Here is a 288,358-nt window from a genome sequence, read left to right as displayed (position 1 = left end):
TTACAAGGAAAAGTCATATAGCCATGACTAGATGGAATTTATCAATCCTAACTCATTCCCTGAGTCAAGGTATATTGCTGCTACACACCACTAACCTCCATCACCATCCAAATAAAATTAGTGTTCTGTTAGCAGTGACTGCTGATAGCTAAGGACAACCTTAGCAGGATTTAGTTGTAGTGACAGTGGTTGTAGAACTGACCAATGCTTTTCTAAGATAAAGGCACTTTGAAAATAGTGAAATGACATACGGTTTTCACAAATTTGCATGTCATCCTTGTGCAGCAACCAGGCTAATCATCTCTGGATCATTCTAATTTTTGTAGATGTGCTGCAGAAGCAAGCATGAAATGATGTATGGTTTTGATCACTGATAAAAAAATATGGAATCAGTGGAACTGATACTATCTAGTTCAACATACTTAAAAAATGATAGCATTATCATTTTTAATGCTATCATTGATAGCTTATTGAACTCACAAAGACCAGAGAGAAATCAAATCAAATAATATTTATACAACCTTCCTTTCCAAAAGCAAGTAATTTCTGAACCCAATATATAAGGAATTATAAATACCATTTATATTGATGGTCCAACTTTCTCCAAGCAAGTAAATTCTGAGGATCGCATCCTTCGAAGTCCCTTTTGAGTCTGTATTTCTGCTGAATTCAGAGTAAAAGTCCTTCTTGGGTTATTGCTTCTTCTACACAGCAAAGACTAGAGAGGCCCAGGGCCTCCTCCTTTGTCTTCCCCTTCCCATTATTGTCTCTCAAGCTTACCCCTTAGCAATGTTAATTTTGGTATTAGGGGTCTTCTATTAGCACTCACAAGGTGAAAGGTAGGAAGTTAAGGTGTCCAACTATCCCAGATTCCCAGGACTGAGGCTTTCCTAGTAAACAGGACTTTCAGTGCTAAAACCAAAACCATCCTAGGCAAACTAAAATGGTTGGTCACCATAGGGATTATCACCAATGTGAAGGGGAGTGAGGGAGAGAGGGTTTAAGAAGAAGGAAGGAGAGGGAGGGAGGACCTGTGAAATCAGGGCCATGAAACTCAACTTGAAATTTGATGGCTTTTCTTTTCATCTTAATAACTAGGGTTCCTGCACGGTAACTTACCAGCAGTACTTGAACTCATCATTTCTTCAGGTTCTCTACTCACTCTTCCAACCTGTACATAATTGCCCAGTTTTGACCTCCCACTTCTGTCCTACCAAATATGTGTTTCCCAATTCCAATTCCTGTTCACCAGATTCAATGGCACTGTAAGTGAATGCTATAAAGCTCTCTCTGATCCAACACATAGCGATGAGAGAGAACATATAAAAAAGAATTTTAAAAGTCAAAGCCACACTTGGGGTGCCTGGTTAAGTGTCCAATTTTTGGTTTTAGCTCAGGTCATGATTTCAGAGTTGTGAAATCAAGCCCCAAGTCAGATTCTGCACTCAGTGAGGAGTCTGCTTGAGACTCTCTCTCTCCTTCTCCCTTTGCCCCTCCTGCTCATATGCACATGCTCTCTCTCTAAAATAAATAAATAAAAATTTTTAAAAAGTCATAGCCACACTCAAAAATTATATATATATATATATATATGTGTGTGTGTGTATATGTGTGTGTGTATATCTCCACAACTGTGGAGATATATATATATATCACCACAATCCTAGAACAGAATCAAAATGGGTAGCAAAGAGTAGGGGCTGATCTGAGGGCCTGCCAGGTTCTGGATCTGGAAGTAGGTAGTAGGAGCCATGAGTTTGGCTTCTGCAGATAAAAGCACACCAGAAAGGAAAGGTGCTCTGTGGGAGGCACAGGAGCCGGAGTCGTGTTCAGAGCTCACAACCGGAAGCTGGGGCAGGGCTTCCCTGGCCTGTGAAAGGAAGCTGGAGGACGTGCTACATACCACTGCCTGAGGTGTAGCTTAGCTCAGGCTCAAACATAAACCCCACAAGAAGGAATATACAGAGAAAAATACAGGCAAGGGTAAAAGATTCCTATGTATAATGATCCTGTAAACCCAACTTTAAAATCCACCAAGAGGGATCCCTGGGTGGCGCAGCGGTTTGGCGCCTGCCTTTGGCCCAGGGCGATCCTGGAGACCCGGGATCGAATCCCACGTTGGACTCCCGGTGCATGGAGCCTGCTTCTCCCTCTGCCTGTGTCTCTGCCTCTCTCTCTCTCTGTGTGTGACTATCATAAGTCAATAAAAAAAAAAATTCACCAAGAGATCAAACACCAGAAAGAGCCAATAAAGTCAATAATTGGTTTGAGTTTTTTTCCAGAAAGAAATAATTTAAAAATTGTGAAAAAGACTTAAAAATACTTTCATCTGGAATCCTTGAAGAGATCATTGAAGGCATCACATCCCGACAAAATATCTATGCCAATGATATTTGTTTATGCCATTAAGACAGACAAATGAAATAAACACAGGTGGACATAAAATTAGAAATTATGAAGAAAAGTATAACCATTGAAATGTTTTCAAAAACTCAAGAGGATAGTTTCTAAGCTAAATGTAGTTGAAGAGAGAATTAATAAATTGGAATTGGGAGGAATTCACCCAGAAGGTAACAGCATCAGAGGAGCCATAGAAATGAGGCAGAGGATGGCAGGCGTTGTGGTTATGGGCTAAGGGCTCAGGAAGGAGGTTGTCAAAGGTGATGTTTGAACAGCTACCTGGCCAACTAAGGAAGCAACTGATATGAATGTAGATAAACATAAACCAAATTTATAGACACACAGTAGTATTAATACCTATTTTCCAAGTGGCTTAATAATTAAATAGCAAGCATAAAAGCACCCAGCCCAGTGCCTGGCACATAATTTATAATAAATGTTAAGAAGCTCTGCTTCCCTTCCTAAGAACCTGACTTAAAAGAATAGCATTTTGCTTTTTGCGTCCATGTGGAGGGGGCTTTGGCCACTTCTGCTCCAGCCTCGCATCATTCCCAGGGGACTCGAATTGGCTGATGATTTTTGGCTCTAATAATGGAGGATTCAGTTCTTTGTGACAAAGTGGCTGGAACATTGTCAGCTGTTCATATGCCTGTTTTCTCCGTCTGCTTCTCTCCCTTGAGAACAAACTCTATTTTGCTCTCTAGCACGAACTAAACAAGCTAATCATGTCCAAAATGTAGAGATGACATTTTAATATATCCAGGCAGCCTGGCTAGCGGTTTCTCCGCAACTCTCAAAATTTCATCAACAGGGCTCTGAGCACTTTTCTCTGTTATGTCCTGTCTGGAGCCCTGAAAGCACTCCTGGCAGAGGTCACGAAGCTAGGGGAGACAAAGCCATCCTCATTCTGAGCACTGAGCCTTTTCAACTCACAGGCCCCTGATGGAAACATTCCCTAATGAAAAGAACAAAATAAGACTGGTTCACAGTGCACAGCAACAGAATGTTCCATCGGACAGAGAGCAGCCTCTTGGAACGTGGGAATCTGAGAGACTGGATTGCATTCAAAGAAAATGCCCCTAGAGTGATAAAGAGCAAGTCCTGGGGGCTCAGCAACATTCAAGATTGCATGCTTGGAAGAGGGGGTGGGGCTCCCCACCCAGCCTGGGGGTGGGGTGGGTATCCTGGAAACTGAACGAAGCTGAGATGTGAGGCTGATGATCAAGGACATGGGGAACAGCAGCTTCTTCCTCCCCTGAGTGAGATCCAGAAGCACAAAGGAGAAGCTGGAAGTGTGGTGCATGTTTGTTTTTCTAACCAGAAGAGAGAAAATGTGTCCCACCCTCTCTGAGCCCGTGGTCAGGAAAAGGTTGTTTTCAGAAGGAAAGGAGGAAGAGGAGGAGGAAATATCCCTTTTTGCTGGGCATTTGCTCCCAGGGGCAAGGGGGGCTGAAGGACACTGGATGGTGGTCCTGGGAGCCCCTCAGCTTCTCAGGACTCCCCGACCTCACCAGCTAGTGTCTCCACTAGCAAGTCTATTTAAAAAAACAAAAAAACAAAAAACACTCTTCCCCTTGTTTACTTGGAGGGGATTTTTCTTTTCTTTTTAAAAAAACTGCACATCTCACCAAGCCTGAATTATTGAAAAGAAAACTGTAAAGAACTGAGCATTGCAACTTTGGCGCAGTTGGAGGTAAATGTTCATCCTAGGAATGAAGAAAAATAAGAGGATTTGCAGGGATGAGTGGGAGGATTCTAAGGTCTCCCACATCCCACAGTGCAGGTATCCAGTGACTCTTCTGGAGAAGAATCAAAGAAAAAAAATCACTTAAATATACGTCACATTAAAAAACAAAAGAAAAAAAATCAGATGCTTGGGGTGAGATTAGAGAGGAAATTATTGCACAACCAGTGGGATGAGTTTGATGTACCATGGCTTTGGCGGTCTTCATGTACATATATCTGCTTTGTTTTCATTGTGCTTGTCCATTACACACACATACACACACACACACACACACACACACACGGTTTGGAAAGCCTCTTGACTAAGATCTTGGTCCCTGTGGTAGGCAGGCAGGAGAGCCACCAGACCAAAAAAAGAAAAAGAAAAAACAAAAAACTAAAAAACTTCAAATTGAGAGTGAGACACTGTTCGGTAATCAGTATTTATTAGGCAGCCTGCATTGCAGTAGACTCCTTGCCTTTTGACTAAATTAACGCAGGGCATCATCCCAGCAAGTGCACATGGACTTGATGCTTTTGCTGGGGGACAGTCATTTTGCTGGCACCCATAGAACCAGCCGCAGGATATATGTTTGAGTGACGAAATAAATTGTAAGTTCAAGGTTAAATCCTTTTTAAAATTAGTTCCTCATTCTAATTAGAAACACTGCATTGATCTATTTTCTTTTCTTATGCTTCAATACATGTGGTTGTTTTTTTAAAAATTCATCTACTTTTTAAAGTTAACTACCTTTCCTCATGGGATCCTCGACAAACCACAACCCCTTGTGACATCCACAACAGATGTGAGCCTAACTGCTCAGTATTTTCAGAGACTTGCAAGCCACATACTCTCACCACCAATCTCCCTGGGCCTCAGACTTAATTTTTAAAAAGGCCTTTGTTCCAGACCTAGGGCTCAAGCACTTATGTCCATGAATCCCAGGGAGTGAAAGACTTGGGAACTGGGAGCCCAGAAAGGACATTACATGCTCCATATTAGAGAGCAAAATAGCAATGAAACCAAACTAGAAATTAGGATTCACAGGTTCCAAGTGACTTTTTCAAGAAGCACATTTTGAAAGATTTTATTTATTTATTAGAGAGAGAGAGAGAGAAAGAGAAAACATGCATGAGTGGGGCAGAGGGGTAGAGGGAGAGGAAGAGGCCGACTCTTTATAGAGCAAAGAGCCCTTCATGGGGCTCAATCCTAGAACCCTGGTATCATGACCTGAGCTGAAGGCAGATGCTTAACAGACGGAGCCACCCAAGCACCCCTCAAGAAGCATGTTGTAAAACTAAATTAGTCTACATTGAACATCTGTGTGTGGGGATTTATTTATCTGTGTGTGCAATGCTCGTCAAGTGCAATCATATAAGGTGCCCGTTAAAAACACAACATGGAGCAGAAGGAAATAATCCAATTTATCTACTGAGTTCAACTAGGAATATTCATTTGAATAGCTAATAACTTGACATTGGATGGAAAAATTACTCTGTCTCTTCTTGGACGAGACCCAAGGAGGATCATCACTTCTTTGTCTCCTGACGAAATCAATAGTGAGTTTAGCAGCTGCTCTGTTATTGTAATTCAGCTACTTTATTTCTGTTTTAATCAGAGCAGATTACTTTTGACCAAACTAGCATCTCTGCATATATAATCTACACTGTATGACCTCTTTCAGTTAATGAGAACTGAGTCCCTCTGTTCATGTAATGTTTGTGCAAAGCTAATTTATCTTGACCAATATTATGCTAATTATATAAGTGCAGTTGGCTCTTGCAGACAATTTCTATTATGAGAGCTCTTGAAGTGCAACACAGAAGAAAGAATACAATGGAGCAGACATGTAATTAGGGAGATTAGGAAAATCCTTTCCCAGGTATCAAAATGCATTTGAAGTGTAGGAATTTTGATCTTTTTATTATGATGTCTGTATCCTCTAGTGGGCCAACTTGATCCTTCAGTTTTGTGGAGTAAAATCTCCGATAGCCATAGGGGCTGGGAAAATAAGGTAGATGAGTAAAAGAGGCAGGGTTCAAGTGCGTGTGCTTGTGTCATGGGAGGGAGTACCTTGGAAGCCTAGACCTGGAGGGAGTGTCTGCTCCATCTGAAGGAGGCTGCCCAGGGACTCCTGGGTGCCTCAGTCTGTTGAGCATCTGCCTCTGGCTCAGGTCATGATCCCAGGGTCCTAGAATGGAGTCCCATGTTGGGCTCCCTGCTCAGCAGGGAATCCACTCCCTCTCCCTCTGTCCCTCCTCCCCCACCGCTCACCCTCACTTGTGCATGCTCTCTCTCAAATAAATAAAATCTTTAGGAAAAAAAAATAATAAAGGAGGCTGCCTGCCTCACTGCCATAATATCATAAGGGAATGAAGTATGCCAATGGATTGGAGTGAAGAATCCTGATTTTTAAGTGGATCCAATTTTCTTTTTAAATTTTTAAATGCTGGGTTGGATCAAATAAAGTTTATCTGAGGGCAGGATCTACTGGGCTGCCTTTTTGTGACCCCGGCTCCGTTCCATACCAAGGTCATTTCAGTAACCAGAGGCTTAGAAATAGTCTACAAATTAGCTGGAGCATCCACCAGGTGGCAGGAAGAGGTAGCTGATCACTTGCTTGCCAACCTTTCCAAAGTCAAAGATTGCTGTGGATCTGTCTGGAGTCTTTAAGAACAGCTGTCCTCTTGACCCCACCAACAACTGCTCCCCAAATCCTGAAGCAGCCAAACACTTGAGGAGACCTCCCTCTCTTCCTATCATTATCAGACACAGATATGCCAGGAAAGTTGGAAAACAGATAACCCACCATACCACAACCCACCACCACCCCTGCCCAACACCCATCCTCACCTCCAGGGCCACTGGGGAGCCAGTTCCTGGAGCATGAAAGGCTAACAGCCTTGACTCTGCTTCCTCCTTCCACTGGTGTGAGGGCACTTGATATGAAGTGAAAAGGCACTGAAAATGAAAAACATCCATGTCCCAGGGTTGCTTCCAGGTGTAACTAGAAGCAAACAGACTGCCTGGGCACATAGCTGTTTTAGAAGCAAGGCCTAGTATCAGGTGCCATTAAGGTCTACTTGATGCTGCTACCTGTGTCTGAGGCCTGCGTTCCTGATCCACTGCTTGGCTTTGTCTATTTTGTGCCAGGATCTGACCTGCCTCTCAGTCTGGTTTTGACCCTGACACCAGGGCTCCTATCTGCAGTGCACCACCCAGCACATGACACCAGCCTGCCTCCTACCCAACAAAGACTACCTGTTGGTCTCCTCCTCTGCTTGGCCCAGACTCGCCCAGCCCAGGCCTGCCTCTTCCCCTGGCTTCACCCAGCCTCACCCCAGCCCATCCTCTCTGTGCTCTGTCCAGGCACTGAAGGCCACTCTGCTGGGACTGTCCTGCCCTGCCCCACCCCCCAGAGCTGCCTTATTTCCTCTTCTCAGAAGGCCTAGGGCGAAAGGCAGCACAGAACATGAATCTGTGACTTGAGGAGAATGCCATGGAGAGAGACTGGTGCTCATTTCCACTGAGAATTAGCAGGACAAGACAGCTCTGAATATTGGCCAGAGAGAGAAAGGCTATAAAATATTAGAATTTATTATCTGGGGAGATTTGGCATTTTCAAGTTTTCTGGGTGGACAAGAAAGCCCAGTGTCTGAAATGGGGATTGGCTGCAAGTGGGGAGCCCTGCTGGGGGCCATGGAAGAAACAGATTGGCCTTAAGACCAGCTCTCCAGACTGCTCTGTCCTCTTCCTGGCCAGCTGGACATGGAGATATCCTTTTAGGGAAAAGTCTGGGCTCATTTAAAGGGGGTTTAAACAAGGCCATGTCAGGCAGGTTTCCAGAATGCCAAATTGCAGAAGGGCATCGTGAATGGGGGAGAGCTCAGTCTGGAAATTCCGGGGCCTGACTTGCAGTCTGGTCCAAGGCTATGGGAGCTCAGGCTACTAGATCTCTCTAGGTCTCCAACAACTCATTAAGAATACAGAGGTTGGACTGGATGGACTGTTCGTTACCTAAGTTGACGTAACAACCCTTCGAAGCTTAAAACGACAAATGTCTATTATCTCACAGATACTGTGAGTCAGTGATCCAGTCTCTCTGAGGCTTCAGCCCTCTCAGGGTTTGACATGGAGAGATCTGCTTTCTAGCTCGCTCAAGTAGTTGTCAGCAGGATCCAGCTCTCTGAATCCTAGAATTAGAGTCTTGGTTGGAGTAAGAGCCCCAGTTCCTCAATAGATGTTGGCTAGAGGCCTCCCTCAGTTTCTTGCTACATGATTCTCTCCACAGGGCAGCTCACAACATGGTGGCTGGCTTTCTTCAGCATAACTGTGAGAGAGGGAGCTAGCAAGATGGGAGTCAGAGTCTTCGTGACATCCCGTCACTCTGCTGTATTCTGTTCCTTAGAACTGACTCACTGAATTCAGCCCACACCCAAGGGAAGGGAGTACAAGGGAGAGAATACCAGAAGGCAGGGATCACTGGGAGGTCTTCTAGAGGCTGCCTACCACAGATTATCTTCAAGGCCTCTCAGATTCCGTGACTCCTCCTTCCTCTCTCCCAGAAGGAAGCTATGTACACATTCTGTTTACAACCCCAAACTCCAAGCCTCTAAGCCAAGTGTTTGAATGGCTCTGATTTATTCTTTACCCAGAGTTAAACAACATAAAAAATGTAGTCAAATGGGAAAATCATCTTATCCCAAAGAGTTAGACTGTGAAAAGAAGACATTGCATTCTCTATTTCTGTGCCATCGACCATCAGAGTCTGCTGGTAGACCAAATATCTTTTTAGAGTAGACAGGGAAAAGACATCCTTGTTTAGATCCCTTCAGATCAAAGGCACTGATGTTTACCTATCCAAATGTAGGTTGATTGGAGGTAAATTCCTGCATTGTGAGAGGAGTGTTACAATTCAAAGGTCAATCACCAGTCACACTTTCTTTACAAAACAAAGTCATGGATTATCCCCAGTGCCTCTGGGAGGTACTAGTATTTCCTATGGAAGGTTGTGACTTTCTAAAGCCATGTCAGACCGTGGCTGAGGTTCAAATGTGGAGAAGAACAGAGGCTTCCAAATCCTGAGACTGTTGGGTTGATTTGAATTGAAGGAGATAAAGCTCCCTTTGCAGAAAATAGACACTAATGTTTCTGGTTTTGCCCATCACACAAGACACTTGTAGAGCAGTCATGGGTTCTTTTTTGAACTCTGTTTTAATCAATCAGAAATCCATATTTCCTTTACTAATAGCCCTCTTTGAAATTGTGGTCATCATAACCCTTTATTTTTTAATGACTCCAAGGGCTCTTCTTTTTGGAAAGCCACTCAATCAATGTGCATATACATATTAACCAATTTGCTGCCTGCAGCAAAACAGCCTCCATAGTCTCATACTTCTCTAACAGGCTGAGATCCATGTTCCTACTTATAATTTCTAATTCTGAGGATTCCTGAGCAATACATTCGGAATTTGCCAGATTTTCTTAGCCGATCGCCTTCTGTTTTCTTTTCGTCATATTTAAGAATCTAAGACTTCCAAAGATACAAAGTTGTGTACTGTGGTACACAACTATCAAAGCTTCTTATGTATAGCTCCTCATGTGTTCTCTCAAACTTTATAAAAATAGAGATTTAGCTGGAGGTAGCACAACACAAAAGCACAACACAAAGGAAAATACAGTTGACCCTTGAACAACTCAGAGGTTAGGGGAGCCAACCCCCACCCCTGCCACAGTCAAAATACCATGTATAAGTGTGACTTTCCTAAAACTTCACTAATAGCCTACCATTGACCAAAAGCCTTATTAATAGCATAGACAGTCAATTAATACATATATTTTTATGTATTATATACTATATTCTTACAATTAAGTAAGCCAGAGACAAGAAAATGTTAAGAAAACTATAAGAGAAAACACACCTATAGTACAATATTGTAAGAAATCTTCATATAAGCAGACCTGCACAGTTCAAACCCTTGTTGTTCAAGGGTCAACCACACATGGACCTTGACATCAGGCAAGCTGAGTTAGAACCCCAGGTCCACCACTCCCTAGCACTCAAACTTCTGGCAGGGTTATTTCACCTTACAGTGACTCTCGGAGCTCTCATCAGTAAAATGAGATCACAGACACCTATCTCACAGAACTGTTTCAAGGATTAAACTACCTAGATATATTTGTGAAATGTGTTTAGCACATCGCATGGAACCAGTTACTCAAAAAATGCTGGCTTCCTTTTCCGCTATGGGAGAAATAGAGATCTGAGCGTGCCTCCCAATGTTTAATCAAATAGGAACAAGAGGGGGTGGACTTCCTGAGCCTAGCTCATCGGCTTGCATTGCAGTCACTTCAGACCCTCCTTTTAGAGAGTTATCTCCAAAATATCCCCAACCACCACTTTAAGAGGCTTTGTGAACTGAGCCTGAAATGCCACAGAAGAGACATGCAGCCTGTGCCATTCCTGTGCCCTCACGTGAGGGCAAAATTGCTCTCAGTTTGTCAAGGTATGGAGAGCATTATGGGTGATATATGCAGAGACACTGATACATCCCCTTTCTGAACTTACATTGGTTTTGTGTTTTAGCCTCTGCATCTAAGGGGATGAAAAGCAAGCACCTATAAAAGTGCTCAGTGGGTGCTCTGTAGGGATCCCCAGTAAAGAATTCCTGTAGGTGATTCACAGAGTCAGCTGCATATTTGAAAATTTCTCTCCTTTACCTAGCCAGGAGCCTGAGATTTGCTCCAGCTATCCAGAAGCAGCTTTGAAGTATGCGTAGCCACTGGGCATGCCCTATACCCTGAAGTCAGCTGTGAGAGAAGAGGACTGAACCAAGTCACAGGGAAGCAGCCAAGAATCCAAGGCAGGAAGGAGCTAGAGGAGGAGAAGCTCAGAAGAAAAGGGAGAGACCTGGCTCCAGGGCCTGGGGCTGGTGTTTGGGGATGCCCTGGCCACTTCAATAGATGTGAGGGAGACACCAGAGTGGACTGGCCCAGTGGTTTCTCTTGGCCATGAGAGGAAGCTTATAAAAGCTTTTCCCAGCTATAAAAAATGAAAGTACAGTGAACGGTCCGAATCTTGGCTATTGAACAAAATTAGGAAAAGCCAAGATCAAAGGTATAAAGGAAAAGGAAGGATTGGGTGGTCTCATCGATCCCAGCTGCCTCCAACATTCTTTTTTTTTTTTTTTTTTATTTCATGAGAGACACCAAGAGAGAGGCAGAGACATGGGCAGAGGGAGAAGCAGGCTCCCTGCGGGGAGCCTGATGCAGGACTCAATCCCAGGACCCCGGGATCACAACCTGAGCTGCAGGCAGATGCTCAGCCACTGAGCCTCCCAGGTGTCCCTGCCTCCAACATTCTTGCTCCCAGAAGTCACCTCCTCCTGCAGTTCTCATCCTGGCCAGGACTCTGTCAGCAACTCTCTCGTGGGGGAACCTCCTGCTCCCTTGCTCTCCTAGCTACGGAAGCACACCTTACTTTAGCCAGGGACTCACTAGGAAACACAACTGGGATTACAAAAGAGAATATCCTAAGCAAGGGAAGTGTTTCAGAGCACAGGTACGGCTTGCCCTAGAATAACCCATATCTGGGCATACCCTAGCTCAACTGACACAGCCTCCCGGGAAGCTTCTTTTCCCCAAGTCTACACTTATCCAAGAGACCCAGCCCAAAAGTTGTCCTTAGGTGTTGGCTCCAGTCACATCCCACCTGCCTTCTCCTCTCATACCCCCGCCTCCCTGTTACTGCCACCCCTACATCCCCAACCAACAGCCAGCAGTTACAGAGACAGCTGGGGGGAGGGGGGTGGCACCTTTCTGAACAGAAAATGGGGATTCCTTGTGCTAATGAAGGACATTAAGACAAGTCCTTGTCCAGAGGACAAGGCGAGATTACTCTTTTAAATCTTGCTACTACATATTTTTTGGGATTATCTGGGATTATGGGAGTATTTGTAGAAAAAGCATCCCGAGACAAATGCCACAGAAGCGATACTCCTGGATTTATAATACCCTGGCAGCTTGTCACTGATTAATTTTTTAGTTCCACGGTGAGTCCTATACCTATACCGTGCCACTTACAATTTTCTGCCCTTCCTCTGGGTATGTAAAATCAACAGACCAAAGCTCAAGTTGGGGAGGGTCCGGGATGGTAGAACCACAATGAAATATTTTGTCAGTAGCCTCCCTGGCCATTTATCTATTCTGAGGTTTGGCTTTTATATAGAAATATTATACAAATATGTATTTTTTCTTTTTTAAATAAAGAAATGCACTGAAAAGTTTCCTCTCCACTACTCCCACCCACCTCCTGGCCCCCTCCCCAGATGCCTCCTGCTGGCAGCAGAGCCCTAACCGGAGGCCAGGCTGCACCACTCGAGTCAAAACCACAACCAGAGAGCATTTCCATAGCACTCTTCTGTGCAAAACACAAAGCCCCACAGCACGTTTTCAGTTTCGGACCTAATTCTGACCCTTCCAGTGCAAACTGTTTCCTCACCTGTCTTTAAGGGTGTCACCTCTACAGTGCATGTTCTTGAAAAGTCACCCTTTCACGAGGCTCCTTCCTGGGACCCCCTCCTCGTGTTCCTTCCCTTTCTCCTGGCAAGGGGAGCCACTCGCTGCCCGCTTGCCGCACCCTGGCATGGCACCCTGGCGTGGCACCCTGGCTTGGCACCCTGGCGTGCCAAGCTCCTGGGGGAATTCTTCAAAGAAGTAGAGTCTTGTTCGATCCCTGACCTCCCCGCCCAAACAGAGCCCAAACAGAGCCCGGGGTAGGAAGGCCTAGTTGTCCCCGAGGGAGCCTCGGCCTCGCCACCCACCGAGCGCAGCTGCTCTGCTAATTTTAGAGCCCTGAGAAGCCACCTGACTTCAAGGCGCTTGGGAGACACACGTGGCACCTTATCTCCGAGGCGATCAGGGTGGGGCCCCGCTCCTCCTTTCAACACCCATAACACCTTTGCGAGCCGGGAAAGTGACCTTGTTTTTTTGGAGGCTCCTTTCAATAAATGCTAAAAATAAAAACCACCTCCCGACCTGGTGGCCCAGTGCAAATTTGGCCCCGGTCTGGCCCGCAGCGGTCGGCGCGTCTGTCCGGCTGCCCGGGCCGCCCTGCACCGCCCTGCACCGCCCTGCACCGCCTCGCAAGCCAGAGGCCCAGGGCACCGGCTCCCCCGGCTCACCTGCTCCCCCCTCGCCCCCCGGCCCCCCCACCTGCTTGGCCCAGCCTGTCCTCCGTCTGCCGGAGGCATCTCCTAGCACCCAGGGGGCACCCTCAGGTCACTGCCCCTTAAACTTCCAGGGGACCGTTTTGTCTCCTAAACAGGAGTCCCCGAGGTCCTCCTCCCCTCCATCCTGCGACTGTCGCAGGTGCAGGGGGGCCCTCGGCCCTCACCTGCCCACGGTGGCAGTGGGTGGTGGGCTCCCGCCTCCTCCCCACATGCTGCTCAGGCCAGCTCCCAAGACGGAGTTTTTTCTAAAACCAGGCGCATCGCCCACTTCAAGTCCTTGGAGCCTTTCCCGGCGGGTTCCCTGTGCTTTGTGCCCACCACCATCACCTGGGCAGCTTTCTAAAAATGTTCGGTGCCCAGCTTCCACACCCCCTCAGCCCCAAGTGTTTTGTTCCTCAATCTTTACAAATCTCAGCATATATGGTCAGAATAGACTAAATATCAAAATTTTTAAAAGATTTTATTTGTTCATGAGAGTCACAGAGAGAGAGGCAGAGACATAGGCAGAGGGAGAAGCAGGCTCCCTATGGGAAGCCTGCTGTGGGACTTGATCCCAGGACCTCGGGATCACGAACTGAGCCAAAGGCAGAGACGCAACCACTAGAAGGTAATGCGTACCTATGTACAGATACTTCATGGAGCCCAAAGCTGCTGAAAGCACATCTGGGCCCCTGGAGCCCTGAAACCCTGAAAACCCTGAATTAGACAGCTGCCCAGGACCAAGACATTTCTTCTCGGTCACTCTCTCTTTTTGGGAATTTATGGCCTCTGGTCTCTCTTCATTACTTTTGGATCTTCTTGGCAGACGATGTCCACCACCTCTGTTTGCCCAGATGAATCCAAATTGGCTGCTCCACAAAGGCAGGCTTGAATCCTGAAGGTGCGTGTTCTCACTTGCAGCCACACTGACTGGCATCCTAAATATTAATTCCAACATCCCAGAAAGGAGAATCTTCTTCCAGGGATTCACCCTATTCCAGTCACCTATAGCTAAACACGGCTGCTGCATTAAGAAAGCAGGTCTTGGAGAAACGGAGATAAATCCTAGGATGGGCAGATACCCCAAAAGGGGGTACTTGTGCTCCAAGAGTCAAAGGATTCTTGCACCATGTGATAAATGAATATAGATCAACAATACCAAGTGCCACGTGAGCCCAAGAGGAAGCCATTATTTCTACCTTGGCTGTCAGGGATGTCTTCAAGAAGTTGACAGTGGACCTAGACCTTAAGGGATGCATAGGATTTTGGCAGGCACAGGGGAAATAAAGAATATTCTAGGTGAACAAGATTAATGGGCTACCTAGAGAGGGTATTTCCTTGTGAAAGTGCATGGAAGGAACTGGAGCCATGTCAAAATGGCGGGATCAGCAGATGAGGCTAGAAACATGGGTTCGGTCCAGACTGTGAGTCTTCATATCCCAGAGACTGAGTCTGGTCTTCATTGCTGCTGAGTGGGCTTCTTCCAAAGGACCTCGGTCACTCAGGTAAGGATAGGATTATGTGAGCAGACTTAGGGAAGGGCACAGAGGGCCTATGCTAGGGCAATGGGGAGATTCTCACCAGAATTTGCAGTTCAAAAAGCACTTTGCCTGTGATACCTCATCTAATCCTCATAATATCACCACCATCTAGGTAGGGCTGGCTTTTATTTTACCCATATTACAAAAGGTGAAAATGTGGTTCAATTCAGTTAAGTGACTTGCCCAGGATCACACAACTAACCAGCAGAGGCATGTCTTGAACTTAGGGCTTCCGATTCTAAAGCCTATTCTCAGTCCACTGCACCAAGCTACACAGCCATGCAAAGGCCAAACAAGAACTGCCTTGAATTATGAGATAGAGGAAGAGGATGGATTCTTCAAGAAAAACATCTTCATGATTGATTAATGACATAGAAAATTACTCAGGATAGGATACTGAGCAGTAGAGAGACGATTGATGAAACCACTGTGAGCATCGTGGCGTTAATCTTTCTTAAAGTATGTATGCATTGAAAAAATGCCAAAAGGGAAAACATCAGATTGTTCTGGGTGATTCTTATTTTTGGCTGGGAAATTCTTATTTTTACCCTGATATCCTTCTAGGTCTTCCAAAACTTCTACAATGAAATTGCATTAAAGTGAGAACAATACTTTTTCATAATAATAGATAGATTTTCTCATAGTAAAATAGTCAAATAGTATTCTTGCAGAATTTTTCTATCTATACAGAAGCTAATGCCATTAAAAACATATATACACAAGTAAGGGCATACTGTACCTAGTGTTCTCCACCTTGTTTTTTCATTTAATATGTCTTGTGTGTTTTCTTACCTGGATCTGAAGATCTACCTCATTCTTTAGCAGTTGCATGAAATTCCATTAAATGAATGTATCATAAGTTTTGTAATCAATCCATTTTTGTAGACATACTTTAGATTTCCAAAATTTTTTATAAGTACATTATGTTTATATTCTTCTACGTTGCCCATCCATCTTATTGTAGATGACAATAAGTACCTCATAGTTGGAATTACTGGGTAATTGACCATGTGCATTTACATATTGTCATATTGCCCTCACCTTCACTGACTGTGGGTTAAAACCTTTTCCAGTTTGTGCCAGCTTGATATGTGTTTGCTTGTTTGTTTGTTTAAAAAAAGGAATTCTTTTACAAAATACTTAGAAAGAAAAAGTTTCCACCATTGAACAATATACTCTGTCCAGTCCAACATACATCAGGTAGGGGCACCTGGGTGGCTCAGTCAGTAAAGTGTCTGCCTTCAGCTCAGGTCATGATCTCAGGATCCTGGGGTTGAGCCCCGAATTGGTCTCCCTGTTCAGCGGGGACTTGGCTTCTCCCTCTCCTTCTGCCCCTCCCCTCCCCTCCTGTTTGTTCTCTCTTGCACTTTCTGTCTCTCTCTCAAATAAATAAAATCTTTTTTAAAAAATTCATCAGGTAATCACACAGTTCTTTTAACCAAAATTGTGTAACTCAGAGTTGTAGTATTTCTCCCAGTATCCACTTACCCAAAATCTACTGTTTATTATTCATTCTCAGTGTATATAAAGTAATGAAGGCCCAACGCTATTTAGAGTAGTCCTCGTATGACATCAATTGCTAGTTCATAGTATAAGGCAGTAACTAAAATTTTTGTTCCTGTGATTGAATGACAGAAAAGAATGCACCATGGTTGTTGCAAAGCTCCATTGAAAACAAGGAAGACTGTCAAAGAGGGGCATTCTCAAGGTCCAGTAGAGGCCTGACCACAATCTACAGGACAAGGACAATCAAGTGCGTGAGCATGTGGGGAGGGCCAAGCAGGTAGTCTGGATGATTCTCTGAGCACCTTTCAAAGGACTGCTGGTGGTGGGTCTCCTGAGAATAAACACTCCCCAATAGATCATTCTTCTGTCTAGCCTTTCTGAGCTACTGGGTTTGCTGGTTGGTTTATTGGCTTGCTTCTTTACTCTTTAAACTTTGAGTTGTGAGCTGAATCCAGATAGTACTGCATTGTCTCCATCTCCATTCAAGGGATAGGTTTTAATAGGAAAAATTTGTAAAATGATTTCATCATTTCAATAGATACCAAGAAATAATTCAAATGAAATCAACATTGGTTCCTTTTGAAAACTCTAAATATTTTCACTAGAAGGGCTTCTGTATTAAAGTTTCTTCCTTTAAGAAACCAAAACTACAAGCCAGTATTATACAAAATGAGAATCCCTTCAAAGCAGAAACAAAGCCAATGAATGTGCCCTCTGCCATCATAATACTCAGCATGGTATTACAGTGGTGACAACAACATTCTGAGAAGGGCAAGAAACAGAGGCATCTAGACAGGAAAGGACTAATCAAAGTATCTTTGGGAGATATTATTATACACTTATGAAATTCAAGAGGTAAATGGAGAGCTAGGGAGTCTAAGACAAATTCACAAAATTTGGTGCTATTCTTTATACTAGTGGTACACGTAGAAAAAGTGATTCCATCCTATTACAGTGACAAAAAACATAAATTCTTGAGGATTGACTCAACTTGGAATTAAAAAATTTTATCTTATTGAAAGAAATGGAAAACACCATAGTAGGACAAATAAAGGGAGGGGGGAAATGGCAAAATCTACCTTGCTTCTGGCTAAGAAGAAAATGTGGTAAATAGATTTTATTTTTTCAAGATAATATATTTTAAATTAGTATGTGAACTTAATGCAATTTTAAGTACTCCTAAAATAATTTATACAACTTGCCAAATAACATGAAATTAATTCAAAACAAGGAGCAGTCAAAAAAACAAAATCTTTGTTTTTAATTTATTGATGAAATCCTGTTAGAGTTTGAAGCATACAACAACAAAATCTTTATGAAAATTATATAATATTACCATCAAAACAGGAAGGGGGGGAAGTCACTAATTGTAAAAAATGGAAATTTCAGAAATAGATCCAACAGTTTGGGGAACAAAATATTTTAGGGGAGGAAAGAGAACACAAGCAGTATCATAATAATAAAAAAATAAATATTATTTAAGCAAAACTATAGGAAAATGGGGGAATAATTATATATGCATATATATTTATGCTTGGAGTGAATTATTGAGGAGGTATCTGGTGTCTTGCCTTCTTTTGTGATTTGTTTTTGTGGAGGCCTTTTTTTTTGCCACCTGCTATGGGCTCATCAGCAAAGGCTGAGCAGAATTTTCCCCCTAACCCCCTCAGAAAAGGCAGCCAGGCTTTGTGTTCCTGTGTTCCTGGTTCCCAAGGGACACAGTTAGTGTTTAGGGACAAGCCTTTGTTTGGCAGGACTGGCTTCCGGGCAGAAGGAGCCTGGAGGTGGAGCGAGGGTGGGATTGGGGGCCATAAGGTGTCTAGAATTGGAAAGAGGCTTGATGCCAGGCAGAGAGTGGTTGGTTCTCCAGTTTGAGGGTTCTCGGAGGAGAGGGTCCTCCCCAGCACCCAGGAGGCAGCGAGACCTTGAATGGGGGATGGCTGCATAGATGTTGTCAGGGCCCTACATCAAGCTGCAGGCCATCTGGCCTGGTGAGGAGGGGGTAGCCGCAGGGCCTACTAGCCTTCAGGAGGTCCATGTGAGTTTGGCCAAGGAGCATCTGCAGTGACCAAATGGGTTACTGACAGAGGCCTCTTTCCCCATCCTCGTAGACCGAGTGAACCCTGAGGGCCTGCAACAACCCCGGGAGAGCCCACGGACGGCAAGGACCTCCACCCAGGGAGGAGCCCCTACTACTGGGTTCAGGGAGTCAATATTGAGCTAGAAAAGTAAAGTGATATTTCTAGTACCTAGAGCACAGTGGAAGAGTTCATACCTATTCCATGCATCATACGTTTTGACAAACCCAGGTGGTTCAAAGGATTATTAAACAACTATTTTGAAAACTAGAAAATGGGCTAGTATATTTATCCCAGTGGTGGAGGCCAGATAGATTTCTGGGTACCAAGATAAATCAAAATTAAAATAAAAAAACACAGAAGATTAGACAAAATATTCCCTCCAAAATATACAGCCTGGCCCAGCACGTAGAGAAATACAGTCACGTATGGTACCCAGGTTGCCCCCAAAATGGCTCGGATGCATTCTAACTCAGGACCAGCCATAATGAATCCACTAGGAACTTTTTAGCAAAATGTCTTAATTACAGTGGTGTAAGCCCAGCAGCATAATATGCATTTTTCACTGAATGTGATGCAGAGCCCAAGTTCACCAAGGACTTACTCAGCTTCTGTAGGGTCTTTCTAGAGACTGCTTTCTGAAACAATGCTGAGAAGGGCTCGGGCCTTGCCCACCCCAGTGAACCAGCCATTTGTGCTCTCTCACAGCACAAGTGGCTGCCCCGTGAAGTAGAGCTGAGCCTAAAGGCATAAAACAAAGCCAAGCTAGCAGTTCCTTGTGAGGCCCAACCCACAACCCTGGTCTCCTTAGCAGGAGGTAGAAATCCAATAGCCGGCAAGGGGAGCAAGGCTAAATGTGACCCATTTGACCCTACAATGCAGCCAGGGAAATTTTGAGGTGAAAAGGGGGGAGGGCGCTAGGGTTACATGGTGTGTTAGGATTCTCCAGAGAAATAGAACCAGTAAGAGATACACATATAGGAGATATATATATATGTATATATATATATATAAATTATATATGATATATATTTTATATGGGATGCCTGGGTGGCTCAGCGGTTAAGTGTCTATCTTCAGCTCAGGGTATGATCCCAGGTCTGGGGATCAAGTCCTGCATCGGACTCCCGGCGAGGAGCCCACTTCTCCCTCTGCCTGTGTCTCTTCTTCTCTCTGTGTGTCTCTCATGAATAAATAAATAAAGTCTTTAAAAAAAAGACATGTATTTCATATATATAAAATATATTTCATATATAAATAAAATATTTTATAGGAGATATATAAAATAATATTTCATATATGATATACATTTCATCTATGTTATTATATTATATATAATATACATATGTGTATATATACATTCCCTCCTTCTATATATATGGCACAGTGGGGAAGAATTGGCTCACATGAATAAGGAAGGTGAGAAATCCCACTGTCATCTGTAAGCTGGAAATCAAGGAAAACCAGTGTCATTTCAGTCTAAACCCCAAGGTCCAAGAACCAGGAGAGCAGATGATGTAAGTCCCAGTCCCAGTACAGCAGAAGACCAGTGTTCCAGCAGACAATGTCAGAGAGCAAATATTCCCTTCTTCCACTTCTTTGGTTCTATTCAGTTCTTCAACAGACTGGCTAATGCCCACCCACATTAGGGAGGGCGATCTGCTTTCCTCAGTCTAATCCAAATGCCTATCTCTTCCAGAAACACGCACGGACATACCCAGAGATAATGTTTAAATAGACCTCTGGGCATCCTGTGACCCAGACAACTTGACACATAAAATTAACCATCACACAGGTGTGTAGGGGTTCAGCAGGATTACTCACCTAACACTGGTTGTAAAACTGATTGCCAACGAGTGTCTCATTAGCGGGCTTGAATTGGCTGATCATTTCGACTGAACCAAATGGCGGTTCATGATAGAATTTTTTTAGTTTCTCAGATTTCATTCCACTAAAATTTCAGAATGAAATCGGGAATCACGGGTTGTTGACAAAGGAAACTAGGTATGAATGAATTCCTGAGTCCTTGACTCAGGTTTGAGTCACATGGATTTTCATTCAACATCATTATCATTAAAAGTAAATGAGTATAGCTAGAATTCACCTAATGGAATGTCAGAGCACATGATTCACTATTGTGAAAATTCAATGATCCTGACCAACTGAGTCAACCAAGTCAAATTTAAATACGTAATAAAAGTAAATATTATACTTGTAGTGAACACATTTAACATTATGATTAGACCGTTAATGACTATAAGTATGGTAATTGACATTTTCCAAGTTCTTGTAGTTTTGTTTTCTCTTTCCACAAAGGATGCTTCTTCCTGTGGCTGCCAGACTGACTCTTTTCTTTCCTTTTAGACAGCAGCCCAAGACAGAGTTCCGAGTTCCACGCTTAATCAATCAGGATGTTGTTACCATTCAGGCTAATGGCAAAAGCACCCAACTCTGTGCTCCAAGACCGGAGTTAGAGTCCTCGCACCCCATTGATGAGTATGTAACCTCGTGTAACTTACCTGAAGGTACAGAGCTGAGGCCTCTCCTTCATAAGACGGAAATAATCACACCTGCTCTCACAATCTTCCCGGAGGCATGTGGTGAGGTGCAACTGAGATATTATACACAAGTCTTTGTAAAGCAGAGAGCCTCATAAATTGTAAGGTATTATTATTGGCACTCTCTAGGAATCAGTGTGCTTAAACCTTAGAGTATATTAAAATCACATGACTTGCTGGCTTAAAAGGATGGTTTTTAGGCCCTACACACAATCTGGTTAAGGAGATGCTGGGTGGAGCTCAGAGATAAAGATTTTCATCACTCAGTCACCACCACCATCACCACCACCACCACCTCCACCCTTTCCCCTGCCGTGTGATTTGCATGTGAATGGTCCAGGGATGACACTTGAAGAAGTGTTGATGTGAGGGTGAGACCAAGCATTTCAGAAGAACTTCAGAAACGGCCCTAAAGAAAAATAAATGAGATCCTGACAGTTTTGGATTAAGTACCCAATATCTAATGGCTTTAAGTGATAAGCTTAAATAAGCCACTGAACTGAGGACCTGTTGGAAGACATTACCCTAATGAACTTACTAATGAAAAAAGAGATTTATTGTAGAATTGCTTTTAGAGTTGGTTGGAAATAATGGAAAAGCCCTTTTCCTTTCCACTGTACCTAGCTCCCCCTAACCCTATTTCAGGTCAGTGTTTCTGGCTTCACTCCTTCTCTGATGTGATTTCTGTACTGAATGAATGCCTTCCTTCTGGTTGTTCCTTTCCATTTTGGGGTGACTAATGGAGTCCTGTCATTGTAATGAGGCTGAGTACCGAGCCATGTGGGCATGCCACAAGCCAGATGGATGGGGAGGAATCAAAGCTTCAGAGATTCTGGGAACCACTGGTGCATCCAAGAGGGGAAGTAATAGAGCTGTTGTCTCTCAGTAGCCACAAAATCAAATGATAACTATTTTGTCGCTTGGAAAAGATTGCACGGAGCTAGCCCTCAGCTAAACTCTTAAGTCACTGAAATTGACTCTGATATTCCTCCACTATCTCCACTTCCACGTCATCTCCCCCTCCTCTCTTGGCCAGGGACTCAGGAACCCCATTTTGATATCCTACCCTGCCCTCTCTGATTAGTCAGAACCCAGGAACTTTTTCTTTTTCTATGACAACACCCAACTGCCCACTGGCCCAGTGTCCCTGGTGTTAGAGGAGGTGGTGAGCATTCTAATTAACCTGATCAACCTATTTGTCCTGAGATTCGGTGTGTCTCCTCCAAGGTTAATGGGGACTTTCTGAAAAGATGTTTTAATCCCAAAGAATATGGATTCTAGGAATTACAGGCCTTGGAGGAGGGAGGCTCTTGGGCAGCTAGAGGAGAAATTCTCAGGCAGCCCTCCCTGGGTCACACCACCTGGAGAGGAGGTAATACTGACAGCTCTGCCCATTTCCAAGGTGTTTATCTGGGGACTTCATGGATCCATTCGGACTCACCAGTAAAATGACTCCCTCTAGCCTCTGGAGGAAAATTTCCTGAAATGGGAGAGCCACATTATTTCATTGAATCCTCTTAGCAAACACACAGGAAAGTGCTATCCTGCTGCTTATACAGTGAACCACTGGGGGCTCTTCAAAGATGGTACAAACTGAAGGTTAAATTCATTGATGCCAAGAATGGACTCTTCTGACCCTAAATTAGTATGTTATCCCAAATTAAAAAAGAAAAAGATACTCTACCTCCACCAGTGGACAATTAGTATAAGCCCAACTCCCATTGCCACAGGGATTGGTTCTGGCTGAAACTAAGCTAATCAGTTCATGACATCCCCTTGGCTGCATTTGACCTTATTCAGGTCAATGAAAAGCAAGAAGATGTCAGAGGGTTTCTGGGAAAGGAACTTCATTGTTTTGACAAGAGTGTCTTTGGATGTCATTCTTTCTCTCTCTGAAAATTGATAAGGAAGCATATATTCATCTTTTTGTTAGCAGTCATCTTGCCCCATGAAAGAGAGCCAGCCTTAGGATGAAACTGACACCAAAGGCAAAACAAAGATCTGGAACAAAACTGATTCCTTGATATTATCATTGAGCGGCTAAATCAAACTAACACTGAAGCCTTCCCTACCTCCGGACTGCCAGCTATGTAAATAAATGAGTTAGGATTAGGTTCAGTGGCATGTAACTGAAAACTCCAAATACCAGTGCTTAAACAAGCTAAAGGTTTATTTCTTTCTCAGGTTAAAAAAAAAAAAAAAAAAAAAAAAATGGTCCAGGAAGATATTTCCAGGGATAGCCTTATGTGCAGTAGCTCCGCCATCTTAACACATAATTTATTTCCCTGTGGCCCAAGGTGGCTGCGCCAGCAACTCCCATCACACCTGAATCCAGTCAGCAAGGAGAAAAGGGAAAGCCATTTCCCAGAGAGTGTACATAGCACTTCTGTGTATGTGCAGTAATTCATTATTGGCCACACCTAACTTCAGCTGTGGCTGAGAAATGTTGTCCTTTTTTTTTTTTAAGACTTATTTATTTATTTTAGAGTGCATGCACATGCAGGTGGGGGGGAGAGGGAGGGAGGGAGATGGAGAGAATCTCAAACAGATTCCCCACTGAGCAGGAGCCCAAGACTGGGCTCGATCCTATGACCCTGAGATCATGACCTAAGTCAAAACTAAGAGTTGGATGCTTAACCAACTGAGCCACCCAGGCACCCAGAGAAATATCGTCTTCGTTCTATGGGGCCATATGCCTGGCTAAAACTTAGAGTATTTTTACAAGTATAAGCTCTTGGTAAAAGAAAAAATGGATGTTAGGGGATAACCACTACTCTCAGCCACAGTGTGACCTCCTTATTATTTAAGGCAGTTTGAGTCGGGTTCCCTGTTACTTCCAACCACACAGAAACATGTCCTAACTGGTGCAGCCTCATAAAGCCCCCATTTACTTGCCATCTCCAATCACATGCTGAAGGATAAAAATAAGAAGTCCTTTACTGGGAACATCTCAAGGTCCTCCCTTGTTTTTCTCCTCAGGCCTGGGACAGCACCTGGCACAGAGAAGCCCTTGATAAATATTCGCTGAATTGAACAAAATTAACTAAGAAGATTCAAACAGAGAGAATTCAATAGAATCTTGGCATTGCAACCTGTCAGCTCTGGCCTTGGGGGGAGTCATAAAACCTTCTAAGCCTCAGGTTCCTTGCTTGTAAATGCAAGAGAAGTAATACCTAACTCTAAACATTGTCATAAATAGTAGTGACACTGTAGGTAAAGTTCCTAGCACAATTCCTGGCACATACCTACATGGGTGACACACACACACCGTGTATGTGTATTTCTTTTTTCAAAATTAGGATTACGTGTATTACAGGTTTTGAAGGAACATCGAAATTGAGAAAAAGTTGTGTTTGGGCAATGTTTCAAATATCTGCAAACTCTACTGGCCATTATTCATTCTTATGCTTAGGAAAATATGAGTGTTGGTTTCAAAGGAAAGAATACTTTGAAGAGATTTTTTTTGTTAAAACTCTGAAGCCTACTTAGATATCAAATAGTTATTTAGTGAGTAAAGTGTGAATGAATCAGAACATATGTATTGAGTTTATCTTGGAACCCTGTGTGCGTAAAACCCAACTACAAAATGTGCTTTGCATTTTCTTGCTGTTTAAGGGCTGGAAAAACAGCATGGCATTCTCTTGAACCCGAAATGACCTTGAACTCAACAAACAGACCAGACTGATGAAGAACCCCAGGTCGCTTTTCGGGGTCTAAACCACAGTAAGGGATACATGACCCAATATGACTTGGGATTCTCTGTATTTGCTTGTTTTGTTTGGTCTGACTCAGAAACCTGAGAGAATAAGTAGAATTAATCTCTTTATCCAGCTGTCAGGGTCTGAAAACAAAGAGACAAATATCACTCCTGTGAAGATATCCTCTTATAAGAAATGCACGGATTCATAAAGAATTCAGAGTTAGCTTTTAAGATGAAGCATAGATAAAGCTTAGCAAGAGGAGCTGAAGGGAGTGAAGGGGATTTTAGAAAGTTAATGAGGACCCACTCACTGGTCCACCTTCCGTTTTGGAGATGAGGAAGCCACGCCACAGAGAAATAAATGGCTGTTCTACACGGAGGTTGGCCGTGAGCTAACTTACCCCTTTTTCTCATCTCTCAACTGATTTAGAATCCAGCAGGGAAGAGGGTATTCATTTCAGGCCCTCACTGACCCATCAACAGGCAAAGGTGGGATGACCTAGAACTCAGACTCCCAAAAATATTGCTAAGAAATGTCTATGTCTGTGATGAGAGGCTGTCGACACTTGCCCACAATACCTTTCATGTTCAAGTGTAGAAGTTTGGCACCTCAAGGAGCCCTGGCTCATGTTGGCCCAGGTCCAAAACTGATTCCTTAAGAAAATCCTGGCTGTTCCTCAGACACATGCCCCACTCCCAGCACAGCTCCAGGCAGGGCTGGGGGTCCTTTGATCTAGACAGGGCTTCTGGCCAGGCTCTTTTAAGTTTCACAACTGAGCATTAAACCTCCCACCTGCCCACATACCCACCTGGGTTTCAAAGAAAAAGCTCTGCCCATCAGGAAAATAAAGGATTGCTGAGTTCCAGACCTCACTAGAGAAGATAACGTTAAAAAAAAAAAAAAAAAGAGAAGATAACCTTGAATTGTTTACCACCCCACTTTCCTGAAAAAAACAAAAACAAAACAAAACAAAACAAAAACAGTAAGATCATCTGGCTGGGACACCTGAGTGGCTCAGTGGCTGAGCGTTTGCCTTTGGCTTAGGTCATGATCCCTGGGTCCTGGGGTCGAGTCCCACATCAGGCTCCCCACAGGGAGCCTGCTTCTCCCTCTGCCTGTGTTTCTGTGTCTCTCATGAATAAATAAATAAAAATCTTAAAAGAAAAAAAGAAATCATCTTGTTTAGGAGAGGTACCTTAATATTTGCTATAAGAGTGTTTACAGAAGGTTGTCAGGAAGAAATAGACAAGGACTTCCTGCTGTGTTTGCCATGAAACTCTTGGAAGCTACCATTCAGAGCATCCTCCAAAATCCTCCTTCTGATGACCAGTGTGAGGAATATCTCAGACTGTTGTGCTCGGGAAACTTCATCTCCCCTAAGACAAATGAAATGCTTTTGCTCTCAGTAATTGAAATACCACTTTTCCTTCTTTGCCTTGGCTATATGGATGCCGGGGCCAAGCCTCAGCCTTGAAATCCATTCACAGACGCTCTATCAACCCTTATAGTTGGGATATCTGTCTTGCTCCTCTTAATCTTTCTTGCTTCTCTTTATTCTCCCACTTTTATTGATTTTGGTGTATTTATTCCCTTTTAAGGCCATTTAAAAATTCTTTTGCAAGGACATGAGATATAACTAAATAAAATTAAAAGATTCAATGATTGCTTGAGGCTGGGTAGGAGGGGTTGTGTGGGAGGAGAGACAACTGCAAAAGGATATGAGCCAACTTATTGGAATAATGGAATTTCTATATCTTGGTTGTGGTAGTGGTTACGTGGGTACATGCCTTTGTCAAAATTCATCTAACTGAACACTTGAAATAGTGCATTTTATTGTAAGTAAATTAAACCTCAATAAAGTTGATTTATTCATCCAATTGATATTAATGTTTCTCTTAACTGCAGGCACTTTGCATGGTGTTGGGCAGAGATAGTGCACAGTTGTATAGGTTGTTCACTGAACAAGGGTACGTGGACAAGGGACCAGGAAGGGCTGAAATACAGCCCATGCCTGCCTAGCTCATCAAACCAGGCATCCAGCAAGCGTCTGGGCCTTCTCAGAAGAAGAAGCAGCCTTTTCTATTTTGGAAAAGGCATTACATATATATGGATTCCTGGAAGCTTGGTTCTGAAGATAGCGCGGGAATGAATATAGACAATTCCCTGCCCTTGTAGTTTAGGGGGAGGTTATGATAAGCCAGTAAACATATATATTATGATAAACACCGCATGGAAATAAGCAGGATGACGTAATGGAAAGTGTCAGACTGGGGGAGATGCTTACTCTAGATAACTCAACAGGAAGGACTTCTTTTAAAAGACGGCATTTCAGCTGAGACCCAGGCGGTGAGAAGCACCCAGCCTGGGCCGGAAGAAAGCACCCCCGACAGAAGGAACTGCAAGAGCAAATTCCCAGGGGCAGGAGAATGTGGCCTGCTCAAGGATCAGAGAGAGGGCCCGGGGGCGTGCAATAGCAGACTGGGGAGTGCACGGGACCATAGTACAACTAATGCTCAAAAAGTGAGGCATAGGCCTTGAGAAGTGGCTCCGAATACTAACCGCACCACGAAACATTTTATTTCTCAGAGATTTTAGACTTGAAAGCGACCTCCTTCCTCTGTAGATAGTTCTCCTGTAACAGGTGCAAAGAACGAGGGCCAGCTCACTCTGAGAACTGACAGCACATATCGGCTCAGAACTCGGGCTCAGGGAGATCTCTGGGTGGCTCAGTGGTTCAGCGCCTGCCTTTCGCCCAGGGTGTGATCCTAGAGTCCCGGGATCGAGTCCCATATCAGGATCCCTGCATGGAGCCTGCTTCTCCCTCTGCCTGTGTCTCTGCCTCTCTCTCTCTCTCTCTCTCTCTCTCTCTCTCTCTGTGTCTCCCATGAATGAATAAATAAAATCTTAAAAAAATTAAAAAAAAAAGAACTCGGGCTCAGCGTCAGTCCAGTTCAGGTAGCATTTACTGATTGCCCGCCATGTGTCAGATGCTATTTCTCGCCTGTGAGTCTAGAGCTTTCCAGGCTTGGAAGGGTCCAACAGCACACAGGACTGAACTTTTGAAACTCCGCTGCTGGAGACATTTAACAGAAGAAATCACTTCCCTTAGTTAGCTGCAGGGGGTTCATCGGAAGAGTATTTCACAAGACTTGACTTTGCCTCCTTTTAAAAAGTCTTTCGGTTCCTGAAATTGAGATACAGTTTTTTAATGATTTGTGTGTTAACACAACCAATTCTGAAGCTAATTCAGTGTTGAGAGCCCTAAGCGTGAGAGGACTCTGTGAAGGGAACCACAGGAAGGGAGGTAGCAAGGGTATAATCACGGGTGAAAAGTGCTGGCGATCAATCCCAGCATCATTTCTGAAATCCAAGAAACGCAAGCCTGGGATGGAAGCCTTGCAAAGAGAATTTCGGATCTCACACCCAAGCCATGCCTCGGAACACTGTGACACCCACCACATTTCCTTCATTTGCCTGTATCCACCGCCTGTAAATGGCAGGTGCTCACGGCAACCAGCTCTGCTGAAGCTGTACCTTTGTTGCTGTTAAGTGATTTGCTGGCTAACAAAGCCAAACTTCTTGGAATGATATTCTCCCCCTATCATCTCTCTGTCAGTTAAAGAAGCTACTGCCATGCAGGTAAGCACCAGCCCACAGAAATCCACCACGAAACCACAACTTTCCTCCGTATCTCATCAAGTTCAATAGTAACAGAAATGAAACCTCCCATCCTCAACACTAACTTGACCGTCCTACTCGAGCAGATCAAAAGCTAGTTAAGAAAACACAGCTAGTATTTAAGAGATGATTTTCCCTTGAGCATGAGGGTTATTTTTGTTTTTGTGTTCCTTTTAAAGAAAGTGGCTTCTTTTCTTTTTTTCACCAGCACATGGGAATTTCTTTACTGACCCCTAATGCATAGATGCAGCCTCCTGGCAGTCAAGTCCACACTAAACAGCTTTGTTTAATTCAAACTCATGTGGATCCTTTCCACGGAATGGATTTCCGGGCTCAGTCTGGGCTGACTTCGAACTGCAGGTGCAGTAGACTCAAACCATTTGCTGCCCAGATTGCTGCTGCTTCTGGAACTTCCCACTCCTTCTTGAGAGTTCCCATCCCCTAGGATCTACCTCTCAGGCCACATTTGATGGGTCCAGGGGCAGCTGGGGCTCAGAAACTCACCAGGAACCGTGCAAAGCCTTCAGGCAGCATCCAGTGGTACATCTCTGCTTCTCTCTGCTTTCCTTTTTCCTCAACTTGCTCTGTTGCTCAGTCTGTGTGGTAGAAGACGGCAGTCAGTCTCTCTGAAGTTAAGAGTCTTGTTTGTAGGTAACAGGATCATAGATGGGCCCGAATCTCAATAAGAGCCAGCAGCTTGAATACGAGTGTGAGCAGGAGTCTCACTCCATCACTTTTCCCTGTTTCTTCCTACACACACCTGTGCCAATCCTCTCTCACTGCAGACTCACGCTCTATCCCTTGATCCACTAAGTACATGATGGCTACAGCCAACAGCACCTAGAGTTATAACTCTTCAAGAAAGCAGTTAAAATGACTTGGAATCTTGGTTTAATCTAAATCCCTGGGGAAACTCTTTGATTGTTTTTCTATGACATATCATTGGCATTTGGGGCAGGGCAATTCATGCTGTCTGGAACTGTCCTATGTATGGCAAGGTAATTAACGTGGTGGCCCCTGCCCATGAAATGCCAGTTGCTCCCCTACTCTACTAATTGCAGTGACCAAAAAATGCATTAACCCTCTACCAGATGTCCCTTGGGGGGTAGTATCAGCACAGGGTGAGAACCACTGCATCCCACATTCCAACTCAACCTGGTTCAGTTCTGAGGTCGTATTCTTGGAGAATTCTGATACTCGTCATAAATGGCCAAATCCTGAGAGGAATCTCCCTTGGAATATATCTTAGAGGACAGAGGTGTATGGCACTCAAAATGAAATTTTTCATTTCTATGTGATTCTGAGTCAGCCGTATCTGTTTCTAAAACAAAAAAATGTTTAGTTTTTTTTTAAGTCACATCTTGCTTCTGCTGAACTGCGGATTTATTTTTGTTGCACAATGACACGATGGTGAAATCAAGGATGTGGTAAACACTTGTTTCTTTTTAATCATATAATGTAATTAGTAGTCCAAAATGGGAAATATTTACTTCTGAGTTGGCATTTTCCTTTGGACTCATGCAACCAAATACCAATGCATGCCAAATGTCCCTCCTTCTGGTACTCCAGGGACAATGGAGTGGGAGGATGACCAGAGAGAGAGAGAGAGAGAGCTTGCCATGTAAGGTAGTTTTTTTCCTTCACAGTATTCTAGGTTTGGCTATGAGCAGCTCTGTCTGCCTCGTCCCCATATCTGACCTTGAGGACCATAATATAATCCTTAGGCTCATTACACAAGTGGTTTAAGAGGAATTAAAGGTAGGTCGGGGATGATGAAGGCAGTGGCTTTAAGGCAAAATTTTAAAAAATTGTTGTTACAACCCTGGAAAATATGACTTAGAGCAATAGCTCTGGCACCCTGTAAGACTACTGATGTTCCTTGGGTTCTAGCTTGGAGCCTTCACAGGCAAGAAAGAGGAGGTCTATCACTAAGTTTATGGTCTGAAAAAAATATTCAATTTGGTTTCTGAACCACCGTGATAAACTAGTAAAGTACCTCTGAAATAACGGTATTATAAGCAGCAGAGCCATATGATAGAAAGGGAACTAATACATGGCAAGAGATATGGATTGTAGAATAAAAAAGGATCCATGAGTGAGTCTATACTGATATGAATGACTATATGAATGAATGAATGAATGAATGAATGAGGAGGGAGGAGAAATTTTCCTTACAGTAGGATTCTAACTAATAAATGTAGGAGAAAGGATAGAATTAGAGAATTGCCACCTGGCAACCACCACATTAATAGTTGCTTCAGGTGAGAGTCACTCATGGGTAATAAAATTAGTGGGTGAAGTGTGATGAGAAATATACCTACAAAGTGTCAAGGTATCTCCTCACAAGATATTTATTAATAACAAAGGGAGGGGAGAAATGGAAGCTTTCTTATGGAGAAAACTGGCAGACACCATCTTAACCACGTGATCAATGTTCATATCACCAGAAATGGAACAAATGCCTCCATGTGTGATGCCTCCATGTGTGATGTCTTAAGTGAGAAGACATGAGAAGTTCTCTCCTATGTGATTTGGACCAAAAATGCAGAACTTGAATTTAATCAAGAAAAAACATCCAACAAACCCAAATCTAGGGAAGTCTTCAAAAGAACGGACCTTACTCTTCAAAAGTATCAAGTTCCCACAGGACACCTGGGTGGCTCAGTGGTTGAGCGTCTGCCTTCTGCTCCGGAGTCCCAGGATTGAGTCCCACATCAGGCTCCCCTCCAGGAGCCTGCTTCTCCCTCTGCATACATCTCTGCCTCTCTCTCTCTGTGTCTCTCATGAATAAATAAATGGATAAATCTTTTTAAAAAAGTATCAAGTTCCCCAAAAGAAAAACTGAGGGATCGTTCCGGATTGAAGAAAACTGAAGCAGGACATCACAACTAAATTTGTGTGACTCTGGATTGGATCCTGGACCCTCAGGACACTAGTGGGACAGCTGACAAAATTCAAATTAGGTCTGTTATTAGTAGTTTATATTAGATTAGCTTACAGTATTATTTGAATGTCAATTTCCTGATAGTATTACTGCCCCGTGTTTATGAAAAGAGAGTGTTCCTACTTTTAGGTTACAGAGGCTGATATATTTAAAGATGAGGGAAAGAGAGAGATTAAGACTCTAATTCCAGCTCTGCCATTAACTAGGGGATCTAGGACAAGTTATGTAAACCCCTGGGCCTCAGTTTCACCTTTGTAGATGAACAGGTAGCACTAGCTCAGTGGTCCTTGTGTGGTGAAATAAAATCACATCATCTGGGAAGTTAGAAATGTGAATTCTCAGGCCCCAGACCCAGAACAGAAACTCTGGGGACAGGACCCATGTCCTAACAAGCCCTCCATGAGACCCTGACAAGGGTCATGTTGAGAACCCTCCATGCTCAAGTTGAGAACCACTGCCTCGCCCATCCCCCGGGTGCCTGTTAGCTTTAATGTCCTGTGCTTCTCATTTGTCTCTCCTACTCAACACAACCCTTTCTCATAAAGGGCACCTCCATTCTCCCAGTCCATTCATCACGTATTTGGTACTGACAAGAGGCTGGCCAGGGAGCTGGAAGTGCTGGAAACTTGAAGGAATGGTTCTCCTGGGCATTCAGACCCAACCTCTGCTCTCAATAGGTACAGATTAAACATAAAACATTTAATAATCTTACTTAGCTCAGGAAACATTAAAGAAACCAAGTGATACATAATTAAGTTCCACACAGTGGCATAGCTGCCTTGGCCTCTTACTAAAATGCTTGAGCCAGTTGCTTCTAGGAGGTATGGGGTTGTGAATCATTCCTGCGTGTTACTCTCACTAGCTGTAGAAAAGTTTACCTTGGCCTTCTCTTCAGGATAAGTGTTTCCTGGATTGCTCAGGTGGTAAGGGTCTCCCAATGCCTCCTAAAAACTTCCACAAACCCAGAGTTAATTTTCATCTGTCAAGAGTCAGAGCTGTGACCCAAGAGAGTATTAAGTTTGCTTCTTCCTGGCTCATTAAAAATGACAAAAAGGGATCTCTCCCATCTAGGTTCACTGATTACTGCTGGGCTCCTATCTCTGGAGGTTGCCCACACGCATCCACACCCTTGTCTTCAATACCACCTGACTCTCAAAGCCACTTTTTCAGTGCTGACCTTTCCTCGACTTCAATTTCTGATTTAAAAAAATATCTTTATTTATTGAACAGATATCACATTCATATGGTTCAAAACTCAAAAAGGCACAAAACAATAGACAATGAAAATCTATGTGTCCCATTGTCCATCTCCCCCTGCCTGTCCCACTTTCATCCACCAGGTTCCATTTCTGATTTGTGACAGTCCTGGAGATCCCCTCTCAGAGCCCATGTCCCTGAAATGCCCTCTGTCCAAAATGAATCCATCAAGTTCCCTCCCACCCTGAACCCAACCTCTACAAGCCTCTGTCTTCATCTATAAAATAAGTTGATAACAGCACTTTCCTCATAGAATGTGTATATATTCCTCAGAGAGCCCAAATGTATAAACTTTAGTCCTTCTGGGCACACAGTAAGCACTCAATTGAAATTCACTACTGGTAACACAGTAATAATAATAACCTCTCCCTAAATTGAATATCTGTGGATGGTTTTGCCTTTCTTTCCAGTCTTTCCAAAGTGGTGACTCTAGAGTCCATTTTTTCCTCTTCTCTCCTTTTCCTTCATTCCAGATATTTTGGCCTCATCTAGCTTATAGTATTTCTTTCTTGGTACGATTTGGATAGGGCAAGAATTAGGAAGAAATTTCCTGGGAGGCTGCCCTTTACTTGCAAAGTCGCAGGCCTTTGCTCCCACGCACCTCCAGCCATGGACTCTCCCGTGCTCTCTTCTGGGCTGTGGCTGGTAAATTCATTCCTGACATTGCCATTTTCCCCCAGGGCTAAATGACTGAGATCATTCTATAAGAAATGTAAAGTTTCTGGCTCCCTTTAGTGCATTTAATCTTGCCATTGTAGCTTACTTTTCCCACCCTGGGACTTCCACAAACAAATGTACAATGCTCATGTTCAAAGTCCAACAGAAAAATTTTAAACATATTAGAACAGATCCTTTCCTCTGTCAAGTATTCCAGGGCTTAAAGATGAAGGGCAGCTATCTTGACCTTGGGGATGAGAGGGGGTGTTGGTGAATGATGGCCTCAGGGCCTTCGGTCAGCATCGTGTTAGAAGGGAAAGGGTGGTGCAATGTTCACATTTCTGCATTCCCATCTGTATTCACTCAATCATCTTTTCCCCCTCCCCTAAGAAATACTCTTAGCGAATGGGTATTTCACACAAAGTACTGGGGTTAAATCTAATTGTATGAGTCATTAAAATTCTTTTCATAGTTAACTCCTTATTAAGAACATTTTTCTTGGGCAGCCCTGGTGGCTCGGTGGTTTAGCACCTGCCTTCAGCCCAGAGTGTGATCCTGGGATCCCGGGATCGAGTCCTACATTGGGCTCCCTGCATGGAGCCTGCTTCTCCCTCTGCTTGTGTCTCTGCCTCTCTCTCTCCTCTCTCTGTCTCTCATGAATAAATAAATAAAGTCTTAAAAAAAAAAAAGAACATCCTTCTCATCCCTATGATAACAACTTAGAAAAGAGTGCAGGGACCCCTAACTACTGTCTGCTAAGCCATATGTGAACCAAGTAGAGTAAGACTTCCCAACTGAAATCACAGTTGATCAGAACACTTATAATTTTGCCAAATAAAGGGGTTAAAAGAGAAATGCCTTCTTAGGCAAAGCCAAAACATCTGTCACTTAGTTGTAGCATTGCATATTTGATTTCAAGGAACATTAGATTTATTACATCATGCACTTCAATTTTGGAGCAGATGCTTCCTCCACTGGAAAATATTGTGTTCGGGCATTTCCTCCTCCAGGAAGCCTTCCCTGACCCTGCCTCCCCTCCCCTGGCCTTGGTTATTTTCCCTGGGTTCCCATAGCCAGTGTTGTTCTTGGTGTGAGGGGACCTGCCTTGAGCCTTATGTTTTAGGATCTCCCCCTAGACCTTCCTTTTGATTGGCCACTCTTTATGGGACAGATAACCCATAGACCAAGGGGAGGTGCCCATTCAGACTGTGACCTCTTTCTGGACCATACTCTGGGTACCCAAGACCCCAGAATGCCATCCTTGAATAGCCTACCGCCTTTCTCCCTATGTCCATCCTGAAAGTAGACCATATAGTTGGTGAACACAACCCAAAGGATGCTGAGGGGTAGCTGGGCAATGCCTATTTGTTGCTGGGGAGAACCTTGGATGTGCAATCTAGGGGGTCCACATGCATGTGCACCCTCATGGTATAGGATGGAACTGGGGTTGGGAAGCCCACCAGGGTGAACCAGGGGTACTCTGATTATATAGGAGGATAAAACATATTGATAGTGTATTAGCTAACTTTATAAATACTTAAACATATCTATTGATCTTTCTTTATACTCTTGCCCTGGTCCCTGAAAATGTTAAAAGTTCATAACACCCTAAGAATATCTCTAGGTTTGCAATGCTAATATTGTATAATCATCTGTATTCATGGCTGTGATAGTTGCCACCGACTCCTCCCAACCTCAGGGCCCTTGCACACAGTTTCCTTTCCTGGAATGCTCTTAGCCACCTACTCCTATAGCCTGCTAAAACTTTTTTTTTTTTTTTTTTTTAAGATTTACTTATTTATTTTAGAGAGAGGGAGAGAAAAGGGGATGGGCAGAGGGAGAGGGAGAGAATCCCAAGCAGACTTCACAGTGAGCACAGAGCCCAACACAGGCTGTTTCACACAACCCTGAGATCATGGCCAGAGCTGAAATCAAGAGTTGCTCGCTTAACCAACTGAGCCACCCAGGTGCACCTAGCCTACTAAGCTTTTAATTAATCTACCGGACCTCAGCTGAAATACCATTTTCTCAGGAAAGTGTTTCCTGACTTCCTCCATAGGTCAGGGTCTCCTGCTATTTCACTCTCACATCTCCTTATACTCTGATAAATATGATAGGAATAATAACAATAGTAATGTCAGTGATCAAGAGAAAAGCAGACAGTTTTTGATGACTTACTAATTGTTAGTCATGATGATAGATGATTTATATCCATTATTTATTCTGGATAAGCAGCCTAATAAAAAACTAGTATCAACCCCATCTTTCAGATGAGGAAACAGGCTTAGGAAATATGGTAGATTCTTCTTCTGCTGGTTGTCATGTCAATCAGACCTCCCAGTGTTCACTTGTTTGTGTAGCCCCTCCTTTGTTGATTCCCTGCTCACCCAGGTGATTTGCCTTGGCCAATGGCCCATCAGCTAACATGACTTAAGCAGAGACTTGATAAATGCTTGCACTTTGGAACTTATCTTCTTGAAACCCAGTTGCCACTTAAGAATCCCAGAACTAACCAATGAATAAAAAGAACCACAGGGTAAAGGGGGGGTCCAATTGGCTCAAAATCTCTGCTGAGCATGGCCCTCAGCTGACCCCACCACCATCCAAGGCAAATTATAATTATAATGATAACATAATACAAGCGTATCTTGGACATATTACAGTTCAGTTCCAGACCCTTGCAATAAAGCAAGTCAAATGAATCTTTTGGCTTCCCAGAGCATGTGGAAGTTCTATTTTCACTATATGTAGTCTATTAAGTGTTCGATAGCATTATATCTTTAAAAATGTACATATCTTAACTAAAAAATACTTTATCACTCAAAAATGCCAACCACATCTGAACTTTCAGCGAGTCATAATCACTAAACACAGATCACCATAACAAATATAATAATAATGAGAAAGTTTGAAATATTGAAAACATTACCAAAATTTGACAGAGACACCAAGTGAGCAAATGCTGCTGGAAAATGGAATAGACCTGTTCAACACAAACTTCAATGTGTACCAAATGCACTTTCTGTGAAGTACAATAAAGTATAATAAAATGAAGCATACCTGTAGTATAGTAAAAAGAAAGCATAGTAATAGATCATTGATAGAGATTACCTAAGTTGCTGAAGAACCCAGAGCTAATAAATGATAGTTAATAAATGAATAAACTCTATAACTGTATTCAACCTATAGAACTTCCCAGCTAAATGGGAACACTGGATGAGCATGATGACTGTCTCTCCTCTTCCGTGGCTCCTCTCCTGTTCTCTACAACACAGTGCTTGCCACATACACTCCCCATACCCCCTAAATGCCTACTGCCATCCTCACCCTTCCTGTCCACCCAGCTTCCTCTGGCCCCGTGTCTTGAGCATGTCTTCAGTGAGATAGGACACTCAGAGCAGCAAAAGTCCCTGGGTAAGGTGGGTAGCTTTCTACCACAGCGTGAGGTTCCCCAGGGAAATGAGTTATCTCTGGGCCTGGGTGCCCCACCACATCCCCTGGGCTCCTCCCCAGGGGAATCAGGTAGGCTGAACTCACTCTGTCCTCCCCTATCTCCAGGGTACTCTCTCTTCGGGTTTTTACTCCACTCTTCTCCATTTCCTCAGGCCATATTTACCCTACACTGGACTGACAAATAAGTTTCTCTTGCTCCCTCTAAGATTTTCCATTAGGTGTCTGCAGATTTGGCCCCTAGTTCAGAGAAGCCAGGGGTACCAGAGGCAATAGAAGTGCTAGCCCTTCCACTCAAAACAACCAGATCTGTTTTTTAGACCCAAACTAGAAACTAGAGGGGAAGAACATCTTCTAAAGAGAAAAATACAGTGAGGATACCTGAGGCCTGGGGAGCAAGTGGTCAGTTGAGATTTTAAAAATCCCTTATCAAGGGCAGTATTTCCTAGAGCACTTGTACAGCTGATCCTCTGTATTGCAGAAAAATAGAAAAATATAGGTTACTTTCCTTTTTTAAAAACAGCATTTTTGGGACGCCTGGGTGGCTCAGTGGTTGAGCTTCTGCCTTTGACTCAGGGCATGATCCGGATTTCTGGGATGGAGTCCCACATCAGGCTCCCTGCATGGAGCCTGCTTCTCCTCCCTCTGTCTGTGTCTCTGCCTCTCTTCCTGTGTTTCTCATAAATAAATAAATAAATTCTTTAAAAAAAAAAAAAACAACAGCATTTTCAAGGTGTATTTTACATATCAGAAAATGTACCCATTTAGGGGATCCCTGGGTGTCTCAGCAGTTTAGAGCCTGCCTTTGGCTCAGGGCGCGATCCTGGAGTCCCAGGATCGAGTTCTGCGTCAGGCTCCCGGCATGGAGCTTGCTTCTCCCTCTGCCTTTGTCTCTGCCTCTCTCTCTCTCTCTCTGTGTCTATCACAAGTAAATAAATAAATAAATCAAAAAAAAAAAAAAAAAAGAAAATGTACCCATTTCAAGTGTATTATTCAATTTTTTATTTTTATTTATTTCATTTTTAATTATTCTTTTTTTAAGATGTTATATATTTATTTGAGATAGCAAGTGCATACATGAGCAGGGGACAGAGGCAGAGGGAGAGGGAGAAATAGACTCCCCACTGAGCAGGGAGCCTGATGTGGGACTTAATCCCAGGACCTTGAGATCATGACCTGAGCCAAAGTCAGACATTTAACTGACTGAGCCACCCAGGTACCCCTCCAATTATTTTTAATAAATTTGCTTAGTGGTACAACTATCACTATAAATCAGTTTAGAATGTTTCCATCCATTCATTAGGTCCTTGAGAATGTTTCAGTGATGCTGTCCTGGGTTGAATTATACTTTGTTCTCCTCGGTGACTTTAAAGAGACACTGATGCTGGTTACACTCCATATACACGTGTCATTATTTATTTATTTAAAACACTTAGCTCATTGGGCTGGCTCCAATAACCATTTAGTTTTGACTCTCTCAGGGGACAGCCATGCAAAAGGACTGGCAAACTCTAGAACGAACAAGAGCATACTCGCTTGGAAGATGCACCAGGAAACTGAACCCCCTGAAAGTAGATTTCACAAGACTGTAACCTCAGCTGGCATTTTCTATAAGAGCACATTGGCCCTAAATTCGTCCACCTGGAACTCAACTAAGGTAAAAAGCCAATATGAAGGGCAGGAAACCTCAAAGCCCAGAGGAAACAAGTTGAGAGAGAAGTGAAATGAGTTGAGGGGTGTGTGAAGGGACACGCCAACACATCTCACAGACTTTAAGTTAAAACATTTTTTATCATGTGACTATCCTCAAAGAAATTTTGGTTAGATATTTTGACTTTTTCAAAAAGTCTACTAGATTGTTTCTACATAGCAGCAAGAATATACATTTAAAAAATTGCTCAATGACTGAAAATATTCAAAGATTCAGAAATGAAACTCAAGAAAACTTGAGTCTATAAATTGACATTGAGGCCTTGGTAAAACTGAATGCATTTACCTCCCCCTCCCTACCAAGGAGGTCACAACTATTGTCCCTTGAAGTCATTTGCCTAAGAACCTCAGGTGCCTGAAATAGCAGAAGTCTGCTGGACCAAGACTTCTAACACTCAAAACAAAGTATTTATGAAATGAAATTGCAGGCTGTTAAGGAGTAACAGGAGGGAGTATCTTTGTGATATCTTGATTGCTCAATCTACACATATGCTAAAATATCATAGAAACACACACACACACACACACACACCAAGAGTGCATGTAAAAACTAGTGAAGTCTGAGTAAAGTCTAACCTGAGTTAATAACATCATACCAATATAATTCCCTGGTTTTGATTGTGGTTAGCTGGGGAAAGCTCCATGGAAACAGCAGACATATGACTTTTAAAACTTCTTGTAAGTTAGACTATTTCAAGACAAAAGATTATATCAAAGGAAGGAAGAAAGAAAGAAAGAAAGAAAGAAAGAAAGAAAGAAAGAAAGAAAGAAAGAAAGAAAGAAAGAAAGAAAGAAAGAAAGAAAGAAAGAAAGAAAGAAAGAAAGAAAGAAAGAAAGAAAGACAGAAAGAAAGAAAGAAAAAAAGAAAAAAAGAAAGAAAGAAAGACTGGGGCATCTGGATAGCACAGTCAGTTTAAGCATCTGACTTGATTTTGGCTCCAGTCATGATCTCAGGGTCCTGGGATTGAGCCCCACATCAGGCTCTGTGCTCAGCAGGAGTCTGCTTAAGGATTCTCTGTCCCCCTCTCCCTCTGCCCCTCTTTCTGCTCACTCTCTCTCTCTCCCTCTCAATCTCTAAAATAAATAAATATATCTTTAAAAAAAAAAGAAGAGAGAGAGAAGGAAGGAAGGAAGGGAGGAAGGGAGGGAGGGCGGGAGGGAGGAAGAGAGGGAAAGGAAAGAAATAATGGATCCTTTTCTCTGTAGTCAGCATAGACTCGAGGTAGGGAAGAGGTGAGGGACAGTATGGTAATTCCTAAATTTGAAGACAAAGATTCCTCCTGAAAAGGAAATTATGAAAAATCAATACAACAAACCCACCCCAAACCAGAATCATCTCTCTATCAATCTGGTCATAGATATATTTATATCTATCTATCTATCTATCTATCTATCTATCTACCTAACTTATATACGTATAGACCAAGCATAGTGTAAGGAAAAGTAACATGTCTAAATGGGGGGGGGGGGTCCAATTGCTCGTACTGTACCTTTATTTGGCAAGATTGATAACAGAAGGATTTCAGCCTTCCCTGTATATGCGAGCAGAGAGCACAAACATCAAAAACTGTCCACAGAAGAGGTCCTGGACTTGCTGTTCTAGCATCCTTGGCAGGGGTATACTCTCATACTCTCCAAAGGAAATGGATGCATCAGACTATCATAGCTTGGCGACAGGAGCCATTAAGAACATTCTTGAATTCCCTTTGCTATGATTCCATACTCACTTTTAATTGTGCTTTGGCTGTTCATGTAGCTTCTGTATAGTAAGATACAAGTTGATTGGCCAATGCAAGAATTTTAGTCCACTTGACATTATTTCTTTTTCATAAATTAATAATTTAACATTCTGGTTCACAAATTGATCTCTTTGGGTTTAGAAGTATGAGTGAGCAACTAGAGCAGGAGTTCTTAACCTGGAAGCCAAGGATGGGCTTCAGGGGATCATTAAGCCCTAAGATTGCATGCAAAACGTGTGTAGGGGCAGCATGCATTTATCAAGTAGAGAAGTCAATAGCCTTCACCAGATTCCCATACAGGGTTTCAGATCTGGATATATTGCAAAACAGAGCTGCCAGGCTCATACAACTTACTTTCACGGAACCCACTGGGAATATTTTCCCATGCTATAATTCTCTATAACACCACTTTTAGCGACTTCATAGGATTTAATTGCTCTAATTCATCTTCTAAGAAAAATTTTGAAAGCTTCTTCACTAATAACCTCTGAAAGACATAGTTTTTAAGTGAAACACTGACTTATTTTTATTAACAGATGCCCAAGTATGAAAACTAATAACCATCACTACTATTAACAGCTAACACTGACGAGACACCAACCCTGTCCCGCACGATGTGCTATGTGTTCAAGATCTTACCATGGGCCTGAGAGGTATTATTACTTTCATTTAACAGTGGAGGAAACTGAGGGGCAGAAGTTAAAGAATGTATCAAGAGGGGCAGGCACCTACGTGGCTCAGTTGGTTAAGTGTCTGACTCTTGATTTCACCTTAGGTCATAACCTCAGGGCCTGGGATCAAGTCCAAATTTAGGTTCCTTGGGGAGTCTGCTTGAGGATTTTCTCTCATAAATAAATAAATAAATAAATAAGTAAATAAATAAATAAATAAATAAATAAATAAGTAGGTGGATGGATGGATAGATAGATAAAGAAAGAACATCCCAAGACCACATTGCTGTCAGAAGTGAAGTTAAGCTGACCGCTGGCCTTTCCTTCTCAACCACGATACTCAATATCTTTATCCTTCAACCTCCCGATGGAGGCACATGGAGGCACTTCCCCCTTGAAGCTTTAGTCCCATCCAAAGCCATTTTTCCTCCAGTTGTTCAACTGGTTCCAAACCACTCCACCTAGCACCATTAGATTATTATCTACCTCAGGGTTAGCAAACTTTCCCTGAAAAGGACCAGATAGTAAATATTTTAGCTTTTTGTGGCCCATATGGCCTCTGTCACAACAACTTAGCTGGGCTGACCACTGTAGCGTGAAAACAGCCATACACAAGATAAGAGTGAATGAGTGTGGCCACGTTTTAATAAAATCTGATTTATAGATGTTAAAATTTTATTTCATGTAATTTTCCCATTTTACAAAATATTCTTTGTCTTCTGAGGTTTTTTTTTTTCCCCCAACCATTTCAAAATGTGAAACCTATTCCTACCTCATGCTTTGCACAAAACAGGCGGCTGACTGGATTTGACCTGTGGGCCAAAGTTTGCCAATGCTGCTTGAATAGGCTCTTATGTGTTCATACTCTCCACAACCAGACAGAAAACCATTGAGCTTAAAATTATATCTTAACCTTTTCTTTTTCTCGACAGAATCTACATACAAGACTAGACTCATAAGTAAATGCTCAATAAATATTTGATTTAAAGTACTGATGCTCCCTGAGAGCCATATCCAAGAAGAAATAAGAAGTCCTCAAAACATGCAGCATGTTTCTTTTCTTTACCCTTCTTAACCTCCCTAACAGCAATCTGTATTGCTAAAATATCACAGCGATTTTTCTGGTTCTGAGTACTGACAAATACCCACATGCTTGGCCAGCTTGAAGGTCAGATGGTATCCTGGCTGGGGGCCAGTGAATACAGCTGGTGAAAATTGAAGCTGTCACACACTTGTTGCTAGCTCTGGTTTTTTAGTTCCTTCCTCGTGAATTATTAGCTTATTTATAATAACGAGTTGCTACATGAGCACAATTATTTTTAAAACTATAATCCTCAACCAGGAGCAATGACATGACTCGATGGGCTACATTTAGGACCATGAGATCCACACTCTAGGACTGGCTGCCACGCATCTTTTCTGGGCCTTTATTTCTCCATCTATAAACAGAGGATAATAGCACCACCTTCCTCCTGTGGGCATTAGGAACCTGGGCTGATGGGAAACTACCCTGCAGATAGAGGAGTAATCCTTGTAAGCTTCTCCACTTCACTTTGGCTCAACCGTATCAAGCAGTGCGGGTACATGGTATTAGAAGACAGAGAAACGTGCTGTGCTCCCTTATGGGTAGGAATAAAAACTGCTTTATTTGCGTTAAGGCCATAATGACAAGCTATGAAATCAAGCTGATTTTTACTACCAAGTACACATTTAAAAATTGTGTAACGTATGCCAATGAGCTTTGTTGGTTTACCCTTTCCCTGGGAAATCGCTGAAACCAGAAACTGTAATTACAACAATCTTCTCGCCATTCTTCTCTTGGTCCGATGTCCCTGCTGCTCAGCCTCTGAAAATGGGAATCCTATTATTCTCCACCACGCGTGGCCCACGACATGGTTTTCAGGAGAGAACCCTGCAAATGCTTTATGGCACCGAGTAAGCGAAAACATCTAGGTGTCTGAAGAGCCAGCTGTTCTGCGGGGCTTGGATGTCATTCTGCTTCATTTCTTTTTTTTTTTTTTTTTTAAGATTAAAAAAAAAAATCTTTTTTTTAAATGTATTTATTCATGAGAGACACACAGAGAGAGACAGAGACGCAGGCAGAGGGAGAAGCAGGCTCCATGCAGGGAGCCCAACTCGGGACTCGATCCCGGGTCTCTAGGATCAGGCCCTGGGCTGAAAGCGGCATTAAGCTGCTGAGCCACCCGGGCTGCCCATTCTGCCTCATTTCTGAAAAGTTTTCCTGCTGTTGCTGTTGTTAAGAAATTTTTCACTGGAGTCCGTTTTCACCCACTCTGCAGATGCCTTAGAATAATCGGGGTGGTGAAAATTCTCCCAACAGCTGCTGGCTGGCCTGCCAGAGGCGGGGAGGCCCGGGCTCTCTCAGGGGCAAAACCACACTGGAGAGCAAGTGTTTCAAACCAGTGAAGGCCACAGACACAGCCGGGGGCAGCTTTATGCTTCCGCGGTAACTGTAGCCTGGAGAAGCAAGCTCCAGCCGGAAATCCCTCAGCATTCTGCAGCACATCGATGGCCTAACAACAACCCCCCACCCAGGGTGGGGACAGCAAGCAATCCCCTATGTGGTATACAGTAGGCGATGGTCCTAAATCAACTCACAAAAGATGTTCTCTCCAACCTCAAACTGCAGTCCCAGTGGAGAAGTGGGGGGGGCGGGGAGGGGGGAGGTGGTATTTGGCTTTGTAACTGGAGCTTCGCTCACAGAACTGGGGTCAGGGGCTCAAGCAGGACGGCCTCAAAGCCTGAGCCAGCAGCTGCCTGCTGCTCCTCCCGGGGCTGCCTCATTCCATAGATGGGGCAGGTGACGCCTGTGCACACAGACCTGGTGCCATTTGTTCGGGGGCCTGGATGAAGAGTGCTCACAGGAATGTTGGCGATTACTAATTACTATTATAATAATGCTGCGGGTAAGTCCGTTGGCCTTTAGCAGATAGCAGCTTGTATAAACACTCTGCTTTGATGTAGGAAGCTCCCAAGCATCATTAGCCAAGTGGTTAACATAATTTTGGTTGGGTTTTGAGATCAGCTGTGGTCATTACGGCGCCTCCCCTAACATAACCCCGGGGAGTAGCTCGCATATTTCTAAGTGGGTTAGCCACTGAGTCATTAATCAAGGATTTAAGTCACCGGTGTGGCAGATCTTGTTCCTGTGAGCAGCGTGTTGGTCTGTCTCTCCCTCCACCTTTGCTCATGATCTCAGGGAAGAAAAGAGGATATTTCCCCTCAAATATGGATTCATAGTACTTGAGATTGAAAAGTCCCTGAAGTGGTTTCACTGACTAGAGAAAGCCTTTAGTGAGCCTAGGAGCAAAAATGGAAAGGGGTGAGAAAAAAATAAAATGGAAAGGGGAGGAAGAAACGCCATTTGGGAAGAGGTCTGGGGTTGATTTGATTATTTGCATGATTATCGAGCCTCTCACTATGGGGGGACACTGGAGGTACAAAGATGCTAAGCTAGAAGGAGACTCAGACTGAGAGGGATGGACAGGGTGTCTGACAAGTGTCCCTCAGAGCCACATGTGCAGCAATACAAATACTAAGAACAGGAGACAGACATAAGAGAAAAGAACTCTTCTATCTGGAAGGAAGTAAGCCAGTCAGAAACAGTCAAAGAAGGGGAAATGAGCTTAGTCTTGAAAAATGGTTGCGGTAGATCCTCTAAACCCATAAACCACCCACATTCCAGGCAGGAGCCTCATTGCATTGGGAGTGAGAGTGCAGAGGTGAGGAACAGACCAGCCTGCGTGGTGAGCAGAAAGAAAACAGAGTCCGAATTCTCAGAAATGCCTAAATCCTGTGGTTACCTGCTAAGCAGGATCCCCAGGCCCCTGCCCTAATCCCACCTCAAGTCTCATGTGGCACTTCCTCTGTGAATCGTCCTGGCTCCTTTGAATTTCTTTAGCGCTTTGACCATTTGTGCCATTTCTCTCACACTTCCATCTTTTTCTCCCTCCCCACCCAGCATCCCCCTGCACCTTTTATACTCTTTGGTGAACAATCAGAGGGCAGAGACTGGGTCTCAGTAGGTGAGGGTCATGCCTTAAGTGTCACTGTCGGGATGCCTGGTGGTTCAGTGGTTGAGCATCTGCCTTCAGGTCATGATCCCAGAGTCCTGGGATCGAGTCCTGCATCAGGCTCCCCGCAGGGAGCCTGCTTCTCCCTCGGCCTAGGTCTCTGCCTCTCTCTCTATGCCTTTCATGAAAAAATAAATAAAATCTTTAAAAAAAAGTGTCACTGTTAATCCATTTGAATTGGCCTCAATTTTTCATGATGCTCTATGTACATAGAGACCCACAGTAGGCAATTTTTAATGTTTCTTATATTTTCTCATTTGGAAATTTGAAATGAATTTTAAAGTCATAAAAAGTAAAAGTGGTACTTGAAGCTCTCCTATACCTTTCACTCGGTTTACCAATTGTTATCATTTTACCACATCTGCCTTATTATTTATAGGTACACATATTAAAGTTTTATTTCTGAACTATTTAAGAAAAAGTTGCAGACTTAATACCTTACTCCTTAATCCTTCAATATGTATTTATGTATTTCCTATAAACAAGGACATTCTCTTATACAAAACAACCATCAAGATAACAAAACTAACATGGATCCAAAATTATCATCCAATTCCCCAGATCCCATTCAAATTTCCTCCATTGTCCTAATTTTACATTGTGCAGGTCCTCTACAGTTGTCATTTCTCTTTAATCTTCATTTTGGAACAATTCTTCTGTTTTTCCTTCTCTTTCATAACCTTGACATTTTTTTTGAAGCCTGTAGTTACTTTGTGGAATGTCCTAGCAGTTTGGGTTTATTTGATTTTTTTTTATGATTTATGCATTTGTAGCAAGAATACCTCAGAAGCAATGCCTTGGTCTTCTCATTGCATCATATCAGGAGGCAGATAATGTTAATTTGTCCCATTTAGTATTGTTAAATTTGGTAAACATGGGGCCTTATAGGATTTTCCACTGAGTCATTCCTAGGTATTTATTCCGTAAGGAGATAACTTAAGATTTCTGTTGTAAGATAGCCTTTTCCTTTCTCCTTCATTTATTCATTTAATTCTTAGCAGTGTAGACTCATGGATTCCTATTTTATTCTATTTTTTAAAAGATGTTATTTATTTATTCATGAGAGACACAGAGAAAGGCAGAGACATAGGCAGAGGGAGAAGCAGGTTCCCTGCAAGGAACCTGATGTGGGACTCGATCCCAGGAACCCGGCCAGGATCACACCTTGACTGAAGGTAGATGCTCAACTGCTGAGCCACCCGAGCATCCCTCATGGATTCCTATTTTAATCAAAGGGTTAAAGTCAGTAACTATATCATTTATCGTGATACTCAAATAATCCCAGACTTGGCCGATAGGAGCTTAAGTCAACTCTTAATGTCCTTTTACTATGTCCCCATCGTTCTTTGAACATTTCCTTACTTGGAGTACAAGATGTTCCTGTCTCATCTTTTATTTTCCCTACCCATCCATAGAGTCAACCATTTCTCTAAGGACCCTGGTTCCTTTAAATGGAGAATAATATTTAGAAGCCAGGTCTACAAGCTATGTGTGTTCATCGCCAACAGGCTATCTCTGCTCCTGGCCCTCTCAGCAGCTAGAACTAGGAAATATGTGTATATGTCTACATGTGTACATATGTGTATACGCGGATGCATACGTATGTCTCTGCATATATGCATGCACACACGCATAGACACCCACACACCTCTTATCTGTATCTCTAGCTATGCCTCTGCCTACCTGCAGCTATGAGTTCACATTGACTCCTCCATCTCCAAGCTAACACACGGGGTTTATTCTAGGATTCATTTCCCCTTTTGAAAATATTTGTGATTCCCTTCTGACTGCAAGAAATCTTCAACATATTTACTTATTTGCTCAATCGTCCCTGTATGTTCCCAGTTCCCCCAGCTGCCCTAGTCAAAAGCTTGTCCCCTCACCATGGGCCCCCAGAGCAGACAAATCCCTTCCCCTGCCGCAGGGGGGACTTGTAATCAACAAGTGACTTGCATGATCTGAATTAACACCCTTTGACTGAATTCTGCTTACTTCTGTGACTGCCTGGACTCTGAGAGTCAGTAAAGAAGAATCACAAGGTTGACTTTTCCCCATGTTGCTTAGCAGAGCGAATGTTATTTTCTTTGCCATGGCAGTGACCGCTTTAAATGTGGTATTTTTCCTCCTGTTTGCTGTTCTCTACGTCTCTGATTACTCATGGGACAGTAACAGGATTAACTGAATCCATTCAAAGATGTGTAGCGCTCCAAGCTTCTCCCAGGAAGAGCGCATTATAAATATTATATAGCTGGAAAAACCGGAGCCAGAGGCCAGAGGTCGGCTGATCCCTCCCCACAGCTGCCAGATGGTTGGCTCTTCTGGTGCATTCTCAAAGCCACAACCTCACATCCTAGATACACATCTTTAAGTCATCTCTGACTCCTCCCACCACCCCACCCCCGCTTGTCAAATGGTAACCTTGGAGGCAGAGAGTTTGCTCCCCCCAGGGCCACTGCATCAGTTTCTCCTTGGCCAGTTCTGCCCCCCACCATGTCCTCACTGTTCTGGAGGGGGACGGAAATCTTTTTTCCACGACCTAAAACATCGCCAGGCATTTAGAAGTTCCCTTACAGAATTTTCCAAACCAGATAGCTGTGTCGCCCCACGTTTACCAAATGAAGTTGAAAATCCCATTTCTAAAATTACTTTGGACACCGTCACAACTTAGGTGGTCGGGGAAAATGGATGATAATGGGGCCCACAGTCTTTCCAGTCCAGAACTGACTTTGTTTTAGAGGAGCAAGGAGAGCTGCCTGGCAACACGGCCCATCGCTGTGCATAAACTTTGTTTACAGCCAAGGCTGGAGTAGAGGAACAGATGGTAAGAAAATCGGATTTAAAGAAGGGACAGATGCGCCTGCGTCGGGGAGCTTGGTAAATCTCTTGTCTCCTGGTTTGCATGCGAGGGTGAAATCTAACTACCCACAGCAGTCATGCCCCTGTTCGCCGCTGCCTTTGACTGTTTGCATCTTGTCTCTGAGCATGGTTAATACAAGCATTTATCTCTTCCCTCCCGCAGGGAATGTGTTTTCCCAGGAATTTGTATGTTCCCTGTCCTTTTATGGAAAGTAGGTCTCTTGATCATGCCTGTGATTGTATATCTAAAATTTCAAGAATATTTGAGCCGTTCACCCTGCCTGTCTATGGAGGATGGAATTATATTTCTGATCTTAGAACTATTTACAAGGAGCATGTATAACAAGGAAAAATAAGCATAAACATTTATGTATGATGCATTCATAAGCCTACTCTCCCCCCAGCGCGTCATGCTTTGGCATCATCTCCCTTTGGTGCTTTTCTGTGTGAGGGCAAAACAATTATAGGATGCTAACCCCCACGATATGTAAAACAGCTCTTATAAATGTTATATTCAAGCTGCCCCGGCCTACTTGCCCCTCCTTCCTAAGGGAAAGTCTAAGTTATACTTCACTTAAGATTTACGTTTGCTCCCTCGGGGAGGCGGAGGGGAAGAACACACACATTCTATCTGGGTGATGTATGGTTGGATTCAACCGCCCCAATTGTTCCATGCTGGGATCAAGTTAAAAACATTTTTATCCCCAAATGACCCCTAGCAATTCTGGGACCTTGGTAACTGCCCCACAAGTGACTTCCCTGCAGAAACATGCGCATGACACCCATCCCTGCATGTTGGCAACTCGTCACTCCTAGGCAATACCCAGTTCTATGAATTCACTTCTTCAGATTCATCCAGACCAAAAGATTGACTACTTATGTAGATATGCTATCTATTAGAGGAAACTTCTTTACAAGGTAGTCACAAATTAAAAATCTTAGTATCTTAGGGGCACCTCTTGATTTTGGCTCAGGTCATGGTTCAGGGTCATGAGATCAAGTGCCATGACGGGCTCTGTGCTGAGCGTGGATTGGAGTCTGCTTAAGATTCTCTCTCCTCGGGATCCCTGGGTGGCGCAGCGGTTTGGCGCCTGCCTTTGGCCCAGGGCGCGATCCTGGAGACCCGGGATCGAATCCCACGTCGGGCTCCTGGTGCATGGAGCCTGCTTCTCCCTCTGCCTATGTCTCTGCCTCTCTCTCTCTCTCTGTGACTATCATAAATAATAAATAAAAAAAAAATTAAAAAAAAAAAAAAGATTCTCTCTCCTCTCCTTCTGCCCCTTCCCCCTCCCCCGTGCTCACAAGCATGCTTTCTCTCTCTCTCAAAAAAATAAATAAAAGTATCTTACAGAATAGACTGCAAAGCACCACCAGAAGTGGCTTAAGTGACACCATTAGGACTGGTTTGACTTGACTCTGCCTCCAGCTGTGCACAGGGTGAGCTGAGGCTCTTTGGGCACCAGTGTGATCCTTTTGGATGGCACACAGGTTGCCATCTTCAAATAAACTCTCCAGGTATTCCTCACGGGCCCCTGGTACACAGCTAGGGCTGCACTCTGGAACCTCCGGTTGGCTCAGATATCCAGTGTGACTCCCTTCCCCTGTGTCTGGAAAGGCAACAGTGGGATCAGAAGCCTGTGATTGTGGCACCCCCGGTCTCCCATCACTTTTGGGTTCCAGCCTGTATCAGTGTGGCTTCCTCAGCCTGGGCAGAGGACACTGAAGGAGCCCTGGGACTGGAAGTACAAGGGCCAGGCTGGGCACAGGACATGTTAGGCGACAATTTACCATGGCTTTTTTTAAGTGAGCCATGTTCTTTGTGTAGTGTCTGAATCTGTCACCACCTCTGATTCCCTAACCTCAACACACTGCAAGTAACCAAGTTAAGGGAAAAATCACAACCAAGAAATCCTCGGAAGAATCCACTATGGCATAGCTATTCACAATTGCCAGCCAGGACACAATTTGTTATGCCTCCTTTTTGGGGCATCTTTTCCTTTGCCTGTTGCAAATATCCCCTACTGTGGGTTCTATGAAGCTCAAATTTATGTTTGCATGGGATGGACCTTGAGGGCATTGGATAGAACTTGTAGGCTTGTGCTAAGTGAAATAAGTGAGACAGAGAAAGACAAATACAGTGTGATCTCATTTGTGGAATCTAAAACAACAAACTGAACTGGTAGATAGAACATATTGGAGGTTCCCAAGGCAGGGATGGGTGTGGGGCATAGGGGGTGGGCTAAAATGGGTGAAGATCGTCAAAAGGTACAAATTTCCAGTTAGAAAACAAATAAGTCATGGGGAGATGTAGTGTGATTATAGGTAATAATGCTGTAATGTCTATTTGAAAGTTGTTAAGAGAGTAGATCTTAAAAGTTCTCATCACGGGAAAAAAACTCGTAACCTATCTAGGTGTGGTGATAGATGTTAACAAAGATTTATTATGGTGATCATTTTGCAATAAATACAAATATCAACTTATTATGTTGTATACCTGAAAATAATATAATATTATCTGTCAATTATACCTCAATTTTAAAAGCCTTTTATTTGCATAAGGATCACCTGGGGCGCTTTCTTTAAAATGCAAATTCCTGGGGTCACTTTTGTCTTAAACATTTAGGTTCAGTGGGTCCAGGGTAGGACCCAGGAAAAACGGGCTACACGTGTAAATCTGATGACCATGGATTTTTATTTAAAGGCCCTAACTAGCAATTTTTGTCTCTTTCTCTTTTCACTTTAAATGGTCTCTTCCCACTTGCTTTCATTACCCTCAGACTTTCATTGTTACCTGTATAACTAATGTCTTCCAAGTCTATACATCTATCTATAGCCCTACTCTTCCTCTTGAATGTTAGGTTTAAAATTCCATCAGCCAACAGATATTTCCCCCTTAGTGCACTGTAGATACTTTCAAAACACTTTCAGAATATAATTGTGAAAATCTATTTCCTCCCAAGACATTTGGAATGAAAGGCCACTCTTTGAGGACCATTTAGGTAACAAAAGGCTAGTGTCAGCTAAAATGTGGAACACACTCAGAGTAAAGAAAAATTTGTTTAAATTTCTTATCAAGTTAAAAAAAGAATGTTGATAATGACAGAATAACCCATAACACCAAGACCATAAAGCAATTTATTTCCACAAATCTGTAAATTCGAGACAAGTGTCATTTCTTCTGCTGAAGGCATGAACAGATATTCCAATATTTCATCATCACTTGGTGAATTTTTGCCTTGTTTCCCCAAAACAAAGGTAGCTGTGTGAGGAGGACTGACAACTATGGGCCTTTGCTTCCTGTTGGTTTGGTTCTCTACTACTTCTCAAATAAGAGTGGTGAAAATTCCAGCTTGAAAATCTGAATTAGTGGCGCCTGGGTATCCCGTCGGTTAAGCAACACTTGGTTTGGTTCTGCTTGGGTTGTGATCTCAGGGTCACGAGATGAAGCCTAAGCATCTGCTTGGGATCCTCCCTCTCCCTCTCCCTGTGCCTCTCCTGCTCGTTCTGCATTCCAGCACTCTATCTCTCTAATAAAAAAATAAAATAAAATAAAATAAAATAAAATAAAATAAAATAAAATAAAATAAAATAAAATAAAATAAAATAAAATAAAATGATTTAAAATAAAATAAAATACAAATATATATATTAGACTAATTTATTTCATATATGTCTCTATATATGAAAATTTGAATTATTTGATCCTGATTATTTGTTCAAATTCTCAGAAACCCACTCATTTTGGGGCACCTGTGTGGCTCAAAAAGAAACCATCTCAGTTCATCTCAAGAGTTAAAGGCTACACATGGTGCAACATGAGGAAAATAGGGACCGCGTTGCCTGGGGGACCTACACAACTCAGAACACAGTGACAGCTCCAGTCACCATGGCCCGCACAGAAGAGCCCACCAGGCCCAGACAGCTCTGAGTGCTGCTTGTCCTCACTCACTGAGTCTTCCCTACAAGAAGCACTGTCATTGTCCCTGCTTTACATCTGGGAAACTGAGGCACAGAGGAGGAAAGGATCATCTCCCGGCTGCGCTGGCTCTGAGCCGGTGTTCCTTTCTGACACGTGTGGCCGAGTGTCCCCAGAGGCAGACCTCGTGGAGCTGCTCTGTGGCGGTGGCTCAGCGACTCCCTGGTTGGCATCCCCTGCTCTTGCTGCTGCCAGCTGACCCGTGTCCTCTCCCTCGGGATTTTCATTCATCCTCTCCGCCTGTGTGCTCTGAGTGCAACCTCACGGCAGGTGGTGGGCAAGGCATGTCTGGCAAGTGCCAGGGCAGCACTGCTTGCCCTTGGTGGGGCGCATGGAAGCTGTGGCGTCTTTGGAGCAGGAGAGAAATGTAGAGACATCACCACAGTACGACAAAGCAGGAGAGAAAATGACAAACCAGAGGACAGGAAAGTAGTGAAATCAAATGCCCTCCTAGAGCTCTGAGTTCAGAAGGCAAGAGGGCCATCCCCAGGGACTCCTGGAACCAGCTGGGGAGAAATTTGATGGGACAGGCAGGGAGGACTGCAGAACCAGAGAAATGTGGCTTTTGACTATTATTTTCTTTTCTTTTTTCTCTCCAGGCTGGTGTGGGCTGGGGAAACACAGATTATATGTATTTTATAGCTCTCACAAAATAGAGCCTTAGAGGTTGTTCCTTTCCAAATGTAGATGCTCACTGTGTGTGGATTTGATTTAAGCAAATTGCCCTTTTCTTTTCACATCAAGACCAAAGCCCAAAATAGTACCACCGCCTCCACAAAGCACTCTCCTATCAACCCGCAGATTTTGCAGAGACCCTACTGTGTGACAAGCAGTGTCCTAGGCACTGAGGACAGAGCAATTAATGAAAGGCCCCAGACTCTGCTGGGTTGAAATATACCACAAGTGGGAAGTGGGGCCGGGGGGCATCTAGTCCACTCCTCACCCAAGACACCAGGCAGCCAGCCTCTGCTTCACAGGTCCAGCAGCACCCCATCTACCGGCGAGCACCTCTAACGCTCAGAAAGCTTTTGCCTAAGTGTTGTAAAAATCCTTTTTTCCTGCTACGTCCACTTATTGCCTTTCGTTTCATTCTCTAGAGCTATACAAAATAAGTTTCCTTTTATCTGATAGCCCTTCGCACACAGATCCCCTGCCCTGCCCTCTCCTCATCCCCGCTTTACCCCCTCTCAGCCTTGGAGCCCGTCACATTTGGACTTTGACGTACAACATACTTGTTCTTTAAGCTACCTCTTCCTTCCTCCCTCCCACTGCACATCCTTGGCACCCAACTCTATGTCTGCGTTTGTTTCAACCTCTGCACTTGTTTACTGTACTAGTTTACTGCCATCCTGGGCAAATTGGAATTGGACATGTTGCGGTAAATGGTAGCATCAAGGAGGAAGCAAGTTGGCCCTTTCTTCTGGGCTTTGTTCTATCTTTGGCTGGGTCTGTGATCCTTTTACATTTAAGTTATTACCACACAGAATTATTTACAAAACTAGGTCAGGGAGTTCATATATGGTTATGATTTTGATCACAGCAGTAAAATGTAATAAAAGTGCAGCCTTTGGTAGCCTTGTCCATAATTCTTAGAATTTTTAGCTTTTTCCTACCCATGCTATACAGATAAGTAAAGTGGGTGGTCTTTCAAATCAAAATAACTAAGTTTTGGTCAATACAATTGCTAGTTTATTTATATTAAATAAATATATAATCCCATCACACTAAACAGCATAATTAGCAAGCATTTATGCTGTTGAATCCATGACCCAGTTTCCTGAAGACATCTGTTTTCTAAAAGGATCTTTTTCAAACTCAGATTAAAAGACACTACTCAAGTAGTGTTGCCAGATAAAATAGAGGGCACTCAGCTAAATTTGAATTTCAGATACACAGCAAATAATTTTTTAGTATAGGTATTTCTCAGATATCACATGGGGTAGTCTTATACTAAAATATTATTCATTGTTTATTTGAAATTCAAATTTATTTCAGCATCTTGTATTTTTCTCTTTTCTCTTTTTTCTTCTAAATCTGTTAACTCTATACCCAAGATATAAACCTTAGAAGTTCATTTCAATTCCCATCCTTCCACTACTATCTTTTCTTTCTTTCTTTCGTTCTTTCTTTCTTTCTTTCTTTTTCTTTTCTTTTCAGATAAAAGACTCAGGTTTCAGTTCTCTTCAATATAATGGCTTCATTTTTTATTCCAAATTGTTTTTTTTCCCCTTAGATAATATACAACAGGTATATAGCCTTGTTGATTTCTATTATGGGATAAATATATATATATATATATATATATATATATGATAAACTTCCGGAGAAATCAGCTTAAACAGCTTCTCAGCTGATGACTAATGGTTTAACAGTTGCAAACAGGTGAAACCAGTCTCACTGTTCAGATGATGCAAACTCCAGGGTCATTCTGGGTGGAGATCTGTGGCAGTAAAACATAATTCCTTGTCAACAGAAATGAGTTTATTGAATGTTATCGCCAGGCATCTAAAGGCCTTGTGTATTTAACATGTTCCTTCTTTTCACCTGAGAAATGGATTCATTTCCTTTCTTTTTCACACCCTAAGACTCTATTTCCCTTTCATCCCAGAAGCTCTTGAGACCTTCCACGAAGGTCATCAGAGAGCATTCTAAGGATTGACTTCTCTGAGAGCTCTGGGCCATCCCATACCTCAAAAGGCTTTGTCTTTATTACCCTGGGGAGTGCAAAGCTGGGACATGCCACATTACCACCACCTCTCAGCCACCACATGGTGTCATTCATGCTGTTGTACTGGCCATGTGATTGATTAGCCCGTTGTTAATGGATCTGAGCAGACAAATGTGTCAAATTATAAATACGGGGGAAAAGACACACTATTCTTTTTTAACTGAAGTATAATTAACAGAATTTTATATTAGTTGTATTATAATATTATTGATTGTATTCCAATATTATTGACTGTATTTTATTTTTCATCATCATGACTTAAATATTTATTTTATAACTGGAAATTTGTATCTTTTATTCCTCTTTGACTATTTTGCTCCTCCCCCTGCTTACCTGCCCTCCAGCATCTACTAGTTTGTTCTCTGTACTTATTTTTTTTTAAGATTTCTTTTACTTATTTGAGAGAGAGAGCAGGAGTGGGTTGAGGGGCAGAGAGAGAAAGAGAAGCAGACTCCCTGCTGAGCAGGGAACCTGACTCGGGACTCAATCCCAGGACTCTGGGATTATGACCCGAGTGGAAGGCAGATGCTTAACTTACTGAGCCACCCAGGTACCCCTGTTCTCTGTATTTGAGTCTGGCTTTCGTGTGGTTGTTCATTTGTTTTGTTCTTTAGATTCCACATGTAAGTATTTGCATACATATGGTATTTGTCTTTCTCTGACTAATTTCACTCAACATAACTAGGCCCATCCATGTTGTCCCAAATGGCAAGATCTCACTCTTTTTCACAGCCAAGTAATATTCCATTGGATATATGTCCCACCTCTCTAGCCATTCATCTATCCATGGACTTGGGCTGCTTCCGTAGCTTAGCTATTGTAAATAGTGCTGCAGTAAACAGAAGTGTATGTATATCTTTTCAAATTACTTTATTTGGGTAAATGCTCAGTAGAAAATTACCAGATCATATGGGATTTCTATTTTTAATTTTTTCCAGGAAACTCCATACCATGTTTCACAGTGGTTACACCCATTTACATTCCCACCAATAGTGTACCAGCATTCTCTTTTGTCCAAATCCTCACCCATGCTTGTTATTTCTTATCCTTTTGATACTAGGCATTCTATTCTGACTGGTATGATATGATATATCTTTATGATTTTGATCAGCATTTCCCTCATTATTAGAATAATGTTGAGCATCTTTTCATGTGTGTGTTGGCCATCATGGACATCTGTATGGTCATCTGTATGTCTTTTTTAGAAAGATGTATATTCAGGTCTTCTGCCCATTTTTTAATTGGATTATTTTTTGTTGTTGAGTTGTATACATTCTTTATATATTTTGGATATTAACCCCTTACTGAATGTATCATTTGCAAATATCTTCTCCCATTCAGTAGATTTCCTTGTCATTTTGTTGATGATTTCCTTAGCTTTTGCTTTTTATTCTGGAGTAGTCCTAATAGTTTATTTTTGCTTTTGTTTCCCTTGTCTGAGGAAACATATCCATAAATACATTGCCAAGGTCAATGTCCAAGAGATTATTGCCTATGTTTTCTTTTAGGAGTTTTATGATTTCAGGTCTCACATTTAGGTCTATAATCCATTTTGAGCTTATTTTTGTGTCTGGTATGAGAAAGTGGTCCAGTTTCATTGTTTCGCATGTAGTCAAAAGACACATTTTTTTTTTCTTGTTGAGAGTAGGCTGTGTTGATGTCTGTGGCATGAGACTTTAAATTGTTAAGTTATTATTGTCAACATGTTAGACAACGAAAGCTGATTCAATGTACAATTATGTGCTTTACCTCTCTGTAAATGATAAACTAAATGTGGTAAGTAGGCTGTTAGCTATATTTAACAAAATACTACTCAGAATAGTTTATGAGATTCTAATAAATTAACTTAAACATGGGTTCTTAGAGATGTTAAAAATAAATGATTTAGTAGAGCAAATATTAAGATTATCCATGAGCTTCAAAGAACAAACTTGAGATCCCACGAAACTTTGGTTCTCAAACTTTCATACATATAAAAATGCCTCAGAGACTTTCCTAAATACAGACTATACTTATGTCCCATTCCCAGAGATTCTGCTTCAGCAGAGTGTGTAGCTTTGTGGTTACAAGCATGGACTCAGGACCCAGACTGATCTGCAACTATACTTACCTATGAAACTCTCAGTTTCCCCAACTGTGCCTCAGTTCCCCCATCTGTAAATGGGGAACAGGACTGCCTATTGCATGGAGTTATTGTGAGGATTAAGAGTTGCTATCTGTGAAGCACTTAGTAGACAAGTCCTAGGTATTAGCAATATTTTAAAAAACCAACACTCCACGTGGCTGCAATGCCGGCACTCCTCAGCCCACACTTTCTGAATGCTGCAGTGTGGCCTGAGGCTAGCTGTTGACTCAGTTTGGGCTGTGCATGAATTAGTTAATCTCTGTGTGTGTCAGTTTACTGCCAGTAAAAGAAGTCTGAGAAATCTTAACTAATTCACAGATTCAGTCCTTGAGAAAGGAAGTAGCTACATTTTCCCCAATATCCTGGCAGTGTTCACTCTTCTCTGTGAGAGAGTTTGGAACAGAAAGAAATACGTGGTAAACAAGGGCTGTGCCAAGACTGAAGGCATGAACAAAACACTTTGGACCTTTACCCTTGCTCTTGTAGAGAGACATGAGTAGTCACAAGAAGTTTGCAATCTTGATTATCATGACAAGTCTGGTGTACATGAAGCTATTAATGTACCACACAATACCATGGATGTGTTTGGATATATGGAAAATCTCAATAGCCACAAGTTCAGAGTCTCCTTCATGATCTCTAAATGCTGGCGGACCCCAGGACTCTGACCTCTTCTAATCTACCCTCTGCTGTCTTCCCAGATGATCTTGCCTAGGCCCTTCCCTGGCTTTTTGTATCTCTAACCTGACCTCTTGTTAGGTTTCAGACTTATATATAACCAACAATCTACTCAATATCTACACTTACATGCCTAAAAGGATCTTAAACTTAACATGCCTAAAAATGAACTCTCATTTCCAAGTTAGCAGCTCCCCTGACCACACAAATCTACATTCAGCACTTTCTCCCCCAAGCTTCCCAGGTACTAGACACATCACTAAGAGGTCACCCTGGTTTCTTCTCTCTCTCAAAACCTTACAGTTTCTCACCTCTATGTTCTCTTCATCCTTATCTCCTTCTACACTCTGCCTCACATTAGTCTTCTTGCTATCCTAGAACATTCCTGCCTCCAAAACTTCGCTTCCCCTTCCCTTTACTAGGAGCACTCTGCTCTGGGGTTGACTCATGGCTGATTTCTTCTCACGATTCAAGTCTCTGATCAAATATCAACTGTCTCCTCCTCAAAAAAAGAGGTCTTCTCTGATCATTATAAGGGAAACAGCCTCCACTCACATGGCCATGCTCTAGCCCTTACCCTGCCTTTGTTTTTTTTGTTTTTTCTTCTCATAGCACCTGTCTCAATCTGAAGCTATGCTACTTATTAACTTGCTTAATGTCTGTCTTTCACATTAAAATAAAAGCTCCAAGAGGGCAAAGACTTATATAATTCACCATGGTATCCTGAGTTCCAGAATGGAGATAACTCATAGTGGGTTCTTAGGAAATATTTATTGCAAAACTAAGGGAATGAATGATAAATGAATATCAACAATTAATAGTAGCACAGTTTTGAGAACCAGAAGCAGAATGGAATATTAGAACACTGGAAAAACAGATTCTATTTGGGTTTTGAGGAGGTAGAGGAATTTGCATAGGTGAAAAAGAAGAGAGGGGTTGGGTTAGCAGGTGGGGAATTAGTACAAGCAAAGCCCAGACATGGCCACAGTACTCATGGGACAATACAGAGAAACTGACCTGACAGAGGCAGAGAGCAAATGATAGACGCAAATGGAATCTGAGATCAAATGGGTGGGAAAGGGTCAGACCAGAGCAAATGTTGAATGTGTCACACAGACAAGTTATTTGGTGGTGACATGACTTCTTCCAAGGGACTGGCAAGCTATCAGTGATGACTGTGGCATCAGGTCGTGCTTGAAACAGGCAATAAAGGAGAGTTTTGCCATCAGTACAACACAGGCAAAGCCTGGGGTAAAACTAAGGTTCTACAATCAGATTACCCCTGTTGCTTAAGTAAAAATCCCAGGAACAAGAATCCCCTATGCTCTTGCGATATGTCTTAGAAACTAAGAGGTCAGAATCTGAGAATGGGTTCAGCCAGGAGGACCTTACATCACTCGGTGGTCAGGGAGTTATTCATTATTGCTGTAGAATCCAGGAAGTATTGGATCTTGAGTGAAGGCATGGGAATGAGAGGCTTTATAACAACACATTGGAGATATTGTTGGGAACATGTCAGGTTTTTAATAACTGAAAAATGACCACAACAGAATTTCCAGTGAATCCCTTCCTAATTTTGCCTTAGCTGCCTTAAAACATTGTTTGTTATGATTTAAAGTAAAACTTTGCAGCCTTGCTCTAAAGATGCACAAACTGACCTTTTGAGAAATCATATTTATTCCAGATGTTGCTTCTTGTCACAGTGGTGGGGAATTGATTTACTGTGAGAAAGCTGGAAATGACCTAGATCAGTACAGCAAAACCCAAAGGACTTAGTCTTTCTATTTCTCTATTAAGATCAAGTGGCTAATTAGGTGGTAAGATCTGTTACAGTTCCCTAACTTCCACCTCCTCTTAAAGATGAGAAAGGCACTGGGCACCTACTGGCTCAGTCAGTTGGGCAACCAACTCTTGATTTTGACTCAGGTTATGATCTCAGGGTCATGGAGCCATGCCCTGCATCACGATCCACACTGGGCAGGGAGCTGGCTTGACATTCTCTTTCTTTTCCCTCTTCTGCCCTCCCCCTACTTGTGCATGTGTGCTCTCACTCAAAAAAAAAAAAAAAGATGACAAAGGCACACTTTGTAGCACCAAAGCAACACTTTGAAGAATGCTTCAGCATTTACTTTACCTGCAAGCCTGTAACTAGGCCATTTATTGCACTTGAAAACAAAATCCTTCCACTGAGCTCCTATTGTGTCATACACCACAGCATCACGGGGGGTGGTAGGGACACTGAGTTTCTGCCACCCTCATCCTGGTTCAGTCTCAGTGTCCCCTGTGTTTTCTGATGCATTATGAGGGTGAATTACATCCAGTGGGTGTTAGGTGACTGGATACCCACCTCTTTGGTGGGTACTTCCCATATTGTAGCTCAGTGAATCTTCACATGGGAAGATGGTAATATCACACCATGTTGCATATTTAAAAAGTAAATCTCAGAGAATATTTTGCCTCCACAGTGTGTTTATTTCAGATAAGGAATGGATTGACTCTTGGAGCTCCCATTCCTGGGCTCTAAACTTTTGCATTAAGAATAGCTCTACCCAGTACAAAGAGGTATAACCTTTTGAAACAAAATTGATGAATAACTTAGAAAGGACTAAATCTCACTTATTGTCAAGCTAAACCTGAATTTACACAGGAACAAAGAAAAATTCACCCTTTCTACTCTAGACAGGGACCACATCTTCTTTGCCACCATGTCCACAGTGCCTAGGATAGGGAGAAAATCAAGGTAGTTCCATGAGGGCAATTCATATGGTGACTTTGGGTCCTTGTATTATAGAGTCTGGATTGGAAGTTTCCTCAAAAGTCACTCTGGGGCAGGCCCCCTGCTTCCAAGCAAGTTCACATCCAAAGAAAGCAACAGCAGATCTGGGCTACCTCCCAAAGGCCTCAACAGCAACACAGATGGACAATAAGCACAACAAAAGGTCCAAAGTAAAATAAACATAATTCACATTGCCTTCCTGCCTTCCTTTCTGGTCTTTTCTTTTCCTTTTTGTCAAAAAACAGGATTCTGTTGGCGGGAGAATTCCTGGATGTTCCCATAAGCAGATGGCAATGTTCTCTTATTCTCATGTTGTAGGAACCAGAGAAGGGGGTAACAGGAAAAGAGAGTGAGCAAATCAGAATTAAACAAAGCTCATCTGGCCAATTGGTTACCTTCTATTTCTAATGACTTTTGAAAACTGCAGTATTTGCAAGAATTATTTAACATTATCACTGTATTTATTATAATCAAAGAGTAGACCAGTAAGAGATTTCATCTTTACCCTGTCTTTCAATGAACGTGTAGTGAGTGCTGACTATGTCAGGCTGTAGGCTAGTTAGTTGTCTATTTCACAGAGATGAATGAAACAGTCCTTGTTGTCAGCTAGCTCAAAATCAAGACAACCAAGCAGCAATAACCATGTGTTTTGGTCAGTGCCGGGACATTGGCATGCCCAGGATGATAGAGAAGCCTTGACGGGCAGTCAGAAAGGGTCACAAAACCAGGAAACGCCAGAGATGTGTCCAGAAAGAGGGTTTGAATTTAGACACAGGTGAAGAAACAAAGAAAGTAACTTGAGGCAAGAGTAAAAGTCAGGAGAAAAAGACTCTAGCTTTCATGGTTGGGTATCAATTTGAAAATAGCAGGAATCATTGACATGTTTTCAACAGGAACAAAAATACCATATGGGCATTTGGGAAAGATAATTTAGGCAGCAATATGATACACAGACTTGGGAAAGAGTTGGGAAACAAGACCGGAGACAGAGAGGCTAGTTAGGAAGGTATGGAAAGAAGCCAGGAGCAAAATTACACAGGGCCTACCCAAGGAGCACTAGTGAGGGTAGAGAGGAGGCCAGTTGGCCAATGGATCTGAAGGAGGAGTGGAGAAGGAGACACTGTACAGAACTCCTGGGGCTTCAAGCTTGACTTACCAGGTAGATGCCAATGTCATTAACCAACAGACAATGGGGAGAAAGGGCACATTTAGGGGAGGACAATGATACGGGCAATTGTGGATATGTTGAATTTGAGAGGTCCAGCTGGCTGTTGCATAGCCCTGTTCAGAGCTCAGGCACAAGTTCAAGGCTGGAGCTATGAATCAGCACACAGATTATCACCAAAGCTGTAGGTTTAAGTTCTACTGTATCAGTGGCCTGCAGATGGTTTTTCTATAACCCACAGTAGAAATACATTTTATATCATAGTCCTGTGTACATGAACATACACATAAAAATCCATTAAACAATATTTACTATTACTAAGTGTGATAGACTAATAATTTTCCTTTTCAGTTCTTTTTTTTTCTTTAAATGCAAGTCAGATCCATACTAGCAGGTTATACAGTTCAGTTTTGCATTGTTCTGGACTGTGAGTTTCTTGTGGCAGGGACCACATGTTAAACAATTTAGATTTCACATAGCACCCGTTATAGTGCCTTTCACATAATGAATTTTTGTGGAAAGGAGGGAGGGAAGGGGAGAAGGAGGGAGGGTGGTTTTCTGATAATCAATATGTCCCAAGACTACAATGACATCTTGTCTCCTCCAAGTTTCTGGAACATTTATACATAGTTTCTATTTTTTGGTACATCTCCAAGACAATCAAACATGAATTATAATGCCTGGGGTGAAATTGGATGGTTTGCTTTTTTTCCCTACTGCATCCCCAGTACCAACACCCTAAACCATACCAAGTTTCCTAGATATAGTTTCCCTTCCAACTTTCCCCCTGCCCCAGAGAGAGCTAGAGACTGTGAGCACATGCGCGAGCAGTGGGTAGGTGGTGCACAGGGAGAGGGAGAGAGAGAATCTTAAACAGGCTCCACACCCAGCATGGAGCCCACCACGGAGCTTGATCTCTGACTCTAAAATCATGATCTGAACCAAAACGGAGAGTCAGATGCTTCACCGACCAAGTCTCCGGGGCATAATCCTTAAATCAGGACTGGACTGCCCAAGCAAAGAGCTTTCATATCATGACCATAGCTCTTTCTATGCAAAGATTGCCATGCTCTGTACCACATGACCCCAACCGCAGCTGCCTGGACCAGAGGAAGATACAGCAGCAGCTAAATATGCCCAATGAAGGGGAAGTAGAAGCCATGAGGAAACAGAAGCTATGAGCAAGCTGAAGATAACAGGAAGAGAGGACAGGATGCAGAAATTAGTTGGTAGGTACAGAAGCAGTTGAAGAAACAGAGAGTAGTTGAGAAACCCTAAAAGCAGAGCACTAGCAAAGGGCATGGGGCCAGCTTGTGCCCATAGGGACAAGGTACTCAAGGAAGCCTTGATGAATCCTGCCTTAACTTCCACTCCCCTTGTTACAATTCAGTTTCTCTGAGGGCTGGCTCTTCATAGATTCCTCTTTCTACGCAAAGTCTGGTTGTCAGAAATGAACTTACTTACTTTCTCTTACTTTCCCATGTGTTTTTAAAACTCTGACCTTGTGGAAAAGTTGCAAAAATAAAATAGAGTACCCACATACTCTTTAGCCAGATCCACTCATTTGGAAAATGTTGCCACATCTCCTTTGTCTCTAGTTTTTTGGAAACAACTGAGAATAGGATGCATACATATATCATAACCCTTTGCTTCTTAATACTTCAGTGTAAATACTTGCCTTGGGACAAAGATATTTTCCTACATAACCACATTACAGTATCAAATTCAGGAAATTTTACGTTGATGTAATACTCTAATTCCATCTAAAGTCCATACATATGTCTATACCAATGTTCATAGCAGCATATTCACAACAGCCAAAAGGTATATAACCATGCAAATGTCCATCAGTAGACGAATGGACACACAAACTGTGGTGTATGCATACAATGGAACATTATTCAGCCTTAGGAATGAAATTCAGATTTATGCTATAACATAAATCTGAACCTTGAGGACATGCTAGGTAAAATAAGGACATGTTCGATAAAACAAGCCATTCATAAAATAACAAATACTCTGTGACTCCACGTATATGAGGTAGGTTAAGTAGTCAAAAAGCTCAGAGGCAAAAAGTAGAATGGGGTTACCAGAGGCTGAGGAGGAGGGGGAAATGGGGAGCTCTTGTTTAGTGGACACAGAAATTCTGTTTGAAAAGATGAAAATGTTCTGGAAATGGATGGTGATGATGGTTGTACATTATGAAAGTACCTCAGCCACTACACTGTACACCTAACAAATGGTTAAAATGGCAAATTTTATGTTATCTTTATTTTACTATGATTTTTTTAAAGCCCATGTTCAAATTCTGCGAATTGTCTCAATAATGTCTTTTATATCATTTCCCCCTATAGTCCAGGATCATGCATTTCACATTTTGCATTTAATTATCATATCTCCTTATGAGGGTGACTGGTTCATTTTTTCTCACCTGACTTTCTGGTTTTAGCGATCAAAGTCCCAGAAAACCACTCAGTCCCAGACAAGCAGGGATCTGTCATTCTAGTCTTTAGTCTCCTTTGATCTGCAACAGTTCCTCGGCCTTCCTTCATCTTTCATAACATTGCCAGTTTTAAAGAAACCAGTCCCAATTATTTCATAGAATGTCTCTCAATTTGATTTTACTTGAGGTTTTCCCAGGTTACATGTTTTTGGCTGAAACACTATGTTTGGGCTGTTGTGTGCTGTTGGGAGTATGGTGGCTGGAGACACGTTTGCCCTGCACTGGTTTATTAATTTTGGTCATGGTCAAAGGGTGGTCCAGTTTCACAATCATGTACCTACTACTTTCCTTCCCATTTACACTGAAGATAATACAGTATAGAAGTGCTCCTTGAGGGGTGCCTGGGGGGCTCAGTGGTTGAGTGGCTGCCGTTGGATCAGGTCATGATCCCAGGGTCCTGGGATGGAGTCCTGCATCGGGCTCCCCCTCGGGGAGCCTGCTTCTCCCTCTGCCTCCGTCTCTGCCTCTCTCTGTCTCTCTTATAAATAAATAAATAAAATCCTAAAAAATAAAAAAAAAGAAGTGCTCCTTGAAACCTGAAAGAGCCCAAGCAGAAGCTAAACATTTTATAGGAAAGACCAGATAGCATCTTTGCACTTGACAAAAGCAAACATTTCGGGATCTCCTTTCCACTGTCATCGCAGAGCACAATAGCCACTTTTTTCTCCTCCCTCCCTCTTTGGCCACTTTAGGTTTTTGAGGAGGAAGGATTTTCAAAATGCAAATATTTCTAGACGACTCCTTTTTAAAAAATCACCACATTACGGGTGAAGAAAGCCTGTATTTCCGTTTGAATCCTGCACTTTGGCACGGGTCCTCAAAGTGAAGACTGTTTTGTTGGGGGAAAGCGCAGTATTTCTGTGTAGCAGAGACCTTTACCCTTCTTTATCGACAGCCCTGACTGCCATCAGAGTTTGTTATAGATTTCGTAAATGATCAGTTCCAATGAACACAACCGCTGTATTAACTACCCAATCAGGCAACCAGTGAACTCTCCAAAATCACTAGCAATCATGGGAGGCAGAGCTATGGGGGAAGAGGTGGGAGAGCAAAGGTCTCCGAGTTATTTGAAGGACACAGTAGCCTTTGGATGCTGGGAGCACCGTGACCTCCAATCTAACCACAGCCTTTATCACGGTCTAAACATGCCACAGAGTCTCTTTATTTATTATGTTTTCTGCCTCTCTATGCTAGAATCAAGAAATCTCTGTAAAGCCAGGATCTTTTTGTTGTTGTTGTTCACTGATGGTACTGGCTGCCCTATAGTGTGCAATTAAGATTTGTTGAATGAATGAATGAATCTGCTTGTAAATATAATTAATGTAATTAATGCCACTGACGTGTACCCCTAAAAATGACTAACACAGTGTCATGTTATATGTATTTTGCTACTCAAAAAAAATTGTTTTAAGTCATCTGACATGGGTAATACTGGATTGCTGCTGTATTTGAAATAATTTCAGTAGATCTGCTCTGCTAAGGAATCAGCCCAGACCAGATCCTCATCCCCAAAACCAACAGAGTCAGTCCATTTCAAAGCCCCTTGACTCAAATTGTAAGTGTTTAGGTCTTCTGAGGGGCCGGGAAAGATAAAGGATAGCAGCTTCTTTTAGTTTATAAACTTTCCTGCCCTGCGTCCTCCTCCAGGCACCCTCACTCTCGTTCTCACCAGCGATTGCCTTCTATAATTCTCACACGATAAGGCAGGAGAAAAACATTAACTTGCATTTTTCTGCCCATATTCTTGGTCACCCATCCTCAGTGGAGCTGTGGCGAGAGGAAAGCTAAGATAATGCCCCCTCAGATAGCATTGCATTCTCTTCTGTTCTCAGATCCTCCTCCCACCATGAGGAAGAGTCCATTCTGGCCAACGATGAAATCTAAAAAGCATAGGATCAAGAATTATAGCTCAGGGACATTCTGTGAGATAGAATGAACAGGGGAAGATAGAGCTACATTAATCATCTGCGCTGGGGAATTGCTTGCGCTAGTGTTCACGGAATGCTTCATGCTCTGCAGATAAATGTAAAGGCTCTGCAAAGCAGAACATGCAAACGGCTCCTGGTAAAATCAATTATGGATCAAAGCTATTTTTCTTTGCCCTTCAAACTATCTAGTTTGCTTTTTAAATATTTGAACTTTTTCGTACAAGTTGTGACTATGACGCAAATTTCAATACATGATGCCCTTTACCAACAGATCCTGACTTGGAAAAGCCTCTACCCCAAACTTGACTCTACTCTGACATTTGAAAAAAAAAAAAAAAAAGAGAGAGAGAGACTTTATAGGGTTGTTATAGTTAATACAAGGCTTCAAAAATATAATGCTAGAAATATATTGGGTGCTCAATTTAAAAACTATTCCATCCAATTTAAAACCTAAGTCAGTGAGTGCATGAAAAGTGAGGAAATTATAAATGAATGGGGTTTGGAAAAGGCAGAAGTGATGTCTGCCATCATTCACAAATCTGTCCCTCAGGCAAATGTAGATACCACTAACAAATATTGGACACCTACTGTATACTATTTTAAATGGTTTTACACATTTTATCTCTTTTATCAAGATTTAATCACTTGAATTAGAATCATATCTATGTAGATCTACATAGATTAGAAAACCTCTGAACTCTTCGTGAGGCAAACGATTTGGTTTTCAGCTAAGCAATTTTCTCTCTCCACTCTCTTTTTTTCTTTTCTGTTCTTTTTTGAATTATAGGTACAAGAAGCCATTCTTACCTTATTGCAATACTACTGCTTCTAAGACTCAGGCACATTTTTTTTTTTTTTTTTTTTTGGTATTCTAACAAATAGAAAAGGCTTGCTTTTGTTGAAAGGCTATACAGTTAATTATATCAAACTCTAAGCCAATATTTTTAATAACTATACTTTATTGCAACTATAAATTCTAGTTAGAATGTCACTACTGTGTTTAGTTTAATTGTATGTTTTGTTTCTGAGTTACAATACAAATACTGGGTTTGAGCTAAAACTGTTTTGGAAGTGGGCAGAAAGTTTGCAAAAGGAAGTCAAGATGAGACCTACGGATGGAATCAGGCTCCTAGAAGAATGGAATATTCAACTCACTCCCTCATTCCTAACAAGCTCAAAGCAACTTTTCCAACTTTCATTCTTGGTATAAAGTGTCAAGGAGCACAATGGGGTTATGTAAATTATTCTACTCGATCAAGGTTAACAGTATGTCATTGACAGTTTCACTCCAGGCAAAACAATTTAGCGAAGAACATTTAGAATAATGTTCTATGAATGAATTGAATGAATTAATTTTATTTATTTATTTGTTTGTTTATTTTTTGTGGGAAAGGGTAACATTTTTAAAAGCATCATACTGGGTGGCTCAGTTGGTTAAACCTCTGACTCTTAGCTTCCACCCAGCTCCTGATCCCATGGTCATGACTGAGCCTTCCTTCACACTCAGCAGAGTCTGCTCAAGAGTCTCTCTCCTTCTCCCCGCCCCTCCCCCCACTCACACTCCCCCTCTCTCTAAAACAAACAAATAAATAAAATATTTAACAACAACAAAAATAATTAAGTAAAAGTTAAAAAGCTTTTGTTATCATACTAAATACCACACATAGGTCACTGCTTATGGCTTATTCAATAATACAACTCAAAAATGTGCATATACTCCCTTATATGTAGGGACTATTATATTACTGCATTTCCTAACCCTGTGACCACAATAAATAACTGTCATTAGAAGTTACTGACAAAAAAAAAAAAAGAAGAAAAAGAAGTTATTGACCAGTGCAAGGTATAGATGAATAGGTAAATTTTAGGAGAAGATGGATATAAGAAATATAAATTTATCACAGCATGTGGGATTGAAGCATGAAAATCTGAATTTCAAGAATTCATTGTAACACGTATTAGCTGTATGATCTTTGGAAGTTCATTTTCAATTTGTAAAACGGATAAAAATATTACTTGCCTTCTAGCAGTGCTATGGTATTTTGAAAATAAGGGATAAGGAAGCACACTTTCTAAATTTAAATACCATAGATACATTAGCTATAATAATAAATTTTTATAAAATAAATGTTTTTAGCAAGATTCCAATTTTAGTTTCCATTTAATTGTTTTAATTTAAAAATCAATTTCAGTTGATTTTTATCAACTGAGATCAAACTGAGTTGATACTCAGTTTAAAAATCAGAAAAACAGATTATGAGGGAAAAAAAGGAAAATCAACCATAGTCCTACTGTCCCTCTTCACCCTTATGTCTTTGCCCAAATATCACATTCTCAGTGAGGCTTTTCAAGACATCGTGTTTTAAATTGCTGCAAATTGTTGTACCTTCATCTTCACACACAAACATGGGGCACTTAGTATATAGCATTTCAGGACATGTGATCTACCATTTAATGAATTTATTTATGTATTGTCTATATTCCTCCAGAGGAATCTGAATTCCATGAACACAAGGTTCCATGTTGCTCAATGTTATATTTCTAGTCCCTGATCATTGTCAGCATTCAATAAATATTTGTTGAATAAATCAGTGAATCCAAGCACAAGTAACACTTAGATGTGTTTCTTCTCCTGTTTTAAAAATTTTAATGTGGGGGATCCCTGGGTGGCTCAGCGCTTTAGCGCCTGCCTTCGGCTCAGGGTTTGATCCTGGAGACCGGGAATCAAATCCTGCATCAGGCTCCCTGCATGGAGCCTGCTTCTCCCTCTGCCTGTGTCTCTGCCTCTCTCTCTCTGTCTCTCATGAATAAATAAATAAATAAATAAATAAATAAATAAACAAATAAATAAATAAATCTTTTAAAAAAAGTTTAATATGATGTTTCATTATTTCTAACACACACACAAAAAGAGTAACATTGATTAAATGCCAATCACTATGATAAGAATTTTACATATTTTTTTTTCAGTTGATCTATCAACAACTCTGAGAGATATTATCCCTGGTTTACCGATGAGAAAACCAAAGTCTCAAAGTGTGAAGCAATGTGCCCAACGGTTGGCTTCTAGTAAACTGAATCTGACTTCAAATCAAAGTGTGATTCTAAAGTTTGTGTGATTTCACAACATCATTTTGCTTTTTAGTTGTACTCTTACTATATATTTATTCATATCTATGAATATCTTCATCCTTCTCCGTTTAACTTTATATCTGAAGTATTTTATTTCCTCATGTTATCACATTTCATTTTCTATTTTAATGGCTAAAGCTAACTGTATAATTGAGGATCATACTAGAGAGATTAGTAGCAGGCATTGGCTGAAGACCATAAATACTTATCATAAAAGTGTTTAGTTATGAACTTCTCTAAAAAAATCATATTTTAGCTAACCTCTGCTCTTTTTGTCCAGAAGCCCTCCCCCGCCCCGAATATGTTGGGATTCCCGGACTCAACCTAGCTGCTCAAGCATGTTGTTATTTAGTGGGGGTTATTTCTGAAAGAACACAGGATCAGCTCACAGATCTGAAGCTGAACAGTTAAGCCTTGGAAAGGATGTGTCAGCTGGACCCTGGCCATCAGGGCTCTCCTGCCTCTGAATCTCTGCCTGTTGGCATCATTTCTTAGATCAGTTTCCACTGTAGGAAAAGACATAGCTGCCTGGGGTGCAAATCCTCGCACCTTTCTGACTAATAGAAAAAGGAATATCTTTCTCCACCTCAAGTTTAAAAAATATTGGTAAAAAGACATTGATTGGCCTGGCTGGAATTTTTTGCCTATCCAGGGACAATCAGTGTGCTCAGAGAAATGAGCAAGAGTGACGGACTCAGTGTGGGCCATGTGCCTTTCCTTTGAAACACTTCATGATTAGTAGCCCCACATAGTCAGAAGGAGCATCCCCCCCAAAATGTCTGTTCTGGACAGAGGAAACCTTGAATGCTCCCCTAGGAGATCAGATCAAACCCTGCTTTTCTTCCTTAATCTGCTTCAGATCACATATCATTCATTATGAAAAAAGATTCATGGAGCACCTATCACGTGGTAGGCGCTGCCAGGACTTGGAGATAGCCATCTATTAGTTCAGTCAATCACCAAATGTTTATTCAGAGGCTCCCCTTGCCAGGCAGCATGCTAAGTTTCTGTGGATGCAGGAGTGAGGAAGACAGACAGGTCTCCACTCTCTCCCAACTTATATCCCATGGGCACAACTGTCAACCAACAGGTAGAGAAATACGACAATCCTAAATTGTGAGAAGAAGTGAACATGATGCCCTAAGAGGATAATGAGAGTGGCTTTAGGATGATGAAGGCTGGCCCCTCTGAAGAAATGATCATTGAAAAAAGTGCCCAGTGAGGGGCATCTGGGTGGTTCACTGGCTGAGTGTCTGCCTCTGGCTCAGGTTGTGATCCCAGGGTCCTGGGATCTAGTACTGCATCTGGCTGGCTCCCCACAGGGAGCCTGCTCCCCCTCTGTTTATGTCTCTGCCTCTCTCAGTGTCTCTCATGAATAAATAAATAAAATCTTAAAAAAAAAAGTACCCAACACACTGTGTCCTCTTGCTGAATCCCTCACATGCCTTAGCAGAGGCTGAGCACATGAAGATTTGCTAAGTTGGAAGGGAAACTAAGAAAATGAATATCGAGCTTAGTGTAAAAAATAAAGGAAATTTTTGAAAATTAAGACCTGCAGGTTAAAAGAGGTCATCCTCCCATATGAGTTTTGGAAAAAACACATCATTTAGCAGCCATTGAAAAAAAAATGTGTTGACCATAAGAACTGCAAAGTTCACAAGGCTTCAATACACATTTCAAAACAAGCCTAAGAAATAACAATCAAATGTGTCATGGCTATACAACTCATTCAAAAACAAATCCACAACAAAAGGGGAAAAAAATAGGGCTGTTTTGCTGGCCACATACCTAAGCACCAAAAACCTTAAAGTTTCCTCTGAAAATCTGATAGGCATGTTTACTTCTTTGCAAAGATCTTTTCCTGTGAATAGATTTGTTTCTATGAGCCACAAATAAAGCAAATGAAAATGTTTATTTCAACATTTGGTCTGTACATATTTACCACATAGTGTCATGAACATGCTCTCTACACACACATGTAAACATGTCTATATACATAAACCTGGGGCTGTGTGGAAAGGGGATGGATTTAGTCAGGTAGAACCAGGTCCCAGGGTGCCTGAGTGGCTCAGTCGGTTGAGTGTCCCACCCTTGGTTTCAACTCAGATCGTGATCTCAAGGTCGTGCGATCGAGGCCCACATCAGGCTCCATGCTCAGCTCACAGACTGTTTGTCCCTTTCTGTCACCCCACTTGCACTCTCTCTCAAATAAACAAATAAATAAATAAATCTTAAAAAATAAAAGAAAAAGAACTAACTAAAGTCCCAGTTCTGGTTCTACTAATTAGCTATGTGATTTTGAGCAAGTTACTTAACCTTTCAAGACCCCATTTTTCATTTGTGAAATCGCAATAATACAGACAACTTCATAGGATTGTTCCAGAATTTTTATAATCAAGATGTGCATGAGTGCTAAGCAGTATGTGGAATAGAATGTGCACTCAAAAAATGGTATATATTATTATTTTTTTTTAATTTTTTAAATTTATTTATGATAGTCACATAGAGAGAGAGAGAGAGAGAGGCAGAGACATAGGCAGAGGGAGAAGCAGGCTCCATGCACCGGGAGCCCGACGTGGGATTCGATCCCGGGTCTCCAGGATCGCGCCCTGGGCCAAAGGCAGGCGCCAAACCGCTGCGCCACCCAGGGATCCCTATATTATTATTTTTAAGAGTCAATATATTACTAGGCCTTATATTGACTACTCTTTTTGACTACTCTTGTATTCTATGAAAGAGTAAATTTCGTATATTTTATTTGTTTGCTAATGATTCTGATCACACTAAAAATATTAGTTGAATATACTATTGCATTAATATTTGAGGAATAGTTACAACTATGAAATAATTTAAGAAGGTTAACAGTGTTTTTTCTGTTCTTTCTACTATAGAACAGAACAGATAAGGGATACATTTAATTATTCATGTGTAGGTGGAAGACCCAACTAATAGTCAAACAAGCCCCTTGAGAGAATAGAGGGACGTTGATCATCCCTGTGAATGCAGTTGCCTCCCCTGTATGTGCTGCTCACTTCCACATCTGTGGTCTGGGTCAAAGTGCTCTTGGACTGGACTGACCTTCACCTCCACTCATCCAAATTCTACTTTTCCTCCTTACCTCATTACTCATCCCATCTGCCATCATTGCTCTGTTTTTTTTTTAAATTGGAGTTCAATTTGCCAACATATAGCATAACACCCAGTGCTCATTCCATCAAGTGCCCCCCTCAGTGCCTGTCATCCAGTCACCCCAATCCCTCCTCCACCTCCCTTTCCACTACCTCTTGTTAGTGGAGTTAGTTTCCCAGAGTTAGGTATCTCTCATTGCTCTGGTTTTAAGGAAAGAGGCCTTCACAGTTCTTTTGTTCCGTCAAACAAACATTTCCTTTTGGATGCCTTAAATTCTTATCGCTCTTTTATAAGTACCTCCCCAAAACTCCTTTACATCACCCTACCTCAAACATGGAGCATTTATTACTTATAGTTAGTTAATCCATTCCCCACCTAAAACAGAAGTCCTGTTTGCAAAGATGAGCAATAATTTGCAGCTAAAATCTCCTGATTGATACATGTGAGATAGCTCTTTCCTCTGGTTTCCTTCCTTGGGACAAATGACAGTTTTCCAATGAATGCTCTTACCAGGTTCCTAGGAAAAAACCCACTGTTCTGGATGGACACTGACCAGTACAGGACACAGAGGGCCTCCTAGGAGCCTGGATTATTATGTCCAAACTCCAGGCTGATTAGGCTTTTGAGCATTCCAATTCCAATGACTATTTTCCCAAACCATTTACCAAAAATGGAACACAAAACCAAAACACCCAAGACCCTGTAGGTGAAAAGAGAGAAATATATTTCAGAATATGCTAAGAAGGAAATCCTGTTATGTGCAACAACATGGATGAAATTCAGGGCATTATGCTAAGTGAAATAAGCCAGAGAAAAACAAGTACTGCTTGATATTACTTATATGTGGAATATAAATAAAAAGTCAAAAACAACAACAGCAAAAAGAATATACTTCCTACTCATTCCTTCCCTACAGAAAGTCTCAATCCCTTCTGCTTCTGCTTTTGGTGTCAAAACAGAATCATTACCTCATTTCTTGGTGCAATTTTGCCACATATATTTACCAAACTGTAGATTTTCAAATACAAATACTATACATAAATATGATATAAAAAATAGCATTTTGCCAAGCAGCATGACCACAGTATTTTGCAAACATTTTGAATGATTGCTACCTACAATGATGCAGCAGCATCAGAGGGATCTCACCGGGGAAGAAGGCATCCAACTCAGGAGGCCTCTGAGGTGACATTTCCTTGGTAGTTTCACAAAGGCCAAGATTCTGGATCACAGCTGGGAGAGTCCACAAACTAGATCTTCAGAATGTACCCCAGAAATGCACCCTCAGGGAAATACTCCCATGAGATGGACTTGTAAACCAGAATGACAATGCATTCATTTTTAAATGGAAACTAACCTTTTTGGCAAGATACAAGTGACTTGCGTCTCATTCAGAATACCACACCCCCGTCCCTATGGACAGATAACTGGAAAGCTGGATTAGTAATCAAGACAACTGCTGTGTGAACATGGACTTAAGAGAAGTAGATTATCTTGATGACTATTTCACAAAGGCCATGATGAGACCCTGATCAAGGATATCTTTGCCTCCTTGGTCAACATCATCCTATGGGTGATTATACCTTTTCTAGGGGCCAGAAGGATTGTGGCATGGGTTCACATTGCCAAATTTTTCTGTGCAGAATGACAACAGCTAATACTAACATGTGATGGTGCTTACCCTGTGGCCAGTCACTATTCTAGACATTTTATCTATTAACTAATTTAATCTTTGTAACAAATCTTTGAGATTTTTATTATTATTAGCTCCGTTTTGTGAATGGTAACACTGAACCACAAAGGGGGTGAATAACTTGCTAAAAGTTGCATCATTAATTAGGTGGTAAAACTGGATTTGTAGGTTGCCTGGCTACAGAGTCCATGCTTTATTTTTTTTTTTAATTTTATTTATTTATGATAGTCACAGAGAGAGAGAGAGAGAGAGAGAGAGGCAGAGACACAGGCAGAGGGAGAAGCAGGCTCCATGCACCGGGAACCCGATGTGGGACTCGATCCTGGATCTCCAGGATCGTGCCCAGGACCAAAGGCAGGCGCCAAACCGCTGCCACCCAGGGATCCCCATGCTTTAAATTCTTATGATACACTGCCTCTTGAATACTGGGTCTATGCTGCACTCCCATTTCTTTCTTTTTTCTTTTTTCAATAATAAATTTATTTTTTATTGGTGTTTAATTTTCCAACACACAGAATAACACCCAGTACTCATCCCGTCAAGTGCCCACCTCAGTGCCCGCCACCCAGTCACCCGCACCACCACCCCCCCCCCCGCCCACCTCCCCTTCTACCACCCCTAGTTCATTTCCAAGAGTTAGGAGTCTTCCATGTTCTGTCTCCCTTTCTGATATTTCCCACTCATTTTTTCCTCCTTTCCTCTTTATTCCCTTTCACTATTATTTATATTCCCCAAATGAATGAGACCATATAATGCTTGTCCTTCTCCGATTGACTTACTTCGCTCAGCATAATACCCTCCAGTTCCATCCACATCGAAGCAAATGGTGGGTATTTGTCGTTTCTAATGGCTGAGTAATATTCCATTGTATACATAAACCACATCTTCTTTACCCATTCATCTTTCGATGGACACCGAGGCTCCTTCCAGTTTGGCTATTGTGGCCATTGCTGCTATAAACATCGGGGTGCAGGTGTCCCAGCATTTCATTGCATCTGTATCTTTGGGGTAAATCCCCAGCAGTGCAATTGCTGGGTCGTAGGGCAGGTCTATTTTTAACTCTTTGAGGAACCTCCACCCAGTTTTCCAGAGTGGCTGCACCAGTTCACATTCCCACCAACAGTGCAAGAGGGTTCCCTTTTCTCCGCATCCTCTCCAACATTTGTGGTTTCCTGCCTTGTTAATTTGCCCCATTCTCAGTGGTGTGAGGTGGTATCTCATTGTGGTTTTGATTTGTATTTCCCTGATGGCAAGTGATGCAGAGCATTTTCTCATGTGCGTGTTGGCCATGTCTATGTCTTCCTCTGTGAGATTTTATTCATGTCTTTCGCCCATTTCATGATTGGGATTGTTTGTTTCTTTGGTGTTGAGTTTAAGAAGTTCTTTATAGATCTTGGAAACTAGCCCTTTATCTGATACATCATTTGCAAATATCTTCTCCCATTCTGTAGGTTGTCTTTTAGTTTTGTTGACTCTTCACAACTTTTGTTGTGCAAAAGCTTCTTATCTTGATGAAGTCCCAATAGTTCATTTTTGCTTTTGTTTCTTTTGCCTTCGTGGATTTATCTTGCAAGAAGTTATTGTGGCCAAGTTCAAACCGAGTTCAAAAAGGGTGTTGCCTGTGTTCTCCTCTAGGATTTTGATGGAATCTTGTCTCACATTTAGGTCTTTCATCCATTTTGAGTTTATCTTTGTGTATGGTGCAAGAGAGTGGTCTAGTTTCATTGTTCTGCATGTGGATGTCCAATTTTCCCAGCACCATTTATTGAAGAGACTGTCTTTCTTCCAACGGATAGTCTTTCCTGCTTTGTCGAATATTAGTTGACCATAAAGTTGAGGGTTCACTTCTGGGTTCTCTATTCTGTTCCATTGATCTATGTGTCTGTTTTGGTGCCAGTACCACACTGTCTTGATGACCACAGCTTTGTAGTACAACCTGAAATCTGGCATTGTGATGTCCCCAGATATGGTTTTCTTTTTTAAAATTCCCTTGGCTATTCGGGGTCTTTTCTGATTCCACACAAATCTTAAAATAATTTGTTGTAACTCTCTGAAGAAAGTCCATGGTATTTTGATAGGGATTGCATTAAGCGTGTAAATTGCCATGGGTAACATTGACATTTTCACAATATTAATTCTGCCAATCCATGAACATGGAATATTTTTCCATCTCTTTGTGTCTTCCTCAATTTCTTTCAGAAGTGTTCTATAGGGATCCCTGGATGGCGCAGCAGTTTAGTGCCTGCCTTTGGCCCAGGGCGCGATCCTGGAGACCTGGGATCGAGTCCCACATCGGGCTCCCAGTGCATGGAGCCTGCTTCTCCCTCTGCCTATGTCTCTGCCTCTCTCTCTCTGTGACTATCATAAATAAATAAAAATTAAAAAAATTTAAAAAAAAAGGAATGAGGCCTGGGACCTCCTTTAAAAAAAAAAAGAGGTGTTCTATAGTTTTTTGGGTATAGATCCTTTACCTCTTTGGTTAGGTTTATTCTTAGGTATCTTATGCTTTTGGGTGCAATTGTAAATGGGATTGACTCCTGAATTTCTCTTTCTTCAGTCTCGTTGTTAGTGTATAGAAATGCCACTGACTTCTGGGCATTGATTTTGTATCCTGCCACACTGCCGAATTGCTGTCTGAGTCCTAGCAATCTTGGGGTGGAGTCTTTTGGGTTTTCTATGTAGAGTATCATGTCATCAGCGAAGAGGGAGAGTTTGACTTCTTCTTTGCCAATTTGAATGCCTTTTATGTCTTTTTGTTGTCTGATTGCTGAGTCTAGGACTTCCAGTACTATGTTGAGTAGCAGTGTGCACTCCCATTTCTAAGGCTACATCTTGCCTGCTGCATTGATTATTTTATATCCTGTTTGATACCATCCTCTACAGATCTGACTCCTTATAATGCCGTGTCTCTGAAAGCTTTTTTTTTTTTTAAAGTGGAGGCACCTGGGTGACTCAGTCAGTTAAGCATCTGCCTTCAGCTCAGGTCATGATCCCAGGGTCCTGGGATGAAGCTCTGTGTCTGGCTCCTGGCTCAGCAGAGAGCCTGCTTCTCCCTCTCCTCTCCTCCTTGTACTCTCTCCCACTATCTCTGTCTCTCTCTTTCAAATAAACAAATAAAATCTTTTTTCAAAAAAGTATATATATGTTCATATCTATGTACATGTATTTTAAAAGAAAAATAGCATGCATACATATGTACGTGTATAAAATCTTTACTGTTGCCTCTATATACCAACAAATATGAGCAAAACCAAGCTTGTGTGGACTTTAGACTAGAACAGAAACTTTGTTATATTGAACTAGACAGCCTGATAATAGCTGTTCAAATAGGATTTGGCCTATACTTCATCCTTCTCCAAAAAAGGAAATATTTAGTTTCTGGGAGATATTTAGGAGTTACAGCAAGAAATATTAGACTGAAGGAGGAATGTGTGTTGGGCTCATGTTAAAAAGTGTTGCTGCGGTCAGAGGCAGCTGCTCCTAACCAAGCTTGAGGCAGCACATCCCAGGCCACACCATCTGGAGTTCCACTACAGGTCCTGGGGAGCGCCAGACTGTATTCCGTTGACCAGATCCTCCTTTCCCAGAGATTGTTTTAAAACTGCTATCATCTTGAGGTAGGTTCCCTTATTACTTTATTTTCAAAAATCAAATTTTAAAAAATGATAAATTAAAAATTCACACGATTCCAAAGGCTAATCGTGCAAAAGATTGTACGGTGCAAATTCTCTCCTATGCCTAAAAAGCCCTGAATGTTGGTTCTCTTCCCAGGAGGCAATTATCAGTTTTTTATTTATCCTTCCAGAGCTATTCTATTATCTTTTTTTTTTCCTGTCATATCTTTTCCCTAGAGATATATATTTGAGACTTTTTATCTTGTTTTGCTATGCTGTCCTCTTTTTGTTTCCTATTTCTTCTCCAAGTCAACCTCCGCTATGGACTTTCTTTCAAATATCAACTTGCAGTTGGCTGAGACTGGTTTTATCCCCTTTCCAAATCTAGTTTCTAGCTCTAGCTAGGAAGAAGTTGGCATGTGACAGCTGGTGGTCCTAGTCACCTCCTGATGAATGATGGATAGGACCAGGAGGAGCAACCGTTCCCTAGTATCATTAATTGCAAGATTTTTGCAAGCTCAAAATTCTAAGAGTTGACAGTTGCCTCCAACTGTTAACAGCTGTTAATTTGGCTGCGGCTGTGGGGATCTGACTCTCCTTCTGCAAACAACTGGGACAGCGGCTGGCTCACGACATACCTTCCTTTACAGCCTCTGTGACACTCAATTCTGAATTTCTTAGGCCTAAAAATAATATCCTAAGCCCATTCCAGAGTCCTTACATCTATCACTAGCTGTGAGACTTTGCACAAATAACCTACCCTTGGTCCTTGGTTTCCCATCCGTACAATGGAGGAACTGGATGAAATGATCTCTGCTTCCAACCCCATAATTTCCATGAGAATGGAGTCAGTTATTAAATGGCGAATGCCATCCCAGTCCTTCTCCTCCCTCCACCCCCCCTTGCCGCAAGAATCTGGAACTTGGGATCCCTGGGTGGCGCAGCGGTTTGGCGCCTGCCTTTGGCCCAGGGCGTGATCCTGGAGACCCGGGATCGAATCCCACATCGGGCTCCCAGTGCATGGAGCCTGCTTCTCCCTCTGCCTGTGTCTCTGCCTCTCTCTCTCTCTCTCTCTCTGTGACTATCATAAAAAAAAAAAAAAAAAAAAAAAAAAAGAATCTGGAACTTGAGGGAATGATGAATCCAAGCATGGTCTTAAAGCAATGACGTGTCCCTGCATTTCTAGCACAACTGCTAAGTGGGTTCTGCTCTTTACTCCCTTGGAGCTGGGGGTATTTAAGAGCTGCTTGTCTCATAGATGCAAAGAAATTCTTTCCTCATCCCACATACTGGCATGCGTTTCTAAAAATCATTTTAAGTAATTATGAGAACAGCATTATTTTTTTAAGTATAGAAAGGTAGTGGAAAAATGGTAATCCCCTCTTTTTAAATGGCACCTGTATATACATCTAGTTAATATATATCCAGTTAATAATTCTTACCCAATCTGAATGTTATTTTGCATTATCACAGTCATCAGAGTGGCAGATTTGAGGTGTGCCTGATGAAGACTCATCTTTCCTGGAAAGACCAACTTGGCTGCTTATGACAAAGCTTTGCAAGTGGCCTTATATTGGGGTGCCACCCTTCTGGGTTATAAAGCTCAATTTTGTCGGGCACCTCTGAGGTGTTGGCTTTTCAGGACCCAACTACACAAATCAAACTCCCAAAAGACTGGTATTCTCACCAGATTGAGAATTTATCTGTCTGTAATGAGCAATTTACTCTCTCCAGAACCAGAACACTCAGGTCTGCTGTGTAGGCAATGCCTCTCCCTGAACCAAGGTGCCTAGGAAAACACTGTTTATCCGAAGATTGGATGAGCATGGAGTTAGTGAAAGATAGTATATGTAGGTCCTGAATAAGACGGACAATTTCTACTCCACAAGAGATTCCAGGAATGTCAGTGTCTCACATTTGGTTCATTGAGTCACTCAACAAACCTTTATCAAGCCCATCTCTTTCCAGTACTACATCTCAGGCATATTTCTTGCGGAGAGTGGCATTAAGAGTTATTACAGGCATTTTTAGGATCTGAAAAGAAGCCATTGACTTGGGAATCTATTTGGTGAGGGTTTAGCAGGCTCGCAATCTCTTCTGTAAATAGTTTAGTCCTCGCTGGCTTCCCCATGTTGGAATAGCATCTGGGAATGCTTCTGTAGCCCAGTGAGGTGGCTTGCTCAGCAATGAGGCATGAACATGCCAAGCCAGGAGTCACATTACAATCTGAACATGTCCTATTGCATCGAGAGTATATGGAAAGTGGAAGAGAAAAGAGGTTTCAAACATAGAATTAGAAGCAAACCCATGGAAAATTCTTTCAGTCTTCATGCATGTGAAATTTTAAGTAGAAAATTTAGTTATCACTAATACTTATTCAAAATGAAAGTTTTCCCCATTAGGAATAGACTGAATCATGCCATATATACAATTATAAACATGCCATACTTTTGTTTTCTTGACAGAAATGGGGCAAAATAGAACTTATTGGAATCCATGTATTTATAGGGTAGTGTTGTAACTCTAAATACATCTGTGTGGAAAGTTGAGTATTCTTTTAAGATTTTATTTATTTGAGAGAGAAAGAGAGAGAGCATGTGCGCACATGTGTACAGAGGGAGAGGGAGTGAATCTCAAGCAGGCTCCACACTGAGCCCAGTGTGGGGCTCAATCTCACAACCCTAAGATCATGACCTGAGCCGAAATCAAGAGTTATATGCTTAACGAACTGGTCCACCCAGGCACCCTGAAAGTTGAGTATTTTAGATATAACAAATTTTTTTTTTAATTAACCAGGCTAGAAGACTGAATTATCCTTCCATTCTCTCCATACAAAATGATAATACAAAATTATTGTCACTTAGAGATTATCCAGATTTTAAAGTGCAGTAAAAATAGCGTTATAGAAGTAATTTATTTATTTTTTAAGATTTTATTTATTTATTTCAGACAGAGAGAAAGAGAACGAATAGGGAGAGAGGCAGAGAGAGAGAGAGAGAGAGAGAGAAGCTGACTCCCCACTGAGCGGGAAAGCTGACGCACAGCTTCATCCCAGATTCATGATTCATGACCTGAGCCATAGGCAGATGCTTAACCGACTGAGCCACGCAGGTGTCCCCTATAGAAGTATTTTAGGCAACTAATAAAGTATGTTGTTTCTTTCTGGATTCTGAGAGTGAGTGGCATTTGTCATCTCTTAAAAATTTACCATGAGCGGGGTCCCTGGGTGGCTTGGTGAGTTGAGTGTCTGGCTTCAGCTTGGGTCATGATCCCAGGGTCCTGAGATTCAGCCTCCCCATCAGGCTCCCTGCTCAGTGGGGCGTCCGCTTGTCCTTTGCCCTCTGTCCTCCCTGGCTCATTCTTGTGTACATTCTGTCTCTCTCACTCTCTCTCTCAAATAACTGAGTAAATAAAATCTTTAAAAAACAACAACAAAAAAATTTTTTTGAAAAAATTTCCATGAGGGAACCCTAAAAAAAATGAAATAAACTTTTTTCATTAAAAAATGTATTTGTCGAGGCATCTGGGTGGTTCAGTGGTAGAGCATTAGACTTTGGTTCAGGTCATGATCCCAGGGTCCTGGGATCAAGTCCCACAGTGTCAGGCTTCCCATGGGGAGCCCACTTCTCCCTCTGCCTATGTCTCTGACTCTCTCTGTGTGTCTCTCATGAATGAATAAATATTTTTTTAATAAAATGTATCTGTGGTGGTTTTATTTTCTCATTCAAAATAAAAATTTTCCTTTGTACCTTTTTTTTTTTTTGTATTTATGCTGTTGTCTACTTTTTCTTAAAGAGAGTTTCAGGCCCCACAAAACTTGGATCTGCTGTTGATTGAGCAACTGCCATCTGCATAACTACATATCTAGGAATGCAGAGGTGAACTAACATAATCTTTGCCATCAACAAGCCTGTATTCTGGTTGAAGACCCGTAAAGCAATCAAGATGGTACATTGTTGCAGTTTTTATAGGGAGTAGACAAGATCTTTACAGGGGAAGTGTGAATCTCAGTCCACACACTCAGAAATGCAACAAGTATCAAGTTATTGTCTTTGCAACAACTTAATTGCAATCCTGAGTCTCCACACTCCAGGTTGGCTGGAAATTCCATCACAGGCCCTTTTCTCATTGGAACTATCCAGATGTAGACAGGCTTTCCCAGTACCTAGAAAACGACAAAGTGACTCTCAGCTCTTGCCCATCCAAGTCACTGCTGCCAGTCTTAGGGACCCAGCCTGTGGATCTTAAAGGCTGGCAGCGTTCTGCTATCACACCCAGTGCTCCAGGCCAGGAATCTTCCCTGGCCGGGACCCTGGTGCAGAGGTTCTGGCTCTGTAGATACAACATGGGGCTGCACCTGCTGACACTTGCCAGGGAGTGCTGCTAAGCAGTGTGAGGGCGCCTGGTTCCCCTCTCCTAGTCCACTTTGCCCTCTCTCTTTTTCTCCAGGACATCCCACATAGTCTTTTCAAGGGACTTGAGACTTTTACCCCATCCAGGAGGAGGCATTGACAGTACACTATCTGCCACGTTTTTTGGTCTGGTAAAAATCCCCAGGACAAGGAAGCATGAAAGGGCCTGTCAAGAGCACCTGGGTGGCTCACTGGTGTAGCATCTGCCTTGGGCTCAGGTTGTGATCCCCGGGGTCTGGGGATTGAGTCCGGCATGAGGCTCCCCATGGGGAACCTAGCCTGCTTCTCCCTCTGCCTATGTCTCTGCCTCTCTCTGTGTGTCTTTCATGAATAAGTAAATAAATTCTTTTAAAAAAATACAAAAAAAAAAAAAAAAAACTTCTGTCCCCCCCCCCCCAAAAAAGGGCCTGCCAATCTGCTCGAACTGGGGAAAAGTGAAAAATATTGAGAATACAAATTAATAGGACTTAAATATAGCACTCAGGGAGGAGTGAAAGTACTATAGGAATAAAGTGTGGAAGAGGGGAGCATAGAAGAAGGTGTACGTGTCTGAGTGCAAGTGGAAGGGGTTGAATCTGACAGACGCTAACAAATTCTTGCTCTCCAGGTTCCTAGAGAAGCTGAACAGATCTTTCCAAAGGCCTTCTTTTTGCAAACTCTACTCCAGTTGGTTAGTTTAGGCTTTGTTGGTGACAATGGCATTCCAGTCATGCCTCCCTGAGGTCATCTGGATTAAATGTGAGGATTTTTTGAACACTTTACAAAGTCTTTACTAAATATTAAATAGATTGAAAAAATATATAATATAATACAATATAGCTATATAGATATATATCAAGTACTCAACCTTCAAGAACACAAGTTAATCCCCTTCTCTTCCCCCTCAGAGGTAAGGACTATCTTGAATTTTGTAAATAGCATTCCTTTGCTTTGCTTTATAGTTTTATCTCATGTTTGCTATCCTTAGACACTATATTGTTTGGTTTTGCTTATGTTTTATTTTTAATATAAATGGGATCATGATGTAGGTATTCATCTGTGACTTGCTCTTTGGCTCTGTGACTTGGGCAAGTCTCCGGCACACATATGTAAGTTTCTCTACGGAATTTATCCAGTAGTGGAATTGCTAGCTTTTGGCCTATGTGTCTCTTCATCTTTGATTAGATAATACTAACAGTTTTCAAAAATTATTGTAACGATTTATATGCTTATCAGTGATCTGTGAGTTTCTTCCCATACTCGATACACTTTATTACACTTGCTACCATCAGAAATTTTAGTTTTAGCCAAACTGGTTATACAGTGGTGTCACTTTATGATCCTAATTTGCATTTTCCTGATTACTAAGAGCATCTTTTCCTGAGTTTCTTTTGTGAAGTGAAGGTTAGGACATGTTTTCCTCATTTTTCTATTGAGTGGTATGTTTCTCATTTGCTTTTTAGGAGTAATTTTTTATCTAGTTATACATTATCTCTCAGTTATATTTTTACAAATATCTTCCCCAACTTTATAGCTTGTCTTTAATGACTAGTTTGGGGGGATTATTTTTTTAAGTGCAGTTGGTTATATCAATTTTTTTCTTTCAGCTTTATGTTTTCTAAATCCTGTTCAAGAAATCCTTCCCTACCATGAGATCGTTAAGATATTATTCTGCATTTTTTAAAGTTTTATAGTTTTGTCTATACTTTAATGTATTCAATCCACCTGGAACTGATTTAGGGGATATGGAATAAGATAAAAGTCCAAACTAATTATTTCCCTGTGGGTAAACCATTGATCCAGTATCCCTCGTTGATCCTTTCCCCAGGACCTCTGCTGACAGTGTAGACCCAATTCAACTCTTCATTTCTGTGTGAGTCTGTTTATAGGTTCTTTATTCTGTTTTATTGGTCACTTTGGCTATTCCTAAACTAATATCACACACTTGATTACTACAGCTTTATAGTAAATCTCAGTATCTTGTAAGACAACTACCCCCAACTCACCCCCAACCTTGCTTTTCTTTAAGCTATTCTTGGCCTGTTAGGTTCCTATATGTATTTTTTTCTTTTTAGTTTTTATTATTTATTTATTTTAAGTAGGTTCCGTGCCCAACATGGGGCTCAAACCCACGACCCCAAGATCAAGAGTCGCCTGCTCCACCAACTGAGCAAGCCAGCACCCCCTCCCACCATATGTATGTTTAAATTAGCTTATCGAACTACAAAAAAAAAAAGAAAAGAAGAACTGTTATAATATAGATTGAAATTGCACTGAATTTGTAGAACAATTTGGGTAGAACTTACATGCTTATGAAATTGAGACCCCCAAACCTAAAGTGATACATTTTCCCATTTATATAGGTCATCTTTAATGACTTCAACAAACTTAAAAAGAATGTTTCATATTTGCCAAGCACTTCTTTTGTTACATATTTCTATAAGCTTTGTTAGGCTATTGTAAAAGGTAACTTTAAAATTTTCACATTTTAAAAAAGATTTATTTATCTATTTTAGAGAGAGAGTGCACACAAGTAGGGGAAGGGGCTAACAGAGACAAAGAAAGAAAGAATCTCAAGCAGACTCCCTGCTGAACATGGAGCCAGGCTTGATTCCATGACCCTGAGATCATCACCTAAACCAAAATCAAGAATCAGCTGCTTAACTGACTGAGCCACCCAGGGACCCCCAAATTTTACGTTTTCTTACTGTTGCTAGCATATAGGTAGTATCATTTTTACCCATTAGCCTTGTTAAACATTCTCATTAACTAGTTAATTATCAATTTTATCTGTAGATTCTTTCCAATATTCTTTCGAACTCACAACCCCAAGATAAAGAGCCACATGCTCTGCTGACTGATTCAGCCAGGTGGCCCTCTAATCCTTATAATTTGATTTTCTTTTTCTTTCTTCTTTTTTTTTTTTTAATCTTATTATTCCCATCAGGATCTCTTATATGATGAGTATAAACAGAAGGGATAGAGGTACTCCTGTCTTGTCCTGATCTTAAAAAGAATTTGTTCAGCATTTCACCATATGATACGATGATTGCTATAGGTTTTTGGTAAGAATTATAACATTCTCACCAAATGGTAATAATGGTAAAAATGGTAATAATAATGGTGTGTATTGCTGTGTAACACACCATTTAAGAACATAATGGCTTAAAACAGCAAGTATTTACTAATGGTTCTGTGGGTTGGCTGTGGGGTTCAGTTGGGACAGCTCACCTCTCCATTCTAGGTACAATCAACAGGGCTGGCTGAGATTGGACAAGATTCAAGCTGGTGTAGTACAGCTGAGATGGCTGGAATACAGGGACTTCTTTTTCTTCATGGTCTTACTTCTTTTAGGACCTCTTTCTTTGGTTAGTTTATTATAGCAAAAGTGCCTGACTTTCCTATATGGAAGCTCAGGGCTTTCAAGTGGATGAAAGTTAAGCCACATGCTTCTTAAAATTTAGACTTGGAAATCACATAAGGCAACTCACATTGCATTCTGTTGGCCAAAGCAAGTCATTAGGAAAGCCCATTTTCAAGGGGAAGGAAAATAAAGTTGACCTCCTGATAGGAGGAACAGCAAAATACTATATATGGCCATTGTTTTTCCAACCTGCCATGTGGCTTATCTCTTAATGATTTGCTAAAAATTGTGGTCATTAATGGACACTGAATTTTAGCCAAATCTTTTTGTTCATCTTTTAGAATAATCATATAGCTATACTTCTTTAATCTGTTAGTGTGGTGAATTATATTAGTTGATTTTCTAGTGTTAAAATACTTTGTATTTCAGAAATAAATCCAACTTGCTAGGTACAATTATAAATATTTTGCTTAGTATTTGCCCCTTCACATCCATAATTAAGACTTTTTTAAATTTTAATTCCAATATATGAGTCTAATTTTTGTTTCTTGCTCTGTCCTTATTGTTTTGATTCCAAGTTTATATTATCCAAATAGTATAAATTAGGGAATTTCTGTCTTTTGCTCTAATCTGGAATAAGTTTTTAAAGATTAGAAGGATGTGTTCCTTGGATGTTTGGTGGAAATGACAGCAAAACCATTAGGGGTAGTGGCTGTGGTGGAATGTTTTGGTTTGATTTTGTGGAATATTTTAAACACTTTTAATTTTTTAAGAGTATACTCAGTTTTGGGGTGCGGGGTGCTTGTTCTTTTTTTTCTCCTTGATTAGCTTTAGTCCTAAGTATTTTTTCTTTTTTTTTTTTTAAGATTTTATTTATTTATCCATGAGACACATACAGAGAGAGGCAGAGACATAGGCAGAGGGAGAAATAGGCTCCTCTCAGGGAGTCCTATGTGGGACTCGATCCCGGATCCTGGGATCATGCCCTGAGCCAAAGGCAGATGCTCAACTGCTGAGCCACTTGGGCATCCCTATTCCTAAGTATTTTATCATTTATGATAAAATAATGATATGATAATTGTAAATAGGGTTATTTCCTTAGTTTCTCTTCCTTCTACGTCATTATTAGTGTATAGAAATATAACAGATTTCTGTATAATAATGTTGTATCTTGTGACATTACTGATTTCATCTATCAGTTCTGGTAGTTTTTTTTTTTTTTGGTGGATACCAAAAAAACCTTAGGGTATCATGTCACCTGTAAATAGTGAAAGTTTGACTCCTTCCTTACCAATTGAGTTGTTTTTCTTGTCTGATTGCTATGGCTAGGACTTCCAATACTATGTTGAATAAAAGTAGTGAGAGTGGCTGTCCTTGTCTTGTTCCTGATCTTAGAGGAAAAGCTCTCAGTTTTTTACCACTTAGTGTGTTCTCATACGTGGCCTTTATTATGTCAAGGTACATTCCCTCTAAACTTGTGACGAACATCTTATTTTATATATATATACACACATATATACATATATATGTATAATATATGTAATTTTATATGCTTTATTTTATATATACATGATCTATACACATATAATAATATGTAATACATATATATTGCCACTTTTTTTGCTCTTCATCTCTTCTCACATCTCATACTTCCCATTGGGGATTATGTTACTTCTGCTTGAAATACATTCTGTAGAATTTCCTTCAGTAAATTGGAAAACTCTTAATTCTTGAAAGATACCTTTTGACAGCTATACAGTTTTTTGTTGATTGTTTTTTCTCAACCCATTACAGATATTAATTTACCATGTTTTGACTTCAACTTTTACTGGTGAATCTAATTTCTATTCCTTTGAAGATAATTTTTTTTCTCTCCATCTTTTTTTTTTTTAATTTTTATTTATTTATGATAGGGCACACAGTGAGAGAGAGAGAGAGAGAGAGAGAGAGAGAGAGAGAGGCAGAGACACAGGCAGAGGGAGAAGCAGGCTCCATGCACCGGGAACTCGTGGGACTCGATCCCGGGTCTCGAGGATCGCGCCCCAGGCCAAAGGCAGGCGCCAAACCGCTGCGCCACCCAGGGATCCCTCTCCATCTTCTTTTAACATCTTCTCTTCTACTTTGTTGTTCTGCAATCAAACTGTACATCAAAGTGTGAGGTTTTTAAACTTTTTGTTTATCTTGCTTGGGATTCTTAAAAACTGACACAAAATATAGACAACTATTGAAATTGGGAAGACAGTTAGGAGTCAGATTATGGAAGGTTTTGAAAGTCATACGAAGGAGTTGGGATTTTATTGTGTAGAGCAGTGATCCTCAAACTTTGTAGCTGTGCACACTCTATCAAAACTTTGAAAAGTATTTGTTCTCTTGCACATGATTAAGTTGAAATGTATGATTTTCATCATAAGGTTAAAAATGTCTTTCTTGCTAATAAGAACAAGGGTATGTTGAATATTTTCAAAACTAAAATAAGGTGAGGACTGACTAAAATTGGGACTACATTTTATGGTATGCCTTCAATCTATCATATTTGATAAATATTTGGGTGTGACTATATACTACTTGAAATTCATTTGTGTGCTTATTGAAAAAGCATGCCACTAAAAATAAATCACATAAACTTTATGCATCAGTTTTACTAAATGTGTCTTTACAATATTATACATTAAAACATGGTTTACTTAAAACAATAAAGAATTATTTACCTATATGCTGCTTCAAATGTTTTGACTTTAGACCATTTCCCTGTAATGAGATCAATACTGTTTCTAACTTAAAGCTTTACCCTTAACAGAACTATGTGTAAGATACAAAAAGACAGAAGGACCCATGGTGTTTGATTAATCATTAAGGAAGCTTCCCCGAAACCAATTGTCATTCCAGGTAGTGCAAACAAGTTCTACAATGTGATCATGGTTTCAGCTTCCACCTATGAGAATTTCTCCCTCCCCCACTCTCCTCTCTCTTTTGACAAATATGTAAGCAGAACTGGATGCCCTACATCAACTTTTTGGGAAGGGATTCACATAGACAAAGTTTTGCTCACACATGAGTATTTGCTTCAAAGAAAGAATGAGTGAGGACCTTTTTTCTGGGGCAAAAATGATTGGCTGTGGAGAGGTCCGGTCATAACTCTCTCATTTGGAGGTAGGTTCAAATGACCCACCTAATGGGCAAGTCCTTCTCTGTTCTTGTAGCATTAAAGAGGACGTTGGCACAAGGTGGGACAGAGACTTTTTTGAAGAACATGCGAGCATACATGTTCTATTATTGCAATATTGTGAAACTTACCTTTTTGAGAAATGTACATACTGATCTTGGTGTATTTTACTTGAAAATAATACACGAGAGTTACTAATAGTTATTTCCACTTTTTTTTCCCAAAAAGAGAGAAATATGGGAAAAGTGTCATGGAACTTTAGAGCTATAGAGAGGAATTTGACCCAGAGTATACAAGAATGAGGGTTTTTAAAAAAATTTTTAAAGATATTATTTATTTATTTATTCATGAGAGATACACAGATAGAGGCAAAGACATAGGCAGAAGAAGAAGCAGGCTCCCCATGGGGAGCCCTAATGCAGGACTCAATCCTAGGACCCTAGGATCATGCCCTGAGTTGAAGACGCTCAACCACTGAGCCATCCAGGTGTCCCCAAGAATGAGGTTTAATGCATATTTTATGGTTAAGCATTAACTATCATCAGTTATAGGTTATAGACTTGATAATAGACTAATCATTCAGTAACTGGAGGAGGTATAGCATAGTGACCAAGAGCATAAGCACAAGAGCTACACTGCCTGTATTCAATCCCAGTTTTACCCCTAATTAGCTCTGTAGTTTTCAAGACCTCTCTATGTGTCAGTTTCCTTGACAGAAGTAAGAGGATTGAAATGATATTTACCCCCAGATGATTATTTTGAAGATTAAACAAAGATGTTGGTTTCCTTACCCATAGATGGTCTCTTTTCAACAGAGTGGTTGTAGGAGATGAGTTATGGGTGTATAGTGTTTAGCACCAGGGCCCACCTTGTGGTAGGAAAATAGCAAGTAAGGAAATAAATCTGTCTTTACAATACAAAATTAAAGGCTCATTTTACTTTCACACCCCATATTACATTGGAAATTTGGGAACTTAACACACTGTGCTGATAGTAAATATGCTAAAGGAGAGAGGCAAGGCATTAACTTTGAAGAAAAAATTCCCCTAGTACCTTTGTATTGCTTTGCACAAATTACCAATTAGATATAATGGGAAAGAATAGTAAAGATATACAAAGACCTAAATGATTTTCTGACTTTTTTAAAAAAGATCTTATTTATTTTTTCATGAGAGACACACAGAGAGAGAGGCAGACATCGGCAGAGGGAGAAACAGGCTCCATGCAGGAAGCCCAATGTGGGACTCAATCCCGGGACTCTCGGGTCACGCCCTGAGCCAAAAAGGCAGGTGCTCAACTGTTGAGCCACCCAGGCATCCCGGTTTTCTGACTTTTAAATAGAGCATATCTAGATTTTAGTTCTTTTTTCAACCCAATTATAGAAATGCAATAACAATGCAATGTCTCTGTTTTTACCTCATATTCGTTCTCTGGTTTAGCACTAACTTGTTGAGAGTGAACATGGTATGGTAAGACACTAAATCACTCATTAAAATCTGATTTTTTTTTTTTTTGAATCTGATGGTTTTTAAATCATGTCCAAAAAACCCAGGTTACGTGTTCTAGATCCTAAATGTAATTCATCTGATTTATATAGCATCCAGATTTTTAAAATCGAGATAAAACATGTAAAAATCCAGCTAAAAAAATAAAGGAGTTAATTACCCATATTTTTCATAAAACACCAAAGTAATTAAATATTTAGAAACGTTATAGGACTGACTGAATTTTTCACTTTTTATTTAGACATTTATCATAATCGTGAAGACATTCACTAAGTGAACATAAGCTAAAGCTAGTCTGAATTTTTGAGCTATCCAGTGGAAGCCCCCTTTTTATTTTTTCCTTTTTAATTTCCCCAATTTTCAAGCTAGCCATAATGTTGAACATTATAGCAGGCAGCTATAGTCTTTGATTGTTCAGAACCACTTTTTATTTGGAGAACTATCCCTTTGCATTTTCTTAAGACATTGCTGGGGCTCTCAATCATAGTACTGGAGTCACTCATTCTCTTCTTATCATGGTGACAAGTAAATAAACTAGCCCTGGCTAATCAAGGCAACCCAATTCCCCAGGTAAAGTGCAATCACTTTAGGCTCAGGACACACAACCTAAGATCACCTAATCAAAGTCCTTCCCTTGGACTTTTTAATCAGAAATAGATGTGTGGGCTAGAAAAACGTTCATCTGGAGTGCTATCTTCTCATCTGTAGGAGTAGATGAGATCCACACACCAATTGAAGAAGTTCTGAGACAAGAAGAGGAGGACTGATTATATTGCTTGGGCCTCTAGATTTAGTTCAGGTTTGACATTGAGGCCTCATATCACCACACATGTGGGTATATTTTAAAGATAATTTGAGTGGGTTTATCGCACTTGCAACTGAAGGAGTCCCCGTAAGTACAGACGTCTTTCTAATTTACTCATAAATGCAATGATTCACCACGAAAATGAATATATTGCAATAAAGCACATTAAAAATATGATCCAGGTGTCACTTGAACCCAGGCAGGATAACAAAGCAATTGAGAGCTTAGCCTCTGGAGTCAGTGTCTGCCTCCCTGCAGATTACACATCACCTGGGGCTGAGAAGTGCTGCCTCTCCATAAGAAACATGCACTCTCCAGGTGCCACAGGGAGGGCCTCACACACCATAGACCAGGGCTGATGGCCATTTATCACCAGAAGGACACTGCATCTTTCTTAGGAGTATGTTATGAGGGGATCCCTGGGTGGCTCAGCGGTTTAGCGCCTGCCTTTGGCCCAGGGCGCGATCCTGGAGTCCCGGGATCGAGTCCCGTGTTGGGCTCCCAGCATGGAGCCTGCTTCTCCCTCCTCCTGTGTCTCTGCCTCTCTCTCTCTGTCTATCATAAATAAATAAATCTTTTTTTTTAAAAAAAAGGAGTATGTTATGAGACATGTCAACTATTTCTTGTGTCTTTCTTTGTACCAACACTAGGAAGAGAAAGGCAGAACAGGAGAACCAAGAAACACAGGAGTGAACCTTTTTCTCTCTGGATGAGAACATTCCTACAGGTTGTGCTTGTAAGGAAAGAATACAATCTAAGTCATCATTGTGAAGTCACCACTTCATTTACTTTCATCACCTACGTGGACATTTACCACCCTGGCTTGATGGCTGCCTGTCCCATAATATGTTCTCCAATACTGCTTGAATATTTTCACTTGCCTGTTATGCTGCTCAAAACGTAGAGATTCATGTGGGTTAAGAAGCATTTCATAGTTAGATACCACCACCACCACCCCCAGTAAGGTAAGGATGAGAGCACCATCTTCAGTAGTAGACTGCCTGGATTCAAAACCCAACTCCATCACTGACGATAGCGTACTGACCTTGGGCAAGCTATTTAACCACTCTGTGCCTTGGTTTTCTCATTTGTGGAATGCAAATGATAGCACCTCCCTCTCAGGACTGTTGAAGATATAAAGAGTGGATGTGTGCAAGGAACTCAGGAAAACACTTCCTATGAAAGCTATGCTTGTTCTTAGGTGTTCACACCTCATTTAAATCAGATCTCCTTCTCCCTAGTTTAGCCGTGGATGCTTCACTGAGGGAGGAGAAGAGAGGGGGTTGGTGACTAGATAGATGAGCAGGAGCTAGGGATGGAGCTGGGTAGAGGAAGAGTCGGAAAAAGGGACATGGAGAGGATAAAGACCGCTAAGGACAAACTTGCAAAGTGAAGTAAGCCTGCATAATGTAATGCTACAGTTGTAGAGTTTGGGCCCCTAGAATAAAAGATATTAGAAGATGGAAGAGAAGAAAAGGAAAGGAAAGGAAGTGAGAGTGTGCCAAAATAAATAACACACTCTTCAAAGCCTTGTCTAGTGTTGACTTGCATCCAGAAAAGGGGTAAGAAATTCCTTTTCCTCCCCCTTACTCTTGGACTAGGGTCATAATTTAACCATGGTATGAATGAAATAGAGTGCCGTGAACAAACCTGGGATTCCAACCATCATTTATAATGCTTCAACAGGAAATATTTTCTGAGTTCCAAATAACAGGCTTCGGTGATCTTTTGGAACAGGATCCATTTGTATGTTGGGGGCTGCTGGTTTCATGGGGTAGGGGTGGGGTGAGGGGTGGGGAACTGCAGCTGGGCAGGTCAGATAGAGAGCTAGTGTTTCATGATAGAAGACACTGGAGCTTGAAGTGGTTGAGTTGTCTGGATTAGTGACACAGCTCAGAACAAGAGCCCAAATCTCCAGGTCTCCATACTTCTGGCAGAGGCTGGATGACCACCTGCTGTTCTTTGTAGTGGAATCCAAATATCAGGTAGGAGGAGGCGGAAGAGGGGAGGAAAACATGGAGAGCTCCTCCAAATCCAGGATTCTACGATGCTACACAGCCAGATTTTAGCCTAGACCATAGTAAACATTACTTGTTTTCTTTTTTCTGTTTAGTTGCTGCTGGATCATATGAATTCTGCATTGATAAAAATCAGTTTTATAACCTGCCCTGAATTTCCAGGAATTTAGCACCAGTTATAGACAACATCACATTAGAGGAGCGATAGTGACATTTTTATTTATTCTTTTTAAAAGAAATATCCCAAGATCAATGATGTCATTGTCCTCTCTTCTACTTGACAGCTGTGAGGCTAACCATGGGAGGTGAAATGTACTTTCCACTTGACAGCTGTGGGATTAACCATGAGAGGTGAAATGTGAGCCACCTCCCAATAAATTCTCTGGTGGGAGAGGGAGCTAAAGCAGTGATATGTGGCTCCATACTAAGAGAATTGTCTCTTTTTACTGATTAATGAGGCATAAACATCAATGAGATTAATAGTCTGATAGGTTTTAACACAACACAAGAAAATAACAGCACTAATAGGCTTGGCGAAAGGGTAGATCCTTAAAAATACCTCTATGTTGATTTTTTCATGCAACAATAATTATGTGAATTGCTAAGAGAATAATAACAACTATATTAATTGGGCATCTACTATGTGCCAGATGCTGTGCCAGTTGTCTTTCCTACATTACCTCTGAAATTCACAGTAGCTCTCTTACTAAGATTTTATTTTCCCTGTTCTTCCAAGAAAGAGCTGAAGCTGAGAGAATTTCAGTGACTTGCTTGAAGTCCCATGGTTGGTAAAGAACCGAGTTGAGACTCACCTTCTGGTAGGTCTAATGTTGCCATCCTATGCAAGGCAGCTAGGGGCTTTGGGTTTGGTATTCTGAGAGGTTCTCCAATGTTGGAAATAACCATACTTAATAGTTTGCAGTGTCATGTGGTGTCATAGTTTGGTGGTAGTGTGAGACTCGCATGAAAAACAGAATCCTATGATAACAATAAAGGAGATGTGTTAATAATATAAAGGAGACAGCGGGTGGAGGAGAATCATCTCTGCTACCTGAGTACATTACAAACCTTTTTTTTTCTTTTTTTACCAAAAATCATACCTTTAATAAACATTTTAGATTAAACATGTTGTTCAGGAAGCCATTGTAATAATGCTTTCGGCCTAGGCGGCAATAGAGTAGAACAGTTAAGACCACGCGCCTGGAGCAAGAATGCCTTGCACCAAATCCTGGTGCTGCACTTCCTAACTGTGCGACTCTGAGCTGACTACATGTGTTTAGTACTTGCCCTGTAGGCTGCCATGAGGGTTAACTGATTAAATGTATATGAAATGCTTAGAAAGCACCTGGTCTGTGGAAAGCACTTGGTCAATATTGATCAATACTGTGTGCAGAAAGATGAATGAATGGTGTGATAGATTCAGGTTATGATCCCCACTTTTAAGAAACTTTGAAACTTGCTGGGAAGAGAAAGGAGCTGCTTATAATATGTCTTGGGAAAAGGTTCAAGATAAAAACAGCTCCTGTAGGCAAGATATACACCATTGTATCACTAATAAAAATAAAGTAAGAAAGGGAGTAAAAGAGAAAGTCAGCGATGACCTGAATTTTGAAAGGGTTGCTGGCTTACTACTACAAACATTTTAATTCAAAGGCTTTGGAAAAATGACTTGTCCATTATTATTGTTAATCTTGATTCATTATATACCTAATGATAAAACTTCTCTGGGTAAAACATTGGGATGATGGTAAGGAAGGACTACACATTTATAGATCTTATTCTCAAGGAGTTTAAAGTCTTTCTATAAGAAGTTAGATATTAAAAAAATACAATGTGGGGAGTGCCATAGAAAAGGCATTGCCATTTGGTAATGCAATGGTTTCCAGAAGTTCTATTAAGTACATTAAAAAAAATTGGGTGAATCTGGCACACAATGGATGTGTGTATCAGATGCCAAATGTAATGAACGTGAGGGAGATCTTGTGTTTTTTTTTTTTGTTTTTAAGATTTTATTTATTTGTTCATAAGAGGCCAGAGAGAGAGGCAGAGACATAGGCAGAGGGAGAAGCAGGCTCCCCACAGGGAGCCTGATGTGGGACTCGATTCCAGGACTCCAGGATCACGACCTGAGCCAAAGGCAGACACTCAACCACTGAGCCACCCAGGTGTCCCGGGAGATGTAGTTTTTTATGGAAGGGCCTCCTGGGGTATAGTAGGTATTGGGACTAGTTCTCCCTGGCCTTTGCAGGATGAGAGACTGAGTCAGGATCCAGAGGATAAACAGACCCTACTCAATGGGCAAGATATGAACCAGAGTGAGAATTTTCTAAATGCCCTGGCTAGACTGCAGAGCTGATCATCTATATGGCCTTTTAATTTCTCTATCCACCTCCACCCCTCACCACTCCTGGTAAGATTCATTTTGGGAATAAATTATAGATCAAGAGATTGCCTGGTGTGAGTCAGATAGATTGACATTTTCCATCTAAGAATATTTCGGTTTTAACTACATGACCACTTTCGTATGTGGACAATTACTTTTTACACTCCTCTTTTTTCCATTTTTTCCACTCCAGTAACACATTTCTTTCTTATGAAATTTTTTCACATGTTAAAATTTTCAAGTTTGGATTTCTTTTTTTACATTGGCTACACTTTGAGTTTGTTTTTGATAGCATTTGGGGAGAAAACTTAAGTTTCTTATAAATCCCACTACGGGATGGGTTATGTTGGAAGGCTTTCTATAGAAAACAAATACTATTACCTAATAGTTGAATTATTTCTTTACCTGAAGATTTCATCTTCTTTTTTGGCTTTTTGTCTCCACCTCTTGTCCTAGATCTTAAATAGTATTTTTAGATTTGACTTCTGTTTGCTGATTATATAATACATTTTATATGGTTAATTGAATAGGATTCCTATTTCATCTGAAACCTAAGTACCCAGTTGCCTGTACCTAGGCAGTTGTATAAAGCCTGAGAAAATCACACTGAGAGCCTGCCTAATGGGAAATAGATGTATACAGGTAACACCAAATTGAAATAAATATAAAAGGAAAAGAAGTTAGGAAAGCATTTATAAGAAGAATAGGATAGAGCTTCGTCCCTTCTAAAGAAGGATGGAGGTTGAAAGATGATTGATTTCTTTGGATACCGCCAGGTGGCTGCCTCCCTGACACAGCAGAGATGCAACAGGAAAGTGAGTTCTTAAAATGTGAGTCTAGAACTAACATGGGTTTATCACATAAATAACTGGAAAGAATAGGTATGTTGATTAAATGCTGCCTGAGTAAATATGTGAATTCCCTTTCCAGGTAAGATAGGCCCAGTCCAGTTTCCAGGAGCCTGAACTGGACATGGGGAGGGCAAGGCTACCAGGCATTAGTAAAGCAGGGCATTGGACGACATCTGAAAGACAGTGTCAAGGCACAAATCTGGAATAAAGTTCACACAGCCTAACCTAAGCATTGACCTGATGACCTTGAGTAATTTGGAAACAAGGGAAAGAAAATGGAGATACTCCAGCAGTGCAGGTCTTACAACCTCAAACTAGCACCAAAATTTAAATCAACATCAGTGATGGAGAGAAGCGCTCTGAAATGAACATTTTAACACATAACAAATAATATTACTTATAATAGCTGGCATTTAAAAACACTTCTCAAAACGGTTTTGTTTTTGTTTTTGCTTTTGAAATGTTATCTTCAGAATAATGATATGAATCTTCAGAATAATGATATGAAGAAGATACCATTATATCATCATGGAATATTATCATGGAATATCAGAAATATTATCATCTTATTTTTAAAGTGATAGAAACTGGATAGGGAAAGTAGTGTTGTGTTGTTGATTGTGATTTACTGGGATAGTGATGACTAACTCCCAGTTTACCAGTATAATAGTACTTGAACTAAGATCAACATTGAGAAGTATTAATAAATAAAAGATTAGTTGTTAGTAAGGAGGCTTGAAAATAGTCTATATGTCATAGTTCATATTTTAGCTAGGAAATGGTTGGGTGTATGAAGTAGAGAACCACTCCCAGTAGTTCAAGAAACACACAAGACAGGCAACCACGAGGATAGGCCTGAATTGTGAAGTCAGGAATCATCTCTCATATGACTTCTGTCCCTGTCCTCACCATGTTTGTACTCCTCTCTGGAGATGGGCTTTCTTTCCCTGCTTCCTTGTGTCTTTCCCGCCATACATCGAGTGCTATGTAACTTAGCAGTTTGACCCCCACGTCCAGCTGAATGTTTCTGTGAACTTATTCCAAATTCCTGGGAGAAGCATAGTGGTTTAGTTTGGCTTAGGTCATCACTCCTGGTGGTCAAGGGAGTAACATTTTCTGGTTCATTGTCACTTAGGGTCACCATTTTAGCAGGGGCTCTGGGTGATGGCTGAAGTAGAGAGGTACACACACTATAAATATGAAAAAAACATACGCTATCAGTATTGTTCTATAAGTAAAAACCAAAGACACTACAGAGTATATAGTCATTAAAATATTATATTCAAGAGCATTGTTTATTATAGTGCAGGGCCTAATTTGGGGCATTTCCACCAAAAAAAAAAATGCTAATGGATTCAGGAATGATTCAGAGGAGAATTACAAAATTTATTTTGATTGGAAATTAAGACTTTTTAAATAATGATAAATGGAGGCATGAGCTCAGTAGGTTAAAAATGAGTTTTAAAAAGGAGATATAAAATTTGAAAGACACAGGGTGCCTGGGTGGCACAGTGAGTTGAGCGTCCAACTCTTGGTTTTGGCTCAGGTCATGATCTCAGGGTTGTGAGATGGAGCCCCGCCACCGGCTCCATGTACGCTTTGGAGTCTGCTTAAAACTCTCTCCCCCTCCCACTCTCCCTCCCTCCTGCTCTCTCCTCTCTCTCAAAATAAAAAAATATATATCTTAAAAAAATCAGGGCAGCCCAGGTGGCTCAGCGGCTTAGCGCTGCCTTCAGCCCAGGGCATGATCCTGGAGACCCCGGATCAAGTTCCACGTTGGGCTCCTTGCATGGAGCCTGCTTCTCCCTCTGCCTGTGTCTCTGCACCTCTCTCTCTGTCTCTCATCAATCAATCAATCAATCAATCAGTCAATCGTTTAAAAAAAGTAAAAGACACAAAAAGGCAAACAGCAAAAAGTTAGTATCTCTTTCACCAGGACATCTAGCTACCAGTTCCCCTTACTGGGGGAATCACCATTATCGATTCTGGTGTATCCTACCAGAAATAAGCTCTCTGTGTATAAGCACACAGCTCCACATCTTGCTTTTTTCAGTATACTTTAGAAGTCATTCTATATCAGTACATCTAGAATGATCTCATTTTTTTGCAGTATTCCAGTGTATGAGTATAATATAATTTTTTGGACCAGTTTCCAGTTGATGACATTTCATGTATTTTCAGCCTCTATTACTATCCTTGCATATACATCTTTTTATATACAAATGAGTTTATCTGTAAGATAAAATTCCTAGAAATGGAATTTTTGGATTAAAAGGAATGTTTATTTTTAATTTGGAAAGAAATCGCCCAACTGCCCTCTGTAGAAATTTTACCAGTTTTCTCCCAATCAACAATTTATAATAGTGCTGGTTTGCCCACATGTTTAGCTCAGTGTAGGGTTATGATATGGTTAGGTCCGGAGTCTTTTACTTGCTGGGGAATTTCCTCAATTTTGTCTTCCAACCTCCTGCTGACATCTTTATACTGGTTGTTATATTTTTAATTTGTACGAGCCTTTCCTCTGTTCTTTGATGGTAACTTTTTCATGGTATCCTAGTCTTTTTTTTTTTTTTTAACAAATGCTATAATGTATCTTACTATAGATATTGATTCAATCTTTTAAAAAATTTCCCTTTGCTTTCACCTTTTTTTTTTTTTTTAAATTTATTCATGATAGTCACAGAGAGAGAGAGACGCAGAGGCAGAGGGAGAAGCAGGCTCCATGCACCGGGAGCCCGACATGGGATTCGATCCCAGGTCTCCAGGATCGCACCCTGGGCCAAAGGCAGGTGCCAAACCGCTGCGCCACCCAGGGATCCCTGCTTTCACCTTTCATGTTAAACACTTTCCTAAAATGTGTGGTGGTCCTTGATAGATTGCTCCTATTTAAAAGTCAGAGACCTCTCCTCAATATCTCTGGTTTAATTCTCTATGGAACAAAAATCCATTCTCCTTCCTGGAGGCAGGGAGGGATGGCAGCTTGAGGGCAAGGGGCTGTGTGTCCAACTGGTCCTTATGTGGACTTTTCTCCAATTCCATTTTTAAAGACTTTTATTTGTGTGAAAGAGAGAGAGAGAGGGAGAGACCTTGCTTGCAGGAGCAGGGGGAGGGGCAGAAGAAGAGGGAGACTCAGGCTCCCTGTTGAGCAGGAAGGCCAGAGGCAAGACTCCATCCCAGGAACCTGAGATCATGACCTGAGCCAAAGGCAGATGCTTAACCTATTGAGCCACCCAGGAACCCTCCAATTCCATTTTTTTTTTAAAGATTTTATTTTATTTATTCATGAGAGACACAGAGAGAGGCAGAGACATAGGCACGGGGAGAAGTAGGCTCCCTACCAGGAGCCCGATGCGGGACTCGACCCAAGACCCCAGGATCACAACCTGAGCCAAAGGCAGATGCTCAACCACTGAGCCACCCAGATACCTCTCCAATTCCTTTTTTTTTTTTCAATTCCATTTTTAAAGGCATTTTTCATCCTTGCTGTTCTCTGTCCTATTGTCTCCAATTCCTCAACTTTTCAGAGTTCTGACGTGCAAATCAACTGACTTCTTTTTACCTTCCCCTTCAACAGTTTCACTTTTCTCTGCTTAGTTAAATCTGTTTACCCTTTTTTCCCCCCCTATCTTCCAAATTTTTTTATTTGCTATCCTCTCCCTTCCCATTCTTGTCATTCTTCACTGGAATTTTAGGGCAGTTTTGGGAGGTAAAAAATGTAAACATGTATATTCCATTCACCATGTTTAAAAGTGGTCAGTAAATATATTTTTAACTATCAGAAGCCCTGCTCCTCTTGTGGTTAATATTTAAAAATTAATAATGTTGACAAGAAAGAAAAACAAATACTGAAACGTAAGTAAATCAACATAAGCAATATTTATGTTTAGATATAACTCAGCCCAAAGCCCATTAATTTTAAAGTGGTTTTATTTTAGTTTCAGTGTGTAGGCTGGTAATGTTTATACCAGTAAATTTAAAACAATTTTTTGAAAAGTAACTAACATATCAGGCTGTTTTTATTTTTGAAGTCATGTTTTCTAACTGGAGCCATAGTCTGAAAGTCAATCTGTAACTAATTTTGCCACACTACACTTTCTCAAGTGAAATACTCTTAAATAATAACTACTGTGCTACAGATACGGTGACTTTTAAAGGCAGATATAATTGCCAGTATCCAACAGTGAGTTTCAAATTTGTGTATGCAGGATTCAGTCATAATGAAGAAAGTCTGTCTTGCTAAATGAAGTCTCAATTAAATACAGTAAAAAGTACATAAAATATATTGCTTGATCTAACAGAAGTACTTTAAAATGCTTATGTTACTAATTTCCAAGAGGAGTAAGAATATTTCTTTCTGGAATGTGAAACCACAGATAGAATTGCATGTCTCCAGGGAAATGGACTCAGTGGTTATGCAGTAAGCTTTTCCCATCTGTAATGTGATAACCAACTTTATTACCGCACTACTATGGTAGAAAATTATCTCCTGAAACATATTCCTTAATACACTTGAGTGGACAAAATGAGGAATTGGACCTAATGCAATTTTTTTCCATTCGACTTTTCCTATTATTCTAAATGTATGTAGGTTTTTTGAAAGCAGTTTTATTCTGAGACTCTTGAACAAGCCTCTATAACCAAACTAAATTCTAGAGAAGACTGTTCTTTTTTTTTTTTTTTTTTTTTTTTAAATAGAGAGAGCATGCAAGCAGAGGGTAGATGAGGCAGAGGAAGAGAGAGAATCTCAAGCAGACTCCATGTCCAGCAAAGAGCTTCAGGTGGGGGTCCATCTCATGGCCTTGAGATCATGACCTGAGCTGAAACCAAGAGTCAGTTGCTTAACTGACTGAGCCACCCAGGTGCCTCTAGAAGACTATTCTTAAACATGTATGAGGCACCCAGGTGGCTCAGTCAGTTAAACAGCTGACTCTTGGTTTCAGCTCAGATCATGATCTCAGGGTGGTAAGATCAAGCTCCGAGTCCGGCTCCTGGCTCAGTGCAGTCTCCTTGAGATTTTCTCTTTCCTTCTCCTCCTGCTCCCCCCTCTAAAATAAACAAATAAAATCTTTTAAAAAATTAAATATGTATGAGGTATCACATGTCAAATTATTTGTTGTTAGCATAGAGTATATTATATTTAAGAAGTATTTTCCACACTGTATTAATGTACATGCTATTGTGCTGTTAATTGATAAGAATATATGTAAGATAAGAATTAGCCCAAACTATGTACATAAAAAAGTACTCCTGCTTGATCTTTTAGATTTAGCTATTCTCCACACCTTTTATTTTCTTTTGTACACACCTATTCCTATATGATTTTCATTTTCATTGTCTCACATATCTTCCCCACCCCACTCAAAAATTTCCAGTCCTTCATTGTGATTTACTAATGTGACATCCAGGGACTTCCATAACCTCAGTTTACCCCACTAACCCACCTCATCACCACTGCACACACTAGCCAGGCCATCCTTTGATTTATTCATTCAAAAATCAATCATATGGGGTGCCTGGGTGGCTCAATAGGCTCTGCCTTCAGTTCGGGTCATGATCCTGGGGTCCTGGGATTGAGTCCCGCGTCGGGCTCCCTGTTCTGGGAGGAGCCTATTTTTCCCTCTCCCTCTGCTGCTAAATTTAATTTAATTTTGATAAGAATATATAAGAAGCATAATTTTATAGGGAGACAGATAGCCTGGAGACTGAGTGAGCCTGCCTGGATTTAGTTCCCAACTTTGTCATTGCCTAGCTGCATGACCCTAGGCAAGCTGTTGAACTTCTCTAAGCCCCATTTTCAAAATGTAAAAATATCTTCAGGGTTGTTGTGAGAACAAAATAAAATGACATAGGCTAAGCATTTAATGTGTTGTCTGTCTACTGTAAATGCTCAATAAACATAAATCCAGAGAGAAAGAGAAAGCGAGGGAGTGAGAGTAAGAGGAAAGAGGGATTACATTGTGTTCTCCAGGAGCTTAAATCTATTGGAGAATATAAGAAATGCATATACTGGTAAAATTAGAAGTCATGATATAATGAATTTTCAAAGTGAAAGATTGATACCAACGATAATCTGCAGAAAGGTTTAGAGAAGAGAGATGTCAACATGAAATGGATGTACCAGGAGGTATATCCTCGTGGAAGTTGCAGAGGCCAGTCTTAAGTCAGGCCCTAAAGAGTTTTGGAGTAGACAGACAAGAGGGCATGGGAAAGGTGTGCTGGAGTGGAATGATAGGAGTAGGTCCATAATTGGTGCTTATGAGGAGAAGTACATTTTTTAAAAGATTTTATTTGACAGAGAGAAAGAAAGAGAAAGCACAAGCAGGGGGAGCAGCAGAGGGAGAGGGAAAAATAGGCTCCTCCCAGAACAGGGAGCCCGATGCGGGACTCAATCCCAGGACCCCAGGATCATGACCTGAACTGAAGGCAGAGCCTATTGAGCCACCCAGGCACCCCATATGATTGTTTATTGAATGAATAAATCAAAGGATGGCCTGGCTAGTGTGTGCAGTGGTGATGAGGTGGGTTAGTGGGGTAAACTGAGGTTATGGAAGTCCCTGGATGTCACATTAGTAAATCACAATGAAGGACTGGAATTTTTGAGTGGGGTGGGGAAGATATGTGAGACAATGAAAATTAAAATCATATAGGAATAGGTGTGTACAAAAGAAAATAAAAGGTGTGGAGAATAGCTAAATCTAAAAGATCAAGCAGGAGTACTTTTTTATGTACACAGTTTGGGCTAATATTTGAAAAAAAAAAAACCCTGCAAAAAAACCTACAAGGATCAGAATTAATTGGATAAATAATAAATAAAAGAGTTAGTGGTGATTCTGAAGCCTAGAAGATGAAAAGAATGATGGGAACAATGGTGTTGGCAGGAATACTGATTAAGGAATTAAAATATTTCAAGTTCAAGAGAAACCCACACCTTTCTTGTTGTTGTTGCTTTTATAAAGCTATACATACTTCTAAAAATGGGGCAGCTGGGTGGCTCAGTCAGTTCAGCATCTGCCTTCGGCTCAGGTCCTAATCACAGGGTTCTGGGATCCAGCCCCTGCATTGGGCTCCCTGCTCAGCGGGCAGTCTGCTTCTCCTTCTCTCTCCACCCTCCCACCTCCTGCCCCTGCTCATGCTCTTGCTCTCTCTCAAAGAAATAAATAAGATCTTAAAAAAACAAAAACAAAAACAGCAATAGAAAACAATGAAAAATGAGAGTTCCCTTTTCTATCCTTGATTCCATTCCCTGGGGGTAACCACTGTGATCTTTTACATAGCTTTCCAGCCTGATTTCTACGTATGTACAACCAAGACAAGGAAATGGAACACTAGTGTACATAGGCCTCATCAACTTGTTTGGGTTTTTTCCATACTGGTTTATAGAGCTATCTTTTCATTGTAAGGAAGTATTATAATTGCATATACCCACTCCCGTTATTGAGGGACATTTAGTATGCCAACTTTTGCTATTACAGACAGTATTTAATGAGCAGTCTTGTGTATTTCTTTGAACATTCTCAAAGCATTTTTGTAGGACAAGTATCTATGTGTGAAATTGCTGGGTCAATGGGTATGTACATGTAAATTTTTCTCTGCTTTCGGCGAATTGCCCAGCGAAGAGATATGCCCATTTATACTCCTACCATCAGTGCAAGAGAGAGCCTATTGCCCACATCTTGGCAAAACTGAATATTATATAGATCTTATTAATTGGGGAGCCTTTGAGGCAAAACATCTTGTTTTAATGTGTCTTTCTTTATCAGTAAGGATGGACTTATTTTCCTAGGCTTTATTAGCCATTTTAATTTGTTCTCCTGGGGTTCTTTCAGTTTTGACATGTAGAGGTTGAACTGGTGATGGAATGTCCTCATAGAGATGTCACGGAGGCAATTTAATGGAAGTTTGGGTAAGAACTCCCAGTGGAGCAGTGGTAGCTGAAACAGTAAGACTGTCTAAATCCCCTCTATGATCACAGACAGGAGAGAATATAGGCCCACAGGAACCTCAGAGTTAGAAAGGGGAATAAGGGAAAATGATAGAAACTGAACAATAGCAGGTTAGCAGCTGTAGACAGAAATAGAATCAAGACTGTGCCATCCTGCTAACTGGTTAAGGGATTTCAGGTAAATCTTGAATCTCTGAGGCTCAATTTCCTCATTCATTAAATAAAAAGTTAGATGATTCTTCAATTATAAAGTGCATTGTTTCTATAATTTTAACCCAAAAGGTGAAACAATTTCAAAGGAGCAAAAAAGTCAGTGGGATTTGGCAGTAAGGTGGTCATTTAAAATAATTATAATGCTAGAGTCTATGGGTTGCTTTTGCTGCTGCTGCTTTTTTATTTTTATTTTTTGAAATTCTAACATTAAAAAAAACCCTTTTTATTTGGAAATAATTTCAAATTTATAGACTTTTTTGGGGGGGGAACACCCAAACTCCCTTTACCTGATATCATCTATTGTTAACGTTTTGCCTGTTTATTATGTTTTCTCTCTATATGTAAATATTTCTCAATCATGCATACCAATTAGTCCTTTACTCCTAAGAACCACAGCATTTAGGAACATAACCACAGTACAGTTACCCACTCCAGTGATTTTAACATTGATACTTTAATCAGTCTACCATCTATTTTCCAATTAACCCAATAATGTACTTTATAGAATTATTCTTTTCTCCATTAAAGGTTCCAGTCTAGTATTTCATATTGCATTTAGTTGTCATGGATCTTCAGCTGGAATATGTTCATAGCCTTTGTCATTCATGGCATTGATATCTTTGAAGAATACAGCCACCACCACCCTCACCCTATAAAAAAAACAGAATATTCTTCATCTGGAATCTGATATTTATCAGATTCCTCATTTGACTTCTTCATTTCCTATGAAGGAAGGTGCTATGTCCTCTGGGGGAATCACATTTCAAGGCAAACCATGTCCCTCATTCATGATGTTAATTTTGATTACCTGGTCAAGATTTTGTCTAATTTCTCTAGCATTTAATTAGTGTTTTTCCTTCTTTGCAACTAATAGGAAGTCTATAGGAAGAACTGTGAGATGATGCAAATGTCTTGTTCCTCATCAAAATGCTTCCTTACATTTAGCATCCATTGATGGTTTTTGCCTTACCCAATCTTTGCCACAATGGTTGCAAAATGATGATTGTCCAACTCCAGCACTCCCTCCCCGCTTACCTGTTGGCATTCAATATTCCACCCTAAACAAGAGTACTCCTTTCTTCCCCACTTATTTTATCTACTTATTACTGGTGTGGATTTATGAATTCCTGGGGCTTTTAATTCTAACCTTATTTTGAATGCAGGACATATATGGAAAGTACTGTGATGAATATTATCAACAAAGATCCTCACCTTCAATTAAGGATGGAGAACAATACCTAAAGCAAGTACAATGCAATAATGATTCACTTATCTGGTAAACTCAACTATCTAAAATATTGAGGAAAGCATGAAAGTAGGCAAATGGCCTTTCTGTTAAATAAACGTCCTCCAAATACCAGAGTTGTTTTAGCATAATCTGAGGTTCTTTCCTCTCATTTTACACATACATTAAAAATATTGGTTGTTTGGCTTCCCAGACTAACGTGATAAGACAATCCAAGGGAGGTGTGTGAATATATGTATGCAAGCAGTGCTGTAGTAGAGCTGCAATGACAAGGAGGGACAGCAGGAAGGTCGATAATGAGCACCATCCAGATCAATTAGACTCAAAGGAATTCAGGAATATAGTAGGCCACAATTATTGTAGGGTGAAGGATACAAAGTACTTCTATGCTCCTAGAGACATCTCTGCATTATCACTTTTGATTATAAAACACTTCTGGGTCATTAGGAATATTAAAACTTACTATGTTTTAATAGTTTAAGGCAGAGAAACCAGTGATATTTCAGGGAAAAAAATCAATACACGTGATTTAAATTAAGTTGTTTCTAGTGCTTTAAGACGAAAACCTTTGTTATCTAGAATATCTGATTATGTTCACTGCCTCCTTTCTTTATCCTGTTGGATAAATGAGGCATTACTGAAATCGTCTTTAAAGTTAATATTGAAAATTATTAGTTCGTGTAAACATTTATATACTAGCTGGTCCCCAAGACTAGTTCCAGGGAAACATTAGTCATCATTAGGTAAATACTTCCCCACTGATCCATTCCCTGCATTGAGTTGCTCATATGAGAAACAGCTCAATCTCAAGTTAGGCCTTATGCCTTTTGATGGTTAGTACTACTTGTATTCGAATGGACTTATCTTTATTCTTGGTATCTGTGGCATGTCTCACTTGATTGGGAATCACAGGCAGGCTCTCCTTGTAGCTTGGTGTCAGATTTCTGGAGAATGTGTGTATCTGTCTCTTCAAAGTCCTCATATATCTTTTCCCTCAAAGTGAATTCTGGGTATGTTATTTTACCAATATTTTAAATCAGAATATTGCAAACATTACCGATAATTTTTTAAAAAAATGTCCAGCCAGATATAGGTATTTGAAAAAAGAGATTAATGGTTAGAGAAATAATAGAGATCTATGTGATTACTGAAATTCTGTTGGCTGTGATAGAATTGGGTGTTATTAAAATAATAATCTTTCTAACTATGCTAGTTTGATTTTGACAGCGATAATGAGAAGAGTTGTTTGTTGATCTGTTGCTGTGGTGGTCTCTTGTTTTTGAAACTCCTTGTTCTGTATCTAAATGAGTTCTTTGGCTTACCTCTTAGAAACAATTTTGATGGATAGTAATAAAACTGATACATAATGGTGATTCCTCTGAAATGATTTTAAGCATATTGAATTCTTATTGATTTCTATTTTATATAATGGCATTTCTCTTTTATACATTAGTACTTTTTGTTATACTAAGGCTCTGCCTATTTTTTGTCTTCTGGCAAAAGCACATGGAAATACATACATAAAGCAACTTACAGAATTTAACTGTGATAAAAGATGCTCTGGTAAAGAGAATTTGCTGCTGGTCCTCTCTAAGTGTAAAGAGCCATTGTTTCATTTACATATCAATAAATGGGAAAGGACACTGGCTTTCTAAAATAATTCCCAAACTATGACAAAAAAAAAAAAAAAGACGTTGAGAATAAACTTTCTGTATTTTTATTTGCAAATTCTTAATCTTCCCAACTTCAGAAGTTTGAACATAACTCTAAAGGTTAATAAAACTACTATTTTAGAGGTTATCCACATGAGAAAGAGATTTTTTTTTCTTTTTGAGAAAGAGATTTAAATCATTATTCCAAACTCAGAAATTCCGTACGTATAAGAATTTAGTATATCCATGGCCTAGCTTCATGAGTCACATGCTTTTTTCTCTTCAAAGTCCAAATGAAAACTTCACTGCTCTTACAGTAAACTGTGAAAATTATTGGCAGAGGTAGGAACATAGGCTCATTTGTTTTTACGAAACCCTGACTCAACTTTAGAGTAATTGCAAGACATTAATATGAAGTAGACTCTCTTGCTGGTCCTCAGTTTTCTTATTTCTTAAAAGCAGTGATAATGGGATATGTGTGTGTATGTGTGTGTAATTGTTGTATGTATTATTGTTGGCACACAGCCAACCACCTATTCCTTAATCTCTTACTAACACTTAAAAAGAATAAACATTTACCTAACCTGATAGCTATATGGGTTTTTCTTCCAAGTGCTAATTCTGTTTGCCTGTTGTTTCTTTGGGACTTGAAGCAATTAGCATCTATGGGAAAACTTCCTTTATACATAAATGCTTCCCCCCTTTTAACTAATAGTCTGTTTTCTTTTTTCCTAAGTCTATTCTTGTTTGAAAGTTGTTTTTTGGTTTCTCTACTTCTCCTAGTGATTTCATTTATGATTCCTCTCAAGACTTTCTTTGGAAGCAAAATGCAATAAAATTGAAAAACCACAAACTTTGTCCATCTCTGTTTTTGTTTGTCAACTTACCTTTGGGTGTGGGGAGGGGAAGGGAAGGCTTTAAAGAGGTAACCCTATTTGAGGGAAAGGGTTGAAGGACATTCTAGTTTCCCTAAGAGTAAAGGGCTGGGATACCAGGTGGTCAAAGAAGGAGATAGATAATTAGCATTCTTCAATATACAATATTAAGCATTTCTGCTTAGTGGTTATCAAAGGGAGAAGACCCCAAAATGGGAACAATTTTGGTCCTTTTATGTTTTACACCCAGTGCTAGTACGCAGTATTCCTTCCACATTCTACTGCACCTTGCCTAAAGAAAGAGCTGCAGATCATCAAATAATCATCCATTTCCAAATGGTCTAATGACAGCATATACAAAGGCGGCTCGCTTAAAACCTTCCATTTATAGTCACGCTGCATCAAACGGTGCTAATTTTAAGTAGGCCACCCCATACCGTGCACCCTCCCAAACAACACCTTTCCAACCGTTTATACCGAATCTATTCCTTTTTCATTCACGGAAAATATTTGAGATTTCAGAATCTCGTTCTTGCATTGACGTGAACACACTTTTCGCCTGGAACTCATCAGAGCCCCCCGCCCCCGGGGATGCCAAATTTCTGTCATTTGCTTACACTTAACAAAGGCCTATTCCTAACACCTCCCGAACCTTTACGCGGGAGCATAAATCGATCGCTAGCATGTGGGGTGGCTCTTCTTCACATTTGGAGCCCTCTCACTAATTCTAGAGCCACCGCGGGCAGCGTATTCCATCCGGGGGCCAAGCGTTTGCAGACTTTGTTCTCGGGCCTCGGAGGCGAGGTGCCGGCGCCGGGAGCGGGTGGGCCCCGCGCGGGGGGCGGGGGGCGGGGGGCGGGGGGGGCGGAGGCGGCCGGCCGCAGCGGCAGCCCCACCTGTCGGGCCTCCAGCCCCGGCCCGCCCCTCGGCTGGGCGGGTAGCGGCCCTTCCCTCCCGCGCGCGCGGGGCCGAGGGGCTGCGGCAAGCGGCGCGCGCTGCGCACAGCGGTCCCCGGCGGCCGTTGGGCTTGCGGGCGGCAGAGCGGCCGGGGCGCGGGGGGCACGCGCGTGCGCGCTCGTTGGGTGCGCGCTCGTTGGGTGCGCCCCGCCCTCCCCGCGCGCGCCCGCCGGGCCGGCTCTCCTCCCCCACCCCCGGCGCGGACGGGGTGGATCCAGCGCGCTCCCCTCCCCCGAGCGGCGGCGGCGGCGGCGGCGGCGGCGGCGGCGGCGGCTGGCGCTGAATGAGAGACGCCGAGTGCTCGGGTCCCCGGGCGCTCGCCGAGGCGGCGGCGGCGGCGGCGGCGGCGGCGGCGGCGGCAGAGCCGGAGGCCGGCGTGGTCTTCCCGTCCTCCGAGGCGACGGCCGCGGCTGCACAGGTCGGTGCTCTGGCGGCGGGCCCGGTGCGGGGGAGGGAAGGTGGGTGCGCTGCGCCCCCCGGGCGGCGCGGGGAATGGCGGCGGCCCCGGCGCCGCGGCGTGGATCTCCCGGCCGCGGGCCCGGGCCCCGGGGCTGCTCGCCCCCGGCTCGGAGAGGGGCTGCGGGGCCGCGCCTCGCTCTCGGCGGCCGGCTCTCGGCGGCCGTGCGGTCCCCGCTCCCGGGCTCCGTGCCGCCCCCGAGGCCGCCTCGCTCGCCCTCCCGGCGGGCGGGCGCCTCCAGCCCCGGCCCGCGCAGCCCTGGCGCCCGGCTGCGCCTCTGCCTGCCTTCAGGTGAGCGGGAGCCGGGAGCCGGGAGCCGGGAGCGCGGAGCCGGGCCACACCCCCTCCCCTGGCCCTGCCCTGGCCCTGGCCCTGGCCCTGGCCCTGGCGCTGCGCCCCGCGGTCGCGGTGACCTGTTGCGGAGCGGCCCGCAGCCCGGGTCTCCCGGCGGCCCCGGGACCCGGAGAGAGGCTGGCGCTGCGCTGCGCTGCGCTGGCCCCGGGCCGGGCGCGGGGCTGCGGGGCGCGGGGTGCGGGGCGCGGGGCCGGGGGCGCGGGGCCGGGGGCGCGGCCGGGGCTGGGGGCTGGGGCGGGGGAGCCGGGGGAGCCGGGGGAGCCGGGGGAGCCGGCTGTGCGGCCGGGAGCTGGCGCACTGGGATAGCGAGCGGTTCCCGACGGGATCCGAGGATTCCCTTGCAAAGCCGGGATATCAGTCTGCAAAGATCCGGAATTCCATTGCAGTATCGGGTTAGGGAGGCTCGTAAACACCGCGCTTTGGAGGTGATTTGGCAGAAACCCGAGCCAAGTGTGAGGACCTAATATCTGGAAAAGAGCCGTAAACCTGTGCGGCGCCAAACCATCCTCCCACCTGCCCCCCTCGGAGCTCTTTTCCTGTAGCCGTGTGTTGTGTAGACGCAGGGCCGGTTTCTGTGTACGTGGGCGTGTTTGGGAAGAAGCTGCGAGCTGATAGGAGGTACCTTAGTACAAATGTTAATTTGTTTGAACTGGGAGGGGTGAGGGAGGAGGAAGAAAGGGCACCGATGTGAGCTGTGGAGGAGGGGCGATCGAAACACTAAATTTCTGTTTAAGAAAGCGCTAAAAAAAGAGAATCCTAAACCCCGGGGCTTAACACCGTAAAGTAGGAAACAACAGGCACCGGTTAATTGTGTTGTACCTTTTACGTGCCCTGGGTTTCTTTTCCCCCCTTCTCCCAACGCTGTGTAGATATAGAGAGCCTTATTTTCGTGCCGGTGTTTATGAATTGATTTTGTTGGATTTTTGCTTTCACCGTCAAATCGACTCGTTTAAGCCTCTTTGAAGATGATCAGCAGAATCTTGGGACACTTTTCGATCCTTGCACGTATATTATTGCACTCACAGATCATAGCTTGCTAGCCATAAAGCCTGTTCCACCCAGGTAATTATGATTGTGCAAGTTGGGTAGAATCATAAATATACTGCATATTACTGTACTGTTACTGCCGCATATCTTACTGTAGACTTTAGAATTAGGAAGGAACTTACCCATACAGTATTATTTTAATAAAAATAACTTCTAATTCAGGCTTTGTGGGTGTGTATTTATAGATCATCTAGCTCAGAAATTTTGGAAAATAACTTGTTTTATCAGCTTAAAGATCAAATATAAGGATATTAGATGCCTTCTTGCAGAAGTAATTTAAACTGTTTTCTCTTTTTAAAATTCAGGATAATAATTTTGAAATGGTGAGATATACCTTTTTTTCCACCATTTTATTTCACCTTTAATTAAAGAGTTTGACTTTTCAAAATATTCTAGATGGGACTCTGGAAATGCTGTTCACTTTGCCTAAATTATTCTACATTGCAACAAAACTTAAAGATAGTATTTGGTTTATCAAGACTGTAGCAGTGCTTTTCTAATATATGTGTATATTTTGATATCAGAAGGAACACACTAAAATTTCCTGAGGAAAAAATATAACTAAAAAACTAGCTTTGTGAATCTTTTACTTTGTGTATTACACATGTGAGTAATATACTTGTGTGTTTAAATATCTAGTGTGTGTCTTTTTCAGTTTATTAGGTCAATACAGTTGAGACTGGTTGTACTGAGTGATGGATATTTAGTGAAAATGTTCTTTTGCAACTTAAAACACTTAAGCTTTAGTCTAGAAGCCCACTTCACTCCCTCATTCATTCATTCCACACATATTTATTGAGGTCGTACTGGTGCCAGTTAGGTGCCTCGGTGTTGGGGTACAACGGAGAAAAAGACAGGTCTGTGCTCTGATGGAGTTTAAAGGCTAACTGTGCAAAATAGTCTGCTACTCCATTGTCAGATAATGCTGTTTGTTTAATGTCATTTAAAAGTTTAAGACGTAAAAACTCCTGTGATGAGTTTCTGTTAAGGATATTTTGTGTTTCTCCTTCCACGAACAGTGGGAATTATTACTGAGTGAACAAAAGCATTAAGACAGTTTGAAAAGTAAAATAATGCTGATGTTTATATATATTGGTTATCTGGTTCCCAAGTATAACCAAAAATAAACATTCTACCTGAAGTCAGAGATGCGCAGTTTACATGTGGTTAAACAACTTTAGTCTTTTGGTTTGTATAGTTAAATATGTGCTAAAAATATTCTCTCTTGGCACTTGTTTTTAAGGGAGTCTAATTTTTCTTTAGGTCTAAAAAAATAAAATAAAATAAATCCTCTTTTCTTTTTCTGGCTGTGTGTGAGTGGACGGACCAGTGTCCTTCTGTTCTTCCATAGAATCTGAAAGCCATTATTGCTAAAATCAGAAAAATTTGAAAGTGATAGCTTTCCTTTTTGTTTAAAATATGACAATATTGGTATAGTTCTTTGGAGATTACAAAGCTTTTTAATATATACTATTGATACTTAAGTATATGGGTACTTCTCATTGACAGAACTGCTAACTTTGTTGTTTTTTTCTAAAAAGATTTATTTATATGAGAGAGATACACTCACAGAGTGCACATGTGCAGGAGACGTGTGCCAGCAGTGGGAGAGGGAGAGTGAGAATCCCCAAGCAGATTTCCTGCCCAGCGGAGCTCTCCTGGGACTCAATCCCAAGAGATCATGACCCCTGCCAAAATCAAGAGTCAGATGCTTAACTGACAGAGCCACGCAGGGGCCCCCAGGACTGCTAACTTTGTCAACGTTATTATCTCTATTTTAGATGTGGAAGCACAATGCCAGTAAGCAAGCAGGTAACCCTAACCCAAGTTGTAGCTGTTACTATAAAGCAGTGCTCGATCTTGGGAGTGTAGAGCTTGATGAAGAAAGCATTAACATCTGGTGCTACAGTTCAGTGTACAGTACAGTTACTGGTCTGCCTTTCCAGAAATTTCTTTTTTTTTTCTTTCCAGAAATTACTAAACAACTTTTAAACTTTAAACCCTACTCTTAATTGAACTATATAGTTAGTTGAATTTACTTTCTTTCTGTAAGTTAAGCTTTAAAACCTAAAAGTATCACCGTTACAGGATTCTTCTCCTTTGGTGCCCACGGTTCTTGGTCATGCCACTTGGAAGAATGAAGAGGTGGTAGACCAGACCAAGAATGATGAATAGCAAAGCAAAGCTGATGGAGCCATAGTAGAGTTTATTGACTGTACAAATTTCCTAAAGAGGGAGGGGACCGGAAAGGGTTGCTGATTTGGTGGCTTTGCATTTGAATCTAGGGGTTTTTATGGGGTTGTTGGTGGGCTGTTTTAATCTGATTAACCTTCCATGCACTTGTCCTAATCAGGTTTTTGTCATCTATCAGTGAAAGAGGTGAAGGGCTCCTAGTAAAATCCTTGTAAGGGTGGTTTCCTCTTAGGGCACGGAGAGGGGGTGGTGGCTTGTCCCTGCATGCCTTTCTTCTAACTATCCTTCATTATCAATTTTTTTTGCTATATGAAAAAGGCAGATAGTTTTGATGTACTTTTTTTTTTTCTTAAGATTATTTATGTATCTATTTGAGATAGAGCTAGCTGGAGCAGGGGGTAGGGGCAGAGGGAGAAACAGACTCCCCACTGAGCAGGGAGTCCCACACTCGCTGATTCCAGGATCTTGAGGTCATAACCTGAGCCAAAGGCAGACACTTAACAGAGTGAGCCACCCAGGCGCCCAGTTCTGATGTACTTTTTAGTGGCATAAGTGTTTTGAAAATAAGATGTATTAAAATCAATCCTATTTTTTTTAATATGCAGTTTTTATTGTATGACAACTGTATGTGGAATAAAATTATATCTGAATATTACATTTTTTTCAGTTACTCAATTTTCAGTGAAAAGATAATTCAAAGAGATTGAAACACTACCTCAGCCTGAATGAAGTTCGTTGGAGAGGAAAGTGAGTGTATTGCATTACCCTATAAATTGTATCTTTACATGTGTCTTATTCCCATTGGTTTGGAGTTCTCTTAAGTGAGAGAGTAAAGATTGGATGTGATAAATTTTGGTAACGTGGAATTGATCTGGAATCTTTCTTGGTTAATGTGTTGAGCTTTTGATTTAGGAAAACTTTTAATTACATAGTTAGAAACACCTATGTATTCTATGGAAAGAAAAAGTTTGAGTATAAATTTATGTAGTAACTTTAACAAAGTAATGGCTAGTTATGGATATAGGAAGAGTATGAATAACAGTGTTCCTGTGACATAGGTCGAGGGTGCCTAGTGATTTATGTGCCACTACTGAGAACTCCTGGTACAAGCTCTAGAATGATACGTTGCTTTGGAATATGAGAGACTTCAACCTCACTTTGAACTTAATTGATACTCTTCTGTAATTTTACTTTCATGACGTTTTCTCAAAACATATTTTCATTTTTAGGTTGATTTCCTTTTTGCTGATTCTTGGAAGGAGCCGTTTTCTAAAAATCATACTTAAATAACATCCTTATCACACTCTGCCCTTTATTTTTGCCTTTATCTGCCTGCCCTATTACCTTTTTTTTTCTTCACAACTTTAATTTATCTGACATTATACATTAATTTGTTTATTATCTTCTTCTCTCAGGATGTAAGCTTCATGAGGGCAGGGACTTAAGTTTTCTTCACCGTTGTATTCCTAGCACCTAGAAAGTACTGGGCATACAGTCAATACCTAGGTAACATTTGTGGGGTGAGCAAATTAATTAATCTTAAATGACACACAAACCATTATTTTTGTTTTGTTTTAAAAAACAAACACATTAATTGTTGACTTTTAGTAATACAACTGTGCTCTTAAAAAGAAAATTGTACTACAGGATTTATAATGAAAAATGTCATCCCCTGCCTCATCTTGGTATAACTTTTCCTCCTATGTTCTGCTCTCTGGGCAACCATTTCTGATACTGTTAGCTGATATTTACTCCCATATTTTAAAATACTATTTGTTTTTCAATTTTAGATATTATCTCCTGGCTTGCTACTGTGGAGGATGAGTCTGTGCTTTAGGATTCTTAGGCCACCTTGAACATCCCTCTCGTTTTATCTCCCAGCATATCATGCTTTCGGTTAAACCAGTGTTCATTGTTCTCTTTATTATGACCTTGTAAATATGTTCACCATTGAACCTTGTGGTGTACTATGATTATATTTCTCAGAGTTAAAATTTTTTCTTCTTTTTTGATTTTTGCTTAGTTTCCCATTTGTCTCTAATTTTTTTTAGAAGCTCTCCCAATATGTTTAAATCAAATAAATTGATAGTTCATTTTTTTTTTTTTAATTGGAAAACCCTAGGTCTTTCTGTGCTTTTGCTCAAATCTGGACTGTGGCTCTCCACTTCTGCTGCACAGGTTTAGCCCGTGATTTCCCTTCATGATTCTGAGAATTCTCTTTTGCCTTTTGTATCAGAGCCTGTGGTCTCTGGATCTAATGCCTTCTTTTTTCTCCATTTATACGTCTATTTTGGTGAAATGCATCCCTCACTAACTTCCCAGAAGGAGTGTCTGAAGAGGTGAAATTTTTGAGAGTTCGTATTGTTGAAAATACCTTTCTCCCATGCTAATATTGGGTTAATAATTTGGCTGGTCTGCGTGTAGAATTCCAAGGTAGAATAGTTTCCCCTCAAGATATAAGGGATTGCACTATAGTTTTCTTGTTTCAAGTGGTTGTTCGAAAATCTTAATGCTGTTCAGCCTTCATCCATTATATGTGACCTCTCCCTATTAAGATCCTTTCTTTTATATATCAGTATATCTGATATGTCCCTGATGTTATAGGTGTCTTGTGTGGATCTTACTTTATTTCTTGTTCATGGAACCTAGTGGGCCCTTTCAGCCAGCAGTGCCCATATTAGATGAGAGGAAAGAGAATCTAGTGCAGGGGTCAGCAAAGTTTTCTTCAAAGGGCCAGATAGTATTTTAGGCTTTGTGGGCAAAATAGTCTCTGTTACTACTACTCAGCTTTACTTTTGTAGGATGAGGATGAAAGCAACCATAGATAGCATAGGCATGGTTTGCTGACTCCTGATCTATGCACAGGTGGAAGGATTAGCCTTTGCTTTAATAGGAGTAGGGAGAGTTTATCTATAGAAACAGGAGAGAAGATGGAATACAGTTGACCCTTGAACACCACAGGGGTTTGGGACGCTGACTTCTGTGCAGTCAGAAATTCTCATATAACTTTTGACTTCCCCAAAACATAACTATTAATAGCCTACTGTTGACAGGAAGGCTAACTGATAATATAAGTGGCCAATTAACATACATTTTGTATATTAATATGAATTATATACTGCATTCTTACAAAAAGTAAGCTACATAAAAGAAAATGTTACTAAGAAAGTTGTGAGGAAAATGTATTTACAGTACTGTATTATTGAAAAAAAAATCCACATATAGGTGAACCTGCACAATGAACCTTGTGTTGTTAAAGGGTTAGCTGTATATAGACAGAGACATGATGGTGGTGGCTTAGGGAAGTTTTCACCTCAGATTTTCTGTTTGCCTTAGCGTATGGGAAGCAAGGTCATTAGTTAAGAATAAGGAAAAATAAGAGTGTACATTGGAGGTTTGAGAAGTGGGAAAATATATGATGTAGTCCTCTATCAAAGAATGGAAAAGTGAAGAGAATATGGAAATACAGTGTGATTGCCGGGCAGCAGCATGAAGGGCTCACTTGAATGTCCTATTCCTGACTTTAGTAGGAGTGCCTCTAAAATCTCATCATTAAGTATGATATCTTACCATATAGGTTTTTATTAGGGTTATTTTATTAATCTTATCGGAAATATTTTCATGCATAATATGTGCATATATGTATTGTATTTTTATGATTACAATCTTAGCCTATTGTAATGCTTATATCGAGGGAAATGGCAAAAGAAAGTACTATAATTTTATTTCCACAAGTAGAAATTTTGATTTAGGAATCATTCACTTATTTATTCATTTAAAAAAAGTCATGGAATGGGGCACCTAGGTGGCGCAGTCATTTGAGCCTTTAACTCTCGGTTTTGCCTCAGGTCATGATCTCAGATTTGTGGGATCAAGCCCTGTGTTGGGTTCCATGACCAGCAAGGAGTCTGCTTCAGATTCTCTCTTCCTCTCCTTCTGCCCCTTACATTTGTGCTTGCTCTCTCTCATTCTCAAATAAATAAAATCTAAAAAAGTCATGGAGCAGGGGCACCTGAGTGACTCAGTGGTTGAGTGTCTGCTTTTGGCTCAGGTCATGATCCCGGGGTCCCCAGGGTAGCCTGCTTCTCCTTCTCCCTATGTCTCTGCCTCTCTCTCTGTGTCTCTCAAGAATAAATACATAAAATCTTTAAAAAAAAAAAAGGCATTTTTTTTTGTGCAGGAATAGTTCTTGGTGCTGAGGATACAGCAATCAACAAAAAAGATAAGTTTAACCAATTAACATATAATATAACTAAAAAGACACACAAGAACAAGTAAGGAATATTTGTAATGTGTTGTGAAAGAATTTCCCCATTGAGTTAATTAACCCACCCATCACTTCACATGTTTACCTTTCTTTTGGCGAGAACATTTAAGTTCTACTTTCTTAGCAAATTCCAACAATATTATCAGTTGTTGTTACCATGTTATACATTAGATCCTCAAGTCTTATCTTATAATTGAAAGTTTGTATCCTTTACCAATCTCTTCCTATTTTCCTCTACCTAAGTTTTTGACAGTAAAAGCTCAAGAAATACCTTCTAGTCTTGGTTTTGCAAGAATTTTTTTTTTTTTTTTTTTTTTTTTTTTACTATCATGTAAGGGTTGAATTTTATGAAGTGCTTTTTCTATGTTGGTAGAGATAATCATGTGTATTTTTTCTATTACATTAATAGATTATCTCCTGTTTGCATTATTGGGTCCAATCCTACTTAACTATGTTGCATTTGTCATACACACTGTCATACACATTGCTAAACTTGGTTTGCCATTGTCTGAGAGGTTTTTTAAAATCCACATTTATGTAAATTTATCAGAATATCAAAATATGTATGTATTTTGGTGTCAATAAAATGAGCTGTGGAGCTTTTTTTTTCCCTATCCCTGAAATAGTTTTATAACACAGAGAATGCGCATATGCTCCCTGAAGGAGCTATAGATGTAATATGAAAGGTGAAAAAATAAGTTTCTAGAGAAAAAATGGAAAAAAATCTATATGACCCTTTGCTAGGCAAATATTTTTTTTTAAACAGGACACAATAAGTGCTAACCAGATAAGACTGATAAATTGTCCTTTATTACATAAGAATTTCTGTTCATCAGAGGATACTATTAACAGAACACGTAGGCAATTGACACACTGGTAGAAGTGTCTGCACTACTTAGACCTGACAGAGGACTTGTATCTAGAGTACATAAAAAAATAGTCAAAACAAAATAGTAAAAACACCAGGAACCTGTTTTTGAAACAAATGGGCAAAAGACTGGAACAGGCATTTACAAAGTGAGTTATTCAAATGGCTAAGGTGAAAAGGTACTCACATAATTTTTTGACAATTGCAGATTAAAACTATCACATGATAGCACTGTATACCCACCAGAATGATATTAATGAAAAAGTCTGAAACTACTAAGTGTTGACAAGAATGTAGAGCACTTGGAACTCTCACACATTTCGAATGGGTTTGAGAGTTGGTAAAAACCCTTTTTTAAAATTCTTTGATCTTGTTTGCTAAAGCTCTACACATGTATGCCCTATGATCCAGCAATTTCACTTGTTTTAGACTCAATAGAAATCAATACATATGCACATCAGAAGACATGTACTTTAGAAGAAAACATAAGGGTAAATTTTTATGACCTTGGAATAGGCAAAGCATTCTTAAGATACCAAAAGCAGGAGCAACAAAACAAAAATAAGATAAATTGCATTTCACCAAAATTTTAAACCTGTGCTTCAAAGGATTCAAAGGAAAGTAGAAAGACAATCCACAGAATGGGAGAATATATTTGCAAATCATATATCCAATAAAAGACTTACATTCAGAATATATGAAGAATATTACTCTTAACTTAGTAATAAAAAGACAACCCAATTTAAAAATAGACGATCTGGGGATCCCTGGATGGCTCAGTGGTTTAGCGCCTGCTTCAGCCCAGGGCGTGATCCTGGAGTCCCTGCATGGAGCCTGCTTCTCCCTCTTCCTATGTCTCTGCCCCGCCCCCCACCTGTGTGTGTGTGTGTGTGTGTGTGTGTGTGTGTGTGTGTATATCTCTCTCATGAATAAATAAATAAAATCTTAAAAAAATAAAAATAGAGGATCTGGGGGGTACCTGAGTGGCTTGGTTGGTTAAGTGTCCAACTCTCGGTTTTGGGTTAGGTCCTGATCTCGGTGTCGTAAGTCCTGCATTGGGCTCCATAGTCAGCAAAGTCTGCTTGAGATTCTCATTCCCTCTCTTACCCCTCCCACTCCTGCACATGCATGTGCACACACACACGCACGCGCGCGCACACTCAACTCTTAAAAAAATAGAGGATCTGAATTGACATTTGTAAAAGAAGATATGCAATAAGCACATGAAAAGATGCTTGGTATTATTAGCTATCAGGGAAATGAAACAAAAATCATGATGAGATAGCACTTTTACTAGAATGACTAGAATCAAAAAGTTAGATGAGACAAATGTAGAAGAGGATATTAAGAAATTGGAATCTTCATACACTGATAGGAATGTAAATTGATATAGCTACTTTGGATGACCGTATGGCAGTTCCTCATATTATTTAACATAGAATTACCATAGGACCAGTAATTTCTCTCTTAGGGATATACCCAAGAGAAAGGAAAACATGTCCTTGAAGAAAATTGTACATGAATGTTTAAAGCAGCAATGTCTTATTCATTATAGACAGAAAGTAGAAGTAACCCAATGTCTGTAAACCAACTAATGAATGAGCAGCATGTGGTATATCCACACAATGGAATAGTATTCAGTCACTAAAAGGATTAAGGTGCTGATACATGCTACAACATCAGTGAACCTCGAGAATATTATGCTAGGTAAAAGAAAAACAAAACAGAAAAAGCCTGTTATGTGACTCCACTCATATGAAATGTCCAGAACAGATCTGTAGACAGTAGGTTAGTGGTTGCTGAAGGGGTGGTGGGAGCTAAAGGACATAGAATCTCTGAGATGATGAAAATGTTCTAAAGTTGACTGTAGTGATGGTTGTGTGTACCACTGAATTGTATTCTTTATTTTTTAGACTTTTAATTCCAGTATCATGAACATAAAGTGTCATATTAGTTTCAGGTATACAGTATAGTGATCAAGCAATTCTGTACTCTGTTTATCAATACAAGTGTACTCTTAATCCTCTGAATTATACACTTTAAATAGGTAAATTGTATGGTATGTGAGTTATATCTCAGTAAAGGTGTTAATGAAATAAGACATGGCAAAAATATCAGTGATGTGAGGACATTGCCATCATGCCTAATTGAGAAAAGCAGGATGCAGAGGAATATATAAAGTATCACATTTTTGTAGAACAACAAAAACAATGTATGTGTATGTGTGCATCTGAGTGTAAGTGATCTAGGTGATATAGAAAGGGTGAGAAAACGTTGCACACTAGATCTAAAGGTTTCTTTCTAGTTCGGCTATGGTAAGGAGAGGGAGAAAAAAAGGAAAAAACTGAAAGGAAAAGGGATTGATGTAGAAAAAACAGCATGTGTAACATAATCTCAACTATGTAAAACATAAATCTTAAAATGAAAATTGTAGTTGTATATGTATGTGGTGAGATGTCAGATTGTTTTTCCTTATATTTCTCTGGGTTGTCTGATCTGTTTTATTTTATTATTAATAGAAATATCTAAAACTAAATTAGGAGACAGTGCAAATAAAATAAATTATGAAACCTGAAAAAACATAGCTTTTTTTTCATAAAAACTCCCAATGAGATAGAATCCAAATGTCCATTAACAGAAAAATGGACAAATAATATGTACTATACTTTACATTGGAACACTACACATTAGTGAAAGAAAGGAGCTACTGCTCTTCCCAGAAAATATGGGTAAACATCACAAGCAGAAAATGTTGAGCAAAAGAAGGCAGGCACAGAGTATATATAGTGTATGATTCTTTTATTTTATTTTATTTTTTTAAAGATTTTATTTATTTATTTATTCATGAGAGGCACAGAGAGAGAGAGAGGCAGAGGGAGAAGCAGGCTCCACACAGGGAGCCCGACATGGGACCCGATCCCGTCTCCAGGATCACACCCCGGGCTGAAGGCGGCGCCAAACCGCTGAGCCACTGGGGCTGCCTTGATTCTTTTATTTTAAAGTTCAGGAAAAGGTCAGACTCCCCTGTGTTAAGTGTCTAGCATTTAGGGGTTAGGACCAGAGGAGCAAGACTGCTGGAGCACTGGAGATGTTCTATATGTTCATTTGGTGGTTACATGGAATGGCTATATAGTAAACATTTGGTGAACAGTATACCTTATATAACTGCACATTTTACTATTTTAAAACTCAATTAAAAAAGATAAAATCAGGAGTGCCTGGGTGGCTCAACTGGTTAAGGTCATGATCCCAGGGTCCTGGAATCGAGCCTCATTGAGTTGGGCTCCCTGCTCATCAGGAGTCTGCCTCTCCCTTTCCCACTGCCTCTACCCCTGCTCATGCTCGCTCACTCTCTCTCAAATAAATAAATAAAATCCAAAAAGATAAAAAATAAGCCAGAAAAGATTTTTTAAAATCTAGTGCTCATTTAAAAGCTTTTGTATACTTGTCAATTATACTTCAATTAAAAATAAATAGAAAAAATTTAAAAATTAAAACAAAGGGAAAAAATAGGCTTTGTATATTTCCAGGAATACTTACATGGCTTTCAACGACAGTTTCCATTATTTTTAATACTGGCATACTATGATGTTGTGTGGTATAATTTTTTAAGCAAGCTCTTGATGGACACTAGGTTGTTTTTAACTTTTATAAACAGTTAACATCTTTTTTAGTAGGTCTTCCTGTATTTTTCTGATCATTTCCTTCTGATGAATTCCTAGAAGTGTTGCTTGTTTGGCGGTTAAGTAGATTTGCATTCTTGCCGGTGGTGTATAAGTGTTTCTGTATGCTATCACTGATTTGGTGATAAGCTTTAAAAGCATATATATTGATCTCTTGTGTAATAAATTCTTCCTAATTGTTTTAATTTGCAGTTTTAAACATTTTAAATGGAATTTTTATTTTCATGTATTTGGATATTTGTGTTATATTCTCCAGTCTCCTTTTCATAGCTTTTACCCATTTTCTTATGTTCTTTAAAAGCATGTTTTTTGATTTAAAGTCTTTTAATGAGGGATCCCTGGGTGGCGCAGCGGTTTGGCGCCTGCCTTCGGCCTGGGGCGTGATCCTGGAGACCCGGGATCGAATCTCACGTCGGGCTCCCTGCATGGAGCCTGCTTCTCCCTCTGCCTGTGTCTCTGCCTCTCTCTCTCACTCTGTGGCTCTCATGAATAAATAAATAAAATAAAATAAAATAAAATAAAATAAAATAAAATAAAAGTCTTTTAATGAAATAAATCAGCTACACAAAAAGTATAGACTCTAGTACATTTAACTCCTAATTTAAGAAATGATACATAACCAGTTCAGTGGAAACACCCAGTTAGTTAACATTAATAACATATAAGAGCTTTTTTTTTTTTTATGATTTTATTTATTTATGGGAGACACAGAGAGAGAAAGGCAGAGACATAGGCAGAGGGAGAAGCAGGTGTTATGCAGGGAGCCCGAAGTGGGACTTGATCCTGGGATCCCGGGATCATGCCCTGAGCCAAAGGTAGATGCTCAACTGCTGAGCCACCCAGGCATCCCATGTAAGAGCTTTTTATGTATTAAGAATATTAAGTCATTTGCTATGGATCTTTTTCCTATTTTATCTTTTGTCACTTCAGAGTATCTTATTGAATCTAAGATGGTTTTGATTGTAAGATACAATTTTATTTACAACTAAGAACATATATGCTGTCAGTTAAACCATGGCACTCTTGATTTGGAGAGACATCTTGATTTCAGAGATGTTAAAATGTTAGAATATACTCATCTTAGAATTGATGAAGTGTTTTACTGTGTGTCTTACATTTTCTTTAGTCAGATATATCAGTCTCTTGTGTTGTTTGTTTCTACTGTTAGTCCTAGAAAGACTTTCCTATGCCAAGATTTCTTTTTTTTAAATCACATATGTTTACTTCTAGTATTTTTATGGCTTAAATGTTTTTCATTTTTAATTCATCCAGATTATTTTACTGTAAGATCTAGTTCTTGTCTTTTTATCTATTTAATTAGCTGTCATAAAGTTGATGGCCCTAATAATTTTCTGCACAAGGAATGATACACTTAAATGTACTTGCTTGAGAAACATTAATATGGCTATGGATTTGGTTGAGTCTAGTCTAAAAATTATCATTTGCATTTTCTATTAAGTGTGTATCTTTTTTTTAAAGATTTTGTTTATTTATTCATGAGGGGGGAGGAGGCAGAGACATAGGTAGAGGGAGAAGCAGGCTCCTCGCAGGGAGCCTGATGCAAGACTCTATCCCTGGACCTGAGATCCTGCCCTGAGACAAAGGCAGATGCTCAACTGCTGAGCCACCCAGGCGTCCCTATTAAGTGTGTATCTTAAACTATAGTTTAATTTTCATTAAAATTCTAATAATACATCTGAGTGTTCTTAGAATCAATCAGATAATTTTCTAAGATCTAAAATAATTTTTTTGCAACATAGGCAGTGGCTTTAATCCTGTTTAAAGTATGTATGAATCTGGGCAAGTTACTTAATTTCTTTAGCATTCAGCTTTTCTATTTATAAATAGGTATAAGAGTGTCTTTTCATAGGATCATTGTAAGGATTAAATGAGAAAGTGTAAGCAAAGTACTTAGCTGAATTAGTTCTTCACTCTTCCTTTTTCAGGAACTTGAATATGGAGTGTAATCACAGCCTAGATTCTCTTGTATCTGGGGTTGCTCTAGGTCTCTAGGGTTACTGAAGTAAATTATTTGTTAGACCTCTTCCAATCCTGATTTAGATTCCCAGGATTTGACTAGAACTTTTCTGGCCTTTCAGAATTAACTTACACGACAAATCTGTAGTGTTTTCTGTTCCTGCTCTTAAGCTGCTCTTCTGTGAATGTACTGAAATCTTTATAGATTTTCATAGATTATAGGATTTTGTAGGTGGGGAATTAGTACATAAGTTTGATCAACATAGCTTTTTTTTTTTTTTAAGATTTTTTATTTATTCATTAGAGAGAGAGAGAGAGAGAGAGAGGCAGGCAGGCAGGCAGAGACACAGGCAGAGGGAGAAGCAGGCTCCATACAGGAAGCCTGATGCAGGGACTCGATCCTGGGACTTCAGGATCCTTCGCCTGGGCCGAAGGCAGGTGCCAAACCGCTGAGCCACCCAGGGATCCCCAATCAACATAGCTTTTATTCTGTTAGTTGTTGCTAGATAACAAGTCTGTTACTTTTTAGTTTTGATTTGTGGATGTAGTTTTTGTAACTTTATGTGATTTAGATCGTGTCTTTTAAAGCTGGGGAGACAAGGGTAAGTCCACTAAAAGAAATATTTTGAGGATATCTTACAGATAAGAAATTCCACTTTTGACTAGCTTTTCATCAACAATACTTTTGCATGTTTTATGTAAACATAGGACTGTGTTACAATAGAAGTTTAAATCTTCTTGGTAAAATGAAATCTTATCTCTGAAATCACAGTAAATAGCATAAAGCAAAAAAAAATTGCATAAGACCATATGTAGTTATGTGTCCAATTGACTGGAGAGGAGGCTCAATGAGGGAAGGGTGGAGTGTTCTTAAAGAATGTGTTTCACGGGGCATCTGGATGGCTCAATTGGTTGGGTGTCCAACTCTTGATTTCAGCTGAGGTCATGATCCCTCAGGGTTGTGGGATTGAGCTCTGCGTAGGGCTCTGTGCTGGACGTGGAGCCTGCTTGAGATTCTCTCTCATTCTCACTCTCTAAAGAAAAAAAAAGAATGTGTTTCATTTGCAGTGGGATGGAAAATACAGTTACATTTGATAAGGCGGGACAAGATTATATAAGGTGGACATCCATTGCTGGGAGAAGCACAAAATTCCAAGTGAAAAACCATGAGGTTTGAGAGAGAGACAAGCTCAGAGTAAGAGATTGAAGATTTTGGTTTCTGGCTCTGTGGATGCTCTTCCATTATTCTAGTACTTCTGTGGTTCCTGCCCTTCTTGGGACCATATCCATTTTGCTCCCAGAAAGGAGTACAGGCATTGGTGTCAGGAGACTTTGGTGGTAGAAATCTGACTCTATCTGGCAATTCAGATTAGTGACCTTGGGCAGGTTGTTTAACTTCTCTCGGTCCTCCTCATCTATAGCATGAGCATCATAAATAATAGCTTTCTTCATAGGATTAATCTCAAGATTAAATGAGATGACACAATGCTCTTAGAACAATACTAAGCATATAACAGATGTTCAATAAATAGCACATAGTGCATACATGTATCATACATGTCACATGTATAGTGCTGTTTGGGGTAACTTGAATGAATTTCTTACAGCTTAAAGAACTTAAGGAATTGGGCAGCCCGGGTGGCTCAGCGGTTTAGCGCTGCCTTTGGCCCTGGGTGTGATCCTAGAGACCTGGGATCGAGTCCCACGTTGGGCTCCCTGCATGGAGCCTGCTTCTCCCTCTGCCTGTGTCTCTGCCCAAAAAGAACTTAAGGAATTAATTTGCTTGCACATTCCTTAGAGTAGGGCAATCCAGTGTGCAGGCTGGGTAAGAAATAGTATTTTAGGTAGTGTGTAGAGCATTAAAAAATACTGTTTTGTGTAGTTTGAATAATAGGACTTGGTATTTATTAAGGATTTAATAGAGACTTGGCGCTGTTCTAAGCATTTTACCTTTATCAATTCATTGAATCATCATGATAATTGGCAAACTGTACATATTATTGTTTTCATTTTAAAGAGAAACAGAAGGCTAGCCATTTTGCCTAAGGTTATATACAATATGTAAGCGGCAGAGCTAGGATTTGAACATAGGTGGTATAGTTGTACAGTTTAGTTGGAGATTTCAGGACCTCTTCTGAGTATTGAGGGTCACAAAGATATAGAGAAATTGAACAATATTGTTAACTGATTTGCCCTAATTAACATTTATAGAATAGTCCACCTAAACAACAGCTGAGTGTTCGTCTCAGTTCTTTTTTTTATTTTACTTTTTTTGTTTTTTAAAGATTTTATTTATTTATTTATGAGAGACACAGAGAGACAGAGAGAGAGAGAGAGAGGCAGAGACACAGGCAGAGGGAGAAGCAGGCCTCACGCAGGGAACCCGATGTGGGACTCGATCCTGGGACTCCAGGATCACGCCCCAGGCCGAAGGCAGGTGCCAAACCACTGAGCCACCCAGGAATCCCCGTCTCAATTCTTCTTAAGTACATTTTCCATGATGGACCATACTTGAGACCATAAAACAAGTCTCAATAATTTAAAAGGGTTGAGAACCTATGTTCTCTAATCACAGTAGAATTAAATTAGAAATTATTAGCAGAAAACTGTGGAAAATTTGCTAATACTTGGAAACTAAATACAAATCTAAATAACCTATGCATCAAAGAATAGATCAAAAGGAAATTTTTTTTTAAATTTTTTTATTTATTATTTATGATAGTCACACAGAGAGAGAAAGAGAGAGAGAGAGAGAGAGAGAGGCAGAGACACAGGCAGAGGGAGAAGCAGGCTCCATGTACCAGGAACCTAACGTGGGATTCGATCCCGGGTCTCCAGGATGGCGCCCTGGGCCAAAGGCAGGCACTAAACCACTGCGCCACCCAGGGATCCCCCAAAAGGAAATTAAAAAGCATTTTTTTATTAAAGATTTTATTTGTTTATTCATGAGAGACAGAGAGTGAGAGAGAGAGAGGCAGAGACAGAAGAAAGAAGAAGGCTCCCCACAAGGAGCCTGATGTGGGACTCGATCCCGGATCCTGGGATCAGGACATGAACTGAAGGCAGACGCTAAACCGCTGAGCCATCCAGGCATCCCTAAAAAGTATTTTTTATTAATGAAAACACAACATACCAGAATTTATGAGGTGCCACTAGATCAGTACCTAGGAGGAAATTTATAGCACTGAATGCCTATATTAAAAACGAAAAGATTTCAAATTAATTACCTTCACTTCTACCTTAAGAAATTAGAAAACAAGCAGATTAAACCAGAATAATTAAAAGGAAATGGTAAAGATCAGCGTGGGGAAAATGTATAGAAAACAGAAAAACAATAGACAAAAATCAGAAACCAAAAACTGTTTCTTTGGGAAGTTCCACACAATTAATAAAGCTTTAACTAGACTGCTTAGTATCAGGAATGACAGAGGTGACATCACTATAGATTCTACAGACAATAAAAGGATAATAAGGGAGTATTATAAATAACATTATGCTTATACGTTTACAACAGAGATGAAATGGACAGATTCTTCAAAAGACACACACTGCTAAATTCATTCAAGAAGGAATACTTCTATCTGGTAAAGAAATTGATTCTATTAAAATATACCCACCAAAAAAACCTCTAGGCCCAGATGGCTTCACAACTGAATTCTAAATATTTAAGGAATAAATTATACCAGTTCTAAACAAAGTTTCAGAAAATTGCAGAGAAAAGAATATTTATTAATATTACCAGCATTACCCTTAATTTCAAACTAGATAAAGACATTAGGAAAAAGATGAGCATACCTGCACAAATTCTAAAGAAATTATAGCAAATCAAATGCAAACATTTTTAAAACAAAACATCATGACCAAGTAGGGTTTATTCTAGGAATGCAAGGTTAGTTTAGCATTTAAAACCAATCAATAGGGGTGCTTGGGTGGCTCAGTGTTTGAGCCTCTGCTTTTGGCTCAGTTTATGATCCCAGGGTCATGGGATCGGCCCTGCATTGGGCTCCCTGTGGGGAGACTGCTTCGCCCTCTGCCTATGTCTCTGCCTCTCTCTGTGTCTCTCATGAATAAATAAATAAAATCTTTTAAAAATAAAAAAATAAAACAAATCAATGTAATTTATTCTGTTAACCAACTAAAAAAAAGCCATATGATTATCTCCATAAATGAAAAAATATATATAAAGAAAAAAGCATTTGATAATCTTACCTACATTCCAGGTAGTAACTCTGGGCAAATTAGGATTAGAAAGGGACTTTTTCAACCCAATAAAGGACATCTCTGAAAAAACTACAGATAATACAGTTTTAATGGTAGGAGACCAGATGCTTTCTCCTTAAGACCTGGCACAAGGCAAGATTGTCTGTGCTCACTACTTCTGTTCCACAGTGTACTAGGGGTTCTAGGCAGTGTAGTCAAGCAAGAAAAAAAAAAAGGCCTCTAGAATGGAAAGAAGGAAGTTGCAGTATCTTTTTTTTTTGCAGATGACAGGACTACAGAAAATCTGTTGAAACCTACAAAACTACTAAAACTAAGTGAATTTAGTAAAGTTGCAGGATACAGGATTCATATATAAAACATCAGTTGTACTTTTTAAAAATTTTTTTAAAATTTTTATTTATTCATGATAGTCACACACACAGAGAGAGAGAGAGAGGCAGAGACACAGGCAGAGGGAGAAGCAGGCTCCATGCACCGGGAGCCCGACATGGGACTCCATCCCGGGTCTCCAGGATCGCGCCCTGGGCCAAAGGCAGGTGCAAAACCGCTGCGCCACCCAGGGATCCCCCATCAGTTGTACTTCTTAAACTAGAACAATTAGTTAAAAATTGAATGTAATATAAGCAATACCATTGGCAGTAGCAGTACGTATGAAATACTGAAAACTATACAGCATTGTTGAACAGAATCCCCAAATTGATCTGTTGATTCAGTGCAATCCCATTCCAAAATCTGCATTGGTGGTTCAGTGGTAGAATTCTCGCCTGCCATTCCAAAATCTTAGCATGCTTTTTTGTAGAAATTGACAAGCTGATTCTAAAATTCATTTAGAAATGTAAAGGACTGGGATGCCTGGGTGGTTTAGTGGTTAAGCGTCTGCCTTTGGCTCAGGGCGTGATCCTGGAGTCTCAGGATTGAGTGCCACATTGGGCTCCCTGCATGAAGCCTGCTTCTCCCTCTCCCTGTGTCTCTGCCTCTCTCTGTGTGTGTGTCTCATGAATAAATGAATAAATTTTTTTTTTTTTTTTTTGAAGAGGGGGTTCCTGGGTGGCTCAGTGGTTTAATGCCTACCTTCGGCCCAGGGCATGATCCTGGAGTCCAGGATCAAGTCCTGCATTGGGCTCCCTGCATGGAGCCTGCTTCTCCCTCTGCCCCCCCCCCCCCCCCATAAATAAGTAAAATCTTTTTTTTTTTTTTAAAAGAAAGAAAAGAAATATTAAGGACCTAAAATATCAGAAACAACTTTGAAAAAGAACAAAGTTGAAGGGTTAATACTATCAGATATCACAATTCATTCTAAAACTAAAGTAATCAAAACAAGTGTAAAGGTAGATAAATAGATTAGTGGGATAGAAGAGTCCAGAAATAAGCCAATGCATATGTAGACAACTGGATTTTAACCAAGTACAAAGGCAATTCAGCAAAGAAAGGATAGCCTTTCTTTTGACATCATTTGACAAATGATTGGTGGCACATATACAAGCACATGATTTTCAATCTGTATCTTGCCTGTAGAAATTAACTCAAAATGAATCTTATTTAGACTTAAATGTAAAAACCTAAAATTATAAAACTTTTAGACAAAACCAGGAGAAAATCTTTGTGATCTTGAGTTAGGCAAGTATTTTTAAATGTAACATCAAAAGCATGATTCAGGGATCCCTGGGTGGTGCAGCAGGTTGGTTTGGCGCCTGCCTTTGGCCCAGGGCGCGATCCTGGAGACCCGGGATCGAATCCCACATCAGGCTCCCGGTGCATGGAGCCTGCTTCTTCCTCTGCCTGTGTCTCTGCCTCATTCTCTCTCTCTCTCTCTCTGTGACTATCACAAATAAATAAAAAAAAAATAAAAAAAAAAACAGTAAAAAAAAATAAAGCATGATTCATAAAACAACACATTGAAGAAATGAACTTTTATCAAATTAAAAATGTGTGCTTTTCAAAAATATTAGAATGAAAAGATAAGTTGTAGAATGGAGAAAACATTTGCAAATCAAGTATCTAAGGATTTATATCTAGGATATATAAAGAATTCTCAAAAATATTTATATATAACAAATATTAGTCATTAGAAAAATGTAAATTAGAAGCATAGTGAGCTACCAATACATACCTTCTAGAATGACCAAAAAGGCTAATTAATTACCAAGTGTTGCTAAGGGTGTCAAAGAACTCAAACTCTATACTTTGCTGTTGGAACTGTTAAGTAGTACAACCATTTTAGAAAGTACTTTGTTAAAATGTTAAATATAGTAGACCTAGTAGCTGTTCTATACCTAGATATTTACTGAAGAGAAAAGACTTGCATACTAATATTCACAGCAACTTTATTTGTAATAACTACTAAAATTCAGACTTCTCAATAGATGAATGGATAAACAAATTATGATATATCTGTACTACTTAGCAATAAAAAGAAATGGGCTGTTGATACACAACAACAACACAGATGAATCTCAAAATAATTATGCTGAATGAAAGAAACCAGGCACTTTGAGAACAACTAGGTATGTTCACTATCTTGATCGTAGAGGTTTTTTCTTGGGTGTTTACTGTATGCTTTGAACATGTGCAGTTTATTGCACACCACCTGTGTATAAATAAAGCTGTTTATAAAAAGTGATGTGATAAAGCTCCTAATGTAGATGTGAATTGGTAAAAGAGTTATTACTAAAAGCTTTATATACCATGCATGATTGCTGTACCTTTCATGTAATTATTTTAAGTATACACAAAGCAGAAAAAGTCAGTTGAAATCTTTTTCATAGAAGTCATCAAGAAATTTAACTCACTGGAAGCAATGGTTCTCAACTGGGGTGATTTTGCCCCCCAGGGGACATTTTGTAGTATCTGGAGACATTTGATTGTCAAACTGTTAATGATGTCTAGTGGATAGAGGCCACAGATGGCTACCAAACAGTCTACAATGCACAGCACAGTCCCTTTCAACAGAGAATTATCTGGTCTCAAATGTCAATAGTGCTAGGGTTGAGAAACCCTGATTATCTAAACCCTGAGTATCTAAAGTCATTGTAGCTGCTTGTTATTTGAATCCTGTGTTATTACACATTCCTGTATTGAACACTGCTATTGACAAAACAAGTTGCTAAACAAAAATCTTTGAAGAAACTAGTGTCTTATACTTCTGGGAATGTGTGAATGATATGAGACTCTCATTTTTGAAATATTTTTTTAAGGATTTATTTATATGAGAGAAAGTACAAGCAGGAGGAACAGAAGGAGAGGGAGAGAGAAACTCAAGCAGACTCAGCTCTGAGGGCAGAGCCAGACTTGGGGCTTCATCTGAGCTGAAACCAAGTCGTTTGTACCACCCAAGCGCCCCGAAATTATTTTTGTATAGCTACCTGGAGTTGACCTATTTGGATATGTCGCAATATTTGTTTTCATATAATTTGAAAAAAAGGTCAAAACATCACCACCACCATGGATATAATTTCCCAACCACGGCTATTAGAGGCTATCAGTAGAGCCTAATTTTAATCAGTGGACTAAAATTTAGTTTTTGTTTGGTTTTGAAATAACTAGTGGCTATTTGAAATACGAAGTTTAGATTTAAGAGACATTAATTTTAAATGCCTATCTTTTTGCCCATGTTCCACATACAGACCAAGGACCCTTGTTCTCAGATCAGATACTTCAGCAGTTTTTACACGATGATACTTGGATATTAGGATTTTCTTTTTCCATCTTAAAAGAGAACCCAAGGGAGGAAAGGCAAATTTGAGTGGAAGAAAGAAGGGCTAAGGACAAGTATTTGGATTGGGTTGAGAACATTGGCTCTTCATACGTTGCTGGTGTGGAGTGTTATTTTTCCAATAGAGTCATTCTTGGACTTTTGTATATTTGATTAGGAGTAACTTGCTGCTACTACAGATATATCTGCAGCTGCACCGGAAGACTGATGTTACATGGCTGAATTTGGTCTACATACAGCTGCCTTCTGCATACCCCCATCTATTATGCTAATGGAGTGCTTTCTGAAGTTGAATCTGTCCTGGTTTTTGTTCTACATCAGGGATCTGCAAACTTTCTGTAAAGGCCCAAATCATAAATACTTTAGGCTTTTTTTTGCAGGCCAGTCTGTTGCATCTATTCAGGTCTACCTTTGCGGGGGGGAAGTAACCTATAAACAATATATAAATGAATGAGCATGGCTGTATTCTAATAAGACAACTTTAATTTACAAAAACAGGGCTGGATTCAGCTTATGGGCAGGTTTGCCATCCCCCTGTTCTAGACCATCAGCATTTCCTCTTTGGGACATTTGGTGTTAGTTCCCAATGGTAACTGGTTGCAAATGGAAGAAAATGGTGCCCTTTCACTTGTAGCTGCTCTTGATGAACTAGATGGCTTTTATAGATGATGGTGTGGAATAAGTGAATGACACGAACTATAAAGGAGAGGAAGAATGATAAGGCATGGTTATGCCCTTTTCTCGCTTACAACCCAACCCATATGCAGATGGTCAACAGCTTCTAGCAAGTTTACTTTTGAGAAGTCTATGGGATTAGGTTTTTAAAAATGTAAGATAATCTCCTGCCTGAAGTAGGGCAATAACCTCCTTATTGCTGTCTCTGCTTTTACGGTTCTTTCTCTAATCCACCAGCCTCCACACATGTTGCCAGTTCCTTTTCTAAAATAAAAGTGTTATGGCACACATCCCTGCCTGTAGTTACTGTATAACTCCCAGTCACCCAGAATAGTGGTTCTTTACCACTTTTTATTCCTGGGCCCTTTTGAAAATCATTTGATAGCTCTGAATCCAGGAAAATTAATTTTTGTGTGTTCGTTACACAATTTTCATACCTTTGGGAGGTTGTGCAGTTCATGGCCCTAGGATTTAATTCATGGTCTCTTAGGTAAGGAATTTTGATGGAGAGAATCAAGTGCCTATTTCTTCCCATGCTGTTTTACATGCTTCATGACCTGTCTCCAGCCTGTCTTTGAAATTTGTTGTCGGTGTTGCCTTCTTCCCTCCCCTGCCTTCTCTCTCCGTCTCTCTTTCTCTCTCACACACACATGCACACACACACACACACACACACACACTTTTTTTTCTGCAAAGAATTAACCAGTATTCATTCTTCTGCCATGCTGGTTTCTTCATTTCTTCTGTCTTTGCGAGTGTGATTTTCTCTTGCCGGGAATGTCCTTACTACTTCTCTCCATCTGCCCAGTTTCTACTTGTTAAGACTCATTTCAAATATCAGATTCTTAGTGAAGACTTCCCTGATATTTCCTCTTTGTCAAACATAAGTAAGTATGAAGGAATTGTAGCCAATGAGACAGGAAAGTCTTCCTTTTTGGGGGTTGGGATGGGAGGAGAATGAGGGGACGAAAACTCTGAGGGAAGATTTCTTTGCTCTTTGCTAAGAGATCTTCCTCTTCACCTCTTTGAGCCTCAGTTTCCTAAGTTGAATATGATAATATTTATCTTGGGCTGTTCAATAAAGAGCAAGGTTCCAATCTTTATAGCACCTTAATATTTAGACAGGAAGTGCTCTTCTGGTCAGGGGGTGATCCTAAACATATGCAGGAGTCAGCATCTTCAGAGACCCACTTCTGCTAGTTCTGAATAAACTGTCCTAATGGAAAACTATATTGTAAATTTACTAAAGCAAGATTTCTTGAAATCCTTCTGCTGAAATTATTTTAAGGTGTGTGTAAGGTACAAATTGCCATGCAAGTATTTGTGTTGTTATAGGTATTGCTACTTTTTAAAAGGCCAGTGGGATTTTTACTGTTAGAGTACATGGTGCTTTTTTGGCTAGTGAGTTGCTGATAGAATAGATCTCTCTTTCACAAATTAGCACTTGTGGTTTTCACTATTCTGTGAATGACTTGATGAGTGTATGACATGATGATTTGTGATTTTGCTGAGCACAGATGTGTTACTAGTCCATCACACTGTTGTCAAAAACCAGCCACTGTAGAGTTTGGGATAAAGAAGAACCATAGCTTTTTGTTTTGCTGGGCAAAAGAGGTTGGAGCAGGCTAAGGCCTTCAAAACTGTAAGCCTGCCCGGAGGAAGGGGCTGGGGGGATTTATAAGGAAATACAGGATCTAGCTTGTTTTGACAGTATCGTGTACATGCTGCTAGCCTCCTTGGTCATGTTTTCAGGGTAGTACCAGGTTTGTGAAACAAAAGCCTAGGAAGGGAGGAGGGGAGGTTTTCCAAAAAGAGGAGAAAGATTACTTTGTTGAAGATTGAGCCTCTTTGCTGAAGCATTAGTGCAGTCATTTTGATTTTTGTTCAGCTTTATGCTTTGAAGTGGCCTCAAGCAGGTAGGCATATCTCTATGGCACTGGATATGCTCTACTTTTTTGTATGGTAACTTTTGTTGCCAGTACTGTTTATGCTGCCCAAGCCAACTCCTAGTGCTGATGACAAAAGAGAAGCAAAAAGCAATAGGTCTAAGAAGAGGAATTTTGGATAGAATAAAATGTAAGATTATGTGATGGCTTAAAATAATGGTATAAATCAGTCCACTTTGCGATTTGTATGGCAGTGTAATAATAAGTATAAATTACACTATTTTTAGATTCATTAAAAGGCTTGTAGGAGTAAAAAAAAAAAAAGTTAGTTATACTTTAATGTGTTGTATGCCATAGCAGTATTTTCAAATTTGGGGATTTTTTTCAAGATGACCAGAGACAGATTTCTCATAACATCACGGATCTGTTGTACTTGAAGTCATCACCTTGGTTATCTATTTGTTGAGACTTCTGAATTCAGTAGGAATGACTAATATGGTTTCTCTCTGTGTGTGCAATATAAATCTCTCCTTCTGAAAGTAACTTCTAAGATCATATAAATTAGTAGTCCATTTATAAGGACTCTACCTTTTTATTGCCTAAGGATAAAGTCCAGGCTTTTCTTTTTATTGTAATAAACATTGCCCTTTTTACCTACTTCTCCAGACTCAGTTTCTAAAGCTTCTCAGCTTTCTTTTACATTTTGCTCTTTTAATTATACTGTGCTTAGCGATTGGGAGTTCCCTGAATGACTGTGACAAAGGATTTCACCATTCCTAGCCTTTGTACATGCTATTTCCTGTGTTTCCATGTTCACCTGATGAACTTCTATTAAAAGTGAAGATGGAGAGAAACTAGATATTTCACTGTCTGCCACTGCTGAGTTTTCACAGTATTTAAACATTCAGTGAGGGGTTTGTTAGGGGGTGGGGTAATTTTGTATTGTAGAAAGCGCTGAGGATTTGGGAGCCAAAGACTTAACATTTAAGACCTACCTCTATGATGAACTAATTATGTGAGCTTGGCCAGGTCACATAACCTCCCGTGAGATTGTTGTCTTCTGTAAAATCGGGGGATTGAAAAAAACCGTAAGCAAACTTGCTTTTTTCCCCTCTTCCTTTTCTTTGTCTTTCCTTCCATTTTTCTTCCCTCCCCTTCTTTCATTCTTACACATTTAAAGAATACAGTATTTTTCCATTACTTGATAGTAAATTACTACAGCTGTGATTTTTCAAGAGTGGGTATAGGGCATGCCCTGGGAGTAAAATAAAGGAAGACCTGGGGATTTGAAATGTACCCTAATTTGAGATCTCCAAAGATCTGAAACTTTCCACCTCTTAAATAATATTCATCTATATTATTCTTTGTATTAATAGCATGAGACAAAAATATTTGTGGGTATATGTAGCTTTAATTCTAAAAGACTGTTCAGGGAGTCCATCTTGGCTCTGAAGTAAAAAGTGACCAATCACGCCATCTGTTGGTGAGAGTTGTACTTTTTATTGGATGTGTAGCTTAGTTTCTACGAAATTTTGCAAATAAAGGTTTTTAAGTCGAGCTTCTGTATAATTCAGGGGAATTAACAGGGTCCCCCCTCCCTACTTTTTGTTTTGAAATAATTTCAAACTGTCAGTTATAAGTAGGTCAGAGTCACAAAGTCACCAGTTTTTTTTAACATTTTGCCCCATTTGCCCTATTAATTATTTCATATACATATGGATACTGTTTTTCTGAAATATTTGAAATTAGTTTGAATACCTTATACCCTTCTACTTTTTAATATTTCAATTTTATTTCTTAACAGAATTATTCAATTTTATTCTTAACAGTGTAGTTATCAAATTTAGGAAACTGATACAGTACTTTTTTTTTTTTTTTAAGATTTAATTTATTTATTCATGACAGACACGGGGGTGGGGCGGGTGGCAGGCAGAGACACAGGCAGAGGAAGAAGCAGGCTCCATGCAGGCATCCTGACTCGGGACTCCATCCTGGGTCTCCAGGATCAGGCCCTGGGCTGAAGGCAGTGCTAAACCACTGAGCCACCCGGGCTGCCCAGTACTTTAATCTATAGTTAATAATTTTGTTATTAATCCACAGTTAATAATTTTTTAAATTGTTCTGATATTTTATAGCATTTACTGCCCTCCAGTATAGGCTCTTTAATTGTCATGTCTCTTGAGTTTCCTTTAATTTGTAATGGTTCTTTAGCCTTTCCTTGTGCTTCATGAAACATTGAGATTTTTAAAAGAATGAATTCATAAAATGTTCCTCAGCTTATTTTTGTCCATTTCCTCGACATTAGATTCAGGTTATGCACACCGCCAGCTCAGCTTCTCATAAGTAATGTGCCCTTCCCAGAGTATCACAACAGAAGCACATGATGTCATTGTGTTCCTTGTTGTCAATGGTAATTTTGATCCACACTCTGAAGGTGTTGTCCTGTTTCTTCACATGGTGTAGCTATTTCTTTTCCTCTTGCAGCTAATAAGCAATCTGTGGGAAGACACCATTTTTGTTTTTTACTTTTTTCTAATGAAAATAATGTCTCTATAGAAAATTTAAAAAATACAGGTAAGCCAAAATTAGGAAAAAGTGACTTGGAAATCTAGAAATAGCTACATTGTAGTGCATATTGGTATAATCTCTGATCTATACTATACTAATGATAATGACAGAAGGGTTATACCTTAAGTACTGTTTGGTAAGTTGCTTTATTCATTTAGCAGTATATTGTGAATATTTTCCCACATGTCACTGAGTTTCTTCTGTGGTATTTTAGTGACTGCATAGTGTTGCATTGTGTATAATCCTTTGCCAATGGATTGTTCCGTGATGTTCAGCTTAGCCTCACATTTCAGGTACAAGAATTTCTTGGGGCCCAGGCTATTTAATTGCTCTTCTTTTTAGGCTTTTTCTCTTTTCTTAGAGCTTAAGAGAAGCAATGCTGTACTGTTAGCCCATGTGAAATTTTCACTCCAACAGTATAGTCCTTGACAAACTGTGCTATTCCATTGTTTGGTACTACCACACTGAGTTCCTTTCTCTGACCATTTCTGGGCCTATAGTGGCATACTTCTGCCAAATATATAAAGCTGTTTCTGATTCAGCTGGATTGTTTTAATGCTTTAATTGTTAATATTGTATAGTATGTTGAGTTTTTTGTTTTATTTCAAATATATAGTTTTATGAGTTAAATGGACGTTTATGGGCTAGTCTTCTGAGCAGAGCGTCTGGCTAAAATGCACACACACACCCCCACCAAAACCAAAAACATACAGAAACATTTGGAGCACAGCTTATCTTTTTGCTTGCAACTTTCTGTTATCTGAATTCTAGTTAACCTATATTTATATTTTGGGCCAGGTTGCCTGGGAGATCTCAGAACTCTTAGGTATTAGAATCACTTGGCAAATTATCTTCAGTGAACCTTCTCTACTGGAGATAGAGCAGAACCTTTAAAGGCATACTTAAGACTTTTCCTCTTTATTGTTCAGTCATTTGAAAATCTCTCTTCAAGTATTTCGTTTGCGGCCAGTTAGGTACATGGATATATAAGCTCTCTGCTTAGATATGGGCCAGTTAATAAATGGATCATTCCAGTATTGCTGCACTTCAGTACAAATGCAGCAAAATCACATCTGAAAGGCTATGTGTAGTCTTTGACTTAAGGTAAAACCATTAAAAAAAAAAAAAGGTAAAACCATTTTAATGCTAGTGAATTCTTTAAAGTTGCTTCATTATTTTTAATCCTTTCTTTACACTTTGGATGGCTGCTATTTTATAGATGGTGGGGTACATTTTACATGGGTCAGTTATTTTCCGTTGCTCTTAATATATGCATTCTACTCCAGGTAGGGTAATAAGGTGGCATCGTGATAGGTGAAACAATTTCCTGCTATCCTTATCTTTTTCTTTTTAATTTAAGATCTTAGTTTAGTCTGTTTTGAAAATTGGCTTTCTCCAGATTCTCATACACATCTTGAGTATGTACCTAAATATTTAGAGATAAAATATATGCCTGGAAAAAATATAAAGGTATTTAACTTAAATAATAATTTGGTAATGATCTACAAACTGTCTTGCTAGGAAACAATTAATTTAGTTTTTTGACATGAGTCTTCTAAATGTGTGGATTAATTTAGACATCATCATTTTTTTTTTCTTTTGCAACGTGGGTGGTGTGAAATTGCTAAACCTGTCATTGTGGTTGGCTCACAGTGATTGAAGTTTCTCCAGAATTTTTTTTTCCTTATAGTTTGGTGTGTTCTTCTTTTCCATGGGAATTGCTATCTTTCAAAAAAATGCTTGCCACCCTTTGATTAAGAACGATTTGAAGCTTAGAATTGTTTTAATCACTTATTCTATAATGCTAGGGTTAAATGGAATAATTTCAAGCTGCATGCTTTTGGATAAATTTATAAAATAATTTATAACATTTATGTTTAATTTTCACTTAGAAATTAATCTCTCTTAGGAAACCCATCATCAGTTTAGTGGCTTAGTATTGCAACACACTTGTATATCTATCTTTTCTTTGTCCTGAGAGATATAATTATTATTGGTTAACATGTATACACATTTAGACCTTCTTTCAAAGGAATGAAATTTTTTTCAAGATTTTATTTATTTATTTAAGAGAGAGAACAAGCAAGGGGAGGGGCAGAGGGAGAAGCAGGCTCCCCACTGGGCAGGGAGCCTGATGGGACCCTGGGATCATACCTGAGCTCTGAAGGCAGATGCTTAACTGACAACCACACAGGCACCCTGAAATGAATGTTTTTTAAGTAGAAGTATTTTTTAATCATTTGGTAAATTTCTTTTCCAGTGTACTTAAGTCTTTCAAAATGCTTCATTTAGTGGAATACTTTTACTCTTTCTAATCCATTGATTTATATTGTAATTTTCACATGCTTCTGGAATTTAGAAGTAGAAGTGTGCCTCCTCCTCTGCTTTTTTTCTTTTTTAAGCCATGTCACTGATAGATGGACTTGGAGCCTGTGGTTAAATATTAGCAAAGTTTTTTGTCCAAGGCCTTACAGCTGGCTGATAGTGCCTAGACTAGGATTTGAACCCAGGGCTTTTTGAGTCCTAAATCTGTGTTCTTTCTATTATACTATACCATTTCTAGATACATGGGATTTTTTCCTTTGATTTCTTTTAATTCTTACAGAATCTCTCTGAGGTGTATTTTGTCATTCCTTATTTATAAATGAAGAAACCAAAGTTCAGAGATTAAATAACCCAGCATAAGACACCTGGTTAAAGTCCTAGAGTTAGTATTCCATATCTCATGATTTTACCAATGAACTGCTGTCTCTTCTCCTTGGTATAGAGTGGGGGGAGGGGAGTTTTGCGGGTGGTGTTCATGAATTGACATGAATTCCATTAATTTTTTGTTAATATCCTCTAACTAGGATTGCCATTTCCACAGCACCAGGGATTCTGAATTAGAAACTGGTAATGGGGATTCCTCGGTGGCTCAGCGGTTGGGCGGCTGCCTTGAGCTCAGGTCATGATCCCGGGATCTGGGATCGAGTCCTGCATCAGGCTCCTGCAAAGAGCCTGCTTCTTCCTCTGCCTGTGTCTCTGCCCCGCCCCACCCCCCTGTGTGTCTCTCTTGAATAAATAAATAAATCTTAAAAAAAAAAAAAAAAACTGGTGGTGGTAGGAGAAAGGTGACTGATGTGAAGGGGGTACAATGTGACCATGGAGATTTATACAGCAGAAGACTAGAAGAAAGTCCTAGTGAGCAGAGATTGGAGAAGCTTGGCTAAGAAAGAGGTCTGCATACCACTTGAGATACTTTGCTGTTTTTGGCAAAAGGTGGAAGAGTGTTGTTTACTATTCACCTTCCCTCAGACATAGTGGCATACCTCTGGCCACCAAAATACCTTGAAAATACTGGTTTAAACCTTGAAATACTGGTTTTAGTTTTCTAAGATCACTTCCCTACTTAAGAGACCTTTCATGATTCCTGGTGCTTGTCCCTTCTGATCTAAATTCCCCCAGTTGGCAATTGAGATCCTCCACAGTCTGGTCCCATCACTTCTTCGAACCTTTCCAGAGTTCACTACAAAGGTTCTGCTAAGCCTGCAGGTCAGCACTCCACATTGCACTTCCTCTCTAGGTCATCCCCACTTTTAAATTTGCACTCTTGTTTATGGTGTTTTTATTTCTCCCTTCTTCTGACCCTTCACCTTGTCTTTCTTTTTTCTAAGATTTTATTTATTTATTAATGAGGGAGAGAGAGACAGACAGAGCAGCAGAGACACAGCAGAGGGAGAAGCAGGCTCCATGCAGGGAGCCTGACTCGGAACTCGATCTGGGGTCTCCAGGATCACACCCTGGACTGAAGGCGGCACTAAACTGATGAGCCATGGGGGCTGCCCTTGTCTTTCTTTATAAACCTACACATCATTTCATTCTGTAGAGATCATGTGACTCTTGAAGCTGAATAGAAGTATAATGGATAGTAGCATTCTGATTATTTCATTTCCTGCTCTTTTCCCTTCTACTTGCTCCGAGTAGGAATAGCTCTTAGGTTCCCTTTTCTGTTTCCCTCCTTCCCTCATTTTGTTCTCTCCTCTTCCTTCTCCCTTCCACCTTTCCTTTCTCTCTTCCCCACACTCCTCCTCTGTTCTGTTTTATTTCTATCCATTTATCAATTCATCTGTCTTTTCTGTCCTTAATTTTTTCCCTCCATCTGTCCTCCCTTTTTTCCTTCTTCCAGCTGTCTGTCCCTACTGTGTAGACTTGGGCAAATTACCTATCCTTTTATTTCTAAAAATGGGGTATAATGTTATATTTCATAGGGTTATTCCAATGATTGAATTGTTAATGAAAAGCACTCAGAACAGGCCCGTGAGGTAATAAGCACTCCTGGATGTTATCTTTTGTTTGTGACTGTTGTACTGATTTGTGTATTCTAATATACAATTCCGATATAAAACAAATGCTAGAATCCACGGTAAAAGGAGAAATAGTTCTCTTTTTTGCATAAAAGTAGATAATTTTAAAAGTATTTATAGAAATAATTTTGAACTTTTAAGCACTTAGACAATAATCAAAACATTAGTCCTATTAATCATAATAATTATTTCTGCTTTGAGACAAATTAGTTTTTCATGTATTACATTTTTAATTGCTTGCCATATAGATTAATTTTGTGGTCAATTCTTTGTCTAAAAGTGTCTTTATTTTGCCTTCTCTTGAATGAGAATGTAGCTGGGTATGGAATTGTAGGTTGACAGTTATTTTCTCTTAGCACTTTGAAGATACTTTCTTTTTTTCTGTGTGCATTATTTTTGTTGAGAAGCTTTTCATATAATTTTGTTCCTATGTAAGTAAAGTGCCTTATTCCACTTGCTTTTAAAACAAATATTCTCCAGTTTAGAGTAATGTATATACAATATGACTCTTTTTATTTTTCCTGCTCAGGGCTTATGATTCCTAAATATAAAGAGGTTTATGTCTTCCACATATTCTGGGAACTTCTCAGCCTTTTTCATTATCTCTTTCCTCTAGAACTTTCCTTAGACTGTGTTATATCTTATTCTATTTTTCCTTTCTCAGTCTCTACATATTTTCTGTATCATTAACTCTTTGTATAGAATTTTTATGTAATTTCCTTTCTCTTTTCTACTTCATAAATTCTCTTCAGTTGTGTTTAATATGATGTTTAATTCTCCAGTGATTATATTTTTCTTTTCTTAAAAAAATATTTTTTATTTGACCTTCTAACAAATATTTGTCTTGCATTCTTTGTAACGTCTTGTTGTGTTTCCAGTTTCTTCTTTTTAAGGTTGCTGATTTTAACCTTTATTAGATACATTTTCATCTAAATTTTTCAAAAGGTAATCCCAATAATTGTTGTGTTTCCCGCTCTTATGTATAGTGTGTCGTTTGCTTATAGAGTTGATAAATATTTATTTTGAGCTTGCCAGTGGGGCTTTATTCATAGGAATCCCACATTGCCTTTTTGTTCCCTCCATCTGTCTTGGGTTCCCAGGAGTTTTTGACTTTTGAATATATTTTGAGGATATTTTGTCTTAAGGGTCTTGAACCATGCTGATAGTATAAATTCAAATTCTATATCTGCTGGAGTATGCCTAGGATTACTGATTTTCATTTTGTAGACAAATTTGTGGACACTCTCCTCTAGCCTTAATGTTAAGCTCAGGACAAACAAGTTCCCTTATCTTATAACAATTTTCTTCTTTTCTTTTCTTTTCTTTTCTTTCTTTTCTTTTCTTTTCTTTTCTTTCTTTTCTTTTCTTTTCTTTTCTTTTTTTCTTTCTTTTTCTTTTCTCTTTTCTCTTTTTTCTTTTTCTTTTTCTTTTCTTTTCTTTTTTCTTCTTACATTGGTAGGGTAGACCACCAGTCTCTTTCTTTTTAAAATAAACCATCTTACATTGATAGTGTGGGTTAGGGAGGAGAGAGTGTGTCTCTGTTCTCATCTCTTAGTTGTCTTGTCTATCCAACTGGTATCAAAATTTAACCTACAATTCTTAAATTTCTTTTGTAGTACAATGGTTTCTTTAAAAAAGATTTTATTTCTTTATTTGTGCGAGAGAGAGTGCACAGACGGGGGTGTAGGGGCGGAGGGAAAGGGAGAAGCAGACTCCCCTTGAATAGGGAGCCTGATGTAGGGCTCTGAAACCATGACCTGACCCAAAGATCCCAGGACTCTGAGTCCATGACCTGAGCCAAAGACAGATACTTACCCCATTGAGCCACCCACACACCCCAAGATTTTTATCTAGTTTATCAGATATATTGCTGGAAGTAGAAATCCTCATCATATCCTCTTAAATATGTGTAGTATTGTATGTATTGATTATTTGATTGCCATTCACCTTATATTTTAATTGGGCATTTATATAATGTTGTCCTGTAAATGACTACTTTATTCAGTTATTCACTTTTTTGGTAAATACTAATTAATAAGTAGGTAATTGAGATCAATTATTGTGTTCATGTGTACATTAATGAAAAGGTAAAATAATGGTTTTTGTGTCATGTTTTAAGTATTGGGTCTTTAATATGAAGGAACTCTAAATCCAGTAGGGAGAAATACATAAATAAATGAGAAAAGATGGCATTAGAATTTTGACAAAAGAGCAGTGGAAACACAGAGGCAGGAGGCATTGGGGGACTCATATAACCCTGCGAGTGTACATCAGAACCTTTTTCTTTTTAATTTTTTTTGTAATACCTTGGATTTTATTTATTTATTTATTTATTTATTTATTTATTTATTTAAATAAATTTATTTTTTATTGGTGTTCAATTTACCAACATACAGAATAACACCCAGTGCTCATCCCGTCAAGTGCCCCCTCAGTGCCTGTCACCCATTCACCCCCACACCCTGCCCTCCTCCCCTTCCACCACCCCTAGTTCGTTTCCCAGAGTTAGGAGTCTTTATGTTCTGTCTCCCTTTCTGATATTTACCACACATTTCTTCTCCCTTCCCTTATATTCCCTTTCACTATTATTTACATTCCCCAAATGAATGAGAACATATAATGTTTGTCCTTCTCCGACTGACTTACTTCACTCAGCATAATACCCTCCAGTTCCATCCACATTGAAGCAAATGGTGGGTATTTGTCGTTTCTAATGGCTGAGTAATATTCCATTGTATACATAAACCACATCTTCTTTATCCATCCATCTTTCGATGGACACCGAGGCTCCTTCCACAGTTTGGCTATTGTGGACATTGCTGCTATAAACATCGGGATGCAGGTGTCCCGGTGTTTGATTGCATCTGTATCTTTGGGGTAAATCCCTAGCAGTGCAATTGCTGGGTCGTAGGGCAGGTCTATTTTTAACTCTTTGAGGAACCTCCACCCAGTTTTCCAGAGTGGCTGCACCAGTTCACATTCCCACCAACAGTGTAAGAGGGTTCCCTTTTCTCCGCATCCTCTCCAACATTTGTGGTTTCCTGCCTTGTTAATTTTCCCCATTCTCACTGGTGTGAGGTGGTACCTCATTGTGGTTTTGATTTGTATTTCCCTGATGGCAAATGATACAGAGCATTTTCTCATGTGCATGTTGGCCATGTCTATGTCTTCCTCTGTGAGATTTCTCTTCATGTCTTTTGCCCATTTCATGATTGGATTGTTTGTTTCTTTGGTGTTGAGTTTAATAAGTTCTTTATAGATCTTGGAAACTAGCCCTTTATCTGATACATCATTTGCAAATATCTTCTCCCATTCTGTAGGTTGTCTTTGAGTTTTGTTGACTGTATCCTTTGCTGTGCAAAAGCTTCATATCTTGATGAAGTCCCAATAGTTTATTTTTGCTTTTGTTTCTTTTGCCTTCGTGGATGTATCTTGCAAGAAGTTACTGTGGCCGAGTTCAAAAAGGGTGTTGCCTGTGTTCTCCTCTAGGATTTTGATGGAATCTTGTCTCACATTTAGATCTTTCATCCATTTTGAGTTTATCTTTGTGTATGGTGCAAGAGAGTGGTCTAGTTTCATTCTTCTGCATGTGGATGTCCAAATTTCCCAGCACCATTTCTTGAAGAGATTGTCTTTCTTCCAATGGATAGTCTTTCCTCCTTTATCGAATATTAGTTGACCATAAAGTTCAGGGTTCACTTCTGGGTTCTCTATTCTGTTCCATTGATCTATGTGTCTGTTTTTGTGCCAGTATCACACTGTCTTGATGACCACAGCTTTGTAGTACAACCTGAAATCTGGCATTGTGATGCCCCCAGCTATGGTTTTCTTTTTTAAAATTCCCCTGGCTATTCGGGGTCTTTTCTGATTCCACACAAATCTTAAAATAATTTGTTGTAACTCTCTGAAGAAAGTCCATGGTATTTTGATAGGGATTGCATTAAACGTGTACATTGCCCTGGGTAACATTGACATTTTCACAATATTAATTCTGCCAATCCATGAGCACAGAATATTTTTCCATCTCTTTGTGTCTTCCTCAATTTCTTTCAGAAGTGTTCTATAGTTTTTAGGGTATAGATCCTTTACCTCTTTGGTTAGGTTTATTCCTAGGTATCTTATGCTTTTGGGTGCAATTGTAAATGGGATTGACTCCTTAATTTCTCTTTCTTCAGTCTCATTGTTAGTGTATAGAAATGCCACTGATTTCTGGGCATTGATTTTGTATCCTGCCACGCTACCAAATTGCTGTATGAGTTCTAGCAATCTTGGGGTGGAGTCTTTTGGGTTTTCTATGTAGAGTCTAGCAATCTTGGGGTTTAGTCTTTTGGGTTTTCTATGTAGAGTATCATGTCATTGGCGAAGAGGGAGAGTTTGACTTCTTCTTTGCCAATTTGAATGCCTTTAATGTCTTTTTGTTGTCTGATTGCTGAGGCTAGGACTTCCAGTACTATGTTGAATAGCAGTGGTGAGAGTGGACATTCCCTGTCTTGTTCCTGATCTTAGGGGAAAGGCTCCCAGTTTTTCCCCATTGAGAATGATATTTGCTGTGGGCTTTTCGTAGATGGCTTTTAAGATGTTGAGGAATGTTCCCTCTATCCCTACACTCTGAAGAGTTTTGATCAGGAATGGATGCTGTATTTTGTCAAATGCTTTCTCTGCATCTAATGAGAGGATCATATGGTTCTTGGTTTTTCTCTTGCTGATATGATGAATCACATTGATTGTTTTACGGGTGTTGAACCAGCCTTGTGTCCCGGGAATAAATCCTACTTGGTCATGGTGAATAATTTTCTTAATGTACTGTTGGATCCTATTGGCTAGTATCTTGTTGAGAATTTTTGCATCCATGTTCATCAGGGATATTGGTCTGTAATTCTCCTTTTTGGTGGGGTCTTTGTCTGGTTTCGGAATTAAGGTGATGCTGGCCTCATAGAACGAATTTGGAAGTACTCCATCTCTTTCTATCTTTCCAAACAGCTTTCGTAGAATAGGTATGGTTTCTTCTTTAAACGTTTGATAGAATTCCCCTGGGAAGCTATCTGGCCCTGGACTTTTGTGTCTTGGGAGGTTTTTGATGACTGCTTCAATTCCTCCCTGGTTATTGGCCTGTTCAGGTTTTCTATTTCTTCCTGTTCCATTTTTGGTAGTTTGTGGCTTTCCAGGAATGCGTCCATTTCTTCTAGATTGCCTAATTTATTGGCATATAGCTGTTCATAATCTGTTTTTAAAATCGTTTGTATTTCCTTGGTGTTGGTAGTGATCTCTCCTTTCTCATTCATGATTTTATTAATTTGTGTATTCTCTCTTCTTTTTAATAAGGCTGGCTAATGGTTTATCTATCTTATTAATTCTTTCAAAGAACCAACTCCTGGTTCTGTTGATCTGTTCCACAGTTTTTCTGGTCTCGATTTCGTTGATTTCTGCTCGAATCTCTATTAACTCTCTTCTTCTGCTGCGTGTAGGATCTATTTGCTGTTTTTTCTCTAGCTCCTTGATGTGTAAGGTTAGCTTTTGTATTTGAGTTCTTTCCAGTTTTTGAATGGATGCTTGTATTGCGATGTATTTCCCCCTTAGGACTGCTTTTGCTGCATCCCAAAGATTTTGAATGGTTGTATCTTCATTCTCATTAGTTTCCATGAATCTTTTTAATTCTTCCTTAATTTCCTGGTTGACCCTTTCATCTTTTAGCAGGATGGTCCTTAACCTCCACATGTTTGAGGTCCTTCCAAACTTCTTGTTGTGATTTAATTCTAATTTCAAGGCATTATGGTCTGAGAATATGCAGGGGACGATCCCAATCTTTTGGTATCGGTTCAGACCCGATTTGTGACCCAGTATGTGGTCTGTTCTTGAGAAAGTTCCATGTGCACTTGAGAAGAATTGTATTCAGTTGAGTTTGGATGTTAAGTTCTGTAGATATCTGTGAAATCCATTTGGTCCCGTGTATCATTTAAAGCTCTCGTTTCTTTGGAGATGTTGTGCTTAGAAGACCTATCGAGTATAGAAAGAGCTAGATTGAAGTCACCAAGTATAAGTGTATTATTATCTAAGTATTTCTTCACTTTGGTTATTTTTTTTTTTTTAAAGATTTTATTTATTTACTCATGAGAAACAGAGAGGCAGAGACACAGGCAGAGGGAGAAGCAGGCTCCATGCAGGGAGCCTGACGTGGGACTCGATCCCGGGAGTCCGGGATCAGGCCCTGGGCTGAAGGCAGCACTAAACCGCTGAGCCACCTGGGCTGCCCTTCACTTTGGTTATTAATTGATTGATATATTTGGCAGCTCCCACATTCGGGGCATATATATTGAGGATTGTTAAGTCCTCTTGTTGGATAGATCCTTTAAGTATGATATAGTGTCCCTCTTCATCTTTCACTACAGTCTTCGGGGTAAATTTTAGTTTATCTGATATAAGGATGGCTACCCCTGCTTTCTTTTGAGGACCATTTGAATAGTAAATGGTTCTCCAAACTTTTATTTTCAGGCTGTAGGCGTCCTTCTGTAACTTGAATTTTTTAAGGGTGGCAATAGCAAAGATAATTTTGCTTAGTGTTATGCTAGAAACGGTTTTAAGATGCAACCATGTTTTTTTAGTAAACTTGCTAGAATAGCTCGATATCAGTTATGTCAAAAACCAGATCTTTTTTCTTTGTAACTCAAGAGCATTCTGGTGACTTTAATTATTGAAACAAAGTACTGGGGAATTGGGACTAACTTCTCATTTTCTTAGATTAAAAAAATAAAGGTGGTAAAAGTTTAACTGTCACAAATGCTGAAAGTGAGTTGCCTTAATGGTATACACAGGCTGTGTAATTTCTTTTTTTTTTTTTTTTTTTTTTGAGAGTGAGTGAGAAAGAGCACACATGGGGTGAGGGGCAAGGAGGAACAGAGGGAGAGGGGGAAGCAGACTCCCCGCTGAGCAGGGAGCCTGACATGGGGCACAATCCTGGGACTCCGAAATTATGACCTGAGCCAAAGGCAGACGCTTAACTGACTGAGCCACCCAGTTGCCCCCCACCAGGCTATTTAAATCTTTGGACCTTCCATGAGTGTCATGTAAAATATATCTTTAATACTTACTTAAAAATGTTAAAGGAGAGCAAGCTCTTTAATAAGTTTTAAATACTAAACAGCAATTATAGTGTTTTAATTTTACCCTCTTTTTTTCTCATGAAAATTGTAAGAATATTGTTACTATGAAGGTTTAGTTTCTATTGTTGAACCTTCATTTCTATTTTCTTCTTTTGTATAGTTGTCCATTTGAATTTCTTTTTTTTTTTTTCCATTTGAATTTCTTAATGTGGTTGTGTACAAGGGCATTAAAATGGTTCTCACAGTTGTAAATATCACTTGATTAAATAAGCTGTATCTAGTTTTTTCTTTCTCCAGAGTTTTTATGAGTTTCATAAGATGAGATTTTAAGCCAAAGTGTATGAGCATATCAGTTCTGTATTGTCTGAATGTTTCCAAAGAAATTGCTCTAATTAATTTCATTTCCCTACCATTTCCCTTATGGTTGTTTAACTCATTTAGAGTATTTCTATAAAACTATTAAATTTCTGTAGCGTAATATTCCTAATGATGATAGCATAACTTGTTTTAGAAAAGAATATGTAACTACTACTGTGAAATGAGATTAGTGAGAAGTTGACATTTTTACTTTAATCCTTGTTCATTTGGTTAGAAAATACTGGCTTCTGGTGTGAATATCATTGAGAAAGCAAGTGTTTAGGAGACTGAATATGTCTGCAATTTAACAATCTAGTTCAGTGACCTCAAGGAAGGAACTAAATCTACACGTTTCAGATTTCCTGTTTGGGGATTATATTGCGTGGAAAGAAGCAATATCCTTGTTTTTGGATTATAATTGCTTAGAAAGAAGCAATATACTTGTTTTGGAATTTAAACCCAGAAGAGATTAACTGTCTTTAGAGGTTTCAGAAGAGAATAAGTAGGAAATAATGAATTTCGTTAAAAAAAGAGCGGTTGTGATGTTGGTATTTATGAATGATTGTGCCATTCATAGCACTAGGAAAAGCATGTATTTGTGTTGTTTAATTTGAACTTTCCTGTGTGCAAAGTACAGAAAGGTTAAAAATAAACCCATTTTTGTCTCTAAGGACTTAGTGTTTTTATGGTATCATATGAGGTTTTGTTGTACTTAAGCAATATTAAATACTACTGACATGTAGTACATTTATAAATAGTTTTGAGTACAATTTTCTTTAAGGTATGCTTTGCTGTACTTATTAATTTTTTTACATGTAATGAATTTTAATATAAGCTTAGTAATATGGAATATTTGAGTGGTATTTTAATTAAAACCAGGCAGAGAAGATTGATTCTTATCGTTTAGAATGTGTAATGTCTTATAGTTTAAAAATGTATAATTTTTATTCCTGGTCTGTATTATCTCATTTTCAGTAAATAATAGTAAAAAATATATATATATTTGAAGAGTAGATTAAGAATACAGTTCCTTTAACAATTTAATTAAAATATTTTTCTTAACACTAGGGGGCACTCTTGAATTACAGATTCATATCTAAATCCATCTACACTCGCACTGTGGTTTGAAATTATTTGAAAACATGTCATTGCGAACTGAGTGTTGACTTCAGAGAGAATTTGGATTATCAAGCTCCTAGTTTGTAGTAGTGTAAATACAAGTTGATCCTTAATAGTGTTTGTCATAAGGATAATGAAGCTTATGAAATGCTGTAGATTGGAGGAAATTAAAGTATTTCAGTGCTCTGTTCACCTTTGCATTGGTTTTCTAAATGGGTTCTTTTTTTTTAATTTTTTTTTTCTAAATGGGTTCTAAATGGTTTTTAAAACCCATTATTTCTAATATCTTTCTCATTTAAAAAAAGTCTAGCACCATGTCTTGCTCTTAGCAGGTACTTAGGGTATCCGAAGAAATGAAGATTAATTTAAAATTTAAGATGTGGCCGAAGGCTGCTATCATTAATAATAATTTTTAAGCATTTGAAAACCAGCAGCATATTTTGCTACATACAGGAAACATTTTAGACATTTTCATTCACTTGTGTTTGCAGTTAGGATTTTGAAGATACCCACGAGCATGTATTTTGCCAGAGGTATATTTCTAAGGTTTTTGTCTTCTTTAATTCGAAGGCTCTATGGAATTTAAGCTTTGTGTGGATTAAATAAACAAAATCTGCATCATCCTAATTGCATCCTTACCATGTTTCAGCATTGTTTTATGGGCTTCGTATGTATTCATTTCTCCTCACCACAACTCTATGAGGCAGGTAGCTACTGTTATCTTTAATAGATAAGGAAACGGAACCCAGAAAATTTAACTTTGCTGGGCTCAAACTTAGGCAGGCTTGTTCTAGAGTCTGCTTCTAAATCACTGTCCTCTATTGATTCTCCAGAGTGGAAACTTAGCATCAAGAGAATTATTATTGTTATTTCAGACTTAGTTTTTTAAGTCGGTATAATTTAAAATGCCTAATTTACAGACACTTAACATTTCTCTTATGAGAAAAGGTCCTTGAAATTCAAAGTTGGAAAGGGGCCTTGAGTTCATTTGCTCTTGTCATTTTCATAGAGGAAGAAATTCCATTGGAGAAAGGGAAGTTACCAACATAGTGCTATAGGACAAGTTATTTGTGGAAAGGGATGGGAAACACAAATAAATACTCTGGCTTACAGTATAGTGGAAAGAAATGTGGTGTTATGGAAATAATATTTGACTAGAATTTCAGATGGCTTGAATTTTATTCTTGGCTCTTTCATTTACCAGTCTATGTCCTTAGAGGTTCTGTTTCTTTGTGTTATGTGAGCATCATAATGTCTTCCTTAATTTAGTCTTTTTTTTTTTTTTAAGATTTCATTTATTTATTCATGACAGAGACAGAGAGGCAGAGACACAGGCAGAGGGAGAAGCAGGCTCCACGCAGGGAGCCCGACATGGGACTCGATCCCAGGTCTCCAGGATCACACCCCATGGTGAAGGTGGCGCTAAACCGCTGAGCCACTGGGGCTGCCCCTCTTCCTTAATTTAGTCTTACTGGTTGTTGTGAAGATCAGTGAGATAATGATTGAAGATATTTAATAAACTTTAAAACCCTAAACAAATAAACATACATTGTAGACTCTGTATGACACATTCCATAATATTTTATTTTCAATTATTTGTGGTATCTTTGTAAACCAGTTTATCAGCAATGGCAAACTTACTCAGTGTTGTTTCTTTATAGAAGTCATTTAGATCTCTAAAAGATATATTTATCTTTTACCGTGTTGAATTTGTGACATGTAGTTTTATACTTTTTAAATTAAAACTAAAAAAGCATTTTTGGGATACCTGGGTGGCTCAGTTGGTTGAGCATCTGCCTTCAGCTCAGGTCATGTTCTCAGGGTCCTGGGATCAAGCCCCCATGTAGGGCTCCCTGCTCAGGGGGGCATCTGCTTCTCCTCCCTCTGCTGCCTCCTCTGCTTGTCAGCTCTCTGTCTCTCTCTCTCTGTGAAATAAATAAATAAAATCTTAAAAAAAAAAAAAAAACTAAAAAAGTGTTGAATTTTTCTTACAATAAGTGAAAAATTATACTTAAGCTTTACTGATGACAAACAAAAGAGTAACCTGTTTTGAGCATTGCCCGTTTGGGGGTTCTGAAACTTAACTGAAATTTTTAAAAAAAGGTTCAATAAAGTTGAAGTGTTTTATTTCTTGGCATGGTGATAGACATCAATTTGTTTTCTCAAACCTTTTTTAAAAGATTTTATTTATTTGACACACAGAGAGAGAGATTAAGAACATAAATAAGCAAGGGGAGCAACAGAGGGTGAGGGAGAAGCAGGCTCCCCATTGAGCAAGGAGACTCAGGGCTCGATCCCTGTTTTCTCAAACTTTTAATAAGACATAGATTTAAATTTTTCTGTTTATTTCTTACAGGAATAATAATGTATTTGTGGCCTTGGACATGAAGCAGTCAGTCTTCTGTTGCCGTTAACATAGCGTCAAGGACTGATGCTGTGGGAAGCATGGACCTAATGAACGGGCAGGCAAGCAATGTTAATATTGCTGCTACTGCTTCCGAGGTAAGACATTTGAGAAGTTTAGCTGTAGAATTTCTTACCTGACATTCTAATTTTTCAATCATTATGGTTGGTCACAGATTTAAATCAGAACTTGAGGGCAGCCCCTGGTGGCTCAGCAGTTTAGTGCCACCTTCAGCCCCAGGGCCTGATCCTGGAGATCCGGAATCGAGTCCCATGTCGGGCTCCCTGCATGGAGCCTGCTTCTCCCTCTGCCTGTGTCTCTGCCACCCTCCCCCCCCCGCCCCCGTGTGTCTCTCATGAATAAATAAAATCTTAAAAAATAAATAAATAAGAACTTGAGCTACAAATTTTTTAGTTTTAAAATTTTAATTATTCTGTTCACATGTTCACTATACATCTTAGAAATAGTTCATCCTTATCCACCTAAGATATTTGACAAATAATGATTACTTAAAACCTTTTCTAAAAAAAATAAAAATAAAAAAAATAAAACCTTTTCTAGATTTTAGTTTTAAAGGATATATAAAACATCTTTTTTTTTTTAAAGATTTATTTATTTATTTATTCGTGATAGACATAGAGAGAGAGAGAGAGGCAGAGACACAGGCAGAGGGAGAAGCAGGCTCCCTGCCGGGAACCCCACACGGGACTCAATCCCAGGACTCCAGGATCACGCCCTGGGCCAAAGGCAGGCGCTAAACCGCTGAGCCACCCAGGGATCCCCATAAAACGTCTTTTTTAGGGTATTTTTACATTATATGAACCTTAAGGGCAGTAGTACAAGTGAGAATAAAAGACTCTTTTATTTAGAATCACATAATTTTCACCCTGTCTAGATCCCTTGATTCCAAGCCTGTTGAAGATCATAAACGATTAGGCTGCAATGTTGGAAGCGATGTGGTTTAGAGTGTAAAGATGGAAGTGAAGACTAAGCTGGATGCCCATCTCTCCAGTTAATGTGCTGTGATTTTATTTATGCTTCACAGTTTTTCTTTGCTTTGTCCTTAAATCCAGGGTCTTTGCCTGCTTTCCTTAATAACTTTAACATCTAGCTATATTTCTCCTTTATTTTTCTCCTAAAATAGAGATGAAAATAATGTCTATGACTTTTTAACACGTTGGCCTCAAAGTTCATTAATAACTTCAGCTCCATTTTACTCCAGCCAGTTACTTAGGGCTTGCTACCCATGAAAATAGTCGGAGTCTGTGGTTTTGATGTTTCTTCTTATGCTGATGATGTCTGTATTTCTATCTATAGTTCTGATTCCCTCATACATTTTTATTAAGTGTTTCTGATGGACCAGAAATTTTATGTATAATATGAACAAACTCAAATTACTCATTACTATTCTGCTGTGCGATTTGTAAAGAAAATAGCGCGACCCCTCTCTCTGACTTCACCATTTCCCATCACTGTGTATCTCAGCACTGTTTTCCTTGCCGTCTCAATTTAATCTTTAGATTTCCCCTTGGCGTAGCACAACCATTTTCTCATCACAGCAGAGAGAGTTTGCTAGCAGAACAGAAGTTACGCTCTTCTGTAATGTCATCATGGAATGTCATCATGGAAGTGACAGCCTGTTCTCTTTGCCATATTCCATTGGTTAGAAACAGGTCACAGTCCTGCCCACACTCAAGGATGTGAGTGCCAGGAGACGGAGACTGTTGGCAGCTGTCGGAGAGCCCGCCCAGCATACCTCATTGCCTGAGTCCGCTCCTTTTCTCTTATTTCTACTAGCACCATCTGGGTTTGGTCATTATTTTGTGTCTAGATTATTACAGCAGGCATTTAGTTTGATCTTGCACTTCCATTCTCTGCTGTTTTTGGTCCATTTGACTGTAATTCCATTTTAATATTCTTAAAATACAGTTCTTAAGCTTTATTGTATCCCCAAATTGTCCATGGTTCCCCGTTGCCTTCTAATTAAATACAGATGGCCCTAAACCTTTTATTCAAGACTTCTGTCAAAGGGACTAAGTTATCCTTTTAATAGATTTAACTCCCACCAATTATTGACTTGAAGTTTCATTCTAATGAAAGAGTACTATATCTTACTGATTATTTGTATAAACCATTCTTTTCTCCTACTTTGTTATAGTTTTATCTGTATCACTTTTTATACATCAACTTTTCTTCTTCTTGAGACAGGGATTATATGTTTGTATATATGTTTATATTATATGGATGTTTACTGGAGATATTTTTATAACCATGTTTTTGAATATGTTAAGTGTATGTGTGTGTACATATATGTATATCATATTTGTAACTATATATTCTGAAACATTTGGTCTGGTATTACAGGAAACAGTATATAATTATTTGTTAAATAAAATAGATTATTTTACTTGTGAAAAATATCATTTGACTTTCCTCAGGACTCAAAGTAGTATAATACAGTATATGGTAAGTGGAAAAAGACTGTCTTTTAAATTGTTCTACACTGTGGCAAGAAAGTAAAATTGAAAATACGTATTTTCCACCTTCTCTTAAAATATAGATCTGTTAACATACCAAAATGCAAATGTCCCATAAATCTGATGAGCTTACAAAATGGATAAATACTTGATCTGGGTGAATGGCTTCCCTTGTTCCTTTATATTTAACCTGTACTAGAAGCTTCTGAGATTAGAGTGAATCTTTTTCAGATATTTGGAAGTTTCAGTGATTTTAGTCTTCTCTTAAATAAAGAATTACTACTATTCCCTTAGTGGACATTATGTTGAAATGCTGTGTAGCTTATCAATACCAACTTATTTATTGGTATTGGGGAAGCAGATAGAAACATCTTGCTCATAATTTCTTAAGCCTCTCCTGATGACTTGTAAGAAGGAAAAAAAAGAAAGTGATTATTTGTTTTGATAAGCAATAAAATTGCCATTATTTGCTAACTTGTCTTGAATTAGTTAAAAACTTGGAGAAAGTTAGGTTTAAAATTAACATCTTTACTTGACAGAATGAATTTAGTTATTTGAGCAATAACATATCTGTTTGAATGTTTAACATTCTGGATAAATTTCTAAATTAATCTTGGGATATAAAAGAATACTGTTGACATACTATAAGCTAGTCATAATTACAGAGAATAAACAAGTGAAATAAAATAAAATACTATGTATAAAATCTGATTATGGGACTTTGGGTTTCTGCTCAGATATGTAAAGAGGTTGGAATTTATTACTCCTGTCTTCACAACATGAAAAAAGCTGAACAAACTGAAAATCAGTAACCCTTCTTAGCTCTGTCAGAAAATTGATGTCACAGAGCAAACTGACAGTGATGACCCAAAAACTGGAGAGAGAGACAAGTAAAGAATTAGTTTACCAAGAGCAGAAATCACTGAAGGCAGAAATGGGTAGGAAAACTTAAACTATAGTTGAGAAATTGCTGGAGGCTATGTATGGGCTACCCTGAAGTTAAACACTCCCGGGGCCCAGTCTTAGGTTCTCCCAAACCTCACTTTTGTGTTTTACCTCTGGAAGCTCCACCAGATTCTCAAAGGGAAGATTGGAGAAAAATTCCTTCTTGCCTCACATTTTGAAATGTGCCCAGGGCCTTCGGTTCTCCCCATGACCTCCAGGGAAACTACTTTATCAGAGCCTAACCTACTGGGAGGGCGAGAAACACCCAACTCCAGCCCCTTCCAGGATTGGCGGTGGCATTGGGGTACTGGGAAGTATCTGAGGTCACACCCAAGGGCAGGCACAGGCTCACTAAAAGTCCTGACTGTAGGACTTAGAGAATACTTGTCCCCCCATACTTTACCACCACATCAGCAGGATTCCTGTATAATAATGAAAGATTATTAAAAAATAATAAATTAAAAAATAATGAAGGATTATAGCTGAAAGAACTGCAGAGCATAGATTCTAAGAGGGAGTTTCTAGAGAAACCCAAAGAAGGACGCTAGAGGAAATTGAAGACTCAAACACCTCAAGTACAACAGACAGTAAACACAGCATAACTCCTCCCTATATAGAAGTATATATCCTTACATTAAAGGCCTATTTACCTCAGTTCCTTATTACACAGTATGTTATGTCTGGTTTTCAGCAAATTATAAGCCCTACCAGAAGGTAAGAAACATACATAGTCTGGAGAAATAAAGCATGTAACAGAGCCAGACTCAGATATGGCAAAGATTTTGGAATTAGCAGACTGGGAATTAAGATAACCACAATTAATAATGCTAAGGGCTCTAACGAAAAAGTGGACAACTTGTAAGAACAGATGGATAATATAAGCAGGAATATTGAAATTCCAAGAGTCAAGAGAAAATATTAGAAATCAAAAACATTGTGACAAAAATGAAGAATAACTGATTGGCTCACCAGTGAACTGGTAGCCAGTATTCAGCCAATGAAAGAATTAGTGAGCTTGGAGATATGTCTATAGAAACATCCCAAACTAAAATGCAGAGAGAAAACAGAATGAAAAAAAAATGGGATAGAATATCCAAGGACTGGGACAATGACAGAAAGTGTAGCATACGTGTAATGCAACTACCAGAAGAAAAGGGGGCAGAAGAAATATTTGAAATATAATAATGGTTGAGAATTTACCCAAATTAATGACAGATCCTTTCTTTTGAAATGATTTTGATATTTAGCTGCTAATGAAAGTGAAAGAAAACATAAAAATGAGGCATAAATGACAAGCACTCAAAACTGATGTGTAACAGCTGGTAGGTTGACATATGTATTATATACTGGTAGCTGAAACTTTGGTTAATTTTTGAGACATTAGCTGTAGTTCAGTATCCTGTCTCCGTTTAATAGAGCATAATTTAAATGTTCTTACAGAAATGACACTCAGATTTCAACCAACGGAGGCAGAAAACATTTTTGTCTCATGGTACACATGTGGAAATAGGACAGAAATAAGTTCAGAGCCAAAAGCCACCTTTTGTTCTACATGTAGTAACAGCAAATTCAAACTTGAAATAGTAACCTTTAAGCAAAAACCCCTTAAATTTATAATAGTAAGAATAATATCAGTTTTACTATCACAGGGGGACATCACTTAGTTAATGAAGTTTTGAATATTGTCTTATGGTTTAAGTTATGAAAACAATTTGTCTTTGTCTTTAAAAAATTAGTTTAAAAATTATAGAGATGTTCTTCTCCCCTAACTTTTCCCCTTAACCTCATTTGAGAATCCTCGAACTTGTTAAAATCTTTAATTTCTATAAGAAATGGTAGGATGTCAGCATGAGGAAATGGACAGACAAGAAAATGACTCAAGAACCTAGAAAGTAGGAGAGGTTAGACATTCAATTGCCTGACCCTTTATCTAGTGCTCTTCAGCTGAGCAGGATGTTGTACCCATTTTATCTGCTGTGTTTGTTGACAAAGTGCTTTCCCATTCCTTGTTCAGTGTTTAATGCCAGTCGAATTTCTACAGCATCGAATGTGAGACAGTATTAAAATGGCTGCATTTTCTTTCAATTTAACAGAAAAGTAGCAGTTCCGAATCGCTAAGTGACAAAGGTTCTGAGCTGAAGAAAAGCTTTGATGCTGTGGTATTTGATGTTCTTAAGGTTACACCAGAAGAGTATGCGGTAAGTCTCCCACCTCCCCTTTTTCCCGTTCTTGAACATAACCTACACATTGATGCTGTTGAGTGAAGGCACAGCAGAAGGAGGCGGGGGCAAAACACTGGATGTGGGAATTGATGGAGAGAGTAGCACAGCAGCGGAACAAGCAGAGGGATGAAATGGGGAAGGGAGGAAGAGGTGGAGAGAGGTTTAGAGCAGCTTCCTACCTTATACCTTCAGCTTGGCAAATGAGAAGTAAATACTTACTACCTGAAAGGAATGTAACATCCTGTGTCAATTCTACTCAAAACAAAAAAAGTCACATGAGAAAAAAAATGTATTTACCTTTATGGTAAATTGCTTTTGCCCCCTAAACCAACTGTGCTTTACTGACCTATGTAAGAAGTATTTTCACATTTTTATAAGTTAAAAAATTGAAAAATGGAATTTGAAGGCATTATTGCAGTATCATGAAAGATACTTCGAAAAACTTATTTTTTAACTGATACAAATATTCACTTAAGTTCTCTTTCTCCTTTAACTTGTGTTAACAGCATGTATTGATTTCCTGATGGTTGAGCCACTCTTGTATTCCAGGAATAAACTGTGTTCAGTCATACATAGCATATTCTTCTTTGGTGTATTATTGGGTCTTGTTTTACATCTGTAGCCTAAAGTGAGATTGAGGTAGGTCCACAGCTATGTGCAGTCCTTCCAAGAGCTTTAACCCCTGAGCTATGGAGCCAATCCGTGTGCAGTCCTTAGGTAGGAGTCGCCACTAGCATAAGTTTCATTGACTTTTATAAATGGGGAAGAAAACTGTTTTTTATTAGTATCAGATTTTATATTACTGTTTGAGGAAATATGATTTAATAATCACCATAATACTTCTTTCTCCATGAACCAAGAGAACTGATTTTTGGTTTTGATTTTGATATAATGTATGTCCAAATTTTTAAAACCATTTTATTTTCTAACTTTACCTCATTTATCTCATAAGAAAATATGCATAGGCATGAGAAAATTTGAAATAATCATATTTAATAATGGTATAAGGGCAACTTTTCATTTTCTATAATCCTTTTTAAAATTGATACTTTTTCTAGTAAAAATTTTGAGTATTCAATATATTTTAGTATAGAATATAATTTTAATTTACTCAATATATTTTAGTATAGAATATAATTTTAATTTACTATAGAGTATAATTTCATGTCATAGAATTCCCAAGGAGAAATTGTCATTTTTTACCTTTTATTTCAGGGTCAGATAACGCTAATGGATGTTCCAGTATTTAAAGCCATTCAACCAGATGTGAGTAATTTTAAGAATTTTTCCTTTTAAATATACAGAATGATCATTAACAGTATCCCCAAATTAAGAAGTTTTAGAAATGTCAAATTCACATTAGTGTTTAAATGTTTAAAGCTTTTGATGTGACTATCCATATGATATTCAGGCCTCAGAAGCTCATGTGGCAGTCATAGGTATACATCATTGAGCCATAGGTAGGATTTTGAATCATTTTGGTTGATTAGGCTTCATCACTTTTCTGAGTGGTGAACAGACTTAGGTTGAATGATTTACCCAAGGCTTTGAAGCTTTTTCATAAGAGAATAGGAATAAGAAACTGGGTTTCACAACTCCAACACTTTTTTCCCTTACATCTTTACTTATGACTTTATATATGATGGTGTGTTGACATTTTGGTGAGAAGAGGGAGGATCATGGGAGGCATTTTTTAGGTCTACCTACTATAAGCCATTTATTATGCTATGTGTGTGTGTGAACCTGAGTGTGGTGTAGTGTATTTTACTGATGAGAAAACAGAATGACAGTTGTCCTTGCTTCACAGCTAAGTGTGGGAATTGGATTTCAGACTCTAAACACATGCTTTTTCCACATTTACCAAGTAAGAATATAAGTATGATTTTGAACCCCAAAACTAAGGAAATGATGGGGCGCCTGGGTGGTTCAGTTGGTTAAGTGTCCAACTCCTGGTTTTGAGCTCAGGTTATGATCTCAGGGTATGAGATCAAGCTCCACATCAGGCTCCAGTTTCAGCATGGAGTCTACTTGAGATTCTCTCTCTCCCTCTAACAGTCCCTCTTCTGTCCCTCCCCCCAATTGTGTGCATGAGTGCACACATGTGCTCACTCTCTCTCTCTCTCTCTCTCTCACACATCTTAAAAAAAACACAACTAAGTGATAATACCAATATTCAATACCATGAGATATATTTCTTAGTCCTTTTGGAAACAAAATATAGTGTGTTTGCCCTGAACCCTGTAATTATTGTAAGGAGTTAGAGAAAACATCTGTGTCTCAAATGGTATAGACCGTATTAGTCTTATGATTTTCAAGTAAGTTACCTAATGTCTTAGAGGCTCAAGTTTGTCACTTACAGAATGAAGGGGTAGGCCTAAATTATCTGAGTCCCTTCATTTCCACAATTCTGTGTTTTCCTAACATTTACCCCATACTATGAGGATTCTCTCAGCAGAACCATTAGATTAACATTAGGAACAGTGTATTCTATACATAAAGCCCAAAAAGAAAATGGCTATTGAATTTAAATGACAAAAGCTGAAATACTAATTTCCTCCCATCTCCTGAACAAAACAAACTACATTCTTGGCAGACATTATACTTTTTTTTGACCTTAAGTTCAGCCGTCTTACCTTTGATATATTTTTTCCTTTTGAATAAATGGCAATGACCATATTGTTATTTCCCATGAGATTAGTGCTACCAATGGAAATACAATGTGAGCCACTTATATAACTTTACATTTCTAGTAGCCATGTTATGAAGTAAAAATGAAACAGATGAAATTAATTTTAATAGTTTAATTTAACCTATAACATCCAAAATATTATCACTTCAACTTTCAATCAGTATAAAATTACTGAGGTATAGTCTATATTCCTTTTTTCTCTACTAAGACTTTGAAATTCAGTGTGTATTGTACAGTTATGAAACATCTTTATTTGGACTAGCCACATTTCAAGTGCTCAATGGCTGTTTGTGACTAGGAGCTTTGGACATTGAAGTTCTAGGTGATGATATTAAAAACAGAATTCAAGTCAATATGGGAATTTTTTATTTTCCTGGGACATCTAAACTACTTTGTAAAATTTGCAAGTGAACCTTAAAATTCCCTTGGCTCCATTCCCTTATCTAACTTAATACCAGTCTCATTGATTTTTTTTTTTTAACATTTTAAGAATCTTATCAACCCATTCTCTCTCTCTACTCCCAACACCCCAATTGAAGATACCATTTTGTGTCAACTGTGTATCCTCTTACTGTTTACTTGCATCCACTGACCATTCTAAACTCTTCTCTATCCGACACCCATGGTAGTGTTTTCAAACATCTAAATCTGCTCATGTGATCCTTCTGCTTAAAACACTTTAGTGGCTTTCTGTTGCTCTAAGAATAAAGACAAACTATCATAATATTGTCTACAAATCTCATAGTTTCTGGTCTAGCTACACTGGCCTTTTAGTCCCTGTACCACTGAGCCTTTGCACATCCTAATTAACTCCTATTCATCCTTTGCTTCTCAGATCAAGTTTGACTTTCTCAGAGTTAAGCTTTTCTTGTCTTCCTGCAGGTTCTTCTAGCACTCTTTGCTTCTTCACTGAACTTATCAGTTGCAAGTTTACATGATGTTTTGTTACTCAACAAGTCTTTGCTGAACGTCTATTATGTGCCAGGCACTGGTTTAGTTGCTGGAGGCCCAGCAGTGAACAGACTAAAACTCATGCCCTGGTGGATCTTACATTGAGTGAGGTGAACTAGATAGTATGTCATGAAAACTATAAAGCAGTCAGAAGAGACTAGAAAGTGAAGGCAGTGGGAGTTTTGATTGCAGATGGGGTGCTTTCACTGGGAGGGTGCCATCTCTCTGAGAAAAGACCTGAAGGAAGAGAGTAAATCATGGGTATTTGGGGGAAAAATATTCCAGGCAGAGAACAGCCAGCACAATGGTCAGTGCGCTATAGTGAGGGTGGGAGGTAAAGGCTAGATGTCATTCAGGCCTTGCAGATCATTACTCTAAAAAAGATAGGAAGTTCTTGGAAGGTTTTGAGGAGAGGAGTGACAGTTTCTGACTGAGACTGTAAGTAGTACCTCTTTAAGTCTCTTCTGACTCCTGACTGCTGACTGGTACCAAAGACGAATCAAGGAGACCAGGTGAGAGACTACGTGGCAAGCTTGGTTCAGGATGGGAGTGGAAGAAGTGGTGGGAAGTCGTCAGACACCACGTGTAAGAGTTGTCAAGGATGATGCCTGGGTTTTTGGCCTGACACCAGAAACATGCAGTTGATATTCTCTGAGATGGAAAATTATTATTATTGTATTCACAACTCCTGGCACTGCCATTCACATGGAATATTATGTGCAATGTTGCCTTGTGGAGAAAGGCCCGAGCAGCAGATGGGGAGGAAAGAGCAGGAGTTTGGCTTTGGACATATTTAGGTTTACATGTTTGTCAGAATGCTGAGTTAGGTCATACGTAACTACATTATTTGTCCAGGCAAGTGTAGTTTGAGAGAGATGACTGTAGAGATAAAGTGTGGATTAGGTTACCAAGAAAGTGAATATAGATGGAGAGAAGGGTTCTAGTTAGTGTTTAGGTGGAACTAGCAAAAGAGATAAAAAAGCAACAGTGAGTGATTTAGGAGGAAAGTCAAGTTATTATGGTATTCAACAAGACAAGTGAAGGAAGGATTTTTAAGAAGGAAGGAGTGATGAGGTGTAAAGTATGTTAATCGTGTGCTAATTTGATTAAATGCTGGCTGCTTCCACTAAGTTTTAAGCTACTGAGGGCAGAGACTGGTAATTTTGTTTCTTCTGTTTTATCTGTCTGACATGTAGTGGGGGTCAAAGTTAGAATGAGAAAATGAATATAGTGTTCAGTAAATATTTGTTCAGTGAGAGAACCATTTTCAAAAATTGAAACTAATTCTTTTGGAAGAAATGATATAGCACAGAAATATTCTTAAGTGTTAGTCTCATATAATCATCAAGATTACATGAAATCTGGCAGTAAAAACAGATTGTCATCTGGCAGAAAAATGTTTTCTAATTTATTATGAAATATTCAAGACCTACAAGGCATGAAGACTGATTAAGATGAACCCCTGTGTACCTACCTAACCAGTACTGTTGAAGCCACTCTATGTTCTCCCTTGTTTGCCCTCTTCCCTCCTCCCACCATGGTAGCCACTATCCAGTATTGATCTAGATCATTCCTTTGTGTTTAACTATATTTCTTCTATAAATATGTATAAATTTTTATGTAAATGGCATTCCGTTGTTTTAGTCGTCCTTAGCTTGCTTTTTATGTTCAACATTGCTGACGAGCACCCCTTGTAATATGTGCACTTCTAGTGCATTAATTACTGAGTTGTAGAGCATGAATATCTTTGAGTATGTTAAGTACTGCCAGTTTCCTGAAATGTTTGTACAGATGTTGTTTATCATGTCAAAACTTTTGTTATTGACAAACAAAAGATTAAGCTATGATGTCAGTCTAATGTATTAGTCTTATTTATTAGCATAAAAAAGTGTTTACCTCATTATGTAGTTAACTTCAGTAAAGAATGAATTCTTTGGTTAAATCAAAATTTAACCTCATGTTATGAAAAAAGAGTAGTTATCACTGAATCTAGTAAGTTTATCTTTGTGTTTCTGTCCATATCAATGTTCAAGTCTCTATAGATAACTTTATGGAAAACTTTTTAAAAAGTGTATATATACTTTATGAAACTTTAAAAGCTCTTTAGTTCACTAAAACTACTAAGATTCACTATTACATGTATATATCCGTATGTAACTTTATTTCAGATGTTAATTTATTCATGTTTTCTAACTTGAAATTTGTAATAAATTTGAACTTCAAAGAAAAATAGATTCTGAATCCAGCCACGTGGTTTAGTGATTTCATACAGATTGGTGATTACACCACCCAAGTCTCACTGGATTTGCTATAATAGAGGCAATTTGAGTCACCTGGAACTTAGTAAAATATGTATCTCTCATGAATTCAGTTCCCAGAGTAGATCCTGTAATTCCCAGCAGTTTGTGGAATTCTATATTCTCAAGCCTTTTGTGTTAAGCAGAATTTAGCCAAAGTTTTTCTAAACTGGTAGGAAGAAAGGGGCACCTCTGCGAAGGGCAGCCATTTCCTCAGGGCCAGGCCTCTTCCCTATGATGTCAGTCACACAGCACAGCACACCTCAGAGTTGCTCAGGGGAAAGGCAAAATTCCAGGCCTTTTATTTCACAGTAGAAACCGTTCTTCCTAGGGACTTCCCTTAGTCATCAATAGAATACAGGCTAATAAAGTCACATCTTTAAGAGCAGATGTGAATCAAACAAATACTAAGTCTGGGTTTTCTCCAGCCATGTCTCACATATGAAGTTACCTCAGATTGAAAGAAGAAAAAAGAACAGATTTGGTACTTCATTTCTTAGTTTTTTTGTTTTATGGTTGGAAGAACCAATGCTTACTAGTGAAAAGAATTTAATGTTACAGGAAAATTCATCAGTGATATAAAAACTATTTAGTAGGAATATAACTACAAAGAAAAAAATCTGTTTTTATTTTTAAAGATTCCATGTCTGTGTGATGTACACCATCTGTCCGTTTTTAATACCAATTTATTTTACCTCCTAAATAACTTTTCTCCCCTTCCCCATCTCTGTCAAATCTGAAGGATAGTTATTGAGAGTACAGTGTTTTTATAAGGCTGTAGCTCACTGGTTCTAGAAATGTGAGCACTCCCTAGTGTCTGTGAACATTTGTTAGGCCTGGGACACGGCTCTGCACAGCCCGTCCTCTCTGTACCAACAGGTCCCTCTCTGTCTGAGCACTTTGCCCTGATATTCCCATAGCTGGTGCTACAGAAATCCTAAGAATCTTCATTTGCCCACTGGCCCAGTCAAAGTGGCCAAATTTGGATGCTTCTGTGGATGGTGATCCCTCTCACTCAAAACCAGCTCTTCTCTCTTCTTCCCTCCTCTCCGTGAGTGGTCATCTCTTAGTGATGGGGAGACCACACAATGATATGGTTGTCCAAACTGTCATCATAGTGATTACAAAGAAGGGAAAAGGTTAGCAGTTCTAATGTTTGTATTCACCACTGTTAATGTGTCTTTACAACTCTTATTTCCATGGAGCCACCTATCTCTCTCTTTTTTTCGTTTATTCAAACCAGTTTTGGGCACAAATTGCCATGTATTTTGCTGCCTCTTTTCTCCCTTTTTTAATTTTTTTAATTAAATTTTTTAAAAAGATTTTATTTATCTATTCATGAGAAACACAGAGAGAAAGAGAGGCAGAGACACAAGTAGAGAGAGAAGCAGGCTCCATACAGGGAGCCTGATGTGGGACTCGATCAGGACTACAGGATCACACCCTGGGCCGAAGGCGGTGTTAAGCCACTGAGTCACTCGGGCTGCCCTCTTTTTTCTTTTAGTCAGTGTCTAACATTCATAGCTCTAAATGGGTGCTCAAAATTTTAATTACTAAATTTCAACTATTTTAAAATTTATTTTAAAGCCTTTTAAAATAAAAAATAAAAAAAAATAAAGCCTTTTGAGTCCCAAAAGAGAATTTTTAGTGGCAAAACATAAAAACAGGGAGCCAGAAGACTTGTAGTTTTTTTCAGCTTTGCCATTTATAAATTGTGCCATTAATAGAATCTATTTCATATCTTTGGCCTTTTTAAAAATTATTGAATCTCTGAAGTAAAGGGTTTTGGACTATTGGGTCTTTAAAATACCTAATGTGTCTTCCAGAAATTCCTGGAAGTAGGATTATTTTTTATTGGTGACTTCAGAGTAAGAGCTGCACTTAAGGGTAGTTCTCAATCAGTAACATATAATTTTGATCAAAACTGCAGGAGTCTTAAGGAGGTAAAAAAGGGTTGAGTGGTGGTTATGAGTCAAGCTCTTTAAGATTAAGGTGTGTTATCCTCTCACTAGAACATAAATTCCACAAGGGCAGAAACTTTTGTCTTTTGTCTGCTTTGTGTTCACTGATGTATCTCTAATGCCTAGAATAATACCTGTTCAGTATTTGAGTTTGGTAAATGACCATTCCAAAGCTTTATACTGCATAGCCTACAGACACGTCATCACCCATTGTTTATTATGTTTGGTATCATTTCTGCAAAAGTATGTTACTAGTCCAAGAGTGTGATTCTTATTAAATAATATTCTTTCTATGGAAACAGGAGTGTGGGTTTTTTTCCCCCACCCACAATTAAGAACATTTTCAGGGGATCCCTGGGTGGCTCAGAAGTTTAGCGCCTGCCTTCGGCCCAGGGCACAATCCTGGAGTCCCGGGATCAAGTCCCACATCGGGCTCCCTGCATGGAGCCTGCTTCTTCCTCTGCTTGTGTCTCTGCCTCTCTCTCTCTCTCTCTCTCTCTCTCTGTGTCTCTCATGAATAAATAAATACAATCTTTTTTAAAAAAAGAGAATATTTTCAGGTTTTTCTCCATAGTATGAATTATTTAATGCTTAATAAGGGAAGGTTAAGGATTCTGTACATTCATTAATTTCTAGTATAAATTTTCTGGTACTTGGTCGAAGCTCAGCTCTTGTTAAGGCTTTTCCACATTCTTACACATACAGATTTCTTGGTGTGGTTTCCCTTTTGATCTTGGAGGTTTGTTTTCTTTTAGAAAGCTCTTACACATCTATAGGGCTTCCTTCTCTGTGAGTTCTTTTATGTTGAGGAAGCAATGACTGTATTCTGAAGGTCTTTCCATGTTTATTATATTTATGGGTTTTGGGGTTTTTGTCTATTATGAGTTCTCTCATGTTCTATAAAGCTTGTATTTCTTCTGACGACATTGCCATGGTTATCACATCAATGGGGTTTCTCTTCAGAATGAGTATTGTATTACTCAACATAGGATGTGTTACAACAGAAAGTTTGCTTGCAGTCAGATTTTCTTTCTAGTCGCCATTCTCTGGTGCTTTGAATAATTCTCAAAGGGTGAACTGTGCTTGAAATCTGTACTGTAGTTATTACAGTGGATAATGTTTGCCTGTCTTATGAGGTTCTCAAGTGTTCATAAAGTGACTGACTGACTGAAGGTCCCTCTGATGTGTATTACAGTCAAGGAAGAAAGCTTTACACTTTACTATAAGTTCTAATAATCAGGTCAGTGAGTGGTTTAGATTATATCAATAAACAGGACAGATAAGGCCCTCTTGTGTAACTGGGATACACTAGAGATTGAGGAAGAATGCTGGTGAAATGAGGAAAAGCACAGAATAGGTAATCCCGACTCTTACTGAAACATTTCTGAAAAACGTACAATTGAGATATTTCTGACAGAATATGTAAAAGAGCTTTCTTCTGTATGCTGATTTTTTTGTGTATGCAGAGACTAGATTCTTGGCATTATCCAAAGTTCCAAAATCAGGATTACCATAGTTCTATGTTTATTTTAATGAAAATTATCATTTGCGTTAGAATTAAAATACAAACAATTCATGAATATAGTAAGAGGTTTGAAGAAAGCAAAGAAGACATGAAAGATTTGACATTTTCTGTTAGAAGCAAGGTGCAAACTGTTTTATAAGTTATATTATTGCTGCTCATCACCATGAACTTATTTATTATGTAGTACGGTTAGGGTTAGAATAAAACCAGAGAAGTAAAGAGGAACATTGTTGATTAGGAGAGTAGGTATATCATGGCATCACTGGTAGCACAAGATAGCTCCTGCCTTTATCTCTGCACTCATTCTAGAGGCAGCTTTAATGTGTCAGGAGGCAGTGTGGAGAGGGGACAGAGAATGTGAGTATGTTAGAAAAGAGAAGGGATATTTTTTATTTCATATAACACATTGAAGTTTTATAGTTTCAAAAGTTTGTTGTTTAAAAATACAGGAATCATAATGAGCACATCATCTGTGGCTGAGACTTCTTTCTGAATAGCCATATAGACTGAATGCTAATGGAGATACTATATCCCTTTAAAGCTTTGCATTTTTGAGCATAAGAGTATCTTAACAATAATTATCTTCTGTGTGTCAATTATACCTCAATTAAAAAAATTTTTCTTCTTGTGAGGACCCCCTCTCCCTCCACAGTCTTTTATAGATTCCATCACTTTTTCTTTTCTTCTCTCAATCTCTGTCTACATGCTGGTCTATATTGGCCTTTTCTCTTCTTCTATCTTTAGGTATCCCTACAACATCACCCTTAGAGCAGTCCTTTTAAGAGTGTTGGAACCTACAAGATGAAATTTAGAACAAGAATTTGACTTTACAGAACAAACCTACAAGAGACATAAGAGAAGCTGTGGCTCCTGTGAAAATCAGTAATTCTTTCATAGGGTAGGTGGTCACCAGTTGTGGTGTTTGCTCCCCACATGCTTCCAAAATAAAGTCAGTGCAAAATTGGGCTCGACAGTTTCATGGTTCAAAATGAGCCCATGAATATTCTTTCAGATACACTTCAATGACCATTTAAAAATTGCTTTTATATCTGTGAGTTGCTGTTAGATTTCTTTTTACTGCCTGATTCAAAAATTGTAAATTAATCCAGTTGAACATATTTTAAGAGGTATCAAGGCTGTTGTGTTTCATTGTGCCTTTGCCAAAATAGAGGCTTACTTACATAGTGCTTGACTTTAATCATTCCTGTTCCTAAATCAGACGTGTAAAAAGCATCCTTTGAGTCACAAAGGTTACTTTTTGATGTTCATGCAAGATGTTTTAGTATAGAATAACCCTTGACTAGGCTGATAAATGCTATCAAATGCAAGACCCCGCGCACGAGTGGGAGAATTTATTTCTTAGATTGCTTATGGTGCCTATTGGAAGAAGATTCTAGAATCTGAGACAAAAAGAGAAAAGGGAAAAGCAATTTTTTTTTCTTATGGGGAAGTTCAGTGACTATTGAGAGGTAGATGTGGAACAGGGTAAAATTCCTTTTAAGGCTAGCTAATATAAATGCATGGAAGTTTCAGAAGAAAGTAGTGAGTTCCTGGAGTCCCAGTGCAATTTCAGCTCCATAATTCATTAAATTGATTTTTATTATTGTTGTTTAACTTTATTTTGAAGTAATTATAGATTACTGGAACTTGCAAAAAACCATACACGGAGAGATTCATAGGAGGTTGCAAAAATATTGCAGAGATTCCCCACTTACCCTTCACCCAGTTTCCCAGGGAAGCTACATGGTACATAAGGATGGTACAGTAGCAAAACCAGGGAATGAACATTACACAACATGTATCTATATAGTTCTATAACATTGTTTTCTGTGTACAGTTTTGTCTAACCATCACCTCATGCAGGATACAGAACTATTGCCATACCACAGAGCCCTCTCTCCCTTGTGTTACCCCTTTGTAGTCAGCCAGTCCCACTTCTGCCTACTCCCCACCATCCTTAACTCCTGGAACCACTAATCTGTTCTCCATTGTTATAGTTTATTGTTTGTTAGATGTGCTAGTAGTATAGCATTGTCTCAAAGGGGAAATATTTTATGAAGCAGAAGCTACTGTCTTAAGAGGTTTTGTAAAACCTGCTTATGTCTTTACATTTTCCAATTATACTTTCTTTAGAGTGGATGGATCCAGTGGAATTTTCATCCATTTGCACCCAAGTACTATGTGACCATAGATTCATTCATACCTACCTCCTTTCTGTCACCTTCCAAGAGAATTTTGTTAGAGGGACAATACATTTTTCTATTAAGGTAATGATTTTGAAATATTCTACGAATTGGATGAACTTTTTATCCAAATTTTTATCTTTTTTTATTTGAGGAATCAGAAAAGCATTCAGAAGTTTTTAGTGTAAAAAAAAATAAAGCCGTGATTCACTGATACTTTTATCTGGGTTCCTTGTTTATCATTATTTATAGTAATATCGTGATGAAGATAGATTCAAAGGACTTGGTATGTATGTATAAAGTATTTAGAATAGTGCCTGGCATTCAAGAATCTCTGTATTAGTATTAACTATTACTTTTACTGCTTCTATCAAGACATCTGTTCTCAGGCTGAGGCAGCCTTTTAAGCATAAAACCAGAAGATTAAATCACACAAAAGAGGACAGTAAAAGTATTGGCTACTTTAGACAAGAACTAGGCCCCCAAATTCACATAAAGAAAATTGGGAAGATGTTTTCATAGATTCTCTCCATGGTGGGTTTCCAGGTGATTCATGGCCCCTACCTTCCCTTTTCTCTCCTTTGAACCAACATGATTACTCTTACAGATGGGGAAATTAAAGAAGTGATATATGGAAACTTTTAGGAAAGTGACACTCAATTATAGTAGTATAAATGACTCTGTACTTCAGGAGGGCAATTTGACAGATATCAAAGCCTTGAAAAGGTTCATACTCTTTGACCTAGCGATTTGAAGGACTGTTTTTTTAGGAAATGATCAGAAATGTTAGAAAAGGTGTGAGGATATTCATTATATATAGTGTAGCCTTACTTATAACAGGAAAATGAAATTCATTTTATATGTAAAGCTTTGCTATTGAGTTTGAACTCCATCAAATGGCTACGTGAGTAATTTGATAAGTATAAATCAATTTGACACAGACAGCATGAATATAAATTTGGAAATAATATTAATTTGTTAAAAACTAGTTCATTATTTATAGATTTAATCCTAGGAATCCCTAAAATGCGCCATCTTTCTATAGTTATATTAATATGTATTAATATATTTATATTGATATTTTTTAGAACAAAAATACTTTGTAGCAGTTAGATGTTTTTAATATAGTTATATCATTTTTACATTCACGTAATGTCTGTTACTAAGTATCTTCTGTCTATGCAAGGAGGTAATGTGAAATGACCCTAGATCTAGGCTCAGTAACAAATAATTTTTTTTTCTGTAACATTGCTTCTGTTGTTTATATTTTCCTTCAGTAAATTCACTTTTTTTTAAATTTCTTTTTTTTACATTTGTTTTTATTTAAGTTTGATTTGCCAACATACAGTATAACATCCAGTGCTCATCTCATCAAGTGCCCTCCTCAGTGCTCATCACCCAGTCCTTCAGTAATTTCAAATCTGAAGATTGTAATCTAGCTTTCGGTTTTAAAAAAGTTAGTGATTGATATCTTCAGAGCATTGACTGCTTATCCACTGTGTTGAAGCAGTAATTGCTGTTTTCTTCCCTCAATATTCTCCATTCCAATTACTCAGACCAAAAACAGGAATCTGAGTACCTTTGGATACCTCCTTCTAAGCTTATACTGTGTGAATACTGTTTTTGACTAAGGCCTCCCTGCCTCCAAAATATCTTGAATCTACCACTTTTTTTCAGTATTCACTGACACAGCCCTAGTCAAGGGAATAGTACCTGTGTTTATGGAGTATTGTATCGTCATGACTATTTCCTCCATCTTCCCCTCAGTCCATTTCTTTTTGTTCTATTTGTAAATTTTGTGGAAGATCGGAATATATCACATTTATATCACATGTCATGTATTTCTACCAGCCCCACCCTTGAACCCACATCCATCCAGTGTCTTAGCTGTTCCTCCTTGGAGAAATATATACCCAGTTTTCAAATAATGCATTTAACTGCCTATTGTTTATAATTTTAGATATGATTTATTGACTCTGTACTGTAGAAGATGATTTCACACTCTTACATTCTCTTACCCTGACATTTATACATTTTACTTCGTCCTCTTTTTCACATATAATTAGGTAATAATTTTGACATAAGTAATCATGGGTCAACTATTCTTTACAGTTGAGCCACAATCAATTTTGTTTTCCATGAGCTAATAACTTATTTAAGCTTTCTCTGTACTTGTCACTAATTTTTCTGCCAGTGGTGAATATAGTGAATTGTTTCTTCCCAGTGTGTTCAAACTCTTAGTTAGGTATTGCTTCATCTTTGAGAGGCACCTCTCTTGGAATTTCTGTCCTTTTGCTAGTTAATATCTGAGCAAAAAACTTTGCTCATAGTCTTGTCCCAGGATCTCCCTTTAAGTTAATCTGGGTATTTATAGTATTTTCTTTTTATGTTGGTTACTCAATTTCCTAGATCCTGTGTCTTTTTCTTAATTTGCTAGTTTATTTTGAGGAACCACATACTTTTCTAGCTCTCTGATAATAGATGCATGGAAGACAAATACTCTGAGACTTTCATGTCTGAAAATCTCTGTAGTACATTTTCATACTTAATTCATATTTTTGTTGGACACAGAATTCTAGGATTTTGAAGACATTGTTTTAGTTGTCTTTGACTTTCAGTGTTATTCTTAAGGTATCTGATACCTTTGATCCCTTTTTTCTCCATGTGATCTATTTTTATTTTGGTTTGTTATTGAATCTTACAGATTTATAATTTCATAGTCTTAATGTGCTGTAATTTTTTGATGTGAGGCCTTGGTTTTCAGGGATTTTTAAATTTAATCCATTATAAAGGGCATGAGACAGGTCTTTTCTTGTCCTTTAAGTTCTAGGGGGCATTAAAAAATTTTTTTTGATAAGTTGTTTTTCTCTGTTCTTTCTTAAAATTCTTGTTATTGTTCAGACACTGACTCTTATGAAGTCTAATTAACATAATATTTTTACTCCTATTTTGAATTTATTTTTTAAAAGGTTTTATCACTTATTTCACAACTCTTATGTTGGTTTTAAAAATCTTCCTTATTGTGTTTTTCATTTCCAAAAGCTCTTGTTTTGTTCTCTAAATCTATTGCCCTGTATTTACCTAATGGGAGCAATATCTATTTTCATCCATCTGAGAGAAATAACTATATGATTTTGTTTTTCTTTTCTCAGTTTTTTGTTTGTTTTGTTCCCTGCTCTAACTTATTTTCCTCTATTTAGATAGATTTCTTCAGATAGATTCTGTTTCTTTCTAGTGGTGGTTATTGCATTACAGCAAAGTTCTTAACCTATTTTGAACCTTGGACCCCTTTGGCACATGAATAAAGCCTATGGAGTTGAACTCTGCTTTAAAATAAAATCAATTCTCTTAAAACATACCTATCAACATACTTTTCTGTCACATAGCAACATATATATGCTTCTTTATTAACATATTAAGGTCCACAGATGATGAGCTCATAATTTCATACTAGTGATAAGTATAAATGATTATATCTGTACCAGCTGTAATGTGATATGAAAATTTTTTCAGTGATAAAGTCATACGTATTACTAATTCTTCTGTAATTTGTACTCTACATTTATAATTAAAAGGAATGTCACATCGTTAGAACTTAATATGAAATAAAAATTTAATTTTTTACATACAAGTTTACTGAGCCCTTTGAATTCTATTGACAGACCCTGCAAGGTACCAAGAACTAATCTTTATTAGCAATTTCGTTACATATCTGGGATAGTTGGCTATCAGCTCAAATAGTGAAGTACTGGAAAGCTAATTAGAAGCTCTGAGTAACTGAATGGGGCCTGACTAGGCTTCACTGTACATTGTAGGAAGCTCAACTTTCATTATCTGTAGTTCCTTCCTTTTGGGATTCAAAGGTCTACAAAGATGAATCCACCAACCTCCCTGTAGAGTGTAAGTCTTGTTATCTATATTCTCATAGACAAGTAATTTTGCTCTCTTGCATTATAATAGAATTTGTTTTTATGATTTAACTGAGTGGTTATAGCATTAGATATGTTCCTGTTAAATAAAATGGTTCTAGGAAAGGACACAGCTGTCTTGTATGTTTTGAAACCCTAAATATAACATGAAAACTGGGGTATTTCATGAATGTATTTTAAACTCATTTTTGCAGGAGCTTTCAAGTTGTGGATGGAATAAAAAAGAAAAATATAGTTCTGCACCAAATGCTGTTGCCTTCACAAGAAGATTTAATCATGTGAGTTGCTTATAAAATTTTGGTAATTTAGTTTGTGAAATACAATTCCTCAATGTATTTTCATTAAGAAGTAGCTTAACTTTTCACATCAATGCTGAGATACTTTCAGCCACTCTCTCTCCAAACATTGTCTCTCTGCATGATCTCTGTTTTTTTTTTCCCTGTAATTTCTATTGGAAATTTGTTGAGGCTTGATATTCTTTTCTACTTGTATCTTAACCTTTCATATTTTTATATCTATTTCTTGGTGCTCTATTCTGCATGATTTCCTCAGATCTATATTTCACTTCACTAATTCTCTTATAGAGAGATCATATATGTTTCAAATATGTGTGCTTTTACACTAGTGTCATTTTTAATATTTCTTAAATCATTTTCAACATTTTATTTTATAATTTCTGTGTTATCCAAAGTACTAATTCTTTTAATTTCTGCTCATCCATATGCAAAATGGTTTGTTTTCTTAGGCATTTTGTAATTTTAAATTGAGAGCTTATGTTCCTTTAAGCTTTATCTGTACTTTATGGGAATTCTGCTGCTGCCTAGATTGAGGGTGTTATCTCTTCTGAAATGCTTTGTTTGCTTTTGCCGGTACTAAGGACTATAACTAAGGACTATAATGACTTAGTTCTGTTTTTCATGTTTTGGTTGGGAATATCCATACTTTGTTATAGTGAAAATTTAAACTCCAAATCCAATTAAGGACTGTTTACATATTCTTACAAAAAACTTACTAAATTATATTATTCTTAAACCAGAAAGTTGTCAGAGTCAAATATGTCACATAGTACCAAAAGCTTTTATCCTTATTCCAGATCACAGTTGATCCTATAATCTCACTTATTTGCTCCATTATCCTATTAATTTCTCCTAGTAGGGTCCTAGGAGATTTAAAATAGCAAATTATGAAAGATATTAGAGTCTTTTAGAAGGAGCCTATCTGCGCCATTATTTTTTTTTTTAAAGATCTTATTTATTTGAGAGAAAGACACACACACAGTGAGCATAAGCAGAAGTGGAGGAAGGGCAAAGGGCTAGAGAGAAGCCGACTTCCCACTCATTGGGTTGCCCAGCACAGGGCTCAGTCCCAGGATCCCAAGATCATGACCTGAGCTGAAGGCAGACTTAACTGACTGAGCCACCCAGATGCCCCTGCACCATTATTTTTAAAATGAATCTTTTGTAGACAGCATATCATTGGGTCTTTCTTTTATTTTTTTAAATCCAGTCTGCATCTCTGCTTTTCAGTTTAGACTTAGAAGAGGTGGAAATATATTTCAGAGTTTCCATTTATCCCTATATATCCATAATTGTTGAAGCTGTTTAATATGTATCAGAGACTTCATTGTTTTTTTCTGTTTAACTCATTATACATTTTACGTTTTCCATGATAAACAGTTAAAAAATTATCTTTAAGTTTACTGTATTTTGGGCTGCAGATACAAGGTTTTTATAACACCTCCATGTGATTATAAAACTCTGAATAAAGCAACTACAGTTAAAAATATACTATGAATAAATGTTTTCTAAGATTTACTTGTTTATGAAATACTGGGTATATTTCAAAGGATGTGTTAAATATTTTAATCATGTGAAATTGCTGCTGTTAGGTTCAACAATTGTTAGCCTACAGAAATGACAAGTTCATATAATGTTTTAAATATTAAGAAGCATTCTAATAAATGACTTTTAATTCACCACATAAGCTAAGAAATAGAATATTACCCAACCTGTTGAAACATTTTTTCAGGTTCTTCCCTCTACCCTCTCTTAAGGGGTAACCATTATCTGAAAACCTTGGGGTTTGTGTTTTGGGGGCTGGTCTTTTAAATTTTCTGAAACTCTTCTTGTAATTCTTTTATAGATGTATCAGAAATATTTGTATCCCTAAGTAGCATGTTGTATAATCTTGTTTTTCATCCTTGTAAAATATAGCATCAAACTATATGTATTCTTTTGTGGTTGGCTTTTTTTCACTTTGGTGTTTCTCCATATATATGGTCATGTATATAGCTCTAATTCATTGATTTTTCACTGCTATCTAGTATTTCATTGCACAAATGCATCAAAATGAATTTATCATTCTTTTGAGGATGAATACGAGATATGTTTCCTAATTTTTTGCTATTATGAAGAATGCTACTAGGAATATTCTGAATCTTGGTGCAATAGTTTCTCTAGGCAGTGGCTTTCAAACCTTCTTGCAGGTGACCCACAATAAGATAAAATATTTTACACTGCAATTCAGTATGGACACACAGCTGTAACAAGTATTCTGAAATAATATTTATTTTTATTAGATGATATGTTCTTTGATCTTTACAATAACTAAAAAAAGCAGTAACATTAATATTTATACTCACTAAATTGATACATTAAGATGTGTTAAAAAAATTTGCCTAGATGTAAAATTTGTATCATAGAAAGTGGCTGCATATTTAACTATAAAAGACTGTGTCTTTTTTTTTTTTTTAATGGCTGAACCAGTTTGCATTCCTACCAGCAGAGTACAAGAATCTTTGTTACTACTTATCCTTATAAATACTTGGTATCATCAAACTTTGTGATCTAATTGTTATCAAATGACTTCAGCTTTCATTTGTATTCAATAAATATTAAGTTTCTGATATGTCCTGGCACTGTTCTCAGTGCTTGGAATATATTAGTGAACAAGAAAAACAGATCACTACTTCCACAGACCTTCTCATTCTAGCTCTTTCTCATTTTAATTTCACTCTCCCTCCGCATCATTTTCACAAGATCTGTCATTTTCAAATCTCCCTGATCATTTTTATTATTCTCTTATTTCTTACTCATTTTAAACTAAGTAAAATTAATTACTCATTTTACTAAGTAAAAAATGGACACAAAAAAACCCACAAAACAAATACATGGTTCAATAAATTATTGTCAAGCAAATATCCTTGTAACACCACCCAGGTCAAAGAATAAAATTTTACCAAATACCCTAGAAACCCCTACATGTGCCTCAGCCCTGTCACACCCTTTTTTCCTCCGAGAGTAATCATTGTCCTAACTTTTAATCATACTTTCTTGTGTGTCTTTTTATAGTTTTATCACCTATATGTAGCTACTTAAATTCTACTGTTTAGCTTTGTCAGTTTTTAAAATTTGTTAAATATATAAGATTTTTTAATTGACAGTATCTTCCTTCATCCCTTTCTTTTCCTTACCATTTACCTGTGAAGGCACCCAAGCATTCTGATTTAATTTTGAGTCTCCCACAGTCCAGATTGCCTCCAGTATAGTTTAATATGTTATGTTTTCTGGAAAGTAGATGCTGGTTCTAAAGATCCGTGTTCATTGCATTTGGCAAGAATATGTATTATGTTTTTTTTTCTTTTCATTAGGAGGCACATAATATGTAGTTGTCTTTTTCATGGTATTAGCAGTTGTGTCTTAATTCATTGAGTTGTTAAAAGGTTCATTCTCGTTTCATTCTTTTTCATTTTATTAGTTGAAATGCCTTTATAAAGATTACTTATTTATTTGTTTGAGATAGATAGACAGCATGAGCAGGGGGAGGGGGAGAGGGAGAAGAAAAGCAGAGAGCCCAATGCAGGGCTTGTTGTGAGGCTGGATCCCAGGACTCTAGGACCATGACTTGAGCCAAAGGCAGACAATTAACTGACTAAGCCACCCAGTTGCCCCTTGAAACACTTTTACAAAGAAACATTTTTCCCTCATCTGATATTTGCTTGTCCAGAGGTTCATTTCCTATAAACAAGGAAGGATAAATGTTTGATTCTTCCCTTTATTTAATAATTCTGAAGGTAATGAATTGGTGTTCTCCCTTCCTCTAATAGTGACCAAGTACTTTTTACATTTTTTAATATCATTATGAACTCATAAATTTAAATGCATATGATATGTTTCAACACACTGCAGTTATTATCTTTATTTAAAGTAATATTGTTCTATCTTTGGCCAGTGGAAGTCTTTTCAAGTTGGCTTTCATGTTCTTTGTCATGATCCCAGTAGTCTTGAATAGTTTACTAGCCATCTGGAACACAAAGATGTTTCAGGTTCACTTTATCCATTACCTGTCCACCACCTGGAATCAACATTTCTTTAGTAAGACCTGGTTTCTTACAGGAGGAAATGGACCTGGATGCTAGGAATGCTCATTGCTATCGGAATGACAATTTCCACACCTTTTTCAGCAGAGATAGCTAGGTTATCTGTATCATACACATAGACATAGAACTGTTTAAAGATAGAGTGTCTCGTGAGTTCATATTGATACTTCTAATTCAAATTCAGGACTAGAGTTTTACTTCCAACTCTTCAGTATTACATCTACATGTTCTTTCTTCCATACCCAGGATCCTGGCTTTCAAGGAAAACAGGACATGTTACAGTACCCTATACTCATTTGCTTTATCCTTCATAACAAACAACAGACTCAGAACAATAATACTAATACCAATAATGTTATTATAAACAGATACATGTTTTGCAGATGTTCTGTTTTTTATAATTGTACTACATATTGTCTTAGTATATAGGCATTATATACTGTACTCTCTTTAAAACTCTTCTTAGTCTTAGTTCTATGAAAAAATACCATCCTTATATTGGTGTTTCTCTAGGCATGTTGGTTGCCTGAAGCTCATTCTCCATTACAATACTCAGAAGGGCTCATTAGAACACTAATACCTAAAAAATAAAATAAATAAATAAATAAATAAAATAAAATAAAAAAGAACAGTAATACCTGAATTCTTCCCTGCTGACATTTTTTTCTGTCCTCTGCATAAAATTTACTTTCCTTGATGATATATATTATTCCATTTTTTTCCTGATAACTTGCTGTTGAAAAGTCTGATGATAATTAAATTTTCTTTTCCTTAAAAATTACTTTATCTTTTTGTCTGAATGGCCAACAGATTTTTTTTCTCAGTAATTTCATTGAACTTTATCTTAGTGTTGGTCATTCTGGATCAGAATTCTCAGGTGTGGTTGGCTTTAGCTGGGACTCTTAACTGGGGAGTGCTGGCTAATCCACACTTAGCCTTTCCAGCATGGTGATCTTAGGTAGTCAGTTGAACTTCCTACGTGGTAGTTCAGGAATCTCTGACAGAAGTTCCAGCAATCAAGGCAGGGGCTGCATGCTCTTTTATGACCTTGTCCTGGAAGTTAACATCAATTTTGTTAATCTTCTGTTCATTGAAGCAGTCATAAGCCTGTCCAGATGACATGACAGGTGACATACACCCCAACTTTTTCAGTGGAAAGAATGACGAAAACTTTTTGGCCATGCTTTAAAATCGTGTCTCACATTAAATTTATAAAGTCAGTGATCATGCAGTTTAGATTGAATTCACGAGTGATACTTGCTAAGGTTGTTGATAAAATATCTATAGCTTTTTATATATTTTAGGAGTATACTTTATCAGAATCAGGGATAATTATTGCCATTAGTACCCCAATTCAAATATGTGAATTGAGTAGTAGCTGTAGGGCATGGATAATAAATGCAGCAAGAGAAAAGGAACATGGATTTCAAGGATGATCAGAATTTAGAGATGAGGTTGAATAGGGCATTCCACAAGAATAATATTTTATTAAAACTCATAACAATTCCAAATATACTAACAAATATGAAGAAAACTAAAATATAAACATTTTATATTTACATAGGTACATTTATAAAATCTATACAAAATATGTTCATTTTAGCAGTTTATAGATGAAAGCTTTAAGTGAAATCTGAAATGTTTCTCACTAAACAGGGAAAAAAATATATATGAGGCAATGACACTGTCTTTTGCACTGTCATTTCTTACTAATATACCCTGTTTTTAGAAATATATAAGTTTAAGCCAGCTGATAGTGCTTTGATTTTCTTTTCATGGTAAATGAATTTTTAAAATATGTTACATTATATCATATGGCAAGCAGACTACTTTCATCAGAGTAGATAGAGTATTTTAGTAGTGTTGTAGATCTAGTCTGCCTTCTAAAGAATGATTTTTAATGTTTTTAAAAAGAATTTGTGAATATGGTTTATTGAATTAGAGGAAGCATTACTGATTTTTAAAATACAATCTTAGTTTAATTTTAGAATGACTTAGATATATTTTTCTTCATGATATTTTCATTTTATTCATACCAAGAAACACTTGGGTTCCTTCACACTTAGGATTATGCTTAATGTAAATAAATGGCAGTGTGGGCCATTTTCAGCCACAGAAAAGCATGCTGTAAGCAGCATATTTTATAATGTCTGATCTTAAAGCTTATCTAATTCTGCCACAGTGTTTCAGAATATAGCAAAATCACTTATATTTGTGTAGTGTTCTTATTGTATCACTGGTTTTATTGCAATTTGTTCTTTTTCTTCACAATTTCTGTCTGCTTTTACAAATCAAAATTCATAGTGATGTTTTTATGTGTGCAGTATCTGATGATAGGGTGGATATATCCTGGCGGTGTGCTGGGAAAGAGTATAGTTTTTTAACCAACTATAGGTATAGTTCATCAAGTAGCTCTTGTTATTATTTGGGTTCTAGTGAGTAAAGAATCTTGCCATTCAACTATTTTTTGTTTTTATTTGCAGGTAAGCTTTTGGGTTGTTAGAGAAATTCTTCATGCTCAGACATTAAAAATTAGAGCAGAAGTTTTGAGCCACTATATTAAAACTGCTAAGGTAAGAAAGACTTATGTTTTTATTTTTGAGTCCAACCATTCTGCACTGTTTGTGAGTGAATGTTTGCCTCTGACACTTCATTTACTATTTAGTGACACTCAAAAATAAGACCTACTGATAATCTGTCAATTTTTTCAATTGAGTACCTGTTTTCTTTGCCTTTTTTTGTATTTCTTCTGTCTTCCTTTTATATCTTTCTTCCCTCTCTCAGAGTAGCTGGATTATATTATTTATTTGACTGGATAAGTAGGCAGAAATCAGATTATGGTGAAGTATGATAGTTACAAAATATTAGACTCTTCCTGTAGGTAATTGGAAAAACCTTACAGGATTAAGTACAAAGATGCATATCAGTTATTTGCTTTTGAAATATGTCACTGCCAACCATGTGGAGAATGATAAGACTTCATTTATAGAAGAATAATACAAACAGGATATTAACCAAATATGTGAATGGATATTAACCAATATGTGAGTAGTAGTTGTAGGGCATGGATAATACATGCAGCAAGAGAAAAGGAACATGGATTTCAAGGATGGTCAGAATTTAGAAAGGAGGTTGAACAGGCCTTCCACAAGAATAATATTTTATTAAAACTCATAGCAATTCCAAACTTACATTAGATTCAGTAAAAGGTGGTATAATTGTAGCTACATTCTTCATTATTCTTATAATAAATACATAACTTATCCCATGTACAAATGAAAGTGGACTAAAATGAGGATACCATTTTTTCAGGTTTAAATTATTATAATTATGGTAAAATTGTAATTGTTGTAAAATTGTAATTACCGTAAAATATTAATTACTGTGAGCTGTAACGCTTCCGTATTTTCTGTGAGCACCTGGAAGCAATCGTATTCTAACATTCTATGGCACTAGGTGGCAGAGCTAGCTTTCTAACTATGATATTTTGTGGGAATGTCATAAAATGTTTAAAAACATTCTCTGTGATGTTTGATAAATATTGTGTTTTAGCTAACAGAAATTCATGTCTTTTCTCCAAAGAGTCTGAAGTTGTTTTATTGTTTTCTGGTATTTTGTTAGTTTTTTATGTGCTTTGCATATTCTACTCAAAACACCAAATTCTGTCTATCAGGCTTACTGTTATTCTCCTCATCAAGTAATCATTTAATTCCAGTTCAGACTCTTGAGCTTGAAGTTATTTCGACAGTAGCCCTAAATTCACAACTTTTTTGTCTCACACCATCTCTTATCCCTCCGTTCTGACTCTCTGCCTTCTATATTCAGTCTGTGTAAACTAGCAATACCTTTTTTCTTTTAGTAGATTATATCAGTTAGGATTTTCTAGAGAGGCAGGAAAAATATACATCTATATAAAATATATAAAGAAAATTAAGGAGTTGGCTCCAGTAGAAGGGGGAGGGGGCTGCCAAGTGTGAAATTTATTGTAGAGCAGGTGGATAGTCTAGAAAGTCAGACAGGAATTGAAGCTGCAGTCTTGAGTCACAATTTCCTCTCTGAGAAACCTTAGTTTTTATACTCATAAGGCATTTCAGCTGATTAGATGCAGCCTACCATATTATCAAATATAATCTCTTAATTAAAATAAACTGATTATAGATGTTAACCATATCTACAAAATTATTCCACAGCAATACCTAGATTGTTTCATTAAATAACTGGGTGCTATAGTCTAATCAAATTGACACACTAAACTGATCACATAGACACACAAAAAATTATAAAATAGATTTAAGGTATCAGAAGAATGGTGAAGTGGATACCCATGTACCCATTGCCCACTTTGAATTCCCATAGATCTCTTCATAAGCAACCCCCTACTCTCCCACTACATAAGGAACCATTGCCCTGAATTTTGTTTGCTTATCTTTTGTAGTTTTATACGTGTGTGTGTGTTCCTGAATAATATATTGTTGTATATATTTTTAATTTTGTTTAAATTATATCATTTCCTAATGACTTTCATACTTTTAGACCTTTTTTTTTTTTTAAACTCCAAACTGTTACTGGGTTTAGGGTATATCTCTGTAGTAGAGTGCTCTGTTGTTTGCATATACTACAAATTGTTGTTTGAATATAAACAAATTCTTGTTGTTATAAACATTGCTCCTATAAAGCTTTCTTGTGGAGTCTCTTGGTGCTCATATGAGGGTTGAAACCTTAGAAATACAGAGAGAAAAGATAAGTTACCTTTTAAAAAAATGACAAATGGCTTTCATTGAACATGATGAGAATAAACATTTTTTTATGTGTTGGCCATTTAGGTTTTCTCTCCTGAAATGTCTGTTCAAAATCTTTGAACAATTATCTATTATGGTGTCAGTCTTTTCATTGATTTTTGTAAGGGTTTTTTATTTAATTCTAGATGCTAGTTCTCTGTTACATTTTTTTCATATGCGTCTTTCTATTTGTGACTTAACACTGTTCATTTTATCTTTTGATATAGATATTCTTAACTTTAGTAGTCAAACTTACTGATTTTTAATTTTATTGTCTTATTTAAGAGTATCTCATTTAAGAAAGTTTTATAGCTTGATTTTTGTACTTGAGTATTTAATCCATGTGGAATAAATTTTTATATATGTATGAATTATGGATTATTATTCGTATTTTTCATATGAATAATCTGGCACCATTTTTTATTGACATATAATCGATATCTGTTAGTTTCAGGTGTACATCTTACTGATTCAGTGTTTTTACACATGAAATTATCTCAGTGATAAGTCTAATTACCATACAAAGTTATTACAATATATTTTACTGTATTTCCTATGCTGTACATCACATTCCCATGACTTATTTATTTATTTAATCCCCTTTGCCTGTTTCATCTACTCCTCCAAACCCTTCACTTTGATAACCAATAGTTTGTATTCTATAAATGTTTGTTTTGGTTGTTCATTTAGTTTTTTTAGATTCCACATATAAGTGATATCATACTATATTTGTCTTTTTCTGTCTTATTTATTTCACTTAGCATAATACCCTCTAGACCCAACCAGGTTATCACAAATGGCAAAATTTCATTCTTTTTTTATGGCTGAATAATACTGCATTGTATCACATATACCACATCTTCTTTATCTGTTCATCTATTGATGGGCATGTGGGTCTATATCTTGGCTATTGTAAATAATGCTACAATGGACATTAGGGGTGCATATATCTCTTTGAATTGGGTGTTTTCATTTTCTTTGGTTAATTACCCACAAATAGAATTGCTGGGTCATATATGGTAGTTCTATTTTTAAATTTTTGAAGAACCTCCACAGTGCTTTCTGTAGTGGCTATATCAATTTACAGTCCCACCAGCAGTGTGTGAGGGTTCTTTTTCCCCACATACTTGCCAACACTTGTTATTTTGTGTGTCTCTGTGTGTGTGTATTTGATAGTAGCCAATCTGACCAGTATAAGAGGATATCTCACTGTGGCTTTGATTTGCATTTCCCTACTGATTAGTGATGTTGAGCATCTGACACCATTTCTAAAAATCCTTTGTTAAAGTAATCTTTATTTTATCTAACCTGGAAGTATCTTTATGTCACCTTGTTCTTAGAAAAATGCTATTCCATGGGACACGTGGGTGGCTCAGTGGTTGAGTGTCTGCCTTTGGCTCAGGGCATGATCTCAGGTCCTGGGATCAAGTCCTGCATCAGGCTCCCCACAGGGAGCCTGCTTCTCCCTCTGCCTATGTCTCTACGTCTGTGTGTGTGTGTGTGTGTGTGTGTGTGTGTGTGTGTGTGTGTGTGATGAATAAATAAAATCTTTAAAAAGGAAGGAAGGAAGAAAAAAAGAAAAACAAACACACTTCTAGTGGTTCCTGGGGAGCTCAGCCAGTTAGGCATCTGTCTTCAGCTCAGGTCATGATCCCAGGGTCCTGGGACTGAGCCCCATTTTGGGCTCCCTACTCAGCAGAGAGCCTTCTTCTCCCTTTACCCTCTGCTTATGCTCTTGCTCTTTCTTTATCAAGTAAATAAATAAAATCTTTAGGGAAAAAAAATGCTATTCCATACTTACAGTTTTATGTATTTGTTTTTGTTTTTTACTCTGCTTGGGATTCCTTGAGCATCCTGACCCTAGAAATTAATATATTTTTCAGTAATCTGGGAAAAGAATCAGCCATTATCTCTCAGATATTGTTTCTGCCATTAATTTTTATCATCTTCTTCTGCAACTCCAACTAGATAAGTGTTGGCCTTTTTTCTCTGTGTTTCATGTCTCTTAACCTTTGTTTCATATTTTTAAAAAATTCTGTTTTTTATGTTGCATTCTGGATAATATCTTCATATTTAATCTTCATTTTATTTGAGGCCAATACCTGATACTGTTCTCCATTCATATGATTTCTTGTTTCTTTATGCTTTTTCAATTTCCATTTTTTAGAAATTGGGTTTTATTGAGTTCATATTTCTTGAAATTTTATGTAAATTCTTAGACCTGAGTTAAGGTGATATATTGACCAGAGTTTTCTAGAGAAATAGAACCCCTCTCCTTCCCTTAGTTCTAATGTTCAAAATGTATTTTTGCCTTGGAGTCTCTTGGTGGTAGGCAAGGACCATTGTAAATGATTTTCACATAGAACCATTAAGATGTAAGTATCTGGTAGTATGAGGAAATCTAGGAAATTAGCAATAAATGTCAAGTAGATCTGTTGGCAAACTGATGGAACCAAATGTTAGATGGGAGACTGTAAAAAGCAAGGTCTAGTATTGAGAAGCAAGTGGATGCCCCAACATGAATGAAGAACAAAGGATCTGAGAATTCAGGCAGGAGGAAGCAGGAAATTAAGGACTGTGGAAAGCAGGTTTGAACCCTAACCCTGGAATTATGAGGGTACTGAGTAGGAAACTAGATCAGGATCCTGGGCACAGACCCTTTCTTGAAGCTGAGATCATAAGGCAGAGGCTTAGTATTTCAGTATATAAGGAAGAGACTCTTTACTAAAAACTGGGATGGATGATCATACTGGGTAAACTTGATACTGAGCCATAACTTTGGTTTTCTTAATTTATTACTGAACTAGAGGTAGTTTTGTTCCCAGAGCTTGAGGACAATGCCAGGTTAGAATGTGGAAGTTCTGTTGTGGGCCAAAATCAACTTATTGTTGGCTACTCTAAAGACAAATCTCATGATGAGGGTAAGAAGTACTGGAATACTACCAGTTGCCTAGATTTTACTTGTTGTTAATCTGAATTTTTCTTGTATATTATTCTCTTTATTTTTCATCTCCTCCCCCTCTTTCTTAAATCTTCAGAAACTGTATGAGCTGAATAACCTTCATGCACTTATGGCGGTGGTTTCTGGCTTACAGAGTGCCCCGATCTTCAGGTTAACTAAAACATGGGCGGTAAGTCATCTTCCTGGTTAATGAAAGAGTTAGACTTCCTGTTGAAAGTAAAGATGTATTTATTTTGTTTGTAGTTCTTAGTACGGTTGATATGATGATAATAGATATGATCTTTAAATTAGTTTGTACTCTATTTTTCTGAAACCTGCATTTTCCTCCCTCAAATGTTACACTGGACTTTTGAGGTAAATTATTGCTTGGTGCTTGGTTTTTGCTATCTAGCAAATTTTTGTAGAATCTGTATAAGCATCTATATAAGCATTTCATGTTTATTGATGGGAAGGTGTAAATTTTCTTTTTGCATTTAATGCAGGTTTTTCTGCATTTAATCTTTGCAAAGATTAAGCTTTTAGAAAGTTCAAAGAACATCTAAATTGCAACTTTTAAAGAATATTTACTTATTTAGATTTTCATTATTTTTTAGTCCGTAAACTCTTAGATTTTTTTCCCTCAGGAATTATGCAGTGTTGCTGCACATCCTGATATATGTTAATTGTATTTGGTTCTATCACTTTGACAAAGTCAGGGTGTGAATTTTTTGCAAATATATGTACTTTCATATTTGTGTGACATGGTACTGCCTTCAAGCTTTCTGGGTATTTTTCATTTAGATTTTATATAAGTAAATTTTTAGATCTGATTAAATCTGTTCTTATTTAATAGTATTCTTTGGTGTCGAGGAATGATTTTGTTTATTACATTTTAATCAAAGGATTACTGTATTGTTTGAGTCCTATGATAAACTGATGACTTAACTTTTAAAAGTTTTTTTTTTCCTAACTTAAATATAACCGTTTTTAATTAGCCTAGTATTGCTTTTACATTTCATAGTATCTGAAGAGACAGATGTTTCTCATGAAAACCAGGGGGTTTTCTGTATTGGAAAAATATGAATATGGAAGAACTTATGATCCCCTTTATACTTTATTTGCATTTTAGAAGCACCTGGGTAAGGGGTTTTCTTACTCTAAAAATTCTTTTTTAATAAAATGGCCTTACTCTCTTTTCTTGAAATTTGAATTTCATTGGGGAATGGAAATGATTGTAAATATACAGTAATGAATTCCATCTTTGAAGTTTTAGGGAAAAGAATTATATTCTGATTTACGTTGTGGTTCAGAAATGAGATATATTTCCTGTGAGTTTATTTTCCTTGAAGATATTTTTGTTTTCTCCCTCATGTATTTGCATGGAAAAGAATTTTTTTTATTTCATAACAGTTTCATTATTAATCTGAATAAAATCTTTGGTGTTTATATTAAATTTTAAAATAGTCTATTCTGTGCCAGGCACTAATTGTTTGAAATACAATAGTAAATGATACAAAGTCCCAGCTACCATTATACTGAGAAAAGATAAACTGTAAATAAATAAATGATATATCATAAATAGTGATGAATGCTATGAAGAAAAATGAAGCAGGTTAAATAAGATAGAAGGGAAGATAGGCAAGTATTTTATATAGTACAATCAACCATTGAACAACACAGGAATTAAGGATGCCAACCTCCCTGCACAGTCAAAAATCCACATAAAGCTTTTGACTCCTTCCAAACATAACTACTAATAATAGCAGGCTGTTGATTTGGAAGTCTTACCAATAACATAGAGTTGATTAACATGTATTTTGTATGTTTATGTAATATATACTGTATTTTTACAATAAAGTAAGCTAAAGGAAAGAAAATCTTAAAATCATAAGGAAGAGAATATGTATTTACAGTACTGTGCTATAAAAAGTTCACATATAAGTGGACCCACATAGTTCAAACCCATATTGTTTGAGGGTTAACTGTATATGGGAAGAGAATCTCTGTTAAGTGACAGTTGAGTAGACAGCTGGAAGAACTGAGAGAACCATGTGTGTGGAAATCTGGGAGAAGAGAATTTCAAACAGAGATGATAGCAGTACAAAGACCCTGATAATGTACAGAGAATAGCAGGGTAGTCGGTGTTGCCAGAGTGGAATAAGCTATGGAGTAGTTGATGGTAGGAGATGAGTCCAAAGAGATCACATGAAATCAGATAATGGAGGTGCTATTTACTGATATTCTGGGGGTATAGGGAAGGAGTGTTGGTGGCGGGGCAGGGAGGTTCTCTCTTAAACATACCAAGTTTGAGTTGGCTGATAAATATCCATGTGGAACTATAAGACCAGAGGTAGGTATACAAGTTTAAGGGAGGAGTTGGGGCTAGAGATATATTGCTTTTGATCATCAGCATAATCATAGTGTTTAAAACATGAGATTAGATAGGGTCACCTGGGTCGTTAGTACAGATGAAGAGCCCTGGAACCCTCCAAGATTTAGAGATTGGAAAAATGAGGAAGAAGGAAATATCAAAGGAAATTCTACAGTCTGGTAATAAAAGTGTTTCAAGAAAGAGTGATCACATGTGTCCAGTGCTGCTAATAAGTTGAATTACATGAGAACTCTGAGATGGCTATCAGATCTGGGCAGTTAGAGAGGATTGGCAACGTTGGCAAGAGTAGTTTCAGTATAGTGATAGAGTGAAAACTAATTGGATTTGAGAGAATGGTAGAGGAAAAAAAAATGGGATAGCAAGTATAGAGAATGCATTTGAGAAATTTTGCTGTAAAGGACAGAGTTGAGATGCTATAGAGAAATCTGGCAGTGAGAGAAGAATGTAAGACCAAAGATTTGTGGCATTTTGTTTTGTTTTTGGAGATGACCATGTTTGTATGCTGGTGCAATGGTCTAATAGGAAAAAAAATGGTAGGAGAGCAAGAACTTACTCCAGCAATACCCTTGATCAGGCAGGAGGGAATTTGATCCAGTACTGGAGTGGAGCAGGAATAGTTTATCCATTTTAACAGGAGAGCAGGAGATGCAGTTGGTAACAGATACAGATAAGTTGGTAGATGTGGTGTGAGATTCTATAGAAATTCTTCTGGTGTTTACTTCTTAATAAAATCTTTAAAAAATTATAAAATAAAATTTAGTTCCTCATTAATACTAGCCATATTGCCAGGACTCAGTAGTTGTGTGTGGCTAGTGGCTGTTGTATTGGGCAGCACAGACATAGATCATTTTCATCACACAAAATTTAATCAGACAGCACAGATCTAGTGCTTGAACTTGGAAGAGCTAGAGGATGTTAGAGAGGGAAAGAATTATGAAGAGCAAGGAGCCAGGATTGCACCCAACTCAAATTCAGGCTCATGTTACAAAAAAAAGAAAGAGAATGCATAAAGAAAGGGTTAAGAATGGAGCTTTGCAGAGATAGACCATGAGACCTGGAAGGTGTAATTAGAAAGGTGTAAATGGTCTAAACATCTACCAACAGGTGAATGGAATATTATTTATTATTTTAACATTAAAAAGGAATGAAATTTTGACACGTCCCACCATTGATGAATCTCTTTTTTTTTAATACTTTTATTTATTTATTCATGGAAGACACACAGAGAGAGGGAGAGATATGGGCAGAGGGAGAAGCTGCCCCATTTATTTAATTTCTTAAATTGCACATATGAGTGAAATCATGATACTTGTCTTTCTCTTACTTGATGTACTTCACTTAGCATTATGCCTATATCTATACACACTGTATATATAGCATCTTCTTTATCCATTCTTCTTGTTGAGGAACACTTGGGTTGCTTCTTTACTTGGCTATTATAAATAATGCTACAATAAACATGTTTAAGGAGTGCATAGATCTTTTCAAATTAGTTTTTTCATTTTCATTGGTTAAGTACGCAGTAGTGGAATTACTGGATCATATGGTTTATTCGATTTTTAGTTTTTTGAGGAACTTTCATACCATTTTCCTCAGTGGCTGCACCAATTTGCATTCCTACCAACAGTGTATTAGGGTTCCTTTTTGTCCACATCCTTGCCAACACAAAATACCAATAGTATTTTTCACAGAACTAGAACAAATAATTCTAAAATTTGTATAGAACCGCAAGACACCCTAAATAGTCAAAGCAATCTTGAAAAAGAAGAACAAAGCTAGAGGCATCACCGTAGATTTCAAGATATGCTACAGAGCTGTAGCAATCAAAACAGTATGTTACTGGCACAGAAATAGGCACATAGATCAATGGAACAGAATGGAGTCCAGAAATAAACCCATGCTTGTGTGGTCAATTAATCTATGACAGAGAAGGGAAAAAGACAGTCTCTGCAACAAATGGTGTTGGAAAAATTGGACAGCTACAGGCAAAAGAATGAAATTGTACCACTTTCTTACACCATACATAAAAATAAACTCAAATTAAATGTGATACCTGAAACTATAAAATCCTAGAAGAAAACATAGGGAGTAATTTCTTTGGCATCAACCATAGAAACATTTTCCTTGATATGTCTCCTTGGCGAGGGAAACGAACACAAAGTTTAACTTTTCGGACTACACCAAGTAAAAAGTTTCTATACAGCAAGAGAAACCATCAACAAAATAAAAAGACAGCCTACTGAATGAGAAAATATTTTGCAAATGATATTCCAATAACGGGTTAATATCCAAAATATATAAAGAATGTATACAACTCAACACCAAAAAAACCAATCCAATTTAAAAATGGGCAAAGAACCTGAATAGACCTTTTTCCAAAGAAGACATGTCGATGCCCAACATGAAAAGATCCTCACCATCATTATCATCTGGGAAATGCAAATCAAAACTACAATGAGGTATCTATCACTTTACACCTGTCAGAATAGCCAAAATCAAAAACACAAGAAACAAGTAGTTAATACTACTTTGGGTGATTGACCTTGTTTTTCTTTTATTTCCCTTGATTGTTTCCGTTTTTTCAGTGGACACTCACTGCAAATCTACCCCTTAGACTTCCTTAAGTAATTTCAGTTGATTGTTCAATTGTATGTGACGTAGCCCTGATCATCAGGATTCAAGAAAAAATGTCTTGTTAAAAATCTAAAAATGGTGAATCACAGTTCTGTGGTTATTGTTAGGACTAACCGAGAAAAATTGTTACTGAAACCACAAAATTCAGTATTTATCTCTTAATGATTATGCAAGAATGATCTTTACCTTTGAGGAGGCAGGGTATAGTGTATTAAAATATTTGGACTGAATACGAATATATAATTATTTTAAGTTAGGAAAATAACAAAATTGCTCAACCATTTAAAACAGTGAAGATGAGAAATAGTGTTTTATAATTTACTACTTAGGAAGTTAGTGATTTTATGTACATACAAAGGATATTATATCTTATAAATGATGGATTTGGTTTTTTTAAAGATTTATTTATTTATTTTTAGAGAGAGCACAAGTAGGAGGCACAGAGGGAGAGGAAGAGAGAATCTCAAGCTGACTCTGCACTGAGCAGAGAGCTGGTTGTGGGACTCTATCTTAAGGGGCTGAGATCACAACCTGAACTGAAACGAAGAGTCCATTCCTTAACTGATTGCACCACCCAGGCACCCCTGGGTTTATTATCTTAATAGACATGTCTGATTTTGTTTTATTTATACAGTGCTGAAATATAGTTGAAGAAGGTATAACTTTGAAATTAATTTAAATTCATAGTAAATACAGTTTCCAGTCTTTGCTATAATAAAATGGAATTTGGGAATAACCGACTTTTCTGTTTGTTTTTTAGTTACTAAGTCGAAAAGACAAAACTACCTTTGAAAAATTAGAATATGTAATGAGTAAAGAAGATAACTACAAAAGACTAAGAGACTATATAAGTAGCTTAAAGATGACGCCTTGCATTCCCTATTTAGGTGAGTAATGTAACTGTTGTTCCTTATGCCCAATTTTTCTGTCTTGATTAATCTGTAATTTATAGCAAATCCAAGATATTTTAAAAGTGTTTGTATCCTTTAAAGAAATAACTGCAAGACTGTTAAAAAAATGACTAAAATGTTACCTTGTTACCTAGAATAAATTTTCATATTAAATTAGCTTTCTGCCCTTAAGGTTTTTCATAGACTATCATTTTTTCTTAAAAATGGACTGTGGAGGGATCCCTGGGTGGCGCAGCGGTTTAGCGCCTGCCTTTGGCCCGGGGCGCGATCCTGGAGACCCGGGATCGAATCCCACATCAGGCTCCCAGTGCATGGAGCCTGCTTCTCCCTCTGCCTATGTCTCTGCCTCTCTCTCTCTCTCTCTGTGTGACTATCATAAATAAATGAAAAAAAAATTAAAAAAAAAATGGACTGTGGAACAGTAATACATTATAGCTCTTTTAGTAATGCTTTTAAAGAGTGAAACGGTAGTTTGCAATGACGTTTAATGCCACAAAAACATTTAATGTTAACTAAAGAAAGTGATCAGAAGATTTGTTGAATTTATTTTCAATGTCGTAAGTTCCGATTATTTTGTGTAGTTGGCAGATATTTTAGGATGAATTGTGAAAAGTAGTCTCAGTGAATGTGGGAATTGTTGTTTTCCTGAATAGAATAAATTGTTTTAGCTGTGAAAATTTAGCTAAGTGCTAAAACCAAATGTGTACTTTATATATCATTTCTTTAAGAATTTACCTCTTTGTTGCATACTTTATAGTGTTTATAAATTCCAAAAAGTGTTTAACCAATAATATAAGGCTATTTTCAACTAAAAAGGAATAATGCTTTGTTAGGTGTTTCAATGAAGAAGTCTCAGACTGCCCATTTTAGAATGTCTGTAAATTTAAATACAGAAAATACTCTATGTGATCTTTGCCTAGCATCTATTAAGATAAATTGGTTTGATCCTGCGGAGAGAGTAATCAAAGGATAAAGATTTGTTTCTTTCTAATATCACTTTTTGTCCTCTATCTCCACTGTCTTTATGTAATTATGCTAGATTTTATAGTAATTATTTCTGAAAGTAATTGAAAACTCTGTTATTTGTTTAGATGTCTCAGTGTCATCTTTGAAGTTTTTATCGGTGACTAGAGGACAAAGTAGAGACGGGGCAATTGATAATACTCTGATTCAGCTGCAATACAGTATCAGCCTTAGCTTTTCAGAGAAGAGTTGAACTCACTAGAACCTTGTAGAACATTGTAGGATTCCAGTGAAAACGGAATGTTGTGCCTCCTGGTTGAAGGCAGAATATCCCAAGCACGGCATGGATGGTGGCCAACTACGTACCAGAGTACTGTGTCGGTTTCTTTGGTAAACAGCACAGGGCAATAGTATGCTTGACTCTGTCAGAGAGGCTCTAAGCTAGGTGCTAGGAGAGGCTTTGTTCATGTGTTCCACTGTTCACCATGGCCTTGGCTGTGCCCATTCTTGACAGTGTCATTGGGGGTGTGGAGGAATAAAGGATTTTTTAAAAATCAGTATCTTCATACTCCATAAGAACATAAAACTTTTTATTACTTAAAGAACATTAAACTAAGAATCAGCAACCCTCAATTCTAGAATGGCTCTTCTATACTAACTTTTTAAGTCATTGAATTTAATTGTCTTCTTGGAGCCTTGTTCTCTTTACCTGGAAATAGCACACAAAGGACTAGAATCATATTTTTCTCTAGACTAGATGACACCACGGTGATTTCTTCTAATTCACTTATTTTATAATTTAGAAAATTAAGGTCCAGAAAGGTGGAAGGCTTGACTTAGAGTCCAAAGACCTAGTTACTGACAGATCTGCATTCTCATGTCTTGTTCTAATGTCTTTCCAGTTGTTCCTGTTAAATTCTCATTCCAAAATTTACGGACTCTGTGATTGTTTCTCATTGAATGTTTTTCTCAAATTGCATAATTTATTCCTTTTAGAGAAGGAAATTAAGATTCTTTTTTGCTAAAAATGAATATAAATCTTGGTGTCATGATGTCTAGTTCAGGAGTCTGCTTTACATTTTTCCACAGTGGAGATTTTGGTCCAGGATTTGAAGTTGTCTGTGCATGCATACATTTTTACCCTGTTGTGCATATGAGAGAGAGAGAAAGAGAAAGGGAGCAAACCACCAGCATAGTTGGAGTTTAATGCAATCTGGAACGGTTGTCATCTATTAGTCTACCTGTTAATGTCAGTTCTTTGTCATTTTTCCCCCTTTGATTTCTAATTTTTGGATACCTCTCAGAAACATGAATCTCATCTCACTAGGCAATATGACAATAGCAGAGAATTCTAGTAAAAACCCAAAACGAACACAGTGATTATTCCTGTTGGTTATAGCAAATGAGGTGAATGTTGAGGTGCAGAAGTTGATCTGGAGAAAATATTAGAATAATTTTCTTTCCTGTATCTTCAGTGTGGTCTCCAGTGATTGACTCCTCCTCTTTTCAGTGCACTGTCCTTTTCTGTGTTCTCATGGCCCAGATTCTTCCTTCCCACTATTACCATGTCCTTCTCATTCATTTTATACCTAAGCTAATAAAAATTACCGTATTCATTTCCCCTTTTCTTCCTGTTTTCTTTTGCTCAGCAGGCTGTTGTCTCCCTCTACACTTGTAGGAATGTTCCCAGTAAAGCCACCATTGATTTCCTAGCTGAAATGTTTGATAGAGTTTTCTCAAGCTTCATCTTCATTTTGGGAGGTTGATAGTAATTATTTGTTTCTTGAAATTTTCCAGTAGCACCAATTCTCTTGGTTTACCTTCTGCTTTCTGGCTTTTGTATTATTGACTCCTGTTTCTCTGCCTTTTCCTTACATCTGTTCTTTTAAAAGTCTCGGTTCACGGTTTTACTTACTCGATAAAGTGGTCTCATTCAGACTTCTTCCAAAATTTACCCAATGGCTCCCATATCTAGCCTAGCAATTCCAGTACATCCAGCTGTCCAGCAGTTCCCAGAGCCTGTAACATTTTAGATATCAAATACTGGCTGGATGAGTTATCTGTAGGTAACTATAATTCAGCATATTTAGAAGTAACTTCATCCTCCTTCCTCCTTCCTCCAAACCTGTCTTCTCTCCTTGCTTAGTATACCAGTGAGCACAGTGTAGCATCATCTATACCACTCCACCACACTGAAAACCTGGGTTTTTACTAGAATTCTCCACTACTTGTCATATTGCCTAGTGAGATGAGATTCATGTTTCTGAGAGGTATCCAAAACTTAGAAATCAAAGGGGGAAAATGACGAAGAACTGACATTAAAATAGAGAACATACACTTTAGCATCTACGTAATCTTTTATGTTGGTAGTCTGCATGTAATAGTCCATCCCTGTGCTGGTTTATAAATAAGCATCTGAGATTGTGAGATAATTGTGGAACATTTAGCAATATAAACTTTTTGGTAGACTGGAGAAAGGAAAACTTAACATTCATTAGATAGTTATGACACAATTTAGTTTGTTTCCATTAAGGAAATAATCCTTTTAATGTAGTGACAGTTCTGTTTTGCTGTACAGCAAACCTTGAGATTAAATGTATTCCATCTTTCAAAATGTACATGCTTTTCTAAGAAAATGTGAAGCATTTTCAATTTATATAAATTTTGACTGTTGATTTAACATCTTAGGTAGCTGGTAGCTGGTTTGTTTTTTCATTCTTGGTCTTTAATACTGAAATGTTTTAGAGAGTGAAGACTAAACAACAGCTTATATCCTGTTAATATTTACTTTTTTTCATACTTTGTTCTAATTTAAAATTAATTAGGACTTTGGTTTTTATATTTAAGTTGTCTAATTTTCAGAATCCTTTCCCACTCTTAGGAATCTAGGCCTAGTGCAGTTGCTGCAAATGTCAACATTTACAAGATGCCTTTGGATAGGACGGAACTTGCCCTGAAAGTGTTGGAAAGATGGCACTCATTATGCATACTAGTAGCTTCTATTTAACTCATCCTCCTCAGGAAACAAAATTTGCATAATGCTACTCTCTATCAATTGTGTTGCAAAGGTCCTATGGAAAGAGTGTATCAACCAAAAGAATCTATATGGTGTGCCTAGAAAAGGTGAAGGCAGGTCATCTGTTTGTTAGATGAGAGATAGGATCCAAACTTACAGTATTTTCCTTCTAAGAATTAAGTCCAAAACCAACCATTCTTAGAGAAGCTTTAAAAAGGAGGTGGTGGTTTATATGCTGACAAAATTCTTATTTTGATAACTGCCAAATTTATCTACAATTCAATGTGGATTAAATTATAAAAAGTAAAAATGTTTTCTTGGCTTTCACCTCATCGTCCCTTGAAAAATGGTCTCTTCTGTTGGTTTGCATTCAAGGTAAAAATTAGCCTGGGCAATATAGTGAAAAATTCTTAGAATAAGGATGCAGTATTTCTGGAGAGGAATAGTTTGGCAAATATCAAGGAAAAAATTGTTTTATATGAGAATTATTGCTTTAAATCTGAAAATTATTAACAGCACTCATTTGTTCTTGTCATTGGAGAAAAATCTTAAGGGGCTTATTGAAGAATCTGGTGTGGGAAGCTTTGCTTTGCTGGAGAGAGAAAAATAGGACGTTGTGCAAAAATAAAAATAAGGTGTATGAAACATAAATATTCTTTTCATGTGCATATCCTAGCCCCATTTCTACTTTATTCATGTAGTTTAGGGGGAAAAAACAGTAGTTTAAAAGCATAGGATGTTTTCTGGGAAAGAAAACATATTTGTAAAACAATAGAAATAAATAATTGTTGTAGTTCTCTTTATTGTTTTTGATCAAGTAGAAGCAAAAAAGTTTCTGTAAGATCTGCCTTTCTGTAGTACATGAGTACATTATTCTGATGTGTCTTGATATGACTCCTCTCACTCTTATAGACACACCCCCCCACACACACACACACTTAATTTTTGATATGTTAGATTTTCATAATAGGCCTTTTGTTTTTTAAGAAAAGAAAAGCTATCCTTATAATCTTCTGTAATATAATATTCCCTCCATCCTTGATTCTGAAAAGCACCATTTTATTTTCATTGTGATGTTTCATTCATCTTTCTCTCCCTTTGGCAGAGTATAAGTCTTATCTCTTGGCCCAAGGTTTTATCCTTAGCATCTAGAACAAAAGTAGGCACTTACTATATATTGGTTGAATTAATTAAATGATCCCTTTCTGACTCTTCTCATTGTTGCAGTAACTTTATTTGTTTTAAATACAGATTCATTTATGAGGCAGTTTTATATACATCAACTTCCTACCCACCCGTGTTTTCTTTTGGTACATCAGTTGGCCAACCGGTATTTGCTCAGCAGTAGCTTGGTGCCACAAAATGGACTTTGTCCCTACACTTATGGAACTTAACACCACTTTAATACTAACGGCTCAGAATGACATAATTATCTTGTGAATAATCTCATTTCTTTCTCATGTCATGGAAGTAGTACATTTCATTGCCAGACCTTGTAGGTGATGTCTTCATCAACCTAATGAAATGTTAAAGAAGGTATGCCTAAACTTATAATGATCTTCTGATTTTATTTAATCCTCTTTGATTTTTCAGTAATTTTCACCTATCTTGATCTCCTAATAGGATACAGTTCTTTATTTTACTTTAGTTTGAGAAATTTCTACTAACTTGTGTAGTGTTTTCAAAAAATACTAGGTTTTTATTCACATTTTTATTCAGTTAATTTTGACAAAATCCAAAGCTGTCTATAGCGCTATGGAAATTAACGAGATTTTTCCTCTTCCCTCTTGGTAGGGTTTTACTCATATACATATATAAAAGGCTCCAATACTGGGTTTCAAAAATGTCTAATGGTCAAAAAATGTCTTTGGCTTTTGATATTTTAAGACTTTTATTCCCTTTTCCTTTCTTTGGTTTGATTTGTAGATAATATACACCATGGAGCACTTTATTTTCCTCTTCTCACTAGGTTATATATTGTATTCTAAAACAGCAATAAAGCATGTTCAGTCCCTTTCTTTTGAATCCTAAGAATTAGCTCTGACCAAATGGCAGCTAGCCCTAGCTTTTTCTTTAGCCAAAATTACATCTGCATTTTCCATTACCTCACTTACATCCCTTTTGCCCTCATTCTTTTTTATATATTTAAAATTCCTGTAACATTCTTCAGTGGTAATTTTCTGAAGTTTACTTTAGATCACTTGAGGACTTGTGATATAAAAAGACTCAGGCTAGGGTTGCATTAATTTCTTTACCCTGTTCATAGTCTTTCTTTAAGAGTTTTTATCTTAAAAATAATGTGTAGCAGCGATACATATCTGCATTTTAATCATAAACAAAATTCAGATTCCCCCAGTTTCAGCAGCTTTGCTAGTGCCATTTCTGGTTATGATGTTTCGGTAATCGCAGTTAAAAAAAAAAAAAGGTAACATTTTGAGCAAACCTTATTAACAGGAAAACAATAATAAAAATCTTAATAACTGACATTTATTCAGCAGTTAATCCTGTATGCCTGACTCTATGTGTTTTATATAAATTATCTAATTCTTAACAATTTTATAAGGTAAATGATACTATAATTCATATTTTACAAGTGAAGAAACTGAGACAAGTGAGGTTAAGTTGACTTGCCATAAAGATATGCATTATAACTTTCATTTATAGTTCAAAGAAAGCTTTAGAGAATAATATTAATACTTTGGAAATCTGTATTGAAATTAAAATTTTGAGTTCATTTGTCAGTCTTTTTACAATTATCTGTAGAATTACAACTTAACTATTAACCCCACTGATATAATTGAAAACTTATTTTTAGATGGCTTTGAGGGAAGACAGGGATGGGGGCTTGGCGTTATAAGTGAAATCATTCTTTTCTTACTTGGTTATCTTTCATAGATACTAAAAAAGACTAAAAATTTGTTAGGGTATAATCTTAAACTTACTATTAAGGTTAAGTATATAAAAATCATATCATATTAGTACATGTTCATAAGTAATTTTGAACATTTTCATGATTGCAGAAGTTTTTACAGGCTTATTACATTATTACCAGGAGGAGCCCTAAGAAATATAACACTAGAAGAATTAGCACTCTCATATCATAAGTTATAGAGTCAAATGAGCACTAGACTGAAAATTTGCTTGGAGCCTGAGGATAAATTTATTTGTAGATACCTGCTGAATTTCAGGGCATTGTCTAATATTGACATTATTCAAAATCTCAAGTTTTTAAAGTCTGCTTCAGAGATGCCAAGTTTCCTAGACATCGATGGTCTCTCTCATTGAGTACAAAATAAGAGTCTAAGTCATTTTTAGGGTAAGCTTCATTTTATTTATTAAAAATAACTGAATCCTTCTGTAAACCAGCTCCAGGGTTACAGTTCAGTCTTATAGAAGGTACGGCAACCATGTCTTTATTCCTAGGTAACCTGCAAAGTAGCTAGCTATTAGACCACACAAGTGACCTACTTCATCTCTTAGAAGATCCTCATTTGGCTGAAATTCCTACCATGACTATCCCTACCTTAATTTTTCTTTATCTTTTCTTATGATCCAGTCTCTTAACTATCCATCCAATATAGGCAGATAGTTTGACATAGCTCTGTTAGATTTGCAAATGAAGATCATGGATCAAAGTAATTTTATGCGTGAAAACTTGGATAGTGTTTCTTTTTAACACATTTGTTGATCACCTACTCTGCGCAAGGCACCATGGTAAGTATGGCAGAAAGCACATAGATGAAGAGTAATAATCTGATGGCCAAAGTCTACAGGGTCCTTATGTCAGATGTTATTCTAAATGTTTTACCATATGCATTACCTCATTTGACTTTCATAGTAAACACGTGAGCTCAGTACTGTTCATATCCTCGTTTTTTATAGGTAAGAATACAAAGTATAAAAACCACCCAAGGTAACAGCTGATAAAGTGGTGAATTGGGCCGCAAATCCAAGCAGTACAGACTTTAGAACCTACACATAGCCATCATATAATTCTGCTGCTTATTCCCTGCTCTCCAGGAACTCCAGAACAGAGCTGTATCATGTCTGTGAAGGAGAGCAGAGCAGGCCCAGTGGCCAAGGCAGTTTAGCATTCAGCCCAGTTTTTTAGTTTGAATGTGGACTTACTCTAGTTTTAATAACACAATATCCCTCTTCTGTGAAAATTCCATACGACTTGCCTTTGATAGGGTTTTGGATATTTAAGTGAAATACTATAGTTCTGACAATAAATGGAATGCCCTAGTAAAATTTTATTCAATTAAGATTTGATAGAACAATTAGATGCCTGATTTATCCCAAAAATCTTACACCAGGTTTTTTGTTGTTGTTCTGGGGGTAGGAGGGACTTCAGAACTATTTTAAGATGACCATAAGTAAAATAAAGAATAATATTACTATAAGGTTTTAATGTTCTCTTACTTTCTTTCATCAGAATTTTAATTTTAACATGTGACAGGAAAACATTGGTCATGTTAGTGGGCTTGAGTTGTTCAGACGTTCATCTTCAGTTCTGATTGGGTTTTCTTTTTGCTTGAGTAAAAGTTGTGAGATTTTGCTAAAATTTTAGTTCACAAATGAATTAAGGGAAGGTCAGCTGTAAGCAATGAGCATGTTTCTGGAAGGAAATTGTTCCAGAAGGTTGGTAATAAAGTTGTTAAATCCAAAGGTGAGTAAATGACACACATACACCATAAGAAGGAATTAGCAAACTGGACTAGCCAAACCCCTATGGATTCTGCTCTGAAACTGTTGAATCTCTAAATATCTAACAGTTCCTTGAAATTGTGCTAGTCCCACCCATCAGTATGCGGTAATGCTTATAAAGCTCTCCAAGCTTTCTGACTTGAATGGCAGATTTGGGGGTGGGTGGGGAGAGCAAGAATTAATAAATAAGCTTAGAGTTATAATTCAGATCTGAAAACCTTTACTAAATTTTTATAATATCTATTTTGGTAATACCAGTGCTGATATAACAACACATGCATTTCAGGAAATTTTAGTGTTCGACAGATCAGATGAAGATAATGTTGGAAAAAAACATTTATATATTTCTATTTTTATAAATTGACTATTTAAATATTGCCTGCATTGTTTTTGTTTTAAAAATATGTATTTAAATACTATGGGTCACTTACTTTTAGGAAATCGGCACAAAATATGCTAAGGATTTGGATCTAATCATTTCATGTGAGAGGCACAAATTCAATTTGAAATAACTTTTATTCTATGCAAAATGTGTTTTCTATTGGCAAAACTAGAGTTTTCTCTAATTTCCTGTCTATATTTTTATAAATAAAATGTATTACTTGGCTTGAAATCTTAAAATTATTTTTCTGTTGGAAGTTAGAGCAATCTCATAAAGTTTTAAATAAATTGTTCTTGAACATGTATTCAATTTTGATTTAAAATAAAGCTAAGATTTGTTACATATTGTGGCAAATATTTACATTTTATAAAACAAACTTTGCCCGTATTTACTCAATATAATTTTTAAAATAGCTAAGGTTATGGGCACAAATAATCTTCTGCAGTATACTGAGGAAAGACGAAACTGCATTCATAAATCTCCTTGTACAGTTACGGTAAAATTACTTTAAAAACTGTATCTGTAGAAATGAGTTGTGCAAAACAATATACATGTAACATTTACATTTTTAGGAACTGAAAAATACGGAGTTCTATGTCATTTGAGTTGCAGACTGTCTCTCTTCAGTCAATAGGCTTGATCATCATCTGAACTGCTCTCAAGGAGTACGACCCGCCTCGATATTCAGCCCAAAAAATTCCATCTTGGTACTTGCTTCTGTAATGGCCTCCTCTGTACCATACTCCATTTAGGTTAGAATGTGCACAGGCATTGTACCACCATCCTCCTTTATGAAAGTGAGCACAGTTTCCTTTGAGGAAAAAAAATAGAGATATCAAAGTAAAGGTTTCTTCTAAGTGTGGGACTCTGCAAACCATCTAAAACTACTCCACCTTTGGAATGATTTAATTTGGGTTTCTCTTACTGATTTCAGTTACCTTTATCTTTATTTTTGTTCTTCATTCATTTTGTTACTGTTCCTGAAGTATCAGCTACTTGAAAGATCACTCGAATTGCCTTTATCTTGCCCTTTGCTTGCTTACTACATGCTTTTTTTAGTTAAGTGATTTAACTTTTTGGGTAACAGTGTAAATAAAACATAAATTGCATTTGTGAAAGAGAAAGAGGGAGGTAGGGATTGGAGAGATTGGGAAAGATACGGAGTTGCTAAAAGAGTAAATTTGGGAAAATTGAATTCTTAAAATAGCACAGAATCATATGCAATAGAATGGCAGTACCAGTAGTCAAATGTGTTTCTGTAAATATGGTATAGTTTGGTTATATCTTTCTTCCTTTTTTTTTTTCTTTTGCTTTCATAAAATAGGTTATTGTGGAGACTGTGTGCTCCTGGCCAAGATACAGCTGGACAGAAAAACAGATCAGTTTTCAGGGGGGATATCTCTTTATTGGGGCCACAGACCTGGGTTAAAAAGGCAAAAGTATATGAAAATTAATGTTAAGAGTTATATCTGGATGGCCTAATTGATTCTTTCTAAAGAGAACATTAATTTCCCCTCTGAGTCAAGCTTTTCTTGCTGTTCCTATTACGAGTTTCAGTCCTACTGTTCTCCTTCATGTGGGTACTAAAAAATGTCTTTATCAAAGCCATGTACCCAGATGGCTGGCTTCCTTCGCTCTCTTCAGGCATTCAAACGTTAGCTTCTCAAAGTAACCTTTCACAGCCATGCTGTGGAAAATAGCACCCATCTCATCCCCTGCTACTCATCACTCACTGTTCCCTCACTGGTCTTATTTTTATTAGAGTACTTATCCCACCTGATAAATCATCTTATCTCCTAGAGAGTAAGCTCTAGAAGGGCAGGAACTTAGTTCACTGCTGTATCCGTAGCACATATAGCAGTGCCTGGCATGTGGTAGTTTGTCACGAATTTTAGGCATTAGAGTGTTTTATTTCCAGATGAATGAGTTTTTGCTTTGTTCCCCACCCCACCCCCAAATTAGAATAGTAGAACTTTGTTTTTCACAGAATTCATTCACACTTTGGGATTGCCTTATAAAAGAGATTCTAAACTTTCAGCAGCTTATGTAACCTATGACTGAGTCCAAAATTACCTTTCTGGAAAGCTTTTTAGTAACATATACTTTAATAGCAGGGTTCTGTGTAATGCATATGATTATGCAGTTAGTGATTATATCAGTTAGTGATTCTGCAAAGAATACACATCAGTTTTTTTCTTACTCACCTGCATACATATCTTTATCTCTGTCCAGTGTGGTGAACTGTTTACCATTATGCCACATCATGGAGTCCCCTGCATTTCCCTGGTAAGTTCCTAGACGCAGTCTAAAGAATTCACTTTCAGGTTCAAGGCGAAAGCTGCTATATTCTGCATAGACTTTTTTGTCACTCCAGTCTTCTAATTCAATCAACAACTTATAATTATCTTGATTGCTAAGCATATAGATATTTTCCAGTCCAAGCCAATATTCTCCATCAATGTTTCCAAATCCTTTCTGTTAACAAATAGACAGCATGAGTGCATAAATAAGTGTAGAGATAGTAAACCTTTTTACAGATAAATTTTAAACCTTGATAACATAAAAAATATTCACCATTTAAGTGGTAATGTGAACTTCCCTCTTAATGGATCACCTGATCTTTATAAGCCCCACTTAGTCACCTTGTTTGTTTTGCTTTCTCATAGTTTGTCTGTATTTATTTGTACAGCTAGCTTCAAATGTTATGGATAAGAAAAAGGCAAAAGAGAATGAAAATTATTCTTAGGGAATGAAAACATTAACCTAGTGAACTACCAAATCCCTTAAAAGGATTTCTGATCTCTCATACACAAAGAACCCAATTTTTTTTTTCTGAAAGTCTGCCAACCCTACCAGTCAGAAAGGCTATCTAACATTATTATCACTCATTAAAAATAAACAGATAGTATCTATTGTAAAGCAAATTGTCGTCTTAAGCTCTGTATAATTAAATATCAGAAGAGGTAACAGTAATCTTTGGAGTTCCACCTTGGAAAAAATGTAGACTGTCTTTAAAAAATTAAATACATGAACTCTCCTCTTTCAGTAAGCATTTATCATCGCAAGTATGCAGCACAGTGTAGGGTTTGGTAAACCTCATCTTAACATTGTGTTTTCAAGGAGGTTGTGTTGCGGGACTTTTTTTCCCCCTAATTATTTGTTTAGAAATTTATATAACTTTTGACATGGATGTATTAATGTCTTATTTTTAACTGCCATTAAAATGTCACCTAAAAGTGAGTAATCCTGTTACTTCACAATTTTGAATGAAGAATTGACCATCTAGACAATATTAATTTCACCCATCTGCTGTCCTTAAACTGGACAATGTATACCACTCATAAAATTAGCATATAAATATCAAAATTATTAACAAAGATTAGTTGCTTATTTTTCTAAAATTATGATTGCATGGATCTGGTATGTTATTTCCTCACAGCACCGGTGTCTGATGTTACCAGGTTAAGACATGAGGGGATGATTATCAGAGGTAATTTGTTCTAAAGAAAGGGGTCATTTTTTTGAAGTTCTGTACTTCATAATATTGCTTAACTGCAGTTGCTGATGCATACAAATGTCATAAAAGCAGTTGTCTTTTTAGAAAATGGAATCAGTAATAGTCTTTGCTAAGAATTAAATACATTTATATTTTATATATTTGTTTTTATACATATTTTATATATATAATTAAATATATTAAATATATTTATAAATCATCCAGACTAAAAAGGGGCAGCTTAAAGGATATCTTCTTTTTTTTTTAATAAATTTAGTTTTTATTGGTGTTCAATTTACCAACATACAGAATAACACCCAGTGCTCATCCCATCAAGTGCCCCCCTCAGTGCCTGTCACCCATTCACCCCCACCCCCCCTCTCTCCTCCCCTTCCACCACCCCTAGTTCGTTTCCTAGAGTTAGGAGTCTTTATGTTCTGTCTCCCTTTCTGATATTTCCCACACATTTCTTCTCCCTTCCCTTATATTCTAAAGGATATCTTCAGTTTCCCTTTTACTTTAGACTTTAAAGCTGGAGATGAGAATTATCTTTTTGACAAAGGTAGATAATGAAGAATATATGGATAGTTATTTTTAAACTTTATCTTCTTTATTGCATGGAATGGCTGCTATTGCAAGAGCTGTTTTGTTCCACCTATTTCCCAGGTCTGGATCGCTGATTTACCTTATAATTTTCCCAATTTCTGAAGAAGTTGACAGAGCCATCTGTTCTTTTCTGAATAACAGTCCAACCTCCAGGATCCAAACTGTTCTCACACCATAACTGTATTGGTCCATTGCTGTTTTCAGGTTTAATCATATAAATCCCACTGACTGAATGTCCAGCTTCTTTTGCATGCTGACAGTCTTTGAATGGTCCTATAATTAAAATATCGTTGAATTACCAGAAAACTTAATAGGAACAGGGCCATATTAAAGTAGTTTTTAATAAAAGTCTTACCTCTGTATCTTTCTTTACAGATACCACTTTTTGATACCACTTTTTATCTATTGTATACACAACACCATAAAAGTTAAAGTAACTAAATAAAAGGGTTACCCCAGTCCCACTATCTGGAACATTAGCTTGTTTCATTTTCCACTGTTCTTGTGAGTTTTTGTCCATATACATACATTGTTCTATTGTCATAATTCTGACACACATGGAAAATTGGATTCTGTCTTTTAACAGAAATTTCCTTGGGACTACAGTCTTCATTCTGGCACTTGTAGTAACTGTAATAAAAATTTTAACATTGATATATCATTGTTTATTCCTTGGTCATTAGATATTGAGGTTTCATCTAATTTTTGCTATTATAAAAGTGCAAAAAATGTCTTCTTATGGCTTCATTTTTTCAAATATTTACTTACAATAATGCTATGGGATCTATGGATCAAGAGGGTGTGAGCACTTTTATAGCTTTTCATAGGGCCTGGTATACAGTTTCCAAAATTTTCTTTCAGTGGGACACACTAGTCCCTTAAGGTACTTAATGAAAACAGCCTACCATGGTCAAATAAGTTTCATTATTGCTAAGTATTCTGTTACCTTTTTGGAAACCCACAGTGTACATGCACATACTAAAGATTAAGAAGCCCTGAAATAAATCAGAGTTTCCCAACCTTCTAGAATCCGTTAACTTTTTCCCCCATTCAACAGCCCATAAGAATACATTTCAGGAATGTTGGCAAAATGCCTTTCTAAAGAATTGTATCAATTTATATGACTAACAGTAATTTTCTTATTTAGTCTACACAATGACCTTGTGATAGTTTACAGATGTTCTATAGATGAAACAGTTAACTCGTCTAACGTCCTGTATCTTAGAAGGTAATAAGCCCTAGGTTTAAACCCATTTCTTTCTAATCCCATGCTCTGGACTGCTGGCTACATTTGCTCCCATGTTATTTCATAGTTTTATGGATTCCCTCCCTATTTTTAAATATACTAGTAAGTTCTTCATATCTTTTAAATGACAAAACTTTTTGTGAAATCCTTTGTAGAGGATCTGACTCTTGAAATTGTGATTTCCACATTTCTTAGATCTAAAGAAAGATCTCTTCTGAGTTTTACTGAACATTCTTTAGTTGCACCATTCTTCAGTGTTTTGATCCTTTGGTTTTTTTATAAGCATGTAATAATATTAAGTGATTCAGAAATAAGAATTACCCCACAGATCTTTTAGAACCACAACAAAAAAAAGATGTAGAAATTCCAATTGTCAAATTTTATACTTTACAAGAAATATTTAAATTTTAACATATGCAATTTTTAGAAATTACGTGAAAATATTTAGTCTAGTAAAATTCATATAAGAAAATCTGCACTATAATGATAATAGGAATAGGATTATTGAAATTTTGAGAAATGTATATTTAACACGTCTATACTGTGCCAATATACACAGGGTCCCCTTTGCGCTAGTTGGAGAAGGATTTATCTCATTAAATAAATAGTTACACAGTTGCATCATTAGGAGGGGTTCTACAGACTGAACTCTTCCCTCTAGATTGCTCCTTGAGGATGGAGACTATGTTTTAACTGTTAGCAGGCTATCAGTCAGTAAATAAATCAACTTTCCTTCACATTTTAAATACAAGGAAATCGAAAACCACACACAAAATCTCTAGCCTACATTTTTGTTTTCTTGATATTTCTCTTTCAGACTTTTAAAAATTATGATACAATGACTAAATACTACAAATACTAGTAAAAAGGATCTGAGAAACTGGAAGGTCTTTCTTGGGTTACATTTTAAGTATTGAAATTTTTTTTTTTTCATTTCAAATTGATTCTTCTTTTTTTTTTTTTTTTTTTTTTGAGTAAGCTCCATGCCCAGTGTGGAACCCAATGCAGGGCTTGAACTCACAATGCTGAGATCAAGACCTGAGCTGAGATCAAGTTGGGCACTTAACCAACTGAGCCATCCAGGCGCCCTCAATTTGATTCCCTTTTTATAGTTTTATATCTCTTCTGTAATTTCCAATCTTGCATTCATTATGAATATCCTTTAAGCTATAGTAACTCCTTTAAAAATTCTTGTCTGTTCTATTCCTAGTTTTCTAAGTTTTTATCATGATGGGCTTTGGATTTTGTCAAAAGCTTTTATTTATCTGCTGAGATAATAAGGTTTTTTTTTTTTTGTTAATAGGTAAATTCTGTTAATTATCTTTTGATGTTAAACCAACCTTGTATTCCTGGGATAACCTTGACTTGGTCATGGTCATGACCATGGTTATGGTGTATTATTGTTTTTAAATATTGCTAGATTTGCTAAAATTATGTTAACAATTTATGCTTCTGTATTTATGAGGATATTGGTTAGTCTGTGAAAGCTTATAGATAGGTTCTTAATGTAGTGAGGACTATGATAAAAATAATATTCTGAGATATTCAGACTGGATATAAATTAGATTACATTCCATTAAAATTCAGTGTGAATTATTTTTATATTTCCTACTTTATCAATTACTGAATCTAAATTACAAAGTATTCAGAATCTTTAACACAATATTTCGCAGAGTAGTCGTCATCAGTAACTATTAGTTGCCTTTTTTTCCTCGCTTGTTGCTGTCCCTGACACAGAGTTGTAGCTCAATAAATATGTGCATATTTAAGGAATACATTTAATATGGTTAATCAGAGTTGAATGCACAGTCATTTCTATTGTAGAAAACAGCATATTCCTGAAAACCCTCATGTTCTATAAAATCTTGCATGAAAAATAACAGCTGATGTTAGCTGTTAAGATACTTCATATTTGGCTGTTGACACTTGTGGCAAAACATAGTATAGCTTGGAAATACTCCCAATGAACCAGTATGACTTCTTTGTTTTATTGATATTCATCTTCTGTTCCAATCACATATGAGCTACTAAACATTACAGAAGTATGCATTATAATCAAGTCAGAGACAAATAGATGTAGTTCAGATCGGATGAAATCTATAGAACTTTAATTTTATACATGGGAGTGAAATAGAAGGAAAAGTGAAGTCTAATTTCCAGATCCATTCTTAGATTATTTTGTGTAATGCATGGTAATATATTAATTTGTTTATTCCTACAATTTCCCATATGCAAAGACACTGTCTTTTGGTTGTGTATCCACAGGTGAAGCCCACTTAGGCACTCAAATATTTGGTGAACTAAATGATTCCTGGTAGCCACCGTGGTTTCCAGAATTTCCTCAGTTCTACATTATTTTTTTTAGATGTGTCTTTTCTGCATCTGTTACAGGTTAGAAAATTTTAGGCTCAAGGGGTAAAGAAACAACCATAGAGTCAAGTGGCAAGTAAAGAGAGAATTCCACAACAGTATGACAAGTGCTTCTGATGGAGTTATGCAGGCATATGGGAACACTGGTCAGAAATAGTTAACCTAGATTTGCAGAAAAGAGATCAAAATCTACCTATATGTGGGCTGAATCTTGAAGATTGAAGAGGAATTAGGCAAGTGGAGGTGTTGAGTCTGATTACAACCACACATGGGTCACCTGAGCTGAGGGATGGAATCAGAAGAGAGCATCATGTTAGAAAGGAGTTCCAAGTATGGTACCTCTGAAATATAAATGGCTAAGGGTGGTACTTGGAGCTCTTGAGGTAGGCTGTAAGGTTGAAACTGATTTCTTCATTGTAGCCAAACTTGGTCTAAGTTGTCACTTCCACAATAGTCAAAGATAGCTGAGGAACATTGCTCTCATTTTAAGCAGTGTTGTGGTTAATGCACACATGAAGTGGTCTTGTTGCAGTCCACATAAATATTTCTCATTTCAGAAATTTGCTTATTCTGCAAATGTCACCTTTATATTGTTTATGAATGTCACCCTTGTAAATGTTTGCTCTGCACTCATTTGACTATAGTTTTGGCAATTTACATTCTATATTTAAGTATATATTCACCATTGGACTTTCATTAGGTTATTTAAATAGCTATAAAATACTGAGAAACATCAAGGTTTTGAATGTTGACAAAGTATCTGTAAAATAGCATTTGTTTCTTCTTCTCTGCTATTTAAAAGGCCCTTGGATATTTAAGCAAATTGGAGAGTCCTGGGTTTTCTAAAGCTTTAGTTTGATAAGACTTCATTTTATGCAAATTTAAAATGATCTTTAACTTTAGTTTTCAACCCACTTGTTAGTGGTAGGCTTACATTTGCATTTTGAATGCCTGTTAGACTTATTTGATCAAAAGATTTAGGAAAATTTAGTTGAAATCCTTTTCCAGAACATGTGTATAAAATTAGTAGTGCTTTTAGCTGCTTTTTTCTCCTAAGAAAAGATAGTAAATATCAGAATATAATATTTGTTTGTATTTATTTTTATAAATAAGCCATTAACCTGTCTTAGCCCCATATGTATTGTTGATCTTGGCAGAAATATTTTTTAATTATTATTTGCACATGTTGCTTACTTTCTGCTCTAGAGTTAGATTATAAGACATTCTTATATTAAATGTTTTACCACTTTCTCTACCATAAATATCATTGCCTAATAGGAATTCTTAAATGACTAGTAGAAAAGTAGCAGCTTTGTTTTAGAGAGGTCAGATTTAACTTGCAGATATGCATATTATTGGGAATAAATTAATTGACAGGTTTCAGGAATTTATTCATAATGGTGCACATAGGGTATAGGGTATAGACTAGAAGTACCTTTCTTTTAAAATAGAAATTTTATTAGCCTTTTTTCTTGCATTGAATAATCTTGAAATAGTCTTCATTTTTGTTGACATACAATTGGATTCTTCTCAAGGCAGGAAACTGAAATTCTGTACATTGAAATTGAAGGACCAGTGCCTCTCTTCCTTAGTTTATTTGATGATTAAAGTTTGTATAGGACTAACCAATTCCAGTTAATAGATCTGATTCATAGAAAGAAAAATATTGACCAGTCATGCCACATTATTTCCCAAAAGGTATTTTCCATTAAGAACCCATATTTTGAACATAACAGTGGGTTGACAAAATTCTTTTTCATACTTTGAGTATGGGAACCATCTTTAACATACCTGTCTTTCTTCTGTAAAGAAACTGTTTAATTAAGTTAAAAGGAAAAACCTCCCCATTTTCAAGTTGTTGAATTTCTCATTTATTTTCTTACTTTGTCCCAATCCTTTGCTCTTTGTGATAGGAGACAGGACAAGAAAGATAATCAGTTTAGAGTATTCAAATAATTGGTCAGCAAGTAAAATCTTTCAAGAGGTGAACTTTTTAATTGGGTTGCAAGCTAAGTATAAGATAAATATGTTGGACAGCGTTTCTGAATGGGAAGTCTGAGGCAAATACTTTTTGAAGCAATAATAGATTCTTTTAGTAATATAGGTTACTATGTTTATTAACCTGTAAGTTTTGAATGCAGCTTGCAACCCAAACTTTTAGCTTTTAATTACTAAAGAGTTTATCAGTTGTTTCCCGTAACTAGTTAAAAGTCATAATCCAACAGCCCTTCTTTTGTACCCTTCTTTTTTTTTTAAGTGTTAATATAACTATTCCACTGAAACCGGTTGCATCTTTAAAATATACTAATAAGCATTACAAATATTTGAAAATTAGCTTATCCACTAAAAAGCATATTAAGTTTCTAATGACTGCTTTTCAAGTATAACTTTATATGCTTACCTTTTATGTCCCCATACATGGCCAAGCAAGGCACATATAGGGAAGGGTACAGAGAAATGGAATAATTAATGATGGTCAGACCATACACAAAGCATGTTTATATGTGTCACCTCTTTAATCACCATAACAATCTTTCGTATAAAAGAGGCAACAAAAAAAGTCTTGCCAAAATCCAAGTTTCCTGATACTCAGATTTATGCTCTAACACACTGTGAAGGAACTTTCTCCAGTCCCATCTGCCTACAAGAAATAAACTTATTTTTATAAATATACCATTTGTAAAAGAATAATGTTTTCTTCTGTAAAAGACTAACCCAAAATACAGCCACTGAGGAACATGAACAGTTAAGAATTTTATTGGTGGCAATTTGCCAGGTATTGTAGTTATATTCCTAACATTTTGTTTTTAAGCGAGAGGGAGGGTAACATTTCTGGAGATAATTGTTTTTAATCTAACAAAAGTATTGCATTATTTGCTCTAAGTTCATGGTAAGTTCTTTTGAGATGCATTTTTCTTATAACCATTTTCACTCACACACATATATACACTCATGCACATATACACACATTTTTGTTTATTAATTAAATGGCTAGAACCCCTAGATCCACATTAATTCATAGTTGTGTATTCTCATTTCAAAATTTTTTTTATATAGATGCTTTTAGTTTTTTACCATTAAGAATACTACTGATATTTGTTTTGAAATACATGTATTTTTTAATCACATTAAGGGACTTTCTTTTTTATCTTGATTTACTATGGGATTTTTTTGTTCTGAGAAATTTGAAAAATACTCCAAAGTAAAATGAATAATGACAATATTAATTTACTTCCCAGTGAGATTTGAGGATTGGAAATGTTTTGTTCCATTTGCTTTGTCCTAATCTAAATGAAAGAAATAAACCATTATGGAGAGAGGGAAAAAAAATATATAAACTTGTCATTAAAACACTTTTTTAAGGAAAATGATGGTAAGATATATGTAACAGTTTACCAGCTTCATCATTTTTAAATGTACAGTGGCATTAGTACCTTCTCTTTATTGTACAGTGTCCAGAGTTCTTTTCATCTTGCGGAACTGAAACCCTGTACACATTGAGCAACTTTTGATTCTACCAGAAACCATTCTGCTTTCTGTGTTATGAGTTTTACTTCTTTAGGTACCTCATATTAGTGGAATCATACAGTATTTGGCTTTTTTTGTGAGTGGCTAAAACACTTTTAAAATAATACATACACATTATACATTTAGAGACTTCAGAATTCTAGACCATGTTCCTACATGTAGAGTACAGTAATATGAACTTTTTGGTGCCAGAGCATGTGTAAGTACAGCAGGAGGACCATCCATCTTTGCCCCTTTTGTGCAAGTATCCAAACAGCTCAGACATATTTTCCAGTCTGATAAGAATAATATGAACAAAGATTTTAGCACATTATATAAAAAGAAAAGAAAATAGCAAGTCTGTTTATTGCTGCTTATAGTAATTTATATTTGATAGGAGTCATAAAATATTGGAACTAGAAGGGGATGTTAGAATTGTCCAGTCCAACCAGCACTCTCACCATACAAATGAGAGAACAGAGACACTTACCCAAGTCATTTACCCAAGGTTAATAACAAAGGAAATAGGTTTTCTTTATTCTATGCACTTTCCCTTATATGTTTATTAGTGTTCTAATGAACATTCTTATGGTGTAGCTAATTATGTCATTGAATATCAAAGGACCAATATTTATAGAATAAAATAAAAAGTTAATATTTACTTGTAGCAACAAATAGTGAATAACAGAAGTTATGTCTGCCCTTAATTTTGACATTAAGGATTGCTTAATAGGAATAGAAACACCATTGTTTTATTAAAACAAAAGTCTGTTTAATGGGACTTTTTATATGCTATATCTCTAGCATGAGATTTAATTCTGAAATACAAGATTAGTCCTGCACTATAGCTCAATGTAGAGTAACATCTAGAACTGATCTAGATTTTACATAACATAAACATTTTACATAAACATTTTTAATGTGTCAGTGTATGAATATGTGAATAATAATTTCTTCTAGAACTGATACCATCCACTTAAGATTCAGCACCCACAGAAAATACTTCAGGGTGGTCATCTCCATACCTACATAATTGTACATTCCATCAGTTAAATAAATTCCACACACTTCAATTATGTTTATCTATGTTATATGAAAAACTATGCTGTTAAGTTATATACATTAAAAGCTTACACAAAACAGCTTACACAAAACATATACTTTTTAAAAAGATAATAAAAATAAATATGTATTTTTTTCTTTATATACTCAGTGGATCATTTTGTACATGTCTTTCCTTTGAAAATTAAAGGGTATGGGAATGTCCGTAATGATTATTTACCTAAGATAATGGTATTCTAGCCTGTTGTTATTGAGAGTTAGAACAGTATAAATTGAATGAATCCAGTATAGTAAAATGTATTAAAGTACTTTCATAAAGGTTTGTGGAATGTGACAGCTTTACAAAGCTGTATAAAAATAACAAGTTAACCATTTATTTATCTGCAGATGAGCTATAATATCCATCTGTCAGGAAGGAGCTTACATTATAATTGGAAGGCATTTTATTTAGATATGTATATGAGTACTTTATGTATATATAAAGATAACTGATAATTCAAGAGGGAATATAAGGAATGTATATACTTTATGTCCCACAGTAGAGCAACATACATGTAGAGGAGCAGTCACTTTAAGGAAGTCAACAAGGGCTTCAAGGAGGAATTGCTATTTTATTTTATTTTATTTTATTTTATTTTATTTTATTTTATTTTATTTTATTTATTTTTGGTCTGAACCTTATAATTTGATAGGCAGAGAACATGGAAAATATTTCAGAGACAGTGAATTGACTCATTTTATGAAGGAAATTAATTGAAGGAAAGCTAAAGAAGTAAGTTTGAGGAGGATATTGTTCTTACCCAGGCTAAGCAAAATGCACCTTTTCTGTGTGTAATGGGGAACTGCTGAGCAGAAGTGTGATGTGATCAAAGCGGTAGCTTAAGAAGATAGATCTGTTGACAATATAGGATATATTTTGATGGAAAGAGAAAATGGAGTTAGATTAGTCAACAAGCTATTATAGCATTCCTAAATAAAAGTTAACATTTTGAGTGCCAGGCATTGTTCTAAGCACCCCTCAAGTGTTAAATTCTATGAAGTAAGTACAATTATTATCCTCCATTTTACAGATCAGGAAACTGTAAAAAGCAGTTCCCTGCCCACTGCCCCAAAGTTACATAGCTAATAATCCAGAAGTCTCAATCCTCCAGCTGCTGCCATAGATAACTTGGATCTAAATTAGAATTCTGGCTCTGAATAGAAATCAGGGACAAGGTCCATGAAAGATGAAAAAGCAACATGAATAGAACTCAGCAGAGGGGAAGTAACAGAGATGAGCCATGCAAATTCAGAAATAGGGAGTAACATAAATCAAAATAGAGAAATCAAAATCAAATGACCCATCAGTCTTACTAAAGGAGATTTATTTTAAGGGAGGGAGAGAGAGAGAGAGAGAGAGAGATTTATCCTAAGGATATAATCACAGAGAAAGTAAAAGAGCAATATAGTTTTTTAAATTGCAAGAATATTGATTACCATGTTAACAAGAAGGGAAAAAAAGAAAGACTTGAAGGTTGTTACCAAAGTGTTAACTTTTGTTTATTTGTATTTGGATATTCAGTGAAGCTTTTAACAAAGCTTATTAGTATTTTCTAGATTTTCTTCAATAAATATGTATTACCTCTATAATATTTCTAAAAGTAAAATGCTAGGTTGGGGAAAAGATTATTTTAAGCTTTAGTTATTCATCCATTCCTCAAATATCTATTATAATGCTTAGCTTAAAATATGCTGAGCACAATGTGCCAAAATTTGATCCTGGCTAGGTGTTTGAAATAGAAAAATGAAAAGACAGTTCATTTTTCCAGAAGCATTCAGTCTAGCAGGAGACAGACATACAAACAACCTGGTGTAATGTGATGTAGAAAACGTGTTCAAGGCATAGTTAGCAATTTGGGGAAAGAGCCATCAAGATACGTTTGTTTGAATCTGGGAATGCATAACACTTAAGATATTATTTTACTTAAGCCTTGAAATCTGCCAGGTTGACAGATAAGCTGGAAGAAGGCATTTCAGGAGAGGAAGCAGCACTGTGTGAGGTGATGGTAGATCATCCAGATGCAAACATTCAGCACTGGTTAGAATCAGGAGGGAGAGCTCCAGGCAGGAGTCATTGGAGCAGTGGTGATACTTGTAGCCTTGAAGGTGTGAGAAACCTGTAACATAGAGGATCTTGAGGAAAACTTTTCAAGCTGTAGTAGAAGGAAGAAGATACAAATAAGGACTTAGAGAAGTAGGAAGAGTCAGAATATCACAATGTGGAAGCCCAAGAAAGCAGAGATGTGATGTCTACTGCTGCAGAGAGATACTTTATGATATATGTACTTCCAATCTTTGTTCTGTTTTTGTTTAAAATTATTCCATAGTCTATGTGCAGTTTTATGTGCTGCCCTTTCCATAGGTGAATGAAGTATGATTTATTTACTTTTCACTTTTGGGTATTTGGGCTTTTCTTTCCACTCTAAGGAAACAAATCAACTTGTAAAGATTTCAGGAGAATGCCTTATGAGAAAATAGATGCAGAGGTAAAAATAAAAGCAAAATATTCAGAAAGTTAACATCTTACTAAACTGAAACAAAGGTGAATTATTCATCTTTGTATTCTGGGCTCGGAGATCAGTAACCAATAAGAAAGGAAGGAAGGAGTGAGGGAGGGAGGAAATTAAGAAATAGAGGTACAGGTATTAGGATCAATTCTAGGGTGTTATTTTTTTTATCGCAGTGAAAACTTATACATATGTGGCTATAAGATACAAATCGTAGCTTGTTTAGCCTTGGAAGATAGAAGGGATACCTTTTCCTCTTAAGACTGAGGATAAGAAGGCACGGGTGTTGTCCAGATGTTTTCAGGATAGGAAAGAACAAAGAAGGAACGAACCTAGGACCTGAGTAGACTTCATCTCAGTACAGTAGTAGATGATGAGTGTCTGAGAGTGGCGGTGAGGAGGAGATATAATTGTAGGCGTAAGGAGAGTGGAAGCAAATTTTTAAATGCTCCTTTTGGAGAAGAAAATGAGAAGAGCAGCAAGAGGTAAAAGGATTGTTTTGCAGCAAGAAGACCTGGCTGGAGGCTGATAGGATGGTTGTAGAGATTACAAGTGGATGGTGGACTCATTAGTAACAGATTGTAAGAACTTGGTCGGAAGGCAATACTTTTCCTTACAGAATTCCATACAGAAATATGCTATTTTTAGGAACTCTTAGCTGAGAGATGTATTTAAATCAATTCTTGATTAATAGAAAACAAAAATGTTCATGTATAATTACATGACCAAAATGAAGAATAAGGATTTATCATGTGCATTGTTTCATAAACCATAAAATATATTAACCTCATATTTCCATTTTTAACAGTAAGAAGCAACTTACCTTCATTGATGAAAGTTACTGGTGGTATTTTGAAGGGACTTTTAGTGGGTGAGGTTCCCAGATCAGGTGGTGGCATTAAATCTCTGGGATAACCTGGATCCCTCTGTATCTCGTTACCTCCCAGCAGTCCAGGAGTATACTGATGACTGTTAGGAATATGCTGTGGCACTACCTGGACAAGAGGAGGAGACACATGGGGGTCTTGTCGGGAAAATATCTTCAAGCACTGCTCTTCCAACAAAGTGATCATCACAGACTGGTTATTGACGAGATCAGTCAGGGAAGCGTATTTTACCTCTAGTTCCTTGTATCTTGTTGCCATCTTCAACATTTCTGTAGTGATATTGAGGATTTTATTTTCCAACTGGGAAAGTTCAAGTGAATTATCCCTCTTACGGATAATCTCATGTAATAGTTGCATATAGAGTTGAGTAACTCGTGAGTTCATGTTACGGCTTTCTTTCCTCAGCAGCTTTACCTCATTTACAATGTTTCCATCTACATCCACCACCAACTGCAGGACATCTATCTCCCGCTTCTGCCTGGAGAGCACGTCCTTCAGGTTTTCAAGGTCCATCCTGGTAATCATGTCTTTAATCATACTTGCATCTTGCCCTTTGGTATTAACACAAATGGGCCCTGTAATTTTTTGTTCAGGTACCAGGAATGTGTATGCACATTTCTTTGCTTCCTCTTTAGCATCCGTGGCACGAGGGTATCTCCTTTGGGTTATTTTTTTCATTTTGAACTGTCCTCCTCTGCAATGTCCAATGCCCATTAGTAGAAAGAATAGTGCACTTAGGGTCCAGATAAAAGCCTTCATTTTGAAATGAGGTTGTATGAAGTCTTTTAAAAATCAAACCAATGAAGGGAAAAAGTAAAAAGAATTAATATTAACCTACTTTTAAAGTCAGTAATATAAAAAAAATAAGGGAAAACTGGGTATCGATCTTACTAAATTGGGCCAGAATTAATATTAACTTGTTAAATTTAACATCATGATGCCTGTGCATTTGTTTAAAATTTAGATTTCAGGGAATAGCTCTCCAACTACCACTTCATTATGATACTTTTCAGCTCAGTGAGCAGATTTTGGTGATGCCCACTGTGACCAAAGGCATAGGGTTAGTGTTCTTGGGTGCTTTGAGACCCTAATAAGACACTTTTCTTACGCTTAAAAAGCTTACTTATACTGCCTTAAGATTCTGAAAATGGTATATAATGTGTTTCTAAGGCATGGATTAAAGCAGTCTTCCCTAACTAGTATTAAAGCTAATGGCAGGTGACTTTAGTTTATATTTATATTACATGCTTTTAATTAGGTTGGCCCTCTTATAGTAATTATGTTTTTTATCTATCAAATTACAGAAACATTTTTAGACAAATCTCAGACCAGAAAGTTTTGGCATCATATTTTTTGTTTTTGTAGCGTGTCCTTTTGGGATTAGTAACAAGTTTAAGAATGAGAGAATTTTTACAGTCATTTATTGTAGGTCATTGTGGTTTTTTTTTTTTTTAAGATTTTATTTATTTATTCATGAGAGACACAGGGAGAGAGAGAGGCAGAGACACAGGCAGAGGGAGAAGCAGGCTCCGTGCAGGGAGCCTGACGTGGGACTCCATCCCAGGTCTCCAGGATCACGCCCTGGGCTGAAGGCAGCGCTACACCGCTGAGACACCTGGGCTACCCGGTCCTTGTGTTTTCTAAACCATAGTCATATATATATACTCTAAGCTTACGGGTGAGTTAGCAGTGTTTTTGTTTTGTTTTGTTTTGTTTTGTTTTTTTAAGCAGGTCCATTTTTCTAAAATTCTCCTGAACTGTATCTTAGTAAAATTTCAATAGTTTTCTGTAACTATTGCCAAGGAAAGAAACTCTCTGTAATTGAATATGATTATTAGAGTTGGAAAATGCCTTAAAGACCATCTCTTTCAAGAACCTCTTTGTGCACATGTGCATGTTGAAAACCAGTGCCACACAAATAGGTAGCATTAGAACCAGGTCAAGAATTCGGGTTCCCTGGCTCCTCAGTGTCGATATCAGTGGCACATATTGCTGACACATGTGCTTGAAATGTTTCATTTTTGCTATGACAGAGAAACACTTGTCCCTTCTGGTACAATTTCTGTAGAAACACTAGAGGAAACATTAGCACTAGCTCTAAGAACCACATCTTCTTCCTTTCCCATGAGTTCCCTCCCTCAGCAGTAGGAGCAGTAGAAGGGGTAAGATGTGCCACTCCATCGGGTGCACAAGCAGGCTGCTGTAGCACAGGGCCCACCTTCCCACTCTCATAAACTTAACCCCTGTCTGCTGTTTTTGAAGGACAGTAGTGGATACACTAAGACAGAGCTCTTCTGTCCCACTTTCCATCCAAGTTCTTGTTTTTTTGATTTGAGAAGTCAGGTCCCAAGTTGTTTCTCCCTCCAATTAATAGTAGCAATGCAGCAATAACAGTACTTACTTACTGGGTACTTGGCCTTGTTTTAAGTTCCTTTGCATGTATTAAGTCAACTACTTGTAACTACAACCCTCTGAGGTAGATTATTACAGTCCTTATTTTCAGGACTGGCATCCAGAAACTAAGTACCTTACCCAGAGTCACGCAGCTTCTAAGAGAGGGAGGCAGAATTTGAACCTAGGCAAAAGACTCCAGAGTTCATGTTTTCTTTTTCATTAAACACTACAGCATATGGCAATATATTCTGTCCTATTTTCTATCACCAATAGCATAGTAATCCCTTACATTTCTATAGTATTTAATACACAGTAACTATTTGCATTCACAACACTATGAATGTATACCCTTTTACAAAGAAAGTTCCAGAGAAGCCAGAATTAGCACTCAGGTTGGAGTCACATCTTCTACTCGTTACTTTTCTAGATCTGTGATTTTTATCCTAGTCATGCTATAACTATGGAGGAACCTTAACTTTGTACATCTTGTTTTTCCGTCTTTTCCTGGTCTGTGTGTCTTTACATGGACCCATTACTTATTTATGGAAAGGTATTTGTGGATCATTTTTGATCGGCTCTCTTTCCATCATTTTTCAATTCTGTATTTTCTGCTGTCGTTCCTTTCCTTCTGTATGTATTATACCCATTGACAGTTACATATCTAACTCGTGATTATGAACACTCCTCCCCAAAAAAGGTTATTAACAATCAAGGAAATAGGACTCTTTTAAAACTGCAGTCCTAAAGATGACTGCTACTTTCTAAAACCATGTCCCCTGGTGTTTTCAAATAAATGGTGCTTTCAAAGTGGAGTGATAATGAACATAAAGCAACAAGTGGATGGAGTGTGGAAAAGTATTTTTCTCTTACTAATATCAAAATTGGATGAATGAGCACAAGACTATTCCATATTTATATCAGGAGCCTTCTATTGCTGATAATCAAAAGCACACTTATCTGAGTACTTTTAGGTTTTTTTATATTTTGCCTCTGATGTCAGTAGAAAATTTAGACCTTAAAAGTCATCTATCTATTTTATAACAAAAGGACTTTTATTGTACTAGGGTTACTGATACAAGATTTCTTGTTATATTTGCAGAGTCATGGAATTTAGATATAGTTTATTTTTAAAATTGAGACAGTAAAATACACAGTATTTCTCTTACATAAACTTACTAGTCCTCAGGTTCCCTCATTTCATTTTAATAATAGAATAGAAACTCTTAGATCATAAAACTATTTTACTTAAATAATCTATGAAATAAGCTACAAAAACGAGAAATTCAGAAGCTATCATTGCAACTTCAGAACAAGTAGAATTTCGTGAACAGTGTTCTGATTTGAACAGCTTGTATTCCTACTAAACACAGCTTTCTATGGAACAGCTAAGACCATAGAACCCAAGACTGTTATCATAACTTTACATAAGTATTGTCATGAAGGAACAAAAATGTGAAATTAAAAAAGCAATAGCTTCACTTTGGTGTGTTCTGCTTTGTCTCTTTGTGGGCTCCTATACATGATCAAATCATAAGATAAACCACTGTGTGCATAAGAGAATCTGATCTAAGTTTTAATTTAAAGGAGGCAACTAAAAGGGTTTTTTAAAAATAAATATAATTCTTTGACCTTAATAAAAGTAATGACTTCGTTGTCACCGAAAGAAGAATAAGGAGCCACATTTCTTAAGTAGTAGACGAGCTACGTCATGAGTAAGGAACTGGTTTTAAAAATACACTTACTGTTACATTTCTGAAAACATTCTCTTTTTTAATATTTTCCCACCACGTTCAGTTTTAAAAGTGTAAGATCTATAAATCTGTGTTACCTCATAAAACCTTTCTGTATATGTTAGAACTTTCCTAGGTCCCAAGAGAATGTTATAAATTAGTTACAGTATACTTAAGTTTAAATCTATGCCTTTACTTGGCTGTTTTTAGAAAAAAGAAAAAGAAAAAGTCGTCCATGCTTTAGGTTAATTTTATTAATACTGTTTCTCTTCATAGTTGCTACATTGCCAGCTACTAAAGAGAAGAAATAAAAATCAGAATTTACTTCCTTTCAGATGGTAAACGTGTAGAGGCATTTAACTGGCTATGTCACGCACTGAAAACAGCATGAGGCAATGAGCCTAAATTTATGAAGCATCAAAGATGCTGTAGATACTTCTAGATTGTGAGTTATGTTCTGGGGAGAGACTTGAGAACAGTCTCGTCCCCTGGAGATATTAAAGAAAGGGATAGTAGTTAACTGTGTGTTTGGGGTTTCAGAGTCAGTGCTTGCCTCGGCTTCAGTAAGAACTGAGATTTAACGAGGTCTTGCACTTTTCATAGCAAACAACAGAAAAGAGAGAGGTGGCAGTATTTCAGATCCAGTATTGCTTGGACATTTTATCAGTTTCTTGTAAAATATGTTTAACAGAGATCCTCCCAGGATTTAGAGTTTGAATCTTTAAGGAAAAAACATGAAAGTAAATTTGAAAAAATCTGAGCTTTATAACTATTTGCTTATTGAAGATTCTTACCATTTAATGCCTTTAGCATTTAAAAGAACAGAGGATACCCAAATGATAAAAAATTTAAGTGTCTGGTGTGAAAGCTTACTCATGGTAACTAGTAGTTTTATTTTTAATTGTTTTCATGATACAATTAAACAAAGTAGAATACTGAAAGAAACCTCATGTATGGTTACCAGAATTATGTCTGTCTAAAAATATTACATATTTTTGGTCTTTCAATCATGTATTTAAGTAACTGTTATCTTCTGGGTTCTTTATTTTCTGCTTACTGCTGACTACTTACATAATACTTCTATCACATTTTATTTTTTTTCCTTAATCCTAATCTATAAAGTTTTAGGTTTTTTTTAATATATATATTCATAACTTTGCTTTTTTAAGTAATTCTACATATAGCAGTTTTAATTTCTATTACCCAGGTTCAATTACTGTTACGTGCAAGCCTGGAAAGTTATTTAAAAATTTGCATTTTCCCAAGAAATGTCATAGGCTTATCTTAAACCTTTATAAAAATTTCTGCTTGATATTTAGTTATAGTATAACTGAGGGATTGTTGCAAAGCCCTTCAGTTAATTTTGTATCTTTTTAGCTGTGTTTTGTAGCTATACTTTAAGATCTCTAACAGTATACATGAACTTACACACACACAGACATACACACACTGTAATTGCGTGGAGAGAGACTGTTTACAGCTCTTTTGTTTGTATCCCTTTGTTTTTAATCACTGTGTTATAAACCTTATACATGAATCTTATTTGTTAAAATTTCTTTCTAGTGTCACTAAAGCACTTGTCTGAAACCTAGCATGTATGTATCAATTTATAAGCACATATACTAAATATTATTAAATTGAACCTCAAATCCTGCCTTAATCATCACAAAGTACATAATGATCAGTTTTTACATAAAGGTGCAAAAGAAAATCTTTTTCAACTAAAATAAATTATAGTAGATTTTTAAATTATTTGTTTAATAAAAGATTTTGAAACTTCTACAAATGTAAAATTTTGATATACACAGAATTTTAAATAAAAATAAAAGAATAAAATACCTTTATGCATCTGTTGATAAAGCAGACCCAGAAACTTGCTGCTCTTATTCTTGCCTTTAAAAATCAGTGTAGAAGTTTGTTCATCTGTGACTTTAATGGCAATTGCATTTTTGTTTTGGACCGTCGAATCCAAGCTGTAATAAGGAACTTCTTTTTCTTCTTACAACACTAATCGATTGAACTTGACAAGCCACCTATGTAATTTTAAGTAGTATAGTGGAAGTTCTGGTCTGTGGGCTGTCTTTAATCCGGCAGAGAAAGCATTGTGGCTTTGCTCTGTCTGCCACATGGAGAAGTGCAGTAACCAGCTGCAGCTGACCCAGATTGTATATACAGTACCCTTGAATAGTGATTCCCTCTCTTTCTCAGTAAACTCAAGTTCAGCCCACATATTACGTCACCAAAAAATTGCTGGAGACTAGGGGGGGGGAAATCTCCTCCTTAGGATTTCCTCTCTGTAGCCTTAAATAGGGGTGGGGGTGGTGGGATCAGCAGGAGGTTGAATAGCTCCGAACAAGGAGAGACTGTGTGCAGGTTGAAGGAAGGGCACCATCTGGAAACAAACTATCATAGTTTAGCAGGCAATTATAAAACAAACATTTTAGTCTGCTGGCCAGAGATCTTTTAACTTGAATACTGAAAATATAGTACTCAACTTCTCAGAAATAGTAGCAGGCTGATAAATTTGGTTTTTGTTACAAAGAACAAGAATTAGACTTTGTCAGGAGGCAGCCACCTAAATAATGTAATACTCTTTATAGCCCAGAAGAATTTTTAAACATTTTACTAAGTTGCCATTTCAGAAGGTTTTAAACATAGACAAAATCTGATGTTGTGATATATCTTACTGTGTAATGTGTCTTAAGATAAAACTGCTCATATATATAATTACTACAAATAAGTGGAAATCTGTATATAAAATTCAGAAATTTAGTTCTTTTAGAAATTCTGATGTTATATAATGTCACTTCCTCCTATTCTAAAAACATGACCCCTCTTGTCTGAATAAGGTTATTCTTAGTAGTTGATGTTTTGAGATTTAAAAGCAAACATAACCCTGGCCTGAAAAAAGAGAGTTCTGACTCCTCGCTGGCTATGTGAACTTAGCCAAATCTAGAGAAAGAATTAGTAACTGTTCTGTACTTACTGTGCTATTATATTTCATTAAACCCAGAAATGTAAGTAAGTAACTTAATAGCTAATGAAACAAAAATTTAGGCATCGTAATTGATTTGGCTTAGTATTTTGCCTCTACCACCATCTCTTTATTGATCCACATTCTTTATTAAGTCATCCAGTTTCTACCTCTTTATTGGAATTATTTCTTTAAGTTCTGTGATACACATAGGTATACCAGGGGTTGCAAACTCAAGGATCTGCAAAGACAAATGCTACATGCTCACAAGAACAGAGTAGGTAATGTAAGTAAGTACAATAAACCAAAAGTAAGATAACAAAGGAAAAAGAGGACAAACTGGCATCCTTAAGGTTGATACAGTGGGATCTACACCCTTCTCAACTGTACCTCATTGTTGCCAGATCTCCCCATTTCTTAGGAAGAGAGTGTTACTTAGATATTTCCTATGATATTTCCTGATTTTGAAAACACTGGGACAGATGGAATGCCAGCTTTTAGCCTCTGTATTCACTATTTAGTGATCCTCTTGTATTCACTAATAGCTTAATCTGGGAAAAAAATATGAGATATTAAGGTTCTGCTGAGCTTTTTTACTTGAGTGGTTTTAAACTTTCTAACTTTAACAATTAGTAATATCACTAACCAAGGTAGGAAGTTGGGATGTCAGGTGTTTCTGAACAAATAATGATTCGTTTGGTTAAATTGAAAATGAAAGGAGTTCAGTTCTAGAGAGAAATGTGGAAAGTCATCAGCAATTAGGTGATAGTTGAGGCTACAGAAGTAAGATAATCCAGAAAAAGTACATGAAGAATGAGATTAATGACGGAACCATGGGGAACACCAACTTCTAGAGAACATGAGGAAAAAGGAGAATGGATGGGTGTGGGAAGCTAGGAAGGTTCAAGCCAGTAAAGCCAGTAAAGCCCCAAGGAACAAAGGAACAAACAAACAAAAAAACCTGCTGAGACACTAATAAGCAGCAGGAGGAAACCAAGGGAGTTGTTATAATGAGCAAGTCCCTTATACCTTTGCTTGTATAAATTTCAGCAGCAAGATACAGATTTCAGATTATTCAACAAGTTGAAAAGTGGATAAAATTTAACTGCCAAATGGATCAGTTTCTACAATATATTAAGAACTTAGAAATCAATAAGAAAAAGACAACCCAGAGGGAAAAAAAAATGGATAAAAGGCCTTTCATATAAATATAAATATAAATATATATAAATATAAATGCATAACCTCATTACCAACCAAGGAAATGAAAATTGAAACTCAATGAGATGATTATTTTATACCCTCAAGATTGGCAAAAGTTAGGAAGACTGATAATATCAATTGTGGATCAGTGGAAACTTACTGTCAGTGGCAGTATGAATTGATAAAGCTTTAAAAAAACAATGTAAAGCTGAACATTAAAATACTATATAAATGCCATATGTATATAGATATCTATATACTAGGGAAATTCTTGTACATGTGTTCCAGGAGATATTTACAAGAATGTCAACATGGAGGGAGGGAAAAAGTAACTTAAAAGTCTATCAAATGAGTAAGTGAATTGCGACATAGTTAAATGTCAATTTATTCTCAATTCAAGGAATTATAGCTGCATTTAACAACACAAATAACTCCTAGAAATAAACTGGTGAGACACAGCAATCACAGAAGGCCATATTTTTAAAAATTTAGGAAACATCTGTAAATTACTTATTGTGTACATGTTCTAACTTTACCAGTGTTATCACTGAACTTAATCACACATGCATAAAATGTTATTTTTTTTAGTGTTATTTTTTAAAGCTTAAAAATAAGCAAAAGTAAATAATGTGCAGGGATACAGACATACATCTTGGGGAAAAAAGGGAGGACATAATCTTAAGTTTTAGAATAGTGGTTGGTTACCTCTGGACAGGAGGCAGGGAGATGCTGCAGGGAACGAACAGCACTGGTGATGTTGTGCTTCTTAACCTGCCTGGTCATTCACAAGCATTTATTATATTGTTTGGTAACAACCAATATTATATGGGGTAAAGTATACTTTTTTAAATGGTAAAATCATAGTTTTCACATAAATACAAAATGAATACATGTCAAGGTTTTATCATGGTTCTCACAAATACAAAATGAATACATGTCAAGGTTTTATAATCATTAAATTTATAAGGGAGCTAGGAAGATATTGCAACCATTTCAAGGGAGAATTCAAAGTCCCACACATACTGTATAAACACTACAGAATACTGAAATTAATTTACACATAGTTGCAAAACTTGGTCAACATCTATAGAGTGTTAGTTACATTTACTGAACATAAGTCATTGGCATATTTATGGACAAGAATTTGTATTATTACTACTTTTCAGCAACCTACAGAGTTGCAAATGCTCCAGAAGGATAGCTGGAGACAGGACACCTGTAATCTTTTTTGCCTATTTCAAAGTCTCAATTTCTTTACACATGTAAACTTTTCTATGTGTCAAATATTTCATTCCAAAGAGATGAAGAATAAAATAAGTTATGTGGACTAGTCTGTGTATCTCTTTCAAGGTGTTTATTATAGGGAGAGGAACGAGGTTCCTATCTGGAGGAGGTATCAGATTTGAAGGAAGGGTCACCTTGATTTTGTTTCTTTTGAGAGAGGCAGTGTATAAGTATATACATTTGCTCTGGGAAAGGAGCCCATGGGGGGCGGGGGGTTGGTGAGTGACAGTGGAGGCAACAACTGCAAAGACCATTGCGATTACATTCAAAGTCACAATGTAGATTTGGAAAGGAAAAAGGGACTTTTCTTCCTCTGAGATTGAAGGAAAGGAAAGAAGCTAAGCTAAAGATATTTGAAGTCATTACAAAGAAGTTGAGAGTCTCTAAAGAAAAGGAACTGTTTATGATAGATGACTTAATAGATTATAAAGTCATAAAAAATTACCAAGTGAATGGTATTATAGATGTTGTATGAATTTTTAACAACATGTAGTAGAGAAACTGAGTGTATACTTGTTGTATACCCTGAGTTCCAGCTCTGTTACTAATAGTTCACATGGCATTAAAACAATCCTTTCATATCTGTGGACCTCAGATTCTTTGTCTATAAATAAAGAGGAGGTTAGACTAAATGGTTTCTAAATTCCTTTCTTGGAATCTATGAGAAAACTAAAGAACAGTTGACACTGACCTGGATATAAAATATAATCGAGATAGGCAGAGATGAGTCTCAGAAACAGTCAAGATGAAAGAAATAGCATGAGAAAAAGAAAACATAGGGCTTTTTTGGCAGGCAGAGTATGTGGTACATCAGTTGTGGTTTTCCTGAGAGTTTGTGAATATAGAGTAATGAGGTAAAAAGAAAGTATATTTTTCTCTTTAACTGTAGTTGTCTTACATACTTTACATGTGCATAATAAACTCTCAGGAGATATTTTTAAATAAGTGGCCTTGAATATCTAGAACTGATAGGACCAAATTATTTTGGAAGTTATGTTATTTCTGTTCATAAAGAGAAATGGGGCAGCGGGATCAAGGTGCAGGAGGAAGAGTTAGCTTCAGTTTGTAGTTACATGCACTGTTTCAGAAATCCAACTGTCAATCTTCAAAACAAGACCGTATACAAACACTTCATGTCTAATGCCATGGAAACAGAAGGCTAATCAGGATGCCTGGCTGGCTCAGTTGGTAGAGCATGCAACTCTTGATCTTAGGGTCATGAGTTTGAGCCCCACGTCGGGTGTAGAGATGATAAATAGATGATAAAAAACTTTAAAATATAAATACATAAAAACAAAATGGCATCATAAGAGGTCATTCACAAAAACATACTGTTTACATGTCTGACCCAAATGCATGCAAATCTAGGCCTCAGTGGTTATGTTTTAACAAGACTGTGGTGTTATTAAATAACAACAGTCCTGAATACAGCATATATTAAAGTATAGCTATAAACAAGGTTTTGTTTTGTTTGTTTTTTTTTCTCTCTTCTTCATTTTCTCATCCTCTCCAAGCTATAAGTAAAAACACTGATTTATCTCATTTTCTTTCAGGTATCTATTTGTCAGATTTAACATACATTGATTCAGCATACCCATCAACTGGCAGCATTTTAGAAAATGAGCAAAGATCAAATTTGATGAATAACATCCTTCGAATAATCTCTGATTTACAGCAGTCCTGTGAATATGGTATGTTTCTGGGGACTAATACTACACCATTACATTATGCTGTGATTCTGTTGATTCATTTACCTGTTTTGATAGCCATTTTTTTGCATAGCAGAGAACAGCATCCTAATATAAAGGAAAATAATGATTGTTTAATTTCACTGTTTAATATTTAGCATCCTGTTTGAGATCCTGCTTTAAGTAGTATTTCATATTTAAAATTTTAAGTTTTTTCTTTTGCAGCAACTTTGCTAACATAATTTATAAGATGATTTTCCATTATCTTCATCTCGTTTGATATCCTTGGTTTATTATGTAAATAGTTCTTCTGTTTTTCAGTTAGGGAAGGAGCCTAGACCTATGATCCTTGTAACAGTTGACTAGCTTTCCTGAATTCCATATTGAATAAATAACTAATTTTTTGCTCAAGAGGTATTGTATGGAAACACATATGTACAAACAGCTTACACAAGCCCAGATGATGAGAAAAAGGGTGGATTGGGGTTTTTTGTTGTTTTTTTTTTTTTAATGTTTTATAATGTTTGCATGCCTTCAGTTTGACAGGGAATAAAGATACCCTTATTTATTGGGATATACTTTTAAAATACTTAAGCAACTTATTGTCTGATTTATTTAAATAGATTTGTCTTAAAGCTAATTTATGTGCATGTATACTTAAAAAAAAACTCAAAAATTTCCTTAAAGTTTATGTGTGGAAGGAAATTTATCAAATATGTGGGATTTTATAAATTGTGCTGTTTAATTTTTTTAATATGATCTGAAGAGAAACCAGAGTATGTTTGTTTGTTTTAATCTATACAAACATGAACTCCAATTAAAAAACTATACAAAAAAAATCTATACAAACATCATGCAACTGTGATTTTTTAAGTTGCCATCAGTTTTACATTAAATAAAATCTGTCTCAATAATGTCTTTCTAGAGTTCATTTAAATATTGGTGCCTGCAGCCTAAACTTTTCTTAAAGTATATTTTTCTCTAACTTTTAAAATTCTAGTTAAGATATACTTTGTCAGATAATTATTTATTACATTTTGCCTAGATATCCCCATGTTGCCTCATGTTCAAAAATATCTGAACTCCGTTCAGTATATAGAAGAACTACAGAAGTTTGTGGAGGATGATAATTACAAGTAGGTTGGATCTTCAAAAATGGTTTATTTAACTTTGTCCTGTCTTCTACCCTTTCATGCCTTTGTGTTTAAACATCTGAATTTTACATCGTATCATACAAATGTCTAATCCAGGTATATGTTTACAGTGGTAAAAGTACTTATATGTATTTATTTTTGTATGTAGTTATTTTTAATCACTTGATAGGATTGAAACAGTATACAAATAACCTCATCTGTTCTTCTGTTTAAAAGTATTTCACTTTTCTCAAATTTTGTTAAGAGCTAATGTTTGATAGTTCCAGTTTAAATTTCTTCCTTTCTCTCTATATTCAAGCATGATATCTTTATAGAAATTTGTCTTTTAATAGATTGAAAAACTAATGAAACTCTACAAATCGGAAAATTTACTCCTTTTGGTAATTTTTGACAAATCTTTGAATTTCTTTTTAATTGTTTTTTTTGGATTGAGCAAATATTGAACCTTCTTACCTCTAGGTGAGAGATGTGTCTAGCACCATACTTACCATTATCTATATTATAGCAAGTACTTTATTAAATATTTTAAAAATCACTTTTAAGATACAGCTGTCCAGGGCAGCCCGGGTGGCTCAGCAGTTTAGCGCTGCCTTCAGCCCAGGGCCTGATCCTGGGGTCCTGGGATCGAGTCCCACATCAGGCTCCCTGCATGGAGTCCTGCTTCTCTCTCTCTGCCTGTGTTTCTGCCTGTGTGTGTGTGTGTGTGTGTGTGTGTGTGTGTGATGAATAAATAAGTAAAATCTTTAATAAAAAAAAAAAAAAAAGATACAGCTGTCCAGGGACGCCTGAGTAGCTCAGTGGCTAAGCGCCTGCCTTCAGCTTAGAGTGTGATCCTGGAGTTCTGGGATCAAGTCCTACATTGAGCTCTGTGCATGGAGCTTGCTTCTCCCTCTGCCTGTGTCTCTGCCTCTCTCTCTCTGTGTCTCTCATGAATAAATAAATAAAATCTTTTAAAAAAATAGAATAAAATACAGCTGTCCATTTCCTTCTCCTTAACATCCACAATACTGCCCCAATGTGGGAAGGACTTTTAAATGTTAATAACCCTTTCTATTTTCAGTGGTATACTGCTGGGGATTTTTTCAAAAGATGAGAGGATAAAGAGCTTATGTATTTCTCTTGAGGCTTCTGATGCTTCTTGTGACTTCATTTGTTAATTTCAAATAAAGTTTTGCTTAGCTTTATTTTATTTTATTTATTTTATTTTATTTTATTATTTTTTTATTTTATTGGTGTTCAATTTACTAACATACAGAATAACCCCCAGTGTCCGTCACCCATTCACTCCCACCCCCCGCCCTCCTCCCCTTCTACCACCCCTAGTTCGTTTCCCAGAGTTAGCAGTCTTTACGTTCTGTCTCCCTTTCTGATATTTCCCACACATTTCTTCTCCCTTCCCTTCTATTCCCTTTCACTATTATTTATATTCCCCAAATGAATGAGAACATATAATGTTTGTCCTTCTCCGACTGACTTACTTCACTCAGCTGCTTAGCTTTATTATGCCAATTATTCCCAAGGTTTCACATTTAACTTTGTGTCTTTCAGAAATATTTTTTCTAATAAAAGGCCATACTTATACATACTTACTTTAAACACTTATCAAACTGAGAGACTAGGCTATTTTTAATTATTAATACATTATATAGGGGCACGTGGGTGGTTCAGTCAGTTTAAGCATCTGCCTTTGGCTCAGGTCATGATCCTGAGGTCCTGGAATTGAGTCCCATGTCAGGCTCCCTGCTCAGCAGGGAGTCTGCTTCTCCCTCTTCATTTGCCTCTCTCCCCCGCTCATGCTCTCTCTCTCTCAAATAAATAAAATCTTTAAGAAATAATAATTAAAAATATATATTAGGTAAAATTTTCTTATACAATAGTGATCATCAACTTTCTTGTTCCATAAGTTTCAACAATTTTTGAAGAAAAGAGTACCAATAAAAGGCTAGTAATTCTGGAAAATAATTAGAAATAACTTTTCTTCAAGGATTAAAGCTCTAGATAACATATATATTTAAATGTATCAAAGTTTATTAATGTTTAAAAACACCTTTATTACCGTCTCTTTTCCTACACCATAATATTGCCACTTTTATATTTCTAATATCAATTTTTATTTTATAAAACAAAAGTTTTCATTTGAGAAATGTATGACATCAGTGGATCAGCTTTTCAAGGCTGCAGTGTTTTCATAAATCTGTTGTCGCCCTAGGTTGTGAGCTTCATGAGTTTGATGGTCTGTATCTTCTTACCACTATCTCTTCTTAGTTCTAATCACTGGCATGGCGCAAAGCGCTCATGTTTTGTCCAATGAGGTATAGAAGATTATCTTAAAACTCAAAATATGGTTATATAGTTATTCAGAATTTCTGCATCTGGCTCACACTTGTTGGATTTAAAAGAAGCTAAACTATTCAATAGGAGTGAAGCCTAAGAAATTGTTGCAAAGTTATAGAGGATGGTAAATTTTTATTGACTGTGATGAAAGTAAAGATGTTTATGTAAGCTAATTTTTATTTTGTTAGAAGGATATAGTAGCCAATTAAGCCATTAAATAATTTTAACTGTAAACTAACCTAAGATACCTTCATTTTGGTAGGAAAGCTGATGTTATTATACTGATCTTTGTTTTCATGAGTAGCTAAAACCAGAATAGCCTTCCCATTATATTCACTTTAACATATTTATTAAGCTTTTGCTCTAGGTGAGTTACTGTGCTAGTTGCCAGGATTACAAACAAAATCTTGTTCTTGCCCTTAAGAAGCTCAGTCTAATACAAAACACATCCACAAAACAGACGATTACAAAGCAGTTCAAACATTAATAGAGATATGTCCAGGATGCTATGGGAGCGTAGATGGGGGTGGGGGGAGAACTAATTCAGCTTCAACTGGGAAAAAAAAACATGAACAGCTTCAGGAGACAGTGTCACCTGAGGCTTATTAATCTTAACAGGTGAGTAGGAGATACCTCCACATAAAGGGTAAGGAAAAATATTCCAGGGGATGGAGTGATCAGAAGATTAATGTGGGAAACAGTGTTTTTGCTTGGGGGAACAAGTCGCTTGATGGTATTGGGACATTAGATGGCAAACTGAAGAAGATAGTTTTTAAAGATGCAGTTTTGTTGTATGAACCTACTAATTCAATGTATTTTAATTATTTAAATTTATTTAATTATTTAATTATTTTTAAAAGTTTTATGATGAGAGATTTAAATAAAAATTACACCTTTTGTTTATTCAAAGGCCTCTGTTTTTGGCAATTTTGTCTATATAGGCAATCAGTATAGATACTACAAATTAATGCATGTTTTTAATCAGGATGAAGATCTTTCAGAGTTCCTTCATTTTGATACTGAACAGAGTATCTTTTCTCAGTGAAGCAGCATCACTGTTACTATATGGTGTTTTGATGATGACATAGGCAACTTACCTCTGACTTCACTGCTGTTCTTTAAGATGCTTCTGCCTTGGGGATCCCTGGGTGGCGCAGCGGTTTGGCGCCTGCCTTTGGCCCAGGGCGCGATCCTGGAGACCCGGGATCGAGTCCCACGTCGGGCTCCCGGTGCATGGAGCCTGCTTCTCCCTCTGCCTGTGTCTCTGTGCCTCTCTCTCTCTCTCTGTGACTATCATAAATAAATAAAAATTAAAAAAATATATTTAAAAAAAAAAAAGATGCTTCTGCCTTTTATACTGCAGACAGCAGTGTGATTCACCCGTAGCTTATATTCTGTTCCTTTGTGTTGCCAGTTCTGTATTAGGAAATCATAGTTATTTTGTTTACTTTTGTGTCCTCCGCATAATAAGCCGTGAGCTTCAGAAGTGCAGGGATACTATGTCTGCTTTGGTCTCTGTATATTCCAGTGCAAAGAGCACAGTGCCCAGCACAAAACAGGTGTTCAGTAACTTATTTATCAAATGAATGAATTAAGCATAACCTATAGCCCATATAATTCAAGTAAACTGCTCTGTTTACTTGAAACAGAAAGAAAAGAGAAAGAGCAGAGAGTTCTGGTTAAGTACTGTTCTGTACTGCAGTTTACACTGTCAAATAATTGGAATATAATAGTATATAATTCCCTCTGAGGTTATCGTGGAAATAATAAGTTGAGAACCTATAATAAGATTTATCATGATGAGTATCACATGTAGTGTGCAATTTCATTTAAAAACTCCAATTGGTAGAATGCTTTTTAAAAAAATTTATATTTAGACTAATAGTAATAATAGACTTTGTGGACCATACCAAAGTTCTACACCTGCTTTATTATCCTATTTCCTGAAATAGTTTCCACTGATAGGAGTCATAATCTCTTTTTGCTGTGGAACTCAAAACTGGATATATTATCCTAAATGGAACTTAAATACCAGCTAATAAACTTTGACTTAGGACAGGGATTTACCAGGAATTTTGCAAACAACCTTTTTAATATTGAAGATCTTTCTTTTAAGAAGTTGAATTGGTTATTTTTTGGGATGTTTTAAAAATTTTTAGTATTGCAGAAGCCATTAGTCCATCCAGTACAGATTCTAGAAGTAATTTGTGTAACACATTTAGTAATATACATGAAAATTCCTGAATTCAAGTGTCCGGTACCGATATAACCTCAAATTAAATCGCTTTTTAAAAGTCACAAATCCAATATCTTTAAATGTGTTGAACCATTTGGCATCATTGGGGTAGTTTGGGGAGATTTTTCTGTTTCTAAATATGGACTTTAATGTTTTTTCCTCTCTCTAATATTTCCTAGAATAACCATAAGATGTGCTTTGTATAAAAGAGATAAGAGCTTTACTGTTGAAGATTGCTCTTGAAGACAAATACACAGCTGAGATTATTTTATTAAAATGCTTAATTTTTTGGTGAGGAAATACATAATTTTAATATTGTCAAATATTAATCATTTTATGTGTTTTGTTTCTTTTTAAAATTCAGGCTTTCGTTAAAGATAGAACCAGGGACAAGCACACCACGATCTGCTGCTTCAAGAGAAGATTTAGTAGGTTAGTGTGTAGTTTTTTTTGATTACCAAATAATAAATCAGATAACCTAAATAGGACAGAATATGATTCAAAATAAATAAATAAATACTTAGCACTTTTTATTATGCATGCAAGAATTTATTTTTGGTATTAAACTAGATCACTTATTTGCTTGGGTTTTTTTGTTTTTTAATTAAAAAGTTATTTGGAGTTTGTAGTAACATACAAACAAGCCAACTAATCAAGGCAAATAGATACAGCAAACCAAAAAAAAAGTAAGTGCTTATGAATAACTGTTCTTTTTTATTAAGAATATACTGTCCTAGTTAATGAAGGTTGATTACATTAAAATTTCCTGTGGTCTCAGTGGAAAATTTTACTAATTTGAATAATTATGGAAGTCAGTTTTAGTAACTTAACTCTTTGGAAATTTCACTCTAATACTGGGCCAAGGACTGAATTTTTTCTTTTTTTTTTTTTTTTTTGGCGGTGTCATCTTTTTTTTTTTTAATTATTTTTATTGGAGTTCAGTTTGCCAACATTTAGCATAATACCCAGTGCTCATCCCAAGTGCCCCCCTCAGTGACCATCACCCAGTCATCCCAACCCCCCGCCCACCTCCCCTTCCACTACCCCTTGTTCATTTCCCAGAGTTAGGTGTCTCTCATGTTTTGTCACCCTCACTGGTATTTTCACTCATTTTCTCTCCTTTCTCTTTATTCCCTTTCACTAATTTTTATATTCCCCAAATGAATAAGACCATATAATGTTTCAAGGACTGAAAATATTTAAAAAATAGTCATAGTCCCGTAATAGACCTGTCACATTATAATGGGGTAATAAATGTATACCACACATAATTAAAAATATAAAATTGGAGAGAATTGTTCATTACTTAAGAGATTATTAATAAGTACCTTTTTAAAAATTTCAAATGCAGACTTGGGCATCAAGCTTCATAATATTGCATATCCTGTAGGTAGATGCCCATCCAATAAGATGTGGAAGAAGCAAGGGGACAAGCCATGACCATATCTTGCAGGAGAGGATTATAAGCAGAGAAAAACATGGCAGTCTAAATCTCTTAACTTTGCTTTTGTTTGCATTGTTAAAGTGATCTTCTGCAAATCTGTGTACTCTTCAAGTTCTGGTTTTTTAATTCCCATAAGTCGGAACAGTGTCAACGTAGATTGAAATTCCAACTTCAATGCTTGACCTGCCATACACATCCTTCCTCTAAGAGGTTGAAACTAAGAGAAGTGTGTAAACTTAAATGAGCACTGAAGGGGGATTTAGAGACCTGAGTGATTAGTCCGGGCTTTATCTGTGATATGATATCCTGAGCCCATCTCTTCTAATTCTGCTTCCTCTATAAAAAAGGCAAATACTGGGGATCCCTGGGTGGCTCAGCGGTTTAGCGCCTGCCTTTGGCCCAGGGCGCGACCCTGGAGTCCGGGGATCGAGTCCCACGTCGGGCTCCCGGCATGGAGCCTGCTTCTCCATCCTCCTGTGTCTCTGCCTCTCTCTCTCTCTTTCTCTCTCTATCATAAATAAATAAATAAATCTTAAAAAAAAAAAAAGAAAAAGGCAAATACTAATACTGCCTCTTAATGCTATAAGATAGAAATTAACAGGGATCCCTGGGTGGCGCAGCGGTTTGGCGCCTGCCTTTGGCCCAGGGCGCGATCCTGGAGACTCGGGATCGAATCCCACATCGGGCTCCCGGTGCATGGAGCCTGCTTCTCCCTCTGCCTGTGTCTCTGCGCCTCTCTCTCTCTCTGTGACTATCATAAATAAATAAAAATTAAAAAAAAAAAAAGATAGAAATTAACAGCTGCTTTTGGGCACCCCCGGTGGCGCAGCGGTTTAGCGCTGCCTGCAGACCGGGGTCTGATCATGGAGACTGGGGATCGAGTCCCGCGTCAGGCTCCCTGCATGCAGCCCACTTCTCCTTCTGCCTGTGTCTCTGCCTCTCAGTCTCTCTCTCTCTCTGAATAAATAAATTTAAAAAAATACTTAAAAAAATAAAAGCATGTAAAATTAAAAAAAAGAAATTAACAGCTTTTGTGTGTAAGACTCAGAAAATATTTTAATGTTCAGTCAATTAAATAGAATTAAAATATTGTCATCTTAAAATTTAAAATGTTTTGTATTTTTTATCAAAGGATTAAAAAGACAGCAGTCTTTTGAAACCATTTGAAAATTTCTCTCTCTCTCTCTCTCTCTCTCTCACACTTTTTTGCATTTAACCTCTAGGTCCTGAAGTAGGAGCATCTCCACAAAGTGGAAGAAAAAGTGTGGCAGCTGAAGGAGCCTTGTTGCCACAGACACCGCCATCCCCCCGGAACCTGATTCCACATGGACACAGGAAGTGCCATAGCTTGGGTTATAAGTCAGCATCTTTCATTTTGTCTTTCAAATTTTTAAGTTTTTATAGCTGGATTTATTTTCTATATATTTTATTGGTTAAACAGAAAATAGTGTCCTTGCGTAGTTTTATTTGTATAGCAATTGTTTTCTCCTGATTCAGTAAAATATCTTGTTTGCCTAAAAGCATTTAGTTCTTCCTTTACCTTAATTTGGAAATAAGTTTCTCCCAACAGTGCCTTTATATTTGGGGGAGATGTATTAACTATACAGAGTATCATCATAAAATCAGGAAAGCTATATGCTATTTTCCTTTTAAATTACAGCCTTTATTTCAAAACAGTCATTGTTTGTCTTAATCAAAATAAGTCACCATAAATTAAGGTCTATAAAAATTACTCCTTTTATTCCTAAATATAAAGAAAAGGAAACTGATTTTTTGTTTAACATCATTACCTTTGCAAGATTGTTAACTCAAAATGGGGCCCATAGTTCACTTTTGCTATGATTTTTGTGAAAATTTAATAGCTGCTTTCCAAAAGTGAATGTGAAAACAATTTTTTCATGGACCTACAACTCAAGATGAAATTAAGATACCTATTACATAAGATATGGCCTGGCCTGGTTTCCTAAAATATTTTCCCTAAACTTAATTTGTGGCCTTCATGGTAAAATCTGTTTCTTTATTACTGTGAGAGTTCAGAAGTCCATTCAGGATAGAAGCTAAATCTTCTGTCTTGAATCTTTATGAATATATTTTATATCTTGAATTACCTGAATTATACCAACATTAATAAAAGATATTAAACCTATTTCTCTTTTTCCAGCTTCATTCATAAAATGAACACAGCAGAGTTTAAGAGTGCAACATTCCCAAATGCAGGGCCAAGGCATCTGTTAGATGATAGCGTCATGGAGCCCCATGCACCATCTCGAGGCCAAGCTGAAAGTTCTACTCTTTCTAGTGGAATATCAATAGGTGAGAAATACTTCTCTGAGAGGATTCCAGTTTATGTAAACTGGAATTTTTAATAAAACTCCGCTGGAAAAAAAGTCATTAACCCAAATACATAGATAAAACTTGATAAAAGCAAAGTAGCAGTTAGATACAGGATCATCTTACTTGTAGCTACTGAAGTTAATAAATTATGGTGTTTTAAAAACTGCTTGATGGTTTTGACTCCAGCAGGGGATACATTTAAGGAATGGAGGAAAAAGGAGATGGGCTGGATGAACTGATTACCTCATGCAGTCTTTAGGAATGAGGAAGGGGGAAGAATTGGTATACTCCCAGTTTTTTGGATTCACCAGCTATTTAGATGATGGTACTATTACCATGATAGAGAAGACCAGAAGAGCAATCATTTATAAATGATAAGGTATTTGTGAAGGATGACTGGGTTTGAGGAATTAGGAATCCTATTTTGGACATGTTCAGTCCACATGGAGTTATCAGATGGGTAACTGAATATATTACTCTTGAGCTCAAAGGGTTCTGTAGGTCTGTAGATATTAAATATAGGAGTTAGCATATTTATAGTATTTCAAGCCATGGGATTGGTTGAGGTCACCAAGGGAGAGAGTGTAAATAAATAAGAGAAGACATAGTAACATTTAGAGGTCTGATTAAATTATTTTTATTTTTATTTTTTTAAGATTTATTTATTTTAGAGAGAGCACAAGCAGGAGAGACAGAGGGAGAAGGAGAGAGAATCTCAAGCACTCTGCCTGAGCCCAGGTGTCTCTAGTATTTTTTTTTTTTTTAAGATGAGCCATTGAAGGAAATATGAAGGAGTGATCAGTGAAATAGGAATAAGAATCAGGATGTGGTATCACAAAAGCCCAGGAGAGGAAGTATCTCCAGGAAGAGGGAAGTATATAGTGTATCACTGTCAAATGCAAGAAATAGAAAAGATGAGAATGGGAATTGATCAGTGCATTTGGCAAGATAGCAGTCATTGGTGACCTTGGTAAGAGTTGCTTCATAGAATAGTGGAAGTGGAGCCATTGGAGTAGATTGGAGAATGAGAGGCCAGGAAATAGAGATGAAGGGGACCAGAAAAAAATCATAGTGAAAAATGATGTGAGGTTGTTAAGAAAAATTTGTTTTTACTTCCTAAACTACTTTATTTTCTGAATCTTTTAGATAGCATTATTTCTCTTGATTGTTAGAAAAATCTTTCAATACTTTTTTTTATTTTTAAAAAGGAAGAAAGGAAGAAAATCCCTTCCTCTCTGATTAAGTGCCCAGTTGCTCAAGGGCTAAGCCTATTTATTGTTAATAGGATCATCTCAATATTGATGAAGAGTCAATAGAAAGAAATCCGAGGAGTTCATTTTCTTAAACATAATGACCTCCTTAACCCTTTAGAATTCCAAGCCCTCTAAACAAAACTGATTTAGAGTTTTCCAGCACCATTCAACAGTTTTTTAATTCCAAAGTTCCCCTTTTGATAAATGCAAACAATTAAATGATGATAAAATTCACAAAATAGAAGACAAGTTGGGCACCTCAAATACCTCATTAATACTTCATTAATGCTATAAGCTATCTGTATGCAAATATCAACCTCAACCTAAAAGATAATAGTAATTTTGCAAAAGAGAAAGAAAGAACTTTTTTCCCATTAAAAATTTATCATACTATGGAATCTGGCATGTAACTTAAACCAAAAAATAATAATTTTTAAAGTTACAGTTCTCAAGTAATATTTGACATTTCCCCATCATTTTATGGTGATAATTCTTTAGTTTTTCTGTGGCTTTAACTTTCCATTGATGTTTCTTTGATTTTCACAAGATAATTACTTCATTCAGTTACAATTAGTGTCCTAGTTTGGAGGCCTTTATTTTAGAACAGGAGGAAACTATTTTAGGGATGCCTGGCTGACTCAGTTGGTAAAGTATGCAACTCTTGATCTGGGGGTTGTGAGTTTGAGCCCCATGTTGGATGTAGAATTTACTTAAAAAAAAAAAAAACTTTAAAAAGAGAAAAGGAAGAGACTATTTTAATCTTTGCCTTTGTATTTTTTTTTATTCTAAGGTTAAGTGGGTAAACAATATAGATTTTTACAATCTTGTTTTTAAATTAGAACATTAGCCATAACTACTACCTTGCACAGTTTTTGTTTTAAAGCTATATATTCTGGAAAGAAAGTAAATCTATAACCATAAATGATAGATGTTTCACACATGCACACAGTTTTTAATCACAAAAGGGTTTTTTCCTTAGCCATAACTTTAACATACAATATTAATCTATACCATAGAGATTTTGAGAAGATAATACAGAGAAATTAACCAGTGCTTGGGACAGTGGCCTCTAACATCTTCTAATGTGGTACAGACATCTTAGATAACCTAAGTGGTCTTAGCTAAGAGAAGTATATTCTCTCTTGAGTTTCATCCTTCTAGAAAAACTTATATTTTCTACAAGTAAGTCATACTAATTATTAAATTTTGTGTTTACCACAAAATGCTACAAATCAAAAGATAGCAAGACCCTACCACCACTACCAGAATACTTCCAGTTTCTCATCTAAACCACAGAACCAGAAAATTTCTTCAGTTACTATTATTCAGTTCTTCCAAGGATAGTGTATATAGCTAGTGCCACCCTAAATATGTAGACAAGGTATTAATCCATCACATATAATGCATACTTTTTTTGGAATTGGAGTTTGTGTCTCATACGGATACTGGTATGAAAGTCTGATAGTTCAACTTGATACATAAGTGACATATTAATTATCAGTTTTATTGAGAGCCAGAATTATCCTTAAAATAGCTTTTTTTTTTCCTAAAGATTTTATTTTTATTTATTCATGAGAGACACAGAGAGAAAGAGGCAGAGACATAGGCAGAAGGAGAAGCAGGCTCCAGGCAGGGAGCCCGATGCAGGATCCCGGGACTCCAGGATCACGCCCTGGGCCAAAGGCAGGCGCTAAACCACTGAGCCACCGAGTGTCCCTAAGATAGCTTTTAAATCCCTGTAATCTCTTTTGGACTCTCGAAATTTATTCCCCTTGGTTTTTCTTTAGCTAACTTAAAATTTTATATTTTAACTTTGATTTTGGCCAAAGAGAAAGTTTTTAGATTGTTACAGTACGATTTTTTTTTTAATGTAGAGATTCCATCCTCTTCTACCTTGCCTCTGAAGGCAAAAATTAAATTTCATTAAGCTTTTTATCCTTAGGGTAATAATGAGTTTTAAAAGGAATACAAAGGGAAAGAAGTATAGCATGAACCTCTAAGAATTTCACAATTATTTTGGTCTTAAATTTTGAGAAAATTTTGAAATATTGAAAAATTTTGCAACTATGTACATTGTCTGATGGTAGAAAATAGTTTATTAACATAACAAATCTAAGCTATAAGTACCCCTACAAAAATGTTTTATGCTGTTTTGTTATTTTAAGTAGTCTTGTCAACCAGATTCCAACATATTGCAAAATGAGCCTAGCAGCATTAATACTAGAATGAAGAATTAATATGTGGATGCTCACTCACAAATAATATGACTGTCATTTTATAAGTACAATTAATTTATTTTTTAAATATGAAATTTAAACTGTAATTCTGATGTTTAAAAAATAGAATAACTTTTGATTTTAGGTAGCAGTGATGGTTCTGAACTAAGTGAAGAGACCTCATGGCCTGCTTTTGAAAGGTAAGAAGAATTGTCCATTTGAACTGCTTCAAGCTTAGTTTGTCTTTCTTAAAAGATATGATCATACACATTTTAACAGATATTATTTGTCACATATCTGTAAGGGACTATTTATAAGCTTCTAACTGGTGGCAGAAATTAGAAGTTAATATTTAAGTCTTAGCTAATAAACATGTTTATTTGGTGACTTGACACATGTATTTGAATTTTAGTACCTTTAAAATTATAATTTTAAAACAGCAATAATCACTCATAGTCAATTTACCTACTTATGTGTTTAAAGTGAAATTATTTCCTTAAATTCTGATTCATTTAAGTAATTTTAAGGCATTTGGTAAAATGTTCTAATTTTCATTCTCTGCTATCTTGTCAAGGGCAAAATGACTTAGTAAATTCTAAATTATACTATAAGTAAAGCAGTTTGATGTTTGAATTTAAATTGTCACTAACAGAGCACACAGATTTTATAATGAAATACTGTAAATCATGCTCCCTTCTCCTTTCTTTATTACTGTAAGCTTTAAAAGTTGTCATGTGTCAACAGCAAATATCATGCTATCTTGATCTTCCAATGTAAGATCTCCTTAAAAATGTAGCCAAACAGTGAAAATAATTTATTTACTAAACATCTATTTGGACTTTTTGTCTTTGACCATTTCAGTTCTTCCATTTTCATATTTACAGGATGCTTGACTCTTGCGAAAATAATTGCTATTTTTTGTATATAAACTGAGCAACCTAAGTTTCTAAGCAGCAGAGTGTCATTTAGATTCAATTTTGAGTGCTATATTAAAATTGATAAAGTCGAAAATAATTAACCTAACTCTGTATCAGCGACTTTTTAGTAGAAAACAATTTTATTAACTATATGTAAACTATATTGGAATTGGTTAATTTCATGCGGTTTAATTGGAAAGTTATATTCTTGTTCTTGATGAAACTTCATGAAGGAGGGGATCCCTGGGTGGCGCAGCGGTTTGGCGCCTGCCTTTGGCCCAGGGCGCGATCCTGGAGACCCGGGATCGAATCCCACATCGGGCTCCCAGTGCATGGAGCCTGCTTCTCCCTCTGCCTGTGTCTCTGCCTCTCTCTCTCTCTCTCTGTGTGACTATCATAAATAAATAAAAATTAAAAAAAAAAAAAAAAAGAAACTTCATGAAGGTTTCTCTCCATTATGTGATTAAAAATTTATTTATAAACAAAGCATTTCATATTAGTCTTGAGCTTTTCTACTCTACTTGTCAGTGTTCCCAAGTCGTCTTTGTTTTGGGGGGCCCTTAACAACTTGTTTTTGCATATTATTTCTCTTCCAACCTTTACATTCAGTCTCTTTATTAGGGTTTGCCTAAAATGAGAAAAACACAAGAGTTGGCTCTGGCGTGCTGTCTGTACAAGTGATTTTAGTTCTTTCCCTCCAGGAAGAACATTATATGTTGATTATGGAGTGTATTGTAATCTTTAGATTAAAAAAAAAATTGATGAAAAAAATTGTTTCTCAGTTTGCATGAGTTATAAGTGAGTAACCAGGATGGTATCATGTTCAGTAATCTGTCCTCATCCCAGCAGGTTACTTGTGAAGACAGTATTTAACGGTGTTACCTTCACATCTCAAAACAATATATTTCTTTTACGACATATGTTTTGCTTTACAGACATTTGCAGCTAAAAAAAAATCTGTACTTGTGCCAAGTTTAAATCTGTGGGTCTTGGAACATTTTGAGAGCAAATTAATACTTCCCAGCAAGATTCAGACATGTAATAATAAAAAGTAAATAAAGAACTAGGATTTTTAAAATACTGCTTATAGAAAGTGAATTTGAAAATAGTTCTCTGAATGTTAAACATCACTCTCTGTCCTTATTTCCTACAGAGACATCAAATATGTTGCTGCTTAAGTTGCTAAAATAATGCTTTTTGCTTTAAATAACATTTATCAACAGTGCTGCTTTGGCTTTTCCCAGACAAAGAAGTGTTGGTGTATCTTTGTGTGTGTTTATTTCCTTTGTTAAGTAATTACATGCCATTTTGGATAAATATTAACTCAAAGTATGTCTATCCTTTATTGGCTTTATCATTTATTTCATTTGATGTGGAAATAAAATAATACCTTTATTACTCAGCTTATCTCTTTTATTAATTTTCTTGGATTTAACATAAAGAATAGAGAGGAAGATATAGGTGTTTAGGCCACATTAATTTTAAGTTTACAGCCCACATTGCTTTTAGGTGTCTTCATAGGGACATATAATAAAAATGAGTTATTTATATAAACCCAGATATCATTTTTAAACTGGAATCCAAGAACTGGAATAGAAACAAAAGGATTTTTGAAGTATTTTCCAGGTTTTGATAGTACTGGTTATAAATAACTCAAATTATTTTAGCAGATTTGTGAAAGCAAACATATATAAAATGTATAGTATATACTAACACCTGTATTTTCAGTCAGTAGTCAAAGAAAACATCTTTTTTTAAATCTATACTGCATGCTTAAAAAAAAGAGGAGCAACCACAAACTATCCTTTTGTAGGATTTAAAAGTTATATTACAGGAAGAAATTATTATATTGTTCTAGGTATTGATGATTGTGTGAATAAAAGCATATGTAATATATACGATTTATAATGGAATCCAACAGGAACAGATTATACCATTCTCTCGGCCCGGTGACACGAGTGGCACGAAATGGCTATCGAAGCCACATGAAGGCCAGCAGGTACAATCCCCCTGCATTCAGGGGTCACAGAACTCCCCTCTGGTGTTGGTGATTGGCTAAATGGGTGTGATCTCACAGTATCTCTGTTCTTTCTCAACTAAATGGTTTAAAAACTAAAAAAAAAAAAAAAATACCTAGGAAAGTTTTCTTTCCAAGATTTAATCTGGAGATAAATTTTATCTTCTCTTTCTGATTCACTGAGCTGATTGCAAAACAGTTCCAACTTGGTGGCCTTATAACTGCACGGATCTCTCTAATGCTGCTAGTTTTTGGATAAGCAGTACAAAATTCTACGTACTAGTCAAAGGCTACTGTCACAGTATTTACTTTGCTAGTAAGTCTCCATTCAGTTCATCTTTGTTAAGAATTTTTCAGATAAACTGCAGGTCCTGAACTTAGACAAGTCTATTTTATAAATAATATTTGTACTTTTAAACTCATTTTTATTCAGTGGTTTATGTAATTAAACCAGGTCTCTTTCTGTACCATATTAGCTGTGGAAGAAAATGAGAATGTTAGATTGACGTGGGGCTGGGGGCTACTTGGTAATGGGAATCAGCCACTTCGTAATACAACAAATACAATAGCCAACTTCGGAAGTAAACTTTTTATCAATTTGGTGTCTAATCTCTGTGTAAACCTCCCTGAGTATAAATAGAACTAGCATGAAATTTCTAGTGGTCTCTAGGTTTTTAAGTCACTTTGAAGACACCTAAATAATCATAAAGGGATAAACTGGCAAACTCCAATTTTCTTCCCTGTTGTATTCTGCAGATCATGTCAGATCCCCAGAGAATGACAGATTTTTTATTAGTGTGTATGTTTTAATTGACTCATGGAAGTTATTGTTGTTTTAAATATAGGACCTTAAGTCAGCTGGGGAAGATATTTAAATGTTTGGTTATTTTGTGGTGGTTTTCTTAAGGTATGTGAAAAAGAAATCGTCAGTTTTAGAGTTATTCCTTCCTTGGAGATCTGTTAGGCTATAATCAAACACACATTGACAGCATTTAAATATCATTAGAATATATTGCAGTATGCTATTTTTTTAATATGTTGTTATTGCCTATATTACTTCTCTTACCTATTTTAGAGTTAAATTAAGCATGGGTTTTCTTTTTCTTTTTTGAGCATCTGCTCTTTCTGTTTTGAGTTTTATATGCTTAAATACTTTTAACAAAAAGAATCCTCATCCTTCTTGCCAGGACTTAAAGTTTCTAATGGGAAAAAATGTTTACAGCAGTAATGCAAATGTGGCACATTAAGAAGAAGAAAAAGTCTTAAATCCTTAATTTAATCTTCACTAAAGTGAATTACTCTATTCTTTCTAAATTATACATGTTCAGATATGTAATAAAGTGTGTGTTTTGTAACCATCTGCTGACTTTAATAACTTCCTGATTAAACTTCCGTGACAGCTTATAAATTTCAGATCAGTAAGCCTTTATAATTGTTAGGGTCATCTAATTCTAATACAGTAACAAAGTTTTAAAATTAAGAGTAATTACATTTCATATAAGTACCTACTTTGTAACTACTATACACAAAAGGGTCTTACATGTTCTTTTCTTTATTCCATTACTCTAGTTCTGCAGAATCAGAAGATTTGGCAGTACATTTATATCCAGGAGCTGTTACTATTCAAGGTGTTCTCAGGAGAAAAACTTTGCTAAAAGAAGGCAAAAAGCCTACAGTAAGATCTTATTGTATTTTATTTTTACACAGCTCTAAAAAATATATGCAAACTTATAGGACCCTAAAAAATATGAAAACAATTGAAATAAAGCCAGATACATAGTATACTTGAAATAATTTAGAATACACATTTGCCTCACCATGTTTCTTAATTTAGACTTCAGTTAAATCAGACATTAGGGTGTGTATATCAGGGTGCTCCTGTACTTCTTTCTGTCCCTTAATATAGTTCATACACGAAGGCATTTCTCAGAGAACCTTGAAAGTATATGCTGCTATGAAGTATTTGAGGAATAAATTTAGGAAAAATAAAGAAGAGAGTTACAACCCTAGAAAGTAGAATTCAGCCAATTTTGTTTTGTCAGTCCTAAGTTGTTTATTTGAATCTCTGTAATGCGCTTTTATTTCCATTCATGAAATAAAACCCAGATATTCAGTGTCCTCCAAACCATTGTTATAGTTTTTAAAAATGATAAAAGTTAAGCAGCAGAAAGCCTTTTGTGTGTAACATAGAAGTTTCTTCTTTCCCAGCAGCAGCGAAGCAGTTTGCTAAAAAAAGAAGACGTTTTTCTTTTCTGAAATAATAGTATAATTTATCTAGTTTGGAATAAAAACTTCAACGTGTATCCAAACAACACTTTTGAAGATATGAGGGCTTCTTAAAATGTAAAAATGGTCTACATGTAAGCATCCAGTTTTGCTGCTTACGTTACAGTAAACCTCAGGCGCATACAGCCAAAAAGCTACACTAGGCCAGCTAGTAAAAACTAGGAGTAGCGTGTCAGTTGAGGCATTACCACACTTTGTGCACCAGATGCTGGAAATAGAGCAGCAAACAAGATGAGGCAAAGTGCCCGCCTTGTGCAGATGACATTCCAGTGAAATACATAGAAAGTAAGCCCTTGAAATAAGGAAATGAAATGGTGAGTGAGAAGGTGAGGAGAGGTGCACAGTGAGGCATCTGAGCTGCCATCTGAATGAAGCGGGTAAGCTAACCATGTGAGGCTTTCGAGTTCAGGAGGTTAGGAGGCCCGTGGAGCTGAGGCACAGAGGTGGAGGAGGCCAAGTCAGAGAGTACGGTTAGGGTTGCTTGATGATGTGTTAGATGCGATGTCTGACAGAGAGTGGAAGTGAAGGCGGTATCTGGGTTGGGGGCTAAGCTAGATGAATGTTGGGGACATTTACTGAAATAGGGAAAGGTTTTTTTTAAGAGAGGCTGGTAAGTCTTGGCTAAGTTCACTTTAATGACCTTTTTAGGCATATAAGTGGAAATGTTGATTTAGCTCTAAAAAGTAGAGTTCACAAGTTCAGCAGAGAGGTGGTGGCCAGATGTAGAGATTTGGGTGCCGTTAGCATACAGATAGTATTTGAAGTATGGGAGCAGGTGAGACAGATTATCTGTGGAAGACAGTTTAGTGGGGAAGAAAAGAGGACCAGGAAGAGAACTCTGTGGCTTATAAAGGTCTGCAAGATTTTCAAAAAAAATAAAAATTAAAAAAAATAATAATAAAGGTCTGCAAGAAGAAGCCTAGAGGACGACAAAGGACGTATTAGCAGAGAAGTGTACCAGTTAAAGTATTTCAGGGAGGAGATAGCAGCCAGCCATGTTGAATATTGTTAGGAGGTTGACTGAATATTGTTAGGATGTTGACCAGGGTAACAGAGGCTTTGGTAAAAATGTCAGCAATCAGTGTGACCTTGACAGCAGCAGCCAAACTGATAATAACCTGAGGAGAAAATGGGCAATACAGAAGTAGAGTCAGGAAGCAGAGACACCTCACAAGAGGTTATGCTGTAGACAGGAGCAGAGAAATCTGGTGCTATCTGAAGGGGCAGGGGAAGGGGCAGTGGAGGGATTTTTCAAAGACGAGAGTGCTCTGAAGCCTCATTTGTGTGCTGATAGTAGAGGGAGAGAAATCAAGATGCAGTGGAGAGAGGAGTAAATTATTTCAAAAGCAGATTTCTTGAGGAAATGATAGTAGAAATCTAGGGCATGGAAGGAGAGTGGGGTTTCTCCTTTGGTAGAAGCAGCATTAACTCTTCTGTTGGAGCAGAAAGAAAGGCTAAGTATATATGGATCTATGATCGGGTAGTGAGATGGAATTGGTTTGGAAAGATGAGTTAGTCCTCGGCAGATTTCACCTATTTTTTTCTGGGCAACGCTACTTTAAGGAGACGGAGTACTATGATTCGTAAGAGAAAGAATGAAGAGGTTATCTTCAGAGAGAAAGAGTGTAGTGACTTCATTTCATAAAAATGAAGTACTGTTGTTTTCTATTTGAGGTTGCCGGTTATAATTTTATCAGTTGGCACAATTGTGTGATATCTCCAGCCATGTTCAGCTGTTACAATGTGTCAAGTAATCAGATGGTTAGATTTAAATAGGGCTAGATTTATATCAGGAGAGAGGGACAGTGAGATTCAAGTATTTGGAAGGAAACGGAGATATAGTGCTGGACCATGTGGTATTGGCTAAATACGAAGAAGGGAGAGGGAGGAGGATACAGGATGGGGAGGCAATGGCAATGCTAGATGTTAAGAACTGGTAGGATTTTTTTGATGAAACCAATAGTTATCTGAATGAAAGTAGTAGTAGAATATAGTCAATGGAAGTGATAAGAATATGGGAGATAAAGATTTCAGAAGTGATTCAGCTCTAAGATCAGGCTAAGGTGGCTGTAATGGAGCTAAAGGTCATGGCACTAAGAAAGTAAAGGGACTGAGAAGCTGGTAGTGGTATATTCATGTGTGTGTCTTTTCAGGTAGCATCGTGGACAAAGTATTGGGCAGCTTTGTGTGGGACACAACTTTTTTACTATGCTGCCAAATCTCTAAAAGCTACAGAAAGAAAACATGTAAGTATTTGTCTAAATTGTTAGCCAGAGTTTCACTGCTTTTCCAGAGTTATAAAGAAAGTAGTCCTAATGGAATATAACACTTTGGATTTTTTCCATATTCTAATCCAGAAGTTCTTACATCTATTCCTTGGGTGAGTGTTGTGGTAGAATTATTTTTATTTAGTAAGACCATCCCAGGGAAGGTTTTGGAATAACTTCCACATTCACCAAGTTTCTTTTTTTGAATGCTGTTTTTCCATCAAACGGTCAATAGTGCACATTAGCAATATCTATCTTGGCATCAAAACCTTCCCAAGCCTGAGTTCCTTGTTCAGAAAATAGTTGAAAATTATTGCTTTGGAGTCTCCATTCATAATCTGTAAAATGTGAAAAATTGGGACCATCATCTAAAGTTCTTTCCACTTCAATCTCTGGCGAAGTGGTTTTTCTCAACAGTGAAGAGGAGTAATAGTTACTGTGCTAACTACAGTCCACTTTCTTGTGTGCATATTACTTAGAAGAAGCTTCTCAATGCACTTTTCTCCAAATGTAGAGTCTTCCTATAAATCTTTTTTGCATGCTGTTTTGTTTTTATATGCTAGTAATACAGTGTTTGAAAGGAAGAAATTTTCCATGTTGCATTAATAAAATCCCCTTGAGAAGAATTTTATTTCTAAGTCATGTATTTTGCAGGGAAATTAAGTGGTTTACCATGCTGAGGAAAGGTAATCCACTAAAAAAAAAAAAAAAAAAAAATTCGAGCCTTTTACTATATATAAATTACCCAATGACATTGCATAACTCAGAGAAGCTCTTCTTTATTCTTATAGTTTTGGTTCTTTATAGTGAAACCAGAGGTATAGAAGAGTACATTTTTTGGTTTAAATGAATGTTAGAAGTGCCGTTACGATAGTATCACCTGCCTTCCTTCCTTACTCGCCATACCCACACCTGTCATTGTCCTGAATTCCACATTAATCATTGCCTTTCTTTTCTTTAGAGTTTACCATATATGTTTCCTTAACACATTGCTTCTTTTTTGAACGGTACCTGAATGGAATCATATAAAATCTGAAATTCTGGTGCTTTTTTTCCTTTTGGAAATGGAGAGGGTGGAGGAGGGGCAGAGGGAGAAAGAGAGACTCTTAAGCTTCATGTGGAGCCCAATTTGGGGCTCGATCTCACAACCCTGAGATCATGATCTGAACTGAAATCAGGAGTCAGACACTTAACCAATTGACCCACCCAGGTGCCTCTAAAGTTCTGGCTTTTTGGCCCACTATTGTTTTCCAATTATTTAGAGACCATCCTCTTGTGAAGTAAAGGACTGGGGCTCTTTTTTTGTCAAAGTGACCAATGCTAGCACACCCAACAGAGTTATGCAGATCAGTTCCACCCAAACATTTGGCAGAGTAATTACCTCTGATTAACACTGCTGTCCTCAAGAGGAAGAAAAGGGGTTGCTATAGCTAAATTAAATCCTTTGTGTTCAGATACGGTTAACTCTTCACATAGCCACTTTGAGATGCCTGGCTCGATTTCAGTTAGTTGACAATTATAAAGAAGCAGCTATTCAAAATTAAATGTTTTTTGCTTTGTGCTTGCTTCAGCAGCACATATACTAAATGTTTTTTGTTTTTCCCAAACTCTAATTAGAAAGAAGCCAAATGGGGCAGACCCCGTGGCCCAGCAGTTTAGTGCCACCTTCAGCCCAGGGCGTGATCCTGGAGACCCAGGATCGAGTCCCACATCAGGCTCCCTGCATGGAGCCTGCTTCTCCCTCTGCCTGTGTCTCTGCCCCCCTCTCTCTCTCTCTCTCTGTCATGAATAAATAAATAAAATATTTGAAAGAAAGAAAAGAGAGAGAGAGAGAAAGAGAAAGAAAAAAGAAAGAAAGAAGGAAGGAAGGAAGGAAGGAAGGAAGGAAGGAAGGAAGGAAAGAAGGAAGGAAGGAAGGAAGGAGCCAAATGAAATGAGAGCATAGTGGGTCGTGAGGAAATCAAATTGAGTGCCAAGGAAATGGACTGTATTCCTAATTTTTTTTAATTAAAACTGTTAAGGTTAAAGAAGGAATTACAAGGACTACATAGAGAGTATAGAGACAGGCTCATATTTATATTATGGTATCAATTTTGGAAGAAATGTGGCATGGAACTAAAAGCAATGAAGGAAAAACTTTTTGAAATCCTTTTCAAACAAAATTGAAATACAAATTGGAAGAAAATATTGGCTATATATGAGCAATAGATAAAGTATTAAAATATATTGTATAAACATAGCACCATCTATGTAGTGTTCTTGCCAAAAATTTAACCTGAATCCAATCATGAAGAAACAACCAAATCCAGATTCTGAGACTTTCTATAAGACATTCTATAAGGCTTGGATTCTTAAGACCAGAATTTGGTAGATGGAGGAGGTGGGGGGAACAGGAAGACTATTAGAAATTAGAAGAGACTAAAGAGTCTGAGAAGTAAATGCAATATGTGTACTTTGTTGAATCCTTTTTTTTTTTTTAATTACAAAAGTCATAGTTGGGATAATAAAAGAAACTTTAATATGGACTTTATAAAAAATAATGTGTCTGTTAAATTTCTTAGATACTTATATTGTGGTTATATAGAAATACATTCTTAGGCTACACATACTGAAATATTTAGGACTTGGTTTTATGATGTCTGCAGTTCAAAAAAGATCAAGTAAATGTACAAAATGGAGATTCGTGGATAACCACTGTGGCATTCTTTCGACTTTGTAGTTTCAACCTTTCAAAATTAAAAGCTAGAGGGGAAAAACATTACTAATGAAAATATACTGTTCATATATGTCTATAAATGCAGAAGGAGGAAATCTGGAAACCTGTAAGCCTGAGTTTTCTTACCCTCTATCCAGTGTTTTTGCCTATGAGGAACAGAATAGGCTTGGCCGGGTAGAATAACTAGGGAGGGAGAAGGGGGGGGGGGACTTGTATTATATCTACATTTTTGATGTTTTAAAATGAAAACATTCACTGTAAAAATACCTGTTAACGGAAGTTTATTCATTGTAAAAAAAAAAACAAAAAAAAAACGTTTTGCAGGTATGTTTGAGCCCAACACTGTATGGTACAGAGTGAATAACTACTGTTTGATTAGTTGAATTTTTAAAAACCAAGACTGCACCTGAAAAATATGTAACAAAACTAAAGGCCTTCCACAGCCCAGTGAGAATAGAACAGAACACTAGAAAAAGGGAAGGAGGACATAAATAGAAGATGAAATATAAGTGGCTAATAAACATGAAAACATTACTATTAGGCAAAAACTTTGAAGATCATTAACAGCATTGGCCATGGTGTAGGGAAACAGACTATTATCCATGATTTGCAGAAATTTAAATTGGTATTATTTTTGTGGTGGGCAGTCCAGTCTATATTTAACTTAATAATAACCAGCAGTTCCTTATCTGAGAATCTGTCCTGTGGGAATCCTTGAACAAGTGCACAAAGATATCTGTAGAAGAATATTCTTATAGTGTTTATAATAGCAATCTATAAACACTCAAAATACGTTTCAATAAGGAAATACTGACAAGTGAAAACCACAAGTCAGTATAAATATGCCCCCATTTGTATAGTTGACCCTTGAACAACTAGGTTAGAGGCAGCTACTCCACCTCCCTCCCATGCCTTTGCTGTTTAAAATCTGTGTAAAACTCTCAGCTCCCAAAAAACGTTAACTACCAATAGCTTACTAATTAATGATCAAAAACTTTACCACTAACAGTTGATACATTTTGTATATATATTATATGATGTATTCCTATAATAAAGTAAGCTAGGAAAAAATGATATTAAGAAAATCATAAGGAAAAAAATACACTTACTGTAATGTATTTGTCCAAAAAAAAACAATCGACATTTTAAGTAGACCTGCATAGTTCAAACCTATGTTGTTCAAAGGTCAGCTGTAAATGAAAACCCACAGCATCAAAAAAGTTTTTAGTGTACATACATAGAGAAAGGTCCAGAGCTATACCCCAAATGATGATGAAATTGGGGGAGTGAGATGAGATTCAGCTGGTGGTCAAGGGGCATTTGCACTCTGTATGCTTCAGCCTTCTATACAAAGAGAGGTTTATGTGGCTTATTTTATTTTTTAGGGTTAGGAAAAGAACATTGGAAAATTAGGCTGTCTGCTTTTAACATAAATTATAAGCTGTCAAATCAGCAATTCTGAAGTATTGCCAGTTTCATTCTTCATAGTATTAAAACTTCCTAATTAGCTTTCATTTTTGTAGTACCCATGTTGTTACGAGTATTGTGCTGCATTTGTATTTTTTCCCATTTCTTTAAAATTGTGAAACAAAAATAAAAACATAACTATGTATAGATGAAATTGTGAAACATATGCAAAAGAAGAGTAGTGTACATGTACATTTTAAAGAAAAATATAAATAAACACCTACCTATATAACTCTCCCCCCAGCATAAGAAACAATCTTACCAGAACCATCCACATCTTCCCAGACAGTATCTTCTTCCCTACTTCCAGCCTATCCATGTCCTGAATTTACATTAATTATTGCTTTTTGTTTGTTTAGGATCTTACCACATAGGTTTCCTTAATACATTGTTTTATTTTTTTAGCTGTACCTGAATGGATTCACCTATATAGTCTTAAGCACTACCTTTTTTGCTTAATACTCTATTGTTGAGATTCATCCCAGTTGATGCATAGATGCATATAACCATCACTTATTTCTTTTCACAATTGAATAGTCCTCCATTTTATGAATGTACATACTTTATTCATCATTCAGGGAAGCCTGGGTGGCTCAGCGGATAAGGGCCTGCCTTCAGCCCAGGGCATGATCCTGGAGTCCCAGGACTGAGTCCCACATCAGGCTCCCTGCATGGAGCCTGCCTCTCTCTCTGCCTGTGTCTCTGCCTCTCTCTGTCTCTGTGTCTCTCATGAATAAATAAATAAAAATCTTTAAAATAAAAAAAATTTATTCATCATTCTACTGTTGATAAATATTTGAATGGTTTCCAGTTTTTTACTGTAGCGAGCAGTGCTGCTGTAAATATTTTTGTGCATTATGTTCTCTAGGAATGCAAATGTTCAACTTTATGAGAAAATGCCAGATTGATTTACAAACTCTCAGTAGCATAGTGAGGTTCCTCATTCTTCCATATCTTCACCATACTTGTCATTCTCAAGCTTTTTAATTTTGGCTAATCTAGTTCATATGAAATGATACCTCGTGATTTTAATTTATATACCCCTGATTACTTAATGAGTTTGAAATGTTTTTCATGTTTATTGGTCGTTCGTGTTTCTTTTGTAAAATGCCCGGATAAATATTTTGGGTGATATATTGTTTTTTTTATTAATTGGTAAAAGTTTTTTAAATATTCTGGTCACTAATCTCTTAGTAGTTATGTGTTACAAATATCTTCTTCCAGATTGTTTGACTTGTTTTTTCACTCTCTCTGTGATGTCTATTAGTGAAGAGTTTAATTTTAATTTTTTTTTAAAGATTTTTTTATTCAAGAGAGACAGAGAGAGGCAGAGACATAGGCAGAGGGAGAAGCAGGCTCCTCTCAGGGAGCCCGATGTGGGACTCGATCCCACATCCCGGGATCACATCCTGAGCCAAAGGCAGATGCTCAACTGCTGAGCCACCCAGGCATCCCTAATTTTAAATTAATAAAATTTATGTTTTCCTTTATGGTTCATACTTTCTGAATCATGTTTTAAAATTTTTTCTCAGGCAGCCCCGGTGGCTTAGCGTTTTAGCACCGCCTTCAGCCCAGGGTGTGACCCTGGAGACCCGGGATCGAGTACCACATCGGGCTCCCTGCAAGGAGCTTGCTTCTCCCTCTGCCTGTGTCTCTGCCTCTCTTTCTCTCTCTGTCTCTCATGAATAAATAAATGAAATCTTAAAAAAAATTCCTCTCTAACCTTACATCATTAAGATATTCTCCTGTATTTTCTACTAATAGATTTAGTTTTGCATTTACTTTATAAATCATTGATCCACCTAGAGTCAGAAGCATGTGTGTGTGTGTGCTAGAGAGAGGGAGATGTGATGATTTTTCTGCATGGATAACCAATTTTCCTGGCATCATTTATTGAACAGTTCATTGTTCCATCATCAGTCTGCAGAGTCCACTCTTGTCATATGAATTTGCATCTCTATACCCAGATTGCTCTTTGACTTCCATTCCATATCCCAGCCCAGTAGCCCATGGCCTCAATTACTATAGCTTTATGAGTCTTGATGTGTATCCAGGGCAGGTCCTGACTAATTGTTCTCAGGAGTGTATTGTCTGTCTCTGCTGCTTTGCTCTTGTATATAAATTTTAGAATCAGCTTCTCAAGTTCCACCTAATATTCTACTGAAATGATACTGAATCTATATAGACTTAGGGAGAATTGACATCTTTACAAATCAAAAATTTTTTTCATCTCACAGTGTTTCTTCATTTATTTATGTCTTCCTGGATGCCTTTTAATGGTTATATTTTCCCTGTATATCTTTTGTTACATGTATTTTTAGGTACCTCTCTCATAAATGACTTTTATATTTCTTGTGCATGGAATTACAGTTGACTTTCCTACTCATTTTTTCCAAGCATCCTTGCTCATCATTCTTATTAACTTGGTAGAGTTGAGTGGATTTTCTTTGTCAATATTATCATCTGTGAGTAATGGCAGTTTTGTTTCTTCCTTACTCCTTATACCTTTTGCTTCCTTTTTGTTATTAAGCTGACTGGGTCTTCAAATTCTGTATTGAGTGGAAGTATCAATGGTGGACGTCCTTGTCGATATTCATCTTGAAATGTTTTTAGCATCTTATAGTTGAGTATATGTATTGCAGGGTTTTAATTTGGGGATTTTTTTTCTTTTTTTTTTTTCTTTTCTTTTTTTTGGTCTTTCCTGCCTTATTTTGATTTGGTTCTTGTGTAGGTTTTGTTTGCTTGCTTGGTGGATACTCTTCATTGAATTAGATAGTTCCCTTCTATTCCTAGTCTGTCACAAATATGCATTATATTTTAGTAAAGGCTTTCTGGGTAAAATGAGGTGAACATATTTTTTTCTTTTTTGATCTATTAATATGGTGATTTATTTTAATAATTTTTCTGAAGTTCAAAAAATAATTTTTTTAAAGTTGAACTAATCTTGCTTTCTTGAAATAAACCCAACTTAATTGCATTAGTTGATTTCTAACATTAAACCAATCTCACATGCCTCAGATAAATCCACATTGATCATCATGTATCAGTTTTTTTTGTTGTTGTTTTTTTTTGTTTTTTTTTTTAAGATTTATTTGAGAGAGCAGGAGGGGTAGAGGGAAAGAGAAAGGATCCCAAGCAGACTCGATAGAGGGCTCAATCTCACAACCATGAGATCATGACCTGAGCAGAAACCAAGGGTCAGGTACTCAACCGACTCTGTCCTCCAGGCACCCCATCAGCTTTTTTATACACCAGTATTTTATTTAACATTTTTTCATTTATGGTCATGAATGAGATTAACCTAATTTTGTGATCATCTATAACAGTCCTTTTTTCATTACATGTATTTCAAGTATAACTTTTTTTTTTTAAGATTTTATTTATTTATTCATGAGAGACACAGAGAGAGAGAGAGAAGCAGAGACACAGGCAGAGGGAGAAGCAGGCTCCACACAGGGAGTCTGATGCGAAACTCGATCCCGGGACTCCAGGATTGTGCCCTGGGCCAAAGGCAGGCGCTAAACTGATGAGCCACCCAGGGATCCCTCAAGTATAACTTGAATAGAAAAGTAACAGGCATACTAAGAATACCTTTTTTTGAGAAATATAAGACTATATTATTAAGAATTGGCTGGGGCACCAGAGAGACTCAGTCTGTTGAGCTGAGTCTCTTGATCTCAGCTCAGGTCTTGATCTCTGGGTTATGAGTTCAAGCCCCACTTTGGGCTCCATGCTTAGCATGGAGCCTACTTTAAAAAAAAAAAAAAAAAGAATTATCTGATAGCACTGCTAGTTTAGTAAATCAAGTTTCAGATAATACCCCTATTACAGGGGATCCCTGGGTGGCGCAGGGGTTTGGCACCTGCCTTTGGCCCAGGGCGTGATCCTGGAGACCCGGGATCGAATCCCACATCGGGCTCCTGGTGCATGGAGCCTGCTTCTCCCTCTGCCTGTGTCTCTGCCTCTCTCTCTCTCTCTCTCTCTCTCTCTGTGACTATCATAAAAAATAAAAATAAAAAATAAATTAAAAATTAAAAAAAATACCCCTATTACATTGTATACCTTAAACTTATACTGTGTTATATATTAATTACATCTCAATAAAGATGCATAAAAATATAACACATCTATTAAAATGCAGGTGTGTTCCCTAATAAGGAAGGGGTGAGGAGCAGCATAGTAAAGGATGGAAAAAAACAACATAGACAATCATGGTTTTTGGGAATTGAGACTCAGACAGGTTTTGATAACAGAGTTGAAGCTAGGAAGGATCCAGAGAGTAGGAGACTGTCTAAAGAGGGCATGCCTAAATGAAATTTAGTAGTAAGAAAAAGGCTATGAGCAGACTTAACCAACATGAAGTCACAAATCTTCTCTCTCATGGGAGAAAATGAAAATATTCTTATCCTTAACTTTTGCTTAGGATGAACCATAAATTTCATGTTTCCATTAATGCTCTTTTTATCTTTCAGTTCAAATCAACATCAAATAAGAATGTATCTGTGGTAGGATGGATGGTGATGATGGCTGATGACCCAGAACACCCAGATCTCTTCTTGCTGACTGACTCTGAGAAAGGTGAACCATTAGAATATCTAGGGTTTAATGTACTGACTGTGCATAACATTCAGTTGGTCAAAACATAATTTAACTGGAATATTTGACCAGGAAGTTGTTGATACAGTTTTCTCTCTTGGGAGATCATTCTGTCGCATAATGTATAGTAATGATATCAATATTTTTAGGTATCAATATCTATTGTAAGTGTATTTTCTTTGCTGCATGGGCATAAGCTTGAAATTAAAAGCCCACGTAATCCTTTGGGAGCTAAGAATCAGCCAGGGAGGGAGGGAAGGAGGGGATTGGGGAATCTATATGCAGTACCCCTTATTTTATTCCATGAAATAAATTATTAAATTCTCAATGTGTCAGAGATTTTTCTCTAATAAGTGATTTTTATTCCATCATTTTTAAGTAAATTAATTGGTTATTTAACTCCTACCACTTTCCAAATAAGTATAATAATTAATACTTTGATTACAATATAGAGAGAGACTTATGAATGAAATTATTGACTGTTGACCAGAGGAGTTTTTACAAGTGGATCAGAGAAGTCAGAGGGTGGGCCCTGTGGAATCAGATCCTACCTCCTGACCCTGTGTACATCTTTTAAGGGGAGATCGCAGGCACCATCTGAATAGATCCATACTTGACTGCTGCTCTTCTTTCATAGCAACTGCCAGCTGTTGATAAGCACCTCAAAGGAAGCCAGACAGGAAATTCTTTCATGTCTGCCCAGAATCTTCCACTGCAGCAACTCACCACTAAAATTATATTTATTTATATTATATTATATATGTATACAATTAAATTTTGACCTCTATTTAGGTCTATTTATTTTTTAACAGATACTCTGCTGTTAGGATATGATAGCATTTTAAGTGAAAACTTAAGCAAATATATTGGATATGGAAAAAAATAGTAGCAAAATGTCTCATTTTGAGATGAAATGTATTGACTTACATAGAGTAAAGACTCCTTGCTCAGCATTCTGAATTCAAAGTCCCTGCCCCACCCCTCAAATCCCAAACATATTATTCATAAAATTACATTTTAAGAGATCATTTTCGTTGGGCTTAGTTAACAAATTCTTTATTTTCTTTCAGTTTCCCTAGTATAGCTTGATAGTACTATTTCTAAGTAGCCAAGGTTTTTGTGACATCTATACTAATGGTCTCTTGTTGGGGGAGAAGAAAGTAGATAAATGACAGCTATGGGCAGCTTAATTGTACATATGCCTTATTCAGATTGATCTAATGACCACATCTGAGTTCAAGTAAAACAGTATTATTTAACATTAAACATTTGGTAAAGAAACTGTTGCTTCTGAAAATGGAAAGGTTCTTTGAGTGTTCCAGTCCCAAAAGAAAGCTCTGTCATGCCTAAAGAAAAGTCAGGCTCTTAGGCCATTGAGTGCAGTTATGAAGAAGAGAGTAGAATTCCATACTAATTGGGAAATAAAATGAACTTAGGTCAATGAAAAAAGGGAATAAAACTCAACTTAGGGCAGGCTTCAGTATATGAATCCTTTCTTTTTTCAGTTTATCACCTTAGTACATACAACCATATAAGATATATTTATTATGTGTCAGCCTTCAATTAGTCAACATAAATCCTAAATATGTACAACACAGATGAATTTCTAATTTTCTAAAAGAAAAAAGTAACTCTTCAGATTTTCCCAGAAAGCCCTTGGTAGACCCAGAAATCTGTAATGATTTTGGCAAATGTAATTAACAGCTAAAAGCATAGTTGATATTGGTGTTGGCTAATTAATTCTTAATCACATTGAACACCTAATGTTTAAGTGTTAAACATGTTAAAGTGTTTTGCTTGTAAAAACTTAATATTAACATTTTCTGTACTCTCAATCCCACATACAAATCTAGAGGAGCCAAACAATTTTTTTAAATATGTTTTAAAGAACCTTTAAGGAGACAGAAATACCTCTCTTCCAGTTCATAACCAGCACAACAAATGACTTTCTGAATAAATGATAGCATGTGAATGTAGCATAGAGAACTCTTCTTTTTATTTGTATTAGAAAATCAGGTGTTCGAGATAGAGAATTCTGAAATTGAGAATTCTAGTCATGTTTTATTTTGCTTTTTGATATCTGGCTAAATATTATATTTCTGAGTCCTTAAAATTTTATTATTTTCCTCTTGTTTTTAATAACTTTAGGAAACTCCTACAAGTTTCAAGCTGGCAACAGAATGAATGCGATGCTATGGTTTAAACATTTGAGTGCAGCCTGCCAAAGCAACAAACAACAGGTGAGCAGTTCCTCTCAGTCCTCCAAATTGTCTGTAACTTAGGACTGTCTTTAAAAGAGTTCCAAGGGTAGTAAGCAGACTAATTTTATGAATGAAGAGGAAAAATGATACTGTTTTTATTCTTTTTTCTTACTGACAACCATCAGCAAGACATGAAGTCCTCATTTTAGTGAGGAGATGGTCAATAAATAATGAACAAATAAATTTTCATATGAACACTATATAAAGAACTATATATAAAACTATATAAAGAAAACAAAATAGAATTATGTGATACAGAGTGATGAGAGTAGACACAACTCTATATAAATACAAGTGAGCAGCAGAGATCTCCCCGAAGACACTGACATGAATGACAAGAAAGAACAGTCCTTTGAAGATGAAGAGGGCAAAGGCTGGTGGTGGGCTGGAAAGGTCAAAGTTCCTGAGGCTGGAAGCAGCTTACAGTGTCCGAAAGAGGCCAATGTAGCCCATGTCAGTAGAATATAGTGAGAGGCAAAGAAACAGAGAGGTAAAGGGGTAAAACTTAGATGGCACTTTAATAAAAATTATTCTGATTCACCTTTATTAATAACCTGATGCAGGTTCCTGCAGTTACAGTGAAACCCAAGACCATTTGGATTTCTTTGTTTTTATTTTACTGACACAAAGATGGTCTAATTCAAAGGCTCTCTGCTGCAAGGGAGAATGAAGCCATGGTGTTGTTTTCCCCAAACCCTGTGGCAGATCTAAAGTTGAACCACAAATTGGTTAGAACATATGTAAAATAAACATCACTCCAATTATGGAGATATTTGTAGACCAGTTTTTAGTTGAATATATTTGAAGACCATTGATTTCAGGTACTGAAATTCAGAAGTGTACAGGTAAATGTTTTCCATACTCTAATTTTGAATAATACTCTATGTAAGTTTACATCGCGTATTAAAAGTATTTTTTGGGGCAGCCCGGGTGGCTCAGCGATTTAGTGCCGCCTTCAGTCCAGCGCATGATCCTGGAGACCTGGGATCAAGTCCCGCATCAGGCTTCCTGCATGGAGCCTGCTTCTCCCTCTGCCTGTGTGTGTTGCCTCTGTGTGTGTGTGTGTCTCTCGTGAATTAATAAATTAAATCTGTAAAAAATTAAAATTAAAAAATAAAAATTAAAAAAAAAGTATTTTTTACCCTGTGCTGTCAGGACCAAAGTTATTAACCCCCCCCCCTTTTTTTATATATAAAGGAAGAAACTAAACTTCAGAAATATTAAATGACCTACACAGGGTCAAACAAATATCTTTATCCTTTAGGTCCATTCTTTTTAAACACTGTTAGATTAAGTTCTATTCTCTTACAATTTTTATTTCAAATATATGTATGAAAGACTAATAGCGGTATTTGGTATCATTTTTAACACCCTCCATTAAGGACATAAAATGCCATAGAACAAAGACTACTTTCTTGCCGTTGTCAAGTTAGTATCTGGGACAGGAATGAAAGAAACAGACCTTCTTTTGCCTAGACTGAGCTTATGTGCAACTCAGCTTGCAGTCTTTAAATGTGCTTAAAGTATTAAGTATCGTTTTTTTAAAATCTCAGATTTCAAGATTGATCTAGACAGTGTATGCATACCAACATATTCAATTTCTTTTGCTTTATTAGTGGACTTTCCAGATGAACAAGTCAGCCAAATGTGTGTAAGTGAGTTTTATTTGTTTGTGTGCTTGGAAGAATCAGAGTAGTGGCAAATGTATAAATAAAAGCTGTAAAATCTGAAAATTTTTAGTAGAAGACGCTGATTCATCCAAGTACAACACCTTAAATCACATTTAAGGAACTTAGGAGGAAATAAACTTTATTTAAACATGGGTTTCGTATAACCAGATCTGAGAATTTATACTTTATAAACACTGGAGCAGTTTTATTATATTTGATTTATGATTCAGTTGTGATTGTATTATTGAAGAATTTTTCATTCAGAAGGTGACACATGTAAAGAAACTGCCCCTCCTCTTTTTATTGAGTATCCTAGGTTTTCAGAAAAAGATTACTAAAGTGATAGCTGTTAGGCTGGGTTTTTTTTTTTTTTTTAATTCGGTTAATTAACATGTATTATTGGTTTCAGAGGTAGAGGTCAGTGATTCATTAGTCTTATATAAAACCCAGTGCTCATCCCATCACGTGCCCCCCTTAATGCCTCCACCTCCCCTTCAGTGACCCTCAGTTTATTTCCTGTGATTAAGTAAGCTGTTTCAAAGGATAGAGAAATGACCACTGAAGTGGGACTATATCTCCCAGTACAACTTTAGGAAACAGATAGTAATGGTTAAGAGTGTTTTTTTTTTTTTTAAGATGGTGAAACTCTTCTTTAGTTTTTGACTAGAAGACTCATCAGCTGATTTTTTTTTAAACAAAATATATTCACATTTCAAAGAATTATTGTGGAATTTCTCCTCACTACAATGTGAACTCCATCCATGTCTTGTTGATATCTATACAGAATCAAATTAAATTCAATCCAGTCTATAAGCCTCAAACTTATATAACCTGTTGATTTTTCAGAGTCATCAAGTGTTATTAGATCAGAATTTATCTAACAATGAGTTTTGTTCTTTCATGCTTACTTTCATGATGACGTCACAGAGAAATGCTTAGTAATGTTCATTATAACATTATCTGTGCTGGTTGTAAAAATGTGCATACTGGAATTCCTGGTAACACATATACTGAGGAAATAGATGATGATAAGTCTGTTTGTTGGAGTGTCACCCTAACTAGACCTACACTTCTTTTCTCATTCATTTGTTCACTCAGCAAACATCTGCCGAGGGCCTTGCATTAGACAAGAAAGATACCATCTCCACCCTTTCTCTTGTTCCAATTTCAGTTTTTTGGAAAGGGAGTATTAACTCAATGATTTTCTCAAAAATGTTCTAGCATATTTTATTCATTATTCATAAATGATTGTAGTACCTTCTGTCAGATTCCTTTTTTAAAAGGCTATTTGGGCTTACTTAAATTGACGAGGAAAGATAAGAAATAGTACTTTGAAAAACAACTTTTAAATACTGTCAGTTTTCTAATGCTTATATTTTTAAGGTTCCTACAAACTTGATGACTTTTGAGTAGAAGCCTAAGAAAGAAGCAAGGTGAACTGTTGCCCCTGAATGAGAGCAAGGAGCTGATGAAAGCGCCAGCTATAAACCAGTTCTGTGCCAGGAGGAGCCCAGAGGCTCCGGCTCAGCCTTTGGAGTTCTGAACCAAAAAAGCACTAATTTCAGGGAATGAAGTGAGATATTCCCAGAGAACAAATTGGAGTTACAAAACAAACTGCCATGGACCATGCTTCTTTTCTCTGAACTGACCTGCGGAAACCACTGCCTTAAAAGAATGAAAGGAAAACCAACATGAAACACCAAATAGTGTGTGTGAATCTTCTGGCGGTGCTGTGCTTGGAATAGATCGTAGCTAATTTGCATTTCTTTTAACTTTGTACTAATTTTGGAGGGGGGAATTGCCTTTTTTAGATACACTTTAAAAAGGAAAAACCTATTTCTTCTGGGTTTGTGAGGGGCTGGTTTTGAATGGAGGGGTTAGGATAGTCTGCCTGAGGAGGATGCTCCCAGCAGCCTACCCGAGGTATTTCAAGTAACCTGCTGCCTCACTGGCTCTCGCACAGAAGGAGGTTAGGAATTAGACATGTTCATAATGTGAGTTGTTGGGGTGCGTTTGGGATTGGGGGCGGGAGTTGTTTTGAATGAGGGGAGATTTTTTTTTTTTAAACACTAAACTTCTGAAACTTAGTACTGTATGGGGAACCTCATTTCCTGCAGGAGGCATAAAGGCTGAGTGTTCCTATTCCAAATGCTCTTTTCAAGTGGGCCTCAGAAAACATGGTTGTTTTTAGCTGGGTTTAATATTTAGCCTTCTATATGAACTTCTTATTGGACCACAGATCTGCTTAGTAAAGAACCGTAATCCCAACCTAAACTATTCTGAGATTTTACAATATTTTTTTTCAAGTTAATTGAATTATCCCTTCTACCAGTCACTGATGATTTTTGTCGTCAAGAGGATTTACTGATATTTCATCAAAACATTTTCTTTTATAGCATTTAATGTACACAATACCAGTTTTTTTATTATTATTATTTGTTTTCATTATTTTTGTTAAATACAAGATTCAGGATCACATTTGTTTAAAAGAGCTTCTGCATATGTATGTGTGTATGTATTTTATCACAAGGCACACAAAATAATTTTAAAAGGGAAAAAGGTGAAAGATTGAGATTCTGGGAATCTCAAGTATCAAAACTTTCCTTCTTCTATAACTTCCCTTTATTACAAAACACTTTTCTGAAAACTTACTATAGGTCCCGGCCATGAAACCATATTTTGTCAGTAGTTGACCAAGCTGTTTTGCGAGAGCTTTTTCATGCAACAGTGCATTTAATTTCTAGAGTAAATGTTGAATTCCAAAAAGAAAAAAGAAAAGTTTAAAGGTGAGCTGCCTTAGAGTTTTAACAAAAAAATGGCACGCGAACAAAGGCTATATGTTAGATGTTATAAACTCATGGGGCATCCTGTATTTTAGCAATGGCCCAGAATAAGAAATGCTTTTTGACTGATCTCTTCCAATAAACTTGTAATACTTTGGGCCTCATGTAAAATTTCCCACATTTGCATTCTTAGAGAATTTCAGACTTTTTTTTATCATGAATATTTCATTCTTGAAGCCATAAAACTTAAACATTAAATAGAAAATATTGCCCACAGAATAATTAGCTAAAAGTCTATCCAAAGAATGTAGAAGAGCTTTTGGAAAGGATGTTAGGAGTTCAAATATTTTTCTCATATAGCAGAGTTAGAAATTCCATTATTTCTGGTTTTGTGGAAAGCGATATGGACTAGAGAGGGCAAAATGTTGCCTGTGCTAAGTGAGTTTTCAATTAATGATTTTCCAAGCTTAACCCATTTTGGGTACAGAGAAAGACACCACCTGCATAGCCAGCAGTATTACTATATAGACCTTGCACATCTTTCGTTTTACATTGTTTTTTTTTTTTAATTCTTAATTTGTGTATTTCTCTTCAGAAATAAGTGTTTTTAACAGTGTAAGTGCTTTTTAAAAAATACTGTGGATGAGAACCCTGTGGATTTTTTATTATTGTTTTGTTTGTCATAAATAAGCTAAAGTAGATAAATTTGTAGGTTAACCATATTTGGGGAGATTTGCAACTGGAAGTCAGAGCCTGACATACAGTTTTGCCAAAGAGAGCTAACCTGGAAGATGTGTTTGATATTTCAGCTCTAAACATTAAGGGATACTTGCACAAGTAAAGAATAATGTTCAAATTTGGTGAATAGCCCTTATATAGATTTGTGGCCTCTGACTGAGCAAAACCTTTAACATAAGTGTGCGGTAGAAGTAGCCATTGTTCTTCTATCTTCAAATCTGTCTATTCGAAAGATTAGACATAGCTTTTGAAGACTATTTTAGCATTTGAAGCAAATGGAAACCCGTGAGAGAAGTAAATTAAAATAGCATAGGTGAATTTTTTATCTATAATTCACCAAATGATATAATAATTCAAGCAAAGAAAATAGGTCACCAAAATATATTAAATATTTAGGTAGCTTATTAGTAGGAAGATGAAATTTTTTTCCTCTTATTAAGGTTATGCTTAATAAATTAGTAAATTAGTGACTCAAAAGCTGTGAAATTTCTATCACTATTAAGCTCATTTGTTTCTCCTAGCCAAGAACAACTCATTAGAAATTCCATTATAATTTACATTTAAGCTAGTTTATGATAAGCATAAATATTGGCATATTATGTGGCCTGGTGTAGTAGTATATAATACTAGCCAAAATACAGTTTGAGGCACATCTCATTTATTTCACTGTTTGTTTGAACATGGAAGCTTATTTTTCATACAGAAGTAACATTACTTTTTAAAATACAACTATAAAAAGAACTGCATAATAATGACCTTCAGACACTAGTTTTGGTTTCATGCCCCCTCTGTGTTTGTACTTCGCTTTATTTTTTCAGAAGTATTATTTTTACTGTAATCTCCAGACTATAAGAATTGAAAGAGGACTGATCAAACACACCTTCCTATAGCATTTTCTTCACTATGTAAATATGATTTGTATAAACATTACAAAAAGGGGTCCAAACAATTTGAGTATATTTTTTTTCTCCCTGGGTATGTGCTTCAGTGACCATTTGTTTTTCTTTGTAAAAATGCCATATGACTGTCCCACTACTTTTTGTGTAGACTCTCTTGGTATTGGGTCTTTCCATGGGTCAAGAGTTAGGATAGTCATAGCTCCCAAGTTTTTATAAGTGACTTTATTCCTCTTCTGGATGACTTCTAGAAGAGCCCAAGGAGCACTACTGTTCTAGAAGGGAAAATGTTTGCCATCTGTGGTGTATACACTCCATGGATTAGTTAAACCTGGGCGCCCTGGGATTACTAAGATTTACCTGGCCGCATAACTTGAGCAGAAGTCTTTTGAGCTTAAACCTGCAAGCTATACCCCTTTCCTACTGAAAACAAAACTCTAAGGCATTGATCAGAAATCTATAATAAAAGTAGACTTCATCCATTAACTTCTTAAAGAATATTTCCACTATTGATTTCCTTATTTTCTGAGGCACATTCCTTTCCTCCAGTTTTTAAACCACCATATTACCTTCTTCTGCCAACAAGGGGTAGCAGTGTTGCTTCACAGAGGATAATTTTTAATAAAAGAAACCCTCTGCTTCAACGGCTTTTGAAATCATTGGATCCCTTTTTGAAAGTGAAGATGAGCTCACCTGGGCCCCAGTGGAACTGTATGTAGTGCTGCTGTTGCATGAGCAGATGATACAGAGCGAGTGGTGAGGTTTACCTGGCCTTTTCAGTGACCTTCTAGGGCTTGCTCTCATTTTCTCTCCTTTTGTACTACTTTTTTCAAACATAGTAAATTTATGATTTTACAGCCAGAGTTGTATTCTGTTTTTTCTAAGCTTTGAGATACAAACATTTAATCACATTGATGAGCATTATTTTCCATGTGAAGTCAACCTTTTCAAAATGATCTAAGTCCTTTTTGGTCTTGTTCCCCTAAAAATGGCTTGTAACTAAAGTGACTTTTTTTTTTTTTCCCATTTAGAGGATTCTGATGAAAGATCTGTGCATTGCAAACTTAGAGTCATTGAAAGCAATTTCAGTTACACCGGTATCTCAAGTTGGAGTGTGGGGAAAATTTGGTCAGTGCCTTAACAATTTGAAGACCAATTTTAGGGCATCGAGTATGACAATAATCATTTGCCCTCTTACTCCTCTTATTTCAGGAGTGTGTGCTATCCCTCTCTCCACCAGCTTACTCTTTGTCCCAGCAAGTGTAAGAGAGTCTGTACAGATGCCTCCAGGTAATTGTTGCAGCCCTCCATGGTCTTGAGTCTTTTTAGACAAGCTCCCTCTCTGCTCTTCTCCTGCCAGGATAGGAGATTAAAAATATGCCCACCCAAGTCAACCTTTAGATGAGTACTTATAAGAACAACTTTGAAGAGCATCCATCCAGCTGAGTTTGTTTTTATTTTGTGGTGTTGATGTTGTTTGGAGCATTGATTTAATTATGAGGCTTTTCAGAAAATCCCTAAAAGAATACATTGCAGCCAGAAGGATTATTTGTTGGGGTTTTATTAAAGCTACTGCAATCTTGTAATGAGATTTGACCAAAAATGAGATTTAGATTGGTTCATTCTCCTATTTAAATAAGACTCAGAACAAACAGGCAGTCACTTAACCTACCAGATATTGTTTCCTTGGAAATACTGTGTCAGGAAGGTGAAAACAATGTCAATATTTAAATTCAAAGGGAAACTAAGAGACTAAACTAGCTTTCTTAGTCAAAACAAAACTTGGAGACATTTTGCTTCTCTGAGACTCTTGCAAGATCTGGAGCTACTGTTGTTCAACTGAGTTAAGATGCTATTTTCACATATTTTAAGGACTAGTACATTCCAGAATAGGGAAGCAGACGTAATTGTTAAAGCCAAAAGAAAGGTTGACTGATCTTTGAGGGTTATTAGCAGAATTCAAATTTTGATTCTAGTCATTTGGCCTGCAAAGTGGTGACGAGATTAAAGGAATGGAATGCATAATTAGAATGCTTTGGGACTCAACTTTTTTAATAGATGAGCCGAAAATTTCATAAATATTACCTGTGCTTTAGATCCCAGGTAACCAATGCTGTTTCCCCTAAAGATATCACCTGTTAGGACTATTCACAAATATAGTCCAATAATTATTGACTTATCAGGTGTGACACAGTAGCTAATTATAAGTCATCAGACTTTCAAGAGTTTCTACATTTTAATTGTTGACAAATTTATTGTTTTACAGCCCACGGAAGTGTGTATGTGTGGGGGGAGGCGGTGGGGAGCTTGTTCATAATGTAATCTACAGGAGATAAACATACAGGAGATAAACATCTGTGGGGGTAAATATCCAATGATGATAATATACAGGAAAACACAAGCCATTTTTATTCTTCTTTATCCCAATTAACTTGAGGTACTCCCAATGATGAAGCTCTCGATTGCACTATGACCTCCCTGAGTGATGTGCAGCTTGGTTCCTCTCTCACTTTCTGTTTCTGTTTAATATGCAAATGTGAGTGTGAGATCTTCAGTGTGTTTGCATAAGCTAACTTAAAATGAATTTAAGTACAGTTTTCTGAAACATTTCTATTGAAATAAATTACTTAAAAATACAGATTGTGTGGGGATAATTTGTTGCCATATTTACATTTTTATCATTAACATTTAAAAGGCATTTTATCATTAAGTTTTAAATAAGTGATCTAACTTGATCTTTTTCCCTTTTCTAAACTAGTTGACGAGGTTTTTGTTGTCACAGGAAGCTTCTCTCTGAGTCCTGGAATGGCTCTTGGCTCTGGCATGCTGACAGGGTCTGGAGGAATAAGGGTCATAGGTCTACTTTTTCCAGCTTCATCCTCACCTCCCAAGTATATGATATATGAGCAATCACCAAAAAGGCCTTCTTTGCTAATATGTCCTGTATTTCATAGATTCCAAGGCATGACGTTATCCTGTATGAAGTACAGAAATAGCTGTACTGTAGTCAGCCTCTAAGTCATTGGCTGAGGTGTTGGTTATGCCCCATCTAAGAATTCCACATGAGCTTGCCTCCAAGAATGAGTTTTCAACAATTTCCTCTCTGACAGCCTCTGAAAATGTTCACTGTCCCTGTATCAGAACCAAAAGAGCATCAAATCTCCGATGGCGTCAACCATCTTTACTTCACAACGTGCTACCTTTGTCTAACAGGAGTTTTCCATATGCACATGCTCAGATTCTGGGTTCCCCTCTCTGTTTCATTAGCTGTTTGTCCTTGAGCCAGTACCAGCATACTTCAGAGCTACTGTGTTTTTTACAAACTGAAGATTTGTGGCAACCCTGCTTCGCACAAGTCCTCAGGCGCCATTTTTCCAACAGCATTTGCTTTGTCTGTCACATTTTGGTAATTCATTATTTCAGATTTTTGCATTATTAATATGTTTGTTCTAGTGATATGTGATCAGGGATCTTTGCTATTATTGTAATCGTTAGAGGTCACCACAAATCACTCCCATATATAAAGCAACAAACGTGTATTCTGACTGCTACAACAACTGTGATTCCTCCATCTCTCCCTCTCCTTGGGCCTCCCTGCTCCGTGAGACACAACAATATTGGAATTAAGCCAGTTAACCCTACAGTGACCTCTCTGTGTTCAAGGGAAGAGACGAGTTGTAGGTCTCTCACTTTAAATTAAAAGCCAGAAATGAGTTTAGTCAAAAAAACAAGATAGGCTAAAAGGCAGGCCTCTTGCCCAAACAATTGGCCAGGTTGTGAATGCAAAAGGAAAGTTCTTGAAGGAAATTACAGATGATACTTCAGTGAACACACAAATGATAAAAAATCAAAACAGCCTTAATTGCTGATCTGGAGAAAGTTCTAATAGTGTGGACAAAAGATACAACAATCACAACATTCCCTTAAACCAAAGCCTAGTCCAGAGCAAGGCCCTAATTCTCCTGAATTCTGTGAAGACCGAGAGGTGAGGAAGCTGCAGAAGAAAAGTTGGAAGCTAGCATTCATTTATGAGGTTTAAGGAAAGAAGCCAACTCCATAACTCAAAAGTGCAAGGTGAGGTAGCAAGCCTTCCAGAAGGCTGAGCTAAGATAAAATGTAGATGAAACAGCCTTATATTGGAAGAGGATGTCATCTAAGACTTCAGTAGCTGGAGAAGTCACTGCCTAACTTTAAAGGAAGGCTGGCTCTCTGGTTAGGGCCTCATATATAAGGGTGATATTAAATTGAAGCCAGTGCTCATTTTCCCATTCTGAAAATCCTAATGCTCTAGAAATGGGCCAAACCTTGATGACAACACTTTTTTACAACATGGTTTGCTGAATATTTTAAGCCCACTGTTGAGACCTTCTCAGGAAAAATAAATAAATTGCTCACTGACAATTCAAGAGCTCTGGTGGAGATTTATGTTGCTTTAGTGCCTGCTAATACCACACTCATTCTACAGTCAAGGAGTGACTTTGACTTCTACAGATCAAGGCGTGATTTTGCCTTTTAAGTCTTATTTTTTAAGAAATACATTTTGTGGGGCACCTGGCTGGTTCAGTTAGTGGAGTGTGCAACTTGATCTCGGGGTTGTGAGTCGAGCACCACATTAGGTATAGAATTACTTAAAAATAAAATCTTTAAAAAATATATAATTCATAAGGCTACAGCAGCCACAGATAGTGATTCTTCAAATGAATCTGGGCAAAGTAAATTGCAAACCTTGTGGAAAGGATTCGCCATTCTAGATGCCATTAAGAATAGTCACGATTCAAAAAAAAAAAAAAAAGTCACGATTCATGGGAAGAATTCCAAATAACACAAGAAGGTTGATTCTCACAGATGACTTTGAGAGGTTCAGGGCTGAAGTGGAGGAAGTAACTGCTGAACTAATGGAAACTGCAAAAAAACTAAAGTAGTTTCTTGAGGCAGAATCTACTCCTGGTGAAGATGCCATGAAGGTTATTGAAATAACTACAAAGGGTTTAGAATTTTACATAAATTTAGTTGACAAAGCAATGGCAAGTTTTGAGAGGATTGACAATTTTGCAAGTAGTTCTATGGATAAAATGTTATCAAAGAGCATTGCATGCTACAGAGAAATTGTTGTGAAAGAGTCCATTGATGCAGCAGACTTCTTTGTTGTCCTACTTTAACAAATTGCCAGAGTTGACCCAGCCTTCAGCAACCCCCACCCTGATCAGTCAACAGCCATCAACATCCAGGCAAAACCATCCACCAGAAAAAGAAAACAAAAAACAAAACCCTGATTCAGATGGTGGTTAACATTTTTTAGCAATGAAGTATTTTTATTTATTTTTTTAAGGATTTTGTTTATTTGAGAGAGCATGAGAGCGGGGAGGGTCAGAGGGAGAAGCAGACTCCCTGCTGAGCAGGGAACCAGATGCGGTACTGGATCTCAGGACTCCAGGATCATGACTTGAGCTGAAGGCAGACACTTAACTGACTGAGCCACCCAGGCTCCCTGAAGTATTTTTTAATTAAGGTACGTATATTAGTTTTTTTAGACATAATGCTGTTGTACACTTAATATACTACAGTATCATGTAAACATTTTTTTTAAGATTTATTTATTCATGAGAGAGGCAGAGATACAGGCAGAGGGAGAAGCAGGCTCCCTATGAGGAGCCCTATGCAGTACTCGATCCCAGGATCCAGGATCACAACCTAAGCCAAAGGCAGACACTCAGCCACAGAGTCAACCAGGCACCCTAAACATAAGTTTTATATGCAGTGGGAAACCACAAATGTCACTTGACTCATTTTATTGTATGGTCTGGAACCAAACCTTCAGTGTCTCCAACATGTGCCTGTACCATATTCTCCAAATTTGCCTTAGCTATCTTGACTTGTCTTCTCTATGAATCCTAGGATCATTGTGTCAAGATCAGTAAAAACATCATTGGTATTTTTATTGGAATTTTTGAATTTATAAAATTAATTTGAGAATTAAGTTTTTAAACATTTATTCCTCTCATCTATAAGCTTGAAATAGTTCTACATTTTTTAAGACTTCTATCCATTACCTTATTGAACTTAACTCCTTTATCTTGTTTTAGTGGTTTGTCCTGTATGCTTCTGTTGTCATATTAGCTATAAATAGGTGACAGATTGGGAGAAAATATTTGGAGCTTATAAAACAAAGGAACATGCAAGGAATTTTTGCAAGTCAGTAAGAAAATTTATTAGTAGAAAAATGTGCTAAAGGATATGAACAGTTTATAGAAGGGAAGCCTGTGTGGCTAACCTATGAAAAGATACTCAACCTCACTGGTAGAGAAATGCAAAGTAAATCACCCGGGCGGTGTCACATTTTATCTGTCAAACTGGTGAAAAATAGGCAGATAATACCAGTTAACAGTGAGACCAGGAAAAATCAGAGTTGTCAGGCATGCAGGTAAGGGTATAAGCTGGTCAGCCATGCCAGAGATTTTTTGGACAGTATTAGGGAAATTGTATTTGTATATAGAGCAATGCAACACTGAATCACTTTACTGACTGCATGACCTTGAGCAAGCAACCCAGCCTTTCTCAAGTTCCTCTCATGTAAAATGTACACAATAGCAGAACCTACTTAAAGAGTTCTGAGGCTCAGCCTCACTAGTACATCTCAGGCTCCTAGAGCAGAGCTACCGAGCCCATAGGAATCACAGTCAATGTTAGAGTTGGTGTCCCTGTTACACAGTCTAACCTGCCAGCTCTGTTCTTTGAGGTAGGTGCAGCAAGTGGGAGTAGGGATGAAGGAGAAGTTTTAAATAGAATAAGAGGAGTATTTGCTTAGTTAAATATCTTCCTGTAAACCTGAAACCAAATAAATAAGCCAAGTATATTCATCATAGGCAAACTGGCAAGTAGAGAAAAACATGAAGAAAAGGCACCCATAAAAGAACCCCCCATTTATTGTTGGTTATCAAGACTAGTATTTTACTCCCCTCCAGTGCTTATTTAAAACAGTGACAAAATTTAATTTAATTTAAAACCATGACTTCTGAATACCACCCCAGATTGGTTAAATCAGAATCTGATGCAGGTCCCTGGTACACACTAAAACTTGAATTTGATGTGGGCTCATTTGCCCACCACCCACGCACAGCAAGAAGTAATAACAGTTGCTGAATCTGCTCTGTTATTGCCTGATTATCAAAGTCAGGGGGTTTGTCCAGTTTCGGTTCAGAAACTATTAGCATTTATATATTGAGCTGTTGTAGAAGAAAGACAAGCAAGCTGCTGGGCTTTTTGCCAGAAGCTCTTCTGAGATTTTAATGTAAAAACAAGACCCTGTGCCATTCACTGTGGAAGAAAAACCTAGAGATTCACTGTGAATCCATGGATGAACCTCTGCCAGCCATTAAGTTCTGGAGCAGCCATGTTTCATGCCATCACACCACCTCAGTTCTACTCTAACAAATCTTAACCACACAAATATGGGGTTAGAATTTCTATTTCAAAATAGGTAAGCTACCATACTTTGAATGTGGTCATATCTCACTGGATTTGGGGGATAGACAACCTAAGAAAAGTCCAGAGTGCGGCCTGGAGCAATTTGAATGGAGACCTTTGATTCTAGCCTAACTTGTTATGATATAACTAATGAAGTGTTAGATTTCTTTTTAAATCAAGGTAATTTACTGCACTTGAGTAACAGAAATTGTAGTGATTCCTCAGTTCTACTAAATTAAAACTGATTGCCCTCTTAATGGAATCCTCATTTCTGGTTTCACGTTTTTCCTTTAATAAGAGGCTTATATTCTATTTTCATATTGGTTAAAATAGTCCATGAATGATGCCCTTTGTTCTTCGAGCTGACTGGGGACGGGAGGGCTACACTAAAGGGACTTTCACAAGGACCCTTCCTGCTCCTGCTGGGGACTTGAGGCTCTCTGTCACAGTTTCAGCTCATTTTATCTGCTCCTCTCTCTGAACTCACAGGAATGGGAAAAGGACAGTTAAGGGAACATATCAAATGTTTAGTGTTTCATAACATAGCTGTGTTTTGAAGCAGTAAGGGGACTTTTCAAATAACACTAACCCACAGCATTTACAAACCATTGATATATACTTGTTGCCAAAGGAGGTAATGAGCCTTTCACCCTCATTTAAATCCTAGGAGTGGATGGGGAGCCTGAGTGGCTCAGTTAAGCCACTCTTGGTTTCATCTGAAGTCATGATCTTAAGAGATCAATCCCCACTTTGGGCTCCACGCTGGGTGTGGAGCCTGCTTGGGATTCTTTCTCCCTTCCCCTCTGCCCCTCCCCACCCTCTCCTCCTGCAAATGCACACTTTCTCTCTCTCAGTAAATAAATAAATCCTGGGAGTGGAATATCTCCAACAGTATCTAAGCCAAATCATCTCTCTTCCCTTCTATTTTTACAGTTTAATCTGTCATGTTAGGTTTTTTCTTTTTCTTTTTACATTTTATTTCAGTGTATGTATCTCAATTTAGATTTCTATGTGATCATTTATAGTGTAATTGTCTCCTTTCATATTTATTTAGATCATTTGGTTCTCAACCTCAGCTACAATTTAGAGCCATCCAGGGAACTTTTAAAAATTCCAAAGCCCAGGCTGCACACCAGACCAATTAGTATATAAGAATTGGGGTGTGGGGGTAGCTAGGATAGGACCCAAGCATTAATAATTTTTTTAAAGCTCCCCAGAAAAAAAATAAAAAAAAAAAAATAAAGCTCTCCAGATGGGTAGCCAGGCTTGAAAACCAATATTTAGGTTGTTGGTCTCTAAACATTCCAGAGACTTTAGAACAGTAGCTTTCAAACTTTAGAGGGCACCAGACAGGAGGACTTGTTAAGGCAGATTTCTGAGTCCTGCCTCCCAAGTTTCTGCACCAGCAGGTATAGGGTAAGGCCTAATAACGCACATATCTATGGTCCCACCCAGGCGGTGCTGATGCTGCAGCATACAGTACACACGTCAGCAATCATTGGAACTTAGAAATCGGGTTAGAAGAGAGCTTTGGAGTGTCCATCCTAAACTGTGAGGGATCAGCTCAATCTGTGAGCATTATGGGGCACCATCCGGAGCGTGACCAGCGCATGTGATGGGAAGGAGCCAAGGGAGATGTTGCCCCCACTCTATGGACGCTTGGGATTTTGCTCAGGAGCCAGAGCTCATGACTGGGCAGCAGCCAGGTCCCCAGCCGCTCTAGAGCCATGAAGTGAAGCTGGGAAAACCTTCACCCTCACTTGATCTCGGGAAGGTCAGGTCCTCCTGCTGCTCGGGGCTGATTTCTGTAAAAGTGGATCCATGACTGTTTCAGCTGCTCACAACAGTGTGTTTATGCTCAAATGAATTATTTCAGGACATCCATGATCCCCATTCCCCCTCTGACAACAACAAATAGTCTGAAGCAACAGGGGAAAAGAATTGTTTTGTATTTGAATGCCTGCTGCAAGGCCAGTCACTCCAGGCCACTTCAGTCCCCATAGCTTCCTGTAATCAGTTGACGGATTTTCTCCCATTTTCTTTACCGACCTAGGTGTTGTAATGTGATCCCTGGAACCAGGCTCCCACTTTATGACCAAGAGGGAACCTGGCCAGAAAGCAAAGCTGTCCTCAAAGAAAAGGGAAGATGGAAAGAACCTCGGTCCTTAATGATTTCCTTGTGCTGCAGAATTCATCCAAGCCTACAAGAGCCTCACTTTTAGACTCATGTATAATTTTTTTAAGAGAAAAGAAGGAGGTGAAAGAAAAAAGGAAATAAAGGAGAAAAAGGAGAGAAGAGAAAGAAGGGAAAGGAAAAGAAGAAATGAAGTAAAAACAGAAAAGGTGGGCTACCTCTAGGATTTTTGTGTGCTAAAGAATGATGTAGCCAGAAAAACTACTGGAGAACAATCTCTCCAGATTTCTGCTTGTGTTCGCTTCATTTTTAGAAGTGCAACTAAGTGGTTAAAAACGATCTCAAAACAAGGGAGAGAGACACCTATTCCTTGTGTGATTTTTTTTTTTTACTCAAGTAGGAAATGCAGCCTCCGCAGGCCGCAAGGACATAACCCCTAAAACTGGGGATGGGCGCGGAACCCCGGCCTGGCCGCACCTTCCATGGCCACAGGGCCCAGTCAGCGGCCACTCTGCTCCAAAGGGAACGTCCTTTTCCTTTCCTCGGTAAAGCAACCACGAGCCCTTGCTGGTTCTGGAGTCCACGGGGAGGCTGACACAAGGCCCACCACCTCCTCCCCCCCCCTCTACAGCCCCCCCCCCATTCCCTCTAGGGCCTCCTTCTCTCTCCACCTACAGCACCCACTTCTCCAGAGATGCTGAATTCTCACAAACTGTTAAAGCCAGATTGTTTCCCTCACTGCTTTTGTTTTGATGTATCTTAAAATAATTAGGCTTTTACTGTCAAATATTTCCATTCCCCCTACTGGCTAACGAGGCATCTCACACCAGGGCAAGGCATGCTACTATGGTAGCCAGTAAACAGTTGCTAAACAAAGCCAAAAGGCTTGCTTACATCAAGCTCTCCCTCCTACTTTTCTTCCATCTGCCCTGAGCTGTGTGATTGCTGTCAAAAATGTAACCTGCTGCACCTCTATGCAGAGCTTTAAGAAAAGCAGCTTCTGGAACTTTTACCAATGACTTTCTTACAACATCTTAATTATCTGTTCATTGGTTAGCAAGTCAGTGAAGGAAGGAGTCTTTCTTTTATTCTTGGAAAGTATGTACTTGGGAATGTCCAGTAAAAAGCAGTATGGGATCCCTGGGTGGTGCAGCAGTTTAGCGCCTGCCTTTGGCCCAGGGCGCGATCCTGGAGACCCGGGATCGAATCCCACGATGGGCTCCCGGTGCATGGAGCCTGCTTCTCCCTCTGCCTATGTCTCTGCCTCTCTCTCTCTCTGTGTGTGATTATCATAAATAAATAAAAATTAAAAAAAATTTTTAAAAAGCAGTATGCACTAAACTCACGCTGCATGCCAGATTCTGGGGAGAGGGAGGCTGCTTCTGACTCTGGGCCCTCCCAGTCAGGGTGGGGGAACAGGAGCACTGAGAAGAAACAACCGGGAACCAGGAATGACCCAAGAGCCTGGTAAGCAACCACCTGCATGAGACCAGCAGTGCGTCAGCCAGCACTTGAGGTCAGACAAGAGAGGTCACTGGGAAGAATGGACACGCTTCCCTGTCTGAGGCAACAAAACCACCCTGTCACCCAGTCCCTGCACCGTGAACCTGATCCCCTCCAGGCCAAGATGACTATCCTCCTGCTGGCCTCTTCTCTGGTCCTGCCCCTGCAGACACCATGCTAAGTCTCTGATGTATTTCACAAAAACTTTGAAATGTGATTCATCCTATCATCATTGATGTCTTGGTTATGATCTTATTTGCAATATCTCATTTTTTCCTCATAACCCTGCAAGGGAGAGATAACCCTGCGCAGATCACAACAGGAGATATCAGAGGTTAAGGAATTCGTGCAGCCAGGATTCAAATCCAGTTGATCTGGTTCTCCACCCTGGTGGACCCTGGCTTTCAGAGCAGTAACTTGCAACTCTGGTGCCCAGAGCCAGCAACACAAACACTCAGCAGCTAATGTTGTGATTTATTACCTGACTCATAGAAAGAACAACCTAGCAGCTTCCTGTTTTAATTATCCTTGCTAATAACCATTTCTGAAGAGATTCATGCGGTGTCAACATGCAGATGTAACTTTTCTTTTCTCCCCAGTGGCTGTGCAGGTCCCGAGCCTCCCTTCCAGAGGTCCCTGGAGTTTTGCAATCCCACTACAAATGCAAAACAGAAGTTAGCACAAATAATCCTGAACTGCTTTCATGCCACATGTGCATGCTAGACCAGGGATGTTCTGCTTCCAAGGAGAGCACTGCAACGTAACGGGGAAATCAGGGGAGGATGGGTGGAAGGGGCAAGATTTACCTGTGGGTAGGACTCCGGGCAGAGGAGAACTGGAAGTATACGACTAAGGCTGGGAAGAGTTCATGCTGCAAAGTGACAGGACAGAGAGTTGGACACATAGCCTAGAGCCAAACTGCTCAGGGCTTTAACTGCCAGGATGAGGACCTGGGAGAACAGGCAGGAGGCAGTTACACTCCCAGAGAGGGACAAAAAGGGTCTGTCGGCAAGTTGGATCACGGACGGGAGGGGCACTGAGAAGCACGTAGAAGGAAGAGTGCCCCTCTGTCTCCTGCACCCAGGAACCCTGCACTCTGCTGAGCAGAACGACCATAGCGATGACTCACTGGGCCATCGGCAGTGAGTCCTCAAGGACAATATGATGCCCTTTCTAGAGCAAAAGTGGGACCTCCGCTCCCAGTAGCCTCCATGTTCAGAATGCCCATTTCACTTGACTCCTTCTGTCGACTGTCCTTAACCTCCCAAGCCTTTAAAATCAGCATGAAACAGTTCCTCATTCCTGAGGTTATTGCGAGGTTGAATGAGATAATGCATGGAAAATGCAAAGCACGGGGCCTGGCGCGAGTGAGCAGTCAGCAGCTGCGAGCCCGTACGACAGCTCCGCTCCCTTGGTCAGCTGAAACTAATGCCTCCCGAGTGATGAGCATGCTTTTTGAGGACTTGCCTGCTGTGGAAAGTGGCTGTTTTGCTCTTTCTCTGGGAAATGTTAGACACGGGCAGACGGCGGAAGGTGCCACAAAGCAGATTCAAAGTATGATCCCTTTTAGAGGGCTTCCCATAAGATAAGCTGGACAGAGGCAACTTTCTCACACGAGGGGCAGAAGTTCCTTTCTGACAGTGAAGTAGGACTTCACTGGTCCTTATTTTATGCTATTGCTGTACATACAGACTTAGTTTCCCCTTTGTGCTTATACTTTGATGTCTGTAACAGATTCCTGTAGCATATCCCTGGGTGGGAATCCAGGATGCTTTTGGACCCCAACTATAGAGCTTGAGTCCTGGGAACACTAAACGGACCCTTCACATAAGACTTGACTCATATTCCCCAAGGCCCCATGCACAGGAAGAGAAGAAAAACTAACATTTATCCATCTCTGTATGTCCAGGCACTGCGCCGGGCATTTGACCAATATGTTATACAGTCCTCACATCAGTCCTGAGAGGTTAGGGATTGTTATCCACATTGCTATAAATGAGGAAAGAGAGTCTTGGTTGAACAGTCTGGCCCAAACTCACATCTAGCCAGGGTTGCTACCAAAATCCTGCCTCTTGTGCATCTGGCTAAAGCCCCTTCCTTCCTGCAGGTGCTTCTTCCCCTAGGTTGTCCTCAGGCCTCACAGTAAGCCTGGTACTACTGTTACTAGGACTCTTCGTTCAACAACTTTGTTGCAGGCGTCTTGAAAGGTTTGTAGTTTGGTGACTTGCTATATTAATTACCTACAACTTTAAGATTGGGAATAAATATTAACCTTGCAAGCTCTAATCGGCCCAAATAGCATCTTAGTTCATGATAAGTAAAGGACAGGTTGAATGAAAACAAAAAGGAGAGACTATAGAAAAGTGTGCTCAAAGGAACTTCCTGCTCATCACTCAACCAACTAGAATGGCGTGAGAGTCGATTCAGACAAACAGAAGATCCAACCACAGAACGTGTTGGCTCATTTTAATTATGCTTTTTACAGTTGGATTCCAAAGAAGATAACTTTGCTCTTCTTACCTCTTCACATGTCTTTGCTGATAAAGTTAGTCAATTTACTGAGTGTCCCTGTGGTCGAGGTACCATAGACTTAATAAACGATGGAGGAGGGACAGTGTCCCTGCTACAGAAAATGTGGCAAGGTAAGGAAGAAGTAGAGATGAAGGAGTTACTTAAGACAAAATATATACAAAGTAACTTCCCAGGAAGCAAGAACCAGGACAGCTCTGGGTGTGGAGTTGCCAGATTATGATGTTCCATGGCCAGCTGCGTGATCAAGCCGAGCCTCAAAGCCATCTGTGTCCCAGTGCAGGCCTGTGTCTAGATCTGGCCTGTAGCTTTCGGGTTTCAGAAACGTCATGTAATTGGTCCACACAAGATGGATCAGTACCCAAGAGGTGAAGTCCTGCCAACCAAACTCACGGTAAACTGATAGAAAAACCAGAATGCCAGTTTAACTAACAATGCAGGGCATACCTTTCCAATTGCTTCTGCAGGGCATCCCTTTCGGCTACGGGCCAGAAAAACAGAATTCACATTTTTTAAAATTGCTTTTTATTTCTAGTTCAGCATGCAAGGGGCTTGGAAGTCACTTCATCCTAACAATCAGTAAAAAACTGAAGAAACTGAAAAGTCAACCATTCTTTTAGGACCCGTAAGAGAAGGAAGAGGACAGGGGACAAACCACTGCCCCTAGATGGGAGAGACAGGTGAAAACAGGGAATCGTGGCTCACCAGACAGACTCATGAGCGGCAGCCCACCTGGAAAGAGTGCCAAGTAGGGAAACCTGTACTGTAACTGATGCTGGAGGCTCACTGTGGAAGAACTGAACGTTAAATATTCCAGGGGGAGCCTAATCATGGCCAAGAGGGAAGGGGCTTCCTATGTGAAATTCACCTCAATCAGTTTCCCACAGTAAGTATGGGAGGCAAATCCCCCTCATCCTTCCAGCACAGGGAGAGTAAAAGGAGCCATGTTGAAACATGACTGAGCACACTTCCTGAGGCCTTTCCTGGGGGAAAACTGGTTAATCAGAGCTTAACCTGCTGGGGTATTTTCAGAGCCTAATTGACCTGGGAGAAGGATAATACCCACCTTCAGCCAATTCTAACCATCTTGTCCCAGTTAAGGGGAAAGGGAAAAAAAAACATTCAAAACACTTGTGAAGTTCACGGTCCAGAGGCATAGGCTCAGTAAAAGGCTGAGACCACATCACAGGGCTAGAGCCTACCTCTGCTCCCCACACCCCACCACCACATTACTAAAGGACTATTCAGAGAAATTTCTTTTACCCAGTGTGTTGTGTTCAGCTATCAGAAAGAGATTTCAAGACAGACAAAAGTCAGCAAATACAATTTGAAGAGACAGCAAGCATTAGGACCAGATATGGCAGGGACATTGGAATTTAGAACAAGTATGATTAATATGTGAAGGGATCCAATGGATAAAGTAGACAGTGTATAAGAACAGATGGGCAATATAAGCAGAGAGATGGAAATCCTAAGAAAGAACCAAAAAGAAATGGTAGAGATGAAAAACACTGTAACAGACATAAAGAATGCCTTTGATGGGCTTACCAGGATCCTGGGCACAGCTGAGGAGAGAATCTTGGAGTTTGAGGATATCTCAACAAAAACCTCCAAACCTGAAGAGCAAAGACAACAGAGACTTAAAACAAAAAACTTAGAACATCCAAGGTTTGTGGGACCACTGCAAAAAGTGTAACATACTTGTAACACGAGTACCAGAAGCAGAAAAAAAAAAAACGAAGCAGAAGTATTTGAAACAATAATGACTGAGAATTTCCCCTAAAATTAATGCTAGACACCAAACCACAAATCCAGGAATCTCAGAGGACACCAAACAAGATAAATACAAACAGAAAAACAACAAGAATCTATACCTAAACATATCATTCTCGAATTACTGAAAATCAAAAAGAAACAATCCTGAAAGACACCAGAGGAAAAAAACATTTTACTTATAAGAGGAGCAAAAGAAGGAATCACATCTGGCTTCTCCACAGAAACCATGCAAGCAAGAAGAAAAAAGTGTTGACAGATAAAAACCACCAACCTAGAATTCTGTATCCTGAGAAATTGTTGTTCAAAAATGAACAAGAAAGTAAAGAGTTCTCAGACGAACAAAAATGGAGAGAATTTGTTGCTAAGACACCTGCCTGGCAAGAAAAATTAAAAAGAGTTCATTAGAGGGAAGAAAAATAGATCAGAAACTCAGATCTATATAAAGAAAGGAAGAGCACTGAAAAAAAAAGTGAAGGTAAAATTTAAACATTTCTTATTCTTAGTCTAGCAGATAACAGTTTGTTCAAAATAATAATAGCAACCATGTATTAGCTTATGTATCTTGTGTGTATACACACACACACATATGCTTGTGTATGTTTATATATAAGTGAAATGAGCAACAGCAATGATACAGGGACCAGAGGGAGGAATTAGGATCCTTTTGTTCCTATAAATTAGGATCATTTTGTTAACTTCCTATGAAGCTGTGTGGTATTATCTGAAAGTAAACTTGTATTCATTGTAAATGTATATTGCAAATGCTAGGGCAAACTACTAAAAAAAAGTGAAAAAAAAAGTATTATTGAAACACTAAGAAAGGAGAGAAAATGGAATCACATAAAATGCGAAAAAGGGTAGAAGAGAAAAATAGAATCAAAGAACAGGGCAACATATTAAGAAAACAGTAACAAGTATGGCTGACATTAATCCATTTTATATCAATAATTACTTTGAATGTCAATGGCCTAAACGCTTCAATGCACTAAAAGAATCATCAGAGTAGATTAAAAAAAAAAAAAAGACCCAACTATGTGTTACTTAAAAGAAACCCACTTTAAGTATAACGACACATATAGATTTAAATCGGATGGATGGAGAAAAATATACCATGCTAATCCTAATCAAAAGAAAGCAAGAAGAGTTTAATTTCAGACAGAGCAGACTTCAAAGCCAAGAAAGTTACCAAGGATAAAGAAAGGCATTCCGTAATAATAAAAAGGTCGGTCTCCAAGAAGACATAGCAGTCCTTAGCATGATGCACCAAACAATAGAGCAGCAAATTACACGATAATTGCTTGTTAAGCAGGAATCAGGGAAAAGGTGTTGAAAGGTGTGAGGCTCAGATTGTGGTAGTCTGTGTTGCCCTCTCTACCATTCCCTCCACACCCCTGGATAAACACGAATCACAATGTTATTCTTCAGCCCCCTTTTCCTAGGCTCTGTATGAGATGTTTCATACCTACTCACTTAATTCTCTTCAAAGAACATGGCTTATCACAACTTACTTGGTCATTACTATATGTAATGTCATCTTCTGATAATCTTAATGTAGCAAACTGTGAAATCCTCAGCAATGTATCTGCAAAAGTTCCTCCAGGGCAGGTTGCATCCGGAAATGATTAATCTCCATTATATTGTGAAGATTCTGTTAGTTTCTCCCTTGAACACCTGACACCTTCTGATCATGGCCCCAGATTCTGGAGATGCTCTCTACTGCCCACACAATCAGTGTATTATAGATTGTAAAAGTACTAGAAGATTCTGGAGGCAAAGAGGAACTGAATTCGTATTGGCCTGAAACAGAGGTCTGGTATCACATAGTTTTTCCTTCATGTCTAATGCAGCTCAGGTGTTAAGGTAGTTCATCCCCTAGAGTTCATGGTGATGGAGCACCTCTTAGCTTACCTGAATACCATCTTGGTCTGCTTGGGCTGCTATGACAAAGTACCATAGACTGAGTGACTCAACAGACATTTACTTCTCACAGTTCCAGAGGCTGGGAAGTCCAAGATCAAGATGCTAGCAAATTCTGTTCCTGGTGAGAACTCTTCCTGCCTCACAGACAGCTGTATTCTTGTTGCGTGCCCACAGGGTGGAGAGACAAAGAGCTCTGGTCTCTCAACCTCTTCCTAAAAAGGCACTAATCCCAGGGGCCCCTGGGTGGCTCAGTTGGTTAAGCATTGGACTCTTGATTTCAGCTCAGGTCATGATCTCCGGGTCGTGAGATAGAGCCCCATCTCAGGCTCCCTGCTTAGCCTCTCTCCCTCCTCTTTAAAATAAGTAAATAAATCTTTTTTTTTTTAAGGCACTAATCTACCATTAAGGGGCCCCACCCTCATGACCTTATCTAAATCGAGTTGCCTCCCAAAGATGGTCCCTCCAACTACCATCAGATGAGTCAAGATTTCAAACTATGAATTTGAGAAGGACACAAACGTGTAATCCATAGCAGATACCCACTGGGTCCCTTCATACTAGGCATTTTCTTTTTTTTTTTTTAAGATTATTTATTTATTCATAGCGACACACACACAGAGAGAGGCAGAGACACAGGCAGAGGGAGAAGCAGGCTCCATGAGGGAGCCTGACATGGGACTCCATCTCCAGGGTCTCCAGGATCACGCCCTAGGCTGCAGGCGGTGCTAAACCGCTGCACCACCGGGGCTGCCCCATACTAGGTATTTTCTATGAAAATGATGAAGAGATTTCAGTGCTCATGCAACTATTGGTATAGAGCCCAAATGAACAGTGGGACAGAGAGGTTTGTCTTCTAACCAGCTTATTAAATGAGCTTCAAATACAGGGTAAAGGAAATTAATGTGCCTAGATTTTGGAATATGATTTTGCTGAGGATTGTCCAGGGTCTTTTAAGGCCATAATTAGAGACCAGACCAGAGCTTTCCATTCCTCATCTGCTCTGCTGGACTCCAAAGTGTTGCCTTTCTCCAAAAAGGAAAATTAAAAACACAAATTCTCAAGTGGCTTGATAGTAACTCAGCCCAGCAAATTTTACTTTCCATTAAAAGTCACCAGCTGTCATGTGCTTAGCTTTAAATGGAAATAACTTGCTCTCAAAGAACATTTTTCAGTTGATGTCACTGTGAGTCTTATTTTCTCCTAATGAAAAATATATTCGCATTCATGTGGCTTTGGTGACAGGAAAGCCCTGGACAGAGGCCTGACTTGGTGATCTGCCCCCACCCTGGGGAAGCTGATTGCTCTGCCAGCCAGCCCAGAGGATTCACACTGCTGTCAGGGGTTGGTGGGGGAGAGGGGGAGGCTTTGGAGGACAGAGGGGAGGGGTGATGGTCATGGTCTGTCTTCTTGCAGTGAGGGTCTCACAGTGAGGGCTCCTCCCCTTAAAAAAAAAAAAAAGACTTCCACCAAAAATTGCTTTTAAAGTGTTAAGGAGGTTTGGAGAGAGGAGTGACTATCTTAACATGATTAATGGTTTTAGGAAGGCAGCCCTTCTGATGCGTGTTTCCTTGGAGCCTGTTGTAGCTGAGGCCGAAGCCCTCCCAAAGCTCTTTTCAAAAGCATCTCTGTGGGCCCTTCAGCTGATGCAAGTGCCTAGAATCTCTTGTCTAGCGGCAGTTGGAATCATCTCTCCCTGCCTCTCAAGAACAAAACAAAACAAAGAGAATCCCTAGATTGAAGCTCTCTGGGGCGCCTGGGTGGCTGTCTGCCTTCGGCTCAGGTCATGACCTCAAGGTCCTGGGATTGAGCCCCCACGTCAGGCTCCCTGCTTCTCAGCGAGGAGCCTGCTTCTCCCTCTCCCTCTGCCTGTGTGTGCATGTGCTCGCGCTCCCTCTCTGTCAAATAAATAATCTTTAAAAAAAATAGATTGAAGCTCCCTGAGGCCTGAACCCTGGTCATGTACAGTCATGACGGTGGCACCTGACAGAGGAGCCTGGTCACTCAGGAGAGGCTTCTAGGGGTCCTGTGACTAGCATGGGGGCCCAGCAAACAGAAAAAGCAGGAGGATGACCCCCAGGACACAGCCCCCCAGCTCTTCCTATGGAGTGGTTCCTGGTGGGGAAGACAGCAGCGTCCGACCTACTGAAAAATGACCCCGAGACATGGGGAGCTCGTTAACCCCTGGAAACCAGGCGCGGAGAAGGGGAGACAGCAACCACTGCAGGCTTGAGCCCCCAAGCTGAGGCCGGGGACGCCCTCCGGCTGCACCCTCCGAAGGGGGCTCTCCTGCCTCAGGGGCCGGGCCGAGCACACGCGACCTCTGCGGCCCCACCTCGGGAAGCTCCTCGCCCCAACCCCAACCGCGGCCGCCGGCCCGGGGCTGCTGCAAGGCCCTCGTCGCGCTCCGAGGCGGGCCCAGAGGCGTCCCCGCAGCCCCCGCGCTGCTCCTCCTCGCCCGGAGCTGGGGCCGCCCCAGGGAGACTCCCCGGCCCGGGGCGCGGGGCGCGGAGCGCTGGGCCCGCTCCAGGAACACGGGATTCTGGCTGCGCTCCCGGCCGGCCGCTTGCTTCAGATCCCTGCTCCCCCCGCGGCTTCGCAGGAGCCAGCCAAGGGATTCGTCATATTTCCGAGCTCTGCCCTGCTGATGATTTATGCACAGAAAGGGCAGGAGCGCAGACTAGGGGGGGGGGGGGGGGGGTTGGGGCTGGAAGGTGCAAGGGCCCTGTCACCCCAGGGGTCACCCAGAGGGTCCCCAGTTTGGAGACTGGCTGTTCAGTGAGGGCAGAGAATCCCCCAGGCTCCTCCAGTGTCAGGCAGGACAGAGACGAGCGCGCTCTCTCTCCTCTCTCTCTCTCTCTGTCTCCTCTCTCTCCTCTCCTCTCTCTCCTCTCTCCTCTCTCTCTCCTCTCTCTCCTCTCTCCTCTCCTCTCTCTCTCTCTCTCTGTCTCTCCTCTCTCTCCTCTCTCCTCTCCTCTCTCTCTCTCTCTCACCCCCCCCCCCCTCTCTCTCTTATTGTGAGACGTAGCCATAAAAGGAGTGAAGCTCCATTTGCCCTCTCAGTGGGTTTCACCTAAAAGGCTTTCAGAGAAGTTTCCAGCCTTCCCCTTCGGGACATTGGATGTGGTCTCTTCGGCCAAAGAGAAAACGAGTAACAGATGAAGCCCACGCAGACGCAGAGGCCAACCCGAAATGTTAATCACCTCAAAATATGCGCCGCCGCCTCCCAGGCCGCCCCTGGCTCCGCTCAGAGGAGCTGTGCCTGGGGCCGGTTCCCGCGGGCGGGTGGCGGGTTCGCGCCGCTGGCCGGGCCTCACCTCGAGGGGCCGAGCTGCAAGAAGTAAATGACCGTCACCCGGGACTCGCTGTGGGCCGCGCAGTGACCGCATGGCTCAGGTATCGCCTGCGGCTCTTGCTTAAAGTAACACTTCTACGACGCACTCATAAGAGCTCAAGATGCTGTCATCCAAGATGAATAAAAATGCCTCTTTTTATTGCCCTGCAGATGAAAACATGAGATCACCGAATATATTTAGAGTGAGGTTTGGCAGCCTCTACATGTTTACAACTCTTGGCCTCGACGCTCTCACGTGAATCGGAGGCTCTCTTTTCCCTCTTCACCCTCTTTTCTCTCTCAAAGATGGTGAATGCCGGCGCCCCGAGTCCACGAGCCCTTTCCTTGCCAGGACCCAAGGGCAACCTTGCTCGGTGGTAACAACATCCTCAGCACTAATGACAGCTATTGAGCCCACGTCTGGAGATGCTAAGGCGTTGGTGCCTCCCCTGAAGTGGCTCCCCACCATCCGTCACCCAGGCTGAAGTGCCCAGGACGTTTGAGCACAATCCCTGAAAATACTGTCTTTTCCTCAGTTCTTTGAATCATGATTTGCTCTGACCCCACTGGGTGGAAGTCTAAAACGCCTCATGATCACTGACGCTACCCAGATCCCCTAGTTCTTTCTGGAGCCTTTGGGAACAGCGCAGACTCAGCGAGCGGGGCGGGGGCTGCTTTGGCTGTCCTGTCTTGTACTAATTTCCCTCTAGCGTGCAGGTTCTCGACGCTGGCTGCACATCAGAATCATCTGGGAAGCTTTAAAGAGCACTCATGCCTGGTCCCCCCGCCCCCAAGAGAGTCTGACTGTACTGATCTGGGGTACAGCTAAGCATCTAAAGTTTTAAAAACAGCATTATACTCTACTCTCGTAATTATGGTTTCTGAAATTCTGTATCACAGGAAAGAGATTTGGAAGAACATCGATCCATATGTTGACTATCTGAATAGCAGAATTAAGAGGAATCTTTATTCGCTTAGATATTTTCCTGTGTCCCGATTTTTTTTTTTTTTGCAACAAAAGAAATGTCAATGAAACAAATTGGTATAAAGGAGGGAAAGGCTATTTCTCTGCTTAAAAGGAAAGAGACTCGGGATACATAAAACAGAACTCCTCTTCTTTTCCCCTGCCCTGCTTTCCTCCTGCAGCCCCCTTTCTGAAAATGACTCCGGGTTGTCACCTGCTGCCCTCAACCAGTGGCCATCCAGGCCTCCTGCCTTCCCCTAACTCCATTCATCCAGGGACTTCCTAAGTCTCTACACTCAGCTTCCCTAATACTGCTTCAATCTCTCTACCCCCATCCACACAGACCCCCTTCCTCTGCTCCCTTAATCTGAGCCTCCCATTATCTTGCTTCCGTATTGATGGAGCTGGTTGCTCAACAGGCTGCTGTGCTCGCAGGCCTCTGGGCAGCAGGGCACGCTGCAGACACAGCTGCAGACACAGACCTGCCCCTGTCACTCCCCTGCTTACAACCTCACTGTCACCCTCTTCCAGAGCACAGCCCCAGGGCCTGGAGCGGCTTACAAGGCCCTCCCTGACCCAACCTGCCCACCCTCCTAGCCCTCACTCGTACCCTTCCCCTCACCACGGGCAACTGAGGTCCTGATTCCCAGCCCTTGTGCTGCTCTCTGTTTGGAAAGCCCTTCCCATCCGGACCTTTCCCCGGTGGTAAATTCCTGCTCTGCAAGACTCTGCTGGCGCCTCCTTCTCCAAGGAGCCTCCACTTTGCGGGCTCCTCAACCCCCAATCTCTTTCACACTCCTGTTTGCCAGTGTCTCTGTCAAGCGCTGGCTACTCTGTCAGTCTGTCCCCCCACTGCTGCCTGACTGATGAGGAACTCTCACCGTGTGCCCCAGCACCCATCGATCACCCTGTCTAACAATTCCCAGGCTGCCAACAAATGAATTAAGGAAGGAATGGGTAATAACCAGCCCTTATGTTTATACAGCTCTTTATGATTTTTCAAAGAATTTTTATATGTGTTTAGGGTTGGATTTTGTGCCACAAAAATTGTCCCCAAAAGGTATGGTCTGCGTTCTAATTTATCCCCTGGGCAAGGTTGAGAGAAAGGCGGGGCATACCCCTCCTCAGATGCCGTGTCAAAAGTGAGATGCAAAGTGATCAGGAGGGGGTCCTGTGGCCCAAAGCCACACGACTAGGGTGTGGAAGAGCCAGGAGCCGGACTTCCTGCCTGTGTTCTTGCCCCTTGCCTCATTTCTCCAGCGTGCTGCCTCAGCGGCCCAGATCCAGAGTCTGCACTGGGCACTTGCCCACAAGGACGTGGAGATTGTCAGCCATTGAAAATCCTACCTTCCTCATCTCCCAGCCATGCTTTTAGAAAGGGAAGGAGGGAAAACCAGGAGATAAGAAGTGGAAACCACAGCACTTTTGGGTTTGAGATGAGCTAGTCAAAGGTATGCAGACTTCTGCAATCAAACATCCTAGAGAGGAAGCAGACTCAGTATGTGTGGACTTCACCTCTCTGGAGGAAATACAAATTCACTCGTCCCTTCCACTTTAACCAGGCCTAGGAGGTAAGGGCTGCCAGGGGATCCTTTCCAGAAAGTGCAGAGCCACCTGTCTTCTGACTCACTGGCCTACGGACCACATCCTAAGACTGTACCCAAGCCAGTGACCAAAATCATGGCTCATGGTTCTGCCAACTTCACCAGATTTGGGAAAAGTTTCTCTGAAGTAGAATGACATCAAGAGAGCCTTGTCTCTGGCACATTTGAGGTCATCCTCACCCAATCCTTGTATTCAGTCTGAACCAGAGAGGGCTCCTGGGCCCCCCTTCATTCAGGCAGGACCACTGGTGCATTTTATCACTCCCCCCTCCCGAGAGACTGGGTAGATAGAGTGGGGAGGTTGTGAGGGTCACTGGGAGTGGGTGGAGTGGGGGGGGGGGGACTTGAGGGGCAGGTACTGCCTCCCCCACTGCTCCCTACTCAGATGCTTCTACAAGCTGTAGTGTGGCACCCTGGGACGGACACAGTCCCTACGAGGAGCAGGAAGTCACATAACTG

General features: G+C 38.3%; 2 protein-coding genes, 2 long non-coding RNA genes and 1 other non-coding gene across 15 annotated transcripts in view; 2 read left to right on the top strand and 3 right to left on the bottom strand.

The window, feature by feature from the left end:
- The window catches only part of LOC102155707, a 51,592-nt gene extending 28,071 nt beyond the window's left edge, over positions 1-23,521 (top strand). For all 3 annotated transcript variants that reach the window (XR_005362033.1, XR_005362032.1, XR_005362031.1), the window contains 2 exons: positions 16,512-16,629; positions 20,825-23,521. This is a non-coding gene — a long non-coding RNA (uncharacterized LOC102155707). The remainder of the gene's footprint in view (positions 1-16,511; positions 16,630-20,824) is intronic.
- On the bottom strand, positions 241-343 carry LOC119872714. The gene has a single exon (XR_005362750.1). It is a non-coding gene; the product is annotated as a U6 spliceosomal RNA (small nuclear RNA).
- Positions 23,522-27,664: 4,143 nt separating the features above from the next.
- Positions 27,665-78,122, bottom strand: LOC119872521. Its single transcript, XR_005362030.1, has 3 exons — positions 77,983-78,122; positions 28,902-28,993; positions 27,665-27,903 (listed from the first exon to the last, which is right to left on the bottom strand). It is a non-coding gene; the product is annotated as an uncharacterized LOC119872521 (long non-coding RNA).
- Positions 78,123-108,872: 30,750 nt separating this feature from the next.
- On the top strand, positions 108,873-267,310 carry RALGPS2 (Ral GEF with PH domain and SH3 binding motif 2). 9 transcript variants are annotated; one of them, XM_038542381.1, is made up of 21 exons: positions 108,966-109,005; positions 113,306-113,385; positions 151,768-151,913; positions 157,331-157,435; positions 158,675-158,725; positions 173,189-173,272; positions 179,856-179,945; positions 185,189-185,281; positions 190,878-191,004; positions 226,955-227,092; positions 228,135-228,225; positions 233,178-233,245; positions 235,481-235,616; positions 236,419-236,570; positions 240,206-240,260; positions 242,899-242,976; positions 244,564-244,669; positions 247,434-247,526; positions 256,203-256,308; positions 258,475-258,566; positions 261,641-267,310. In XM_038542381.1, the coding sequence occupies exons 3-21, from the start codon at positions 151,857-151,859 to the stop codon at positions 261,668-261,670; spliced, it is 1,752 nt and encodes a 583-aa protein (XP_038398309.1). In that variant the 5' UTR covers positions 108,966-109,005; positions 113,306-113,385; positions 151,768-151,856; the 3' UTR covers positions 261,671-267,310. The 9 variants fall into 9 exon arrangements, with proteins under 9 accessions (XP_038398311.1, XP_038398309.1, XP_038398308.1 ...); XM_038542380.1 differs by lacking the exon at positions 108,966-109,005 and adding an exon at positions 109,666-110,016; XM_038542382.1 differs by lacking the exon at positions 108,966-109,005 and adding an exon at positions 110,393-110,460.
- On the bottom strand, positions 200,571-222,156 carry ANGPTL1 (angiopoietin like 1). Its single transcript, NM_001109813.1, has 6 exons — positions 221,780-222,156; positions 220,113-220,231; positions 215,753-216,598; positions 204,278-204,471; positions 202,301-202,571; positions 200,571-200,907 (listed from the first exon to the last, which is right to left on the bottom strand). Exons 3-6 carry the CDS (start codon positions 216,573-216,575, stop codon positions 200,720-200,722), a joined length of 1,476 nt encoding a protein of 491 aa, NP_001103283.1. The 5' UTR covers positions 216,576-216,598; positions 220,113-220,231; positions 221,780-222,156; the 3' UTR covers positions 200,571-200,719.
- Positions 267,311-288,358: the final 21,048 nt, after the last annotated feature.

This window comes from Canis lupus, chromosome 7, assembly GCF_011100685.1.
Source record: "Canis lupus familiaris isolate Mischka breed German Shepherd chromosome 7, alternate assembly UU_Cfam_GSD_1.0, whole genome shotgun sequence".
In the NCBI taxonomy this organism is placed as follows: domain Eukaryota; kingdom Metazoa; phylum Chordata; class Mammalia; order Carnivora; family Canidae; genus Canis; species Canis lupus.
This window is presented reverse-complemented; position numbering and strand designations above follow the sequence as displayed.

Bases quoted from the DNA above. Each gene is read 5' to 3' on its own strand.
- RALGPS2 (XM_038542383.1), top strand. From the start codon at position 151,857: ATGGACCTAATGAACGGGCAGGCAAGCAATGTTAATATTGCTGCTACT. The intron at 179,946-185,188 runs GTAAGAAAGACT...TTAAATCTTCAG, and splicing joins ACTATATTAAAACTGCTAAG to AAACTGTATGAGCTGAATAA. The intron at 227,093-228,134 runs GTATGTTTCTGG...CATTTTGCCTAG, and splicing joins ACAGCAGTCCTGTGAATATG to ATATCCCCATGTTGCCTCAT.
- ANGPTL1 (NM_001109813.1), bottom strand. From the start codon at position 216,575: ATGAAGGCTTTTATCTGGACCCTAAGTGCACTATTCTTTCTACTAATG. The intron at 204,472-215,752 runs GTAAGTTGCTTC...TTTTAATTATAG, and splicing joins AGTAACTTTCATCAATGAAG to GACCATTCAAAGACTGTCAG. The intron at 200,908-202,300 runs GTGAGTAAGAAA...TTTTCCTCAAAG, and splicing joins AGATAAAGATATGTATGCAG to GAAACTGTGCTCACTTTCAT.